Source organism: Sceloporus occidentalis, unplaced genomic scaffold, assembly GCF_023333645.1.
Source record: "Sceloporus occidentalis isolate IW3139 unplaced genomic scaffold, rSceOcc1.0.p SCAF_86, whole genome shotgun sequence".
Taxonomy (NCBI): domain Eukaryota; kingdom Metazoa; phylum Chordata; class Lepidosauria; order Squamata; family Phrynosomatidae; genus Sceloporus; species Sceloporus occidentalis.
In genome coordinates this window covers 1,375,349-1,659,401 of record NW_028317066.1, presented here as the reverse complement: position 1 = coordinate 1,659,401, position 284,053 = coordinate 1,375,349, and the positions used below count along the sequence as shown (strand labels likewise).

The 284,053-nt window shown below is 43.5% G+C and overlaps 6 protein-coding genes and 2 pseudogenes across 7 annotated transcripts; 1 reads left to right on the top strand and 7 right to left on the bottom strand.

Annotated features, from left to right (window-relative positions):
• Positions 1-20,824: 20,824 nt before the first annotated feature.
• Positions 20,825-26,337, bottom strand: LOC149284987 (uncharacterized). Its single transcript, XM_089495962.1, has 3 exons — positions 26,244-26,337; positions 25,284-25,404; positions 20,825-21,985 (listed from the first exon to the last, which is right to left on the bottom strand). Exons 1-3 carry the CDS (start codon positions 26,316-26,318, stop codon positions 21,258-21,260), a joined length of 924 nt encoding a protein of 307 aa, XP_089352088.1. The 5' UTR covers positions 26,319-26,337; the 3' UTR covers positions 20,825-21,257.
• A 22,593-nt stretch (positions 26,338-48,930) lies between these two features.
• On the bottom strand, positions 48,931-60,561 carry LOC149284986 (uncharacterized). Its single transcript, XM_089495914.1, has 3 exons — positions 60,466-60,561; positions 54,691-54,811; positions 48,931-49,808 (listed from the first exon to the last, which is right to left on the bottom strand). Exons 1-3 carry the CDS (start codon positions 60,559-60,561, stop codon positions 48,991-48,993), a joined length of 1,035 nt encoding a protein of 344 aa, XP_089352040.1. The 3' UTR covers positions 48,931-48,990.
• A 4,069-nt stretch (positions 60,562-64,630) lies between these two features.
• On the bottom strand, positions 64,631-241,558 carry LOC149284981 (uncharacterized). Its single transcript, XM_089495912.1, has 5 exons — positions 241,543-241,558; positions 71,413-71,550; positions 69,454-69,621; positions 68,500-68,620; positions 64,631-65,277 (listed from the first exon to the last, which is right to left on the bottom strand). Exons 3-5 carry the CDS (start codon positions 69,526-69,528, stop codon positions 64,631-64,633), a joined length of 843 nt encoding a protein of 280 aa, XP_089352038.1. The 5' UTR covers positions 69,529-69,621; positions 71,413-71,550; positions 241,543-241,558.
• On the top strand, positions 109,808-120,361 carry LOC149284985 (uncharacterized). Its single transcript, XM_089495911.1, has 2 exons — positions 109,808-114,244; positions 120,353-120,361. The coding sequence occupies exons 1-2, from the start codon at positions 109,808-109,810 to the stop codon at positions 120,359-120,361; spliced, it is 4,446 nt and encodes a 1,481-aa protein (XP_089352037.1).
• Positions 147,244-149,250, bottom strand: LOC149284984 (uncharacterized). The gene has a single exon (XM_089495910.1). It carries the CDS (start codon positions 149,248-149,250, stop codon positions 148,036-148,038), a length of 1,215 nt encoding a protein of 404 aa, XP_089352036.1. The 3' UTR covers positions 147,244-148,035.
• On the bottom strand, positions 204,727-239,792 carry LOC149284982 (uncharacterized; annotated as a pseudogene). The gene is made up of 5 exons (XR_016277797.1): positions 239,763-239,792; positions 239,376-239,496; positions 234,834-235,540; positions 210,310-210,514; positions 204,727-205,712 (listed from the first exon to the last, which is right to left on the bottom strand). The product of XR_016277797.1 is annotated as an uncharacterized LOC149284982 (transcript).
• LOC149284983 (uncharacterized) lies at positions 217,866-223,308 on the bottom strand. The gene is made up of 4 exons (XM_089495964.1): positions 223,225-223,308; positions 221,126-221,294; positions 220,148-220,268; positions 217,866-218,756 (listed from the first exon to the last, which is right to left on the bottom strand). Exons 2-4 carry the CDS (start codon positions 221,231-221,233, stop codon positions 218,359-218,361), a joined length of 627 nt encoding a protein of 208 aa, XP_089352090.1. The 5' UTR covers positions 221,234-221,294; positions 223,225-223,308; the 3' UTR covers positions 217,866-218,358.
• Positions 241,559-265,104: 23,546 nt separating the features above from the next.
• LOC149284980 (uncharacterized) lies at positions 265,105-271,340 on the bottom strand (annotated as a pseudogene).
• Positions 271,341-284,053: the final 12,713 nt, after the last annotated feature.

Genomic DNA, 284,053 nt, shown 5'->3' with positions numbered 1-284,053 from the left:
GCAAATATTTGTATTATTTTGCAACTCAAGATAGAGAAGCTCCAAGGATTTCGATGAAATCGACTGTGTTTGTGACTTATTTTTAAGTGTGAAAAGTCGTCATTGCATTGCCAATGCCTATATCTGGATATTTGCGTCCGTACTCTGCTATGATATTTTTGAGCTGTATTTGGGTGCATCACCCTCAGATTGTAGCGTACATTGGCTTGTGAACGCGATCAAAATTCAGAGCCAACAAGAATCTGAGAGCCGGTGAGCTAATGCCTTTTGTCTGATGTATTTGCATCAAACACCCATTGCATTCAGTTTGTTTCACACCATTCTTCCCCCACAAAGGAAATATTCTAAAGTGATATAAACCTTTCTGAACCCACAGTTTCTGCCCCCAAGCAGAAACCAATTTCCGTCTAAATATCAGCCCCGACTTCTGTTCTTCGGTGTCAGTCCAGTTACAGATAGACACTCTGTTTGTTTTCATGGCTAAACACCTCAATGCACTCATCAACCCCAATTGTCATGGGAACTACTGATCTCTCCTTATTTCAAATCCTCAGCAATTGGAATAAAGATCTGGATAGATAACGTATCACCATTATCAAAGCCTTACATCTATTCACCACTCCACCTTTGTTACCTAGTTCTTGAGTGTGTGCATGAACACTTATATGTATGTGTCTGTGTGTTTTGCTTTACCCCTAAATAAAACATAAAAACCTATTTCAAAAGCCTCTGAAGATCTGTTTGATTCAGGAACTGCTATAGATTGGCTGAGTCCAGAGGTCACTATTGCCCCAGTAAAACTATTTCACTCTATTGAGCTAAGTACCAAAATCCCCTAAAAGCATAGCACTTGCGTCCCACAACATTCCAGAATTGGCAGTTTAGGATTGGATATTTAGAAACCTTACAAAGTGGAGAACAATAGTGCCTCACTAAAACTAGAAATTTCATGATTCCGAAGGAAGTTGTTATGACAATTAAATTACGTGTGAAAGGGAACTAGGAATTGTAGTAGAGCACAAGTTGAACATGTGTCAACAGTGTTATGCAGCAGCTAAAAAGGCCAATGTGATCCTAGGCTGTATCAATAGGAGTATAGTGTCAAGATCAAGGGAAGTAATAGTGCCACTCTATTCTGTTTTGGTTAGGGCTCTCTTGCAATAATCCTGTGTCCAGTTCTGGGCACCACAATTCAAACAGATGTTGAGAAGCTGGAGCATGTCCAGAGGAGGGAAACCAAAATGGAGAACGGTCTGGAAACCATGCTCTTGCAGGAATGACTTAAGGAGCTGGGTATTTTGACCTTGGAGAAGAGAAGGTTAAGAGTGGATATGACAGCCCTGTTCAAATATTTGAAGAGATGTCATATTCTGGATGGAGCAGGCTTGCTTTCTGCTACACCAGAGAAAAGGACATGGAACAATGGATGCAAGCCACAGGGACAAGAGATTCCACTTAAACTTTAGGAGGAACTTCCTGAGAGTAAAAGCTCTTCAGCAGTGGAATATACACCCTCAGATTTTGGTGGAGTCTCTTTCTTTGGAGGTTTTTAAACAGAGGCTGGATAGCCATCTCTTAGGGATGCTTTGAATGTCTGTTCCTGCATGGCAGAAGATTGAACCGGATGGTCCTTGTGGTCTATTTCAACTCTTTGATTCTATAATTCTAAAGTGGAATCATATCGCTCTGACAGTGAATTATGAAAGGGCCCTCAGTCTTCACAGGAAGGGCAATGGATTCAGGTTCCTTACCCACAGAGGCCACATTCTCATAATTCATCATCACAGAACTGTACATCAGTCTCTGCTTCTTCGTCAACAGTTTCCATTCGTCCTCAGTGAAATATATTGCCACATCCGCAAAGGTCACCTGCAACAGAAAATAGCCCTCATCCAGAAAATGACTAAACAAAAGGGGAGGAAAGCACATGGTGCATTGCAAATATTATTTCAACACTGCAGAAATCAGTCCAGGAAATAAACTTTAAATTCTGCAAGCAAGAAAAAGCTACAGCCTTTGAGATCCAGTTTGTCTTAAATTCTTTCAATATAATATATAATATGATAAACAATATAAATTAGGCCATTGCTGGAATATTATTGATTGATTAAGATACTGACTATGTCAACATGTATAGTACATTTAGTCACCAATGAATCATTTAGCCATATCTCACCTAATTTCAGAGGCAAATTTCCTTTTTAAAGAACAGTTCTGGGGAGTACTCTGGGCTTGAGGGCCACTGGGCTCACCCTCAATTTAAGTCCAGAGATATTCTTCCATATCCCCCAGCATTTCACAGATTGGGAAAGAAAGACTCATGTGGACAAGCAACATCAGAAGGTGGTCCAGATGGCCAAAGTTGTTAATTATAATGATCACACAAGTGAGGAAGGGTACAGAAGTTTGTTTTTGCTCCGACTCCTGGCAAGGGAAAGATCCTGCCCCCTTCCCTCCTCCCCTTTCCCCTATTTTGAGTTGATGGGCTGCACACTCTTTTGAACTTGGAACACATTTTGCAGCAACTGAACTGACCTGAGGAGAAGGGGGAAAAGTGGGAGGAGGAGAGTGAAATAGGACATTTTCAAAGCCCCCTCAAAAAATGAGGTAATAGAGGATTAACCAGGACTCTCTCTGCCAAACTGGGACAGTATGTTCTCTGCTTGCTTTCATGAGCCGGCCCAGACACAGATGAAACTAACAGTCAGGATGGCAACTTACCAAAGAGTTGTTGTACCTCTGAAGCCTCTTTCTGTTGGAGCCCAGCTCCCTCTGCTTGGCCTTTGTGTTGGCCATCATGTGGGAAGGGAGATCCTGGTGGCCCTGCACTTCGGTCACTTCCAACAAAAGACACTCCAAAGCCGTGTCCAAGGTGTCCAAGATGAAGTTCCTGAGAAAAGAGACAAGGGTTAGGCTTGGTTTGGCTAGAAACTCTGCAGCACTCAAAGTCACTGTGTCATCATGACTGATGAGAATTTGAATTCTCTTTCACACAGAGGAGGACCTGCTTTATGTCCCAGGTGGAGAAGCTGTAGCTCCTGGGCTGCATAAGAGCTACATTACCTTAGAGATCTGATCTATGGCCTCCCCTCATCATGGCCCCCTCCCCATTTAGACACTGGTCAAAATAATTATTTCATTCTTGTAGATGATACTATTTCTCTAAGCGTAACTGCTGTTTTTGTTATGTCCGTCATAGCAGGAGCATGAAGTATGCACCTCCTCCCTCTGCTTGCTAAAGCCATATAGAAATTGAGGCATGTACATTTGTGTGCATTGTTTCTGAATGGATCTATTGTCAAAATGACAATTTCTTCACTTTTACTTGTATATTTTTTTAAAAAGATGCACACTGCTGAATATGTTGCACTTATACAACAAAAATCTATAAATGTATAGGCTTAGGATTGAACATTGAACTTGGATTATGCTCATTTGGGGGAAGTGAAGATGTATGTAAACTCATTTTATAAACCCAGTGAAACAAATACCTCATAAAACTCTAGCAAACACCACATACACACACAGTCCTCACACAAAGGACTCACTGGCGCACTGTGTGTCTGGGGTCTGGAAATCTAACTTCCACATTCTGGGAAGACAGTTCTGCTAGAGACTGCATTTGGGACTTTATTCCTGCAAAGCATAGGCTCAGTCTCTGAGCTGCAACCCTTCCATACAATCCTGGACTGAAACATTTAAACAAAGGTCATCTTCCAGCTCCAGGAATAAAGGCCTACCTTCAGTACAAAGACCCTGATTCCTGCAGCTCCAGAAAGGGCTCTTCTGCAGTCCTTTATGGCTGGAGCTTCCCTGGGTCAGAGGCCGTCTCCTCAGCCGTAGAGAAGGGTTGCTCTGAATGCGAAGGAGGAGGAGGTCCAAGGGCTGAGGGAGGGAAGGCAATGGGGAAAGGTCAGTGCCAATGGCCATGGAGGGAAGAAGGTGACAATGCCTAGGAAACTCCTCTGAGTCCCAGCCCTAGGAATGAGTGACAGGAGTGAGTCCAGGGGGCTGAGGGGGTCTCCTTTCCCAAAGGGGGGGGGCAAGGACCGGTGGACCCTCCCCAGCTAGGGCCCAAAGGAGGGTCTCTTCCCACCTCCCTCTCCTAGCCCCCAAAGCCCAGCCTCCCCACTGGCCCTGGGTCCCAGCCTCCCCTTCCTCAGACACCACAGGCCCCTTCCTTCTTTCCTTCCTCCCCCCCAAAATGGAGAGTCAGAGGCACAAAGGGACACACTTCCTTCCTTTTGGCCCAAGGAGCCTGGCCTCCTTCTGACTCTGGAGCCTCAGGAGAGAAAGAAAAGCCTCTGTTCAACTGAGGCCTCAGAGAAGGTTCCAGAACATTATTCCCCACAGTCACAAGCAGCACAAAACAGCCACCAGAACACAAAAGCACTGCCAGAACACAAAATGGCCGTCGGAACACAAAGGCGCTGCCTCTGCCTCAACGCTTGGCAGTTGGCAGTTTGAGGCCTTCAGGGGAGAGAGAGAGAGACTGAGGGGAAGAGAGGAAGGAGGTCCTGGAGGGAGGGACTCTTTGGAGATATAGGGCCTTCCTGAGATATTCGGGGTTCGCTTCCTAACAAAGGGGTTTCTGGCCTCAAAAAGGATTTGGGGCAAACTGGATCTGAAAGGCAGTAGTAGCCTTTTCTCTTGCCAATGGGATTTACAGTGTATTTCCTGGACTTGATCTCCCAGCATCCACAGGGCCAGAAAGAGGAGGGGTCCTGCCCTGCAGTAAGGCCCCTCCAGTCCCTCTGAAACAAAGACTTCAACTCCCACGTCTTCTTTCTTTCTTTCTTTCTTTCTTTCTTTCTTTCTTTCTTTCTTTCTCCCTAGCTGCCTTGTGTTAGTGGTGTTACTTCTCGTTTGTCATTGTGTGCTTTCAAATTGTTTCTGACTTATGACAATCGTAAGAAAAGACCTTTGCAGGCTTTTCTTGGCAAGATTTGTCCAGAAGTGGTTTTGCAAGTGCCTCCCTCTGAGGCTGAGAGATTGTGACTTGCCTAAGGTCACTCAGTGCATTTCCATGGCAAAGAGGGCATTCGAACCCTGGGCTCCAGGGTCATAGTCCAGTGCTACATCCACTAAACCACGCTGTCTCTTTCTTGAGTCTTTGTTGTTTCTTGTGGAGTGGCTCCAAGTCATTGTTGACTTCTGGGGAGCCTCTTCTGGGATTTCCTTAGCAAGAGTTGTTCAGAGGAGGTTTGCCATTGCCTTCCCTGAGGCTGAGAGAGTGTGACGTCTTGTCCAAGGGACCCAGCTGGTTTCATGGAGGAGTGGGGCACTGGACCCTGGCCTCCAGAGTTGTAACCCAACACTCAAACCACTGCACCACACTGCCTCCCATTCCCATGTACAACTTGTGAAATAACTGCAGACATTTTCTGTTCTTCATGTGTGTCTTCAAGTTGTTTCCAACGTACGGCGACCCTAAGGCAACCTTATCATGGGGTTTCCTTGGTAGGTTTCTTCAGAGAGGGATTGCCATTGCCATCCTCTGAGGCTGAGAGAGTGTGACTTGACAAGGTTCACCTAAGTCCAAAACACACTGCAGGAATAATCCAATCTGATACCATTTTAACTGCCCTGGCTCAGTGTTCAGGAATTCTGGGAAATGTAGTTTTGTGAGACATTGAGCCTTCTCTGTCAGAGAGCTCTGGTGCCACAATAAACTCCAATTCCCAGGATTCCATGGCACTGGGACAGGGCAGTTAAAGCACTCTCAAACTGAACTATTGCTGCCGTGTCTTTTGGACCTTACCTGGCCGCAAACTGTCCATAGCCTGCAATGCATCTCCTAATTCTGTTGGCAGTCCCTCCCTCCCAACACTTTCTCATTTCCCCCCAAAACCAGCACAAAGCTGGCAGATTGAAAGAGGTTTTAAAGCAGCATTTAAATCTGCCATATTTAATTTTAAAAGACTAAATGTCCCAAATGCTATTATCAGTTTTGTAGCTATTATTACAGAAAGATGTAGAGTGCAAACTCCTCAAGTACCTTTATTTTCTGGAGTGAGATGGGCTTTTCCAACTGACTGACTGTGATGATCTCCAGTGGTCCAAGCAGCCAAACTGCGACCCTGTAGTAATAATAATAATAATAATAATAATAATAATAATAATAATGTTTTATACCCCTCTCTTCAGCCAAAAGGCTATCAGAGTGGCTTGCTTACAAATTGTTAATTAGACATTTAGACATTATGGCTCTTAGCCCAGCAGACCCTTAACTTCCTGAAATCACACTGCCATCATCCAGTGAATTATAAATGGGTTTCCCTTAACCTACACTGGGACCAGTTAAGGAATCTTATTTCTACTTCTTTACTGATCTTCCCAAGTATCAACCGAGCCAAAACACGTGTAAAAGGAGCGTCGAGTGGTAGATACTGCAAGGAGGTATTTACTATTAATAACAAAATATAACTGAAATATAAGTCATACAAGATATTAAGAATCTTGCAAGTATAATATTTGTAAGTATATAATATTGAATTCATACAAGCTATAAAACAATAAATCTAAACGTCCAATTCTGAGACTAACTTCCAGGATCCGCTCTTTAACTCTCTCTCTCGATCTCCAACCGACACAATTCCCCCAACTGTCTCTTGGTCTCTCAGGCCTTATATCTCCTTCTCACGGAAGCTTCCAGAAGGACCTTTATCTTGCTCTCTGATTGGTCAAGAGAGCCTTCCGTAGCAGTGATGTCATTCTGCATTTGCATAAACCTCCCTTTCCTGCCTGAAGAAGACCTCCATTGACTGCAGCCCAGTCATTACACTTTCCCAAGGCAAGGCTTGCCCCTATTTCCCAATGTTGTTCTTGGTGTCTGCCTTCCAGTTGTTTCCAGGTCTTATGGTGACCTTATGGGAGTCTCTGAAGGGGTTTTCTTGGCAGGTGTCTTCAGAGTGGGTTTCCCATGGCCAACCTCTGAGGCTGAGAGAGTGAGACTTGCCCAAGGCTTCAGTTCTTTTGGAAGCCTTTTTGCTTTATCTTCTAGAAGGAAGCTGAGGAGTTGCTTCTTGCTCTGAAGAATGAGAGGAACCTTCTGGCATCCAAAAGGCTAACATTCTCTGCAGTTATGTCTGATAATCTGTATAGACAGGATTGAAATACCTGTTCATTTAATAAAAGGTTTATAGTGCACCCCATATCATAGAATCTCATAGCTATGTCTCTTAATAGCAGTTAACCAAATTAAACAGTATATAAAACACAAACACAAAAACAAGCTAGATAAGGTAACTGTTACATGGATTTGGAATTGGTTGACTGGCCGATCCCAAAGGTTGCTCAGCAATGGCTCCTTTTCATCCTGGAGAAAAGTGACCAGAGAGGTGTCCAGTGGGGCTTTGTCCTGAGCCCAGTGTTATTGAACATCTTTATCAATGACTTGGATGGCAGAATTGGGGACATACTTATCAAATTTGCAGATGACACCAAATTAGGAGGAGTAACTAATACCCCAGAGGACAGGATCAAAAATCAAAATGACCTGAACAGACAAGAAAGCTGGGCCCAAGCTAACAAAATGAAATTCGAAATGGAGAAATGTAAGTTACTCCCTTAAAGGTGGGAAAATGAAATGCACAGATATAGGATGGGGGACACCTGGCTGAATGAAACTACGTGTGAAAGGGATCTTGGAATCCAAGTAGACCCCAAGTTGAACATGAGTAAACAGTGTGATGTGGTAGCTAAAAAGGCCAATGCAATTTTAGGCAGCATCTGTAGAAGTATAGTGCCTAGACCAAGAAAAGTAATAATGCCACTGTATTCTGCATTGGTCAGGCCTTACCTGGAATACTGTGTCCAATTCTGGGCACCACAATTCAAAAAGGACATTGAGAAACTGGAGCATGGTGAAGTGTCTGGAAACCATGCCCTATAAAGAAAGACTCAGGGAGCTGGGGATGTTTAGCCTGGAGAAGAGGTGAACAGAGGCTGGATGGCCATCTGTTGGGGATGCTTTGATTGAGATTTCCTGCATGGCAAGGGGTTGGACTGGATGACGCTACTGGTCTCTTCCAACTCAAGGATTATATGATTTTATGATTCTATGATTCTGAGATCACAATGGGACAGTCTCAAGCCTTCAACTATGGAGCACCAGCCTGAAGTCCCAAGAGTCCCATCTCAATTCAGAAGGATTGAGGCATGGGGCATCAGTGCAAAGTCACAATGAGCCAGTCTCAATCCTTCAGGAAAGGAGCAGCAACTTGAACTCAAAATGGGCCAGTCTCAATCTTTCAGGGAAAGAGCATCTGCCTGAAGACGCAAATGGTCAGTGTCAATCCTTCAGGTAAGGAGCACAGGGCCTAAATCACAATAGTACTGTCTCAATCCTTCATTCAAGGAGCACCAGACAGAACTCACAATAGTCCCATTTCAATCCTTCAGGCATGGAGCACCAGGCTGAAGTCTCAAAGGGCCAGTCTCAATCCTTCACACAAAAAGCATCAACCTGAGATCACAGTGGGCCATCCTCAATCCTTCAGGAAAGGAGCATAAGCTGAGGGCCCAATGGATCAGTCCCAGTCTTTCAGGAAAAAAGCACCAGCCAGGATTCACAATAGTCCCATCTTAATCTTTCAGGAAAGGAGCATCAACTTGAAGTCAAAATGGGCCATTCTCAATCCTTTGGGGAAAGAGCTTCAGCCTGAAGATGCAAAAGGCCCGCGTCAATCCTTCAGGTAAGGAGCACAAGCCTTAAGTCACACTATTTCCATCTCAGTACTTCAGGCAAGGAGAATCAACCTAACTTCACAATGGGACAGTCTCAATCCTTCAGGCAAGGAGCATCAGACTGAAGTCACAATGGGACAGTCTGAATCTTTCAGGCAATTTTTTTTTTTTAATTTCAGACCATCCCTATAATTTCATTAAATAAACCTTTTAAAGTCTGGTCTAAAGATTTGCAAAAATTTATTTGGCAAGGCAAGATGCCCAGGATAAAAATGAGAGCGCTCCAAGATTTGAAAGGAAAATGAGGAATGGGCCTTCCAAACTTGAAAACATATTATAATGCAAGCGCATTTACATGGATTATGGACTGGGTAAATTTAAGAGAAAAAAGACTCTAGAAAGTGATGGTCCGGAAAGAGGATGGCATGCATATTTGATTTTGTGCTGGCCAAATGGCCGTAATAAAGTTATTATTATTAAAGTATATTTGATTTATGAAGGTGTCACAAACTATGAAAAATTTCAATAAACATCTAATAAGAAAAGCATTATTAAAAATATGACCAAAAAATTAAATTTATACACACACACACACACACACACACACACTTATATATCAGAATACCAAGATGGATTTCTGCACTACAAGCCTTCCATAAAGAAGAGAAATCTAGCAAAGGGAAATGGATCACCTATAATAATATTTTAATTCAAGATGGGGAAGAGGAATGATGAAAACAATAAAAGAATTAAAGAAAGAAGGAATATAATTATTCTGGTTAACGCACCACAAAATCAATAAAAGATTTAAAAAAAGATATTAAGGGTTTAGAACTGAAAAGGAAATGAATCGACACGGAAAGGGTCTTCAAATAGGGCTCTCAGTGCAGTCATAAATGAGGCTAAATCTTGCAATTCTGGTGCCCTTCTGTCACACAGTTGTACCAGCCATCTAGCAGCTTCCCCTTCCAGTCTCCCCGCCACGCATCGTACCTTCTCGGCTTCTTCTGGGAAATAGGCTGCATGGGTTTTGTTGCATAGATGCCAAGGTTATCTATACTTCCCTTTTCTTTTCCCAGACAGCCTCACCTTGAAGAGCGGTGTTCCCAAGCCAAGTCTGAAGTCCAAAGGAACTAGCTCAACCCCTCCCTAAGCCAGCCTCCAATTCCCAAGCTAAAGCAACACAAGCGGAGGTTGCATAGATACCAAGGTTGCCTATGGCGGGATACAGACGGGCAGGGGAAGACGTCTTGGAGGTGTATTCTGCTGAATACGGAGCCTCCAGACTGCCCGCCCCGGGGGCGTGGCTCAGGTGATGGGGCTTCCACATGCGGGGCAGTGAAGACGCCTCACCTGGGGCCGTTTCTGACCCGCAGTTTCCAAACCGCCGCCTCGGAGGACGCTGCAAAGAGAGAGGCAGCTTCCTCACGGGCAGCCAAAAACGGGGCTTTTTTTTTCTTTTGCCGGCTGGCGGATGCGCAGCTGCGCAGCTGCAGCGCTAAGCAGCGGCGGCAGAAAGCCTATGGGCACATTTAAAGTGCCCAAGCCCCTTTAATGAGCCTATGGGCACATTTAAAGTGCCCAAGCCACTTTTCCCCCCGCTCTGCCCAAGAACAATGGTGGTCTCCTGCCAGCTGGTGATCAGCTGGTGTTGGCATCCTTGTCCGCTTGCACTTTGCCAGTGTCACCAGCATCATAGATGCCTCCTCTCCTTTGGTCCCCGCGCTCCTGCTGAATCTGCAATGTTACAGCTACAGCTGTCTCCGCTGCCACCGCTGTCCCCCTGCCATCCCCCATCACCTCCCTTGTATATATGTAAATATTTACAGTTTTAGCGTTTTTTATTGTTAGGTGAAAATGGCACAGGAATGTGTGTAGGGGTTCACTTTAAAGTCCAAACTTTCCAAGCAGCGCATGCGTACATGTTGTTCTAGGGTTAGGGTTAGGGTTAGGGTTAGGGTTACGAGTCTTAAAATGCGCTACAGCTGTGCTGCAGCTTCCACACCTGCATGGCATCTGATGCTGCAATTAAAGCCTGACTGCAAACTGCGCATGTTCCAGGACCCCGACTCATTATGCGACGAAGCAGACACAGAGCTTTTAAATGGGCAACTTAAATTAGCGGCGTAGCAATTCTGGCGTACCGGTGCAGCAGCTTACAGACAGAGCTGCGCATCAAACGGAAAAGAAGCGGAGAAAAGCAGCACCTTTTTAATGCCGCTTCTTCCCGCTTGGGGCGTGCGGGGGGCGTGTTCATGGCGGCATTCAGGTAAGGGCCGTCTGAAGGCTCTACCTTCATGACGTCATGAATACACCCCTTTTTGCCCGTCTGTATCCCGCCAATACTTCCCTTCCCTTCTTCCAGACAGCCTCACCATGAAGAGTGGTGTTCCCAAGCCAGCTTCACTCCTCCTTGAGAACCAGTCTCCAGCGGCAACCCCAGCCCCTCTCCAAACGCCCTCCTTCATCTAAAAGTCACTCCATCTGCCCTTCTAACATTTTCCACTACATGCTTTCTATAACCCATCACTCTAAAGTGCCTACTATGAACTACAACTATAACTCCTACTTTAACTCTAATAACCAAACTAATATTTTTACCCTTTATGACAGAACCCTTATACACTGTTTCTGACACGCAATGGGCCAGTCTCAATCCTTCAGGTACACAGCACCAGTCTGTAGTGACAATTCTCCTATCTCAATCCTTCAGGCAAGGAGCATCGGCCTGAGGTTGCAATGGCCAGTCTTAATCCTGCAGGTAAGGAGCACCACCCTGAAGTCACAATAGTACCGTCACAATCCTTCATCCAAGACTGAAGTCAAAAGGGTCACATCTCAGTCCTTCAGGTAATCAGCACTAGCCTAAATTCACAATGGTCCCATCTCATGGCAGCAGACAAGGAGCATCAGCCTGAGATCACAATGGGCCAGTCCCATTCAGGTAAGGAGCACCAGCCTGAAGTCACAATATGTCATGAATCCCTTCATTCATGCATTTATTCATTTATTCATTTAAGAATTCATGCCATAAGGGTTATAGGTTTAGGTTTAAGTTAGAGTTGAGATAGATGGGGATTATACTGGGTTAAAATAATATATTTTAATATGTGCTTTAATAGAAGGTACTAGAAAGAGTTGGGGAGATCGTGGCTAGAGAATGTGGTTGTTTGCTAGGATTGGAACATGTGGGAATCATTCTTCTAACTGAGGCTTGAGTTTAAAAGAGTGGTCTCTGTAAATGGAGGGGGAACATAGAGAGTTTACAGCCCTTAAAGACCAGGTTGATGGCGACCTCCCAGAGGACATTCTCTGCAGCCGCTCCTAATTTATGGAATGGCCTGCCGGATGAGATTCGTCAAATTACCAATCTAGAGAGCTTTAAAAAAGCCATTAAGACGGATCTCTTCCAGAAGCCTTCCCGGAATAAAATTCTCGGCCACAAATAAGACTTCCCATCCAGCGAACTCTGCCTATGATGATTTTTATTTAGCTTAGTCGGTTTTAATATGTAGTTTTTAATCTTACATTGTTTAATCTTGTTTTAAGGGGGGATTATGTATATATGGATGTATTTTAACCTGTTGTACGCCGCTTTGATTGCCTGGCAAAAAGCGGGATAGAAATTAAAAAAAAATAATTTATTTTATTTATTATTGGTATTTTTATATCGTATTATATTGTTATGGGTTTAATGCTTATTATATTTTATAAGCTGCCAGAATCCCGGATGGGAGGACACTGCATGGGAAAGGGCTATCCAATTGATTAGCTTTATTAGTTAATGGGGTGGGGTTCATTGATATGGTTATAAAAGTGAAATGTTTATACTTTCTTTCATTCCTGACAAAAAAAGTCACTTCTTTTTCAATAAAAGCTGTTCCTTTTTCAAAGTACTGCCTTTTCTGTTGCAAGAGGGGCTGCAATTAGGATCCTGACAGATATCTATCTCCCCTTCCATTCTCCCTGCTATCCCAAAAGGGCTGGAGAGCATACCAAACCATCCACAGAACGTTTCCCTGCTCTTGTGTAATGCCAGGTCAGTCAAAAATACAACACAGATAGTTCATGATCTCCTTCTGGATGAAGAGGCTGACCTGGCTTGTTTCACGGAGACCTGGCTGGGTGATGATAGCTCAGCCACCTGGGATCAGGCCTTACGAGCTAGGTTCTCCATCAGTGAGCAGGTAAGGGGATTGCCTTTGGTCCATGAAGACAATCGTGCCTTGAGCAGGATACCTATCTGTAAGATAGGCCACATCGAATATATTTGCCTCAGCTTAAAGACTAGGGAAAGTCTGGGGATTCTGTTGGTTTAATGTCCACCCCATTACTTAACATAAATACTCTCTGGAAAAGATAACATCAGAATTAACACAAACCAGGGAAAGAGTGACATTCCTGGAGGAAGAAAATAAAAAATTGGGGAAAGAGATAGAGAGATTATCAAAAGAACATACTGAAGATACAGCAGAAAGAATTAAATTAGAGCAAAGATTTAGAGAGAGATGTCTTAGAATAAGAGGTCTTCCTGAACAGAAGGACGAAGATCTATATAAAAGGCTAATACCGGCCTTGGCTGAATTTATGGACATAGATAATGAAACGTTTCTCCTTGAGGTGGACAAGATGTTTAGAGTAAGCTCCTGGGTCGCAAAACAGAAGAGACTGCCCAGAGATATCGTGATTTATTTTGTTAGGACTCAAATGAAAGAAGCAGTTCTACAACAACATTTTCATACAAGATTCAAAAGTGAACTTTTATTGTTTAAAGCTATCTCTGGGAAACTGTTAAGGAAGAGGAAGGAATATGGACCACTGACTAAGGTTTTGCGCAGCAATGGAATCTGCTACAAATGGGAACTAAGGGCCTATCTTTACAATTCAAGCAAAAAAGATACCAAATCAACTCGGTACAAAAAGCAAGAAATGTTCTACATGAGAATGAAAAAGAACTTAATAAAGGGGACAGTCAGAAAGAAGAAAGAAACAACCCTGGAAAAGGAGAAGAGGATAAGGAGGAAGAGAGCTTAGAAGAAGAAACAGAAGAAGGAGAATTGCTTAGGAAACCCGATCCAAACACAAGAGAGAACGATATAGATGGAGAATGTGATGATGAAACGGGAAAAGACGGACCTCCTATCATCGAATGTTAAAGGAATTAACAGCCCAAAAACCGAGGTAAACTTTTCCATTATTGAGGGAAACAGAGACTTGATGTAATTTGCCTTCAGGAAACCCATATAAAGAAAGAGGTTATAAGATTGCTGAAAAATGCCAAATTGGGGAAAGAATACATAGCAGCCTCAAAAAAGAAGGGAAAAGGTGTAGTGATATATGTAAAGGATAAATGAGAATCTAAAGAGGTATTCTCAGACCCCAATGGATACTTGGTTGGTGTAGAAGTTACTTTACAAGACCAAAAGATCCTAATGGTGGGAGTTTATGTACCCTTAGGAAATAAAGGCCTATTTATTGAAAAATAGAAAAGACAAATGCCAGACCGTATGTGCGATAGGACCTTAATGATGGAAGACAGGAATAGACTGATAGACCCCCAGATAGATAGAAAAGCAGACAACAAAATATACTTAAAGCAAGGGAAATTGCTGAAATCTTTCTTTGACTTACAAGAAGCCTTCACTTTAGAAGATACTGGAGAATCAAGTATGGTCTGTGTAAGGGATTTACATTCTTTTCAGATACCCATCAATCCTGGCTGAGAATAGATATGTTCTTGACTTCCCCAACTATTAGCACAATGGTGGAAGCAGTAGAAACCCTACCAAAAATCCGATCGGGTCACAATCCAATTTTATTGTCTTTGAAGAATAAACCTAAGGAACTGATATGGAGACTAGATGAGACTTTTTTAAAAGACGGAAAACTTCTAGATAAAGAAAAAACCCCACTTAAATTCTTCTCTGAAGAAAATCTGAATGAGGAAGTCAGCCCAGAGATCGTCTGGGACACAAGCAAAGCGGTAATGAGGGGTTTCTCTTTGAAACAATCTTACGAAAGGGAAACAAATAGAGAAAAGAATTGGAAAGAACTACGGGAAAAGTTAAAGGATAAGGAACAATTACTTAAAGAAAACCCCCAAAACAAAATGATTCAACAACAGATTAAGAAGATTCAAAAGGAAATATCCAGATGGCTAATAGAAGACCAGGAGAAAAAATTAAGATCCATCAAACAGAAACACTTTGAGAATGATAATAAACCTGGCAAATGCTTAGCATGGAAACTGAAAAAGGAAAAGGAGAAACGGATCTTTTCAAGGGTTAAAGAAGGGGATGAGATTTATTCCAACCAAAAACATATGAAAGAATGTTTATATAAATATTTCAAAAGTCTGTACAAAGAAGAATATATTTCCCAGGAGAGGAGACAAGAATCTTTGGACAGAGAAGACGTAGTAAAGATTGACGAAGAACAGAGAATCGAACTTAATAAACCAATAACAGCTCCTGAGGTGCTAGAAGCAATCAGTAAAACCAAGACGTCCAAAATGCCAGGGACAGATGGCCTAAGCACAATGTATTACAAGAGCTTACAGAAAGAGCTACTTAAACCCCTAGTAGAAATCACGGATAGACTCTCACAAAGAAGAACGCCTGACTCTTGGAAGATAGCGGATATTGCACTGGTACCTAAAGAAAGTAAGGAGCTGCTGGAAGTGAAACATTTCAGACCGGTTTCTCTCCTTAACAACGATTATAAAATCTTTGCAATGGTCTTAGCAGAAAGGTTTTCAAAAACCCTACAAAATATCATAAACGAAGACCAAACAGGCTTCCTCCCAAAAAGGCACCTTAGAAACAACACGAGAAATTTAATAGATATTATAGACTTCTATGAGAAGAAAATAGATTAAAAAGCAGCTATGATTTTTCTTGAGGCCGAAAAGGCGTTCGATGAAGTTAATTGGAACTTCATGCTGGAAACCTTAAGAAAAATGGTTCTAGGAGATAACTTTATCAGCTGGATAGATGCAATCTATAGAAAACAAACAGCGAGACTTATTATTAATGGGGGGAAAGCGAAGGCGTTACCTGTAATGAGAGATACCCATCTCACCTTTGTTATTTATGGCCACTTTAGAGACTCTGAGTCCTAGCATTAAAGAAGATAAGAAGACCAAAGGCCTGGAAATAAAACAGGAAGAGTACAGACTTAAACTATACACGGACGACGTGGTGATATACTTATCTGACCCAATAGAAAGTGTTAATCTTCTGCTTTATAAATTAAAGGAATATGGACAACATTCAAGTTTCCGGATTAAAAGGGATAAGACAAACATTTTACCAATGAATTTAACAAAAGAATGATCAGGAAAAGCTACAAGAGGAGACTGGCTTTAAAGTAGGAAAAAGGGTCAAATATCTAGGTGTTGAGTTCACCTCTAAAAACCGAGACCTCTTTAAAAACAACTACAAGAAAATATGGGGTGATATCAAACAAGATCCCAATAGATGGGCTAAACTCAACCTATCCCTCTTGGGAAGGATCGCGGCAGTTAAAATTAATGTAGGGCTTAAATTACTATTTTCATTTCAGACTATACCTATCCTTCTTAATGACAAACCATTTTTAGAACGGCAGAAGGACCTGCAAAAGTTCATCTGGGCAGGAAAAGACCTAGAACCAGATTTAAATGGCTAATAGATGATGTAAGGATTCCCCACCACCTCACAATCCTCTCTTCTATTTTGACCCGACACCTCTTTGGGTGTTTGAAGGACAGTCGTGTGGATGGATTTTAAAACACAGACCAAGCGGCTGGTTAAACAAGGATATAAATTTATTTTTAAAACAGAATAGGCAAAGGTATCTTTGACATGGAGTTGTTACTACGTCTTCTTTTGTTACATATACTGTATACAGGTCTGGTTTTAACTCTATAATAATAATAATAATAATAATAATAATAATAACAACAACAACAACAACAACAACAACAACAACAACTCTGCCACGCAGGCTATACTATCACTCAAGAAATGATGTAAACCAAAGCCCTCTTCCTGAGTCTGGTTCCACGGAGTCTCTCTTCTAGACTCTCCAGAACTAATCCTGTCCCTCTCTGGACAAAGCAGTTCCTTAAGTAACCATCCCTCAGGAACTATGGGAACCCAGTCCTCTCTTGGACTCTACTGTTCCCATCCTCTCTATAACTATCTCCCACTGAACTCCCGCTTCATCCCTCAGGATTGCAAACCCTAACTGACTCCACCCAACTGCCAAGCGGAAGCTTCAAACTCCTCAGCCAGCACCTGATTGGCTTAGAGTCTCTGGCTTCTGATTGGCTGGTTTGTAAGTCAGTCCGTCACATGCCTCCCCCCTTTAATAGGTTCATTGAGACACAGAACCAAACGGTTCTATGGTCCAAGGAACTCCCAGTTATCAATTATACTTACCCATCATATATAACATTATACACACATCAGGTGACACATGTGATATACTTCATATACTTGTTTTATCAATAACCATTTCCAACTTAAATATCTTGGTATTTTCCTGTATGTTCCCCTTTTAAACATAGGTCTAATATCAGTTCTACCTGTTATAACAACTTACCATCATTTTCTAGTAAGTTTAGCATATTATATCCATATCCCTTATCACTTGTTGGGTTTTAATATTTTAATAACATTTAAATAACATTTTCCCCAACTTTAGATCTTTATATGTTCCATTTAAATGTCTTTATCAAACATATTTAATCTTTTAACCCTTTTCTCTTATTGATGGAGCATCATCTCCAACTACTTTGCCCCGTTCCCAGTATGGTTTTGAAAACATTTCACCTTCCATTATACTAATGGCAAACTGCAATATATTGGTTTTCCAGTCTATCAACTCAATTATATCCTTGTCCTTTTTAGGAGTCTTCTCTGGATCAGTCCTTGTAACTGACCACGTGTTTCTTTTTACCGGCTGTGGACTTAACACCTCATCTAGTAAAAAGTCTTTGCTTCCTCCTGTTTCACTGGACCACATTCCTTGAGTGCGTTGAACAATCTTTACATCTTCTTCTGTAGACCGTAAAGTGTCCCTTATCAAAATCATCCCGTTCTCTAGAAGTTCATCACAATCTTTGGTCTTTTTCCCTCTGTTGAATCTCCTTTTCCAGTTGGTTGATGGCTTTTGGGGTCCCACCAACACTTGTCTGTCATCTGGTCGCCACCAGTATGTTTGACAGCCAAGTTTATAGACGTGAACATGTTCTGCATATACACAGCTATTCTTTCAACTTTTACTTTAAGATTCTTCCAGTCTCTGTGAACTAAACCATTTTCTTGGGTTATATCACCCATTTGCCAAACTACATATTTTTCAACATTGTCCCATTTAATATATACCTTCCAGAACCCTGAACTCTTTATTAGAACCTACAAAAGCCTGTTGTGATGCTTTTAATAACTTCTTCACAGACAAAATCTCTCAGATGTGAGCCAATTTGGATGCTGGCCATACGACAGAAGTGACAGGAGAGGTATCCAGGGCCTCCGCCCATACTGTTCTCCTGGATCAATTTGAGTCATTAGTACAGAGGATGTGGAGAAGCTCCTTGGGAGTATGATAAAGAGGACTTGCTCTCTCGATCCTTTCCCGTCTTGGCTGGCCGTCCAGGGGGAGATACCATCAAGATGCTGCTAAAAATATAACTAATGCATCTTTCAGGGAAGGCTGTCTTCCATCTTTCCTCAAAGAGGCGGTGGTTAAACCACTTCTAAAAAGCCTTCCCCTTGACCGTCTGGACAGAAACAATTTCAGGCCAGTTTGGATCTTAATATTCTTAGGCAAGGTAATGGAGAGGGCAGTCGCCATTCAACTCCAAGCAGTCTTGGAAGAAATGGATTTTTCTACATCCATTTCAAACTGGATTTAGGACGGGTTACGGAGTTGAGACGGCCATGGTCACCTTAGTCAGTGACCTCCGTTTGAGCATCAAGAGTTCTTTGAAAAGGGGAAGTGTGACCCTGCTGGTGCTATTGAAGGCCTCTCAGTGGCCTTCAATACCATTGACCACAGTATCCTTCTGGAACATATGGGAGAGTTGGGAATTGGGGCACTGCTTTCCAGTGGTTCAGGTCCTACATCTCGGGCAGATTCCTGTCACTTGGGGACAGTTCTTTGTCCAAGAGGGAGCTCAAGTCGGGCGTCCCTCAAAGCGTGATTCTGTCCCCAATGCTATTCAACATTTACATGAAGCTGCTGGGTGAGATCATTTCGAGACATGGGGCGGGGAGCAGGGAGACCTTGAAACAGTAGTACATGTGCAGGTCACCTCTTGGCTCGACTTCTGTAACGCACTCTACATGGGGCTATCCTTGTGCCAAATTCAGAAACTTCAGTTGGAACAGAATATGGCAGCCAGGTTGGTTATGGGCTCTTCCAGAACTGCCCACATTACACGGGTTCTTAAATCCCTCCACTGGCTGCCCATTAGTTTCTGGACAAGATACAAGGTGTTGGTTCACTCTGGAACGACCTCTGGATGAGATCCGTCCTATTAACACCTTGGAAGCCGTTAGGAAGGCTATTAAGACGGACCTCTTTCCAGACTAGATTAAATCTATTGACTTGCCTCCCCCTCCTCCTGACCCTTACCCTTGCCATCATTAGTGTGATGGAAATTGCTATTGATGTATATCGTTCCTGCCCTCCCACCTCTCCTTCAGAAAACAACCCATTTCTTGCCCGAAAAGCTTTTTTTATTGTATTGTGTTATGAAAGTTTTTAATTTTCTTGCTGTTTAATAGGATTTTTAAGGGTTGATTAATGTTTTTATAATTGGGTGAAGGGTTGGGGGTTTGGAATTTTAATTGTATTTCTTAAATTGTATGTTATTTTATTACTGTAATCCTCTTTGATTCCATTGAGGAAAAAGTAGAATAATAATAATAATAATAACAACATCTCTTCAAGGGGGTCAAAAGCCCTTTCAGTATGCTCCCAGAACTGGGGGGGGGGGGTGTTTCTGGGGCTGTGGGTCTCTCTGTTGGTCCTCCTCTGCAGGGTTGTTGTGAAGGAAAAGGTAAGTATGTGAGAGAGGATGCCCCATCTGGATCCTGTGGGTCTCTAAGCCTAGTTCCCAGATTGACAGGGGATTGCCAGAGTTTTGAGGTCCCTCCGTCTCCCTCCTCTTGGCTTTGGCTAAGAGGATTTTGGCTCTTCTCTCCCCCCCCAGAGCCCCCACCCCAGGACTCTAAAGAACCCACCCCCCCAAGAAAAATGCCATTGAATCCTATCCTGTGCGATGCTTTCTATTTGGCACAAAACTCTTCCCCAAATGAGGCATCAGAAGAGAGGGTCTCTCCTCAGGCCCACTTTCCATGAGAGAGGGGGCCACTCAAAGACCCTTTTACCTTTGGATCCCCCTCCCCTCCATGGCCATGCCTCTCTCCAAGGATCCCACCAGCCTTCATTTCTCATAATAACTCCCCAAGTACCCGGGACCCAAGGAATCCCCCAAGGAGGGGGCAGGGAAGGAAAGAGGGAGAGGAGGCCTAGCAAGACCCCTGCCTTTCTTTGGGGGGAGAAGAGGGGCTTCTCCCCTCCAGCCATTCCTCTGAATGAACAAGGGCTCTCCCCACTTCCCTCCCTCCCTCAGAACAGTCTGTGAGGGCAGAAATGGCTTCTGGGGCTGAGACTGTGCAGGCGCATATAGTCCCAAAGGCCCCTCCTCAGCATGCACAGGGATTGCCAAGTCCTAGATGCTGCTGCTTATTTCGCTGGTGGCCTTTGTGGGAAAGGAAGGTATGCGCCGGGGTTCAGTGGCCTCCCCTTCCTTCCCTCCTTGCTTCCTTTGAGGAGACCGCAATGGAGGCCAAGGTGCAGAGCTGGACTCAGGAGGGAAAGGCAGGAAAGGAAGGCTCTGCTTTGGAAATATAGCTCTCTCTGTGTATCCTGTATGTTTGTGTCTGTGCTGTTCTTATGGCTGGGAATGGAGAAGAGAACTGAGGAGAGAAGAAAGGGTCAGTTTTGGGCAAATTCAGAAATTTTGTGCATCAAAGTCCAGTGTGTTGAAACAGTAAAGAACTTTATTGAGAACACATAGAAATTCAGTGTTTAAGCCAGAACTGACCACTCCAATCCAAACAATACATTAAAACCCCTAAAACCTAAAACATGACCCTCTTCCAAACTTAACCCCCACCTTCAATTTCCACAGTCTCTGCCCCACAGGTAACAAGGCCCCCTTTTGCCATTCCCAGAAACTAGCCCTTTCTCTTAATGCCGGCCTCCAACTTTCTTAAGCCAAAATCCCACACATTGCAAAAGCTATAATTCCCATAACTATTCTAACCAGCTGCAATAAATCCCAACCTCCCATCTACCTAACCTATACCACAACCCACAATCCCCAGCCAAATTGACAACCCAAAGCAATTATCTATACCATTGGCAATTAAAACCTAAACTTAACAAAATCCAACTTGAAAACATAGAGACATATTGACAGACAAGTTTTACAAATAAGATGACAAGGGCCTTTTCTTTGCACTGCTGGATTGAAAATATATTTGTTGTATTCGTTATTGACAAATATAATGTTAGGATTTGTGTGGCTTCTCTCCTCTGTGGACTCTCTGATGTGCCACTAGGTGTGACTTCTGAGGAAAACATTTCCCACAATGGTGGCATTTGTATGGCTTCTCTCCTGTGTGGACTCTCTGATGTTTCACTAGGACTGACTTCTCAGAAAAACATTTCCCACAATGCTGGCATTTGTATGGCTTCTCTCCTGTGTGGACTCTCTGATGTTTCACTAGGACTGACTTGTCAGAAAAACATTTCCCACAACGCTGGCATTTGTAAGGCTTCTCTCCAGTGTGGACTCTCTGATGTCTCACTAGGCTTGATTTCGATGAAAAACATTTCCCACAATGCTGGCATTTGTATGGATTCTCGGCAGTGTGGACTCTCTGATGTATCTCTAGGTAAGATTTCGATGAAAAACGTTTCCCACAATGCTGGCATTTGTATGGCTTCGCTCCAGTGTGAACTCTCTGATGTATCACTAGGTATGATTTCGACGAAAAACATTTCTCACAATGCTGGCATTTGTATGGATTCTCTCCAGTGTGGACTCTCTGATGTATCTCTAGGTAAGATTTCGACGAGAAACATTTTCCACAATGCTGGCATTTGTATGGCTTTGCTCCTGTGTGGATTCTCTGATGTATGACAAGGATTGACTTGTAAGCAAAACGTTTCCCACAATGGTGGCATTTATGTGACGTCTTTGCTGTGTAGACTCTCTGATGACTCAAATGTTCTTCTGTAAAGAAGGACAATGACAGATAAGATTGAAAATCAGAGTTAAGAGAGGAGGGTGTTACCCCATGATTTAGCCCTCATTAACCCCTCCTTATTTGAGGCTAAATTAACAAATTTGCTGTGAGGAACCCAAGCATGACCCTGCTGCTTATGCTCCTAAATCCATGGAATGATTCTATCCTTACTCATAGGAGCTAGCAAAGAAGAGACTGGATGGGGACTGCCTTGAGGGAATCCATGGAAGCAGATAGTCAAAGGACTGTTGAAAAAATATTCCATGAAACATGTGCAAAAATACTTTGATTGACAGATGGCATCATATCTTGTGAGACTGCCATAGAGTCCTGAGTCAGAGCCCAAGGTATGATGCAAACTAACTGCAGAGGTCACTTCCTACTGTTTGGCACCAGGATATGACTCCCAACCAATACAGTATACAGGTCACATGCAGCTTGGTGTGGACTGGATTAGAGTTATGTGTACAAGAGATGGTGAAGGTGAAGGAACTCGGAGAGGAGAGCTTGCAAATATTTGTATTATTTTGTAACTCAGATAGATTTTGAGTGTAAAAAGAGGTCAGTGCATTGCCAATATCTATATCTGGATATTTGCTTCTGTACTCTGCTGTGTTATTGTTGAGCTGCATCTCGGAGCGTCACCCTGAGATTGTTCTGTATATTGGCTTGTGAACATGATAGGAATTCAGAGCCAAGAAGGACTGAGAGCCAGTGTGCTAATCCTTTTTGTCTGATTTATTTGCTCCAAGCACTCATTGCATTCAATTTGGTTCCAGACCATTCTTCCCCCCAGGACACATTCTAAAGCGATTTAAACCCTTTTGGACACTCGGTTTCTGCTCCCAAGCAAAAATTACAGCATAAATATCTACCCTGACTGGCTGTTGTTTGACTTCAGTCCGATTACAGACAGACAGACAGTCAGTTTACATGGCTAAGCACCTCAATGCAGTCGCCAACCCCACTTGTTGTATGAGCTCCTGACTTCTCTTCCCATTTCGAACCCTCAGCAATTGGAATCAAGATCCACCTAGGTAAAGTATTACCATTATGAAAGACTTACATCTCTTGACCTGTGATGTCCTGCCAGGACTGATTGAAACTTTCCCCTGCATTTTCTTTCACATTGGTTCAGGCCTTAGATTATTTTAGTGTAGAAAAGTCATTGTATTAGTTTGTGGGAGGAGCTGTAGGATTCCCCTGCATTATTTCCAGGTTTGGTTTGCCCTTTCCCAGCATGCTCTGCTGTAGCTGGAGGTTTTTGGTTTGGAGCGGTCTTTGCTGAGAGCAGGCAGAGAGCTGTCTTTTTGGTGGCAAACAGGCCCACACAGCTGGAAAGGGCATTTCTTACACTTTAGCCAATTTAGTTACCAACTTAGCCATTTTAGTTACCAACTTAGCCATTTCAGTTACCAGGTCTCAGCCGAATTAGTTACCATCAGCAAGTGAATAGAGGAATTCAGGAGCTGAAAGACCCTGCACCAGCTCCATTGAGTGAGGAGAGCAAACCAACATCAGACCCAGAAAGGTGACATCCGGAAGATTGCTGAACTGTAAAGTATCTTTTATTTAGAGCTGGGGAGGAGAAAACTCTTTATTTTGTCCTTTAAATTAAATTTCCCCCCTTTTGAACTTTACATTCAGCTTCAGAGCCTTTTTTGGGTAAAGAGTTTGATCTCACCAGGGTACCGGCGTTGCACACCCAAACCTGCCACCACCTTTAGTTGGGTGTGTCTTCACATGACCACTCCCACCTGTTATCTAGTTCTTGTGCATGTATGTGAACACTTACGTGTGTGTGTGTGTGTGTGTGTGTGTGTGTGTCTGTGTGTGTGTATTATGCTTCTCCCCTCAATAAAAAATAAAAAACCTATTTCAAATGCCTTTGGAGTTTTGTGTGCTTCCAATCCTAGTATAGTTAAGCTGAATCCCAAGGTCGCTCTTGCCCCAAACAAACTTTATATCTCCTTTCAGCTAAGTACCTAATTCCCCTAAAAGCATAGCACTTGCGGGTGTCCTCCCCAGACTCCAGCATTCTGGGTAACAAAGGGCCTCTGGAATCAGCCATGGAACTAAGCAAGCTCCGGTAGGAAAAGAAACATTAGAGAACATTGCCATTGTTCTTTAAGCCATTGCAGGGCCAACAAAGGGATTTTACCCAAGAAGTCTCTCCTGAGTCTCAAAAGGCTTGAAGAGGGGCCAAAAAAGCCAGGAATCTTGGTCAGGGATGGGCTGAGGAGCATTTGGAGTCAAAAAGCATTTATCTCCATTGTTCCCTCCCACAAAATCCTATAATTGACAGTTTCGGATAGGATATTTAGAATCTTTATTAAGGGGAGAGCAATGACTCACTAAACTTCAAATTCCAAGATTTCACAGAAAGCTGCTACGACAAACTATGTGTGAAAGGGATCTAGGAGTCCTGGTAGACCACAACTTGCACCTGGGTCAACAGTTTGATGCAGCAGCTAAATAGGCCAATGTGATTCTAGGCTACATAAATATGGGTATAGTGTTATGGCAGGGGGTTGGACTGGATGGCCTTTCTAGTTTCTTTCAACTCTTTGATTCTGTGTTATAGATTAAGGGAAGTAATAGTGCAATTCTGTTCTACTTTGGTCAGACCCTCACTTGGAATACTGTGTCCATTTCTGGTCACCACAATTCAAAAAGGATGTTGAGAAGCTGGAGTTTATCCAAAGGAGAGCAATAAAAATGGTGAAGGGTTTGGAAACCATCAAGTCCTATGAGGAGTAGTTTAGGGATCTGGGAATGTTTAGCCTGGAGAAGAGAAGGTGAAGAGTGGATAGCCCTCTTCAAATATTTGAAGAGATACTGAGGATGGAGCAAGCTTGATTTCTGCTGCTCTAGAGCAAAGGACACGGAACATTGGACACAAGCCACAGGAAAAGAAGTTCTACCTAAACATTAGGAGGAACTTCCTGACAGTAAGAGCTATTCAACAGTGGAATATACTCCCTCAGAGCATGGTGGCACCTCATTATTATTGTTGTTGTTATTATTATTATTATCTTCTAAAGCGCTCCTTCTTTGAAGGTCTTTAAAGGTCTTTGAAGATCTTTAAACAAAGGCTAGGTGGCCATTTGCTGGTGATGCTTTCAATGTGTTTCCTGCATGGCAAGGGGTTGAACTAGATGGTCCTTGTTATCTCTTTAAAGTCTTTGATTCTATAATTCTAAAGTGGAATCATAGTGCCATGATAATGTAGAATGAAAGGGCCCTCAGTCTTCATAGTAAGGGCAATGAATTCAGCTTCCTTACCCACAGAGGCCACATTCTCATAATTCTCCATCATCACATCCTTGTACATAAGCCGCTGCTTCTTCGTCAGCAGTTTCCATTCCTCCTCAGTGAAATATACTGCCACATCCGCAAAGGTCACCTGCAACAGAAAATAGCCCTCATCCAGAGAATGACTAATAAAAGGGGAGGGAGAAGCACATGATGCATCCCAAAAATTATTTGATCTCCTCAGAATTTAGTCCAGAAAATAAACTTTAATTGCTGTTAGCAAGAAAAAAGCTACTGCCTTTGAGGTCCAGTTTGTCTCAAATTCTTTCAATGTAATATACAATATAATTTAGGTCATAGCTGGGATATTAATGATAGATTAGAATACTGACTATCTCAACACGTATAGTACCTTTAGCCTCCAAAGATTATAGTGCATTTAGCCATTTGTTGCCAAATTTCAGAGGCGAATGTCATTTTTAAAAAACAGTTCTGGGGAGCACTGTGGGCTTGAGGGCCACGGAGCCACCCCCAATTTAGATCCAGAGACATTCTCCCATATCCCCCAACATTGCACAGATGGAAAAAACAAGACATATGTGGACAAGCAACAGCAAAAAGTGGTGAAGATAGACAAAGTTGTTTATGAAGAAGATCACACAAGTGGGAAAGGGCACAACAGTTTGTTTTTGCCTCAGACTCCTAGCAAGGGCAAGTCCCTGCCCCCTTCTTTCTTCTCCAACCCCCACTTTTGAGTTGATGGGCTGCAAACTCCTTGGCAATCATTATGCAAAAATTGAAATGAGCTGAAGAACTGGGAAAGTGGGAGGAGAAGAGAGAAACCAGGACATTTTAAAAGCCCTTGAAATATTGGGATGACAGAGGATTAACCAGGACTGTCTCTGCCAAAGTCGGACAGTATTGTATTTCATTCCTTTCATAAATTGGCCCAGCAGTGACACAGTTGAAGCTAATAGAATAGTGACTCACCAAAGACTTCTTGTACCTCGGCAGCCTCCTTCTCTTGGAGCCCAACTCCCTCCGGTTGGCCTCTGTGTTGGCCATCAGGTGGGCAGGTGTCCTTGTGGTCTCGCACTTGGGTCACTTCCAGAAAGAGAGGCCTCAAAGCCGTGTACAAGGAGGCCAAGATGAAGGTCCTGAGAAAAGGGCCCAGGGTTAGGATTGGCTTAGCAAGAAACCCTTCAGCACTCAAAGACACAGAGAACAGCATCCTGCTGGTGACACACGCAGATGACATATGCCTCCGTTGGGCCAATGCAGAGGTGGGCATTTGCTTCCTAGCCCAATTCCACACGGAGCAACACTGGAGCATAGAGGGTTCTGCTGGGTCAGGCTTCCTGGCCTAGTGGCCTCCCATTCTCCCATTGGCCAAAGCAGTTGCCCTCCATCCCCCAGGGAGTTGCCCGGTCAAAAAGGGCAGGAAAGGAGCTCTCTCTTCTCTGGTTGCCCCCCTTCCATGGGATCCAGCCTTCCTACCAGGATCGGGGGGGACACCAGAGGATTGAGCTGATGGGAAGGGAACAACCAATTCCCATGGCAGCCTTCTGCCTGCAGAGAAGTCACAATTCTGAGTGTGTCTCTGCCGATGTGGAGAGTGCCTATTTTCCACACTGTTGCCTGGCCATTTTGGCTTGGGAATGTCCTGTTCTAGCCACAAGTAAGACTAAATCTTAGCCTGTATCCAATCCTATACTTAGTCCTGATCAGAGTAGACTCACTCAGTCTCTTGGATTTACCTATAGATTGACTCACTAGTCAATTATGGGTTGAGTCGGTCTACGCTAGGTTTAACCAACAGGATTCAGGCCTCCCCAAACTTTAAATTCCAATAAGTTACAATAGAATGTAGAACATATATATGCATAATTATGCATTGTATAAAATTCATTGTAAGTACTTTAGTTTCAATAAAAATTATTTTTAAAAAAGACTTTAAAGGCAGGAATGTTAATTTTTCCATGCTGCGTCATCATCACTGATGAGAATTTGATTTCTCTTTAATGCAGAGGAAGAGGAGGAGGAGGACCATCTTCATTATGGAAAGATTAAAGAGCAGATCATTAAACAGAGAGTCTGTGAACATCTAGAAAGCAATGCCATAAACACAAAAAGTCAATATTAGTTTCAGAGAAAGAAGTCATGCCTGACAAATCTAATCTCGGTAGATGATCTTGGTAGATGAAGGGAATGCTATGGATATAGTATATCTTGATTTCAGTTAGTCCTTGGTAGATGAAGGGAATGCTATGGATATAGTATATCTTGATTTCAGTAAGGCCTTTGTAGATGAAGGGAATGCTATGGATATAGTATATCTTGATTTCAGTAAGGCCTTTGTAGATGAAGGGAATGCTATGGATATAGTATATCTTGATTTCAGTAAGGTTCCCCATGTCATTCTCGCAAAGAAGCGATTTTGGGCTGCATCAATAGAAGTATAAGGTCTAGATCAAGGGAAGTAATAGTGCCACTCTATTCTGCTCTAGTCAGGTCCCACCTTGAACATTTTGTCCAGTTCTGGGAACCACAATTCAAAAAGGATGTTGAGAAACTGGAGTGTGTCCAAAGGAGGGCAACTAGCCTGAAGAAGAAGAGCCCTCCCTCCGGTCCATCTGCCTTGGTCCAGGCCACAGAGGGAGAGAAGAATGCTGGACGTGATTCCCTCCCCCCCCCCCCCCTCACCATTCCCTTCTCCTTTAGTGTCGTGTCTTTTAGATTGTAAGCCTGTGGGCAGGGAACTGTCTGTTATCCCCTCTATTGTAAACCGCTCGGATTCCCAGTGATTGGGCGGTATATAAATAAAACCTATTATTATTATTATTATTATTATTATTAACTAAAGTGGTGCAGGATTTGGAAACCATGACTTATGAGGAATGACTTAGGGAGTTGGGGATGTTTAGCCTGGAGAAGAGAAAGTTAACAGGTGATATGATAGCTCTGTTTAAATTTTTGAAGGGATGTCATATTGAGGAGGGAGCAAGCTTGTTTTCTGCTGCTCCAGAGAACAGGACCCAGAACAATGGATGCAAGCTACAGGAAAGAAATTCCAGCTCAACATTAGGAGGAACTTCCTGACAGTAAGGTCTGTTCGACAGTGGAACACACTCCTTCCTTGAAGTGCAGTGGACTCTCCTTCCTTTGAGGTCTTTAAGCAGAGGCTGGGTGGCCATCTGTCAGGGATGCTTTGATTGAGAGTTCCTGCATGGCAGAATGGGGTTGGACTGGATGGCCCTTGGGGTCTCTTCCAACTCTATGATTCTTTGATTCTATTATTTATATTCCAGGTGGAGAAACTCTGGCCCCTAGGCTGGATAAGACATGTATTTCTTCAATGGCCTGATCAATGGCCTCCCCTCATTTCACCCCCTTCCCCATTTAGACATTGGTGAAAATAATCATTTCATTTTTACAAATGAGAAAAATCTCTGAGCTTAACTGCTGTGTTTATAATATAATAATAATAATAATAAATATATGTATATACCACCTTTCCTAAAGGATCAAAGCAGTTTACAAATTTACAATTACAAGATTTGTGTGTTTCTGTGTGTCAGTCATAGCAGGAGCATGAGGTATGCACCTCCTTCCTCTGCTTGCTAAAACCACACAGAAACTGAGGCATGTACATTTGTGTGCATTGTTTCTGAACGGATCTATTGTCAAAATCACAATTTCTTTACTTCTCCTTGTATATTTTTTAAAAAGATGCACACTGCTGAATATGTTGCACTTATACAACAAAAATCTATAAATGTATAGGTTTATGAGTGAAGATTGTAGATTTACTGAAATCAAGATATACTATATCCATAGCATTCCCTTCATCTACAATAATCAAATACATAATCAAAAATGATTATGCTCATTTTTGGGAATTGGAGACCTATGTAAATTCATTTTATAAACCCAGAGAAAAAAATACCTCACAAAGCTCTAGTAAACAACACATACACACAGTCCCCACACAAAGGACTCACTGGTGCACTGTGTGTCTGGGGTCTGGAAATCTCACTTCCACCTTCTGGGAAGACAATGCTGCCACAGTCTGAATTTGGGGCTTTATGCCTGCAAAGCATGGGCTCAGTCTCTCAGCTGCAACCCTTCCATACAATCCTGGACTGAAACATTCAAACAAAGGTCCTCTTTCAGCTCCAGGAATAAAGACCTACCTTCAGTACAAAGACCCTGATTCCTGCAGCCAAAGAAAGGCCTCTCCTGCAGTCCTTTATGGCCGGAGCTTTCCTGGGTCAGAGGCCGTCTCCTCAGCCGTAGAGAAGGGTTGCTCCGAGTGCGAAGGAGGAGGAGGTCCACAGGGCTGAGGGAGGGAAGGCAATGGGAAAAGGTCAGTGCCAATGGCCATGGAGGGCAGAAGGTGACAATGCCTAGGAAACTCCTCTGAGTCCCAGCCCTAGGAATGAGTGGCGGGAGTGAGTCCAGGGGCTGAGGGGGTCTCCTTTCCCAAAGGGGGAGGCAAGGACCGGTGGGACCCTCCCCAGCTAGGGCTCAAAGGGAGGGTCTCTTCCCACCTCTCTCTCCCAGCCCCCAAAGCCCAGCCTCCCCACTGGCCCTGAGTCCCTGCCTCCCCTTCTTCAGAGCCTCACAGGCCCCTTCCTTCCTTCCTTCCTTCCTTCCTTCCCCCCAAAATGGAGGGTCAGAGGCACAAAGGGACACACAACCCTCTTTTTGGCCCAAGGAACCTGGCCTCCTTCTCGCTCTGGAGCCTCAGAGAGAGAAAGAGGAACCTCTGTTCTGTTGGGGCGTGTGGAAAGACGTGCTTTGTCCACCACAACCACTTGCTGAGTTGAACCACATCGACAGGACGCCAGGGAGAAGGAATCTGTGGAGATGTCTGCAAAGGTATTCTGGTCAAGAAGGACATATTCCTTCACCACTGCAAACGGACATGAGCTCCAGGCTTGAGAAATAACCACAGAACAAGCCTTCACTCTTCACCAGGACTTTATCCTTCGTTTGCAATATTTACAAAATATATATACACAGTGTATTGGACAACCGTCTCTAATACACACTATTTACACCAACCAACAACAATAACACAACCTGTGACGCAGCCACAGTAACACCAACCACAGAGAGGCAGTTGCTCTCACACACCAACTGTCTCACTCTGTCTCTCAGTGACAGTTAGGAAGGACAGTTGACAGTTGCATCAACATTCCGATGATGCACTGTTCGAATGCTGACACATATAACTGCCACTAGAACTGTATATAACGTGCACAACAGCTCCACCTAGTGGCCACATCCATGTCATTCCCTGACATGTTCAACTGAGGCTTCAGAGAATGTTCCGGAACATTATTCCCCACAGTCACAAGCAGCACAAAATGTCCACGAGAACACAAAATGGCTGACAGAAACGAAAAAGGCCACCGGGACACAAAATGGCCGCCAGGACACAAAATGGCTCCCTCTGCCTCAGTGCTTGGCAGTTGGCAGCCTTCAGAGAACCCAAAATGGAGGATGAAAGGGCCCTAAAGTCGGAAGGGACCCCAAACAGGATTTTTCGTCTCATTCTTTTGCCATACCCACCAATTGAATGTGGCCTTAGAAAACCTCTTTGAAGGTGAAAATTGACCCTTAGGCTAAAAGAGACTCCCCTGTCCCTGCCATAATACAAGATGGTTTCATATAATGTCATACTAAGAATAATGGGGAACAAGCACTTAAAGCAAAGAGATTTTGTACCACCTCTGAGACTGAGAGAAAGAAGTTTATAGCATAAGCTTTCATAGACCGCATCTAATTTTATCAGATTCAGATTTTGGAAGAACTGAGATCTTTATCAGATGCATGTTTTGGAAGATTAATGCCTGGTCCTTTCTTGAAAGCATCCAAGGTGGTGTTAAGATGGATCTCCTCCGGCAAGTTGTTCCATAACTTGGGGACCATGGCTGTGTATGCTCTGTGAGAAGTTGTTCTTAGCCTGACCTTTGGGTAATCTAATAGATTCTTCCCAGATGTTCTGAGAGTGAGGGGCGGATGGTGTAGGGATAGGCATTCCCTCAAGTAGCTCAGGCCCAAGCCATGTAGGGCTTTAAAGGTAATAAGCAACGCTTGGTATTGCGCCCAGAAGCTAATTGGCAGCCAATGTAGGGATACTGGTGTTATATGGTCTGACCTAGGTGTTCTGGTGACCAATCTTTTCAACTCACTGAAGCTTCCAAACGTGGAAATGCTTTTGTTCATTCTATATTTTGTATCCTAAGCCACCTTGAGACCCATCCATGGGAGAAAGGTGGGATGAAATGTAATAAATAACACAACCATACAGTTCAAAGATCATACAATAGGAATTAATAAGAAGGATGCTTTCAGGTGAGATCAACCAGTCCAACTTGTGATGCCTTCACAAAGCAGGAGTAGGTTCCACTGTAAGAAAGACAGTACTCAAAACACTAACATAAAATAGGAAACAGGCAAACTAACCCAGAGAAATGCTCTTGTCCTGAGGTCTCTCCTCCTTCTCTCAGCCTCAACTGACTCAACTCCCACCTTGGCCAAGATTCTCAGTTCTTTCCAGGGAAACCAACCAAAGAAACACATTCTCCTTGGTTCCATCTGACCACTTCTCCATGAGTCCAATTACATGGGTTGCATTTCTCTTAATAGGATGATTTCAACTGCTTTTTAACATTTCACAGTCAGCTCTCAGGATCCACAGATTCTGCATCTCAATATATCCCCCAAAAGCCAACCTTGATTTTGCCATTTTATGTAAGGCGCATCATACTACAACCCCATTGTTTGTAATAGGACTTGAACATCCACAGATTTTGGTTACTAAGTGGGGTCTTGAAACCAAACCTCAGCAGATACTGAGGTCAAACTATAAATAATGTTCAAATTATTTTTATTTTCAGAATAAACAACCATATAATCAATAAAATTACGATTCAAACATACATCACACTTATTCTTTTTTTGTTCTTATTATTAGCATCTACTTCTTCCATCTACATCTTTCTCCTTCCTACCTCCTCTATTCTTTAAACTGCATGTCATCCTACCTCCCTACTACCTTCTTTCTGATTCTTTCCACCTCTCTCCTCCTTTCTCTCTCTCTCCTTCATAACTTTACCACTCTCTTTCTCATCATTCCACTCTACCCAACTCTATCCTCTACCTTCTACACTTACACATACCTTCAACTACATACCTCTCTTTTTACCACCTCTATCTTCTTTCTCCCTTTCTTTCTCCTTTCTAGAAGAATAAGAAAGATCTCATTTCAGCTTCCTCACTTCTAATTTATTCTATACTTTACCATGTATCATAACTTTCCTTTCTTTCTCTATTTCATATTTACTTTACTACTACACTTCTATCTTGTTACTCAATTTACATTCTTCTACTCTATCCAAAGTTCACTTAATACACAGAAAAGAATCTACAATGTCATCTCCTTCTATCTCCTTTGAAGGCGGCTGACTGATGCATTTCTGCATCATTATATAAAACAGTGATGACTCCACTCCACTCCTATGCCCTCTAACTCTGGGTGAATATGATGATGATGATGATGATGATGATGATGATGATGATGATGATGATGATGATATATTTAGATCCTGCCTTTTCCTGAAGGAATGAAGGTGGGTTACAAGAAAAAGTAATAAAATACAATATACATTTAAAATAATAGCCAAACCCTAACCCTCCTGCTCCTGCACCCCAGTCCCAATTATAGAAGTAAATTATGGGCCTGAACAGAAAGGCCAAAATAAAGCTGCTTTGGGTCACTTTGGAGGAATGCTGTTCAGAGACACATGCATCTTAAGAGGCCAGAAGCTGCACCAAAGCTGTACCCCAGTCCTTAGGACTGTAGCATTGCTTTGTCATGGCTTCTGGCCTCTTAGGACACATGCATCATTTAAATAGCATACCTCCAAAGTGATCCAAAGGAGCTTTGTTTTGGCCTGTCTTTATGGGCTCTAAGTAAGATAAATTACAATACAGATAAGAGAAAGATAAAATGGTCTAACATTAGGGTGGAGAGGCTGAGGGGAGAACTTCTATCTATGCAGGGTAGCCGGGGTATCGGTATCAATAACAGTGTCAGTGACAGTGAAAAGTCTAATCTGGAAAGGCCTGCTGAAAGAGATCCGCCTTAACAGCCTTTTTAAAGGCTTCTAAGGTGGTGATGTGACTCATCTCTTCCGGAAGGTCATTCCAAAGCCTAGGAGAGCCAGAAGAAAAGGTCATCTGGGTTGTTGTAGCCAATCTAGTCTTCTTAGGCTTTAGGAGACTTTTTCCAGTGCAGGGAGGACTGTGTGGAAGAAGGCAATCCTGCAAGTAGTCTGGACCCAAGCCATGTAGGGCTTTAAAGGTTACATCCAACACCTTGTATCTTGCAAGTGGAGGGATTTAAGAGCCTCCCTTTGATTCTCTTGGATCCCTCTCTAAAATCTCAGGGCCCCACAGAGACTCCCAAGAGAGGAGAGGAGGCCTGGCAGCCAGAGAAGAGGGGAGGGGGGGCTTCCTTGCTTCCAGCCCCCAAAGCTGCCTCCCTACAGAAGACCCTCCAGACCCCCATCCTTGGCTCCAAAATGGGGGCTCTTACCCCTCAGCCATCCTTCTCACAGAGGAACCAAATTTGGGGGTCTCCCATCGCCATCTCAAGGCCCCCACCTTCCCTTTCCTGCCAAGGAAACCCAGAAGGAGCCCTTCTTCTTCCTAAGCAGCCAACGGTCAAAGCCACCAGCCTTCTAGAACCCTATTCAGGCTCCAAACCAACCACCAGCCTTTCCCAGAATTCCACGCTCTCCCTCCTCCCAGCGGAGGAGACCGGGAGACGGAGCAATGGGTGCAGACTCCAGGAAAAGGGAGTTTATTTTCTTAAACTTGTAATTTCAGTTGTGTCCCTTTATGAGGGAGAATGGGATATTATTATTATTATTATTATTATTATTATTATTATTATCAACAACAATTATGATAATTAGTGTCTTGTTCCCAAAACCACAGAGCCTTGTGAAATCTCAAAGACTGTGTTTCTCACACGGAGGTTTTTGCAGCTCTTTGCAGCTCAGATCCGAAGCCACTGCGGGTCCAACAATGCGAATCCACGCGACAACGTTTTGAGTTATCACAGGCGATTCCTTTCTTCTTCTTTTTAAATAAAGTTTATTGAGTTTAAAGTAAAACATACATACATACATCTTTCTAAAAAGAACCAACAGTTACATTGACAAGGTATATGAGGTATCAATATTTCTATGCAGCCTTTTATACTCAGAGGTTCAACAGTCAGTTCTTTGGCTTCTCCCATCTCATACCTTCTTCAGATCAGCTCCTCGCTCCTTTTATCTTTCTTATCTCACTCATCCAACTAATCCCACTTTCCGTGTCTCTTCCTCCTCGTTCATACATACTCTAACCTTCTTTGCCCAATTTTATCATTGATTGCTTGATTATTTCTTGCTCTGAGGAGATTATCGCACTGCGTTCTGAGACCGTTCTCATCACGTGATGAGAACGGAACGCATTTGAGTATACCGCACGTATGTGTTCCAATCGGGTTCTCAGAACGCTTAAATGTGTTCCAAATGTGTTCCAGGAGGGTACAGATATGAATGTGTTCCCAGAGAGCTGAAACGTGATGAGAACGTTCCAACAGAAGTGTGTGCGATATTCTTATGTGTTCTCAAATCCGTTCTCTCATTCCTCCGTCTCCTGATTGGCTGAAAGAATGACAGGCAGGGAGGGAGGCAGGCAGGCGAGCGACTGCAGTGAGGGAAGGGGTGTGTGTGTGAGGGGGGAAAGAAGGAGGGAGGGAAGGGAGGAAAGTTGGGACAAGTGAGAGAAGAGGAAAGAAGGGAAAGAGAGAGAAAGAGAGAGGGAAACAGGGGGCCAGGGCAGAGAGCAAGAGGGAGAGGGTCTGGCTGCTACTGCGGGGGCCTCTAGTGTCATGTCCAGCGGGGCTCCTGTGCTGGCAGCCTGCAGGAGGCAAGGATGGCATGGATGCCCAGGACCTTCTCCTCCTTCCCTCCAGGAAGGAACCCACAAAAGCTCCTCTGTTTGGAGCAACACACAAAAGCAAGCAAACAACTCCCAGAATTCCATAGCAAAGAGCCAGACAAGAATTAAAGCGGGGAGGGAAGCTCACAGGCCCCACCTGGAATATTGTGTCCAGTTCTGGGCACCACAATTCAAAAAGGAGCGTGTCCAAAGGAGGGCGACTAAAATGGTGAAAGGTCTGGAAACCATGCCCTACAAGGAACGACTTAAGGAGCTGGGGATGTTTAGCCTGGAGAAGAGAAGATTAAGAGGTGATATGATAGCCCTGTTTAAATATTTGAAAGGATGTCACATTGATGAGGGAGCAAGCTTGTTTTCTGCTGCTCCAGAGACTAGGACCCGGAGCAATGGATGCAAGCTCCAGGAAAAGAGATCCCACTTCAATATTAGGAGGAACTTCCTGAGAGTAAGGGCTGTTCGACAGTGGAACACACTCTTTCCTCAGAGTGTAGTGGAGTCTCCTTCCTTGGAGGTCTTTAAGCAGAGGCTGGATGGCCATCTGTTGGGGATGCTTTGATTGTGATTTCCTGCATGGCAGAATGGGGTTGGACTGGATGGCCCTTGTGGTCTCTTCCAACTCTATGATTCTATGAAGGCACACATTACATGTGCACACACACAGGAGGCAAAAGGCTGACAAGCAGCCAAAATGGGGAATTGGGATGACAGCAGAGGACTCTTCTTTTCTAACCGGTTTAAAGAGCTGCTATGGCTGCCGGGGCTCTGCCCTTGGCCCAGTCCCCTCCCTGGCAACTTGCTTTTCTTCGGCTTGAAGAGACCTGCATGGAGCTCCTCCTTCTTCCCAGCCTTGCAAAGAAGGTTTGGGATGTAACTTGCATCCCCATTTCTCTTTCTCCCTGCCTTCCTCCCGATCCCTCCTTCTTCCCTCCCTTCCCTCCCTCCTCCTTTCCCCCCCTCTCTCTCACACACACCCCTTCCCTCACTGCAGTCGCTCGCCTGCCTGCTTCAATGCCTCCCTGCCTGTCATTCTTTCAGCCAATCAGGAGACGGAGGCGGCCTTGGTGGAATATGTTCTTGGAACGGTTTCAGGAATCGCTGTGCGGTAAAATGCAGTTCTGATCACGTTCTGATCACGTTCTAGTTTACTAATGCAGTAATATCTGTTCCAGGAACGTTCTCATCACGTGATGATAGGAACGTTCTCAGAACGCAGTGCGATAATCTCCTGAGTCCCAGCTTAGCAACACCTTTTATATTTTACCCATCAGACCTTTTTGATAGCCTTTGATCAATAAAAGCTTTTCTAGCTCTGAACTATCCTCTTTTTCTCCCGTGATTTTAGGTCTTGCTGCGTTTTGGAGTAAATTTGTTGATATTCAAACCAATTCAGATTAAAACCTTGTAAATTTAAACCTTTTTGTGTTTTAATTTCTATTTCTTCACCCTTAAACTTTAAGAGATCGTCATAAATAATCCAATTCCCTTCTCTCTCCATTTTCGTTCTGCAAATGGCTTCTAAGGCGAGGCCCATTTTGGGAATCCCATAACTATCCGACCTTTATACTTCTTCCAAATCCTAAACAACGCATGTCTAATACAATGATTGTTAATCGAGGGATCTGCTTTTTCTTTGTCATATAAGAGAAAAGCATACCTTCCAAATTTAAGGCCTTTGCCTTCCAATTCTCATGATTCTTTATCCTGCAAATTAATCCAGTTTTTAATTAGCCTCATCATATAATTTAATATTTGGAACCATTAACCCTCCTCTTTCCTTTGCGTCTTGTAAGACCTTTAGTTTTACTCCAGGGTTTTTCCTCCCAAATGAAGTCTGTTAAATCCCTTTGCCAATTGTTAAGCATTTTCTCTGGGATTATAATAGGGAGAGTTTGAAATAAAAAGAGGGTTTTAGGTAATATCTTCATTTTAATGCCAGCTATCTTACCTAAGAAGGATAAGTGCAGTTTATTCCAATTATTAATTTCATTTTAATTGTTTTTCCATAGAGAGCCATAGTTATTCCCGAAGAGTTCATTTGTTTTATTTGAAATAATTAATCCTAAATATCTAATTTTCCCTTTAACTTCAATTCCATTGAATCCGGTTAGTTTGGACATTTGGTCTTTATTCATATTTTTCATTAAAATCACGGATTTTGGTAAATTCACTCTGAAACCACTAAAGTCTCCAATGTTTTTTAGGACCTTGATAAGCTTATCTGCATTATCTAAGGGCTCCTCTAGATCTATAAACAAATCATCTGCATAGGCTTTTATTTCATATGTATGTGTTTTAATTGTTACTCCCTTCAAATCAATATCCAATTTTACCTTCCTAATTAAAATCTCAATCACAACTAAGAAGAGAAGGGGAGATAAGGGGCATCCTTGACGCGTTCCCTTTTTAATTGGAAAGGAGGGGGTTTTCTCTCCGTATCTTAAAATATTAGCCTTTTGATCTGAATACAATCTCTCTATCCGTCTACGAAAATGATCTCCTATATTCATCGCCTCTAAGATTTTAAAGATTGTGTTCCAATTTACAGAATCGGATGCTTTTTGTAGGTCTAAAAGAAATAAACCTGGCTGCTTGCCATTATGTCTATGATAGTCCTCCGAAATATTCAAGGCATGCCGTGTGTCCTCTTTTAGTTGTCTTCCAGGGAGAAAACCTTTCTGATCCACATCAATAATTTTACTTAAGATCTTTTAAAATCTTTTAGCCAAAATTGCTGTGTATATTTTGTAGTCAGAGTTTAATAACGAGAGAGGCCTATACAGTGGTACCCCGGGATACGAATTGATCGCGTTACGAAATTTCCGGGATACGAAAAAGTTAGATTGGAAAAAACTGTTCCGGGTTACGAAAGATTTTTCGGGTTACGAAATTAATTTCGGCACGAAATTCAAATGCGAAGCGCGGCTAGCGGCTTTCCAGCGCTAACGGAAAGCCTTTTCGGGTTGCAAAATTTTTCGGGTTACGAACGGAGCCGCGGAACGAATTAATTTCGTAACCCGAGGTAGCACTGTAATTAGCGGGGTCATCGTCTGTTTGCCTTCTTTCACAATTAAGGTAACGCTTCTTTCCATGTATCTGGTCTTTTACCAGTAAGAGCTTCTTTCGAAACTTGGTATAACTCTTCTTTGAATGCTTTATACAAATACAGTGGTACCCCGGGTTACGAAATTAATTCGTTCCGCCGCCGCTTTCGTAACCCGGAAACTTTCGCTAGCCGAAAAGCCCATAGGCTTTAATAGCGAAAGCCGCGATTTCGTGCGAAATCGCGCCGAAAAGCACCAAAAATTTTCTTCGTAACCCGGAATAACCTTCGTAACCCGGAACTCTTTAATTGAAAGGATTTTTTTCGTAACCCGGAAATTTCGTAAGGCGGCGCATTCGTATCCCGGGGTACCACTGTATAAGGGAAAGCCATCTGGGGTTTTATGGGCTTTCCCTTCCTCTATTGCTTCTAGAATTTCATCCATAGTTATATCTGGCTCTAAGAAATTTCTCTGTCCTTCATCTAGTTTCACTCTTTCTTCTATGTTACGCCAATCGAGTAAGTTTTCCACCTTGAGATTTTCACTTCCGTATAAGTTTTCAAAGAAGGTCTGTTTAATATCCTCTTGTCTTGATAATATTTTCCCGTCTTTCTTGATGTTTAAAATTTGGTTTCTATTTCTCTTCTCTTTTAATTTAAGGGCTAACCATCTCTCTACTTTCCTGGCATGATCAAAACAGTCTAATTGGGGGCTCCTTCTGTGGGGCTTCCGCAGTGATTCCAAAGTGACCCCTCATTTTGGCGAAATCGCTAACAAGTGAATGCACAGAAATGGCTTCCAAATTCACTCCGATTCCACTCCGAATTGGTCTGGTGTGGAATGCAACTTTGCTTCTGCTCTGTTTCACCACCGCAAACCCCCCGGTTGCAAATTTCCCATGATGCAGTGCTTCAATTCCCCCCATTTCCTTCTGGTGGTCCTTTCGCTTTCAGAGCAACTGGGGGGGGGGGGGAATAGGCAGCCAATGGGGGTGGAGGAAGGTCCAGGTAAAGGGAAGGAGGCCACGCCCCCTCAGGAATGGGGAGCCAATGGGAAAATCCCCATAGACTTTGGTTTTATCAATAAAGAACATTCCTAATACAACGGCACCCTCTTATGGATACTCAGGGCACTGCAGCCTCTTTGGGCTTCTCACCAACATCTAGCCTGGAGCGCCATCTGGTGGTCACTCTTGGTAATTCACTAATACAGTGGTACCCCGGGATACGAATTGCTCGCGTTACGAAATTTCCGGGGTACGAAAAAGTTAGATAGGAAAAAACTGTTCCGGGTTACGAAGATTTTTTCGGGTTACGAAATTTTTTTCGGCGCGAAATTCAAATCTGAAAGCGCGGCTAGCGGGCGGCTAGCGGCTTTCCAGCGCCTTTTCGGGTTGCGAAATTTATCGGGTTACGAACGGCGCCGCGGAACGAATTAATTTCGTAACCCGAGGTAGCACTGTAGCAGTTAACCAAATTAAACAGTATATAAACCAGAAACATGAAACAAGCTAGACAAGGAAACTGTTACATGGATTTGTAATTGGTTGACCGGCCAAAAAGAAAGGGCGCTCAACAATGACTCCTTTTCATCCTGGAGAGAAGTGACCAATGGGGTGTCCAGTGGGGTTCTGTTCAACATCCTTATCAATGACTTGGATGACAGAATTGGAGGCATAATTATCAAATGTGCAGATGAGACCAAACTAGGAGTAGCAGCTAATACCCCAGAGGACAGGATGAAAATTCAAAATGACCTGAATAGACTAGAAAGCTGGGCCAAAGCTAACAAAATGAAATTCAGTATGGAGAAATGTAAGGTACTGCATTAAGGGCAGAAAAATGAAATGCACAGATATAGGATGGGGACACCTGGATGAATGAAACTTTGTGTGAAAGGGATCCGGGACTTCCAGGTAGACCACAAGTTGAACATGAGTTAACAGTGCCATGTGGCAGCTAACAAAGACAATGCGATTTTAGGCTGCATCAACAGAAGTACAGTGTATAGATCAAGGGAAGTAATAGTGCCACTCTATTCTGCTTTGGTCATCTGGAATATTGTGGGCACCACAATTCAAAAAGGACGGTGAGAAACTGGAGCATGTCCAAAGGAGGGCGACTAAAATGGTGAAGAGTTTGGAAACCAATGATCACAATGGGACAGTCTCAATGCTTCAGGCAAGGAGCATCAGCTGCCCTCGGTTCGTCTCTGACATCTTCCTCCACCGCATTTTTAACTTCGACGCCATCCACTTCATAAGGTCCTTTAATTCCTTTATGTCTTCCTCCATTCAATAAACGTCTACCTGGGGTTCTTCTGTCCTGGGGTGGCTATCAAGGGACTCCCCCACTGCCAGGTCCCAGGCTGTCACTCTGACCCCCGACGGCCTTCCTTTCCCCATTCTGGGGCCAGAAACCTAAATCCTCCAGTGGTGGCCTGGATGGTGTGAGCTTCAGGAGGTTTCACAGTCTTGGGCTTGGCTCCTAGTTCCTCTGAAGAAGGCACCTGCTCCTCCACCACCGGGATCTCCAGAACCACCGGGTTCCCCAAGAACTCTTCTTCTTCCTGGGTCTCCATTGGAGTTAAAACTGTGAGACTTTGCAATCGGTGAGATCTGGAGTCAGTCCTGTGCTCAAAAAATAAAACTCATTTGAAACAAAAGAAGCTTTATTGATGAATCCAGGCAGAAACATCCATTCACACCTTTTTGCAAAGTCTGAAGTCCAAAGGAACTTGGTCCCTTCTTAACCCACTCAACCTCTCCCCAAGCCAGCCCCCAATTCCCAAGCTAAAGCAACACAAGCGGAGGTTGCATAGATACCAAGGTTGTGTATACTTCCCTTCCCTTCTCCCAGACAGCCTCACCTTGAAGAGCGGTGTTCCCAAGCCAGCTTCACTCCTCCTTGAGAACCATCTCCAGCTGCAACCCCATCCCCTCTCCAAACGCCCTCCTTCATCTAAAAGCCACTCGATCTGTCCTTCTAATTTCCCACTACATGCTTTCTATAACCCATCACTCTACACTACCTACTATGAACTACAACTATAACTCCTCTTTAATAACCAAATCCTAATATTTTTACTCTTTATGACAGAACCCTTATATACTGTTTCTGACACACAATGGACCAGTCCCAATCCTTCAGGTATACATCACCAGTCTGAAGTGACAATTCTCCCATCTCAGTCTTTCAGGCAAGGAGCATCAGTGTGAAGTCATAATGAGCCTGAGTTCAAATTGGGCCAGTCTGAATCCTTCAGGTGAAGTCACAATAGTACCATCTCAATTCTTCAGGCAAAGAACCTCAGGCTGAGATCACAATGGTTCAGTTTCAATCCTTCAGGAAAGAAGCATCAGCATGAGGTTGCAATGGGCCAGTCTCAATCCTTTGGGTAAAGAGGACCACCCTGATGTCACAATTGTACCATCTCAATCCTTCATCCAAGGAGCATCAGACTGAAGTCACCATGGGCCAGTCTCAATGTTTCAGGCAAGAAGCATCAGCCTGAGGTCGCAATGGGCCAGTCTCATTCAGGGAAGGAGCACCAGCCTGAAATCACAATATGTCATGAATACTTTTATTCATGCATTTATTCATTTGGGATTCTAGGTTTACGTTTAGATTAGAGTTAAGATAGATGGGATTTATGGTGGGTTAAAATAATATGTTTTAATATGTGCATTAATAGAAGATACAGCGCGCCCGCGCCATACGCGGGTGCGCTTTACGCGGCTTGAGCATACGCTATCAAGCCGCAGGGCACGCGCAGGGCAAAAGGGGTGGCACGTCCCATTCAATTGCATGGGCGCATGCGCCTGTTGCACCCCGCGCGCCACCGCGCCACCATGCACGAGCCCCATTCTTTACAATGGGGCTTGAGCATAGGCAAAATTTGCCTTACGCGGAGGGATCCGGAACGGATCCCCGCGTAAGGCGAGGGCCCACTGTACTAGAAAAAGGTAGAGAGATCATGGCTAAAGAATGTGATTGTTTGCTAGGATTGGAATGTGTGGGAATCATCCTTCTAACAGAGGCTTGAGTTTAAAAGACTGGTCTCTGTAAAAGGAGGGAGAACACAGAGAGTTATTGGTATTGTTATATTGTATTGTGTTGTTATGTGTTTATGCTTACTATATTTTTATACGGTATCATATTAGATTAGGATTGATGGGGTTTCAATATATATATATATATATATATATATATATATATATAGTTAAGCCATAATGTTAATTAAACTGTTGTGTGGCTGAGTTCTGTGGTCCAAGGAGATAGGTGCAGTGGTTGGGATAAGGCACATGAGAGCTTAATAGTTTTTAGAAACGCTGCCACAATCCCAGATGGGAGGACACTGCGCAGGGAAGTGCTATCCAATTAATTAGCTTTATTGGTTAATGGGGTGGCATTAATTTATGGTTATAAAAGTGATATAACTATACTTTCTTTCATTCCTGACAAAAAGTCACTTCTATTGTATGTATCTTCTTCTTCAATAAAAGCTGTTCCTTTTTCAAAGTAGTGCCTTTTGTGTTGCAAGAGGGGCTGCAATTAGGACCCTGACAGATATCTCTCTCCTCTTCCATTCCCCCTGCTATCCCAAAAGGGCTGGAGAGCATACCAAACCAACCACAGAACCTTCCCCTGCTCTTGTTTAATGCCAGGTCAGTCAAAAATAAAACGCACATAGTCCATGATCTCCTACTGGATGAAGAGGCTGACCTGGCTTGTTTCACGGAGACCTGGCTGGGTGATGATAGCTCAGCCACCTGGGCTCAGGCCTTACCAGCCGGGTTCTCCATCAGAGAGCAGGTAAGGGGACGTTGCTTTGGTCCATAAAGACAATCTTGCTTTGGCCAGGATACCTATCCGTAAGATGGACCACATCGAATTTATTTACCTCAGCTTAAAGACTAGGGAAAGTCTAGGGATTGTGTTGGTTTACCGTCCGCCCCGTTCCTTAACAGACTCTCTAGCGGAGCTGACACAACCGGTCTTTGAGCTGCTGCTGGATTCACCTAGGCTTTTAGTCCTGGGCAACTGCAACATCCCCCTCGATGCCCCTCCTCTGCATGCGCAGGGATTGCCAGGGCCTAGATGCTGCTGCTTATTCCACTGGGGGCCTTTGTGGGAAAGGAAGGTATGCTCTGGGGGTTCAGTAGCCTCCCCTTCCTTCCTTCCTTCCTTCCTTCCTTCCTTCCTTCCTTCCTTCTTTTGAGGAGACCGCAATGGAGCTGGACTCAGGAGAGAAAGGCAGGAAAGGAAGGCTCTAGTTTGGAAATATAGCTCTCTGTATCCTGTATGTTTGTGTGTTTCTGTGCGTGTTTGCCTCTGCTGTTCTTATGGCTGGGAATGGAGCTGAGGACTGAGGAGAGAAGAAAGGGTCAGTTCTGGGCAAATTCAGAACTTCTGCACATCAAAGAGTCCAGTGTGTTGAAATAGCAAAGAACTTTATTGAGAACACATAGAAGGAATTCAGTGTTTAAGCCCACTCCAAGCCAAACAATACATTAAAACCCCAAAACCTAAAACTCCTCCCTTTTCCAAATCTAGCCCCCACCTCCAATTCCCACAGGTAACAAGCCCCCCCTTTGCCATTCCCAGAAACTAACCCTTTCTGTCAATACCTGCCCCCAACTTTCTTCAGCCAACACCCCACACATTGCAAAAGCTATCATTCCCATAACTATTCTAGACATCTATAACAAATCCCAGCCCCCGAACTACTGAACCTATACTACGACCCACAATCTCCAGCCAAATTTACAACCCAAAGTAATTATCTATACTATTAGCTATTAAAACCTTAAAATAACAAAATACAACTTTAGAACACAAACAGACATATCGACACACAAAGCTTACAAACAAAATCACAAGGGCCTTTTCTTAGCACCACTGGATTGAAAATATATTTTTTGTATTCATTATTGAGAAAAATAATGTTAATTCATTACTGGGATTTGTCTGGCTTCTCTCCTGTATGGACTCTCTGATGTTTTACTAGGTTTGACTTCAATGAAAAATCTTTCCCACAATGCTCACATTTGTATGGCTTCTCTCCTGTGTGGACTCTCTGATGCTTGACAAGGACTGACTTGTAAGCAAATTTTCCCCCACAATGCTGACATTTATGTGACTTCTTTCCTGTGTGGACTCTCCCATGACTGACAAGTTCTTCTGTAAACAAGGACAATGACAGACAAGACAATCTCAGCATTAAGAGAAGAAGATGTTACCCCACGATTTAGCCCCACGTTCACCCCTCCCTATTTCAGATTAGATTAATAAAGTTGGTGTGAGAGACCTGAGCATGACCCTGTTCTGGATGCCCCCAAATCTATATAATGTTTGTATTCTTACTCATAGGATCTAGCAAAGAAGAGACTGAGGGAACTTTGATGAGGGAATCAGTGGAAGCAGATAGTCAAAGGACTGCTGAAAAACATATTCCATTAAACATGGTTTGCAGTAAACTCCTGCGGCTGTGAAAGGGTCTCTCTGGTCCTTTTTCCAGGCAAAGCATTTTTTGAGGCAAAGCATTCTCTGAAGATGCCAGCCACAGATGCTGGCGAAACGTCAGAAAGAAACTCTGCCAGAACATGGCCACAGAGCCCAGAAAACCCACAAAAAACTGTGTATGCCGGCCATGAAAGCCTTCGACTTTACATATCATAAAAACATCACAAAGTATAAACATTCCAGTTACAGTAATCGCAGGGCAGTTATGTGTTATGACCGGAAGTAAACATATATGCAATTATAATTATATATACACACTGATGTTGAACAGAACGTGGGCGGTGTATACATGTGCAGGTGCGTCCATGTGCATGCTTATGTACCCGCATATTTCTCCATGCGTTTGCTTAAGTTTAAATTGTACGCAAGTAGAAGAGTATATATAAATGTGTGTGTGTGTGTGTGTGTATATATAATCCAACATATATGTGTACATGTGCTTGCATCTCTCTCTCTCTCTCTCTCTCTCTCTCTGTGCGTATATATATATGTGTGTGTGTGTGTGTGTGTGTGTGTTTAAATACGTGCGCATACACATGCACATGTTCAGACAGGTATCTATGGATATGTATAGGTGTATCTATGGATGTTGTATGCAAGATCTATAGACTTGAAACATTATATATATATATATATATATATATATATATATATATATATGTTCATAAAGGTATAAGTCTGAGTGGTCTTAGATAGAGATGCCTCCACATATATACATATATGAATATGCACAAACACACATGCACACATCCATCTGTTGTTGTCCATTGTTCTGGTCCGTTGTTCCAGGTGATGCTGGAGAAGAGGCCCTGCCTCCATCGGAACCAGAGGCTGCAGGCGATGAGGAGAGGGACTGCTTGCCCAATGCATCGCTCACCTGGAGGGCCAGCACCAGGAAGGTCACAAAGGCCCCATTCCCACTCCCTCATTTGCCCTGGATAGAACTGGGCAGATCCGGGTGCCCCATAACGAATCTCCCCAGAAACAAGTTCCTACTACCCTTTACCTCAATCAGGGTAATCTACCCCCTGAACTTGACCCAATCATGACCGGGGCTGAGTTCATATTTGTCGGCAACAGGGAAGAGCCGGTTGTTTTCAAAAGGAAAGGGTTCATAGTCCGCTTTCAGAAAAAACGCACTAAGGGGGATTTGCCCTGGATCTCTTGTGCAAGCCCCTGACAGAGCTGTGTTAAAATTGGTGTGAGTGTGAACTTCCAACTTTTAAACCGGTTTGGGAACCAGGGTAAAATGTAGTCTGAATGGCCTTATATTTAAGGGTGAAGGAAGCAAGAAACAACAAGCAAAGTCTAAACACTTCCTTTTACCATTGCAGCGTTGGAGCGTGTCGCCACCCTTGAACTGTCAATCACTCAACTGCAGCAAGGCCAGGAGCAGCAAAGAATGTGGCTATACAACTCCGTGTGTGGCGCTCCCCACAACAATGATGTGGGTCTTCCTTTTCTTATTTTCAAAATGTTTGATTACACTGAGATATTCCCATGATAGCATTTAAATTACCAAATATCGACCAAATATTAACTATTAATTTAACGGGATTTTATTACCCTTTTCTTCAAATGTTTTAAGACAACTCCATTCCATTTCTAAATCTTCTTTTGATTTCCCTCTGAGTAAAGCAGATACTACATCCATATTTCTAGCTTCATATTTCTTAATCAACCAATCTTCGATAGAAGGATTAATTGTAGATTTCCAAACTTGAGCAAATAAGATCCTTGCACATGAGACCATATATAAAACAATTCTATTGTATTTTACTGACTTTATGTTGTGTGTCATGTTCAGTAAAAATAAATTGGGTTCAAAGGGAATATTTATATCCAGAACGTTTTGGATGCTTCCATGAATCCTTTGCCAGAATCCTTTAATGCATGTCCACCAAAATGAAAGAAGCTTCCCTCGGGTTCCCCGCATTTCCATCACTTAGTATTGACAGTTTTGTATATCTGGTGGATTTCTGGGGGGTTAGATACCACCTCTATAACATTTTGATATAATTGCCTTTATAGTTTTGGCACATAGTGAATTTATTTGTTCCTTTCCAAGATTTTCCCCATTCCTCTATACTTATAGTTTTATCTATATCATGTGCCCATCTTACCATGCTGTGTTTAATAATGTCATCTTCTAGATCTCTTTCTTTGAATAGTTTATAATATTTGGATATGTGTTTACCTTTTTTGTCCATCATAATTTTATCTATTTATCCTCGTTAACCCAGGAGCTTTATTATCTGCCTTAAAACGACTGTTTAATTGGTTGTATAAAAACCAATCCTTTATGTTTCCTTTTTCATTAAGTTCTTCCATAGATTTCATACTGTATTTTCCTTTTGGTGTTTTGTTTATTAAATCTCTGTATCTTAGCCATGGAGTATCTTTGTTCTTTGTTCTATTGTAATAGGCTTCTTGCAATTACACCCAAAATAGATGTCTCATTTTATACCATACTTTAAGCAATGATCTTCTTATAACATGATGGTTAAAAGTATTATCATCTTTTGGTTTTGTATACCACATATATGCATGTATACCAAGATTCAGGTTAGCTTTTTCTATATTCAATAAATTATTGTTTTCTAATTTGAATCATTCTTCTAGTCATTTGAGACAAGCTGCATAATAATACAGCTTAAAGTTTGGTAAGTTACATCCCCCCTTGAAGCAAAGATCATTTACTAAGTCAACCATAACAGTTTCGACTCCGTATCCCATCCTGAAGCCAGTTTGAAATGGGTCCAGATAATCTGTCTCATCCAAGACCACTTGGAGATGAAGAGCAACTGCCCTCAAAATTATGTTGGTTAGAAATGGGAGACTGGTCTGTAATTGTTCATGTCCAAGGGATCTAGGGAGGGCTATTCCATAAACGGACGTAACACTGCTTCTTTTAAGCATGATGGAAAATAGCCCTAACTAAGAGATGCATCTATGATATATCTCAGGTGATATAAAAAGGGCAAGGGTCGGGAGGGCAAGTTCTCCTCTTCACACTTACAAGGAGCTTGTCCACATCCTCAGTACTCAGATTCAAATTGATCCAGTATGATCTTACTCAGGGACACCTCACTTACAGCCTCCGCAATAATGCTGACGTCCAATTTGGCTCTTATCTGAGAGATATTATCTGTGAAATAGTCATTTAAAGTATCATAGTGAGCTGTGGAAGGCTCTAATAATGGGTTCCAGGAGGAAGGTGCCTGAAACAGGTCCCAAATCCCCCTCCCCCCCGACTTCAGCAGTCCCTTTATGCTTCTCTTCCCTTGGCACTTTCATTCCTTTCAGTTGCCCCAAAGACCCCTTCTCAGCATGCGCAGGGATCCTAAGGCCTTTGCTGCTGCCGCTGCTTATTCCATTGTCTGCCTTTGGAAGAAGGGAAGGACTGCGGCCTTTTTTCCTTCCTTCCTTCCGGAATGGAGCCCAAGCTGTGCAGCTCGACTCAGGAGGGAAAGGCTGGGAAGTCTCTGCTTTGTACATATAGTTCTGTCTCTCTGAGTATATATGTGTGTTTGCCTCTGTTTTTATGGCTGGGAATGGAGCTGAGGGCTGAGGAGAGAAGAAAGGGTACATTTTGTGCAAATGCAGAATTTCTGTACACCAATGAGTCCAGTGTGTTGAAACAACACAAACTTTATTTCAAACACATAATCAGAAATTTAGTGTTTAAGTCAGAGCTGCCCTCCCCAAACCAAACATTAAAACCCCCAAACCTAAAACATCCCACTCGTCCAAACCTGCCCCCCCTCCAATTCCCACAGTCTATGTCCCACAGATAACAAGGCCCCCTTTGCCATTCACACAAACTAGCCCTTTCTGTTAATACCTGTCCCCAACTTTCTTCAGCCAACATCGAACAAATTCCAAATGCTATCATTCCCATAACTATCCCACCCCTCTGTTTAACTAACCTATTCCACCACCATGATCCCCACTCAAATTTATAAACAAAAGCAATAATCTATAATAAAGGCAATTAAAACCTCAAAATAACAAAATATAATTGAAAAACATAAACATGCATATGGACACACAAACCTAACACACGAAATCACAAGGGCTTTTTCTTATCACCACAAGATTTAAAATATATTCTTTGTTTTGCTTCTTGATAAATATAATGTTAGTTCATTTCTGGAATTTGTGTGGCTTCTCTCCTGTGTGGATTCTCAGATGTCTCACTAGGTGTGACTTCGAAGAAAAACATTTCCCACAATGCTGGCATTTGTATGGCTTCTCTCCTGTGTGGACTCTCTGATGTTCCAATAGGTATGACTTGGAAGAAAAACATTTCCCACAATCCTGGCATTTGTTTGGGTTCTCTCCTGTGTGGACTCTCTGATGTTCCAATAGGTATGACTTGGAAGAAAAACATTTCCCACAATGCTGGCATTTGTTTGGGTTCTCTCCTGTGTGGACTCGCTGATGTGCCAATAGGTATGACTTGGAAGAAAAACATTTCCCACAATCCTGGCATTTGTTTGGGTTCTCTCCTGTGTGGACTCGCTGATGTGCCAATAGGTATGACTTGGAAGAAAAACATTTCCCACAATGCTGGCATTTGTATGGCTTCTCTCCTGTGTGGACTCTCTGATGTGTCACTAGGTGTGACTTCCGAGAAAAACATCTCCCACAATGCTGGCATTTGTATGGCTTCTCTCCTGTGTGGATTCTCTGATGTGCCAATAGGTATGACTTGGAAGAAAAACATTTCCCACAATGCTGGCATTTGTATGGCTTCTCTCCTGTGTGGACTCTCTGATGTCTCACTTGGTCTGACTTCAAAGAAAAACATTTCCCACAACACTGGCATTTGTAAGGCTTCTCTCCTGTGTGGACTCTCTGATGTACCAATAGGTGTGACTTCCGAGAAAAACATTTCCCACAATGCTGGCATTTATGTGGCTTCTTTCTTGTGTGGACTCTCTCGTGACTGACAAATTCTTCTGTAAAGGAGGACAATGACAGACAAGACTGAATCTCAGTGTTAAGAGATGAAAGGGTTACCCCAAGATTTAGCCCCACATTCATCCCTCCCTATTTGAGATTAAATTAATAATGTTGGTGTGAGTGACCTGAGCATGACCCTGTTCTGGATGCCCCAAATCCATATAATGACTGTATCCTTACTCAGAGCTACCAAAGAAGAAATTGAAGGGGAACTGTCATGAGGAAATCAGTAGAAGCAGATAGTCAGGCATTTGAAAAATATTCCAATATATATATATATGTAAAAATACTTTGATTGAAAAGTGGCATCATTTCCTGTGAGACTGCCATAGAGTCTTGAGTCAGAGCACATGGCATGATGCAAGCTAACTGCAGAGGAAGCTTCATGCTGTGTGGCACCAGGAGATGACTCACAAACAATATAGTATACAGCTCACATGTGGATTGATGTGGGTTGGAGTTGTGTGTACAAGAGATTGTGAAGTTAATGAAAGTCAGAGAGGAGAGCTGGTAAATATTTGTTTTATGTTGCAACTGAAGATAAACAACCTCCTAGGACTTGGAGGAAATCAACTGTGTCTGTGAGTTATTTTTAAGTGTGGAAAGTGGTTAATGCATTGCCAATAGCTATATCTGGAGATTTGCTACTGTACTCTGCTATGTTATTATTGAACTCTGGGAGTGTCGCCTTCAGACTGTGCTATACATTGGCTTTGATTGGAACCAGAATTCAGAGCCAAGAAAGACCTGAGAGCCGGTGTGATAATCCTTTTTGGCTGAAGTATTTCCGCCAAGCACCCATTTAATTTAATTCAGTTTCAGACAATTCTTTCCCCACCCAGGAAACATCATAAAGCAATTTAAACCTTTTCGAATGCTCGGTTTCTGCCCCCAAGCAACAATTTCAGTATAAATATCAGCCCCAACTGGCTGTTCTTCAGCATCAGTCCAGTTGCAGACTTACACTCCGTTGGTTTACATTGCTAAACACCTCACTACACTCACCAGCCTCACTTGCTATAGCAGTTACTGACTTCTCTCCCCATTCTGGACCCACAGCAATTGGAATCAAGATCCATCTAGGTAATGTATTACCATTAGCAAAGCCTTACACTATTCACCACTCCCACCTTTGTTACCTAGTTCTTGCATGTGGTGTGTGAACACCTATATGTGTATATGTGTGTGTGCGTGCATGTATTTTGCTTTCCCCCTAAATAAAACACAAAAGCCTATTTGAAACGCCTCTGGAGTTCTGTGTGCTTCTGGGCCTGGTATAGTTGGGATGAATCCCGAGGTCACTGTTGCCTCAATCTCTCCTTTGAGCTACATATGAAATTCCCCTAAAAGCATCGCACTTGTGGGTGTCCTCCCCAGACTCCAGCATTTCGAGTGACAAAGGGCCTCTGGAATCAACCCCAGAGCTAAGAAAGCTCAGGTTGGAAAAGAAACATGAGAGGGAAAGGAATTTTTGTGATACCCTTTCCTCTCTTCATAGACATTGCTCATAATTGCTAAATGGAACCCTTAATATGTATGAAAACAAGGGCCTGATTTCAAGTTCATTTCCTAAATTCAGTGTTCTACATGGGGCTACCTTTGTACCAAGTTTGGAAGCTTCAGTGAGTTGAAAACATGGCAGCCAGATTGGTCACCTGAACATCTAGGTCAGACCATATAACACCAGTATCCCTACATTGGCTGCCAATTAGATTCCGGGCGCAATACCAAGCGTTGCTTATTACCTTTAAAGCCCTACATGGCTTGGGCCTGAGCTACTTGAGGGAAGGCCTCTCCCTACACCATCCGCCCCTCACTCTCAGAACATCTGGGAAGAATCTATTAGATTACCCAAAGGTCAGGCTAAGAACAACTTCTCACAGAGCATACACAGCCATGGCCCCAAGTTATGGAGCAACTTGCCGGAGGAGATCCATCTTAACACCACCTTGGATGCTTTCAAGAAAGACTGATCCCTTCCGGCAGGCTTACCCAGCTGACCTCTTGTAAAGAACTTAAGGAAAAATCCCACTTCTGATCACAACTGTGCATTTTAAATGATGCTTTTATTTGTCCCAAATTGAGTTTTAAGCGTTTTGTTGTTTTACTGTGTGTAAATTGGATGCTATTGTTGTTTTGTGGCTATTTTACGGTTGTAATACCGCCTCGCTCCATTGAGAGAGGCGGGTAAATACAAATAAAACTTATTATTATTATCAGTATAATCTGTGAGGTTGGTGGCTGCCTCCCAATCCCCAAGGCCCCTCTCCTGGTCCTTCCCAGAGGTCCCTTTCTCTCCGCACAGAGCTAGGAAATCCTGGCTTTGCTCCTGCCTCCCCCTCCTGGCTCCCATAGGCCTAGAATCATAGAGATGGAAGAGACTACAAAGGCCATCCAGTCCAACCCCATTCTGCCATGTAGGAATCAAAGCATCCCTGACAGATGGCCATCCAGCCTCTGTTTGAAGATCTCTAAGAAAGGAGACTCCACCTAAATCTCAGAGGGAGTTTGTTCCATTGTCGAACAGACCTTACTGTCAGGAAGTTCCTTCTAATGTTGAAGTGGAATCTCTTTTACTGCAGTTTGCATCCGTTGTTCAGTGTTCTAGTCTCTGGAGCAGCAGAAAACAAGCTTGACATTCCTTCAAATATTTAAACAGGGCTATCATATAACCTCTTAACCTTCTCTTCTCCAGGCTAAACATCCCTAGTTACCCAAGTCGTTCCTCATAGTTTCCAAATCCTGCACCATTTCAGTCGCCCTCCTTTGGACATGCTCCAGTTTCTCCACATCCTTTTTGAATTGTGGTGCCCAGAACTGGACACAATATTCCAGGTGAGGCCTGACCAAAGCAGAATACCATGGCACTATAACTTCCCTTGATCCTGACACTATACTTCTATTGATGCAACCTAAAATCGCATTGGCCTTGTTAGCTGCCGCATCACACTGTTGACTCATGTTCAACTTGTGGTTTATTTGGACTCCTAGATCGCTTTCACACGTAGTTTCATTCAGCCAGGTGTCCCCCATCCTATATCTGTTATTTCATCTCCCTCTTAAGCCTGATCCCCTTCCCTTTCTCCCTCCGCTCTCCAACCTTCCTTCTTGCCCATCTGCACTGCTTCAGTATTTCACCTTCACCATCTCTTTCCTGCCTTTCTGTTTTTCACATTCGCTCTTTCTCTCTATCACAGACACACACCCATTTATGTGATGCATAAAAGGGACACTTTGAGGCTCATTTGTTGAGGAAGGCAGGATAATCCATATACAAATTACTCATTGGGAAAGGCAAAGCAAGGGGGCTGGGACCTGGACTTCTGTTTTGGTGAGGATCAAGCACCAGGGAGCAGTATTAAGACATCTCTAAGACAGGGATGGGCTACTGTTGGGGATTGGGGGAGTCACATTGCCCCCCCGGGGGATCTCAGGGGCAACCACACATTGTATTGCCTTAAAATAGGAATAAAGTTTTGTGCCTCAGTATCTCATTGCATCCCTTTGGGGAAGTGAAGCAGAACCTCAAAAGGCTGGAAGAGGGCCAAAAAAGGAAAAATACTCAGAGATGTGCTACCATTTCAATGAGAAATGCATTAATAGTAATCTCCATGCTGTCTTCGTACAAAATCCTAGCTTTGGTGAGATATCTGGGGCCAGAACTTAGCTTCAGAATTAAAAAGTCCTTTGCTTCCACCAAAAGGTTTATTGAGAAACTCAGGCAAAAGGATCCATTAATAAGTCTAAGCTGTCTCTGAAGTGTCTAAACCTTTTCCCTCCGTCATGAACTACCTTCACACTCCTCCCTTTTCCTCCCCTTCAGCCCCTAACCAGCCCGGCTGCCAAGGTACCTCTTGCCTTCTTCTTCCACCATTCACATGCGCCTCTCCCCCCAGGGGCATGTCTGCCACCCAGAGTTCACAGACCAGGCAGTTAATACCCTCCACAACTGCTTCCCTTCCCCCGAAGCCATTCTAGGCCCCAATATCCTTAGTAACTACTTAAAACTACTAGCATTTAAACTACTAACAATCCCCCCTAAACCCTAATACCATTCTGGATGAACCACAGAACCTGCTTCTGACAATTGGCAATTTACAATGCAGTATTTAGAATCCTTATAAAGTGGAGAGCAATAGTGCCTCACTAAACTACAAATTCAAATATTCTACAGGATGTTGCTATCACAATTAAACTATGCTTCAAAGGGATCTAGGACTCCTAGTAGATCACAAGTTGAACATGGGCCAACAGTGTGATGTGGCAGCTAAACAGGCCAATGTGATTCTAGGCTGCATCAATACGAGTATAGTTTCTAGATCAAGGGAAGTAATAGTGCCACTCTATTCAGCTTTGGTCAGGCCTTACTTGGAATAATCCTGTGTCCAGTTCTGGCCTCCAAAATTCAAAAAGGATGTTGATAGGTTGGAACATGCCCAGAGGAGGGCAACCAAAATGGTGAAGGATCTGGAAACCATCAAGCCCTATGAGGAGCAGCTTAGAGAGCTAGGTATGTTTACCCTGGAGAAAAAAAAGTGAAGAGTGGATATGATATCCATGTTCAAATATTGGAAAGGGTGGCATTGAGGATGGAGCAAGCTTGCTTTTTGCTGCTACAGAGAAAAAGAGACACCACAATGGATGCAAACGACAGAGAAAGAGGTTCCACCTAAACATTAGGAGGAACTTTGGGACAGTAAGAGCTCTACGACAGTGGAATATACTCCCTTAGAGTTTGGTGGAGTCCTCTTCTTTGGAGGTCTTTAAAGAGGCTGGGAATGTGTATTCCTGCATGGCAGAAGTGGGTTGAACTGGACGGCCCTTGTGGTCTATTCCAACTCTATGATTTTATAATGCTAGTGGATTCCGGTTCCTTACCCACAGAGGCCACATTCTTATAATTCTCTATCATGACATAACTGTACATCAGTCTCTGCTTCTTCGTCAACAGTTTCCATTCGTCCTCTGTGAAATATATCGCCACATCAGCAAAGGTCACCTGCAACAGAAAATAGCCCTCATCCAGAGAGTGTCTAAGGAAAAAGGGGAGGAAAGCACAGGGTGCATCCAAATATTATTTGATCACTTTAGAATTCAGTCCAGGAAATAAACTTTAAATGCTGTCAGCAAGAAAAAAGCTACTGCCTTTGAGACCCAGTTTGTCTCGAATCTTTTCAATATAATATGCAATATAATCAACAATATAATTTAGGCCATGGCTGGGATATTGATGCTAAATTAGGATACTGACTATCCCAACACATACAGTACATTTAGCCACCAAAGAATTATGGTGCATTTAGACATTTCTTGCCAGGTTTCGGAGGCAAATGTCATTTTTATAAAGCAGTTCTGGGGAGCACTCTGGGCTTGAGGGCCACTGGGCCCAACCCCAATTTATATCCAGAGACATTCTCCCATGGTCCCCAACATTTCATTGATGGGAAAAACAAGACACATATGGACAAGCAACCCAGAAGGCAGTGAAGATGGCCAAAGTTGTTTATGAGGAAGATCACACAAGCTAGGAAAGGCACAGCAGTTTGCTTTTGCTTCAACCTCCTGGGAAGGGCCATATCCTGTCTCCTTCTTTCCTCTCCTCTCCCCACTTTTGAGCTGAACTGAAGTGAGCTGAGAAAGGGGAAAGTGGGAGGAGGATAGACCAACTGGGACATTTTTAAAAGCCCCTGAATAAGTGGGGTGACAGAGGATTAACCAGGACTGTCTCTGCCAAACTCTGACAGTACAGTGGACCCTTGTTATACGCTGGGGTTTGGTTCCAAGGTCCCCCGTGTATAACAAAATCCGTGTATGCTGAAGTCCCATTACATATAATGACATAGCAAAATGGTGTCCCTTATAAAAAATGGAAAATCAAGGTAAATTTATACTTTTTTGGAACATTTTCAATCCGTGTATGCTTGAATCAGTGTATAAGAAGGGCCGACTGTATTTTATTAGCTTCCTTTCACAAACTGGCCCAACAGCGACACAGATGAAGCTAATAGGATAGTGACTCACGAAAGAGCTGTTGTATCTTGGCAGCCTCTTTCTGTTGGAGCACAACTCCCTCCGCTTGGCCTCTGTGTCGGCCATCAGGTGGTGAAGGGGTCCTGGTGGCCCTGCACTTGGTCACTTCCAGAAAGAGAGGCCCCAAAGCCGTGTCCAAGGGGGGCGAGATGAAGGTCCTGAGAGAAGGGACCAGGATTAGGATTGGCTTGGCAAGAAACACTGCAGCACCCAAAGACACAAAGAACATCATCCTGCTGGTGACATACGCAGGTGACATATGCCTCCTTTGGGCTGATGCAGAGGTGGGTATCCCCCTCCTCCCTCTGCACCAAACAAAGCCCCCTGGACCTAGCATAGATTCACTGCAGCTCCCCTACACAACAGATACTCCATGTCTTCTTAGGGTGGTTGGAGATTAGGGGATGGGGAATTGGAGAGGGCCCTGGTTATGTCCCTGTAGATAGATGTGAAATGAGTGCATCATAAATAAATGAATCATCTGCTGAAACCTCCAGAGTTCCCCAGTGCTTTTCCCCATCATCAGCCCTTTTCCCAAGAAGGCTGCATCTGCACTATATAAATAAGGCACTTTGACACCGCTTTAACCACTCAGTGCTATGGAATCCTGGGATTTTACATTCTCTGCCAGAGAGTTCTCATGCCACAACAAACTACAAATCCCAGGATTCCACAAAATGGAGCAGGAGAGTTAAAGCGGTTTCAAACTGGATTATTTCTTCAGTGCAGATACAGCCTGAGATGGTTGTAAAAGGGCAGAAGCGCCCAAGTCTTGTTTAATTCTTGGTAATATGAGTTATTCTGGTCTGCCTCCTTCCTTCTTCCCTGAAAATCTCTCAATAAGGAAACTGGGGAGACTTTTAAAGCCTCCCAAAGGAGCCACTTTTGGCCTTTTTTGGGGGAGAAGCCTCCCCTTAGAAGCCAAAGACCAATGTTTGTGAAGAATGAGAATAAGGCTTTTATTAAAACTATGATCCCCATTTCTGATCCCTTTTAAAACCCATGTTCCCCAGAAGGAGCAGAGCTTTGTAATAAGAAAACCCTCTCAGAAAAGAGACACAAAAGACACACAAAGAGAGACACAGTTCCTTCCTTTTGGTCCAAGGAGCCTGGCCTCCTTCTGACTCTGGAGCCTCAGGAGAGAAAGAGGAGCCTCTGTTCAACTGAGGCCTCAGAGAAGGTTCCAGAACTTTATTCCCCACAGTCACAAGCAAAACAAAATGGCCACCAGAACACAAAATGGCTACCTCCAACTCAGCGCTTGGCAGTTGGAGGCCTCAGCACAGCAGTGAAGCCTACCTCTTCCAGGCCTTGTCCCTCTCCTCTCCACTCCCCTCCTTCCCTCCTTGTCTTTGTCTCTCTCCTTCCTCCTCTTCTCTCTCTCTCTCTCTCTCTCTCTCTCTCTCTCTCTCTCTGCTCCTCACTCTCTCTTCCCTGCGCAGAGCTAAATAGAGAGGCAGAAGCTCCTCCCCTTCTTCAGTCTGGCCAATGGGGGCAGAGGAGCTGGAAGGCCCCGCCCCCTGCCCCACCCTCACAGGCTCCTCCTGCAGTTAATATGGAAGAAGGCAGGAGGGACTGAGGGACCCTGGAGCCCCAGCCACACAGACACTGGCCAAAGGCACACATCCCCAAAGCCTAAGACCCATGGAATGGCAGCCCTATGCAGGGCAGGACCCCCCTCTCTCTGGCCCTGTGGATGATGGGAGATCCAGTCCAGGGAATACACTGCAAATCCCATTGGCAAGAGGAAAGGCTACTACTACTCTCTGATGTCTCACTAGGTGTCAGAACCTGTTATTAAGATCAGTTATAAGGTTATATCTTTTCAGTTCATGTACATTCACATGATTTTAAAACCTCCCAAAGGATCTACTTTTGGCATAGTTTGGGGGACAATCGTCGTCTCAGTGGCCCTCCTATTAGAGACCCCTCCTCTTTTGACCCAAATCCTTTATGAGGCCCAAAACCCCTTTGTTAGGAAGCGAACACCGAATATCTCAGGAAGGCTCTATATCTGTGAGGTTTGGAATCCTCTGATCAATGGCCCACATCCAAACTTATACCAAAAGTAGAAAGTCTATTGTGAGAGCATTGCAGTAGTGATCTGTAACCCTTTTTTGCAGAGTCTGAGGCTTCAGAGAAAAATGTACATTTTTAAAATTATTATTATTATTATTAACGTTTATTTATAAAGTGCTGTAAATTTACACAGCGTTGTACATACAAAAACGCCCCTCCTTTCTCCCCTCTGCTAGTTCCCCACCCCACAACACTTAGCCAGGTCCCCATTACAACCCAGCCTCACTCAAGACATTTGCAACATTGCCAGCTAGTTGTCTAAAACAACACTCCAAAGGAGTTAATAGGGCCCCACTTAGAAACTAACACCAACTTTAATATTCTACCCATATACTCTCCACCCCCCCACCCCCCCCCCAACATCTTAGCTAACAGAACAATATAGATCAGATATCTCAAGACATACATGAAGTGATTATATAGGAACTGAATATAAACAGCATTATAACTGATCTCAATAACAGGTTCTGACAATATCTCCCAAGGCCCCCTCCCTCCAGGACCCCCTTCCACTCTTCCCTCACTCTCTCTCTCTCTCCTCTGAAGGCCTCAAACTGCCAACTGCCAAGAGCTCAGGCAGAGGCAGCCATTTTGTGTTCTGGGGCCATTTTGTGCTGTTTGTGACTATGGAGAATGTTCCAGAACCTTCTCTTAGGCCCCAGTTGAACAGAGGTATCGCTTCTCTCCCTGAGGCTCCAGAGAGAGAAGGAGGCCAGGCTCCTTGGGCCAAAAGGAAGGAAGTGTGTCTCTTCGTGTGTCTAGTCCTCTCCTTTCTTGGGAGACTCTGTGGGGCCATGAGATTTTTTTTTGGGGGGGGGGGAATCCCAGAGAAACCATGGAACCTCAGAGTATGATCAAGATTACAAGGTTCTTTCTGAGGAAGGAGAGACAAACTAGGAGAGGCTGCAGCTGTTTGCTTTTGCCTGAGCCTCTGGGAAGGGCCCCTCTTCTCCTTTCTCCTTCGCTGTCTTCATGGAGGGCAGACTCCTTTTGCCCTTTGGACTCAGTTTGCAGCAATGGCAGTGAGCTTAAAAGAAGGGGAGAAATGGCAGGAGGAGGAGGAAACTGTGGCATTTGAAGAGCATCTGAAAAGGTGGGAGGGCAGAGGATGAACCAGGGGAGGGTCCCTGCCAAACTGGGACAGTGGGGGGGCATTCAGAAGGAGCTGGGCCTGGAAATGGAGGAGGAGAAGGGGGCTTGCAAAATGATTTCCATGGATGAGAAAGCTGGGCCTAGTCCATGAAATGAAATGGCCCAGTGAAATGGTGTCCATAATATAGGAGCCAGTGTGTGGTTTGAGCATAGCTGAACTATGACTCTGCAGATCAGATTGGGAATCCCATGGAAGCCCATTGGAGGACACTCTCTCAGCCTCAGGGAAAGGCAATGGGAAAGCTATTCTGAAGACATTTGCCAAGGAAACCCTGTGATAGGTCTGCCTTAGGGTCACCATAAATTCAAAATGACTTGTAGACACGCAATAACAACAACAACAACAAAAGCAACGTCTGTTATATAAAATGGCAAAAACAAGAGTTGCTCTTGGAATTTACATTGTTTTTCTATGTTTTCAAGCTTTGGATGGTTCACTCCATGGGTAAAGAAATCTGTAGATAGAGAGGTCCATCATCATCATCATGAAAAAATAGAGGGTCTTCTTTATCAGATTTTTATCAGGAGGGCGACTAAAATGGTGAAGGGTCTGGAAGCCATGAAACCCTATGAGGAAGGCCTTAGGGAGCTTGGGATGTTTAGCCTGGGGAAGAGAAAGTTAAGAGGTGATATGATAGCCCTGTTTAAATACTTGAAGGGATGTCATATTGAGGAGGGAGCAAGCTTGTTTTCTGCTGCTCCAGAGACTAGGACCCGGAGCAATGGATGAATGCAAAGGAAAAGAGATTCCAGTTCAACATTAGGAGGGACTTTCTGACAGTAAGGGCTGTTCGACAGTGGAGCAAACTCCCTCAGAGATTTTGGTGGAGTCTTCCTCCTTGGAGGTCTTTAAACAGAGGTTGGATGGCCATCTGTCAGGGATGCTTTGATTGAAAGTTCCTGCATGGCAGAATGGGGTTGGACTGGATGCCCCCTGCGGTCTCTTCCAACTCTATAATTCTATGATCAAAAGTGTTAAAAATCAAACAGGAGAAAGGCACCACTGTTTTGTGCATTTTGGATGTTATTGTTTACAGTGTGGCCAAAACACCTTCTCCTGGATATGCTTTCTAGATTCCAGGATACTACATTTTTTTTAACTTTGGTGCTAAAAGAAAAAAAACCACATAGGACCAACAACAATAACACAGATACAATTAAGAGACTTGACACATACAAATATTTACAAGCAACAAAACTTGTGAAACATACTAAGGCGGGGTACAGGCCGCCTGAAAGAGGTGCGTCCCCGGCGTCACTCTTTCCTATGCAGAAGCGCCGCAACAACCAAATTGAGCAGCGCTGTTGCAGAGCAAAAAAGGAGCGCACGGAAGCGGCTCCTTTTTGCGGTGCACTTCTGTCACCCCAAAGAGCCAGCGATGGCACGGGTACGTTGCAGTTGCGCTGCCCCGTTTGGAGGTGGCACATCTGCAACATCACCATTATGCGCCGCGTCTGGTGGGTGAGCTGCAGCTGCGGCACCCTCATCACTTGCAAGGATTACCATATGTGTGGGCACTCCGCCTACCAGGCAACCCTCACATGTGACAAAGGTGCCTCAAAGGCTTCTAAAGGCTTCTAAAAACAGATCAAAACAGCTAACAGTAAAAGCACTGGTAAAACACAATAACAACTTGTCATTGTTGTGTCCCAAACCCTCCCAATTCCTCCCATCCACAATAAAATACAATTAAATTCTTAATCAATTATGAAAACAATTATTAAAAATAGGGCAGAAGCAGTTAGAGCAGTTGCTGAACAATTCAATTAATAAGAGATTGCTGGAATGCTAATCTGGAAAGAGATATGTCTTGATGAGATTTTTAAAGCCTTAAAGACTGGTGATATATCGGATCTCTTCTGGAGGCTGTTCCATAACTTGGGAGAAGGTCCTTTGTGTAACTGCAGAGAGCCTTGTTATTGCTGGCTGCAGTAAGTTTTTACTAGAGGACCTCTAAGTGTGGGGCAGACTGTATGGGAGAAGGTGATCCCGTAAGTAAGATGGACCCAAGGCATGGAGGGCTTTAAAGGTTATAACCAAGACCTTGTACTGTCCCAGGAAATTAATGAGCAGCCATTATAGGTGTGATATGGACACCTCTAGATATTCCATTGACCACTCTGGCTGTCATATTTTGGATTGGTTGACATTTCCGGACTAAGTGCAAGGGTAGCCCTATGTAGAGTCATTGCGGAAGTCAAGACATGAGGTTACCAGCGCATGCATCATAGTTTCCATGTCCTCAGGTTCCAGAAAGAGGCACAGTTGGCGTATCAACCAAAGCTGATAACAGGCACTCCTTGCTGTCGCATCTATCTGAGCTGACATCTGGAGCTAAAGATTCAGGAGCACCCCCAAACTGCAGACATAGTCCTTTAGGGGAAGTGCGACCGCTTCCAGGACCAGTTGACAAACCTCCATATCTGGATTAGGACCTCCAACAATCAGCATCTGCGTTTTTTCTGGATTCAGTTTCAGTCTGTTTTTCCTCATCCAGCCCATTACTGCCCCAAGACATTCATTCAGAGGGGAGATGCCTTCCTTAGTTGACGCTGAGATATCTCTGGGTGTCATGAGGATACTGATAGCACCCCGCCCCATGCCTCTGGATGATCTCGCAGCGGTTTCATGTAGATGTTAAACAGCATTGAAAGAAAGCATTCTTAAAGTTGTGCATAGATGGTACCTCACACCATACAACTTGCACACATTACTAAGAACTCCACCTCAAGCTGTTTGAGAGGATGTAATACTAGAGGTACCTTCCTGCGCATGTGGTACGGTTGTCCAAGTGTATTTGCATTTTGGCACTCAGTAGTTAACTTAGTTTCAGAAATGAGTGATCAAAAGATTGTCCCTTCTCCAGAACTTTTATTGCTTTCAGTGTGTATTTATGAAAACAAGACATTGCACAATAAAGACATTATTGCATTTTTGTTGGCATTGGCCAGGATTGAAATTGCCAGGGCTGGGAAAACTGGATAGGTCAATATGACTGATTGGTGGTCTCGATTTTGGGATTTTTAGTTTATGGAAAAGCTCACTGATCAATGTAGAAGGTTGCGGGGTGGGATCTTCCTCTGCCTTTTGAAGAACGATGGTCCCACTTATATGTGATCTCAACCACATTGTAGCAGAAGTGGCCTTCCTTTGTAATAGGATTCCCTTTCGACGATTGAACTGGTGCAAAGAAGGTATCTCTGTCTTCTGAGTGCATCCCTGTTTTTATGTAATGTTGCCCTTTTACATCCCATGTGACCATGAATATTTGAAATTGGTTTTTAAGGTTTAAGAAAAAACAGAATTAGTGACAGGACACCGCCCCGAGGAACGCCAGATTTATGCTCCCTTTTAGAGGAGCAACTGTCCCCAAGCATCTCCATCTGGAATCTGCCTGAGAGATAGGACCAGAACCACTGCAACGCATTGCCCTTGATCCCCAATTCCCTCAGGCTTTCCATAAGGATGCCATGGTCAATGGTATCGAAGGCCTCTGTGAGATCCCAAAGCATCAACAGGGTCACACTTCACATGTCAATGCTCAAGCAAAGATCATCTACTAAGGCGGCCATAACAGTTTCGACTCCGTATCCCACCCTGAAGCCAGTTTGAAATTGGTCCATATAATCCATTTCATCCAAGACCGCTTGGAGTTGAAGAGCAACTGCCCTCTCAATCATGTAGTTTACAAATAGAAGATGCAAGACCGGTCTGTAATTGTTCATCTCCAAGGGATCTAGGGAGGGCTTTTCCATAAACGGCCGTAACACCGCTTCTTTTAAGCAAGATGGAAAATAGCCCTCCCTAAGAGATGCATCTGTGATATATCTCAGGTGAGTCCTAAGTGCATCTCCTCCTTGGAGGACCAGCCATGAAAGGCAAGGATCCAGAGGGAAAGTTGTCTTCTTCTTATTTCCAAGGAGCTTGAACACCTCCTTAGTACTCACAGATTCAAATTGATCCAGTATGATCTTAATCACAGAGTCACTGGAACCCTGACCCATGGCCTCTGCAATAATGCTGGCATCCAAGTCAGGTCTTATTTAAAGCAGGGTTCCTCAAACTCCGGCCTCCAGATGTTTTGGACTTCAGCTCCCAGAATCTCAGATCATTGGCCAAGCTGTCAGGGAGGGCATTATGAGGTAGGAAGGAAATTTGCATGTGGATGGTGATTGGCTGAGGGACAAAGAGGAAGGAGGAGCCTTTGTGGGGCTCTGGAAGTCTATTCAGATTGACTGTAGACTACTGAGGTAGGAAGGAAATTTGCATGTGTGCGGTGATTGGCTGAGGCTTCTGGGAGATGAAGTCCAAAACCCCCTCCCCTCCATGGCCATGCCTCTCTCCAATGGTCCCCATGGCGTCTATTCTCATAATAACCCCCCCAAGTACCTGGGACCCAAGGAATCCTCCTAGTAGGGGGCAGGGAACGAAAGAGGGAGAGGAGACCTGGCAGGCCCCCTGCCTTTCTTTGGGAGAAGAAGAGGGGTTTCCTTCCTTCTTATAACCCCCCAAGGGCCCCCCAGAAGACCCTCCAGCCATTCCTCTGAATGAACAAGGGCTCTCCCCACTTCCCTCCCTCCCTAAGAACAGACTGTGAGGGCAGCCATGGCTTCAGGGGCTGAGACTGTGCATACATAGATGCCCCCAAAGGCTCCTCCTCAGCATTCACAGGGATTGCCAGGGCCTAGATGCTGCTGCTTATTCTGCTGGAGGCCTTTGCAGGAAAGGAAGGTATGGGCTGGGGGTTCAGCAGCCTCCCCTTCCTTCCCTCATTTCTTCCTTTGAGGAGATCGCAATGGAGGCCAAGGTGCAGAGCTGGACTCAGGAGGGAAAGCCAGGAAAGGAAGGCACTAGTTTTGAAATATAGCTGTCTCTGTGTATCCTGTATGTTTGTGTGTTTCTGTGCACGTATGTGTGTGTGTGCCCCTTCTGTTCTTATGGCTGGGAATGGAGCTGAGGACTGAGGAGAGAAAAAAGGGTCAGTTTGGGCAAATTCAGAACTTCTGTGCATCAAAGAGTCCAATGTGTTGAAATAGCAAAGAACTTTATTGAGAACACACAGAAATCCAGTGTTTAAGCCAGAACTGCCCACTCCAATCCATACAATACACTAAAACCCCAAACGTTCAACATCACCCTCTTCCAAACCTAGCCTCACCCCCAATTCCCACAGTCTATGCCCCACAGGTAAAAAGGCCCCCTTTGCCATTCCCACAAACTAGCCCTTTCTGTTAATACCCCAAAATTTTCTTCAAACAACATCTCACACTTTGCAAAAGATATCATTTCTGTAACTATTCTATCCAGCTGCAACAAATCTCACCCCTCATCTACCTAACCAATCTCACGACCCACAATCCCCAGCCATATTGACAACCCAAAGCAATTACCTATACTATTAGCAATTAAAACCTAAACTTAAACAAATATGACTTTAAAACATAAACAGATATAGGGACAGACAAAGCAAATAAAATCATAAGGGCCTTTTCTTATTACGACAGGATTAAAAATATATTCTTTGTACTCCTTCTTGACAACTATATTGTTAGTTCATTACTGGGATTTCTGTAGCTTCTCTCCTGTGTGGCCTCTCTCATGTTTCACTTGGGCTGACTTGTCAGAAAAACATTTCCCACAATGCTGGCATTTGTATGGCTTCTCTCCTGTGTGGATTCTCTGATGTGTCACTAGGTTTGATTTCAATGAAAAACATTTCCCACAATGCTGGCATTTGTATGGCTTCTGTCCAGTGTGGACTCTCTGATGTGTCACTAGGTGTGACTTCAAAGAAAAACATTTCCCACAATGCTGGCATTTGTGTGGCTTCTCTCCTGTGTGGATTCTCTGATGTTTCACTAGGTCTGACTTCGAATAAAAACATTTCCCACAATGCTGGCATTTGTATGTCTTTTCTCCTGTGTGGACTCTCTGATGTGTCACTAGGTTTGATTTCAATGAAAAACATTTCCCACAATGCTGGCATTTGAATGGCTTCTGTCCAGTGTGGACTCTCTGATGTGTCACTAGGTGTGACTTCAAAGAAAAATATTTCCCACAATGCTGGCATTTGTATGGCTTCTCTCTGGTGTGGACTCTCCGATGCATGACAAGGATTGATTTGTAAGCAAAACGTTTCCTACAATGCTGGCATTTGTGTGACTTCTTTCTTCTGTGGACTCTCTCATGAATCAAATGTTTTTCTGTAAAGAAGGACAATGACAGACAAGACTGAAAATCAGAGTTAAGAGACGGGGGTGTTGCCCCATGATTTATCCCTCATTAACCCCTCCTTATTAGAGATTAAATTAATAAAGTTGCTGTGAGTAACCCAAGTATGACCCTGCTGCTTATGCCCCTAAATCCATTGAATGGTTGCATCCTTACTCATAGGAGCTAGAAAGAATGGGGACTGCCTTGAATGATTCAGTAGAAGGAGATAGTCAAAGGACTGTTAAAATATATTCCTTTAACCATGTGCAAAAAAAAAAAAAACACTTTGATTGACAGGCAGCATCATATCCTGTGAGAGTGCCATAGAGTGCTGAGTCAGAGCCCAAGGCATGATGCAAGCTAACTGCAGAGGTCATTTCATGCTGTTTGGCACCAGGAGATGACTCCCAACCAATACAGTATGCAGCTCACATGCGGATTGGATTGGAGTTGTGTGTTCAGGAGACGGTGAAGTTGATGGAAGTTGGAGAGGAGAGCTTGCAAATGTTTGTATTGTTTTGCAACTCAAGAGAGAGAACCTCCAAGGATTTCGAGGAAATCAATTGTGTTTGTGACTTATTTTTAGTGTGGAAAGTGGTCAGTCATTGCCAATGCCTATATCTGGATACTTGCTTCTGTACTCTGCTATGTTATTTTTGAGCTGCATCTGGGTGCATCACCTCAGATTGCAATGTACATTGGCTTGTGAACGCAATCAAAATTCAGAGCCAACAAGGACGTGAGGCATTTGCATCAAACACCCACTGAATTCAATTCGGTTTCACACCATTCTTCCCCCACACAGGAAATATTCTAAAGTGATATAAACCTTTCTGAACCCTTGGTTTCTGCCCCCAAGCACCAATTTCACTATAAATATCAGCCCAGACTTGCTGTTCTTCAGTGTCAGTCCAGTTACAGACAGACACTCTGTTTGTTTTCTTGGCTAAGCACCTCCATGCACTCACCAACCCCAATTGTCGCGGGAACTACTGACCTCTTCCCACTCCAAATCCTCAGCAATTGGAAGAAAGAGCTGGATAGATAACGTATCACCATTAACAAAGCCTTACATCTATTCACCACTCCCATCTTTGTTACCTAGTTCTTGCGTGTGTGTATGAACACTTATTTGTATGTGTCTGTGTGTTTTGCTTTCCCCCTAAATAAAACACAAAAACCTACTTCAAATCCCTCTGAATATCTGTTTGATTCAGGACCTGCTATAGCTTGGCTGAGTCCTGAGGTCACTATTGCCCCAGTAAAACTATTTTGTTCTATTCAGCTAATTCCTCTAAAAGCATAGATAGCACTTGCAGGTATCCTCCCTAGACTCGAGCAGTTTGGGTAACAAAGGACTTCTTGAATCAACCATGGAGCTAAGGAAGCTTAAGTAGGAAAAGAAACATTAGTGAAAAATGAATTTTTGTGTCAACTTTCCTCTCTTCATATACATTGCTGATAATTGCAATATGGAGCTCCTTAATATGTTCTGAAAACAAGGCCTGAGCCATGTTCTCACAGTTCACTCAAACCTGTTCTTAAAATCTGTGAGGTTGGTGGTTGCCTCCCAATCCCCAAGGCCCCTCTCCTGGCCCTTCCCAGAGGTCCCTTCCTCTCCGCACAGAGCTAGGAGATCCTGGCTTTGCTCCTGCCTTCCCCTCCTGGCTCCCAAGGGCCTGATCTCCTTCCCTTTCTTCATCCGCTCTCCAACCTTCCCTCTTGCCCATCTGCACTGCTTCAGCATCTCACCTTGAGCATCTCTTTCCCGCTTTTCTGTTTTTCACATTCCCTCCATCTCTCTATCACAGACAGAAACACACCCACATTGTGTGTGTGATGCATAAAAGGGACACCTTGAAGCCCATTTGTTGAGAATGGCAGGATAATCAATATACAAATAATGTATTAGGAAAGGGAGAACAAGGGGGCTGGGACCTGGATTCCAGTTATGGTGAGGGTCAAATGCCAGAGAGGCGCCTTAAAACAGCTTTAAGGCATCTCCAAGTCTGGGATGGATTACTATTGGGGGTGGGGGTTACATTGGCCCCCAGGGGATCTCAGAGGCAACCCCACATTGTGTCACCTAAAAATATGGAATAATGTTTTGTCCCTTAATATCCCACAGCATCCGTTTTGGGAAAGTGGAGGCCATTTTGCCACTGTTGGGCCATCTCTGAGCCATTGCAGGGCCAAAGGATGTCTGTTCCCCAGAAAGCCTCTCCAGAGCCTCAAAAGGCTGGAAGAGGGGCCACAAAAGCCAGGAAACATGCTCAGGAATGGGCTGAGGACCATTTAAGGGCAAAAAGCATTAATCTCCATGGCTCCTTCCCACAAAATTCCAGAACTCGCAGTTTAGGATTCGATAATTAGAAACATTACAAAGTGGAGAACAATAAACTAGAAATTCCACTATTCCACAGGAGGTTGTTAAGGCAATTAAATTACGTGTGAAAAGGAACTAGGAATGGTAGCCGAGCACAAGTTGAACATGTGTCAACAGTGTGATGCAGCAGCTAAAAAGGCCAATTTGATCCTAGGCTGTATCAATAGGAGTATAGTGTCAAGATCCGGGGAAGTAATAGTGCCACTCTGTTCTGTTTTGGTCAGGGCTCACTTGCAATAATCCTGTGTCCAGTTCTGGGCACCACAATTCAAATAGATGTTGAGAAGCTGGAGCATGTCCAGAAGAAGGAAACCAAAATGGTGAATGGTCTGGAAACCATGCTCTCTGAGGAACGACTTAGCGAGCTGGATATGTTTAGCTTGGAGAAGAGAAGGTTAAGAGTGGATATGACAGCCCTGTTCAAATATTTGAAGAGATGTGATATTCTGGATGGAGCAGGCTTGCTTTCTGCTACTCCAGAGAAAAGGACATGGAACAATTGATGCAAGCCAGAGGGACAAGAGATTCCACTTAAACTTTAGGAGGAACTTCCTGAGAGTAAGAGCTCTTCAACAGTGGAATATACTCCCTCAGAGTTTGGTGGAATCTCTTTCGTTGGAGGTTTTTAAACAGAGGCTGGATAGCCATCTCCTGGGGGTACTTTGAATGTCTATTCCTGCATGGCAGAAGATTTAACCAGATGATCCTTGTGGTTTATTTCAACTCTTTGATTCTATAATTCTAAAGTGGAATCATAGCGCTCTGACAGTGAATTATGAAGGGCTCTCAGTCTTCACAGGAAGGGCAATGGATTCAGGTTCCTTACCCACAGAGGCCACATTCTCGTAATTCTCCATCATCACATTACTGTACATAAGTTTCTGCTTTTTAGTCAACAGTTTCCATTCCTCCTCAGTGAAATATACTGCCACATCCGCAAAGGTCACCTGCAACAGAAATAGCCCTCATCCAGAGAGTGATAAAAGGGGAGGAAAGCACATAGTGCATTGCAAATATTGTTTCAACAATTCAGAATTCAGTCCAGGAAATAAACTTTAAATTCTGCAAGCAAGAAAAAGCTGCAGCCTTTGAGATCCAGTTTGTCTCAAATTTTTTCAATATAATAAAAAAATATAATTTAGGCCATTTCTGGGATATTATTGATTGATTAGGGTACTGACTATCCCAACATGTATAGTACATTTAATAACCAATGAATTATAGTACATTTAGCCACATCTCACCTAATTTCATTTTTAAAAATAAGTTCTGGGGAGTACTCTGGGCTTGAGGGCCACTGAGCCCACCCTCAATTTAGGTCCAGAGATATTCTTCCATATCATCCAGCATTTCACAGATTGGGAAAGCAAGACGCATGTCGACAAGCAACACCAGAAGGGGGTCAAGATGGCCAAAGTTGTTAATGATAAATATCACTCAAGTGAGGAAGGTTACAGCATTTTGCTTTTGGCAGAGATTCCTGGCAATGGCAAGACCCTGCCCACTTTTCTCCTCCCCTCTCCCCTCTTTTGCGTTGATGGGCTGCAGACGCTTCTGAACCTGGAATGTACTTTGCAGCAACTGAATTGACCTGAGGAGAAAGGGGGAAATGGTAGGAGGAGAGTGAAATAGGACATTTTCTAAGCCCCTGAAAAAATGAGGTGACAGAGGATTAACCAGGACTCTCTCTGCCACATTGGGACAAGATGTTCTCCGCTTGCTTTCATGAGCCGGTCCAGCAATGACACAGATGAAACTAATAGTCAGGATGGCAACTTACCAAAGAGTTGTTGTACCTCGGTAGCCTCTTTCTGTTGGAGCCCAACTCCCTCCGCTTGGCCTTTGTGTTGGCCATTAGGTGGGCAGGGGAGTCCTGGTGGCCTTGTACTTGGGTCACTTCCAGCAAACGATGTCCCAACACTGTGTCAAGGGGGTCGAGATGAAGTTCCTGAGAAAAGAGACCAGGGTAAGGCTTGGTTTAGCAAGAAACCCTGCAGCACTCAAAGTCAGAGATCAGCATCCTGCTGGTGACATAAGCAGGTAACTAATGACTCCTTTGGGCCGATGCATCTCCTTCCTCCCTCTGCACCAACCAAAGCCCCCTGGACCTAGCAGACTCACTGCAGCTCCCCTACACAACAGGTACTCCATGCCTTGTGAGAGTAGCTGGGGATCAGGGGGTGGGAATTGGAAAAAGTCCTGACTATTTCCTCATATCTAGATGTGAAATGAGTGCATTATCTGCTGAAACCTGCAGAGGTCCACAGTAGCCCTCAGAGGAAGATTTCTTCATTTTGCTTCTGACTACAGAAACACAGTTGGATGCTTCCTTAATACCTCACACCCAGTAGCCTGATTCCACCCGGAGCAACACTGGAACAGAGAGGGTTGTGCTGGGTCAGGCTGTCTGGCCTGGTGGTTCCTCATTCTCCCAATGGCCAAACCAGCAGAACTCTCTATGCTCCAGTGTTGCTCTGGGTGGAATGGGTCTACAACTGGCCCTTCCCCAGGGAGGCCCCACGTCAGGAAGGTCAGGAAAGGAGCTCTCTCTTCTCAGGTTGCTCCCCTTCCATGGGGTCCAGCCCTTCTCCCAGGATCAGGGGGCACCAGAGGATTGAGCTGATGGAAAGTGAGTACCCAATTCCCATGGCAATCTTCTGCATGCAGAGAAGTCATAATTCTGAGTGTCCCTGCCCATGTGGAGAGTGCCCATTTTCCACACTGTTACCTGTTCAACTTGGCTTGAGAATATACTGTTCAAGCCACATACAGGCCTAAATCCTCACCTGTATCCTATGCTTAGTCCTGATCAGAGTAGTATCACTGAATCAGTTGGATTTATCTATATGTTGACTCACCAGTCATTTATGGTTTCAGTGGGTCTACTCTCTAGGGTTAACCAACAGGATTCCGGACTCCTCAGATTTTTAAATGCAGTGATGCAAATTTTTCATGCTATGTTATCCTCACTGCTGAGAATTTGACTTCTCTTTCACACAGAGGAGGAGTGGGAGGACCTGCCTTATGTCCCAGATGGAGAAGCTCTAGCTCTTCGGCTGGATGAGACATGAATTACTTTACAGATCTAATCTATGCCCTCTCCTCATCATGGTCCCCTTCCCATTTAGACACTGGTCAAAATAATTATTTCATTTTTGCATATGAGACTATTTTTCTAAGCTTAAATGCTGTGTTTGCTGTCAGTCAGGTATACACTCCCTCTCTGCTTGCTAAAGTCACATAGAAATTGAGGCATTTACATTTTTGTGCATTGTTTCTGAATGGATCTAGTGTCAAAATCATAATTTCTTCAGTTTTCCTTGTATATATATATTTTAAAAGATGCACACTGCAGAACGTGTTGCACTTGACATAACAAAAATCTATAAATGTATAGGCTTATGAGTGAACATTGCACCCTGGATTATGCTCATTTTGGGGAAGTGAAGAAGTATGTAAATTCATTTTATAAACTCAGTGAGACAAATATCTTACCAAGCTCTAATAAACAACACGTACACACACAGTCCCCATAAAGAGGACTCACTTGCGCACTGTGTGTCTGGAGTCTGAAAATCTCACTTCCATCTTCTGGGAAGACAATGCTGCTAGAGATGGAATTGGGGACTTTATGCCTGCAAAGCATGGGCTCACTCTCTCAGCTGCAACCTTTCCACACAATCCTGGACTGAAATATTTAAACAAAGGTCCTCTTTCATCTCCAGGAATAAAGGCCTACCTTCAGTACAAAGACCCTGATCCCTCAGAAAGGGCTTTTCTGCAGTCCTTTATGGCCGGAGCTTCCAGGGTCTGAGGCCGTCTCCTCAGCCGTAGAGAAGGGTTGCTCTGAGTGCGAAGGAGGAGGAGGTCCACAGGGCTGAGGGAGGGAAGGCAATGGGAAAAGGTCAGTGCCAATGGCCATGGAGGGCAGAAGGTGACAATGCCTAGGAAACTCCTCTGAGTCCCAGCCATTCTAGGAATGAGTGGCAGGAGTGAGTCCAGGGGGCTGAGGGGTCTCCTTTCCCAAAGGGGGAGGCAAGGACCGGTGGGACCCTCCCCAGCTAGGGCCCAAAGGGAGGGTCTCTTTCCTCAACTCTTTCTCCCAGGCCCCAAAGCCCAGCCTCCCCACTGGCCCAAAGTCCCCTGCCTCCCTTCCTCAGACCACCACAGGCCCCTTCCTTCCTTCCTTCCTCCCAAAATGGTGGGCCAGACACACAAAGGGACTCATAGCCTTTCTAGCCCTAGGAGCCTGGCCCCCTTCTTGCTCTGGAGCCTCAGGAGAGAAACAGAAACCTCTGTTGAACTGAGGCCTCAGAGGAGGCTTGGAACATTATTCCCCAAAGTCACAAGCAGCACAAAATGGCTATCGGGACACAAAATGGCCACCAGGACACAAAATGGCTGCTTCTGCCTCAGCACTTGGCAGTTTGAGTAGGGTTGCCATGTCCCGCCCATGGGCGGGACTTTCCCAGTTTGGGGCAGGGCCACACGGTCCTGCCCCAGTTTGGCCCCGCCCCCAGGACTCCTCCCCCCCAGAGGCCCTGGAGGCAGCTCCAGCCCTCCCCATGGCTGTGTGCTACCCTCCCTGCCTCCCTGCCTGGCTCAGCCTAGAGAGCAGGTCTTCAGGACACCTGCCACTCAGAGCTATTGCCAACCCACTGGGTATATATGTCCTGCAAGAGGCCTGACTTTCCAGGTTACAGTGAGGGAAAAAAAAGGCCATAAATCGTTCATGGTTCACTGGGAGCCTAATTGCGTCATCTTTTAAATGTATACTGCGTCAGTATTGTAATTCTTTATCACAGGATCGTTTTTGAGGCCCTAAACACCTTTACTTGTAATATGCAAATTTCTCCCAAAGCTGACCAATGAGAAAGAAGCAATCAGCCCTCCCCTTGGGTTGGTTTTCAATGGCTTGGAAGGAAGAGATTTTGCCTTGCTGGTAAATAGGAAGGGCTTTGGGGTAGCAAAAGGCTGCAGAAATAGTTTGACCCCCCCCTTAAACATCCATGGCTCAGTGCTATGGGATTCTGGGAATTGTAGTTTCTTGTGGCACCAGAGCTCTCTTGACAAAAGGAGCCTGAATGGTCCACAGAGCTACAGTTCCCAGGATTCCATAGCCTTGAGGAGGAGGAGGAGGAAAGCTGAGTCAGTGGCCATTAGGTCTGCCTTGGTTTTTTTTTGGGGGGGGGGGTTAAAATTATTTTTAAAAATATAAAATACTTATTTTATTTTATTAATTTTTATTATTGCTTGTTTTATTTTGTTTTATTAAATTTTATTATTGCTTGTTTTTATTTTATTTTATTAATTTTTATTATTGCTTGTTTTATTTTATTTTATTAAATTTTATTATTGCTTGTTTTTGTTTTATTTTATTAAATTTTATTATTGCTTGTTTTTATTTTATTTTATTAATTTTTATTATTGCTTGTTTTATTTTATTTTATTAAATTTTATTATTGCTTGTTTTTGTTTTATTTTATTAAATTTTATTATTGCTTGTTTTTATTTTATTTTATTAATTTTTATTATTGCTTGTTTTATTTTATTTTATTAAATTTTATTATTGCTTGTTTTTGTTTTATTTTATTAAATTTTATTATTGCTTGTTTTTATTTTATTTTATTAATTTTTATTATTGCTTGTTTTATTTTATTTTATTAAATTTTATTATTGCTTGTTTTTATTTTATTTTATTAAATTTTATTATTGCTTGTTTTTGTTTCATTTTATTAATTTTTATTATTGCTTGTTTTATTTTATTTTATTAAATTTTATTATTGGTTGTTTTTATCCCTTGCCCAAGTACACACTTCTGAGAAGTAAAGTTGAACCCGAGGGCAAGTACTTTTCTGCCATCTGTCTAGGAATAATGCCAAAATGTCCTCCATTTTGATCATGCCTAAAAATATGCATTTCTATTAACGTTTTAAAAAAAAAACCTCAATTTTTTGCATGTCCTCCTTTTTTCCAAAAATGTATCCTACATTTGTCCTACATTTGTCCCAGTTTGGAGGTCCTCACTTATGGCAACCCTAAGTTTGAGGCCTTCAGGGAACCCAAAATGGAGGATGAAAGGGCCCCAAAGTCGGAAGGGACCTCAAACAGGATTTCTCACCCTAGAGAAAGGTTTTCCTGATGGCACCCAAAGGCTGTGAGAACACAAAAAGCATCCAAACAGGATTTCCAAATCTTAACAACACCTAAACATTTTCCTGATGCTATTGAAAGGAGGACCCTGTTCCCCTCCTTAATTAAAATCAATAGAAAACAATATTAATATTAAGAGTGCCCATCATCCACAACCCAGCTCAGGTCTTGACCGCTCCGGGAGGCCAGTCCAGCTACAGTTGGCCCTCCGTCCGTCCTCCTTTCCTTCTGCATTCCTCCTCTTTTCCCCATCATCAGCCCCTTCCCCAAGAAGGCTGCTTCTGCACTATAGAAATAAGGCACTTTGACTCCACTTTAAGCGCTCAGTGCTATGGAATCCTGGGATTTTACCTTTGGAGACTTAGCCTTCTCTGCCAGAGAGCTCTCATGCCACAACAAACTACAAATCCCAGGATTCCAGAGGATGGAAACAGGAGAGGTAAAGTGGTTTCGAACTACATCATTTCTGTAGTGCAGGTACAGCTTAAGTCTCTTGTAAAAGGATAGAAGCAGCCAAGTTGGATTTTTATCCTGTTCAAAATGGTTTTGCTTTTTAAAAAATAAGCAGTTTGTTTTAGTGTCTCATCCTTATTTTTGTTGTTTGTTTGTATGTTTGTTTGTTTCATTCTTGGTAATATGAGTTATTCTGGTCTGCCTCCTTCCTTCTTCCCTGAAAATCTATTAATAAGGAAACTGGGGAGACTTTTAAAACCTCCCAAAGGAGCCACTTTTAGCCTTTTTTGGGGGACTAGCCTCCTCTTAGAAGCCAAATCCCAATGTTTGGAAGAATAAGAATAAGGCTTGTATTAAAAGTATCCTCCCCATTTCTGACCCCTTTTAAAACCCATGTTCCACAGAAAGAGCAGATCTGTGTAATAAGAAAACCCTCTCAGAAAAGAGACACAAAAGACACACAAAGAGACACACTTCCTTCCTTTTGGCCCAAGGAGCCTGGCCTCCTTCTGACTCTGGAGCCTCAGGAGAGAAAGAGAAGCCTTTGTTCAACTGAGGCTCAGAGAAGGTTATGGAACATTGTTCCCAACAGTCACAAGCAGCACAAAATGGCCGCCAGAACACAAAATGGCCAGTGATGGTGGGAGGGACAGGGATTCCTACCAATCAAGGCCAGGGATGGTGGGAGGGAGGGGATTCCAGCCAATCAGGGCCAGGGACGGTGGGAGGGACTGAGAATCCATCCAATGGCAGCCCTCAGAGTGTCCTCAGGAGCCAATCATGTGTAAAATACATATCATAAAAGCATCCCAAAGAGGGAAGTAGCCATGATTTTGGGAAGGGGGGGTCCAGACTAAGTGCCACCATTTTGAGAGACACAGAAAGAGGGTCAGTGTTCACCTGAGGAAAGGGAGAGAGGAGGGGAGGGGGCTCCATTCCAGCCCCATTGCCAAGGGCCCTCAGGTCCATTCAGGGAAGGAGAGCCAGGAGAGCTGTCTTTTGGGGGAAGGGAGATAAAGGAAGCCAGGGCTGCAATGAAGTCTTTGAGTCAGTGAAGGAGTTTGCCCTTGGAGTGAAGGGAAGGAGGAGAAGGGAAGAGAGGGCTTGCTCCCTGGCTTCCTCCTCTCAGGGGCTCTGCTGCCCTCACTCCTTCCCCAATCTGGCTGAGTGTTGCCAACAAGCCTCAGAGACATTCCCCAGAATGTACATACAGCACTTTATTCCTCTTATAAGGTTAAAACCCCTTCAATATTAACAGCGTATTTTTATAAGTTAAGCCTAAAACTTGACAAAATAATAACAATATAAAGGCACAAAACATGATAAATGGAAAGCAATGAAAAATCATTTAAATGATAGTCCTATTCACAAGGAAGATACCTAAAAAGAGGGAACCTTTACAAACGTGTCTCAGGGCCTCAATGGTTTGTTGTGGTTTATATTGCTTTGAGGTGTATACGTCTAAACACTCAACAAGGTAAAAAGGCCTCAGGGCTTGGAAAGTAACAGCAAGTCCTATGCTCTCAGCCTCTGAGGATGGCAATGGCAGGACCCCATTTGGTTTACAACAATGACCCTGTCATTACATGGCAGGTTTGGGCTGGATTAGATGGCCTTTGAGGGTCCCTTCCGGCTCTAAATGAATGGAGGCAGATTAGATTTAACCTCCTCTGCAGCCATGGAGTCCCTTGGGCAAGAAGAAGCCACACTCTCTCAGCCTCCTCAGGGGAAGGCAGGGGCAAATCTCCCTCTGAAGAAACCTTGCCGAGAAAACCCCGCAATAGGGTCGCCATAATTAAAAACATGACTTGAAAGCACAGAACACACACAGCAGCAGCAATAGTAATAATAACCACACAGTTAACATGACTGATAGTATCAAGAGACATAATAATAAATAGCCCAAAGCTGTTTTGGGTCCCAATCTGAGGACAAAGATGGGATACAAACATCATAGAATCATAGAATCATAGAATCGTAAAGTTGGAAGAGACCACTAGGGCCATCCAGTCCAACCCCCTGCCATGCAGGAAATTCAGATCAAAGCATCCCTGACAGATGGCCATCCAGCCTCTGTTTAAAGACCTCCGAGGAAGGAGACTCTATCACCCTCCGAGGGAGTGCATTCCACTGTCGAACAGCCCTTACTGTCAGGAAGTTCCTCCTAATGTTCAGGTGGAATCTCTTTTCCTGTAGCTTGCATCCATTGTTCCGGGTCCTGTTCTCTGGAGCAGCAGAAAACAAGCTTGCTCCCTCCTCAATATGACATCCTTTCAAATATTTAAACAGGGCTATCATATCACCTCTTAACCTTCTTTTCTCCAGGCTAAACATCCCCAGCTCCCTAAGGCATTCCTCATAGGGCATGGTCTCCAGACCCTTCACCATTTTTGTCGCCCTCCTTTGGACACGCTCCAGTTTCTCAATGTCCTTTTTGAATTGTGGCGCCCAGAACTGGACACAATATTCTAGGTGGGGCCTGACCAAAGCAGAATACAGTGGCACTATTACTTCTCTTGATCTAGACACTATACTTCTATTGGTGCAGCCTAAAATCGCATTGGCCTTGTTAGCTGCCGCATCACACTGTTCACTCATGTTCAACTTGTGGTCTACTTGGACTCCTAGATACCTTTCACAAGTAGTTTCATTCAGCCAGGTTTCTCCCATCGTATATCTGTGCATTTCATATTTCCGCCCTAAGTACAATAACTTACTTTTCTCCGTATTGAATTTCATTCTGTTAGCTTTGGCCCAGCTTTCTAGTCTATTCAAGTCATTTTGAATTATGATCCTGTCCTCTGGGGTATTAGCTAGGTATCCAGGCTAAACATTCCCAGCTCCCTAAACCACTCCTCATAGGGCTTGATGGTTTCCAGACCCTTCACCATTTTCATTGCTCTCCTTTGGATACACTCCAGCTTATCAACATCCGTTTTGAATTGTGGTGACCAGAAGTGGACACAGTATTCCAAGTGAGGGCCTGAAGAAAGCAGAATAGAGTTGCACTATTACTTCCCTTAATCAATACCGTAGAATCATAGAATTGAAAGAAACTAGAAGAGCTATCTAGTCCAACCCACTGACATAACACTATACTCGTATTGATGTCGCCTAGGATCACATTGGCATTTTTAGTTGCTGCATCACACTGTTGACCCATGTTTGAGTTGTGGTCTACCAGGACTCCTACATCCCTTTCACACATAGTTTAACTGTAATAGCAACTTTTTGTGAAATCTTGGAATTTGTAGTTTAGAGAGACACTATTGCTCTCCACTATCTAAGGATTCTAAATATCCTAATTTAAACTGTCAATTCTAGGATTTTATGGGAAGGAACCATGGAGAGAAATGCTTTTTGGCTCCAAATGCTCCTTAGCCTATCCCTGACTAAGTTTCCCAGCTTTTTTGGCCCCTATTCCCACCTTTTGAGACTCTGGACAGGCTTCTTGGGTAAAATGCCTCCCTTGGCCCTGCAGTGGCTCAGAGAACAGTGGCAAAATGGATACCACTTCCTCAAAGGAATGCTGTTGGATATTGAGGGGCAAAATATTATTTATCCCTCTCTCAAGGGAATACCATGTGGGGGTGCCCAGAGATCCCCTGGGGTCCAATATGACCACCTCCCCCCATCAACAACAGTAGTCCATCCCTGTCTTAGGAGTTTATCAGACAAGGGGAATTGGAAGTATATTCCGATGGCAATCTGAACGCAATCATGTGGTTTCACGTTATTGCGTGATAGACTGCCACACGCAAATTCGGGCCATGGCATGCTATTTTCGTGCAAGGGGGAGCCAGTTCGAACGCAATGCACATTCACATAATTGCGCTAAACTAGCAACTTGATGTGAATGCATTCTGGCCCTACTTTCTTTTCATTCGAAATTAAGACAAATTCTTCATGATCGATAAATTCCTTAGAGATGTCTTAAGGCTGTTTTATGGCTGCTCTCTGGCACTTGACCCTCACCAAAATTGGAGTCCAGGTCCCAAACCCACTTGCTCTGCCTTTCCCAATGAATTATTTGTATATTGATTATACTGCCTTTCTCAACAAATGGGCCTCAAAGTGTTCCTTTTATGCATACAAACTCTCTGTGGTTGTGTTTGTGAGAGAGAGATGGAGGGAATGTGAAAAATATAAAGGGAGGGGAGAAATGCTGAAGGTGAGATGCTGAAGCAGTGCAGATGGGCAAGAGGGAAGGTTGGGGAGCAGAGGGAGAAAGGGAAGGGGATCAGGCCTCTGGGATCCATGAGGGGAAGGCAGGAGCAAAGCCAGGATCACCTAGCTCTGAGCGGAGAGGAAGGGACCCCTGGGAAGGGCCAGGAGGGGGGCCTTGGGGATTGGGAGGCAGCCACCAACCTGACAGATTTTAAGAACTGGATTGAGTGAACTGGTGAGAACATGGCTCAGGACCTTGTTTTCAGGGATATTAAGGGGTTCCATATAGCAATTATTAGCAATGTCTATGAAGAGAGGAAAGGCGACACAAAAATTCCTTTTTCTCTAATGTTTTTCTCCAACCTGAGTTTGTTTAGCTCCATGGTTGATTCCAGAGGCCCTTTGTTATCCAAAATGCTGGAGTTTGGGAAGGACACTTGCAAGTGTGAAGCTTTTAGGGTAATTTGGTACTTAGCTGAAAGGAGATATATAGTTTGGTTGGGGCAAGTGTGGCCTCGGGATTCAAGCCCAACTATACCAGGCCCAGAAGCACACAGAACTCCAAAGGCATTTGAAATAGGTTTTTTGTTTTATTCAGGGGAAAAGCAAAACACACACACACATAAGGGTTCACACATGGACAACAACTAGATATCAGGTGGGAGTGGTCAAGAGATGTAAGACTTTCATAATGGTAATACTTTACCTAGGCAGATCTGGATTCCAATTGCTGAGGGTGCAAAATGGGAAGAGAAGTCAGGAGCTCCTGCAACAAGTGGGATTGGCGAGTGCATTGAGGTGCTTAGCCATGTAAACCGACAGACTGTCTGTCTGTAATTGGACTGACGTCAAAGAACAGCCATCCAGGACAGATATTTATACTGTAATTGTTGCTTGGGGGAAGAAACCGAGTGTTCAACAAGGATTAAATCGCTTCAGAATGTTTCCTGGGGGGAAGAATGGTCTGAAACCAAACTCAATGCAATGGGTGCTTGGTGCAAATATCACAGACAAAGGATTAGCACACTGGCTCTCAGGTGCATCTTGGCTCTGAATTCCAGTTGCGTTGAAAAACCAATATACAGCACAATCTGAGGGTGATACTCCCAGATGCGGCACAATAATAACATAGCAGAGTACAGAAGCAGATATCCGGATATAGATATTGGCAATGCACTGACCACTTTCCACAGTGAAAAATAAGTGACAGACACAGTTGATTTCATCAAAATCCTTGGAGGCTCTCTCTCTTGAGTTGCAAAATGATACAACTATTTGCAAGCTCTCCTCTCCGACTTCCATCAACTTCACCATCTCTTGTACACAGAACTCCAATCCAATCCACACCAATCTGCATGTGAGCTGCATACTATATTGGTTGTGAGTCATCTCCTGGTGCCAAACAGCATGAAATGACCTCTGCAGTTAGCTTCCATCATGCCTTGGGCTCTGACTCAGGACTCTATGGGAGTCTCACAGGATATGATTTCACCTGTCAATCAAAGTATTTTTGCACATGGTTAATGGAATATATTTTTCAACAGTCCTTTGACTACCTGCTTCCACTGATTCCCTCAAGGCAATCCCCATTCTTTGCTAGCTCCTATACGTAAGGATACAATCATACCATGGATTCAGGGACATAAGTAGCAGGGTCATGCTTGGGTTACTCACATAAACTTTCTTACTTTAATCTCTAATAAGGACGGGTTAATGAGGGCAAATCATGGGGTAACACCCTCCTCTCTTAACTCTGATTTTCAGTCTCATCTGTCATTGTCTTTCTTTACAGAAAAACATTTGAGTCATGAGAGAGTCCACACAGGAAAGAAGTCACATAAATGCCACCATTGTGGAAATTGTTTTCCTTACAAGTCAATGCTTGACATGCATCAGAGAGTCCACACAGGAGAGAAGCCATACAAATGCCAGCATTGTGGGAAATGTTTTTCTGACAAGTCAGCCCAAGTGAAACATGAGAGAGGCCACACAGGAGAGAAGCTACAGAAATCCCAGTAATGAACTAACATTATATTTGTCAAGAAGGAGTACTAAGAATATATTTTTAATCCTGTGGTAATAAGAAAAGGCCCTTACGATTTTGTTTATTAGCTTTGTCTGTCCATATGTCTGTTTATGTTTTAAAGTCATATTTTGTTAAGTTTAGTTTTTAATTGGTAATAGTATAGGTAATTGCTTTGGGTTGTATATTTGTCGTGGATTGTGGATTGTGGTATAGATTAGGTAGATGAGGGGTGGGATTTGTTGCAGCTGGATAGAATAGTTATGGGATTGCAAAGTGTGAGATGTTGTCTGAAGAACATTTTGGGGTATTAACAGAAAGGGCTAGTTTGTGGGAATGGCAAAGGGGGCCTTTTTACCTGTGGGGCATAGACTGTGGGAATTGGGGGTGAGGCTAGGTTTGGAAGAGGGTGATGTTGAACGTTTGGGGTTTTAGTGTATTGTATGGATTGGAGTGGGCAGTTCTGGCTTAAACACTGGGTTTCTGTGTGTTCTCAATAAAGTTTTTTGCTATTTCAACACACTGGACTCTTTGATGCACAGAAGTTCTGAATTTGCCCAAACTGACCCTTTTTTCTCTCCTCAGTCCTCAGCTCCATTCCCAGCCAGAAGAACAGAAGGGGCACACACACACATACGTGCACAGAAACACACAAACATACAGGATACACAGAGACAGCTATATTTCAAAACTAGTGCCTTCCTTTCCTGGCTTTCCCTCCTGAGTCCAGCTCTGCACCTTGGCCTCCATTGCGATCTCCTCAAAGGAAGAAATGAAGGAAGGAAGGGGAGGCTGCTGAACCCCCAGCCCATAACTTCCTTTCCTGCAAAGGCCTCCAGCAGAATAAGCAGCAGCATCTAGGCCCTGGCAATCCCTGCGAATGCTGAGGAGGGGCCTTTGGGGGCATCTATGTATGCACAGTCTCAGCCCCTGAAGCCATGGCTGCCCTCACAGTCTGTTCTTATGGAGGGAGGGAAGTGGGGAGAGCCCTTGTTCATTCAGAGGAATGGCTGGAGGGTCTTCTGGGGGGCCCTTGGGGGGTTATAAGAAGGAAGGAAACCCCTCTTCTTCTCCCAAAGAAAGGCAGGGGGCCTGCCAGGTCTTCTCTCCCTCTTTCGTTCCCTGCCCCCTACTAGGAGGATTCCTTGGGTCCCAGGTACTTGGGGGGGTTATTATGAGAATAGACGCCATGGGGACCATTGGAGAGAGGCATGGCCATGGAGGGGAGGGGGTTTTGGACTTCATCTCCCAGAAGCCTCAGCCAATCACCGCACACATGCAAATTTCCTTCCTACCTCAGTAGTCTACAGTCAATCTGAATAGACTTCCAGAGCCCCACAAAGGCTCCTCCTTCCTCTTTGTCCCTCAGCCAATCACCATCCACATGCAAATTTCCTTCCTACCTCATAATGCCCTCCCTGACAGCTTGGCCAATGATCTGAGATTCTGGGAGCTGAAGTCCAAAACATCTGGAGGGCTGGACTTTGAGGACCCCTGCTTTAAATGCTAAGACCTGACTTGGACGCCAGCATTATTGCAGAGGCCATAGGTCAGGTGTCCAGTGACTCTGTGAATGAGATCATACTGGATCAATTTGAATCTGTGAGTACTAAGGAGGTGGTCACGCTCCCTGGAAATGAGAAGAAGACAACTTTCCCTCTGGATCCTTGCCCTTCATGGCTGGTCCTCCAAGGAGAAGATGCACTTAGGACTCACCTGAGATATATCATAGATGCATCTCTTAGGGAGAGCTATTTTCCATCTTGCTTAAAAGAAGCGGTGTTACGGCTGTTTATGGAAAAGCCCTCCCTAGATCCCTTGGAGATGAACAATTACAGACCGGTCTCCCAGCTTCTATTTCTAAACAACATGATTGAGAGGGCAGTTTCTCTTCAACTCCAAGCAGTCTTGGATGAAACGGATTATCTGGACCCATTTCAAACTGGCTTCAGGGTGGGATACAGAGTAGAAACTGTTATGGCCGCCTTAGTAGATGATCTTTGCTTGAGCATCGACATGTGGAGTGTGACCCTGTTGATGCTTTTGGATCTCACAGAGGCCTTCAATACCATCGACCATGGCATCCTTATGGAAAGCCTGAGAGAATTGGGGATCAAGGGCAATGCGTTGCAGTGGTTCTGGTCCTCTCTCTCAGGCAGATTCCAGATGGAGATGCTTGGGGACAGTTGCTCCTCTAAAAGGGATCTTAAATTTGGCGTTCCTCGGGGCGTCGTCCTGTCACTAATGCTGTTTTTTCTTAAACCTTAAAAACCAACTTAAAAAATTCAAGGTCACATGGGATGTAAAAGGGCAACATTACATAAAAACTGGGATGGACTCAGAAGACAGAGATACCTTCTTTGCACCAGTTCAGTCCTCGAAAGGGAATCCTATTACAAAGGAAGGCCCACTTCTGCTCCAATGTTGTTGAGATCAGATATAAGTGGGACCATCGTTCTTCAAAACGCAGAGGAAGGGGGGGAGGAGCCACGAGCGATGGTGTGAGCAGCTAAGATCGACCGCTCCTGAAAGAAAAGCCTAAAAAGCTTAAAAAATCTCTCCTAATGAGAAAAAAACTGTGAGTAACTGCAAATAAATATATTGGAAAGGGAAGAGAGCAGATTGGAGCTGTTTAATTAAAGTTTTAAAGGGAAGGAAGAGAAATAAACAGCAATCTTACATACGGCATTGCCGGCTAGAGGTTTGTCAGCCGAGCGGACGCTTGGATTGCTGGTAGATGTCTAAAAGCCAAAAGAAAAATAAGGAACTCAAACAAACAGTGATAAACTGGGGAAAAGAGTCTAAACAACACCCTTCCAATAAGGCTTATAGTCGTTTGCAAAGAATAAGTTTGCAAGAGAAGCTTGGAACTTGTAATAAAGAAATGAAAAAGACAACGTCTATGGAGGCGGTGGGAAAAAATGGAGCTAGACCTAAAGAACATGGCGAAGTTCCGGGAACAGAGCCAAAACAAGAAGAAATAAAGATATGGTTAGAAAAAACTCTCACTGAAAACCAAAATAAAGGTTTTGAGACCATGAACGAGTTGATAATTAAAAATAATGCTATTTTAACAGAAACTATAACTAAGACAATTATGGGTGAAATGAACAAATCTTTTCAGATGATTACAAAAGAAATTGAACAAGTGGATAAAAAAGTCCAATTAATACAAAGTCAACAGAAAGATCAACAAAAAATAACTTTGGAACATTCAACCAGATTGGACCAGCTGGAAAGGAAAATTATTGACTTGCAGGATCGTAACAGAAGGAATAATATCCGCATTCAAGGCTTTCCTGAGTTGCCAAATGAAACATCCAGATCATTAAAAACAGAAATCCTTAAATGGCTACAAAGCATTGTCCCTCAGATGACTTGGGCAGAGGAGGAAGTGGAACGACTACACAGAGCATCAACAGTTAAAAGGGGCTTGACCCCTAGAGATGTAATCATGAAAATAACAAGTTTTTACAAGAAAGACCAGTTAATGAAAGAAATCAGGAAACTCTCAGGAGGACTGAAATATGGAACTACCACAATTGAAATTTACAATGATTTATGTCCAGAGACTATTAGTTGGAGAAGAAGCATTAAGCCTTGTATTGCAATTCTGCAAAAAAATGGAATAAGATACAGTTGGGGCTATCCTGTATTTTTGAAATTTCAATGGAAAGGAAAGCAGCACAAGATTTTCTCCATGGAGCAAGGATTGCAGCTGTTGGAGCAATTGGATCTGGCCAAGCAAGGAGGAGAGAGCGACAAGGGTGCAGCTGGAGGAGCCAAGGAATGATAGAAAACAAGGACAAGGACGTTGACTTTTCTGCTATTCTATAATTTTCTCTTTTTCTTCTTTTTCTTCACTTTCTTCTTCTTCTTTTTTAAAAGGACATGACAGGAGAGATTAATAATAAACAACCAGGAGGAAGAAATGGACCACACATCGGAGAGATGGCTTCTTTCTCCCCCCCCCTCCTGGAGGGCTAATAGAAGCCATGGGCGAGGTCTAAGACCTTGGGGATGGAGGAGGGGAAGAAGGGATAGGTGGGTTAAATGGGGAAGGGGGGGAGGGACGGGAGGGAGAGGGAGGGAGGGAGGGGGGAAATGTTTGTAGGGGTAGTGCACTGAAGAGCCTAGATAGAAGATGTAGAATAGCAACATGGATAACAAAATAAGGATAGCAACATTAAACGTGAAAGGACTGGGGTCTGTAATTAAAAGGAAAAGGATTGAATCATTAATGAAAAAACAGAAAGCGGATATTTTTTTTATTCAGGAAACGCACCAAGCGAAATCAGGATCGTCGGAATTGAAGATGAACTGGGTTGCCACATATGAAAAAGCATATGGTACTTCTAAAGCAAGAGGAGTAGCAACCTTAATATCTAAGAAATGTGGGTTTGATATACTAAAAGTTAAGTCAGATGAAAAAGGAAGATTTGTATTGGTGCAAGGAACAATGGGGGGAGAAAAATACTTGTTGGTAAATGTGTATGCTCCAAATGAAAATCAAATGGAATTTTATGAAAAAGTATTTAAGGAAATGGAGGATATGCAGGGAGATTACACAATTATGGCAGGAGATTTCAATATGGTCATGGATAAGGTTAAAGATAAATCAGACCCAACAATAAGGGATAGACTTAATAAGATTACACCTTTGAACAAGATAATGAATAGGAAAGAATTAAAAGATGTATGGAGATTGATTAAAGGAGATGAAAAGAACTATACTTACTATTCAGCGGTTCATAAAAATTATTCTAGAATAGATTTTATTTTTGTATCCGAAAATATGATGTCAAGGGTATTAAATAGTGAAATAGAAGGAATAAAAGTTATAGATCATGGAATAGCAAACATGGATTTCATAATTAAAAAAGATTATAGAGAAGCAAAAAGATGGAGGTTAGACACTAGTATACTTAATAATAAAGAAATAGTGAATAAAATAGAGGAAGAATGGCAGGTTATATGGGATATTAATAACAAAGAGATTTCTCAAGCTTTATTATGGGATACTATGAAAGCAGTGGCAAGAGGGATTTGTATTAGGGAAACATGCAAGGTAAGGAGACAAAAGGAAGAGAGAAAAATCAAATTGGAAACGGAAATTGAAAAATTAAATAAGGATTATATAAAGAATAGAAGTAAAAATATATATATAAAACTGCAAGCGAAAAGAAAGGAATCAGAGAAGATAGAAATAGATCAGATCCAGAAAAATTTGATATATTTACGGAGGGAGTTTTTTGAATATAGTAACAAAAATTCAAAAATGTTAGCAAGATTAACACAAAAAAAGAAAGAGAAAAATCTGATAGGGGTTATAAAGGATAAAACAGGGAAAAATGTATGCTGATGAAAGAAAAGATAAAGATATTTGAAGAATACTACAAAGATTTATATACAGCAGGGGATAGTTCAATTGACAAAATTGAGGAATATATAGAGAAAAATTGGAGAACAAAGATAGAAGAAGAGGATAAAGAAATAATGGAACAACCAGTTTCGAAAAAAGAAATTGAAGAAGTGATAGATAAATTAAAAGGAGGGAAATCACCAGGAATGGATGGATTAGGACCAGAATATTATAAAACTTTTAAAAAGGTTTTAATACCTAAATTAGAAGTGTTATACAATAAAATTTTAAATGGAGAAAGGATCCCACCATCATGGGATCATTCAATGATAATACTGATTCCAAAACCAGATAAAGACTTGTTAGACCCAGGGTCATATAGACCTATATCCCTTATCAATCAGGATGCTAAAATATTAACAGCCATAATGGCAAAAAGAATGAATAAGTTTATATATAAATATATTCAAAATGATCAATGTGGATTTGTGCAAGGAAGACAAATGTCAAATTTAATAGGAAGAGTACTGAATAAAATAAATATAATAGAGAAAAGAGAGCAGAAAGCAGGAATAATGGCATTAGATATTTATAAAGCTTTTGATTGTGTGGAATGGCCAGCATTAAAAATAACATTGAAGAAATTAGGTATGGGAGAAAAGTTTAGAGGATTGATAGATCAGTTATATTTAAATAATACAGCAGTAGTAACAATAAATGATGGAATAACAGAACAAATTTCAATTTCTAGAGGAACAAGGCAAGGATGCCCTCTTTCCCCGGTTTTATTTGCAATAATTATTGAAATATTAGCAAATATTATTAGGGAGGATAAAAATCTGGAAGGAATTGGGATGAGAAAATTGAATAAGATAAGTTTATTTGCAGATGATACTCTATTAACAATTAGAGACCCCTTGGAAAAAATGAATAATGTGAAAAACCATTTAAAGGAGTTTGGACAAATGACAGGACTAAGAGTCAATTGGAATAAATCAGAGCTAATGTTGTTCAATTATCCAAAAACGGAAGAACAGGAATTTGTAATGGATGGAAAGATAGATATAAAGGTAAAAGATACAATTAAATATCTAGGAATAAAAATTACAAAAAATCTACACAAATTAGAGGATCAGAACTATAAAAAATTAAGAATAGAAATTAAAAGGAAATTAGAAGAATATAAAAATATAAAATTATCATGGTTCGGTAGAATCGCATTAATAAAAATGAAAATTCTGCCTAAGATTAATTTTTTGTTTAGGATGTTGCCAATACAAATATCAGAGGTTGAAATTAAAAATTAAAAGGAGGTTTGGGTCTCCCAAATTTAAAATTGTACTATAATGCAAACCAAATAAGATATATTATAGATGGAATCACAGAGAAATGGGAATTAGATTGGTTAGAGATGGAAACAACAGGAATAGAGGAAAAATTGGAAAATATATTTTTTAAAGAACTTACTATGAAAGAAATGAAGGAAATAGAAAACCCCTTTTTAAAGAATATATTAGAAATTTGGAAAAAAAATAAAGAAAAACTAATGCCAGCTATTTCACCTTTAACACCAGTTATAATTCTAAAAAATTTTCCAGTAAATTTAAAGGAAGAAGTAGAGAAATTAGTAAAAGGTCAAGAAATATATAGGATAAAAGAATGGATGAAGACTATGAGGGAGAAAGGGAAAATAAAGGAGAAATTGCAAGGATCAAAATTAACTTGGTATAATTGTATTCAGTTGGAACAATGGACAAAGAAGTATGAGAAAAATATAGGAGAGATTAGAGAATACACAAAATTTGAACAGTTGATTAGGCAAAGAGAAAGTATAGAGGCAAATGAAACTTTGAAAGGGGTGACAAGTGAAATATATAAATTATTATTAAAATATAATGGGAAAGAAGATTATTTAAAGACAACATGGGAGGATGATTTAGTACAAAAAATAAATGACCACGAATGGGGGAAAATTTGGAATCAACGCCATTTAAAATTTTATTCTATACGAATAAAAGAGAACTACTACAAAATAATTTGGAAATGGTATTTAACGCCTGTAAGGTTAAGTCATATAAATAAGAATTATTCAAGGTTATGTTGGAGAGGGAGTCAAGAGATAGGCACTTATAGGCATATGTGGTGGGGTTGCAGAACCGTAAGGAGATTTTGGCAAATTGTATTTGAGGAGATAAAAGAAATAACAAAAATTGATTTAGAATTTAGTCCAAAGATAGCATTATTATCTTTATATGATAAAATTAACTGCACCCAAGTTATAAAGGATCTAATTACAAATTTATTAACAGCGGCGAGATTAATGATAGCAAAAAAGTGGAAAGACCAGGGAGATTTACAAATACAAGATTGGTATAGAGAGATTTGGCAAATAGCAATTAATGATAAGTTAACTAGTGAAATTAAGTTTAAGAAATTAAGAAATTAAATTAAGAGGAATAATCAAGAGAAATGATTTCGAAGCAATATGGGAAACATTTGTACAAAAAGTTTTAGGAAAAGAAGGAGGTGTTTTAGCAGCAGAGGAAGAGTTACAATTCTGGAGATAGAGTAATAAGAAGATATTAGGCTCAGGGGATGGGGAGCACTTGGGGGAAGGGGGGAATTATGAAACATATATGATGAAAAGAAATATGAAGTAAAGTTAGATAAAGTAGTAAAGAATGGAATATAAAGGGATATATTATATGTATGGGGAATATAATGTAAAAGTCTTTTTTATATATTATTGTAAGGTGAATTTAATCAATATTTTATCAATTTATTATAATAACATGTATCAATTTCATTCTACCAATAAAATAATTAAAAAAAAAAAGAAAGAAACTCACTGGCTGCCCTTGGGCAAGTTACACTTTCTCAGTCTCAGAAGAAGGCAATGGTAGCAAGGTTTTTACCAGAGGACCTCAATGTGTGGGGCGGATTGTATGGGAGAAGGTGATTCCGTAAGTAAGGTTATAACCAAGACCTTGTACTGTGCCCTGAAATTAATAGGCATTTAAGAGCCAATTAAGAGATTGTAATATAGGTGTGATATGGTCACCTCTAGATCTTCCAGTGGCCACTCTGACAGCCATATTTTGGATTAGATGAATTTTCCAGACTTGGTACAAGGGTAGCTTAGGTAGTGCGCATTACAGAAGTCAAGACGTGAGGTTACCAGAGCGTGCATGATAGTTTTCGGGGCTACAGGTTCCAGGAAGGAGCGCAGTTGGCATATCAACCAAAGCTGATAACAGGCACTCCTGGCCATCGCATTTATCTGAACTCACATCTGGAGCAACGGATTCAGGAGCACCCCCAAACTGCAAACACAGTCTTTTAGGGGACGTGTGACCCCATCCAGGACCGGTTGACAAACCTCCATACCTGGATTAAGATCTCCATCAAGTACCTCGGTCTTATCTGGATTCAGTTGTAATCTGTTTCTCCTCATCCAGCACATTACTGCCACAAGACATTCATTCAGAGGGGAGATGCCTTCCTTAGTTGATGCAGAGGTCTGGGTCATGAAGAGATATAGTTGGGTGTCATCAGCGTACTGATAGCACTCCATGTCTCCAGATGATCTCTCCCAGTGGTTTCATGTTAAACAGCATTAGTGACAGGATGATGCCCTGAGGAACGCCAAATTTAAACCCCCTTTTAAAGGAACAACTGTCCCCAAGCATCTCTGTCTGGAATCTGCTTGAGAGATAGGACCGGACCCATTGCAATGCATTGCCCCCAATCCCCAATTCCCTCAGGCTTTCCAGAACGATACCATGGTCGATGGGATTGAAAGCCACTGAGAGATCCAAAAGCTTCAACAGGGTCACACTTCATCTGTTGGTGTTCAAGGAAAGATCATATACTAAGGCGACTATAGCATTCTCGACTCCGCATCCCATCTTGAAGCCAGTTTGAAATGGGTCTAGATAATCTGATTCTTCCAAGAATGCTTGGAGTTGAAGAGCAACTTCCTTCTCAATCACCTTGCTTAGAAATGGAAGATGGGAGACGGATCTGTAATTGTTCATCTCCAAGGGATCTAGGGAGGGCTTTTCCATAAACAGCCGTAACACCGCTTCTTTGAAGCAAGATGGAAAATAGCCCTCCCTAAGAGATGCATCTATGATACATCTCAGATGAGTCCTAAGTCCATCTCCTCCTTGGAACAATAGCCATGAAGGGCAAGGGTTGAGAGGGCAAGTTGTCTTCTTCACACTTCCAAGGAGCTTCTCCACATACTCAGTACTCACAGATTCAAATTGATCCAGTATGATCTTATTCACTGAGTTACTGGACACCTCACCTATAGCCTCTATAATAATGTCGGCCTCTGGAAGAAGGGAAGGAGTACGCCCTTCCTTCCTTCCTTCCTTCCTTCCTTCCTTCCTTCCTTCCTTCCGGAATGGAGCCCAGGCTGCAGAGCTGGACTCAGGAGAGAAAGGCTGGGAAGACTCTGCTTTGTACATATATCTCTTTCTCTCTCAGTGCGTGTGTTTGCCTCAGTTCTTATGGCTGGGAATGGAGCTGAGGGCTGAGGAAAGAAGAACGTGTCAATTTTGTGCAAATGCAGAACTTCTGTGCATCAAAGAGTCCAGTGTGTTGAAATAGCAAAAAACTTTATTGAGAACACATAGAAGGAATTCAGTGTTTAAGCCAGAACTGCCCACTCCAAGCCAAACTATACATTAAAACCCCAAAACCTAAAACACCACCCTCTTCCCAACCTAGCCCCCATCTCCAATTCCTACAGTCTATGCCCCACAGGTAACAAGGCCCCCTTTGCCACCCCCAGAAACTAACCCCCTTTCTGTTAATATCGGCCCCCAACTTTCTTCAGCCAACATCTCACCCATTGCAAAAACTAACATTCCCATAACTATTTGAGCCAGATGCAACAAATCCCACCCCTCTATTTCGCTAACCTATACTACATTCTCCAGTCAAATTTATAAACTATGATCTATACTAACAGCAATGAAAACCTAAACTTAACAAAATATAACTTTAAACATAAACAGACTTAGCCACAGACAAACCACAGACATATGGATAGACAACCCTTACAAACATAAGCATAAGGGTCTTTTCACTGCTGGATTGAAAATATATTTTCTGTATTCATTCTTGACAAAAATAATGTTAGTTCACTTCTGGGATTTGTTTGGCTTCTCTACTGTGTGGCCTCTCTGATGTCTCACTAGATTTGACCTCAAAGAAAAACATTTCCCACAATGCTGGCATTTGTGTGGCTTTTCTCCTGTGTGGACTCCCTGATGTGTAACTAGGCTTAACTTCCAAGAAAAACATTCCCCACAATGCTGGCATTTGTATAGCTTGTATAATGGAAAGGACAAGGGCTCTCCCCACTTCCCTCCCTCCCTCCCTGTGAGGGCAGTCATGGCTTCAGGAGCCGAGACTGTGCATTCACAGATGCCCCCAAAGGGCCCTCTTCAGCATGCGCAGGAATTGCCAGAGCCTAGATGCTGCTGCTGCTTATTCCGCTGGCGGCCTTTACAGGAAAGGAAGGTATGCGCCGGGAGCTCAGCAGCCTCCCCTTCCTTCCTTCCCTCTTTTCTTCCTTTAAGGAGACCGCAATGGAGGCCAAGGTGCAGAGCTGGACTCAGGAGGGAAAGCCAGTAAAGGAAGGCTCTAGTTTTGAAATATAGCTCTCTCTGTGTATCCTGTATGTTTGTGTGTTTCTGTGCATGTATGTGTGTGTGTGCCCCTTCTGTTCTTATGGCTGGGAATGCAGCTGAGGACTGAGGATAGAAGAAAGGGTCAGTTTTGGGAAAATTCAGAACTTCTGTGCATCAAAGAGTCCAGTGTGTTGAAATAGCAAAGAACTTTATTGAGAACACACAGAAACCCAGTGTTTAAGCCAGAACTGCCCACTCCAATACAAACAATATATTAGAACCCCAAACGTTCAACATCACCCTCTTCCAAACCTAGCCACACCCCCAATTCCCACAGTCTATGCCCCACAGGTAACAAGGCCCCCTTGGCCATTCCCACAAACTAGCCCTTTCTGTTAATACCCCAAAATTTTCTTCAGACAACATCTCACACTTTGCAAAAGATACCATTCCCATTCTATCCAGCTGTAACAAATCCCACCCCTCATCTACCTAACCTATACCACAATCCACAATCTACGACAAATATACAACCCAAAGCAATTACCTATACTATTAGCAATTAAAACCCAAACTTAACAAAATATGACTTTAAAACATAAACAGACATATGGACAAAGTTAATAAACAAAACCATAAGGGCTTTTTCTTATTACCACAGGATTAAAAATATATGCTTTGTATTCCTTCTTGACAAATATGTTAGTTCAATACTGGGATTTCTGTAGCTTCTCCCCTGTGTGGCCTCTCTCATGTTTCACTTGGGCTGACTTGTCAGAAAAACATTTCCCACAATGCTGGCATTTGTATGGCTTTTCTCCTGTGTGGACTCTCTGATGTGTCACTATGTTTGACTTTGAAGAAAAACATTTCCCACAATGCTGGCATTTGTATGGCTTCTCTCCTGTGTGGACTCTCTGATGCTTGACAAGAACTGACTTGTAGGCAAATCTTTTCCCACAATGCTGACATTTATGTGACTTCTTTCCTCTGTGGACACTTTCATGACTGACAAGTTCTTCTGTAAACAAGGACAATGACAGAGAAGACTGAATCTCAGCGTTAAGAGAGGAAGGTGTTACTCCAAGATTTAGCCCTACGTTCACCCCTCCCTACTTCAGGTTCAATTAATAAAGTTGGTGTGAGTGACCCGAGCATGAAACTGTTCTGGATGCCCCCAAATCCATATAATGATTGTATCCTTACTCATAGGAGCTAGCAAAGAAGAGATTGTAGGGGAAGTGCCATGAGGAAATCAGTGGAAGCAGATAATGAGGCGGTTGAACAATATTCAATTAAATATGTGTAAAAATATTTTGATTGAAAAGTGGCATCATTTCCTGTGAGACTGCCATAGAGTGTTTAGTCAGAGCACATGGCATGATGCAAGCTAACTGCAGAGGATGCTTCATGCTGTGTGGCACTAAATGACTCACAACCAACACAGTATACAGCTAAAAGGGCCAATGTCATTCTAGGTTGCATCAATACAAGTAAAGTTTCTAGATCAAGGGATGTAATAGTGCTACTCTATTCTGCTTTAGTCAGAATAATCCTGTGTCCAGTTCAGGGCCCCACAATTTAAAAAGGATGTTGTCAAGTTGGAACATGCCCAGAGGAAGGCAGCCAAAGTGGTGAAGGATCTTGAAACCATCAAGCCCTTTGAGGAGCAACAGTAAGAGCTCTTTGAAAGTGAAACTCCCTTAGTTTCGTGGAGTCCACTTCCTTGGAGGTCTTTAAACAGAGGATGGATGGTGTTTGGAAATGTATTCCTGCGTGGCAGAAGGGGGTTGAAGTGGATGGCCCTTGTGGTCTATTCCAACTCTATGATTCTATAATTCTAGTGGAATCATAGCACCATGATAATTTAGTACAAAAGGGACCTCAGCCTTCATAGAAAGGACAATGGATTCAGGTTCCTTACCCACAGAAGCCACATTTTCATAATTCTCCATCATGACATAATTGTACATAAGTCTCTGTTTCTTCGTCAACAGATTCCATTCATCCTCGGTGAAATATACTGCCACATCCGCAAAGGTCACCTGCAACAGAAAACAGCCTTCATCCAGAGAGTGACTAAGGAAAAGGGGAGGAAATCACATAATGCATCCAAATATTATTTCATCACTTCAGAATTCAGTGCAGGAAATAAAGTTTAAATTATGTTAGCAAGCAAAAACCTGATGCCTTTAAATCTAGTTTGTCTCAGATCCTTTCAATATAATATACTTAGGGAGCTGGACATGTTTAGCCTGGAGAAGGCAAGGTTAAGAGGTGATATGATAGCCCTGTTTATATATTTGAAGGGATGTCATATTGAGGGGGGAGCAAGCTTGTTTTCTGCTTCTCCAGAAAACAGGTTCCAGAACAATGGATGCAAGCTCCAGGAAAAGAGATTCCACCTGAACATTAGGAGGAACGTCCTGACAGTAAGGGCTGTTTGACAGTGGAACACACTCCTTCCTCGGAATGCAGTGGCGTCTCCTTCCATGGAGGTCTTTAAGATGAGGCTGGATGGCCATCTGATGTGTATGCTTTGATTGAGAGTTCCTGCATGGCAGGGGGTTGGAGTGGATGGCCCTTGTGGTCTCTTCCAACTCTATGACTCTATGATTCTAATATAATAAACAATATAATTTAGGCCATGGCTGGGATATTGATGATGCATTAGGATACTCACTATCCCAACACATACAGAACATTTAGCCACCAAAGAATGATAGTGCATTTAGAAATTTCTTGCAACATTTCAGAGGCAAACGTCATTTTTAATAACAATTTTGGGGAGCACACTGGGATTGAGGGCCACTGGGGCTACCCCATATTTAGATCCAGAGATGTTCCCCCATATCCTCCAACATTGCACAGATGGGAAAAGCAAGACACATTGTGAACAAGCAATCCAGAAGGCGGTGAGGATGGCCAAAGTTGTTTATGAGGAAGGTCACACAAACGGGGAAGGGCACAGCAGTTTGCTTTTGCTTCAGCCACCTGGGAGGGGCAATATCCTGCCTTCTTCTTTCCTTTCCTCTCCCCACTTTTGAGTTGATGGGTGCAAACTGAATGGCATTCAGGAACTGAAGTGAGCTGAGAAGGGGGAAAGTGGGAGGATGAGAGAGCAACCGGGACATTTTAAAAGCCCCTGAAAAAGTGGGGTGACAGAGGGTTAACCAGGACTGTCTCTGCCATATTGGGAGAATATGTTCTCCGTTGGCTTTCATGAACTGGTCCAGCAGTGACACAGATGAAAATTAATAGTCAAGAACTTCAACTCACCAAAGAATTCTTGTACCTCTGCATCCTCTTTCTTTTGGAGCCCAACTCCCTCTGCTTGGCCTCTGTGTTGGCCATCAGGTGGGCAGGGGTCCTGGTGGCCCTGCACTTGGTCACTTCCAGCAAGAGAGGCCCCAAAGCAGTGTAGAAGGAAGCAGAGATGAGGTCCCTGAGAAAAGAGACCAGGGTTAGGACTGGCTTGGCAAGAAATCCTGCAGCACTCAAAGACACAGAGAATCCTGCTGGTGACACACGCAGGTGACATATGCCTCCTTTGGGCCGATGCAGAGGTAGGCATCCCCTTCCTCCCTCTTCACCAAACAAAGCCCCCTGGACCTAGCATAGATTCACTGCAGCTCCCCTACACAACAGATACTCCATGCCTTATTAGAGTGGTGAAGGATGAGGGGATGGGGAATTGGAGAGGGCCGGGTTATGTCCCTGTAGCTAGAAATGACTGCATCATAAATAAATCATCTGCTGAAACCTCCAGAGGCCCCCAGTGCTTACCCCCAGCACCATCCCCTGTTCAAAGAAGGCTGCATCCGCACTATAGAAATAAGGCACTTTGACACAGCTTTAACCGCTCAGTGCTATGGATTCCTGGGCTTTTACTTTTGAAATTCTTAGCCTTCTCTGCTGCAATGAACTACAAATCCCAGGATTCCACAGGACGGAGCCAGGAGAGTTAAAGTGGTATCGAACCGGATTATTTCTGTAGAGCAAATACAGCCTAAATTGGTTGTAAAAGGATAGAAGCACCCAAGTCTTGTTTTTACCCTTCAAATAATAGTTTTCCTTTTAAAAAATAAGTAGTTTGTTTTATCTGTAATCCTTATTTTTGTTGTTCTTGTTTCTTTCTATTGATATTAAGATATTTGTAAGTATATAATATTGAATTCATGCAAGCTATTAAAATAATAAATAGACCTAAGCATCCAATTCTGAGACTAACTTCCAAGATCCGCTCTTTAACTCTCTCTCTCTCGATCTCCAACCGACACAATTCCCCCAACTGTCTTTTGGTCTCTCAGGCCTTATATCTCCTTCTCACGGAAGCTTCCAGAAGAACCTTCATCTTGCTCTCTGATTGGTCAAGAGAGCCTTCCGTAGCAGTGATGTCATTCTGCATTTGCATAAACCTCCCTTTTCTGCCTGAAGAAGACCTCCATTGACTGGAGCCCAGTCATTACACAAACACTTCAAGGGTTTCTGCCTAACGACGACTAAACCGCTTCTAAACTGCATCCAAACCGCTCCTAGTCTCCTGGACGCTCAGAAACGCCTCACAAATGAAGCTGGAAGCAGCGTACCGTAAGCGGAGAGACAAGATGCGCGGCTTAAGGAAAGCGCAGTCTCTTTGCCTGGAGCCATTGCAGAGGAATTTCTATCCTTGGAGCCAAATGGAGCAGAGGAGCCTGTCCTTGAGGATTTACTCATTGCTGAGAAGAAACAACAGATTGAACAGCAACCATGCCCTCCAGACTTTCTGACCAAACAATGCCTTTCAACAGCCCCTACTGTTATCTCAGTCTATGAACTCTTAAACAAAAAACTGTGAATCAACTGAAGCTTCTTAAACTCCCTTTTGATAACTTTATACCAAAAGCTACAGCTCTAAAAGAAAGCTTCAGTCAATTTCCAGGCAAGGTACAAGGTGTTGGTGATTACTTTTAAATCTTTACATGGCTTGGGTCCAGAATACTTAAGAGATCGCCTCCTTCCATACTGTCCGTCCCGCACTCTAAGGTCCTCGGAGAAGAATCTACTTCAGTCAATAAAATCTAGGCTAACTTCAGTCACCCAGAGGGCCTTTTCCATCGCAGCTCCGAAGCTACGGAATGACCTGCTGAAAGAGATCCGCAACATTTCTACTCTAACAGCTTTTAAGAAGGCTCTTAAGACAGATCTCTTCCGGCAGGCCTTCCCTACCTAGATCCCTACCTAGTTCCTCTCCCTGTTTACTGTGACTTATGTCACTCTGTCCACCAATTCTTCTCATATATTAATGAGAAGAATTAAATTAAAATCAATGAAATTATATTCTTGCCTCAAGAAGAAGAGCCCTCCCTCCATTTCAAGTGTCATCATCAGACCTGGGAGGGAGTGAAAAAGACAGGCCCAATTTCCATCAGGCCTAACTGTGAATTACTGTAACTAACATCCCTCTCTTTTATTTTATTGTATTTATTTTTTGTATTTTATTTTATTGTATTCTTTATATTTTTATTGCTGCAACCCACCCGAATTCCTTGTGATTGGGTGGGCTATAAATAAATTATTATCATTATTATTATTATTATGTTGTTGTTGTTGCTGTTTAGAAATGGAAGATGGGAGACCGGTCTGTAATTGTTCATGTCCTAGGGATCGTAACACCATTTCTTTTAAGCAAGATGGATGAGAAGCATTTATGATACATCTCAGGTGAGTCCTAAGTGCATCTCCTCCTTGGAGGACCAGCCATGAAGAGCAAGGGTCCAGAGGGCAAGTTGTCTTCTTCTCATTTCCAAGGAGCTTGACCACCTCCTTAATACTCACAGATTCAAACTGATCCAGTATGATCTCATTCACAGAGTCACTGGACACCTGACCTATGGCCTCTGCAATAATGCTGGCATCCAAGTCAGCTCTTATCATTTAAAGCCTCAGACTCCACCCTCCAGATGTTTTGGACTTCAGCTCCCAGAATCTCGGATCATTGGCCAAGCTGTCAGGGAGGGCATAATGAGGTAAGAAGGAAATTTGCATGTGGATGGTGATTGGCTGAGGGACAAAGAGGGAGGAGGAGCCTTTGTAGGGCTCTGGAAGTCTATTCAGATTGACTGTAGACTACTGAGGTAGGAAGGAAATTTGCTGAGGCTTCTGGGAGATGACGTCCAAAACACCTGGAGGGCTGGAGTTTGAGGACCCCTGATTTAAAGCATCACAGTGAGCTGCAATAGCTCTTACAATGGGTCCTGGGGGGTGAGTACATCAGTCTGGTCCAAGATACCCCCCCTCACTCCAATAGTCCCATTATGCTTCTCTTCCCTTGGCACTTTCACTCCTTCCTTCCTTCCTTCCTTCCTTCCTTCCTTCCTTCCTTGTCTTCCTTTCACCTCTTCCTTTCACCTCCAGCCAGCCAGGCAGAGAGCTGAGCTCAGCCAGAAACAACCCTTTCTCTCTCCCCCAATTCCTCCAGGGGCCAAGGAAGGCAGCAGTGAGAGGGGCATGGCCAGGACTGTAGATCCACCGAGGCCAGAGGACGCCACCCAGGAGACAGCCTTCTCCCTTAACATCCCTGGCTCCCAGTGGCAGGGACGCAGTGGTGAATGGTGGGTGAGGCTGTGGGTGCCACTTTAAAGGGTCCCTTCAGTCTGCCCTGGGAACAACCCTCACACATCCGAGGACAGACGATGCCAACTGGAGGGTACCTTTTTCCTTGTGTACTTTCATTTCATATGTGTTTGGACAGATCTGTGGTGGGACACTTGGAGGAAGATGAGCATGGGCAAGGAGAATATGATTCAGATGGCGAATTGGGGGGGGGGGGAGAGATATATTGACTGTGGAGCGGCTATACAAGATGTACATGGTGCGCTAACAGGGTGAAATGTCGGTACAGCGGAAGGAGAGATTGATCTTTGATATCTCTCTCCCCTTCCATTCACCCTGCTATCCCAAAAGAGCTGGAGAGCATACCAAACCAGCCACAGAACCTTTCCCTGCTCTTGTGTAATGCCAGGTCAGTCAAAACTAAAACGCAGATAGTCCAGGATCTCCTTCTGGACGAAGAGGCTGACCTGGCTTGTTTCACGGAGACCTGGCTGGGTGATGAGAGCTCAGCCACCTGGGATCAGGCCTTACCAGCTGGGTTCTCCATCAGTGAGCAGGTAAGGGGACGTCGCTTTGGTCCATAATGACAATCTTGCTTTGGTAAGGATACCTATCCATAAGATAGACCACATCAAATGTATTTGTCTCAGCTTAAAGACTAGGGAAGTCTGGGGCTTCTGTTGGTTTAATGTCCACCTCGTTGCTTAACAGATTCCCTAGCGGAACTGACAGAACTGGTCTCGGAGCTGCTGCTGGAGTTGCCTAGGTTTTTAGTCCTGGGCGACCTCAACATTCCCCTCGAGGCCAGTTTAATGAACATATCTGGTGCAGCTCTGAAGTCCATGGTCATCATGACAAACATGGGCCTTTCCCAGATAGTCTCTGAGCCCATGCACTGTGCAGGTCATACTCTCGATGTGGTCTTCTGTGTGGAACAGGCACATCCGTGGGCGGAGGTAGTCAATATCTCCGCATTGGACCATGGATCATTTCCTGGTCAAGGTCAGGCTGAAGGCCACTATTCCCCCCCGTCGGGGGTGGAGAACCTATTAAAATGGTCCGCCCTCAAAGGTTGATGGGACCCACTAGCTTCCAAGAGGCCTTAGACCAGGGGTAGGCAATTGTTTTGAGCCAGGGGCCAGGTTGCTGTCCCTCAGACAACTGGGGGGCCGAAGCCAAAAAATAAATAATTCAATAATTATTTAAAAATTTAAATAAATAAATAAACCGGGACAAATGTAGGACAACGTTTTCAAATGGTGGACACTTTTTTTAAAAAAATTGGAGGACACGCAAAAAAAATTTGCTGATTTTTAAAAAAATGTTAATATAAATGCATGTTTCTGAGGCGTCTATAGACAATTGCCCCCCTTGCCCCTGCGCGTGAGAGGCCAAAGGCCCCGGCGGCAATCGGCAGCAGGACCGGGCTGGGGCCAGTCCCAAGGCCTTGCCGGGCTGCATCCGGCCCGCGGGCTGCAGGTTGCCTACACCTGCCTTAGAGGGTTTGATGGCTGGTAATGCCTGCGATTCTGTTGAAGCTCTAGTCAATACTTGGAACAACGGTCTTACCAGAGCTATAGACACTATTGCTCCCAAGCGCCCTTCAGGTAAGGAGCATCAGATGGAAGTCACAATAGGACAGCCTCCATCCTTCAGTAAGGAGGATCAGATTGAAGTCACAATAGGACAGTCTCCATCCTTCAGTTAAGGAGCATCAGATGGAAGTCACAATAGGACAATCTCCATCCTTCAGGTAAGGAGCATCAGATGGAAGTCACAAGAGGACAGCCTCCATCCTTCAGGTAAGAAGCATCAGATGGAAGTCACAAGAGGACAGCCTCTATCCTTCAGGTAAGGAGCATCAGATGGAAGTCACAATAGGATAGTCTCCATCCTTCAGTAAGGAGGATCAGATGGAAGTCACAATAGGATAGGCTCCATCCTTCAGGTAAGGAGCATCAGATTGAAGTCACAATAGGACAGGCTCCATCCTTCAGGTAAGGAGCATCAGATGGAAGTCACAAGAGGACAGTCTCCATCCTTCAGGTAAGGAGCATCAGATGGAAGTCACAATAGGACAGTCTCCAAGTAAGGAGCATCAGATGGAAGTCACAATAGGACAGGCTCCATCCTTCAAGTAAGGAGCATCAGATGGAAGTCACAAGTGGAATGCCTCCATCCTTCAGGTAAGGAGCAGCAGATGGAAGTCACAAGAGGACAGCCTGCATCCTTCAGGTAAGGAGCATCAGATGGATGTCACAATAGGACAGTCTCCATCCTTCAGGTAAGGAGCATCAGATGGACGTCACAATAGGACAGTCTCCATCCTTCAGTAGGGAGGATCAGATTGAAGTCACAATAGGATAGTCTCCATCCTTCAAGTAAGGAGCATCAGATGGAAGTCACAAGAGGACAGCCTCCATCCTTCAGGTAAGGAGCATCAAATGGAGGTCACAATAGGACAGTCTCCATCCTTCAAGTAAGGAGCATCAGATGGAAGTCACAATAGGACAGGCTCCATCCTTCAGGTAAGGAGCATCAGATGGAAGTCACAATGAGCCAGTCTCAGTCCTTCAGGTGAGGAGCACCAGCCTGAGATCACAATGGGACAGTCTCAATGCTTCAGGTAAGGAGCATCAGGTTGAAGTCACAATGGGCCAGTCTCAATCTTTCAGAAAGAAGCAACATCCTGAGATCACAATTGGCCAGTCTCAATCCTTCAGGTGTTGCTCATCAATGGCTCCATTTCATCCTGGAGAGAAATGACCAGTGGGTTCCCACAGGGGTCTTTCCTGGGGCCAGTGCTATTTAACATCTTTATCAATGACATGGATGACAGAATTGGGGGCATACTTATCAAATTTGCAGATGAAACCAAATTAGGAGGAGTAGCTAATACCCCAGAGGACAGGATCAAAATTCAAAACAACCCGAATAGACTAGAAAGCTGGGCCAAAGCTAATAAAATGAAATTCAACATGGAGAAATGTAAGGTACTGCACTTAAGGCAGAAAAATAAAATAGACAAAGGATGGACGACGCCTGGCTGAATGAAACTATGTGTGAAAGGGCTCTAGGAGTCCAAGTAGACCACAAATTGAACATGAGTCAACTGTGTGATGCGGCAGCTAACAAGGCCAATGCGATTTTAGGCTGCATCAATAGAAGTATAGTGTCTAGATCAAGGGAAGTAATAGTGCTACTCTATTCTGCTTTGGTCAGGACCCACCTGGAATACTGTGTCCAGTTCTGGGCCCCACAATTCAAAAAGGATGTGGAGAAACTGGAGCATGTCCAAAGGAGGGCAACTAAAATGGTGAAGGGTCTGGAAACCATGCCCTATGAGGAATGCCTTAGAGAGCTGGGAATGTTTAGCCTGGAGAAAAGAAGGTTAAGAGGTGATATGATAGCCCTGTTTAAATATTTGAAGGGATGTCATATTGAGGAGGGAGCAAGCTTGTTTTCTGCTGCTCCAGAGACTAGGACCCAGAGCAATGGAAGTAAGCTATAGGAAAAGAGATTCCAGCTCAACATTAGGAGGAACTTCCTAACAGTAAGGTCTATTCCCCCCCCCTTTTTTTTTAAAATAAGTTTTATTGATTTTAAAACCACAAACATTACACAAACAAATACACAATAAAACATATAACCACATATATCAGAAGCATTACATACCAATGGATATACATGTAGTATTAATAAAACATAAAAACTTCCTGCTATCACAGTCCGACCTGTTTAGTATCTCATTCTTAGGAAATTGTTAAGTCCTCAAATGCATTTCCCCTGTTCTTAGTTTCAGTTCCTTATGTCAAGATATCGTGAGTTTTTATTTAAATCTCATTTTGCTGAGCAGGGGGATCCAATTTTGCTTTTGAGTTTCGCCTAGCCACTGTAAGGCTCTTTAATATCTGAAAAGCAAAATAATAGGTTGACCAATGTTAAAATTAAATCATACTTCTCCTTCTTTGTCTGTACCGTTTATCTTGTTATCTTTACATCTATGACTTATCGAATCTTCTACCATACAACTATTCGTTTCTTTCATTTTCATTTCTTTACCAGTCTTTTAATATGCTAGTTGCCTGCTTTCCCAAATTGTTTTCTATATATTCAAATACCTGTTTCCACTTATCCAAAAAATTAGCCATTTTTTCATTTCTCAATTTTCTTGACAGTTTATCTAACTCTATTATTTCCTGCAATTTCAATATCCATTCTTCCGCTTTTGGAACAATTTTACTTTTCCAAGCTTTTGCATATACCATTCTTGCAACACATATCATATAGAATAACACACAACCATATTTCTTTTCCAATTCATCATTAAGCATATTTAACAAATAAATTTCAGGTTTATTCTCTAAGTTTATATTTAAAATTTTGTTAATTGTTTTACGAATGGTTCTCCAGACTCTTTTTGCTTTTTGACACCCCCACCAAAAGTGAAATAGTGTCCCTCTCTTTTTCCCACACTTCCAGCATTTGCTATCATGTTTTCCATAAATTTTACACAATTTCACAGGTGCGAGGTACCATCTATAATACAATTCATAACAATTTTCTCTTATATCTTGGCACAGGGTATATTTCATTCTTTTAGTCCAAGATCTTTCCCATTGCTCCAGGTTCAATGGTCTCCCAATATCTTGTGCCCATGCAATCATATCTGTTTTCACTAATTCGCTTTCAGTATAGTATTTCAAAAGGCATCTATATAACGCTGATATTGTTGCTCCTTTTATTGCCCAGATCATTTCCTCCAAATCTGATTTTTTATTTGTTCCCCCCTGTTTTTAAGGTCTTTTTAAAAACTGTTCATTTAGTTGAAAATACATAAACCAGTTGTTTATCTTCCCCTCTTTCATTAGTTCCTCTAGCGATTTCATTTCCCATGTTGCTTGCTTTAGAGGTTTCAACAGATCTATATATTTCAGCCAGTTTTCATTTCTTAATGGATCAGTTTTTAAAAGTGCCTCATGGGGAGAACACCATATTGCAATTTTATTACAAATCAGCTTCTTGTATTTCATCCAGATTCTATAAATGGCTTTTCTAATAAGATGGTTTCTAAAATCCTTATTTGCCTTAACTTTATCGTAACACAAGAAAGCATGCCACCCAAATCTTAAGTTTGAACCTTCTAATTTTAACAAGGGGTTGTTTTTCACCTCTAGCCAATCTTTTAGCCAGATCATTCCACTGGCCTCATAGTATAGATTTAGATTTGGAAATGCAAAACCTCCTCTGTCTACCGAGTCCTGCATATATTTTAATCTTATGCGTGGTTTCTTCCCTTCCCACACAAAAGAATTTATATCTTTCTGCCATTTAGAGAAAACCGAATTGTTTTGGAAAATTGGGATACACTGGAAAAGAAATAATAATTTAGGGAGGATTGTCATTTTAACTGCCGCTATCCTTCCCAATAGCGATAGTTTGATGTTCGTCCAACTTTTCATTTCCTTTTTAATATTTGTCCAAGTTTTGTTATAATTAAATCTGAATAAATCTATATTCTTTTTTGACAGTTCTATACCCAAATACTTCACCTTTTTATTTATTTGGAGACCAGAAATCTTTTTCAATTCCATTTCTTCTCCCTCTTTCATGTTTTTTTTTTGTTACAATTACTGTTTTTCCTTATTCATTTTTAGACCTGATGTCTTCCCAAATCTCTCTAGTTCCTTTTGTAGAAGTGATATATCTTCTAATGGGTTGCTCAATGATACTAATAGGTCATCTGCAAATGCATGCAGTTTAAATTCGCTACCTTTTACTTTAACTCCTCTTATATTAACCTCCTTTCTTATATTATGCAATAACAATTCAAAAACCATAATAAACAAGAGGGGGGAAAGGGGGCAACCTTGTCTGGTTCCCTTTTGTATCTCAATGGGGTCTGTTCTTTCACTATTCACAATAATTTTTGCATGTTGTTTACAATATATCACCATAGTCCATTCCAAAAATTTCGGGACCACTTCCAGCTTTTCCAATGTCTTTTTTATCAATGGCCACTGAACATTATCGAAAGCCTTCTCTATGTCCAAGAAAACTAGAGCAAGTTTTTTCTCATTGTGGACCTCATAATGTTCTAAGATGTTTACCACATATCTAATATCTTTTAACTGCCCGTTGGTCCTCGTGTATCCATTCATCCAGACACTTCCTTAGCCACTTGGCTAATATAGAGGCAAAGATCTTATAGTCCACGTTTAGAAGAGAGATTGGTCTAAAGTTGGCTGGAGTTGTGTGGTCTCCTCCCTCTTTTGGAATCAGAGTGATGGTCGCTTCATCCCAAGTGTGGGGTAGTTCTCCAATCTTGATCTTATTCAATATTCGTTGCAGAGGTTCAGCTAAGATGTCTACAAATTCTTTGTAATATTGGGCAGAGAACCCATCCGGCCCCAGTGCTTTCCCCGATTTTAATGATTTTGTGGCTTCTTTGGTTTCTTGAATTGTAATAGGTTGATCCAACAATTCTCTCTACTGGGGTGTAAAAGGTGCAATAGTGGTGTTGTCTAAATATTCTTTTATATCTTTTACATTGTTATTTTTACTCCTATATAGGTCTCCATAATATTCCATGATCGTTTTTTTAATCTCTTTTTGGTCTGTGATGTAGTCTTTACCCTTTTTTAGTTTATTTATCACCAACATTTCTTTCTTCTTCTTCAGTTTGAAGGCCAACCATTTCCCAGCTTTATTTGCATGTTGGAAGGTTTAAATAACTTTTGCAGTTTTCATTTTTTGTTCTAGTGCTTTAATCCTCTTTTGACAGATTTGCTGTTTGAGGCTTTTTATTTCTAATTGCAGCTTTTTATCCGTTTTTCTTGTTTGCAATTCCAGTTCTTTTTTCTTAATTTCTTGAGTTATTTCTTGGGTTTTCTTCTCGTTTTGTCTTTTTATTTCTGCTTTTTTCTGTATAAAGAAACCTCTCATTACTGCTTTTGAGGCTGCCCACATCATGGTTTCTTTTGTCTCTATATTATCATTTTCTTTGAAATAATACTTAAGGGTCTTTCGTGCTTCTTCTACAATTAAGTTGTTCTGTAACAGATAATCTTGGAGCCTCCAAATGAATTCACTTTTAGAACCCTTCATATTTATCACCAACGGATTCTGGTCTGATATTAATTTAGGGTGGATTTTTGCTTTGTGCACCATTTTACATAGCTTTTTTGTCATGAAACATATCAGTTCTTGAATATGAGTTATGACGATTTGAGAAAAAGTTAAAGTCCTTTTCATTTGGCTTTTAAGTCTCCATATATCTTGTAGATCCAATTCTTCTATTAATAAGAAGAAGGTTCTAGGAAGTTTACCTTGAAGGTCTAAAGTTTTCTTTATATTGCTTTTGTCTATTCTGGGGTCTATTACCCCATTAAAGTCTCCAAGCATAATAATGTTTTCATATGCTGCTTCTTGGATTTCTTCTAGAAGCTGTCTGAAGGATTTGCTTTTGTTATTTTGGGGTGCATATACTCCCACTATTAAATTTTTTCCCTCCTGGTTTATTACTTCAACAGCCACATAGTGACCATCTGAGTCACTAAAAATCTTCCTGCTTTTGATTCTCTGATTAACATATATGACTACTCCTCTTTTTGCTTTTGTTGTTGCAGATAAATATTCATTTCCTAATTTATTATTTTTAAGATATTTAACATCTTTAAGTTTAATATGCGTCTCTTGCAGACATACAAGATTTGCTTTTGTTTTACTCAAGTAGTGAAAAATCATCTTTCTTTTCATTGGACTATTCATTCCATTTACATTCCAAGAAACAATATTTATATTTTTGAGACATTTTCTCCAATATTTAAAGTTTATAAACTACAAATTGAGATATGAAAAGAGGAGGGGGAGAGGGGGGAAGTCTTATTAGTTACCTTACTGTTCGGTATTTTCTTCTTCCCCGTCTTCTATTTCCTCCCGTCTCTCTTCACCCACCTCCTCTTTTCCTTATTCAGATATGTCTCGTTTAGGGGTTGTTTCTTCACTAGTTTCGCCAACTAAATCTCCTTTACTGCTTTGACTCTCCTCCTGAGTTTCACCTTGTTCTTCACTCCTCGACTCATTCTCTCTTCTCAGAGTTTCTTCCTTCCTTTTCTGACTTCTAGTTTGAATTATACTTTGAATATCTTCCCTTTGTTGATTTGTTTGATTATGTCTTACAAATGTATTTTGAATTTCTTGACCAATTTTTTCCCCAGAACTCTTTTGCTTTCTGTATTGTTTTGAGTGTATACCATTTCTGTTTGTAGTTAACTGAAATGCCCTCTAGTTTTTCCCATTTGTAATTTTTTTTTCCTTACTTAGTTGTACAGTCAAATATTTGTAGTCTTCCCGTTTCCGTAAGATTCGCTTGGGTATGTCTTTGTAAATTTTTATTTGATTTCCTTCAATGTTCCATTCTTTATGGTAGCTTTGGAAAAGCACATCATCTCTAGCTTTTTTCCTCACTAAGGCCTGTTACATTCTGCCAAAATAAAGCTGCTTCGGGTCTCTTTTGAGGTATGCTATTTAAATGATGCATGGGTCCTAAGAGTCTGGAGGTTGTGCCAAAGCCACACTCCATTCCTAAGCACTGGAGTGCAGCTTTGGTGCAGCTTCCAGATTCTTAGGATGCATGCATCATTTAAACAGCATACCTCCAAAGCAGCTTGATTTTGGCAGTCTGTAGCAGGCCTATGTAAGTCACCGTGTCTCTTGAAGTGTTTTTCTCTGTTGCCATAGCAGAATTCACTCTGAATGCCTTGTTAATTTCCCATGAATATTCCAATTTTGGTATTTCCTTATATTCTGCTAGCACTGTGACCACATAATCATGTAGATTTTCATTTTTCAACTCCTTTAGCCTGTGAACCTTCAGACAATTTTCTCTTTTTTAAAATCCTCTAAAGCCTTTTGGTCCAATTCCATCTTGTGTTGCATTGTCATTTTCTCCGTTGTTTCTTCTATCTCTTTAGTTTTCTCTTCCGAATTTTTAATTTTTGATTTAGCTTGATTTGCATCTTTCATCATATCATCAACTGATTGAGAGAAATTTTTAATTTGCATTTTAAAGTCTTGTTTCAAATCCACCCTTAAAGTCTTAATCTCTTGCTGGAGATTAGCTTGCATATTTTCCATTTTATCATCTATTTTCCTTATTTCCTCCAAAAGTGGATTGAGCTCAGTTGATCCTCTTCTTTGTTGCTGCTGAATTTGTGCTGCTGCAGCAGCTGCAGCTTTTTTCACAGCTGAAGCCATTATTATTTATAATTGATTTGTAATTACTCTTACAGTTTGTAGTTCCACTTATCTCCCTCTTCTTCACACTTCCTCTCAAGTCCAATACAAATGAAATAACAACAAAAATATTATGAAGCAGTTCAGGGAGAGAAAAAAAATAAAAAAAGAAATAGAGTAGGCAAAAAGCAGCTTCACAAGCAGCTTGAGTAGCTTAAAGTAGCTTAAAGGCTATGTTTCTGTCCCAATTCTCTTACAGTCTCCAATGGCTTCTAAAGTAGCTTTACAAAGTTACCTTTAATTGCCTCTCACTTGCAGTCCGTAGCAGCAACAAAAGGAGATACTGATTGCACCCCGCCCCACGCATCTGGATGAACTCCCTTGGCGGTTTCATGTGGATGTTGAATAGCATTGGGGATAGGATGGTGCCCTGAGGAACGCTGGATTTAAGATCCCTTTTAGATAGCAACTGTCCCCAAGCATCTCCATCTGGAATCTGCTTGAGAGATAGGACTGGAACCATTGCAATGCATTGCCCCCGATCCCCAATTCCCTCAGGCGTTCCAGAAGGATGCCATGGTCAATAGGATCAAAAGCCACTGAGAGGTCCAAAACCATCAACAGGGTCGCACTTCCCCTATCAGTACTCAAGTGGAGTTGATCTAAGGTGAGCATAGCAATCTTGACTCCGTATCCCATCCTGAAGCCAGTTTGAAATGGGTCTAGATAATCTGATTCTTCCAAGACTGCTTGGAGTTGAAGAGCAACTGTCCTCTTAATCACCTTGTTTACAAATGGAAGATGGGAGACTGGTCTGTAATTGCTAATGTCCAAGTGACCTAGGGAGGGGCTTTTCAGAAGCGGCCGTACCACCGCTTCTTTTAAGCAAGATAGAAAATAGCCTTCCCTAAGAGATACATTTAAGATATATCTCAGGTGAGTCCTAAGTGCATCTCCACCTTGGATGGCCAGCCATGAAGGGCAAGGCTTGAGAGGGCAAGTTGTCTTCCTCACACTTGCAAGGAGCTTGTCCACATCCTTGGTACTCAGAGATTCAAAATGATCCAGTATGATTGTGATGTCCTGCCAGGACTGTTTGAATTTCCCCCTGCATTTTCCTTTGTGTTGGTTCAGGCCATAGATTATTTTAGTGTAGAAAAGTTCTTTGTATTAGTTTATGGGAGGAGCTGTAGGTTTCCCCTGCATCATTTCTAGGTTTGGTTTGCCCTTTTCCCAGCAGGCTGTGCTGTAGCTAGAGGTTTTTAGTTGGAGCAGTTTCTCTGAGAGCGAGCAGAGAGCTGTCTTTTGGTGGCAAGCAGGCCCAGACAGCCGGAAAGGGCATTTCTTACACCACTTAGCCAAATCAGTTACCATTAGCATAGAAAATAGAAGAATTTAGGAGCTGAAAGACCCTGCACCAGCTCCATTGAGTAAGGAGAACAAACTACATCGGACCCAGAGAGATGTCGTCTGGAAGAAAGCTGAACTGTAAAGTATCTTTGGTTTAGAGCTGGGGAGGAGAAGACCTTTTATTTTTGTCCTTTAAATTAAATTTCCCCCCTTTTTTGAACTTTACATCTAGTTTCAGATCTTTTTGGGAATCACGGTTTGTTCTCACCAGGGTACTGGCGTTGCACACCCAAACCTGCCACCACCTTTAGTTGGGTGTGTCTTCATAGTGTAAGAAATCCTGGCGGCCATTGCCGCTTCCGGCCTGTCAAAGAGAGTCCAAGTGCAAGGCCCTGCATTGAAGCAAGATCCCAAGATTTGCATAGAAGGAGAAGAAGACTCTGTGGTTATAAAAGGGGAAAAGGTTGGCGGCCATTTTGGACCCATTTCTTCTTGCAGAGTCCAGAGCACATGGTTGGCGGCCATTTTGGAGCCATTTCTTCTTGCAGAGTCCAGAGCACATGGTGGGCGGCCATTTTGGAGCCATTTCTTCTTGCAGAGTCCTGAGCACATGGTGGGCGGCCATTTTGGAGCCATTTCTTCCTGCAGAGTTTTGAGCACATGGTCGGAGGCCATTTTAGTTCTACTTCTTCTTGCAGAGTTCTGAGCACATTATCAGCAGCCATTTTAGAGAGAACTTTTTCCATTCAAGTATATGGATAGAGTTTTATGAAGAGATTAATGTGTGTTTTATGTTTGTTCACGTTGCAAGCCTGAAGAAAGGAGCTAGAAGACTCTTTAACCGACTCCAGGTCTGGCTGTGTTGAAGTAGCATAAGAGTGGTGACAGTAGGAAAGCGGAGCAGTAGCAGGCTGTAAGTAAAATCAGCACTACACCGTTTGTCCTCTTCATCCTTGCTGAGTTGTTGCGTTGGCAACTAGGACCAGCCAGAATGGATAGGCTTTCTGAAGAACTAGCACATGGACACACACACGACACTCGTTCTCTTAGGGACAGACACCCGACTGAAAAGGCCTTAGAACTGCTGTTAAAAGAGGAAAGACACTTAAGCGTGAAAGAACTGAAAGCTTGGAAGAGTTTGCAACATGCCATGTCCTTGCTGTCAGCAGTCTGCGACTCAGAAGACATGCAAAGAAGAGAGCTTGCCCAGCAATCCAGTTTCCTAAAGTGGAAAGAAGTGGTGAATAAAAGGATCCAAACACTTCAAACCATGAACAATCCCGATGCAGAATCCAGACTAAAACAGTTCCTGGAAGAAGTCGCGGACAAAGAAAAAGAATATAGTGCAGTTTTGGACACAGTCAAGTTCCGGCTGCAGAGCTTAGAGCTTAATAATGAGTCCCCTGCCGGCAGTGCTAAGTCCAGCAGAGGAATATACCCAGGGAAGCCTCAAAGTACAAAGAGCTCAAAAACCTGTCACACCAGCAGGTCTTCTTCCCACAGGCATAGTTCCCGCTCCAGTAAAAGTGGTAGTGGCAGTTCTTCCTCCCATGCTAGCTGGAGTTCGTATATGGTAGCCCAACAATTCAAAGTAGAAAGGATGAAATTAAAGGCTGAAATATTGCATGCCGAAGCAGAGGCAGCAATGGCCAGTAAAGAACTGACCCTTTTTCATCAAGAGGTTGATTTAGAAGAGCAAGAAGCTGCCCTCAAAGCAGAACAGGAAAGGCAAAAACTTGCTATTCAAAATGAAAAGAAACTTCTTCTCAAGGCTAAGGAGGCTTCAAAACTGTCCATAAAGGCCAGGATTTTAGCCAAGAGCTTCCAGGATGATCTCAGTGAAGAAAATGTGAGGTTGCTTCCTACACAGGAGCCTAGAGACAGGATATCTACCTTGTTCCTTGTGGATGAGAGCTCCCCACAAGACCCTGTGGTCAAGTCACCTCCTAACTTAGATGCTAGCAAGACACAATTGCTTGCCGCTCCATGGCCTCAGCCTACAGAAAATTCTGTCTACAAAGAAAAGATCATCCATCGTGACTGTCTACCTATAAATATGGCACTCAATGAACCCTTTGGAGACCAGAAGCCCATGGCGGGGAGCCAAATTCCCAGCCATGCTAGTGTGGCCTTTCAGCAAGCCCCGGCTGCTGAAGCCCCCAAGACTTACAGGCCTAGAGAATCTACGGACTTGCCTGCCAGTCAAGCTGATTTGCCAACTAAAGGGAGTCCACACTTCTTCCAGCCTGCAGAGATGATTCCCACCTTCATGGAGTCTTGTTCACCATTCATGCTTAAAACTCCCAGGAAGGACCTTAGAGACAAGGGAGTCCAGAAATTCTCAGACCTTCCTGAAGACTTTATCTTATGGAAGGTAATTTTTCAGAGAGCCATTAGAGATTTGAAACTGCAAGCAGATGAGGAGCTCACCTTACTCATGGCATGGTTGGGCCCCAACTCATCCCTTCAGGTCCAGAGAATCTACGCGGCCTACGTGTCAGATCCAGTTAAGGCGTTGCAGACAGCGTGGAATAGATTAGAAGAGCGATATGGTGCATCAACAGAAATAGAAGCATCGTTACTAAATCGGCTTTATAAGTTCCCAATCCTCAAGTCAAAGGACTACCGTCAACTTTGGGACTTAAGTGATCTTTTAGTTGAACTTCAGTCTGCGAAATGTAATCCAGAGTTACCTGGTCTAGCCTGTTTAGATCAATACATCACACAGCGACAGGTGCTCCAAAAACTACCCTTTCAGCTCCAGGAGAGGTGGGGAAGAGAGGTGTTTTCTTATAAGGAACTCAACATGCAATGCTACCCACCCTTCAGTTACCTTGTGAACTTTGTGACAAGAGCTGCAAAGGAAAGCAATGACCCGCAGACTGGGTTCCCAACCCTTTACCAAAACATGCGCTCAGAGAAGACTGTAAAGGAAGACAAAATTCCTATCAAGGAAATGGGGAAGGCCACAGTTGTAGTTAAATCCACTGAGGTCACTCAGTTTAAGTCGAATAAAACACAAGAGACTAAAGAAATTCCATGTCCCATTCATAATAAACCACATAGCCTTGCAGATTGTAAAGAGTTCTCAAAAAGGCCTTACAACGAAAGGCTGGAGATAGCAGCTAAAGCAAAAGTCTGCTTTCGATGCTGTGGTTCAAAGGTTCACTTTGCTAGAAACTGCAAAATAGAAGTAAAATGTGCTGAATGCGGTAGCCCGCGTCATTGCTCAGCAATGCACCATTTCAAATCACCTTCAGTGTCACCTAAACTTAAGAAGAAATCAGAGGGTCCTAAAAGTGAGGCTTCAGAAAAGGCAGCTAAACCTACTTCAGAAGCAGAGTCAGTTGTGGCATGTACAAAGCTATGCCAGGACTCAACGCAGATTAGGATATGCCATCCGATTTGTCTAGCTGAAGTTTTCCCAGAAGACAAACCTCACTTTAGAAAAAGACTTTATATTGCCCTAGACTCACAGAGTGACGCATCCTTGGCCACACCAGAGTTCTTCAGTACCTTTGCGGTCAAAGCCAAGATTCTTGAATATACCATATCTACCTGCACTGGACAGCAACAAATGCAGGGTAGAGTGGCAACGGAGTTCATGATTTCGCCTTGCAATGGCAAAAGGTACATTAAACTGCCTCCTTTAATAGAGTGCTCTTCTATCCCTAGGAACAAGAACCAAATAGCAACCAAGGCTGTAGCTGAAAGCCATGCACACCTAAAAGCTATAGCAAAAGAAATTCCTGCATTGGACAAAGATGCTGAAATTTCCCTACTGATAGGCTCAGATTGCCCAGAGCTGTTCCAGGTCTTGAAACAAGTAAGTGGACCTCCAGGTGCACCAATAGCACAAAAACTGCCACTTGGATGGACAGTTATTGGACCTGTGTGCGTCCATAGCAAGAGCCCGCCAGCAGCGTTAAATCTTACAGGAAATAGCCAATTTCCAAATTCACGACCCACACAACTACAAAGTTGCTTAAGCCACATTAAGGTGTGTTGCCTTGGTATTATCCCAGACTACGGCTCCATTTTTGAAACTTCAGCAAGAGATGAAGACATAGCCTTTTCCCGTGAGGAAAGAAAGTTCCTGGACATAATGAATTTAGAGACAGTCCAAGATAGTAAAGGGAGCTGGATGGCACCTCTTCCCTTTAGAGAAGACCGACCAATTTTGCCTAACAACCGTCATCTTGCGGAAAAAAGGCTTTTTGCTTTGAGAAATAGAATGCTCAAAGATCCCACTTTGAAGGAACAAATTGTACAGTTCATTGAAGATCTGTTTACAAGCAACTATGCTGAAAGAGTTCCTTTGTGCAGTAAACCCCAAGAGCATTGGTTCTTGCCATACCATAAGGTAACTCACCCACAAAAGCCAGAAAAGGTGAGAATAGTTTTCGACTCAAGTGCAAAGGTACAAAACATCTCACTTAATGATGTTCTTCTTAAAGGACCAGACTTGCTTAACAGTTTACTAGGAGCACTTCTAAAGTTTAGAGAAAGGAAAATAGCTGTGACAGCAGACATACACAAAATGTTCTATGCTTTCTTGGTTAAGCCAGAACATCGCCGCTTCCTAAAGTTCCTGTGGTTCCAGAACACGGAAACCTTGGAAGATATCACTGAGTTCCGTATGAGAGTACATGTTTTCGGGAATACTCCCAGCCCAGCGGTAGCCAATTACTGTCTAAAAAAGACTGCAGAGACATATAAAGATCAGTGTAGTATAGAGGCTTATCGTGCAATCAACACGAACTTTTATGTAGATGACTTACTGATTTCCTTCGACTCAGCACAAGAAGCCAGCCGAATTGTTAAAGAGGTACAGTCTGTGCTAAGCTTGGCTAAGATAAAGCTTCATAAAGTAGTCTCTAATAGCAGAGAAGTTTTAGAGACTTTTCCTAAAGAAGAGCTTGTCGAAAAGGATGTCACAACAATCTTTGAAGACAAGCGTACACAGAGTAGCCTTGGTATTCTGTGGAATGTCTTCACTGATAGACTCTCAATCAGAGTTCCCAAACTTGAACTTCAGACTACAAAGAGAAAAGTACTCTCTTCGATCAATAGTGTTTATGACCCCTTGGGTATCGTAGCACCAGTGCTTATAGTGGCCAGAAACATCTTTAGAGAGATAATAAATCAAGTTAAAGACTGGGATGAAAATCTTCCCCCAGCCCTGGATTTAGCATGGAAGGCCTGGGCGTCTCAGATCAAAAACATTGAACACCTTACTGTGCCCAGACAGTATGTTCCTGTAGAACCTGGACCAAATACCGTTTATGAGCTACACATTTTTTGTGATGCCTCTGAAATAGCAATTGCCGCAGTAGCGTATCTGAGAGCTAAAAATAACACCGAGACGCATACAGGATTTATTATGGCCAAAGCAAAGGTAGCACCCAAACAAACAATACCCAGATTAGAGCTGTGTGCTGCTTTGCTAGCTACCCAACTTCTTCAAACCATTTGTGTGGAAGTAGAAACAAAATTCCACAAAGTATTACTATACACTGACAGTATGGTTGTATTAGGATACCTTACAAACACTACAAAGAGGTTTAAAATGTACATAACCAACAGAGTAAATAAAATTCTTTCTTGTACTCAACAAAGTCAATGGAAATATGTTCCTTCTGAACTAAATCCAGCTGATATTGCTACAAGAGGAGCTTCGGCCCAAAAGGTACAGTCTTCCACTTGGCTGACCGGTCCAAAATTCCTGATGGAGTTAGATGTTCCTGATCACAACAAAGGTAAAACTGAAACATTCTCTGAGTTACCTGAGTGTCTGCCAGAGATCAGCAGCTGCAAAATAAACTTGGTGAATACAAGCAGTATAAGGTTGCCTCATTTAGATGCCAGAAAATTTACAAAGTTTTCTCAGTGGCTGAGTCTTCAGCGAGCTCTTGCTAGACTCATCCATTTTGCAACTTTCAGAGACAAAGCAGCTTTAACAACCATAGATATGGTTAAAGCAGAAACCCTGATTTACAGATCTACACAGAGATCTGAATTCAAGGAAGAATTCAGATGCATAGAAAAGCAACAATATCTACCTAGACATAGTATCCTTAAAGATCTATGTCCAGTTATGGATACCAGAGGTCTTCTACGTGTTGGAGGTAGACTTCAAAGAGCTAAAATCAAGAACAGCTTAAAAAATCCTATTATTCTGCCTGCAAATAGCCATGTAGCCCTTTTAGTAGTCAGACACTACCATGAAAGAATACATCATCAAGGGCGAACCCTGACTGAAGCAAGTGTCAGAAATGCTGGCTTGTGGATTATTAATTGCAGAAAATTGGTCAACAAAGTTATTTTTCAATGTGTGACATGTAGAAAACTTCGCAGAAAGTGTGAGAGCCAGCTTATGGCTGAACTTCCAGAAGACCGTACTTCTATGGATCCTCCATTTACACACATTGGTCTCGATATTTTTGGACACTGGGAGGTACGTGCTCGTAAAACCAGAGGAGGAATAGTTAACAGCAAGAGATGGGCAGTGTTATTCACTTGCTTAGTGATCAGAGCAGTACACATTGAAGTTGTGGAAAGTATGGACTCTTCTTCCTTTATTAATGCCCTAAAAAGATTCATTTCAATAAGGGGTCCAGTAAAAACTATCAGGTCTGATAGAGGCACTAACTTCATTGGAGCCACTAAAGAGCTGAATTGCATAACTAAACTAGCAGAAGACAAGACTGTAATGGACTTTGCTAACAAAGAGAAAATTCAATGGTTTTTCAATGTGCCTCATGCTTCCCATATGGGGGGAGCTTGGGAGCGCATGATTGGTGTCAGTAGACGTATTCTAGAGGCAATGCTTACAAAATGCAAGTTCCTGACACATGAAATTTTGGTTACGTTTATGGCAGAAGTTGTGGCCATCATCAACAACCGCCCGCTGGTGCCTATTACTACAGATCCAGAAAGGGCACAAATTTTGACTCCAGCCATGATCTTGACTTTTAAAAACCCTGACTGGAAAGATATCAGCCTTCCTGTCCCAGAAGGAATTCATACCATTCAATGGAAACAAGTTCAGTCATTGGCATCAGAGTTTTGGAAGAGATGGAAGTCTGAATACCTTTGTCTCTTACAACGAAGAAAATTGTGGCAACGTCCCCAAATTGATTTAAACATCGGAGATGTTGTTCTTTTTAAAGAAAGAGAGAGCCCTCGCTATAAATGGCCTACTGCAGTTGTAGAAGAAATTTATCCAAGCACAGATGGGAAAATCCGAAAGGCCACCATAAGAACTATAAGTGAAGGCAAAGTGGTCAAGTATCAAAGACCTTTGACTGATTTAGTTTCCTTGTTCAGTGTTAGGTAGAACTTTTGATCTAATGTATAAATGGATAGGATAGGTCATAAGGTTGCAAAATTTCGTTGAAATTTTGAGCGGGGAGTGTGATGTCCTGCCAGGACTGTTTGAATTTCCCCCTGCATTTTCCTTTGTGTTGGTTCAGGCCATAGATTATTTTAGTGTAGAAAAGTTCTTTGTATTAGTTTATGGGAGGAGCTGTAGGTTTCCCCTGCATCTTTTCTAGGTTTGGTTTGCCCTTTCCCAGCAGGCTGTGCTGTAGCTAGAGGTTTTTAGTTGGAGCAGTTTCTCTGAGAGCTAGCAGAGAGCTGTCTTTTGGTGGCAAGCAGGCCCAGACAGCCGGGAAGGGCATTTCTTACACCACTTAGCCAAATCAGTTACCATTAGCATAGAAAATAGAAGAATTTAGGAGCTGAAAGACCCTGCACCAGCTCCATTGAGTAAGGAGAACAAACTACATCGGACCCAGAGAGATGTCGTCTGGAAGAAAGCTGAACTGTAAAGTATCTTTGGTTTAGAGCTGGGGAGGAGAAGACCTTTTATTTTTGTCCTTTAAATTAAATTTCCCCCCTTTTTTGAACTTTACATCTAGTTTCAGATCTTTTTGGGTATCACGGCCTGTTCTCACCAGGGTACTGGCGTTGCACACCCAAACCTGCCACCACCTTTAGTTGGGTGTGTCTTCATAAGGAGCCTCTTTCTTCAGGCTAGCCCGATGGTACTGGGCCAGCCTTCTCTCCCCCTCAGAGGCTGAAAGATGACAGTTAGGGAGGGAGGAGCCTCTTTCTTCAGGCTAGCCCCTGATGGTACTGGGCCAGCCTTCTCTCTCCCTCAGAGGCCGAAAGATGACAGTTAGGGAGGGAGGAGCCTCTTTCTTCAGGCTAGCCCGATGGTACTGGGCCAGCCTTCTCTCCCCCTCAGAGGCCGGACGATACAGACACAAATAAACACACACAAACAACGGGGTGTTAAGCAACGGGGTGGACATTAAACCAACAGCATCCCCAGACTTTCCCTAGTCTTTAAGCTGAGGCAAATACATTTGATGTGGTCCATCTTACGGATAGGTATCCTGCTCAAGGCAAGATTGTCTTTATGGACCAACGCGACATCCCTTTACCTGCTCACTGAGGGAGAACCCGGCTGGTAAGGCCTGAGCCCAGGTGGCTGAGCTATCATCACCCAGCCAGGTCTCCGTGAAACAAGCCAGGTCATCCAGGTCATCTAGTAGGAGATCATGGTCTATCTGCGTTGTATTTTTGACTGACCTGGCATTACACAAGAGCAGGGGAAGGTTCTGGGGTTGGTTTGGTATGCTCTCCAGCTCCTTCGGCATAGCAGCATGAATGGAAGGGGAGATAGATATCAAACATCAATCTCTCCTTCCGCTGTAATGACATTTCACCCTGTTAGCACACCATGTACATCTTGTATAGCCGCTCCACAGTCAATATCTCCCCCTCCAATTCACCATCTGAATGATATTCTCCTTGCCCATGCCCATCTCCCTCCAAGTGTCCCACCACACATCTGTCCAAGAACATATGAAATAAAAATACAAAATGAAAAAGGTACCAGCCAGTTGGCATCGTCTGTCCACGGACGGGTGAGGGTTGTTCCCAGGGCAGACTGAAGGGACCCTTTAAAGTGGCACCCACAGCCTCACCCACCATTCACCACTGCATCCCTATCACTGGGAGCCAGGGATGTTAAGGGAGAAGGCTGTCTCCTGGCTGGCGTCCTCTGGCCTCGGGGGGATCTACAGTCCTGGCAATGCCCCTCTTACTGCTGCCTTGCCTCTGCTGCCTTCCTTGGCCCCTGGAGGAATTGGGGGAGAGAAAGGGTTGCTTCTGGCTTGGCTCAGCTCTCTGCCTGGCTGGCTGGAGGTGAAAGGAAGGAAGGAAGGAAGGAAGGAAGGAAGGAAGGAAGGAAGGAAAGTGCCAAGGGAAGAGAAGCATAATGGGACTATTGGAGCGAGGTAGGGGTATCCTGGACCAGACTGATGCACCCACCCCCCAGGACCACCCCCCAGGACACATTGTAAGATCTATCACAGCTCACTGTGATGCTTTAAATCAGGGTTCTCAAACTCCAGCCCTCCAGGTGTTTTGGACTTCATCTCCCAGAAGCCTCAGCCAATCACCATCCATATGCAAATTTCCTTCCTACCTCAGTAGTCTACAGTCAATCTGAACAGACTTCCAGAGCCCCACAAAGGCTCCTCCTTCCTCTTTGTCCCTCAGCCAATCACCATCCACATGCAAATTTCCTTCCTACCTCAGTAGTCTACAGTCAATCTGAATAGACTTCCAGAGCCCCACAAAGGCTCCTCCTTCCTCTTTGTCCCTCAGCCAATCACCATCCACATGCAAATTTCCTTCCTACCTCATAATGCCCTCCCTGACATCTTGGCCAATGATCTGAGATTCTTGGAGCTGAAGTCCAAAACATCTGGAGGGCCGGAGTTTGAGGACCCCTGCTTTAAATGATAAGAGCTGACTTGGATGCCAGCATTATTGCAGAGGCCATGGGTCAGGTGCCCAGTGACTCTGTGAAAGAGATCATACTGGATCAATTTGAATCTGTGCAGGAAGGTACCTCTATTATTACATCTTCTCCGAAAGCACGAGGTGGGGTTCTTAGTAAGGCGTGCAAGTTGTACGGTGTGAGGTAGCATCTATGGACAACTTCAAGAATGCTTTCTTTCAATGCTGTTTAAGATCTACATGAAACCACTGCGAGACATCATCCACAGGCATGGGGAGGGTGCTATCTGTATCCTCATGGCACCCAGAGATATCTCAGCATCAACTAAGGAAGGCATCTCCCCTCTGAATGAATGTCTTGGGGCAGTAATGGGCTGGATGAGGAAAAACAGACTGAAACTGAATCCAGATAAAACGGAGGTGCTGATTGTTGGAGGTCCTAATCCAGGTATGAAGGTTTGACAACCGGTCCTGGAAGCGGTTGCACTCCCCCCAAAGGACTATGTTTTTAGTTTGGGGGTGCTCCTGAATCTGTCGCTCCAGATGTCAACTCAGATAGATGCGACAGCAAGGAGTGCCAGTTATCAGCTTTGGTTGATACGCCAACTGCGCTCTTTCTGCAACCTGAGGACATGGAAACTATGATGCATGCACTGGTAACCTCATGTCTTGACTTCTGCAATGAGCTCTACATAGGGCTACCTTTGCACTTAGTCCAGAAACTTCAGCTAATCCAAAATATGGCAGCCAGAGTGGTCACTGGAAGATCTAGAAGTGTCCATAGCACACCTATAATAGCTGCCCATTAATTTCCGGCGACAGTACAAGCTCTTGGTTATAACATTTAAAGCCCTTCATGGCTTGGGTCCAGCTTACTTACGGGATACCCTTCTCCCATATAATCTGCCCCACACATTGAGGTCCTCTGGTAAAAACTTACTGCAGCCAGCAAAAGCTAGGCTCTGTGCAGTTACCCAGAGGACCTTCTCTTCTGCCGCTCCAAACCTATAAGCCTTCCTCCTCTTCCTCCTCCTCCCAGACTTTGGGGGAAAAGTGTTTTGTGCCTTCAATTCTTTTCTGGAGACCGTAAGGCAACGCTGTCACAAGAGTTTGTTGGTCAGTTTTGTCAGAGGGGGGGTTGCCATTGCCATCTTTTGAGGCTGAGAGAGTGTGCCTTGGGGGTTGGGGGTGTGCTGCGTGCCTTGAACTCGTGTCTAGTGACCCTATTCCCAGGGTTTCCTTGCCTTCAGGTTGGCCTTCCACTTTGACCTTTGTCTTCCTCTGAAGCTGAGAGACTGTCTGCTGAGAAAGGTTCCCCCACAGTGGGTTTCATGGCTCAGAACAAATAGCATTTCTATTATGTAGATGTGTGTGTGTGTGTTGTGCACCTTCCATCTGGCTATTAGTCTTCCTCTGAGGCTGAGAGAGTGTGACTTGCGAAAGGTCACCCATTTTATATAATGGGACTTGAGCACCCACGGATTTTGCTATCCAAACCAAATCCCAGCAGATACCAAGGGGCCATTGTTTTCCCATCTTTTTTGCAAAGAGCAAAGCTATTCATTGCCTGATCTTCACATGTTCAAGAGCAGTTTTGGGCAGATGCTAAGAGCTGCCTTGTGAGGTCAGGAAAAGGGTCCTGGAATGCTCTTCCTCTTCCTTTGGACTCACAGGGGGGATTCTCTCTCTCTCTCTCTCTCTCTCTCTCTCTCTCTCTCCATTCATGTCTCTGCATGAAGAGAGAGAGAGAGCTACATGTATGAATTATATTTTATATAATATCTGTGTTCAAGACACTTTTTGAAACAACCTTTAAAACCTGTGTTAACTGAGAACGCCCATTACAGAGCGTTAAATGTTTTCTCTCTTCCTCCTTTAGGCATTTTGAGGCATTCACCGCTCCCTCCATCCAAAGCATTTCATGGACCAATGAAAGGTGTCCTCAAAGGATTCAGGATTCAGAAAAGGAAGGTATTTCCTTACTCTAAGACAGGAAGAAAAAGAAATCAGCATTTTCATTTCCATTGCTCCTGGTTTGATTTTTGATTTTGATTTTTTAGCCATGCTTTAAACAGACCCATTGAAAAGTTTCTCTTTGATACACAAACCTCTCAACTTGTGTTTAGGAAAATTATTATATATTGTACCATTTCTAGATTAGATGAGGTTCAGCTATTAGATGTGGACTGGATGGAACTCAAATGGGGAAAAATCTTTATAATGGAGTCACAAAAATGTAATCATAAGAATTTATTAAGCTTTCAGAAAGTTAACAACAAACCAGGAGGAAATGTTAGAATATAAATCTATTAAATTTTACATTTACTATTGTTGTTGTTGAGTTGTTGTTATTATTGATGTTTGATTATCTGTACAATATGATTTTATATAGATTATTGGAATAAAAAAGAAAAGAAATGGATGCATTGAAATCAATGAGAGACATGAGTGCTACCAGCCCTCCTCCAATTGACTTCTTTGGGATGAGGAAGGCTGGGACCAACCCTAGGACTGCAATCCTGGCTCCATTTTGTGGAACTTAGATCCCAGTGAACTCTGGTTCAAAACACACTGCAGAAATGATGATGATGATGATGATGATTGTCTTCCCTTCAAAACCACAGATCCTTATGAAAGCTGAAAGACTACAGAGGTCCAAAACAGACTGCAGAAATAATCCAGTTTGAGAACACTTTAACTGCCTTTGTTCAATGTTTGGGAATCCTGGGAATTGTTGCGGTACTCGATCTCTCTAATAGAGAAGGCTTAATGTCTCAGAAAACTACACTTTCCAGAATTCCCAAGCATTGAGCCAAGACTGTTAAAGCAGTCCCAAAGTAGATTATTTCTGCAGTGCCTTTTGGACCTCTGTTAGACTTTAAGTTTTCACAAGGCTCTGTGGTTTAGGAAGCAAGAGACATATAATAATAATAATAATAATAATAATAATAATAATAATAATAATAATAATGCTTCCCCCCCCCCCACATGGGGACACACAGCATATTACAAATTTATTAAAATAGAATTGAAATGTACAAACGTAGAAATTAAAACAGTATTAAACCAACTCAGCTCTCCCTCTGGAAAGTGGAAGCAGATAGACCTGGAAGGGACATGAAATGGGAAGAAGGGGAAAATCTTGGGGAAGGATCCCTTTTCCAGGGTTTGCACCCATAGCTCCATCTCCCGGTCTCTGGGGAGTCTGCTGGGAGGGGAGAGCATGGAATTCTGGGAGAGGCTGGTGGTTGGCTTGGATTCTTAATAGGGTTCTAGAAGGCTGGTGGGTTTGACTGTTGGCTGGTTAGGAAGAAGAAGGGCTCCTTCTGGGTTTCCTTGGCAGGAAGGGAAGGGAAGGGGGGGGTGCCTTGATTGAGGCGGCGATGGGGAACCCCCAAATTTGGTTCCTCTGTGAGAATGCTGACTGAGGGGGTCATTTTGGAGTCAGTGATGGGGGGGCTGGAGGGTCTTCTCTAGGGAGGCAGCCTTGGGGACTGGAAGCAAAGCCAAAGAAGCACAGCCTTAAAAACCTCATGGAAAATATTCCCTTCTGCTCTGCCCTTCCTTCTTTAAGTGCATTGGGTTCTGTGGCAAAAACTCTTATTTGTATAAGAAAAAAGCCTGCTCTGTGGGTAAACATTTGGGGGGAATGCCCTCTGTCTGTCTATCTATCTATTCATTCATGAGGAGAGAGAGAGGGAGATGTATGAATTATACTTCATTTAATCCCTGTATTCCAGATACATTCTTTAAACAACCTTTGAAACCTACCTTACTTAAGAGCATTCATTAAAGAGCATTAAAGATTTTCTATCTGCCTCCTTTAGGTCTTACAAGGCATTCAACGCTCTCTCCATTTTGTGTCCCAACTAAAGGCGTCCTCAAAGGATTGAAGCTTTGGGAATGGAAGGTATTTCCTCACTGGAAGACCGGAAGAAAAAGAAACCAGCATTTTCATTTCCCTTGTTCCTGCTTTGATAAATATATTTTAGTTTTTAGCTTTGATATGTATATATTTTATTTTTTAGCCATGCTTAAAATAGACCAGTTGAGTTTGTCTTTCATAGGCAAACCTCTAAACTTGTGCATAGGGAAGCTATTACATTTTGTACTATTTCTAGATGAGATGAGGATTCAACTATTAGAGGTGGAATAAATTGAATAGACGTCAAATGGGGGGAAATGTTTATCATTACAAGAGTGTAATAATATCAATTTCAGAAAGTTAATGACAAACCAGAAAGAAATGTAAGAATATAGATCTATAAACATTTAAATATTACTATGGTGCTTTTATTACGGAAAACCGACTCAAGCTGAATCCAGGTAAGACGGAGGTACTTGTTATAGGAAACCCAAGCCCAGGTATGGAATTATGTCATCCAGTTCTGGATGGGGTCACACTTCCCCTGAAAGACTCTGTCCGCAGCTTGGGGTTGCTCCTCGACTCATTGCTTCACCTGACAGCTCAGGTAGATGCGACAGTCAGGAGCACTTGTTATCAGCTTCGGCTGATACGCCAGCTGCGCCCCTTCCTGGAGCAAGGAGACCTTGAAACAGTTGTACATGCGCTGGTCACCTCTCGATTGGACTTCTGTAATGCGCTGTATATGGGGCTACCCTTGTGCCAAGTTCAGGAACTTCAACTTGTACAAAATATGGCAGCCAGGTTAATTACAGGTACTCGTTGTACCGACCACATAACACCGGTTTTGAAATCCCTTCACTGGCTGCCAATTAGTTTCCGGGCAAGGTACAAGGTGTTGGTGATTACCTTCAAAGCCCTACATGGCTTGGGTCCAGAATACTTAAGAGATCGCCTACTTCCATACTGTCCGTCCCGCACTCTAAGGTCCTCGGGGAAGAATCTACTTCAGCCAATAAAATCTAGGCTAACTTCAGTCACCCAGAGGGCCTTTTCCATTGCAGCTCCGAAGCTACGGAATGACCTGCCAAAGGAGATCCGTGACATTTCTACTCTTACAGCCTTTAAGAAGGCTCTTAAGATGCATCTCTTCAGGCAGGCCTTCCCTACCTAGTTCCTCTCCCCATTTACTGTGACTTATGTCGCTTTGTCCACCAATTCTTCTCTTAAATTAATGAGAAGAATTAAATTAAAATTAATGAATTTATATTCTTGCCTCAAGAAGAAGAGCCCTCCCTCCATGACATCACCATCAGACCTGGGAGGGAGTGAAAAAGAGAGGCCCAACTTCCGTCAGGCCTAACTGTGAATGTACTCACTTCGCTCTCTGTAATTTTATTGTATTTTATTTATTTATTGTATTTTATTTTATTATCTTTATTTTTACTGTTGTAACCCGCCTGGATTCCTTGTGATTGGGCGGGCTATAAATAAATCATTATTATTATTATTATTATTATTATTCTGAGGTTGTTTGGTCCCAGCCTCCCTTTGATTCTCTTGGATCCCTCTCCAAATTCTCAGGGCCCCACAGAGACTCCCAAGAGAGGAGAGGAGGCCTGGCAGCTGGAGAAGAGGGGAAGAGGAGGGGGGCTTCCTTGCTTCCAGCCCCCAAAGGCTGCCTCCATACAGAAGACCCTCCAGACCCCATCCTTGGCTCCAAAATGGGGGCTCTTCCCTTTAGCCATCCTTCTCACAGAAGACCCAAATTTGGGGGTCCCCCATCGCCATCTCGAGGCCCCCACCTTGCCTTCCCTGCCAAGGAATCCCAGAAGGAGCCCTTCTTCTTCCTAAGCAGCCAACAGTCAAAGCCACCAGCCTTCTAGAACCCTATTCAGGCTCCAAGCCAACCGCCAGCCTTTCCCAGAATTCCACGCTCTCCCTCCTCCCAGCGGAGGAGACCAGGAGACGGAGCAATGGGTGCAAACGCCAGGGAAAGAGAGTTTATTGTCTTAAACTTGTAATTCCAGTTGTGTCCCTTTATGAGGGAGAATGAGATTATTATTATTATTATTATTATTATTATTATTATCAACAACAATTATGATAATTAGTGTCTTGTTCCCAAAACCACAGAGCCTTGTGAAATCTCAAAGACTGTGTTTATCACACGGAGGTTTTTGCAGCTCTATGCAGCTCAGATCCGAAGCCACTGCGAGTCCAATGATGCGAATTCAGGCGACAACGTTTTGTGTTATCACACGCGATTCCTTTCTATGGGGCTCCTTCCGTGGGGCTTCCGCAGTGATTCCAAAGTGACCCCTCATTTTGCTGAAATCGGTAACAAGCGAATGCACAGAAATCGCTTCCAAGCTCACTCCGATTCCACTCCGAATTGGTCTGGTGTGGAATGCAGCTTCGCTTCTGCTCTGTTTCACCACCGCAAACCCCCCGGTTGCAAATTTCCCATGATTCAGCGCTGCAATTCCCCCCATTTCCTTCCGGTGCTCCTTTCACTTTCAGGGCAATCAGGGGGGTGCGTTGTTCGCAAAGTCCAGGTAATGGGAAGGAGGCCACACCCCCTCAGGAATGGGGAGCCAATGGAAAATCACATTAGTCCCCATAGACTAATGTTTTAATCAATAATGAACAACGCTGCCCTCTGGTGGATACTCAGGGCACTGCAGTCTCTTTGGGCTTCTCACCAACTTCTATTCTGGAGCGCCACCTGGTGGCCACTCTTGGCAATTCACTAATAGCAGTTAACCAAATTAAACAAGCACTGGGCCCCAGACAGAACCCCACTGGTCACTTCTCTCCAGGATGAAAAGGAGTCATTCTTGAGCACCCTTTGGGTTCGGCCGGTCAATCAGTTACAAATCCATGTAACAGTTGCCTTGTCTAACTTGTTTCATGTTTTTGTTTTATATGCTATTCAACATCTTTATCAATGACTTGGAGGACAGAATTGGGGACATGCTTATCAAATTTGCAGATGATACCAAATTAGGAGGAGTAGCTAATACCCCAGAGGACAGGATCAAAATTCAAAATGACCTGAATAGACTAAGAAGCTGGTCCAAACCTAACAAAATGAAATTCAACACAGAGAAATGTAAGGTACTGCATTAAGGGAGGAAAAATGAAATGCACAGATATAGGATGGGGGACACCTGGCTGAATGAAACTACGTGTGAAAGGGATCTAAGAATCAAGTAGGCACAAGTTGGACATGAGTCAACAGTGCAATGCAGCAGCTAAAAAGGCCAATGCGATTTAAGGCTGTATCAATAGAAGTATGGTGTCTAGATCAAGGGAAGTAATAGTGACACTCTATTCTGCTCTGGTCAGGCCTTACCTGGAATATTGTGTCCAGTTTGGGTGTCCCAATTCAAAAAGGATGTTGAGAAACTGGAGCACCTCCAAAGGAGGGCGACTAAAATGGTGAAGGATTTGGAAACCACAATGGGACAGTCTCAAAGCTTCAGGCAAGGAGCATCAGACTGAAGTCACAGTGGGACAGTCTCAATGCTTCAGGCAAGGAGCATCAGACTGAAGTCACAATGGGACAGTCTCAATGCTTCAGGCAAGGAGCATCAGACTGAAGTCACAATGGGACAGTCTCAATGCTTCAGGCAAGGAGCATCAGACTGAAGTCACAATGGGACAGTCTCAATGCTTCAGGCAAGGAGCATCAGACTGAAGTCACAATGGGACAGTCTCAATGCTTCAGGCAAGGAGCATCAGCTGCCCTCAGTTTGCCTCTGACGTCTTCCTCCTCCACATCTTTGTTATGTCCATGTTTGTAAGGGCAACCTGTTTAACCTGAGACCGTGTAATGAAAATGTCTCTTTCTGTGGACTGATTCAGAGAAGGGATAACACAGATAGTGAGACACCAAAATTTGAGTTTAAACATAATACATGTAACATTTATTAAATCACAAACATAATACAAACATTGATTATCAAGAGGTCTTTCATTCACTCACAGATTCATACAATACTCTCACACACTTTCCTTCCGCCGGACATTGATCAGTTGTCCTCGAAGGCTGGGGATGACATCATTGCTGCGCATTTGGTGCCAACAAAATTAGGGTGAAAGCCAAGGCTCCTTATACTTTTCTTCTCTCTGGCTTTTGGCTGCTGAAGTCTTGCAATATTGCAGCCCATTACTCAACTTCTTCTTTTCGGGAGGAGACAGCTGTTCAAAGGCAGGTCGTTCTGTTCAAATCAGTCCATTGTCCTGTCAGTTCCTCTTTATTGCGACTCAGGAGAAAAGGCACCTTCCCGGTCATAGTTCGACACACCTGAACAGCACCTGGCTTCAGCTTCCAAATTCCTCAGCCTTTCCTCATCTCAGTTGCCAAATCCCTCCTTCACATCAATGCTCTGCGCAGAACCATCTTGTTTAGTTCTTTAGCTTGTTTTAAAACACCATTCCTTGGTTCTTTGGTTCTTCAGCTCTGGGTTTAAGTCAGAACTCACACATTTCTCTTACATCTTTAACTTGGGCACCATCCCCTTCATACGGTCCTTTAATTCCTTTCTGTATTCCTCCATTCAATAAACTTCTACCTGGGGTTCTTCTTTGCTGGGGCGGCTATCAAGCAACTCCCCCACTGCCAGGTCACAGGCTGTCACTTTCCCCCCCTGACAGCCTTCCTTTCCCCAGTTTGGGGCCGGAAACCCAAATCCTCCAGTGGTGGCCTGGGTGCTGTGAGCTTCAGGGGGTTTCCCAGTCTTGGGCTTGGCCCTAGTTCCTCTGAAGAAGGCACCTGCTCAGACTGAAGTCACAATAGTACCGTCTCAATCCTTCATCCAAGGAGCATCAGACTGAAGTCACAATAGGCCAGACTCAGTCTCTCAGGCAACGAGAATCAGCCTGAGATCACAATGGGCCAGTTTCAATCCTTCAGGCAAGAAGCATCAGCCTCAGGTTGCAATGGTCAAGTCTCAAACGTTCAGGTAAGTAGCATTAGCCTAAATTCACAATGGTCCCATCTCATTGCTGCAGGCAAGGAGCACCAGCCTGAGGTTGCTATATGTCACGAATCCCTTTATTCATGCATTTATTAATTTAGGGATTCATGCCATAAGGGTTTAGGATTAAATTAGAGTTAAGATAAATGGGATTTATGGTGGGTTGAAATAATATGTTTGAATATGTGCTTTAATAGAAGATACTAGAAAGAGGTAGAGAGATCATGGCTAAAGTATGTTCTTGTTTGCTAGGATTGGAATGTGTGGGAATCACCCTTCTAACAGAGGCTGGAGTTTAAAAGACTGGTCTCTGTAAAAGGAGGGGGAACATAGAGAGTTATTGGTATTTTTATATTGTAATATGTTGTCATGGGTTTATGCTTATTATATTTTCATATGGTATCATATTAGATTGGGATTGATGGGGTTTCATATATATATTGTTAAGCCATAATGTTAATTAAAACTATTGTGTCGCTGAGTTCTGTGGTACAAGGCCACAGGTTCAGTGGTTGAGAAAAGGCACATGAGAGCTTAATTGTTTTTAGAAACACTGCCAGAATCCCGGATGAAGGGCTATCTAATTAATTAGCTTTATTGGTTATAGGATGGGGTTAATTGATATGGTTATAAAAGTGAAATGTATATACATACTTTCTTTCATTCCTGACAAAAAAAGTCACTTCTATTGCATGTATCTTCTTTTTTAATAAAAGCTGTTCCTTTTTCAAAGTACTGCCTTTTGTGTTGCAAAATGGGCTGCAATTAGGACCCTGACAAATATCTCTCTCCCCTTCCATTCACCCTGCTATCCCAAAAGAGCTGGAGAGCATACCAAACCAACCACAGAACCTTTCCCTGCTCTTGTGTAATGCCAGGTCAGTCAAAAATACACCGCAGATAGTCCAAGATCTCTTACTGGATGAAGAGGCTGAGCTGGATTGTTTCATGGAGACCTAGCTGGGTGATGATAGCTCAGCCACCTGGGATCAGGCCTTACCAGCCGGGTTCTCCATCAGTGAGCAGGTAAGGGGACATTGCTTTGGTCCACGAAGACAATCTTGCTTTGGCCAGGATACCTATCCATAAGATGGACCACATCAAATGTATTTGCCTCAGCTTAAAGACTAGGGAAAGTCTGGGGATTCTGTTGGTTTAATTTCCACTCCGTTGCTTAACATAAATACTCTCTGGAAAAGATAACATCAGAATTAACACAAACCAGGGAAAGAGTGACATTCCTGGAGGAAGAATATAAAAAATTGGGAAAAGAGATAGAGAGATTAACAAAAGAACATACTGAAGATACAGCAGAAAGAATTAAGTTAGAGCAAAGATTTAGGGAGGGATGTCTTAGAATAAGAGGTCTTCCTGAACAGAAGAAGATCTATATAAAAGGATAATACTGGCCTTGGCTGAATTTATAGACCTAGATAATGAACCTTTTCTCCTTGAGGTGGACAAGATGTTTAGAGTAAGCTCCTGGGTTGCAAAACAGAAGAGACTGCCCAGAGATATCGTGATTTATTTTGTTAGGACTCAAATGAAAGAAGTAATTCTACAACAACACTTTCATTCAAGATTCAAAATTGAATTAAATTTTATTGTTGAAAGATATCTCTGGGAAACTGTTAAAGAAGAGGAAGGAATATGGACCACTGACTAAGGTTTTGCGCAGCAATGCAATCTACTACAAATGGGAACTAACTCAGGGCCTATCTTTTAATTCAAGCAAAAAAGATACCAAATCAACTTGGTACAAAAAGCAAGACATTTTCTACATGAGAATGAAAAAGAACTTAATAACGGAGACAGTCAGAAAGAAGAAAGAAACAACCCCAGAAAAGGATAAGAGGATAAGGAGGAAGAGAGCTTAGAAGAAGAAACAGAAGAAGGAGAATTGCTTAGGAAACCAGATCCAAACACAAGAGAGGACAATATAAATGGAGAATATGAGGATGAAACTGGAGAAGATGGACATCCTATCATCGAATGTTAAAGGAATTAACAGCCCAAAATGACGAGGTAAACTTTTCCATTATTGAGGGAAACAGAGACTTGATGTCATTTGCCTTCAGGAAACCCATATGAAGAAAGAGGATATAAGATTGTTGAAAAATGCCAAATTGATAGCAGCCCCCAAAAGGAGGGAAAAAGGTGTAGTGATATATGTAAAGGATAAATGAGAATCTAAAGAGGTATTCTCAGACCCCAATGGATACTTGGTTGGTGTAGAAGTTACTTTACAAGACCAAAGGATCCTAATGGTGGGAGTTTATGTACCCTTAGAAAATAAAGGACTGTGTTTTGAAAAACTGAAAAAACAAATGCCAGACCATATGAGCGATAGGCCCTTAATGATGGGAGATTGGAATGGACTGATAGACCCCCAGATAGATAGAAAAGCAGACAACAAAACATACTTAAAGCAAGGGAAATTGCCGAAATCTTTCTTTGAATCAAAAGAAGCCTTCACATTAGAAGATACTGGAGAATCAAGTATGGTCTGTCTAAGGATTTATGTTCTTTTCAAACAGCCATCAATCCTGTTTGAGAATAGATATGTTCTTGACTTCCCCGACTATTAGCACAATGGTGGAAGCAGGAGAAACTCTACTAAAAATCCTATCGGGTCACAACCCAATTTTATTGTTTTTGAAGAATAAACCTAAGGAACTGATATGGAGACTAGATGAGACTTTGTTAAAAGACGGAAAAATTCTAGATAAAGCAAAAACAAACCCACTTAAATCCTTCTTTGAATAAAATCTGAATGGAGAAGTCAGCCCAGAGATCGTCTGGGACACAAGCAAAGCGGTAATGAGGGGTTTCTCTTTGAAGCAATCTTAAAAAAGGAAAACAAATAGAGAAAAGAATTGGAAAGAACTACAGGAAAAGTTAAAGGATAAGAAACAATTACTTAAAGAAATCCCCCAAAACAAAATGATTCAACAACAGATTAAGAAGATTCAAAAGGAAATATCCACATGGCTAATAGAAGATCAGGAGAAAAATTTAAGACACATCAAACAGAAACACTTAGAGAATGCTAATAAACCTGGCAAATGGTTAGTATGGAAACTGAAAAAGGAAAAGGAGAAACGGATCTTTTCAATGGTTAAAGAAGAGGACAAGATTTATTCCAACCAAAAACATATGAAAGAATGTTTATATAAATATTTCACAAATCTATACAAAGAAGAATATATTTCCCAGGAGAGGATACAAGAATCTTTGGACAGAAAAGACGTAGTAGAGATTGATGAAGAACAGAGAATCAAACTTAATAAACCAATAACGGCTACTGAGGTGCTAGAAGCAATCAGTAAAACCAAGGCATCCAAAGCGCCAGGGCCAGATGGCCTAAGCGCAATGTATTACAAGAGCTTACAGAAAGAGCTAATTAAACCTCTAGTAGAAATCATGAATAGACTCTCACAAAGAAGAACGCATGACTCTTGGAAGATAGATGATATTGCACTGATTCCTAAAGAAAGTAAGGAGCTGTTAAGGATTTCTCTCCTTAACAACGATTATAAAATCTTTCCAATGGTTTTAGCAGAAAGATTTTTAAAAACCCTACAAAATATCATAAACGGAGACCAAATGGGCTTCCTTCCAAAAAGGCACCTTAGAAACAACACGAGGAATTTAATAGATATTAGAGAAATCTATGAGAAGAAAACAGATAAAAAAGTAGCTATAATTTTTCTTGAGGCCGAAAAGGCGTTCGATGAAGTTAATTGGAACTTCATGTTGGAAGCCTTAAGAAAAATGGTTCTAGGAGATAACTTTATCATCTGGATAGAAGCAATCTATAGAAAACAAACAGCGAGACTTATTATTAATGGGGGGAAAGCGAAGGCGTTACCTGTAATGAGAGATACCCCTCTCACCTTTGTTATTTATGACCACTTTAGAGACTCTGAGTACTAGCATTAAAGAAGATAAGAAGACCAAAGGCCTGGAAATAAAACAGGAAGAGTACAAACCTAAGCTATACGCGGACGACGTGGTGATATACTTATCTGACCCAATAGAAAGTGTTAATCCCCTGCTTTATAAATTAAAGGAGTATGGACAGCATTCAGGTTTCTGGATTAACAGGGATAAGACAAACATTTTACCAATGAATTTAACAAAAGAAGGATCAGGAAAATCTACAAGAGGTGACTGGCTTTAAAGTAGAAGAAAAGGTCAAATATCTAGGTGTTGAGTTCACCTCTAAAAACCGAGACCTCTTTAAAAACAACCACAAGAAAATATGGGGTGATATCAAACAAGGTCTCAATAGATGGGCTAAACTCAACCTATCCCTCTTGGATAGGATCGTGGCAGTTAAAATGAACGTACTTCCTACATTACTATTTTCATTTCAGACTATACCTATCCTTCTTAATGACAAACCATTTTTAGAACGGCAGAAGGACCTGCAAAAATCCATCCGGGAAGGGAAAAAACCTAGAATCAGATTTAAATCTCTAATAGATGATGTAAGGATTCACAATCCTCTCTTCTATTTTTACCTGACACCTCTTTGGGTGTTTGAAGGACAGTCGTGTGGATGGATTTTAAAACACAGACCAAGCGGCTGATTAAACAAGAATATAAGTTTATTTTAAAACAGAATAGGCAAAGGTATCTTTGAGATGGAGTTGTTACTATGTCTTCTTTTGTTACATATATACAGGCCTGGTTTTAACTCTATAGTAATAATAATAACTCCGCCACACAGGCTATTACTATCACTCAAGAAATGATGTAAGCCAAAGCCCTCTTCCTGAGTCTGGTTCCACTGAGACTCTCTTCTAGACTCTCCAGAACTAATCCTGTCCCTCTCTGGACAAAGCAGTTCCTTAAGTAACCATCCCTCAGGAACTATGGGAACCCAGTCCTCTCTTGGACTCTACTGTTCCCATCCTCTCTATAACTATCTCCCACTGAACTCCCGCTTCATCCCTCAGGATTGCAAACCCTAACTGACTCCACCCAACTGCCAAGCAGAAGCTTCAAACTCCTCAGCCAGCACCTGATTGGCTTAGAGTCTCTGGCTTCTGATTGGCTGGTTTGTAAGTCAGTCCGTCACACGCCTCCCCCCTTTAATAGGTTCATTGAGACACAGAACCAAACGGTTCTATGGTCCAAGGAACTCCCAGTTATCAATTATACTTACCCATCATATATAACATTATACACACATCAGGTGACACATGTGATATACTTCATATACTTTTTTATCAATAACCATTTCCAACTTAAATATCTTTGGTATTTTCCTGTATGTTCCCCTTTTAAACATATGTCTAATATCAGTTCTACCTGTTATAACAACTTACCATCATTTTCTTGTAAGTTTAGCATATTATATCCATATCCCTTATCACTTGTTGGGTTTTGATATTTTAATAACACTTAAATAACATTTTCCCCAACTTTAGATCTTTATATGTTCCATTTAAATGTTTTTATCAAACATATTTAATCTTTTAACCCTTTTCTCTTATTGATGGAGCATCATCTCCAACTACTTTGCCCCGTTCCCAGTATGGTTTTGAAAACATCTCATCTTCCATTATACTAATGGCAAACAACAATATATTGGTTTTCTAGTCTATCAACTCAATTATATCCTTGTCCTATTTAGGAGTCTTCTCTGGATCAGTCCTTGTAACTGACCGCGTGTTTCTTTTTACCAGCTGTGGACTTAACACCTCATCTAGTAAAAAGTCTTTGCTTCCTCCTGTGTCACTGGACCACATTCCTTGAGTGCGCTGAGCAATCTTTACATCTTCTTCTGTAGACCGTAAAGTGTCCCTTATCAAAATCATCCCATTCTCTAAATAGTTCATCACAATCTTTGGTCTTTTTCCCTCTGTTGAATCTCCTTTTCCTGTTGGTTGATGGCTTTTGGGGTCCCAACGACGCTTGTCTGTCATCTGGTCGTCACCAGTATGTTTGACAGCCAAGTTTATAGACGTGAACATGTTCTGCATATACTCATCTATTCTTTCAACTTTTAGTTTAAGATTCTTCCAGTCTCTGTGAACTAAACCTTTTTCTTGGGTTATATCACCCATTTGCCAAACTATATATTTTTCAACACTGTCCTATTTAATATATAGCTTCCAGAACCCTGAATTCTTTATTAGAACCTACAAAAGCCTGTTGTGATGCTTTTAATAACTACTTCATAGACAAAATCTCTCAGATGAGAGCCGATTTGGATGCTGGACTTACGACAGAGGCGACAGGAGATGTGTCCAGGGCCTCCGCCCATACTGTTATTCTGGATCAATTTGAGTCATTAGTACAGAGGATGTGGAGAAGCTCCTTGGGAGTATGAAAAGACGACTTGCTCTCTTGATCCTTTCCCGTCTTGGCTGGCCGTCCAGGGGGAGATACCATCAAGATGCTGCTAAAAATATAACTAATGCATCTTTCAGGGAAGGCTGTCTTCCATCTTGCCTCAAAGAGACAGTGGTTAAGCAACTTCTAAAAGAGCCTTACCTTCACCCACTGGACAGAAACAATTACAGGCCAGTTTGGCTCTTACCATTCTTAGGCAAGGTAATGGAGAGGGAAGTGGCCATTCAACTCCAAGCAGTCTTGGAAGAAATGGATTTTTCTACATCCATTTCAAACTGGATTTAGGACGGGTTACAGAGTTGAGACAGCCATGGTCACCTTAGTCGATGACCTCCGTTTGAGCATCGACAGCTCTTTGAAAAGGGGAAGTGTGACCCTGCTGGTGCTATTGAAGGCCTCTCAGCGGCCTTCAATACCATTGACCACAGTATCCTTCTGGAACATACGGGAGAGTTGGGAATTGGGGCACTGCTTTCCAGTGGTTCAGGTCCTACATCTCGGGCAGATTCCTGTCACTTGGGGACAGTTCTTCGTCCAAGAGGGAGCTCAAGTCGGACATCCCTCAAAGCGTGATTCTGTCCCCAATGCTATTCAACATTTACATGAAGCTGCTGGGTGAGATCATTCGGAGACATGGGGAGGGGAGTAGGGAGACCTTGAAACAGTAGTACATGCGCAGGTCACCTCTTGGCTCGACTTCTGTAACACACTCTACATGGGACTTGTGCCAAGTTCAGAAACTTCAATTGGAACAGAATATGGCAGCCAGGTTGGTTACGGACACTTCTAGAACTGCCCACATTACACCGGTTCTTAAATCCCTCCACTGGCTGCCCATTAGTTTCTGGACAAGATACAAGGTGTTGGTTCACTCTGGAACGACCTCCGGATGAGATCCGTCCTATTAACACCTTGGAAGCCTTTAGGAAGGCTATTAAGACGGACCTCTTTCCAGACAAGATTAGATCTATTGACTTGCCTCCCCCTCCTCCTGACCCTTACCCTTGCCATCGTTAGTGTGATGGAAATTGCTATTGATGTATATAGTTCCTGCCCTCCCACCTCTCCTTCAGAAAACGACCCATTTCTTGCCCGAAAAGCTTTTTTTACTGTATTGTGTTATGAAAGTTTTAAATTTTCTTGCTGTTTAATAGGATTTTTAAGGGTTGATTAATGTTTTTATAATTGGGAGAAGGGTTGGGGGTTTGGAATTTTAATTGTATTTCTTAAATTGTATGTTATTTTATTACTGTAATCCTTTTTGATTCCATTGAAAAAAGGTGGAATAAAATAATAAGAATAAGAATAAGAATAACAACATCTGTTCAAGGGGGTCAAAAGCCCTTTCAGTATGCTCCCAGAACTGGGGGGGATGTTTCTGGGGCTGTGGGTCTCTCTGTTGGTCCTCCTCTGCAGGGCTGTTGTGAAGGAAAAGATAAGTATGTGAGGGAGGATGCCCAAGCTGGATCCTGTGGGTCTCTAAGCCTAGTTCCCAGGTTGACAGGGGATTGCCAGAGTTTTGAGGTCCCTCCGTCTCCCTCCTCTTGGCTTTGGTCAAGAGGATTTTGGCTCTTCTCTCCCCCCAGAGCCCCCTCCCCCAGGACTCTAAAGACCCCCCCCCCAAGAAAAATGCTACTGAATCCTATCCTGTGTGATGCTTTCTATTTGGCACAAAACTCTTCCCCAAATGAGGCATCAGAAGAGAGGGGTTCTCCTCGGCCCCACTTTCCACAAGGGAGGGGGCTCCTCAAAGACCTTTTTACCTTTGGATCCCCCTCCTCTCCATGGCCATGCCTCTCTCCAAGGGTCCCACCGGCCTTCATTTCTCATAATAACTCCCCAAGTACCCGGGACCCAAGGAATCCCCCAAGGAGGGGGCAGGGAAGGAAAGAGGGAGAGGAGGCCTTGCAGGACCCTTGCCTTCCTTTGGGGGGAGAAGAGGGGCTTCTCCCCTCCAGCCATTCCTCTGAATGAACAAGGGCTCTCCCCACTTCCCTCCCTCCCTATGAACAGACTGTGAGGGCAGAAATGGCTTCTGGGGCTGAGACTGTGCAGGCGCATATAGTCCCAAAGGCCCCTCCTCTGCATGCGCAGGGATTGCCAGGTCCTAGATGCTGCAGCTTATTCCGTTGGAGGCCTTTGTGGGAAAGGAAGGTATGCGCCGGGGTTCAGTGGCCTCCCCTTCCTTCCCTCCTTTATTCCTTTGAGGAGACCGCGATGGAGGCCAAGGTGCAGAGCTGGACTCAGGAGGGAAAGGCAGGAAAGGAAGGCTCTGCTTTGGAAATATAGCTCTCTCTGTGTATCCTGTATGTTTGTGTCTGTGTGTCTGTGCTATTCTTATGGCTGGGAATGGAGTTGAGAACTGAGGAGAGAAGAAAGGGTCAGTTTTGGGCAAATTCAGAAATTCTGTGCATCAAAGTCCAGTGTGTTGAAACAGTAAAGAACTTTATTGAGAACACATAGAAATTCAGTGTTTAAGCCAGAACTGACCACTCCAATGCAAACAATGTATTAAAACCCCTAAAACCTAAAATATCACCCTCTTCCAAACCTAGCCCCCACTTTCAATTCCCACAGTCTCTGCCCCACAGGTAACAAGGCCCCCTTTTGCCATTCCCAGAAACTAGCCCTTTCTGTTAATACCTGCCCCCAACTTTCTTAAGCCAAAATCCCACACATTGCAAAAGCTATAATTCCCATAACTAACCAGCTGCAACAAATCCCAACCTCCCATCTACCTAACCTATACCACAACCCACAATCCCCAGCCAAATTGACAACCCAAAGCAATTATCTATACTATTGGCAATTAAAACCTAAACTTAACAAAATCCAACTTGAAAACATAGAGACATATTGACAGAGAAATTTTACAAATAAGATCACAAGGGCCTTTTCTGTATTCTGTATTTTTTGTATTCGTTATTGACAAATATAATGTTAGGATTTGTGTGGCTTCTCTCCTGTGTGGACTCTCTGATGTGCCGTTAGGTGTGACTTCTGAGAAAAATATTTCCCACAATGCTGGCATTTGTATGGCTTCTCTCCTGTGTGGACTCTCTGATGTATCATTAGGATTGACTTCCGAGAAAAACATTTCACACAACGCTGGCATTTGTAAGGCTTCTGCCTGGTGTGGACTCTCTGATGTATGACAAGGACTGACTGGAAAGGAAAACATTTCCCACAATGCTGGCATTTTTGTGACCTCTTTCTTGTGTGGACTCTCTCATGACTCAAATGTTTTTCTGTAAAGAAGGACAATTACAGATGAGACTGAAAATCAGACTTAACAAAGGAGGGCGTTACCACATGATTTAGCCCTCATTAATCCCTCCTTCTTAGAGATTAAATTAATAAAGTTGCTGTGAGTAACCCAAGCATGACCCTGCTGCTTATGCCTCTAAATCCATTGAATGGTTGCATTCTTACTCCTAGGAGCTAGCAAAGAAGAGACCATATGGGAACTGCCTTGAGGGAATCAGTGGAAGAAGATAGTCAAAGGACTGTTGAAAAAAATATTCAGTTAAACATGTGCAAAAATACTTTGATTGGCAGGTGGCATCATATCCTGTGAGACGGCCATAGACTGCTCAGTCAGAGCACATGGCATATGCAAGCTAACTGCAGAGGATGTTTCATGCTATGTGGCACCAGGAGATGATTCACAACCAATACAGTATACAGCTCACATGAGGATTGGAGTGGATTGGATCTGAGTTGTGTGAGCAAGAGATGGTGAAGTTGATGGAAGTTGGAGAGGAGAGCTTGCAAATATTTGTATTATTTTGCAACTCAAGATAGAGAACCTCCAAGGATTTCAATGAAATCGACTGTGTTTGTGACTTATTTTTAAGTGTGAAAAGTGGTCAGTGCATTGCCAATGCCTATATCTGGATATTTGCTTCCGTACTCTGCTATGATATTTTGAGCTGTATTTGGTGCATCACCCTCGGATTGTAGTGTACATTGGCTTGTGAACGCGATCAAAATTCAGAGCCAACAAGAATCTGAGAGGCTGTGTGCTAATCCCTTTTGTCTGATGTATTTGCATCAAACACCCATTGAATTCAGTTTGTTTCACACCATTCTTCCCCCACAAAGGAAATATTCTAAAGTGATATAAACCTTAAGTGGAGAACAATAGTTCCTCACTAAAACTAGAAATTTCACGATTCTGCAGGAAGTTGTTATGACAGTTAAATTACATGTGAAAGGGAACTAGGAATGGTAGTAGAGCACAAGTTGAACATATGTCAACAGTGTTATGCAGCAGCTAAAAAGGCCAATGTGATCCTAGGCTGTATCAATAGGAGTATAGTGTCAAGTTCAAGGAAAGTAATAGTGCCACTCTATTCTGTTTTGGTTAGGGCTCACTTGCAATAATCCTGTGTCCAGTTCTGGGACGACAATTCAAACAGATGTTGAGAAGCTGGAGCATGTCCAGAGGAGGGAAACCAAAATGGAGAACGGTCTGGAAACCATGCTCTCGCAGGAATTACTTAAGGAGCTGGGTATTTTTAGCTTAGAGAAGGTTAAGAGTGGATATGACAGCCCTGTTCAAATATTTGAAGAGATGTCATATTCTGGATGGAGCAGGCTTGTTTTCTGCTACTCCAGAGAAAAGGACATGGAACAATGGATGCAAGCCAGAGGGACAAGAGATTCCACTTAAACTTTAGGAGGAACTTCCTGAGAGTAAAAGCTCTTCAACAGTGGAATATACACCCTCAGATTTTGGTGGAGTCTCTTTCTTTGGAGGTTTTTAAACAGAGGCTGGATAGCCATCTCTTGGGGATGCTTTGAATGTCTGTTCCTGCATGGCAGAAGATTGAACCGGATGGTCCTTGTGGTCTATTTCAACTATTTGATTCTATCATTCTAAAGTGGAATCATAGCGCTCTGACAGTGAATTATGAAAGGGCCCTCAGGCTTAACAGGAAGTGCAATGAATTCAGGTTCCTTACCCACAGAGGCCACATTCTCATAATTCTCCATCATCACAGAACTGTACATCAGTTTCTGCTTCTTCGTCAACAGTTTCCATTCCTCCTCGGTGAAATATATTGCCACATCCGCAAAAGTCACCTGCAACAGAAAATAGCCCTCATCCAGAAAATGACTAAACAAAAGGGGAGGAAAGCACATGGTGCATTGCAAATATTATTTCAACACTGCAGAAATCAGTCCAGGAAATAAACTTTAAATTCTGCAAGGAAGAAAAAGCTACAGCCTTTGAGATCCAGTTTGTCTTAAATTCTTTCAATATAATATAAAATATGATAAACAATATAAATTAGGCCATTTCTGGAATATTATTGATTGATTAAGATACTGACTATCTCAACATGTATAGTACATTTAGTCACCAATGAATCATTTAGGCATATCTCACCTAATTTCAGAGGCTAATTTCCTTTTTAAAAAACAGTTCTGGGGAGTACTCTGGGCTTGAGGGCCACTGGGCCCACCCTAAATTTAAGTCCAGAGATATTCTTCCATATCCCCCAGCATTTCACAGATTGGGAATGAAAGACACATGTGGACAAGTAACACCAGAAGGCGGTCCAGATGGCCAAAGTTGTTAATTATAATGATCACACAAGTGAGGAAGGGTACAGAAGTTTGTTTTTGCTCCGACTCCTGGCAAGAGAAAGATCCTGCCCCCTTCCCTCCTCCCTTCTCCCCTCTTTTGAGTTGATGGGCTGCACAATCTTTTGAACTTGGAACACATTTTGCAGCAACTGAACTGACCTGAGGAGAAGGGGGAAAGTGGGAGGAGGAGGAGTGAAATAGGACATTTTCAAATCCCCTGAAAAAATGAGGTGATAGAGGATTAACCAGGACTCTCTCTGCCAAACTGCGACAGTATGTTCTCTGCTTGCTTTCATGAGCCGGCCCAAACACAGATGAAACTAACAGTCAGGATGGCAACTTACCAAAGAGTACCTCTGAAGCCTCTTTCTGTTGGAGCCCAGCTCCCTCTGCTTGGCCTTTGTGTTGGCCATCATGTGGGAAGGGGGATCCTGGTGGCCCTGCACTTCGGTCAATTCCAACAAAAGACACTCCAAAGCAGTGTACAAGGTGTCCAAAATGAAGTTCCTGAGAAAAGAGACAAGGGTTAGGCTTGGTTTGGCTAGAAACCCTGCAGCACTCAAAGTCACTGTGTCATCATGACTGATGAGAATTTGACTTCTCTTTCACACAGAGGAGGACCTGCTTTATGTCCCAGGTGGAGAAGCTGTAGCTCCTGGGCTGCATAAGAGCTACATTACCTTAGAGATCTGATCTATGGCCTCCCCTCATCATGGCCCCCTCCCCATTTAGACACTGGTCAAAATAATTATTTCATTTTTGTAGATGATACTATTTCTCTAAACTTAACTACTGTTTTTGTTATGTCAGTCATAGCAGGAGCATGAAGTATGCACCTCCTCCCTCTGCTTGCTAAAGCCACATAGAAATTGAGGCATGTACATTTGTGTGCATTGTTTCTGAATGGATCTATTGTCAAAATGACAATTTCTTCACTTTTCCTTGTATATTTTTTTAAAAAGATGAACACTGCTGAATGTGTTGCACTTCTAATATCAAAAATCTATAAATGTATAGGTTTATGACTGAACGTTGAACCATGGATTATGCTCATTTGGGGGAAGTGAAGATGTATGTAAACTCATTTTATAAACCCAGTGAAACGAATACCTCATAAAACTCTAGCAAACACCACATACACACACAGTCCCCACACAAAGAACTCACTGGCGCACTGTGTGTCTGGGATCTGGAAATCTCACTTCCACTTTCTGGGAAGACAGTTCTGCTAGAGACTGCATTTGGGGCTTTATTCCTGCAAAGCATAGGCTCAGTCTCTCAGCTGCAACCCTTCCACACAATCCTGGACTGAAACATTTAAACAAAGGTCCTCTTTCAGCTCCAGGAATAAAGGCTTACCTTCAGTACAAAGACCCTGATTCCTGCAGCCCCAGAAAGGCCTCTCCTGCAGTCCTTTATGGCCGGAGCTTCCCTGGGTCAGAGGCAGTCTCCTCAGCCGTAGAGAAGGGTTGCTCTGAATGCAAAGGAGGAGGAGGTCCAAGGGCTGAGGGAGGGAAGGCAATGGGGAAAGGTCAGTGCCAATGGCCATGGAGGGCAGAAGGTGACAATGCCTAGGAAACTCCTCTGAGTCCCAGCCATTCTAGGAATGAGTGGCAGGAGTGAGTCCAGGGGGCTGAGGGGGTCTCCTTTCCCCAAGGGGTAGGCAAGGACCGGTGGACCCTCCCCAGCTAGGGCCCAAAGGGAGGGTCTCTTTTCCACCTCTCTCTCCCAGCCCACAAAGTCCAGCCTCCCCACTGGCCCTGAGTCCCTGCCTCCCCTTCCTCAGATCCCACAGGCCCCTTCCCTCCTTCCTTCCTTTGCCCCAAAATGGAGAGTCAGAGGCACAAAGGGACACACTTCTTTCCTTTTGGCCCTTGGTACCTGGCCTCCTTCTCGCTCTGAAGCAGTCCTTCCAAGGCCTCTGGGGCTTGGGAGAAGCTCTCCCAGGCCCCCCTGGAGGCCCTGGAAGCGGCTCCGCGATCGTGGAGCAGTCCTTCCAAGGCCTCTGGGGCTTGGGAGAAGCTCTACCAGGCCCCCCTGGAGGCCCTGGAAGAGGCTCCGCGATCGCGGAGCAGTCCTTCCAAGGCCTCTGGGGCTTGGGAGAAGCTCTACCAGGCCCCCCTGGAGGCCCTGGAAGAGGCTCCGCGATCGCGGAGCAGTCCTTCCACGGCCTCTGGGGCTTGGGAGAAGCTCTACCAGGTCCCCCTGGAGGCCCTGGAAGAGGCTCCGCGATCGCGGAGCAGTCCTTCCACGGCCTCTGGGGCTTGGGAGAAGCTCTACCAGGTCCCCCTGGAGGCCCTGGAAGAGGCTCCGCGATCGCGGAGCAGTCCTTCCAAGGCCTCTGGGGCTTGGGAGAAGCTCTACCAGGCCCCCCTGGAGGCCCTGGAAGAGGCTCCGCGATCGCGGAGCAGTCCTTCCAAGGCCTCTGGGGCTTGGGAGAAGCTCTCCCAGGCCCCCCTGGAGGCCCTGGAAGAGGCTCCGCGATCGCGGAGCAGTCCTTCCAAGGCCTCTGGGGCTTGGGAGAAGCTCTCCCAGGCCCCCCTGGAGGCCCTGGAAGAGGCTCCGCGATCGCGGAGCAGTCCTTCCAAGGCCTCTGGGGCTTGGGAGAAGCTCTCCCAGGCCCCCCTGGAGGCCCTGGAAGAGGCTCCGCGATCGCGGAGCAGTCCTCCAAGGCTTCTGGGGCTTGGGAGAAGCTCTCCCAGGCCCCTCTGGAGGCCCTGAAGAGGCTCCACGGTCGGAGCTCCGGCTGTGGGGTCCTCCAAGGCCTCTCCAGAGGGGCTTGGGAGAGCTTCTCCCAAGCCCCAGAGGCCGAGGAGGAGGCCGCTTGCCACCGCGGCAATGGCCGTGATGACAGGCGGCCCCCACGCTCCTTCCCGGCCTGGGAGCAGCCCGAGGCTTCCTCCCAAGCCGGGAAGGAGAAGGAGGACAAGGTTCAAAAATGTGGGACCTTTTTTTTTTTTAATATTCCTGGCCAGGAATTTAAAAAAAAAAAAAAAAAGTCCTACATTTTTGAACCTTGTCCTACATTTGTCCCGGTTTGGAGGTCCTCAGCTATGGCAACCCTACCTGCAATGCATCTCCTAATTCTGTTGGCAGTCCCTCCCTCCCAACACTTTCTCATTTCCCCCCAAAACCAGCACAAATCTGGCACATGGAAAGAGGTTTTAAAGCAGCATTTAAATCTGTTATACAGTCGGCCCTTCTTATACACGTATTTTTTATACATGGATTCAAGCTTACATGGTTTGCAAATGTTCCAAAAAAGTATAAATTTTACTTGATTTTCCATTTTGCTATGTCATTATATTTAATGGGACTTGAGCATACACGGATTTTGTTATACAGGGGATACACAGGGGATCTTGGAACCAAACCCCAGCGTATAACAAGGGTCCACTGTATTTCTTTTTAAACAACTAAATGTCCCAAATGCTATTATCAGTTTTGTAGCTATTATTACAGAAAGACGTAGAGTGCAAACTCCTCAAGTACCTTTATTTTCTGGAGTGAGATGGGCTTTTCCAACTGACTCTCTGTGATGATCTCCAAGCAGCCAAACTGCGGCCCTGGAATAATAATAATAATAATAATAATAATAATAATAATAATGCTTTTATACCCCTCTCTTCATCCAAAAGGCTATCAAGTGTCTTACAAATTGTTAATTAGACATTTAGACATTATGGCTCTTAGCCCAGGAGACCCTTAACTTCCTTAAATCACTCTGCCTTCATCCTGTGAATCATAAAAGGATTTCCCTTAACCTTCACTGGGACCAGTTAAGGAACCTTATTTCTACTTCTTTACTGATCTTCCCAAGCATCAACTGAGCCAAGACACGTGTAAAAGGAGCGTCGAGTAGTAGATACTCCAAGGAGATATCTAGTATAAATAACAAAATATAACTAAAATATAAGTCCTACAAGATATTAAGAATCTTCCAGGTACAATATTTGTAAGTATATAATGTTCAATTCATACAAGCTATTAAAGAAACAAATAAACCTAAGTGACCAATTCTGAGACTAACTTCCAAGATCCGCTCTTTAACTCTCTCTCTCGATCTCCAACCGACACAATTCCCCCAACTGTCTCTTGGTCTCTCAGGCCTTATATCTCCTTCTCACGGAAGCTTCCAGAAGAACCTTCATCTTGCTCTCTGATTGGTCAAGAGAGCCTTCCGTAGCAGTGATGTCACTCTGTGTGGGATGTGGGAGGGACTGGGATTCCAGGCAATGGCAGCCCTCAGAGTGTCCTCAGGAGGACTTCTTCTGTTCCTAAAAGAGCATTGAACCCATGACTTTGAGACAGGGCTGGTCCTCCATTTTGATGCAGTGAGGCTCCTGGTGAAGGCAGTTGGTTTGGAGCCTTCATGAAAGGAAGCCATTCCTAATGGCTGAATATGTGATATTCCTATTTTCATTGCCAGGGAAGGGAAGAGGGCCCTCTAGTGTTCTCTGCCTCCTAAAAGAACTTGACCTCCATAAATACTAGAAATAAAATAAAGAAAGAAAGAAATCTGATTATTGGGTGATGCTGCCCTAGACTTCTGTCAGTTTAGTAAAGCTGATTGGGAAAACCTCCAGGGAAGAGCTTTCGTTGCTAAACAAATAATCCCATCACACAAGAAATCTAGATGACCAGGAACAAAGATTGTGGCCTTGTCTTTTCCCTCTCACCTAGGGTTGCCATAAGTCAGGACCTCCAAACCGGGAAAAATGTAGGACAAATGTAGGATGACATTTTCAAATGTAGGACACATTTGTTAAAAATGGAGGACACTCAAAAAATTGAGGCTTTTTTTTTGAAATGTTAATATAAATCCATGTTTCTTAGGCATGATCAAAATGGAGGACATTTTGACATTATTCGTAGACAGATCACGGAAATGTACTTCCCTTTCTGGCCACCCCCCTCTCCCCATTCCAAACAGCACATTTGAGCATTGAACATGGCTTTATTTTAACATTGCCTCTTGCATATTTCAGAGGCTTATTCCACAACCAAACCCTTTGGTCAAGGGACTTTGGTTTTCCTTCATTTTGACGTGTTTTGTCTGTATTCCTCCCCACTAAATAAAGGAGACATGAAATGGAGTTAATGGGTACAAGTTGTTAAACAAAAAAGTCTTGTGAGACTCTGTAGGCAAGAGGTGCACCATCTTAAGAACTGCATTAAGCACACTTAGGCTGCTGCCACACTGCTTTCACTCTCATCACTCCATCCTATGGAATCCTGGGATTTGTAGTTTGTTGTGGTGCCAGGGCTGGGCTTTGAAATCTCAGGCATAAGAGAGGCAAAAGGCTTGGGCTGCATCTACACTGGAGAAATAATCTGGTTTGAGACCACATTAACTGTCTTGGCTGAATGCTATGGAATTCTGGGAATGGTGGTTTGTTCCAGCACCACAGCAGAATGGCAGTTAACCCCTGGAAAGCTCTCTGACCAAGGTGACCAATGCCCTCACCCCAAAATGTAGGGCACCCAAGCAAAAAAATGTAAATAAAAGCTAAAAACACCCATGTAATTATAAATCCATGCTTCTTAGCCATGATCAAAATGGAGGACATTTTGAAATTTGACAGAAGAGGACATGTCCTGGAAAAGGAGGAGGATGCCTGGTCACCTTGTCTCTGGTCCAAAATACACTGCAGAAATAAAACATAGCTGGACTGAAATGCCCAGAGTTCCTCACCAAAGCTGCAGCCACACTGAGGAAATAATCCAGTTTGAGAGTGACTTAACTGTCCTGGGTTAGTGCTGGGGAATGCTGGGAATTGTAGTACACTGTGGCCCCAGAGCTATCTCTGACAGGGAGTCCCATAACCCTCCAAACGTAGTTGAACTGCAGTGCCCAGAATTCCTCCCCAGGTGCATCCACACTGAGGAAATGGTCCAGTTTGAGACTGCTCAGTGCTGGGGAATCCTGGGAATTGTAGTCTATTGTGGCCTCAGAGCCATGACTGACAGAGAAGTCTCAATGTCTCCCAAACACTCGCATTCCCAGGATTCCCTAGCACTGAGTTAAAGCAGTCTCAAAGTGGGTTATTATTCCTGCAGTGTGTGAGAAAGATATAAAAGCTAGGGACTGGATTCATTTGGAGGATCTCTGTGTCCAAAACACACTGCTTGGACTGCCAGGGCTCAGTGCTATGGAATCCTGGGAATTGTAGTTTATTGTGGCACCAGAGTTCTCTGACAGAGAAGGCCAAATGCCTCACAGACCCCAGAATTCCAGAGCATTGAGCTTTGGCAGTTAAAGGGGTCTCAAAGTGCAGAGGGGGGGGGGGAGAGAAAAACCAGGGAGTGTGAATGAGCTCTGAGAGGAGGAGGAGGAGGAGGAGGAGGAGGAGGAGGGAGGGAGCCAAGGGAAGTGGCCAGGACTACCAGAGGAGCCCCTGCTTTTCCTCATCATCGCAGCCTTCTCACTGCTGGCAAGAGGCTCTGCCCCCAGCCAGACAACGCCTCCATTCAGTCTCCTTTTGTCAAAAGAGCTCTGGTGCCACAAGAAACTACAATTCCCAGAATCCCATAGCACTGAGCCATGGATGTTTAAGGGGGGGGGGGGTCAAACTATTTCTGCAGCCTTTGCTACCCCAAAGCCTTCTATTATTTACCAGCAACTTGCAAGGCAAAATCTCTTCCTTCCAAGCCCTTGAAAACCAACCCAAGGGGAGGGGGGCTGATTGCTTCTTTCCCATTGGTCAGCTTCGGGAGAAATCTGCATATTACAAGTAAAGGTGTTTAGGGCCTCAAAAACGACCCTGTGATAAAGAATTACAACAATACTGAGTGGTAGACATTTAAAAGATGAGGAGGCATTTAGACTCCCAGGGAAACAGGAACGATTGATGGCCTTTTTTTCTTTGCTCACTGTAACCTGAAAGTAATGCCTTTTGCAGGGTATATATACCAAGTGGGCTGGCAATATCTCTGAGTGGCAGATGTCTTGAAGACCTGCTCTCTAGGCTAAGCCAGGCAGGGAGGTGGGGAGGGTGGCACACAGCCATGGGGAGGGCTGGAGCTGCCTCCAGGGCCTTGCTGGGGGGGGGGAGGTCCTGGGGGAGGGGCCAAACTGGGGTGGGACTGTGTGGCCCCGCCCCAAACCGGTAAACTCCCGCCCCCAGGCGGGATATGGCAAGCCTATATACACGCTGATGTTGACCAGAACCTGGGGGGTGTATACATGCGTATTCATATGTACTTACATATTTCTCTATGCATTTCCTTATGTTTAAATTGTATGCAAGTAGAAGAGTATATATAAATATATAAATCATATATATATGATGCAACATATATGTGTACATGTGTTTGCATCTCTCTCTCTCTCTCTCTATATATATATATATATATATAAATACATGTACGTACACAGGTATCTATGGGTATGTATAGCTGTATCTATGGGTATTGTATGCAAGATCTATAGACTTTAAACATTCCATGTCTGTGTGTGTAGGCTCTTAAAAGTATAAGTCTGAATGCACTTAGATAGAGATGCCTCCACATACATACATATATATACAGATGTATATATACAGATGTATATGCACAAACACACATGCCACATACATCTGTTGTTGTCCATTGTTCTGGTCTGTTGTTCCAGGTGATGCTGGAGAAGACGCCCTGCCTCCAGCGGAACCAGAGGCTGCAGGCGATGACCCAGCCCCCATATTTTAACCCAAACCTTACGGCTGGCAGTGGATCATAACTCCAAGGCCTGTCTCTTATAGTGGAATCGTAATGGGTTAACAAAGGAAGTGTGTCCCCACTGCTTGGTTAGTTCTCTTTCCGCTTTCAGGGATCATTGCAGAAGCTCCAGAAGGTGAAATGAGAGATCACACACCTGTCACCAATCTAGGTGTTCTTCTTTACATCCAGAGTGGTGAGTAAATACAGAATTGGACTATAAAACCTTTAATCAGACACATAAGAGACCAGATCTGGGTTCAAACACTTTGTATGTAACATTTATTCTAACATTAGGGACATTCATTCTAATATATTACATATCAAGAGGCCTCAAATCATGCACACATTCATACAATGCTCATGCACACAAATCTTCCCAGAGGTCCATCAGTTTTCTGAAAGAGCAATGGGTGCCAGTTCCAGCTGATTTTGGCACACTAGCACCATGGTTTTGAAGATTCCTTTATGCTTCTTAATATGTGAATCATTTTTCCTGATGAGTGACTTCTTGTTCCCATTCCGTTCTTGTTTTGGTGCTCTTTACGTCAAGTTGTGTTATACACAGGCCATTCTTCATTTAGTACATTCAGTTTCATGTCCTTGCATTACGGTGTCTTTATCTTTTGCACATTCCTTTTCGACTCAGCAGTTTGAGCTTTTCTTGCTTCTCTGTGCCAGATCCTTCATCTCATCCTTCATCTTCTAATTCTGTCATATTCACACATAACACACCTACCCACCATGCTACATCTTCCTATATGGCAGGGGCTTGGACTAGAAGGTGCTTGTGGTGCCTTACAAAGCCAGAATCCTATAAATCCATGCTTTGTCATCCTGTGTGTCGGGGGTTGGACTGCATGGGTCCTGTGGTCCTTTCTTATTCTAGAATTCTATAAAAAAAATAAAAACAACAACAACAACACAACAACATACAAAAATCAATAACTTTATGAACAGACAACCCTAAAAAACAAAATCACAAGGGCTTTCTCTTATCACAAATGCATTGAAAATATTTTTCTTGTAATACTTCTTAACAAAAACAGTGTTAGTTCACTGCTGGCATTTATGTGCTTTCTCTCCTGCATGGACTCTCTGATGTATCATTATGTATGACTTCGAAGAGAAACATTTCCCACAATGCTGGCATTTGTATGGCTTCTCTCCTGTGTGGATTCTCTGATGTTTCACCAGGTCTGACTTCTGAGAGAAACCTTTCTCACAATGCTGGCATTTGTATGGCTTCTCTCCTGTGTGGATTCTCTGATGTTTCACTAGGTCTGACCTTGAAGAAAAACATTTCTCACAATGCTGGCATTTGTATGGCTTCTCTCCTGTGTGGACTCTCTGATGTATCACTCGGTTTGACTTTGAGGAAAAACATTTCCCACAATGTTGGCATTTATGTGGCTTCTCTCCCGTGTGGACTCTCTGATGTTTCACTAGGTCTGACTTCTGAGAGAAACCTTTCCCACAATGCTGGCATTTGTGTGGCTTCTCTCCTGTGTGGACTCTCTGATGTATCACTAAGTTTGACTTCGAAGAGAAACATTTCCCACAATGCTGGCATTTGTATGGCTTCTCTCCTGTGTGGACTCTCTGATGTTTCACTAGGTCTGACTTCTGAGAGAAACCTTTCCCACAATGCTGGCATTTGTGTGGCTTCTCTCCTGTGTGGACTCTCTGATGTGTCACTAGGTTGGGCTTCTGAGAAAAACCTTTCCTACAATGCTGGCATTTGAATGGCTTCTCTCCTGTGTGGACTCTCTGATGTATCAGGAGGTTTGACTTCTGAGAGAAACCTTTCCCACAATGCTGGCATTTGAATGGCTTCACTCCTGTGTGGAGTCTCAGATGTGTCACTAGGTTTGACTTTAAAGGAAAACCTTTCCCACAATGCTGGCATTTGTATGGCTTCTCTCCTGTGTGGACTCTTTGATGCATGACAAGGACTGGCTTATAGGCAAAACATTTCCCACAATGCTGGCATTTGTGTGGCTTCTCTCCTGTGTGAACTCTCTGATGTGTCACTAGGTTTGACTTCTGAGAGAAACATTTCCCACAATGCTGGCATTTGTATGGCTTCTCTCCTGTGTGGATTCTCAAATGTGTCACTAGGTGTGACTTCCAACAAAAACATTTCCCACAATGCTGGCATTTGAATCGCTTCTCTCCTGTGTGGATTCTCAAATGTGTCACTAGGTTTGCCTTCCAAGAAAAACATTTCCCACAATGCTGGCATTTGAATGGCTTCTCTCCTGTGTGCATTCTCTGATGTTTCACTAGGTCTGACCTTGAAGGAAAACATTTCCCACAGTGCTGGCATTTATGTGGCCTCTCACATGTATGGACTCTCTCAAGACTGACATGTTCTTCTGAAAAAAAAAAAAGAACAATGACACACAAGACTGACTCTCTGAATCAAGAGAGGAATGTGTTACCCCAAGATTTAGCCACCTGTTAACCCTTCCCTATTTGATATAAAATTAATAAAGTTGGAGTGGGTGCCCTGAATTTAGCATTTTTGCAGGTATGGATCCCTACTCATAGGAGGTAGCAAAGAAGAGATTGTAGGAGAACCTGCCTTGAGAAAATGAGTGGATTTAGCTGCATGATCCATTTATGTCTGTAGAGGGTGAAGGGATTATGGCTAAGGAATGGGACTGGAAGGAAATAGTCAGAAAAAGGCTCTGAGAATCAGTGTGCTAATCCCTTTTGTCTGAGGTACTTGCACCAATAATAATAATGATGCTGATGATTTATTTATAGCCTGCCCAATCACAAGGAATCCAGGTGGGTTACAACAATAAAAATAAAGAGAATAAAATAAAATACAAAAATAAATACAATACAGTAAAATAAAACAGAGCGATGTGAGTTACAGTAAAATTCACAGTTAGGCCTGATGGAAATTGGGCCTGTCTTTTTCACTCCCTCCTAGGTCTGGTGATGACAGTTGGGGCGGAGGGAGGGCTCTTCTTTTTGAGGCCAGAATATAATTTTAATTTAATTTAATTTAATTCTCCTCATTAATTTAAGAGAAGAAGTGATGGACAGAGTGAAGGAAGTCACAGTAAATGGAGAGAGGTTAAACCAAGCCCTCATTGCATTAAATTTGGTTTCAGACCATTCTTTCCTCACCCAGGAAACATTCTGAAGCAATTTAAACCCTTTCGTACCCTCAGTTTCTGCCACTAAGGAACAATTACAGCATAAATATCTGCTCCTAGTGGCTGTTCTTCAGCCTCAGTCCAGTTGCAGGCAGACACTCTGCTCCCTATTGCATGCGGTAAGAAAGCCAGGTTACCTTCCCAAAGAGAATTTTAATTTGGGCTATGTCCGGGTCCAATCTTATGTAAATCACTGCTGAATCTATTGGCCAAATCCATCCCAGATGTAGCCTGGGTCCGAGGCATGCTCAGCCATCCCCCTCTTTTTTAAGCGGAAGCTTCCAACATTAATAACATGGCTTCTGAAATGCTGCGGGGATTCGGGCTGAATCCAGGATGGATTTGGCTGGTGGATTCAGCGGAGATTCACATATGATAGGACCTGGATACAGCCCGAATCAGAATTCAGTTCAGAAAAGTTAAGCTGGCTTTTTTTATCCCATGCGATAGGGTCCTCTGTCGGTTTACATGGCTAAGCACCTCAATACACTCTCCAACCCCACTTGCCATGGGAGCTACTGACTTCTCTCCCCATTCCGGATTCTCAGCAACTGGGATTGAGATCCATCCAGGCAACATATTACCATTAGCAAAGTCTTACATTTATTCACCACTCCCACCTTTGTTACATAATTCTCTGTGTCCATGTGTGTGCATTTTGCCTTTCAAATGCCTCTGGAGTTCTGTGTGATTGCAGACCTGCTATAGCTTTGCTGGATCCTGAGGTCACTGTTGCCTCAATCAAACTATATCTCCCCTTTGAGCTAAGTATCTAATTCCCCTAAAAGCATAGCACTTGCAGGTGTCTTCCCCAAACTCCAGCATTTCAGGTAAAAGACCCTAAGCAAGCTCAGGTAGGAAAAAGAAACATTAGAGAAAAAGGAATTTTTGTGTTGCCTCTCCTTTCTTCATAGACATTGTTCATAATTGCTAAATGGAAGCCCTTAATATGTCTGAAAACCAGGGCCTGAACCGGTTCTCACCAGTTCAGTTCTTAAAACCTGTCAGGTTGGTGGCTGCCTCCCAATCCCCAAGGCCCCTCTCTTGACCCTTCCCAGAGGTCCTTTCCTGTCCACATACCTCACCTTATTTCCCCTCACCTTCCCACTAGGGCCCTCCGTTCTGGTAGTCAAGCCTGCTGTCCCAGCCCAGGATTTCCTCTGCCCCATCTAGGATTCGCCCCTTCTCACTCACTGCCCCTCACTCCTGGAACCTTCTTCCCCCGCGAGCAAGAGCCATCACTTCATTAACCAGCTTCAAAATGGAGCTGAAGACCATCCTGTTCAGAGAAGCGTTCCCAGGCATTGCATAATTGTCACTTGCTATTTGATGTTCTTTTCTTGTCTGTTTTATTGAATCATTTCCGGTATTGCTATGTATTTTATATGTATTATCTTAGTAGACAGGCCCCTTAGCCACCACCACTCCCTTCTCCTTCTGTGTCATGTCTTTTTAGATTGTAAGACAGAGGGCAGGGAACCGTCCAATTAAAAAGATTGTATGTACAGCGCTGTGTAAATTTACAGCGCTTTATAAATAAAGGTTAATAATAATAATAATAACAACAACAACAACAACAACACAGAGCTAGGCAATCCTGGCTTTGCTCCTGCTTTCCTTTCCTGGCTCCCAGAGACCTGATCCCCTTCCCTTTCTCCCTCCACTCTCCAACCTTCCCTCTTGCCTATCCGCACTGCTTCAGCTTTCACCTTCAGCATCTCTTTCCTGCCTTTCTGTTTTTCCCATTCCCTCCATCTCTCTATCACAGACACACATCCACAGCATGTGATGCACAAAAGGGACATTCTGAGTCCCATTTGTTGAGAAAGGCAGGATAATCAATATACAAATAAGTCATTGGGAAAGCAAGAGCAAGGGGGCTGGGGACCTGGTCTCCAATTTTGGTGAGGGTCAAGTGCCAGCCTTAAGGCATCTATAAGACAGGGATGGCCTAATGTTGGGGATGGGGGGGGGGGGTCACACTGGCACACAGGGGATCTCAGGAGCAACCTAACATTGTATTGTCTGGGGGTGAAATGAAATACTATTTTCTCCTCAGTATCCCACAGCATCCCTTTGGGGAACCAGAGGCCATTTTGCCACTATTGGGCTCTCTCTGAGCCATTGTAGGGCCAAGGGAGGCCTTTTCCCCAAGAAGACTCTCCTGAGCCTGAAAAGCCTGGAAGAAGGGCCAAAAAAGCCAGGAAACTTAGGACCTTTCCAGAAGGGCACCCTAGTACGTACTGTGTACGTACTAGGGTTGCCCGGGGGCATCTTTTTCAGACGCCCCCAACCCTAGTACGCACACAGTACGTACAAAATGGTGGCGCCCATTCTACATGCAGATGGTGATGCCCATTAGGATGTCACGACTGCGCCGCATTCAAACGGAGCGGCATGGACGTGACGTCCTGGTGTCATGAAAGGGCGCTTGTGGCGCCCTTTCCACAGTGCAGGAAGGAACTCCATTTTGGAGCTCCTTCGTTCATTTGTGTCGCTGGTGCAGCCTTTAGAGAGCTGCGCCAGCGATACAAAAGAGAAAGGTGCAGAGTGGCCCCTTTCTCCTTTCCACGCCGCTGTTGGGGTGTCTTTGGGGCTTGAAGCCCCAAGGACACTTTTTCCAGGCCACGGCGTGGAAAAGCGGTGGATTGGGGCCTCAGGGCTGCCGCTGTGGCAGCTGAGGCCCTGATCCGTTGATGAAAGGGGCAGGTACAGGCCACCCCAAAGGGGCAGTCTGTAAACTGCCCTACTGAGGGATGTGCTGAGGAGCATTTGGGGGTGAAAAGCATTTATCTCCATAGTTCCTTCCCACAGAATCCTAGAATTGGCAGTTTAGAATGGGATATTTAGAATCCTTAGAAAGTGGAGAGCAATAGTGCCTCACCAAACTACAAATTCCAAGATTACACAGGATATTGTTATGACAATTAAACTACGTGTGAAAGTAGCTTAGGACTCATAGTAGACCACAAGTTGAACATGAGGCAGCTAAAAAGGTCAATATGATCCTAGGCTTTATCAATAAAAGTATAGTGTCTAGATCAAGAGAAGTAATAGTGCCACTCTATTCTGCTTTGGTCAGGCCTCACTTGAAATAACCCTGTGACTAGTTCTTGGCACCACAATTCAAAAAGGATGTTGAGAATCTGGAGAGTATCCAAAGGAGGGCAACCAAAAAGGTGAAGGAACTGAAAACCATCAAGCCCTATGAGAAGTGGCTTAGGAGCTGGCTATATTTATCCAGGAGAAGAGAAGGTTAAGAGTGGATATAATAGCCCTGTTCAAATATTTGAAGAGATGTCACCTTGATGGATCAAGCTTGCTTTCTCTTATTCCAGAGAAAAGGAGAGGAACAGTGGATGCAAGCCACAGGAAAAGAGATGCCACCTAAAGATTAGGAGGAACTTGCTGACAGTAAGGGCTGTTCGAGAGTGCAATATACTTCCTCTGAACGTGGTGGAGTATCATTATTGTTATTATTGGCCTGGTACAAATGGGCACTTTGTGGCATGCCGGCGGTGATTTTAGGGTTTGGGAGCATGCAGTAACTGCGCACTCCCAAAGCCTAATACTTATGGGCAGCACAATCTTGACGCAGCGCCATCCATACGGCGCATGCATCCATGACGTGTCTTGTAACGCGTCCAAACAGCACGGCGCATAAGACATATCACCGTGACGCTCCAAGGTGCAAAGGGCGCCTTGGTGGCATCACAGGAAGGAGTTCCATTTCTGAGCTCCTTTTGGCTGCAGATCGTTCTTGCAGCCATGAGGTTGCTGCGGCAATGATCCGGAGGAGAAAGGGACAGCCTGTGGCCACCCCTTTCTTCTAATCTGTACTGAGCCATTGTTATTATTATTATTAAGATTTATTTCTAAAGCGTTCCTTCTTTGGAGATCTTTAAACAAAGGCTGGATGACTATCTGTTGGGGGTGCTTTGAATGTGTATTCCTGCATGGCCAGGGGTTTAACTGGATGGCCCTTGTTGCCTATTCCAACTCTATGATTCCATAATTCTAAAGTAGAAACATAACACCATAACAATGTAGTATGAAAGGACCCTCAGTCTTCACAGGAAGGGCAGTGGAGTCAAGTTCCTTACCCACAGAGGCCACATTCTCATAATTCGCCATCATAACATCGCTGTACAGAAGTCTCTGCTTCTTTGTCAAGAGTTTCCATTCATCCTCGGTGAAATATATCGCCACATCCGCAAAAGTCACCTGCAATAGAAAATAGCCCTGATCCAGAGAGTGACTAATAAAAGGGAAGGAAAGCACATGGTGCATCCCAAATATTATTTCATTACTTCAGAATTTATCCCAGGAAACAAACTTTAAATAATGTTAGCAAGCAAAAAGCTACTGCCTTTGAAATCCAGTTTGTCTCGAATCCTTTGTGAGGCTACAAGCCCCTCTGTTTGGAAGAGAAAACTGAATTTCTCAGGCAGGCTCCATGCTTTTACACAGGAAAACTTGTAGGTGTTGATAAGGTAAAACATGCCAATGCTGTCCCAATTTAAAAGATATTTTAAAACCTTTGTTGGAGGTAGCAACCTCCAATAGTACAGGTCCCATCCATTGGCCTTCTCTTTATCATTCTCCCGTGAAGCCTAAAATGTGGTATATTCACATCCATATAACATATCCGATATCCTAGATTTGTGGATTTGGGATGCTACTGCTATATGGCCAACATGGCTCCCGCTGGATATGTCAATTGTGTGTGTCTTTGTGTAGGATAAAATCTGGGAAGCAAAGCTCTGAGTTTCTGACATTCTCTGGGTGTCAATAGGAAGGTCTTTTCACATCATCCTGTTTCCCATCCATTTCCTCCTGGGTTCACCCCACTCCGTTTTCTTCCAGAGCCCCCCAGCTCTCTGTCCCCTCCAAGGGACTGACCGGGTCTGTGGCCTTCAAGTATGGCCTCCTTTGGAGGAAATGGTGAGCTAACAGGGAGGGCTGAAGGACAAACTCTGCCAGAGCTGGAGAACCATGGTGGCTGCATTACTGGCTCTGGTCAAAGGTGGGGCAGCCCTTGAGGAGGGTGAGGAATGCCTGGAAAAGACACCCCAGCCCCACCATCACCAGACACATAGAGGTTAGAAGTCAGTTGCTCTGCCTTCCCTGAGGCCATCTCAGTAGCAAGAGCCCCACAGAGTGAGAGTCCAAAAGGACAGGGGACTACGTGGGTCTCAGACATTTCCTATCCCTTCTTGTTCCTCTCAGGAATGGTCTTGTGCAGTTGCTTGCATGGCCAGAGGAATGGAGCCCATAGCAATGTGTTGTGGCTGGGAAGACCCGTTCCCGTCCCACTGACCACTGGGGCTGAGCTCTGAGAGGGTGAGAGGAGAGGGTCAGAGGGCTGTTGCCAGAGGAAGGGACACAGACCAGGTTCAGTGCTGCAATATCTTTCACACAGTTGGTCTCAAGGGTGCTGCAAAATCCCTCTGCACACAATCACTACATCTTATAAGTATAACCCATCCAATCATATTTGATTCACTATTATTCAGTCTGAACCATGAAATGATTTTCATTACCATGATAAGGGCCTGAATCATACTATTAGTCTCAGTGCAAGAAGACCTATTGATCCCATAGGATTTACAACCATGTGTGGAATAAGCTGAGTTTCACAAGTATTGTGATTTCACATAAGCAAAACTGCCTCTGTTCCTCACCAGAGTAGACCCACTGAATCAGCTGAATTTACCTAACTGTTGAAGAATCGTTTAGTAGTTGATTGAAAGGGTCTATTCTAGCTCGATATACACAATATATAATATATAAACCAAAGATAAGATGTAAACAAAATAATTTAGGCTATGGCTGGGATATTGAGGATAGATTAAGATATTGACTATAACAAAACATATACTACATTTAGCCACCAAAGAATTATAGTGCATTTATCCATTTGTTGCCAAATTTCAGTGGCAAATGTCATATTTAAAAAACAGTTCTGGAGAATATTGTGGGCTTGAGGGCCACAGCTTAGATCCAGAGACGTTCCCCCATATCCCCCAACATTTCACAGATGGGAAAAGAAAGACACATGTGGACAAACAACACCAGAAGGTGGTCAAGATGGCCAAAGATGTTTATGAGGAAGGTCACAAAAGCAGGGAAGGGCACAGCAGTTTGCTTTTGCCTCAGACTCCTAGCAAGGACTCCCTGCCCCCTTCTTTCCTCTTCTCTCCCCACTTTTGAGTTGATGGGGTTCAAAATCCTTGGCACTCATTTTGTAGGAACTGAAGTGAGCTGAGGACAAAGGGGAAAGTGGGAGGAGGAGAACAAAACCGGGACATTTTTGAAAGCCCCTGAAAAAGTGGGGTGACAGAGGATTTACCAGGACTGTCTCTGCCAAATTGGGAGAGTATGTTCTCCACTTGCTTTCATGAGCTAGCCCAGCAGTGAAACACATGAGACTAATAACCAGGATGGGGACTCACCAAAGAGCTGTTGTACCTCCGCAGCCCCTTTGTGTTGGAGCGCAACTCCCTCCGCTTGGCCTCTGTGTCGGCGATCAGGTGGGCAGGGGTCCTGGTTGCCCTACTCTTGGGTCACTTCCAGCAACAGAGGCCCAAAGCCGTGTACAAGGAGTCCGAGATGAGGTTCCTGAGAAAAGGGAGCAGGGTTAGGATTGGCTTGGAAAGGAACTCTGCAGCACTCAAAGACACAGAGAACAGAATCCTGCTGGTGACATACACAGGTGAGCAGAGCTGTGTAATAGGAAAACCCTCTCAGGAAATATACACAAAAGACCCACAAAGAGACACAGTTCCTTCCTTTTGGACCAAGGAGCCTGGCCTCCTTCTGACTCTGGAGCCTCAGGAGAGAGAGAGAAGCCTCTGTTCAACTGAGGCCTCAGAAAAGGTTCTGGAACATTATTCCCCACAGTCACAAGCAGCACAAAATGGCCACCACAATACAAAATGGCCACCAGAACACAAAATGGCTGCTGGAACACAGAATGGCCACCTCCACCTCAGCACTTGGCAGTTGGAGGCCTCAGCACAGCAGTGAAGCCTACCGCTTCCAGGCCTTGTCTCTCTCTAACCCCTTCTCACTCTCTGCTCCTCACTCACTCTTCTGCGCAGAGAGCTAAATAGAGAGGCAGAAGCTCCTCCCCTTCTTCAGTCTGGCCAATGGGGGCAGAGGAGCTGGAAGGCCCCACCCCCTGCCCCACCCTCACAGGCTCCTCCTGCAGTTAATATGGAACAAGGCAGGAGGGACTCTGGAGCCCCAGCCACACGGACGCTGGCCAAAGGCACACGTTCCCAAAGCCTAAGACCCATGAAATGCAGGGCAGGACCCCTCCTCTTTCTGGCCATGTGGATGCTGGGAGATCCAGTCAAGCAAATACACTGTAAATCCCATTGGAAAGAGAAAAGGCTGCTACTGCCTTTCAGAACCAGTTTGCCCCAAATCCTTTATGGGTCCAGAAACCCCTTTGTTAGGAAGCAACCCCAAATATCTCAGGAAAGACCTATATCTCCCAAGGCCCCTTCCCTCCAGGACCTCCTTCCCTCAGTCTCTCTCTCCCCTGAAGGCCTCAAATGTCAACTGCCAAGCACTCAGGCAGAGACAGCCTTTTTGTGTTCTGTCAGCCATTTTGTTTTCCAGTGGCACATTTTGTGTTTTGGAGGCCATTTTGTGTTCCAATGGCCATTTTGTGTGCTGTTTGTGAGTGTGGAGAATGTTCCAAAACCTTCTCTGAAGCCGCAATTGAACAGAGGTACACTGTTGCCAATTTTGTGACTTTCACACGGAAATTGGGATTTTTGAGTGCTTTCCGTGTGATTTCTGTGCCTGGCTCTATTCTGTGGAGATTCAGGGACTTTTGCACATTTCAGCTCCAGCCCTGAAAAAAAACAACCCAATTTCCGGGACAAACCCCCAAAATTGGCACCAGTGGCCCTGACTCTGAGAGCGAGGCTACAGAGCAACCCGTCCTGTTGGGAGTCACACGGAGAGTTTTCAGGCAATCAGAGAGACGAGAGTGGTCGTCCGCCCCCCCCCCGCCCCCCGCCCTCAGGAAAAGCTCAGCCAGAGCAGACGTGCGGGAGACAAGGCTCTTATACACACACACACACACACATATATATATACACACAACACACACACACATATATACACATACATGTCACAACAAACTACAATTCCCAGGATCCCCTGGTTTGACAAGGGAATTGCCTCCACACTTAGAGATCACAGCCCCAGAGAAAGAGTCTACAGTACATCAGTGTTGCCAGTTTAAGTCCACTTCTTCTGCTGCATTTGGATTTAATAATGATAATAATAATGGTGATGATGATACAGAGATAGATCTTGTAGCACCTTTGAGACACACGAAAGAAAAGTTGCCAGCATGAGCTTTCCTAGACTTAAGCGTACTGCCTCAGATGCATGGGAATTGTAGTTTATTGTGGCACCAGAGCTCTTTCTCAGAAAACTACAATTCCCAGGGTTCCCTAGCACTGAGCCAGGGCAGTTAAAGCAGTCTCAACCTGGATTATTTCTGCAGTATGGATTGGATCTTGAGCATTTATAATAACAAAGGTCCAAAACACACTGCAGAAATAATCCAGTTTGAGACCGCTTTAACTGCCCTGGCTCCGTGCTAGGGAATTCTGGGAAATGTAGTTTATTGTGGCACCAGAGCTCTTTCTGATAGAGAAGGCTCAATGTCTCACAAAACGTTTCTATTTGGCACAAAGCTTCCTGGACCCCCTTCATGTCAAAATAAATATCTTAAAGGTATTAGAAGGACTGAAAGATTCTTTGTTTGGTCCAATGGTAATTTTGAGAGTTGAAATAAGTTACAATTATTTTTATTCAATTAGGGTTACGTTTATTTGCAAAAGATCCGCCATATTAATAAATATATAAATACATCCATTTATTATTACGATTATTATTATTAACATTACGGGAACGTTACAGGGATTTTGACTGAATATTCCGTGTAATATTTGGGGGGGGGGATTCCGTGGATTTTGGTAAAACATGCCAGGAAATATTTTTGAGGATTGTTAGCAACACTGGTCCTGCCGTGCAGTAAGGCCCCTCCAATCCCTCTGAACCGAGGACTACAACTCCCATATCTTCTTATTTTCTTTCTTTCTTTCTTTCTTTCTTTCTTTCTTTGTTACTTTCCTTCTTCCTTCCTTCTTTTCTCCCTAGCTGCCTTGTGTTAGTGGTGTTACTGCTTTTGCTGTCACTGTGTGCCTCCAAGTTGTTTCTGATGTATGGCGACCCTAAGGGAAGCCCTTCTCAGGCTTTTCTTGGCAAGATTTGTCCAGAAGTGGTTTTGCAACTGCCTCCCTCTGAGGCTGAGAGAGTGTGACTTGCCTAAGGTTACTCAGTGGGTTTCCGTGGCCAAGAGGGCATTCGAACCCTGGTCTCCAGGGTCATAGTCCACTCATCCAGCCACTGAACCATGCTGTCTCTTTCTTGAGGCTTTGTAGTTTTTTGTGGTGTGGCTACAAGTCATTGCTGACTTCTGGGGAACCTCTCCTGGGGTTTCCTTGGCAAGAGTTGTTCAGAGGAGGTTTGGCATTGCCTTCCCTGAGGCTGAGAGAGTGTGGCTTCTTGCCCAAGGGCACCCAGCTGGTTTCATGGAGGAGTGAGGCACTGGACCCTGGCCTCCAGAGTTGCAACCCAACACTCAAACCATTGCACCACACTGCCTCCCATTCCCATGTACAACTTAAGAAATAAGTACAGACTTTTTTCTGTTCTTCATGTATGTCTTCAAGTCGTTTCCAACTTATGGCAACCCTAAGGCAACCTTATCATGGGGTTTCCTTGGTAGGTATCTTCAGAGAGGGGTTGCCATTGCCATCCTCTGAGGCTAAGAATGTGTGACTTGCCAAGGGTCAACTAAGTCCGAAACACACTGCAGCAATAATCCAATCTGAGACCGCTTTAACTGCCCTGGCTCAGTGCTAAGGAATTCTGGGAAATGTCATTTTGTGAGACATCAAGCCTTCTCTGTCAGAGTGCTCTGGTGCCACAGTAAACTCCCTTACCCAGGATTCCTTAGCACTGGGCCAGGGCAGTGAAAGCGCTCTCAAACTGGACTATTGCTGCCGTGTGTTTTGGAACTTTCTTGGCTGCAAACTGTCCATAGCCTGCAATGCATCTCCTAATTCTGTTGGCAGTCCCTCCCTCCCAACACTTTCTGATTTCCCCCCAAAACCAGGGCAAAGCTGGCAGATGGAAAGAGGTTTTAAAGCAGCATTTAAATCTGCCATATTTGTTTTTAAAATCCTAAATGTCGCAAATGCTATTATCAGTTGTGTAGCTACTATTACAGAAAGACGTAGAGTACAAACTCCTCAAGTACCTTTATTTTCTGGAGTGAGATGGGCTTTTCCAACTGACTCACTGTGATGATCTCCGGTGGTCCAAGCAGCCAAACTGCGGCCCTGTAACAACAACAACAACAACAACAACAACAACAACAACAATATAGCCCTCTCTTCAGCCAAAAGGCTATCAGAGTGGATTACAAATTGTTAATTAGATATTTAGACATTATGGCTCTTAGCCCAGCAGACCCTTAACTTCCTTAAATCTTGCTGCCACCACCCAGTGAATTATAAAAGGGTTTCCCTTAACCTACACTGGGACCAGTTAAGGAACCTTATTTCTACTTCTTTACTGATCTTCCCAAGCATCAACCGAGCCAAACCACCTGTAAAAGGAGCGTTGAGTAGCAGATACTCCAAGGAGATATTTACTGTAAATAACAAAATATAACTGAAATATAAGTCATACAAGATATTTAGAATCTTCCAGGTACAATATTTGTAAGTATATAATATTGAATTCATGCAAGCTATTAAAATAATAAATAAACCTAAACGTCCAATTCTGAGACTAACTTCCAAGATCCGCTCTTTAACTCTCTCTCTCTCGATCTCCAACCGACACAATTCCCCCAACTGTCTCTTGGTCTCTCAGGCCTTATATCTCCTTCTCACGGAAGCTTCCAGAAACACCTTTATCTTGCTCTCTGATTGGTCAAGTGAGCCTTCCGTAGCAGTGATGTCATTCTGCATTTGCATAAACCTCCCTTTACTGCCTGAAGAAGACCTCCATTGACTGGAGCCCAGTCATTACACTTTCCCAAGGCAAGGCTTGCCCCTATTTCCAATGTTGTTCTTGGGGTCTGCCTCCCAGTTGTTTCCAGGTCTTATGGTGACCTTATGGGAGTCTCTGAAGGGGTTTTCTTGGCAGGTTCCTTCAGAGTGGGTTTCCCATGGCCATCCTCTGAGGCTGAGAGAGTGTGACTTGCCCAAGGCTTCAGTTCTTTTGGAAGCCTTTTTGCTTTATCTTCTAGAAGGCAGCTGAGGTGTTGCTTCTTGCTCTGAAGAATGAGAGGAACCTTGTGGCATCCAAAAGGCTAACATTCTCTGGAGTTATGTCTGATGATATGTATATATAGGATTGAAATACTTGTTCATTTATCAAAAGGTTCATAGTGCACCCCATATCATAGAATCTCATAGCTATGTCCCTTAATAGTTAACCAAATTAAACAGTATATAAAACAAAAACATGAAACAAGATAGACAAGGAAACTGTTACATGGATTTATAATTGGTTAACTGACCGAACCCAAAGGATATTCAACAGTGGCTCCTTTTCATCCTGGAGAGAAGTGACCAGTGGGGTGTCCTGTGGGGCTCTGTCCTGGGCCCAGGGCTATTCAACATCTTTATCAATGACTTGGAGGACAGAAATAGGGGCATACATATCAAATTTGCAGATGGCACAAAATTAGGAGGCGTAACTAAAACCCCAGAGGACAGGATCAAAATTCAAAATGACCTGAACAGACTAGAAAACTGAGCCAAAGCTAACAAAATGAAATTTGACACAGAGAAATGTAAGTTACTGCATTAAGGGCATAAAAATGAAATTCACAGATACAGAATGGGGGGCACCTGGATGAATGAAACTACGTGTGAAAGGGATCTAGGAGTCTAAGTAGACCACAAGTTGAACATGAGTCAACAGTGTGATGCAGCAGCTAACAAGGCAAATGCAGTTTTAGCCTACATCAATAGAAGTATAGTGTCTAGATGAAGTGAAGTAATAGTCCCACTCTATTCTACTCTGGTCAGGCCCCACCTGGAATATTGTGTCCATTTCTGGGCCCCACAACTCAAAAAAGGATGTTGAGAAACTGGAGTGTGTCCAAAGCAGGGCGACTAAAATAGTGAAGGGTCTGGAAACCATATCCTATGAGGAACGACTTAGGGAACTGTGGATGTTTAGCCTGGAGAAGTGAAGGTTAAGAGGTGATATGATAGCCCTGTATAAATATTTGAAGGGATGCCATATTGTGCAGGGAGCAAGCTTGTTTTCTGCTGCTCCAGAGAACAAGAACCGGAGGAAAGGATGCAAGCTCCAGGAAAAGCGATTCCACCTCAACATTAGGAGGGACATTGGAACACACTCCTTCCTCAGAGTGCATTGGAGTCTCCTTCCTTGGAGGTTTTTAAATAGGGGCTGGATGGCCATCTCTCACTATGCTTTGATTGAGAGTTCCTCCATGGCAGGGGGGACTGGATGGCCCCAGAGGTCTCTTCCAACTCTATGATTCTCTAATTCTCTGATTCTGAGATTACAATGGGACAGTCTCAATGCTTAAGGTAAGCAGCAGCAACCTGAAGTAAAAAATAGCACCATCTGAATACTTCAAGCAAGGTGCATCAGCCTGAAATCAAAATGGGCCGACTCAATGCATGAGGGTAGGAGCATCAGCCTTAGGTCACAATAGGCCATTCTCAATCCTTCAGAGAAGGTGCTTCAGGCTGAAGTCACAATGGGCCAGTCTCAATCCTTCAGGTAAAGAGCACAAGCCTCAACTCATAATAGTCCTATCTAAATCATTAAGGCAAGGAGCTTGAGTCTGAGATCACAATGGGCCAGTCTCAGTCTTCAGGAAAGGAGCATCAGTCTGAGGTCACAATGGGACACTATCAATGCTTCAGGTAAGGAACATCAGACTGAGGTCACAATGGGCCATTCTCAGCCCTTCATGTAAGGAGCATCAGTCTGAGGTCACAATGGGACACTATCAATGCTTCATGTAAGGAGCATCAGTCTGAGGTCACAATGGGTCACTATCAATGCTTCAGGTAAGGAACATCAGACTGAGGTCACAATGGGCCAGTCTCAAAATGGCTGCTGGACCACAAAATGGCTGCCAGAACACAAAATGGCCACCTCAACCTTAGCGCTTCACAGTTGGCAGTTTGAGGCCTTCAGGAAACCCATAATGGAGGATGTAAGGTCCCTAAAGTCAGAAGTGACACCAAACAGGATTTCTCAACCTTAACAATACCTAAAGGTTTTCCTGATGCTATAAAATAGAGACTCCCTGAGATAGTCAGTATTCGCAAGCAAAGGAGGGCCAAGAGAGCCCTGGAGAGCCTTGCTTTGGGGTGGCTCTGGATCTCTGGTGCCAAAACAAACTACAAATCCCAGGATTCCACAGGATGGAGCCAGGAGAGTTAACACAGTTTCGAACTGGAATATATCTGCAGTACAGATACAGCCTGAGCTGGTTGTAAAAGGGTAGAAGCACCCAAGTCTGGTTTTTACCCTCTTAATAATGGTTTTACTTTTAAAAAAGTAAGCACTTTGTTTTTCTGTCTAATCCTTATTTTTGTTGTTGTTTGTTTGTTTCTATATTTGTTTGTTTTATTCTTGGTAATATGAGATGGTCTGGTTTGTCAACTTCCTTCATGCATAAAAATCTCTTAATAAGGAAACTGGGGAGACTTTTAAAACCTCCCAAAGGGGCTCCTTTTGGCCTTTTTGGGGGACTAGCCTCCTCTTAGAAGCCAAAGCCCAATGTTTGTGAAGAATAATAATAAGGCTTGTATTAAAACTATCCTCCCATTTCTGACCCCTTTTAAAACCCATGTTCCCCAGAAGGAGCAGAACTGTGTAACAAAACCCTCTCAGAAAAGAGACACAAAAGACACACAAAGAGTCACACTTTTGGCCCAAGGAGCCTGGCCTCCTTCTCTCTCTGGAGCCTCAGGAGAGAAAGAGAGGACTCTGTTTAACTGAGGCCTCAGAGAAGGTTCTGGAACAATATTCTCCACAGTCACAAGCAGAACAAAATGTGAGTCTGGGGCAGTGGGCGTGGTCTTCCAGCTGCTCTGCCCCATTGGCCAGATTCAAGAAGAGGCGGAGCTTCAGCTTCTCTATTTAGCTTTGCGCGCAGAAGAGTGAGAGAGGAGTAGAGTTTTAGAGGGAGAAGGAGACAGACAGACATTAAGGGAGGAAGGAAGGAAGGAGAGAGAGGGGAGTGAAGTGAAGTGAAGCGACAGCAGAGAGACAAGGCCTGGAACCACTAGGCTTCACTGCTGCACTGAGGTCCGGCTGGGCCTGGCTTGAGTCTACTGCTGCTGGTGCTTTCCTTTGGCCACTGCCATTAAGGTGGGGAGGAAGGAGGCCCAGCAGTCCTTCTAAGCATGGCCCACTCTCTCTGAAGGTGGGAGAGTGGGACTCCCCAAAGGGGAATTCAGTGCTTTTAATGGTGGCTCTCATGCTGTAGCAAGATGATGATGATGATGATGATGATGATGATGATGATGATGATGATGATGATGATGATGATGATATCAGGCCTGGGGGGGAGGATAGAGCTGCCCCCAGACCTTAATCATCATTAATGCCACCATCACTGGGCCTTCTTGTTCTGCACCACTGTAATGGCCATGGCTCAGTGCTATGGAACTCTGGGAATGTACTTTTGGTTTGGCATTTTAGGTGTTGTTAAGGTTTGGAAATCCTGTTTGAGGATCCTTCTGACTTTGGGGCCCCTTCATCCTCCCTTTTGGGTTCCCTGAAGGCCTCAAACTGCCAAATGCCAAGTGCTTAGGAAGAGGCAGCCATTTTGTGTTCCAGAGGCCATTTTGTGTTCTGGCGGCCATTTTGTGTTCTGGCGGCCATTTTGTGTTCTGGCGGCCATTTTGTGTTCCGGAGGCCATTTTGTGTTCTGGCGGCCATTTTGTGTTCTGGCGGCCATTTTGTGTTCCGGAGGCCATTTTGTGTTCCGGAAGCCATTTTGTGTCCTTATGGCCATTTTGTGCTGCTTGTGACTGAGGGGAATAATGTTCCAGAACCTTCTCTGAGTCTCAGTTGAGCAGAGGCCTCTCTTTCTCTCCTGTGGCTCCAGAGAGAGAAGGAGGCTCCTATCTAATTCCTCTTGAGAGTTTGTCCATTTTGTTTGTTTGTTTGTTGTTTTTTCTGTTTTTTAAATATTGCTTTGGATTTAATACTTTTTTAAGGAGAGGAGGGTACCATTATTATTATTATTATTATTATTATTAACCTTTATTTATGAAGCGCTGTAAATTTACACAGTCTGGTTTTTAAAGGCTGCAATAGATTCCTCCCAGAGGACCTGAGGGTGCAGTGGGGCAGATTATATGGAAGCAGGCGATCCCTCAAATAGGTTGGACCCAAGCCATGTAGGTTTTTAAAGGTTATAATCAACACCTTCTACTGTGCCCAGAAACTAATAGGCCCGGAAACTAATAATAAATCAACTTCCAAAATTGTATCGCTTTCCCACAATTCCACCATATTTGATAGACTGAGCCCTGCTCCTTTTCACATTTTCAACACAAATTACTGCAATTCTTATACATCTTGCTTATTCTCTCTCATGTTAAATACCATCAAAATGTTTTATAATAACTCTCTGTTTGATGTTTTGGCTGCAAGTATAGTTCAATCTTTTTTTCCAAGTGTATTCCCATTGGTCTAATTCAATTACAAAACCAAAGTTTTGAGACCATCTGATCACATTTTCTTTAATAATGTTCTCTTATGTACAGATTTTAAGAATACAATTATAAAGTCTTGCTAACAAGGCATCTTTATTTGACATAATTTCTTGTTCTAGATCAGAGTCTGATTTGCAAATACCGGATTGTTTTTTATCCATTAGGAAGAGCTTTCTTAATTGTCTGTAAAAGAACCATGAAAGATAATACCCTGATAATTACGATCTTCTTGTGTCTTTATTCTAGAACCAGTTCTATTTGCATCGATTCTTTATAGGAGATCCAATTTGCGTCCTTTTTTGAATCTCTGGTCTCTTTTCTCAGGAACTGCATCTCGGCCCCTTGGACACAGCTTTGGGGCACCTTTTGCTGGAAGTGACCCAAGGGCCAGACCACCAGGACCCCTGCCCACCTGATGGCCGACACAGAGGCCAAGCGCAGGGAGTTGGGCTCCCAGAGAAAGAGGATGCAGAGGTACAAGAACTCTTTGGTGAGTCGAGGTTCTTGACTATTAGTTTCATCTGTGTCACTGCTGGGATAGTTCATGAAAGCAAGCGGGGAACATACTCTCCCAATTTAGCAGAGACAGTCCTGGTTAATCCTCTGTCGCCCCACTTTTTCAGGCGCTTCCAAACATGTCCCGGTTGGTCTCCCCTCCTCCCACTTTCCCCCTTCTCAGCTCATTTCAGCTCCTGAATGCCATTCAGTTTGCCCCCCATCAACTCAAAAGTGGGGAGAGGAGGGGAAAGAAAGAGGCAGGATATTGCCCTTCCCAGGAGACTGAAGCAAAAGCAAACTGTTGTGCACTTCCTAGCTTGTGTGATCTTCTTCATAAACAACTTTGGCCATCTTGACCACCTTTTGGTGTTGCTTGTCCACATGTGTCTTCCTTTTCCCATCTGTGAAATGTTGGGGGACATGGTAGAACATGTCTGGGTCTAAATATGGGGTGGTCCCAGTGGCCCTCAAGCCCACAGTGCTCCCCACAACAGTTTGTTAAAATTAACTTTGGCCTCTGAAATGTGGCAAGAAATATCTAAATGCACTATAATTCTTTGGTGGCTAAATGTACTGTATGTGGTGGGATAGTGAGTATCATAATCCAGCCTCTATATCCCAGACATGGCCTAAATTATATTGTTTATTATATTGTATATTATATTGAAAGGATTCAAGACAAACTGGATCTCGAAGGCAGTAGTTTTTCTTCTTCTTGCGGACAGAATTTAAAGTTTATTTCCTGGACTGAATTGTGAAGCGATGAAATAATATTTGGGATGAACCATGTGCTTTCCTCCCCTTTTGTTTAGTCACTCTCTGGATGAGGGCTATTTTCTGTTGCAGGTGACCTTTGCAGATGTGGCTGTATATTTCACTGAGGAGGAATGGAAACTGTTAACAAACAAGCAGAGACTGATGTACAGTTATGTGATGATGGAGAATTATGAAAATGTGGCCTCTGTGGGTAAGGAACTGGAATCCATTGTCTTTTCTATGAAGACTGAAGTCGCCTTTATGCTTAATTATCATGTTGCTATGATTCCACTAGAACTAGAGTTGAAATAGACCACAAGGGGCATCCTGTTCAACCCCCTTCTGCCATGCAGGAATACACATTCCAAGCCTCTGTTTAAAGACCTCCAAAGAAGAGGACTCTGCCAAACTCTAAGGGAGTATATTCCACTGTCGAAGAGCTCTTACTGTCCCAAAGTTCCTTCTAATATTTCGGTGGAACCTCTTTCCCTCTGGCTTGCATCCATTGTGGTGTCTCCTTTTTTCTGTAGCAGCAGAAAGTATGCTTGCTCCATCCTCAATACGACTCTTTCCGATATTTAAACAAGGATATCATATCCACTCTTAACTTTCTTTTCTCCAGGGTAAGCATTCCCAGCTGTCTAAGTCGCTCCACATAGGGCTTGATGGTTTCCAAATCCTTCACCACTTTGGTTACTCTCCTCTGGGCATGTTCCAATTGTCAACATCCTTTTTGAATTGTGGGGCCCAGAACTGGACACAGGATTATTCCAAGTGAGGCCTGACCAAAGCAGAATAGAGTGGCACTATTACTTCCCTTGATCTAGAAACTATACTCGTATTGATGCAGCCTAGAATCACATGGGCCTTTTAGCTGCCGCATCACACTGTTGGCCCATGTTCAACTGGTGGTCTACTAGGAGTCCTATATCCCTTTCAAGCGTAGTTTAATTGTGATAGCAACATCCTGTAGAATATCTGAATGCGAAGTTTAGTGAGGCACTATTGGAGAGACACCAAAGGAGAGGGGTCTTGGGGATTGGGAGCCAGCCACAAACCTGACAGATTTTATGAACTGGTTTGAGAGAACCTCTGAGAATTGGTTCAAATCTTTGTTTTCAGACATATTTAGGGGTTGCATTTAGCAATTATGAGTGATACCTATGAAGGGAGGAAAGAGGGACACAAAACCTACATTTTTCTCTTAGGATTCTTTTCCTACCTGAGCTTGCTTAGTTCCATGGTTGATTCCAGAGGCCCTTTGTTACCCAGAATGCTGAAGTCTGGGGAAGACACCCGCAAGTACTATGCTTTTAGGGAGAATTTGGTACTTAGCTGAAAGCAGACATATAATTTGGTTGGGGCAAGAGCGACCTTGGAATTCAGCCCAACTATACCAGGCCTGGAAGCACAGAGAACTTCAAAGGCATTTGAAATAGGTTTTTATGTTTTATTTAGGGGAAAAGCAAAATACCCGCATACACACGCACATACAGATATAAGTGTTCACACACACACACACACACACACATACACACCCGAACTAGGTAACAAAGGTGGGAGTGGTGAATAGTGTGAGGCTTTGCTAATGGTAAAACTTTACCTAGATGGATCTTGATTGCAATTGCTGAGGGTCCAGAAAGGGGAGAGAAGTCAGTAACTCCAATGGAAAGTGGGGCTGGTGAGTGCATTGAGGTGTTTAACAAACTGACAGACTGTCTGTCTGTAATTGGACTGACATAAAAGAACAGCCAGTCTGGGCAGATATTTATACTGTGATTGTTTCTTGGGGTCAGAAACCGAGTGTTCAAAAACGTTTAAATTGCTTTAGAAAGATTCCTGGGGGAGAGAATGGTTTGAAACCAAATTGAATGTAATGGGTGCTTGATGCAAATATCTCAGACAAAAAGGATTAGCACACTGGATCTTGGTCCTTCTTGGCTCTGAATTCTGATCACATTAACAAGCACAATCTGAGGGTAATGCTCCCAGATGCAGCCAAGAATAACATAGCAGAGTATGGAAACAGATGTCCAGATATAGATATTGGCAAAGCACTGGCCACTTTTCACATAAAAATAAGACACAAATGCAGTTGATTTCATCGAAATACTTGGAGGTTCTCTATTTTGCAAAACAATACAAATATTTGCCAGCTCTCCTCTCTGACTTCCATCAACTTCACCATCTCTTGTACACACAACTCTGGTCCAATCTACACCAATCCGCATGTGAGCTGTATACTGTATTGGTTGGGAGTCATCTCCTGGAGCCAAACAGCATGAAGTGTCCTCTGCAGTTAGGTCGCATCATCCCTTGGGCTCTGACTCTGTACTCTATGGCAGTCTCACAGGATATGATGCCACTTTTTAATCAAAACATCTTTACATATATTTAATGGAATATGTTTCACCAGCCTAACTCTCTGATTCCAGTTATTTTCTCATGAAAGTTCCCTCAATCTCTTCTTTGCTAGCTCCTATGGGTAAGGATACAATCATTATATGGATTTGGGGGTATCCAGAACAGGGTCACTCACACCAACTTTATTAATTTAATCTGAAATAGGGAGGGGTGAACGTGGAGCTAAATCTTTGGGTAACATCTTCCTCTCTTAACGCTGAGATTGTCTTGTCTCTCATTTTCCTTGTTTACAGAACTTGTCAGTCATGAAAGAGTCCACACAGGAGAGAAGCCATACAAATGCCAGCATTGTGGGAAATGTTTTTCTCAGAAGTCACATCTAGTGAGACATCAGAGAGTCCACACAGGAGCGAAGCCATACAAATGCCAGCATTGTGGGAAATGTTTTTCTCAGAAGTCACATCTAGTGAGACATCAGAGAGTCCACACAGGAGCGAAGCCATACAAATGCCAGCATTGTGGGAAATGTTTTTCTCGGAAGTCACATCTAGTGACACATCAGAGAGTCCACACAGGAGAGAAGCCATACAAATGCCAGCATTGTGGGAAATGTTTTTCTCTGAAGTCAGACCTAGTGAGACATCAGAGAGTCCACACAGGAGCGAAGCCATACAAATGCCAGCATTGTGGGAAATGTTTTTCTCGGAAGTCACATCTAGTGACACATCAGAGAGTCCACACAGGAGAGAAGCCATACAAATGTCAGCATTGTGGGAAATGTTTTTCTCTGAAGTCAGACCTAGTGAGACATCAGAGAGTCCACACAGGAGCGAAGCCATACAAATGTCAGCATTGTGGGAAATGTTTTTCTCTGAAGTCAGACCTAGTGAGACATCAGAGAGTCCACACAGGAGCGAAGCCATACAAATGCCAGCATTGTGGGAAATGTTTTTCTCGGAAGTCACACCTAGTGAGACATCAGAGAGTCCACACAGGAGCGAAGCCATACAAATGCCAGCATTGTGGGAAATGTTTTTCTCTGAAGTCAGACCTAGTGAGACATCAGAGAGGCCACACAGGAGAGAAGCCATACAAATGCCAGCATTGTTGGAAATGCTTTTCTCGTAAATCAATCCTAGTGACACATCAGAGAGGCCACACAGGAGAGAAGCAACACAAATCCCAGCAGTGAACTAACATTATTTTTATCAATAAGGAATACAAAAAATATATTTTAATTCAGAGGTGCTACGAAAAGGCCCTTGTGATTTTGTTTGTAAGGTTTGTCTGTCCATATGTCTGTTTGTATTTTAAAGTTGTATTTCGATAAGTTTAGGTTTTATTTGCTAATAGTATAGATCGTTGCTTTGGGTTACAAATTTGGTTGGGGATTTTGGGTCATGGTATAGGTTTGCTAGATGGGGGGCTGGGATTTGTTGCAGCTATCTAGAATAGTTATAGCAATGATAGCTTTTGCAATGTTTGGGATGTTGGCTGAAGAAAGTTGGAGGCCGGTATTAACAGAAAGGGGTCTAGTTTCTGGGAATGGCAAAGAGGGGCTTGTTACCTTTGGGGCATAGATTATGGGAATTGGAGGTGGGGGCTAGGTTTGGAAGAGGGTGGAGTTTTAGGTTTTGAAGTTTGAATGTATTTGCTTGGAATGGGCAGTTCTGGCTCAAACACTGAATTCCTAAGTGTTCTCAATAAAGTTCTTTGCTATTTCAACACACTGGACTCTTTGATGCACAGAAGGTCTGAATTTGCTCAAAATGAACACTTTCTTCTCTCTTCAGTCCTCAGCTCCATTCCCAGCCATAAGAACAGCAGAGGCAAACACATACACAGACATAGAAGATACATACAGAGAGCTTGATTTCCAAAGCAGAGCCTTCCTTTCCTGCCTTTCCCTCTGCACCTTGAGCTCTATTGCGGTCTCTTCAAAGGAGGGAAGGAGGGAAGGAAGAGGAGGCCGCTGAACCCCCAACGCATACCTTCTTTTCCCACAAAGGCCTTAGCTGAATAAGCAGCAGCAGTACCTAGGCCCTGGCAATCCCTGTGCATGCTGAGGAGGGGCATCGAGGAGATGTTGCGATCGCCCAAGACCAAAAGCCTAGGTGACTCCAGCAGCAGCTCAGTGACTAGTTGTCTCAGCTTGGCTAGGGAGTCTGTTAAGGAACAGGACGGACCTTAAACCGACAGAATCCCTAGACTTTGCCTAGTCTTTAAGCTTAGGTAAATGCATTAGATGTGGTCCATCATACGGATAGGTATCCTGCTCAAGCAAAGATTGTCTTTATGGACCAAAGGCAGTCCTCTTACCTGCTCTCTGATGGAGAACCCGGATGGTAAGGCCCGATCCCAGGTGGCTGCGCTATCATCACCCAGCCAGGTCTCCGTGAAACAAGCCAAGTCAGCCTCTTGGTCCAGTAGGAGATCATAGACTATGTGCGTTTTATTTTGGACTGACCTGGCATTACACAAGAGCAGGGAAAGGTTCTGTGGTTGGCTCTCCAGCCCTTTTGGGATAGCAGGGTGAATGGAAGGGGAGAGAGATATCTGTCAGGGTCTTAATTGCAGCCCCTCTTGCAACACAAAAAGCAGTACTAATGGAAGTGAGTTTTTTTTTAGGAATGAAAGAAAGTATCAACATATCCCTTTTATAACCATATGAATCCACCGCACTCCATTCACCAATAAAGCTAATTAACTGGATAGCCCTTTCCCGCACAGCGTTCTCCCGCCCTTTTCTGCGCAGTGTCCTCCCATCTGGGATTCTGGCACTTTTCTAAAAGCAATTAAGCTCTCATGTGCCTTTTCTCAACCACTGCACCTGTGGCCTTGGACCACAGAACTCAGCCACACAACGGTTTTCATTAACATTATGGCTTAACTATATAGATAGCTATCTATAATATAAAACCCTATCAATCTCCACATAATATGATACCATATGAAAATATAATAAGCACAAACCTTATACTTTGAATTATTGCATTCTGGGAGTCACTGCTGGGAGGAGTCTCAACTTTAAATTCTACAGAAGGCTGGCGCCGTTAGTTCTGATCTCAGCCTGAGTTTCCTTGCCTGAAGAATTGAGACGGTAATATTGTGACTTCAGGGTGGTGCTCTTTACCTGAAGGATTAAGACTGGCCCATTGCAACCTCAGGCTGATGTTCCTTGCCTGAAAGATTGAGACAGGAGAATTGTCACTTCAGACTGGTGCTGTATACCTGAAGGATTAAGACTGGCCCATTGTGTGTCAGAATTAGTGTATAAGAGTTCTGTCATAAAGAGTAAAAATATCAGAGTTTGGTTATTAAAGTAGGAGTTATAGTTGTAGTTCATAGTAGGTAGTGTAGAGTGATGGGTTATAGAAAGCATATCATGGAAAATGATAGAAGGACAGATGTAGTGGCTTTTAGATGAAGGAGAGAGGGATGGGGTTGCAGCTGTAGATGGTTCTCAAGGAGGACTGAAGCTGGCTTGGGAAGACCGCTCTTCAAGGTGAGGCTGTCTGGGAGAAGGGAAGGGAAGTATAGACAACCTTGGTATCTATGCAACCTCCGCTTGTGTTGCTTTAGCTTGGGAATTGGGGGCTGGCTTAGGGAGGGGTTGAGTGGGTTAAGAAGGGAACAAGTTCCTTTGGACTTCAGACTTTGCAAAAAGGTGTTAATGGATGTTTCTGCCTGGATTCATCAATAAAGCTTCTTTTGTTTCAAATGAGATTTATTTTTGAGCACAGGACTGACTCCAGATCTCACCGACTGCAAAGTATCACACTTTTAACTCCAATGGAGACCCAGGAACAAGAAGAGTCCTTGGAGAACCCGGTGGTTCTGGAGAGTCTGGTGGTGTCTTCTTCAGAGGAACTAGGGCCAAGCTCAAGACTGGGAAACCTTATGAAGCTCACACCATCCAGGCCACCACTGGAGGATTTGGGTTTCCGGCCCCAGACTGGGGAAAGGAAGGCCATTGGGGGCAGAGTGACAGCCTGGGACCTGGCAGTGGGGGAGTCGCTTGATAGCCGCCCCAGGACAGAAGAACCCCAGGTAGACGTTTATCGAATGGAGGAAGACATAAAGGAATTAAAGGACCTTATGAAGTGGATGGTGCCCAAGTTAAAGATACGGAGGAGGAAGATGTGAGAGGCGAACCGAGGGCAGCTGATGCTCCTTGCCTGAAGCATTGGGACTCTCCCATTGTGACTTCAGTCTGATGCTCTTTGCCTGAAGCATTGAGACTATCCCATTGTGATCTCAGGCTGACCTCCATGGATGAGGAAGCTGGGCCAAGTCCATGACATACAATGGCCCAGTGAAATGATGTCCATGTTGTAGGAGCCAATGTCACCTAGTGGTTTGAGCATAGTGAAACTATGACTTTGGAGATCAGGGTTTGAATCATAGCTCCAACATAGAAACTCACTGGATGACTAGGTCACACTCTCTCAGCCTTAGAAGAAGGCAATGGGAAACATTAAATATAGACATTTAATATTGTGATTGCTATGGTTCTTATTGGGTTGTTGTTGTTATTGCTGTCTATCTATACAGTATGATTTTATGTAGCTTATTTTAAGAAAAAAATAAAAAATAGACCCATTAAAATCAATCAGACACATGAGTCCTACCCAGCCCTCCTCCTATTGACCTCTTTGGGAGTGATGAAGGCTTGGGCCAACCCTAGGACTCCAATCCTAGCCCCATTTTCTGGAAATTAAGGGGATGTACAAGCTGCCCCTTTTAGCGCCAGATCAGGGCCAGGGCAAACATGCTGCTTTTTGCAACTCCTTTTTGCATTATGATAAGGCTACGCTGTGGCCCTGATGTAGCCTTTCCGTGGTGCAAAAAGGAGCCCCTTTCTGTGCCGGGGGGAAAGTGCCATATTCACCAATGGTGTGACTTTTCTGCACTCCTTTGGCACTGCGTCATCTGGATGTAGCGCCAGAGGAACACTGTGTCGTCACCTGCAATGTGGTGCAGTGTGCAGCGTCAAACCAGCATGCGTGAAGAGTCAGGGAGTGTGCTGTGCAGACGCCATCTTCGCCCTCATGCCAGCTAACGATGCTGGTCTCTACGCCCCAAAAGGCCCAGTGAACTGTCTTAGTATTTCAGCATTCACTAGATTCTCTCTCTGAGGGTTTGGAGACGAGACTAATAATAATAATCATCATCATCATCATCATCATCATCATCATCACTAATTTATATCCTGCTTTCCAATGGATTTATTTTGAATTTTAGGGAAGGTTCAGGTTTGATTTGTCCTTAGCGCTGTTGAATTGTATTTTCAGTGGTCCGTGAAAGATTGCATAAATATGTGCACATAAAAACACTTTGTATTTCTGCAGGTGTGGAAAGAACCAAGATGCTTCCAAAGGAAGGGAGAGAAGAGAAAGGACCCTCAATTCCTCCTTTGTTGGAGAAACTGGAGGAAAGAAGACCTCTGGACAGTTTAGTGTCCAGACCTCCTTTTTTGTGGTGGAGCCATTGGGACTTTGACTGACTAGGATGCAATGGGGCTGTTATTTACAATCCTCTGTCTTTAAGCAAAGGCTATTTTCTATTGCAGATTACCTTTTGAGATGTGGCAGTGTTCTTCACAGAGGAGGAATGGCCACTCTTGAGTCCAAAGCAGAAATTTCTGTACAACGAGGTGATGATGGAAACCTATGAAAATGTGTCCTCTGTGGGTAAGGACCCATTGCCCTTCCTATAGAATGGGGGCAAGTGCTCTAGAAAGCTACATTTCATGCAACACTGGCTCCAGTTTAATTTTTATAGCAACAGCCTGTGAAATCATGGAATTTGTAGTTTGTAGTTTCTAGAACTGCCCAGATTACACCGGTTCTTAAATCCCTCCATTGGCTGCCCATTAGTTTCCAGGCGAGATACAAGGTGTTGGTTGTAACCTTTATTTGTTTTTTTTAAAATGATTTTTTATTAATTTTACATAGAAAAAAATACTACATAGCATATTATTACACAGTAAACCATATTGAACAATATTACATTGTAGCAATACTTCAATATTACACAGTATCTATTTACTGTTTCACATCCAACAAAAAACTTTTGTTCACATCAATCAAAAAAAAAAACTTTTCAATAACTTCCTGTCTTTGCAAATCTTCTTTATACTACTAACATCTTTCTATATACCTTCTTGCTAATCTTATATACAACCCTTAAAGAGGTGAAAAATAAAAAGAAGCCAAACAATTTGTGTTGCATAGTCTTTTATGTATTCTCCCAACACCTTTAACTATCTGTAGCCTTGTTAAGAAAAACCAAAAGAGCTGGTCATAAATATTTTGTTTTCCACTTCACACACAAATATTTCTTTAATAGTGACCTACATTCATTTATATTATCCATTCGACCAGTCTTTCCTCCAAACCCCATCTTTTTTGCAAAAATAACATTATTTTTTCCCATTCCAGTTGCATTTTCTCTTTTTTATCCTCATCAAGTCTATATGAGATCAAATCTAACTGCTTGATGTTATTTAATTTTGACAACCATTCCTCAATTTGCAGCTCTTCAGAGTCTTTCCAATGTTTAGCTATGATTAATCTCGCTGACGTTATCATATATAAAATTATTTTCCAATATCTTCTTTCATCTTCTCTTTTCACAAAATAAGTCATATTTAGTAAATAAATCTCCGGTTTCTTTTTATAACTAATATTAAATACCTGTTGGATTATATCATGTATATTGTTCCAGAAAGGTTTTATCTTTTCACATCCCCACCACATGTGCACCATTGACCCCTTTTCCTTTTGACATCGCCAACATTTATCTCTCTCTAATTTAAACATTCTTTTCAATCCTGCCGGGGTATAATACCATCTGTGACTGATCTTAATGAAGTTCTCCTTATAATCCAAACATTTTGTGAAACCATTTGTCCTTTTCCACGCCATTTCCCATGCCTCCATGGGGATTTCTCTTCCAAAGTTCCTGGCCCAATCCACCATGTATTGATTGATCGGTTCCATCTCTAAGGCCTGTTACAGACTGCCAAAATAAAGCTGCTTGGGGTCTCTTTGGAGGCATGCTGTTTAAATGATGGATGCATCCAAAGAATCCGGAAGCTGCATCAAAGCTGCACTCCAGTGCTTAGGAATGGAGTGTGGCTTTGGCGCGACCTCTGTACTCTTAGGACCCAAGCATCATTTAAATAGCATACCTCCAAAGAGACCCCAAGCAGCTTTATTTTGGCAGTCTGTAACAGGCCTAAGTCTCTTTGCCTTAAAATATTATAATATTGGACTTCCGGTGTTATGGAGGGTGTGAGAAGCCTTCTCTCAATGTCGTGCTGAGGGAAGGGTTGCGGATCCCAGGACCTAAGTAAGCTTACAAACTCGCAAACATACCAAGAGAGCTCCCCAGTTAGGGGGGAAGAAGAGGGGCTCATCGGGAACCTCTACAGCTTCAGGGCGACCAGAAAATAAGCGGCAAAAGAGCAGCTGGTAAGGAGACGCCAGAAGCAAAAGGAGGCTTGAGCCAGCCAGAGCCGGGATCAAGCAGCCGCGCCGCGGCACAAGCACCCCCAACACTGCCTTTGTTGTTTATTGCTTGCAATTAACAGCTACAGCAATCGTCTTTGATCTTACTAAAGACTCTACCCTTTACTATTAAATCCTCTACGACAACATAAAACTCTCTAATTGAAGCGCTGAGCGGGGAAAAGGGAAGGGAGAAGGGAGAAGGGAAAACAGCAACTCTGCTTTACCTGGTTTCGCTGCAGCGGCTTCTCTCCCTTCCCCCATACTCACAAGCTTCTGTCTCTGTAAGTTTAAGAAGCTACAAACGATTTGAAATTTTCCCCACTCTCTCTGGGTTGAGATAACCTGAACTAACTGCTGTGTTGATCCTACTTTGCATCGGTTGCTGGATGGTTTGGAGGACTCTTGCTGGAAAGGACAGAGCAAGAAGGGAGGTGGATGAACCACCATCTTGCATCTGCAGGAGGAATACAAGCAGCTGAGCTGTGTCTTTTGCAATCCTTAGCAGAGAGGCATCAGAGCGACTTCAAAGGGAGGAATACAAAAACATTTGAACTCTACAGAATCTAGATTATTGTGGCAACTGAGTATTAAGCTAAGATTACAAAGGATTACAAAAGCGGGGTACAAACCGCCGCTTTGCGGCGGTCTGCCGTCGCCGCCGGTAGATCCGCGGGGGAGCCGGAGCCTCCAGACAGCGCGGCTCCTGCGCGGAGCGAAAAAGAAGCTCCAAAATGGAGCTTCTTCTTGTGTCGCGTTTGCGACGTAGCGAGGCGCCAGGGGCGCACTCGCTACGTCACAACCCCCGCGACACGTACAGACGCTCAGCGTCCGATACGTAAAGATGGCGGCGCCCATGTGGAAGGGGCGCCGCCATCTTGTACGTATAGAATACGTACTAGGGTTAGGGGGGTGCGGAAGCACCACCCCTTCCTAACCCTAGTACGTATTCTATACGTACTAAATGGCGGTATGTATCCCGCCAAAGATTCAACTGGATGGCTTTGAAAAGGTGGGGGGGGGGGAAACTTTGACTAACTGAATCTGCTACATGTGCTTGGAAATTCCTACCAGCGGGATAGAAACATTGTTTGTGGTGCAAGAAGCCAGAAGAAAGGAAGAAAGCAGCTCTGATTAATATAACATCAACGTTGTGGATACAGATTAGTATTTTTATTGTTTATTTTTTTCCTTTTTTTTCTTCCCCCGCCTGAGACAAACTGCTGCCTGAGGAAATCAAGGAAATAGACGGGAGAGAAAAGGGGAGAGGGAGAAAGATTGTTTTGTTTGAGCTTACTGTTGGTTCAATGCTTCTCCAGTCTAAAAATTATAGGGTTCTTTTTTTCATATATATATATATAGATATAGATATACTCTTTTCAATGCATTGTCTCTGCTAAAGGGCCAAAAAGTATAAACAGGAGCTTAATATATATTTTCGACAGATAACTCAACCTCTCTTTTGGCCAAGTTTGTAAGAAAAGCGCCCTTAGCTAACTCAGTTGAGAAGACACACTATTGCTCCTACCTTACAATTGCTCATAGCATATGGTGGCTGTAAGTTGGCAGCCTCAGGGGATAGATAGAGTGGTTTCTTTTGTTTTTGGAAGAAAAATTATCAACTTGCATACTTTTTGACTAATTGAATTTATGTATTTCTCATTCTTTTCAATCCCTTGAGGAGTTTAAAGGTTGGAAATAGCAAAACAGATTATTTTCCTCATCACTCCCCCTTTTTTTTATTGACTACATCTATACTGATATAATTAAATTGTTTTGGAGAAAGATAGCATTCACAATTGTTATAGAGGAGATAATTCACTTCACTTTATTCTTTTTGTGTCTCTTTTTCCTTTTCCTTCTCAAATTATTGTAGAACTAATTTTCCCTTTATTCTTTTATAGGAAGGAGTATAGAGGTAGATTTGGTTAAGAGAGTTAACAAAGACAAAAATAAACTTACAGAAACAATAGGTTTATAAAATACAACAGGGTCTAGAATATATTGAACAACTAACTTATAGGAGTTGACCCTATTTCCTGATTGTTTTCTTTGCTTCTCCTTATTTAAAGTAAATCTGCATAAGTGGGAAGCTCAATAACAGTCAGATTTGAGTTACAATATTATCTCTACAAGGAAACTGCTTAAAGCAACTAGGAATTAAGGAACCTGATTGAAGAGACATCCACAGCAGTAATTAGAAAAAGGGAGAAAGAAAGTAAAAATTGTTCATTGATAAAAGTTAAATGACATTAAAACAGATACAAAAACTAAAATAGAGTGAGGGAATATAGGCATAAAGGTACTATAAAATAGTATAAACGGAGAACTAGATCTTTGCAGGAACCGAAAATGACCACAACTCGAAGGGAAAAGGAGAGACAAATGCAAGCAGCGGCGATGTCCAGCCAAAGAAGACTTTCAAGCTCAGACTCAAATTTAAATTTGTTGGAAGAAATGAAAAGGCTACATGCGGAGTTAAAAAATGAGATTTGGGATTCAAAAGAAGAAACGAGACGAGAAATCAGGGAATCAAGGGAAGAGACAAAGAAAGAACTGAAATATGAGGCAAACAGGATAAGACAGGATTTGGACAAGCTCAACAAAGATATTGAAAAAATAACAGGAAATATAGAGAAGTTAGACATAAAAACGAGAAAAATGGAAGAAAAAATAGAGGATTTAAATAAATATCAACAAGAAGACCAAGACGCTATTTTGAAGTTAGAAATCAAGCAAAGAGAAAAATGTATCAAACTGAGGGGTCTCCCGGAACAAATACACGAAAACTTATATGAATTCCTAACACCATATTTAGCGAAATATCTGGACATGCCTGTACAACAAATGCATGGGGAAATCGATAGGATGTATAGAATAAGCTCAAGTGCTGCGAGAACGAAGAAACTTCCAAGAGATGTGGTCCTATATTGGGTACGTAAACAAACGAAAGATGCTTTCCTTCAAAAAAACTTTAAGACGAGATTTGTGATTCGCGGAACAGAGATCCAAGTGTTCAAAGATATCCCCGCAGAGGTTCTCAGAAGACGGAAGGACTACCAATTCCTTACAGAACAATTGAAGAGATACAAAATACCATTTAGATGGGAAGAACTGGAGGGACTCTCCCTAACATGGAATCAGAAAAGATACAAATTAAATTCGTTGGAGAAAGCAGAAAATTTCTGGAAGGAATTCAAAAAAGAAATGATGAAACGATCTACGACTGGAGAGAAGAAAGATAGAGACGCGAGAGAAGAAAAAGAAGATTTAATATCATCAGATCTTACAACGGGAAAAGAGGAAAGTGAAGCAAGACAGGAAGAAGAGGAAAAAGAGAAAGGAAACACATCAGAAGGAGAAAGTAGGGAAGAACTGTGAAAGAAGACTAAGGAAAATAAAGGGTAAGGTTTTTTTTTTGTTTGTTTGTTTTGTTTTTTCTTTTAGAAGCAAACTAGATAAAGTAAATGAAACTAATAACCTGGAACGTAAAAGGATTAAATTCACCCAAAAAGAGGGAAAAAGTAACGCACAATTTGGAAAAACTAAAATGTGACGTAATATGTCTACAGGAAACCCATATCAAATTTACAGAGAAAAGATTATTACGAACTAGAAAGTTAGGGAAAGATTATATTTCGGCAGCTAAAAATAGGAAAAAAGGAGTAGTGATCTATATTAAAAATTATATTTATTCAAAGGAAGTAATAAACGACCCAGCGGGACATTATGTAGGTGTAGAAATTAAATTAAATGATGAGAAATGTCTAATCCTTGGAGTCTATGGTCCCCAAGATAAAAAAGGATTGTTCTACCACAAAATACATAATGAAATAGAGAAACTACAATATGATAAAGTAATATTAATGGGAGATTTTAATGGAGTAGTAAATTCCTCCATGGACAAGAAATCTGAAAAAGAAATAAAAAGTAATCAAGGTACACTCCCACAATCCTTCTTCGATTTGATAAAAAGCTATGACTTGAAAGATGTGTGGAGAATAGGAGAAAATAAGGAACACGGATTCACATTCTACTCAAATAGACACCAATCCCTCTCCCGTATAGATATGATATGGATGCCAGTCTCATTATGTAGCCTTATCAAAACAGTAGAAACCCAACCGAGAACGATCTCTGACCACAACTCAGTGTTAGCAACCCTTTCACCAAAAATTTCAACACGCAATTGGAGAATGAAAGATTTTGTAATATAGAATAGGGAAGTTATAGAAAAAACAAAGGAAGTGCTAATTAACTACTTCAAAGAAAATATTACTCAAGATATGAAAATCAAAACTGTTTGGGACGCGGGAAAAGCAGTAGCGAGGGGCTTTTTAATAAATCAAGAAGCTTATCTGAATAAAAAAGAAAAAGAAAAAGAACAGAGAATATCAAACTTATTAGCTATTAAAGAAAAGGAACTTGAATTGCATTTAGGGGATTCGAAAATACTAGAGGAAATAAATCTATTAAAGAAACAGAAAATAAGCAGAGACACAATTGAAATCAGTAAAAAACTAAAAACTCTAAAACAAAGAAGCTTTGATCAAGCTAATAAAATAGGCAAGGGATTAGCAGAAATGCTAAGAAAGAAGCAAAATAAGAAAATAATAACTGAATTAAAAGTAGAAGGTAAAATAGTATCTAAACAAGAGGATATAAAAATGCTTTTCTTCAATTCTTTTCAGAACTGTATAAAGAACAGGAAATAGATATTAATAAAATCCAAATCTACTTAGATGATGAAAAAGACGAATTTATAAAATTAAGTAAAAATCAATTAGAAGATTTAAACAAACCAATTAGTAATATGGAAGTTAGGACTGCAATTGATAACTTAAAAAATGGCAAAGCACCAGGGCCTGATGGATTTACTCCCCTTTTTTACAAAACATTCAAAGAAGAATTAAGTGGACCCCTGCAAAAATTGTTAAATTCTATCATAAAAGAAGGTGTACCTGAAACATGGAAGGAGGCAGATATAACACTAATTCCGAAAGAAGGGAAAGATGCAAATTTAGTTAAAAATTATAGACCGATCTCACTTCTTAATATAGATTATAAAATTTTTTCGGCTATTTTGGCAACCAGATTAAAAAAATTTCTAAAGGACTGTATTGATAAAGATCAAAAAGGATTCCTACCCCAAAGACAATTAAGGGACAACACAAGATTGGTTTTGAACGTAATTGAATTCTATGAAAAACATAATGAAAGAGAATTAGGCCTCCTTCTATTAGACCTGGAAAAAGCATTTGATACAGTAAATTGGAAAACAATTTTCGAAATTTTAGAAAAAATGAAATTGGGTGCAAATTTCATAGGATGGATTAAACAAATTTATAGTGAGCAAAAAGCCAAAATTATAATAAATGGGGAAAAAACAAACTTTATTAAAATTAACAGAGGAACTAGACAGGGCTGCCCGCTTTCCCCCCTATTATTTATTATCATGATCGAGAGACTGATTAAAAGGATCAAAAATAACAATGCCATACAAGGCGTAAGAATAAAGAGATGCACCTACAAAATCAGAGCCTTTGCTGACGACTTAGTTGTTTTCTTAAATGATCCCTGTAACAGTGCAAAAGACTTATTGGATACATTAGAAAAGTTTGGAGAAATATCAGGATGTAAATTGAATAAAGAAAAATCTACAATGTTAACAAAAAATATGTCAATAAATAAAGAAAAAATACTGCAGAAAATGTTAGAAATAAAAGTGGAAAGGAAAGCGAAATATTTAGGAATAACAATTTCGAGTAATTTGGGTGAACTATTTGATAACAACTACAAAAAAGTATGGAAAGAAATCAAAGCAAAATTGGAAAAATGGAAAAAATGTAATCTGTCCCTATTAGGGAAAGTGGCAGCTATAAAAATGGTGGTTCTCCCCAAACTTCTATTTCTATTTCAAACTCTCCCAATTATAATCAAAGATAATTTTTTTAAATTATGGCAAAGGGATTTGAATAATTTTATATGGCAAAAGAAAAGACCAAGAATTAGATTAAAAATTATGCAAGATTTGACGGAAAGAGGAGGATTGGGGTTACCAAATTTAAAACTATATTTTGAAGCATGCTGTCTAATGTGGCTAAAAGAATGGATACTATTAAAAGAGGAAGAGTTGTTGGAAATAGAAGGAGAGAACCTACCCTTTGGCTGGCACGCTTATCTGGGATATGATAAGATCAAAGCAAATAAAGACTTTAATTTACACTGTATAAGAAGAACACTTTTCAAAACCTGGAATAAATACAAATATAGAATTATGACAAAATTCCCCTCATGGTTTTCCCCACAAGAAGCAATTCAAAGACGCGAAACAAGGCAAATTACAAAGTGGTTAACGTACGCTAAAATAATGAAGAAAGATGAAATGGGAAGGTTGGGACTTAAAACTCAAGAAGAACTAGCCAAAGAAGGAATCAATCTAGACTGGTTTAGCTATTGGCAAATTAGAGAAAGAGTTAAATTAGATTCCAAAACATTAGGTTTTGAGGAGAAAAAAAGTGAATTCGGAAAGATAATAGAAAAAGAAAACCCAAGATGGATAAAAGAATTTTACACACTATTATTAAATTGGCAACAAGAAGATGAAATAGTAAAAGGAAATATGATTCAATGGGCGAAAATTTCGGGTATCCCTTAAATATGGACAGATGGGAAAAGGTTTGGAAAAAGAGATTAAAATATTCGGCATCCCAAAGCTTAAAAGAAAGTTATTATAAAACATTTTTTCGATGGTATCTGACCCCTGAAAGAATATCCAAAATTTACAAATCAACAAGTAACCTATGTTGGAAGTGTCAAAAAGAACCTGGAACCCTATATCATTGTTTGTGGACATGTAAATTGGTTAAAGAATACTGGAAAAAAGTGCACGAGACGATTAATTCAATTTTTCAAACTAATATAAAATTTTTACCAGAAACTTTTTTACTAAATATGTGGGAGGAGGAAGTGGATAGGAAATATGGAAAGATCTTATATTATTTAATTTCGACGGCAAGATTGGCTTTGACACAAAAGTGGAAAGGGAAAACAATTCCAAGTAGGAGAGATTGGCTAAGTAGGCTATACGAGGCAATCGAGATGGACAAAATGACATTAATACTTAGAGATCATGTAGTGGACGAAGTAGAAGACAAATGGAATATAGTTTTGAAATACCTAGAGAAGGAATGGGGAAAAATAGCAACAGTGGGATTTAAAATACAATAATAATAAGTTAGAAGATAGAAACATGCACGTGTGAAAGATTGATCTAATGACAAAGTTAAGAGAGTAAAGTAAATACTCTAATGTAGGATTTGAAGAATTGCAAAGAAAAAGGAAATATTAAATTAGAATGGGATACGTAGAGGATCAAAAATAGGGAGTAACAAAATCTAAATAATCCGAGGTTCAAAGATAAGGAGAAAAAGAGAGAGATATATATATTACTGCTGTGGATTGATCTCAAATAAAGAAATGAATATAAAGAAATAAAAGGGACACTCAAAGTAGAAAAGACAAAGATATCTAGTAAGATTAGAGAGAGAAGTCAGGGAAGAATGAAGTGAATGAAGGTAGAGGATGGAGGAAGAGTGTTTAAGAGAATGTAAAGTAAGTGATGGAAGGTGAGAGTAAGTGGTAGAAGAAGAGGAGAAAGTGACAGAGTGAAGGTTTGTAAGCGTGAAGATGAAGGCGTAGTAATCGCAGGGAATGGGGAACTGGAAAAGAAAAGTAAGTAGTAATAAAGGGGAAGAGGTTTTAGAAGGAATTTGAAGGAAAGAGAAGGAAACAATGGAGGATCAAAGATAGTTAAGATGAGAAGGAAAGAAGCAGGAGATGGTTAAGAAGTAAAGCAAGGAATAGGAGAAGGGAAAGATGTAGAAGGGAAATATAGGAGTGGGGAAAGAAAGTGATCATAGAGCAATATTCCCTATATAAAAACGTATTATTTTAATGATGGGTTATCTCTCAATATATCATTATTACTATTTTCTCTTTTTGAATCCCCATTGTAAGTAGGTTAATGCATCGAGTATGTAAGTGTGTTATTGTGTATGTTTGGTGTTTGTATATTTGATTGTCTGCTTTAAGTTTCAATAAAATTTATTAAAAAAAAAAAGAAAAAAAAAAGAAAAGAGACACAAAAGACCCACAAAGAGACACACTTCCTTCCTTTTGGCCCAAGGAGCCTGGCCTCCTTCTCTCTCTGGAGCCTCAGGAGAGAAAGAGAGGCCTCTGTTCAACTGAGGCCTCAGAGAAGGTTCCGGAACATTATTCCCCACAGTCACAAGCAGCAGAAAATGGCCTCCAGAAAACAAAATGGCCGCCTCTGCCTCAGGACTTAGCAGTTGGCAGTTTGAGGCCTTCAGGGAACCCAAAATGGAGGATGAAAGGCCCTAAAGTCAGAAGGGATCCCAAACAGCATTTCCAAACCTTAACAACACCTAAAATCTTTCCTGATGCTATAATATAGGGACTCACTGAGATACTCTTTATAAATACCTCTTTCCATGTCTTTATAAATAAATAAAATTTAATAATACTAATGCTTCTACTAATAATAGTAATAATAAGTTACAACCAGGAGATTTCTCCCTGTGGCTTCTCCCCCAGAGGCCTCTGCGTATGCTCAGGAGCCCCTTCTTCTTCCTCTGCAGAATCCTCCAGAGGTCTCTCTGCTCCTCCTCCTCCTCTTCCTCCTCAGGTCCTTCTTCTAAGCCTTCCTCCTTTACCTCAGGCCCTTCCTGTAAGGCCTTCCTCTTCCTCCACCTCCTCCTCAGGCCCTTCCTCCAAGCCTTCCTCCTCCTCCTCCTCCTCAGGCCCTTCCTCCAAGCCTTCCTCCTCCTCCTCCTCCCCTTCCTCCTCCTCCTCTTCTGGCCCTTCCTCTAAGCCTTCCTCCTCCTCCTCCTCCCCTTCCTCCTCCTCCTCCTCAGGCCCTTCCTCTAAGCCTTCCTCCTCCTCCTCCTCCCCTTCCTCCTCCTCCTCCTCAGGCCCTTCCTCCAAGCCTTCCTCCTCCTCCTCCTCCTCCTCCCTCCTCCTCCTCCTCAGGCCCTTCCTCCAAGCCTTCCTCCTCCTCCTCCTCCCCTTCCTCCTCCTCCTCCTCAGGCCCTTCCTCTAAGCCTTCCTCCTCCTTTTCCTCCCAGACTTTGGGGGAGTGTTGTGTGCCTTCAATTCCTTTCTGGGGACCCCAAGGCAACACTGTCACAGGAGTTTCTTTGTAGGTTTTGTTGCAGAGGGTTTGCCATTGCCATCCTTTGAGGCTGAGAGAGTGTGCCTTGGGGGCTGGGGGTGTGCTGCTTGCCTTGAACTTGTGTCTATTGACACTATTCCCAGGGGTTCCTTGCCTTCAGGTTTGCCTTCCACTTTGCCCTTTGTCTTCCTCTGAGGCTGAGAGAGTGTCTGCTGCCCAAGGTTCCCCTGCAGTGGGTTTCATGGCCCAGAATGAATGCCATTTTCATCATGTAGATGTGTGTGTGTGTGTGTGTGTGTGTTGTATGCCTTCCAGCTGGCCATTGGTCTTCCTCTGAGGCTGAGAGAGTGTGACTTACCCAAGGTCACCCATTTTATATAATGGGACTTTAGCACCCATGGATTTTGCTATCCAAACCAAACCCCAAACGATATCAAGGGCCCATTGTTTTTAAATCTTTTTTTGCAAACAGCAAAGCAGATCTTGCTTGCCTGATCTTTGCATGTTCAAGAGCAGTGTTGGGCAAATGCTAAGAGCTGCCTTGTGAGGTTAGGAAGCAGGTCCTGGAAAACAGTCCTCTTCCTCTGGACCCACAGACTCAGAAAGACATGGGCCCCCCATTCAATGGGACCCCTTCCTTTGGGGCTGCTTTAGGCCCAGGAGGATCTCTCAGGAGAGATTGGGAAAGTCAGCTTTTGAAGAGTTCTGGTCCTTAAAGGTTACTATCTCCAGGCTTTGCTGAGAGGGCAATATTTGGGATTTGGACAGATCCAGGCTGCAGGGCTCTCTCAGATCTGGTTCAAAAACACTGCAGAAATTATGATGATGATAATGATGATGGTGATGAATCTTCCCCTCAAACCCATAGAGCCTTGTGGATGCTCAAATAGTAACAGTGGTCAAAAACACATTGCAAAAATAATCCAGTTTGCAGAAATAAACCACTTCAACTGCCCTAGTTCAGTATTCGGGAATCCTGGGAATTTTAGTTTATCATGGCATCTGAGTTGTCTGACAGAGAAGACTAAATATCTCACAAAACTACAGTTCCCAGAATTCCCTAGCATTCAGCCAGACAGCTAAAGCAGCCCTGAACTTGGACCATTGTTAGTGGTTGGCTTGGAGCCTGAATAGGGTTCTAGAAGGCTGGTGGGTTTGGTCATTGGCTGCTTGGGAAGAAGGGCTCCTTCTGGGTTTCCTTGGCAGGAAAGGAAAGGTAGGTGCCTCAAGATGCCTTTGGGAGACCCCTAAATTTGGTTCCTTTGTGAGAATGCTGACTGAGGGGGAAGAGAAGGGAGATGGATTTGGTCCCCAGGGAGGCCCCCGGTCAGGCAGGGCAGGCCACACAACATTCGCTCACTCCCAAGTCAAATCCTGGTTTCCCTTCTTTTGTCCAGGACCTAAACCTGGACCAGAAAGGATCAGGTTTTATTTGCTTTCTTCTCCTGTAACAGGTGTTTTTCCTTGCCCTTTTTACACGTGGCAGTAAAGATACGATACATCAGGGCCTGGCATTGAGCTTCCAGTTTTCATGCATGATCTTCAGACAGGAGATGAGGCTGCCTCTTCTCCATTTTGGAGGGAGCCCAATTCCAGGAAAGAGGAAAGGGCTCTGTGCAAACATCCAGATCAGATGTGAGAGCAGTAGCTTATTATAATTTGCGAGGCTTGGTTAATTGGTTTCTACAACTAGAAAAATTGCAGGGGTCTATGGATTGGTTTAGTTTCTTGCTTTCTCTCAGTTGTGGTGGTACAAGGGCTCACTACTATACTCTGCATTCGCCATCTGGCTAGAAAGAAGGAGGCTAAATTAAATGCTTTTTATCCTTAGTTTTTGTGGATTTTTTGGGTTATGTGGCCACGTTCTAGAAGAGTTTCTCCCTGACATTTCGTCAGCATCTGTGGCTGGCATCTCTGATGATGAACATCAGAAGAAACTCTTCTAGAACGTGACCACATAGCCCGAAAAACCCACAAAAAGCTATGAAATCCGGCCATGAAAGCCTTCGACTTCACGTTTTTTATCCTGTCTCTCCAAGCAAGTGAGAAAGAATATTTCTCTCATTTCCCCTTGATCTGAGAACAGACCTTTAAAAATTTCTCTCTTCATTTCTACACAGGAAAGTGTATTGAGTAGATTTGAATGACAAATTGTGAGCGACTGTGGTTTGTAATTTATGCATTGGGCTGAATGAGATCGCTAGAGGCCCACAAACCTCAGGACCTGGCACAATCCTCAATTCACAATCCTACAAGAGAGATGGCGGGACACCAGAAAAGATGCAACCAAAGTCCTATACATATTACCCAACTGTAGCAGTTTGGTGCCATGTTAACAGCTGTGGATCCATCCTACAGAAACCTGGGAATGGGCTGCTTAGAATTGGCTGCTTGGTAGAAGAGCCCCAGTGCAATCATTCATGAAAGTTGCTATATAATTCTAAGTACCTGAAAGATGAAATCCCAGGATTCTGTTGGACAGAGTCCTAGAAGTTTCATGGTATCAAAGTGCTAGGTTTGGGCAATGGAGATACAACCCAGGTGCCAAAAATGACCCCTAGCAATTCTGGACAGACTCATTCAGTCTCTGACTCTATTGGTAGAGGGGCTATTTACACCAAGAAACCCATGGATCCTCAAGTGATCTCCAGTTTATTTATTTTATTTATATACATCCATCCTTTCTCCCAATATAGGGAGTCAGGGTGGCTAACAATAAACTTAATGCAGTACAAATTCAAAACAATGCAAAGGGATTAAAATCATAACTATATATTTTTTAAAATTACACCTTGAAAATAGTAAATTGTATCAAAAACCATATACAAACCTTGAACTCTGAATCGCACAGCCGTTCAAACCTTATCTCTTGTTTTGCTTAGGATCCAACCCTTGAGGCATCAGCATTTCCAGAAAGGAGAGAAAGTGGAAGTGCGAAATACTTTTTGTTTGGAGGAAGTGTCTATCCAGGTTCTGTCCTGTAAAACTATTAGAGCCTCTTTGATGCTGTCTTTGGCGTGTTACAGACCGCCGGATTGCAGCGGTCTGCTGCCGCCGCCGCTTCACCGTCCGGGAGCTGCAGCCTTTAAACGGTGCGGCTCCCGGACGCTGCCGAGAAGGAGCGCGGAAATTGCGCTCCTTCTCAGGCCCTGGAAGAGGCACCGCAAAGCGCAAGGGGCGCATTTGCGGCATCATTTCCAGGGTGAAACGTGCGGACGCCACACGTCCAGCACGTAAAGATGGCGGCGCCCGTGTATATAGGGCGCCGCCATCTTTACGCCCCCGTCACGTGCTAGGGGTGAGGTCGGTATGGACGCTAGGTCCTCGGCCAACCCCTAGCACGTGATGGGGGCGTATTAAAGGCCCGTCTATAACGCCTATGATTCAGAACATATGATTTTAAGGCATTTTGCACTTCTATCTCCATCCAATAAACCTTTGAATTCTTTGAAGCATTCTGTTTTTCTTGCTGCCCATCCCAAGAGTATGAAACATAGCACCAGTCATGGAGATTCAGTCTTTTTCATTATGGGGATACGGAGCGAGGGTCACAGGATCCCCACTCCTGGCGTAAGACCTGGCCCAATTCATTGTAGATGTTTGACATACTTAATGTTAGAGCCAGACTGAGAGGTTTTGGGATTCCTGTCCCTCCAACATTAACTTTCCCAAGAGCAGTCTAGGTCTCCCTTCCAAAGACCAGAAGTGGATGGAGAAGGAGTCCTTGGGAAGCAGAGGAGAGCTTGGCTTGACCCTCAAGGACTCTCCCTTGAAGGTTTCCATCTCTCTAGGAAATGGAGGAGCCTGGGAGGGAGACTGAGGACTAGGACATGCTGGGAAAAGCTTCAGGGGGAGCTTATGAGAGCTAATGTGGGATTTTGCTTTCTCCTCCCAATTACTTTCCTATTTTCTTCTAACAGGCTTGAAGACAACACAAGGTAAGTTCAATGGTGGAAAAGATTACCAAAGCCATCTTCCCTATACGTTCGTTCCATGCTCACCTCCATGGCACCTTAGGAGTAAGCAAGTCTCCACTGAGGGCAGCACAGTCAAAAGACAAAATCCAAAATGGGGAGTGGTCTTTGAGATCCTGATGGTCCTCTGAAAGGAAAATGCCAGCGCCTGAAAACAATCCTGGACAGCTTTTGGTCCAAGCGGCTCTCAGCCCCTGACAGACTGTCCCTTCCCTGAGTCTTGCTTCCTGGAGGCTCAGAGGAGATTCTGGGGGCCTGAGCACCTCCTCTTCTTAGGGACCCTGACCCCCAAGTTCAGCTGACAAATGGTAAATCGCCCATGAGGAACCACCCATTCCCCGCTCTGTCCTGGCACATGCCTTAGGAAACCTCTTCCATGGAAATTTGGGTGCTCCTAATCTTAGTGGAAATGGAAACCTCTGGAATCCTCCTATTTTCCCAGCTGGGAAACAAGGTATAGTTGTGAATCTCTTCTGATGAAAAGAGGGTTTTTCTTGTTGTTGTTGTAATATGTCTCAAGAGTATCAAAGATGTTCTGGAGGCATGACACTCCCCACCAAAACTCTTAATGAGTTTTCTATATAACTTTATATTAACTTTAAGTACTAACACTGGTATACTTTATATTCGAATAAACACATATTAAAGTATAAGTCTCTAAATAACATTGTCATTGCAAAGAAAGACCAAGTCTGATATTGGTCTATCAAATGTCTTTCTGCCTGTTTCTTTGGCTATTCTAACTTTAACTTTGCGAACTTTTCCATCGTCGCTTGGGATTGCTTTCTCGATGACTCCGAGTGGCCAGCTATTCCTTGGAACTTCTTTTTCTTTTAGCAGTACAACGTCTCCAGTTTTTAAATTGGGCTGGGTGTCCAACCATTTTGTCCGCTTTTGTAAGAGTGATAGGTATTCTTGACGCCATCTTTTCCAGAAAGCATTGGCTAGTACTTGACTCTGCTTCCAATGATTCTTATAAACCCCTTGGAGATCTGATACTCCTGCGGGATCTGTCCATTCTGCAGTTTTGAATGTAAGCAGTGTGGCTGGTGACAGTACAAATGGATTTTCTGCGTCTGTAGACACTGGCACAAGTGGGCGGATGTTGATGATGGAAGATCTAAATGAATTTAAGTCTCCGGGACCAGATGAACTCCATCCAAGGGTATTAAAAGAACTGGCAAAAGTAATATCGGAGCCATTGGCAATCATATTTGAAAACTCCTGGAGAACAGGAGAGATCCCAGCAGACTGGAGGAGGGCAAACGTTGTCCCCATCTTCAAAAAGGGGGAAAAAAAGGATCCCAACAATTATCGTCCAGTTAGTCTGACATCAGTTCTAGGAAAGATTCTGGAGCAGATCATTAAACAGAGAGTCTGTGAACATCTAGAAGGCAATGCCATAATCACAAAAAGTCAACATGGGTTTCAGAGAAACAAGTCATGCCAGACAAATCTTATCTCTTTCTTTGATAAAATTACCAGCTTGGTAGATGAAGGGAATGCTGTGGATATAGTATATCTGGATTTCAGTAAGGCCTTTGACAAGGTTTCCCATGACATTCTTGCAAACAAGCTTGTAAAATGTGGGCTAGACAAAGTAACTGTTAAATGGATCTGTAATTGGTTGACCGGCCGAACCCAAAGGGTGCTCAACAATGGCTCCTTTTCATCCTGGAGAGAAGTGACCAGTGGGGTCCCACAGGGCTCTGTCCTGGGCCCAGTGCTATTCAACATCTTTATCAATGACCTGGATGACAGAATTGGGAGCATACTTATCAAATTTGCAGATGACACCAAATTAGGGGGAATAGCTAATACCCCAGAGGACAGGATCAAGATTCAAAATGACCTGAATAGACTAGAAAGCTGGGCCAAAGCTAACAAAATGAAATTCAACACAGAGAAATGTAAGGTATTGCACTTAGGGCGGAAAAATAAAATGCACAGATATAGGATGGGTGACACCTGGCTGAATGAAACTACATGTGAAAGGGATCTAGGAGTCCAAGTAGACCACAAGTTGAACATGAGTGAACAGTGTGATGCGGCAGCTAAAAAGGCCAATGCTATTTTAGGCTGCATCAATAGAAGTATAGTGTCTAGATCAAGAGAAGTAATAGTGCCACTGTATTCTGCTCTGGTCAGGCCCCACCTAGAATATTGTGTCCAGTTCTGGGCGCCACAATTCAGAAAGGACATTGAGAAACTGGAGCGTGTCCAAAGGAGGGCGACAAAAATGGTGAAGGGTCTGGAAACCATGCCCTATGAGGAACGACTTAGGGAGCTGGGGATGTTTAGCCTGGAGAAAAGAAGGTTAAGAGGTGATATGATAGCCCTGTTTAAATATTTGAAAGGATGTCATATTGAAGAGGGAGCAAGCTTGATTTCTGCTGCTTCAGAGAACATGACTCGGAACAATGGATGCAAGCTACAGGAAAAGAGATTCCACCTGAACATTAGGAGGAACTTCCTGACAGTAAGGGCTGTTCGACAGTGGAATGCACTCCCTCGGAGGGTGATAGAGTCTCCTTCCTTGGAGGTCTTTAAACAGAGGCTGGATGGCCATCCATCAGGGATGCTTTGAATTGGATTTCCTGCATGGCAGGGGGTTGGACTGGATGGCCCTAGTGGTCTCTTCCAACTCTACGATTCTATGATTCTATACTTCTGCCATAAGTGTGACCAATACTTCATGTGTTAGGTAGCTCACCTTTGACAGCAATGAGTTTAAAATTCTTCTAGAAATGCCTATCATACGCTCCCATGCTCCACCCATATGAGAAGCATGTGGAGGATTGAATAACCATACACACTTTTCTTTTTTCAGAAATTCTTGTAAATCTGGATCAGTAACAGTCTTTGCTGGCCATTTCAATTCTTTACAAGCACCTTGAAAATTAGTTCCACGATCTGAACGGATGATTTTAGCTGGACCTCTTAAAGCAAAAAACCTCCGTAGAGCATTAATGAAAGATGACGTGTCCATAGATTCAATTAATTCAATATGAACTGCCCTAATGGAGAGGCATGTAAATATTACTGCCCACCTCTTACTGTTAATTGCTCCACCTCTGGTTTTATGAGTAGAAATTGTCCATGGACCAAAAACATCTATGCCTATGTTAGTGAATGGCGGCCCCATATTTAACCTATCCTGAGGCAAGTCAGCCATTTTCTGATGACTGCACTTTCCTCTCTGTTTTTTGAAAGTCACACAATGCCGTAAAACTTTGTTGACTAACCTTTTTAAACCGACTATCCAGAAACCGGCTTCTCGCACCGCTCCTTCTGTGAAATGTCTGCCTTGATGTTGTTTTCTTTTGTGATAATGCTGAACAAGTAGAATTGACACATGATGCTTAGCAGGAAGTATGATGGGATACTTCTCAGGATTTTCTATTTCAGCTTTAGACAGTCGGCCCTCTACCCTGAGTAAACTGTTGTCTTTAAAGGTAGGACTTAAAGATCGTATAGAACTGGTTTTAGGCATTGGTCTTCCTTGTTTTGCGTAAGTTATTTCTTCCTGGTAGTTTTCGGCTTGTACAGTCTGGAAAACTATTAACCCTGCCTTCTCTCTGTCTTCAACAGATGTAGCTTCCTTATCACAAAAACATAGGAAATGAATAAGTCTTGCTAGACCTGTGATCAGATGAGTCCATGATGAAAATCTAGAGAATCGATGCGAACCCAGTGTCTTCGCCTTGGGGATGTTTGATGCCAAGACTGTTATAGAGGGTCTAACTTCTTTATCTGTTTCTGGATCTTGCAACTCATAAGTTTCTGTTGTGGAACTTATATAGTCTGGGTCTAGCAAAAATGAAGGACCGTGTAGCCAGGTTGAATCTTTAAGTTTGCCTGCTGGAATGGCTCTGGATCCCTGGTCAGCAGGATTGAGGTCTGTGGGTATATATCTCCACTGTTCAGGGTTAGAATATTTTCTTATACGTTCTACCCTGTTGCTGACATATATATGGAACCGGCGATGCTCATTGTGGATGTAGCCTAAAACTACTTCGCTGTCTGTATGGAAAATAGTTTGATGAATTTCTAAATCAAGTTTCCTTTGAATTAGTTCGTAGATTTGGACTGATAAGACAGCTGCGCAAAGCTCTAGCCGAGGTATAGTATGTCCTTTGGTTGGTGCTAATTTTGATTTTCCTAATAGGAAACCCAGGTGGACTTCTCTGTCTTCAGTTATTCTCAAATAGGCCACTGCAGCTATGGCTTTAGTGGATGCATCAGGGAAAATATGTAGCTCTTGTAAAAGATCTAAAAGGTCCCACAACTTCTTGCTGTCTCTCATTGTGAGCTGAGGGAAGTCCTTTAATCTACATAAAAGAGAGGTCTCAATCTGAGCTGCACTTCCATATCTCTGGTCCAATCTGTCCCATGCAGCTTGTAAGGCTGTCGAAGGGTCTGCTATGTGATTATAAAATCTTTGCAATGGTCTTAGCAGAAAGATCTTTAAAAATCCTACAAAATATCATAAACGGAGACCAAATGGGCTTCCTTCCAAAAAGGCACCTTAGAAACAACACAAGGAATTTAATAGATATTATAGACTTCTATGAGAAGAAAACAGATAAAAAAGCAGCTATGATTTTTCTTGAGGCTGAAAAGGCGTTTGATGAAGTTAATTGGAACTTCATGCTGGAAACCTTAAGAAAAATGGTTCTAGGAGATAACTTTATCATCTGGATAGATGCAGTCTATAGAAAACAAACATTGAGACTTATTATTCATGGGGGGAAAGTGAAGGCGTTACCTGTAATGAGAGATACCTCTCTCACCTTTGTTATTTATGGCCACTTTAGAGACTCTGAGTCCTAGCATTAAAGAAGATAAGAAGACCAAAGGCCTGGAAATAAAACAGGAAGAGTACAGACTTAAACTATACACAGACGACGTGGTGATATACTTATCTGACCCAATAGAAAGTGTTGATCTCCTACTTTATAAATTAAAGGAATATGGACAGCACTCAGGTTTCTGGATTAACAGGGATAAGACAAAAATTTTACCAATGAATTTAACAAAAGAAGGATCAGGAAAATCTACAAGAAGTGACTGGCTTTAAAGTAGAAAAAAGGTCAAATATCTAGGTGTTGAGTTCACCTCTAAAAACTGAGACCTCTTTAAAAACAACTATAAGAAAATACGGGTTGATATCAAATAAGGTCTCAATAGATGGGCTAAACTCAACCTGTCCCTCTTGGGAAGGATCGCGGCAGTAAAAACGAACGTACTGCCTAAATTACTATGTTCATTTCAGACTATACCTATCCTTCTTAATGACAAACCATTTTTAGAACGGCAGAAGGACCTGCAGAAATCCATTTGGGCAGGAAAAGACCTAGAATCAGATTTAAATCTCTAATAGATGATAACACGCAAAGAGGAGGTTTGGGTTTGCCATCGTTACAAATCTACAATGGCTTAGGGAATGGATTACTCTAAAAACAGAAAACCTTTACAATTAGAAGGAATGGATGATTGCTTTGGTTGGCATGCATATATGTTTTACAACGAGGTGAAAGCCAACAAAGAATTTCTAAACCATTTTGTCAGAAGAACATTGTTTAGGGTCTGGCAGAAATGTAAAAACCTTATTAATAGGAAGATCCCATTATGGGTCTTTACCAATGAGGCGTTTTATCAAAGAGAAGAGGTTACGAAAGGAAGATGGGTAACGTATAAGGAATTACTAAGAGAAGAGGAATTAGGTGACCTTATTATGAAATCCCCTGAACGATGGGTATCACAAGGTCTCAGGTACCAGCGGCATATTTATAGACAACCTTCTGAAAAGTTAAGATTAGAGAAGAAGACAGAAGGCCTATCTGGGTTAGAATCAGAAACAGAATCAGAAAAGATATTACTGGGAAATGGAGATAAGATTATTTCCATGTTGTATAAAGAACTACTTAAATTAGACACAAAATCAGAGACTGTTAAAGACTGTATGGCAAAATGGGTGAAGGACTGCGGGGAAAACATTTTACTAGAGGAATGGGAGGGAAATTGGCCAAAAAGGCTCAAACATAGGTTCTCTATGGATCTGAAGGAACAATATTTTAAGATGAGTTCAGGTGGTACTTGACCCCCAGAAGACTAGCCCATATGTATAAGGACACAAGCGACAGACGCTGGAAATGTGGGGAAGGAAGAGGGTCCATGAGACACATCTGGTGGAACGGCTGGAAGGCCACACAATTCTGGGGGAAATACAGGCAGCTATGTCAGAGATCCTTCAAATAAAAACACTAAAACATCCTAAGATATTCCTACTTGGAATACTTAGTAAAGAGATGGAAAATGAATTTGGAAGGATTTTGTTTTATTGGATCTCTGCTGCCAGACTGGTATACGCGAGAAGATGGAAAGAGTAGACATACCAGGTATTTCAGATTGGGAAGAGAAACCTTACAATTGAATGGAGAATGATAAACTTACTTGTCTGATCAGATCTGGTTCACTAGATAAATTCAGGGAGGATTGGTATCCAGTGCAGGCTTATTTGGAACAACAAACTTGTGAAAGGAACTAGAGAAAATACTACGCAGTTACTGGTCAAGCGAGTAAATAGACGAGGGACTTAAGATTACAGAGATAACTGATAAGCGTTAAAGTTATCTGCGTAGATATAAGAGGATACTGTTGAAAGCATTAGGCGTTTATTTATTTTTTAAATTTTGTTTTATTTTTTTTATACTTAAGAATACTTAAGATCTCAAAATAATGAAGAGGGCAGGACAACGGCTAGAATGCCGCTGGCAGAAATATTGACTAATACCTGATAAAATGCAGCTAAGAAGTCCTTCTGCTCTGCATCTCTTGCGTCTGCAAAGTCTCGTCCATCAGAGCTATTCAGGGTGGAAAGGGACTTGACTCAATGCCCCCCTTTATTAGAACTCTTTACTGGAACCTACAAAATCCTGCTGTGATGCTTTTAATAATCTCTCAGATAAGAGCCGATTTGGATGATGGCCTTATGACAGAGGCGACAGGAGAGGTATCCAGAGCCTCCGCCTATACTGTTCTTCTCTATCAATTTGAGTCAGTTAGTACAGAGGATGTGGAGAAGCTCCTTCGGAGTATGAAAAAGATGACTTGCTCTCTCGATCCTTGCCCATCTTGGCTGGCCATCCAGGGGAAGATACCATCAAGATGCTGCTAAAAACATAACTAATGCATCTTTCAGGGAAGGCTGTTTTCCATCTTGCCTCAAAGAGGCGGTGGTTAAACCACTTCTAAAAAAGCCTCCCCTTGACCCTCTGGACAGAAACAATTACAGGCCAGTTTGGCTCTTACCATTCTTAGGCAAGGTAATCAAGAGGGCAGTTGCCATTCAACTTAAAGCAGTCTTGGAAGTAGGGATGTAAAGAATATTCTCCAAAATTCGAAAATTAGTAGAAATATGTCTAATTCGAAAATTTCAAAAGCATTTTATAGAGAAGAAATTCTGATCACTTCTCGATCATGAGTAAGAATTTTGATTTTTAATCATTTCCAAATGAAGAGAAGAGGAGAAACTTTCAGCTGCCAAATTCGACCTACAGGATTTGGGTATTTTGCATAAGAAAAGCTACCATTCATCCTGGGTTTTACCAGGGGCTATTTCCTTTGTTAGGGTGATTCTTACCCCATCTTTGCTCACTCACAGCTTTACTTTGAAAAACAAAAGAGAACAAAAGGGGAGGCATTTTGTGTGTTGGTGGTAGATAAGACATTCTGCCCTTTATGCCATGCTCTTTTTGGATGCATCACACACTCTTATTCATGGATATTTTGAACTCCCTTTGCCAAATGCAAAATATAAAGTATATAAAATGCAAAATAAAAGTAGGTTTGCCTTAGCATCACCTTGAGAGAGCTGGAGAGAGGTTTGTCATGCCTTGCCTCTGAGGCTGAGAGAATGTGCACTCTCCTTGCCAATTATTATTATTATTATTATTATTATTATTATTATTATTATTGCATGACCTTAGCATCACCATGGGAGAAGTGCAGAGTTAGTCATGCCCTGCCTCTGAGGCTGAGAGAGTGTGACCATCACAAAAGAGAAGAAGGGGCAGGGTGGGGTGCAATGGCAGGAATATATGCCATGATGGATAAAACCTTGCATTCGAAGGGATTCCAAGAGGTCATCCAACCCCCCCTCTTCTACCATGAAGGAATACCCAGGAGTTGGAGTTGAAGCTGAGAGCATGTGACTTGCCCAAGGTCAGCCAGTGAATTTCTATGGTGAACTGGGAGGCTAGAGTCCTGATCCCAGCTCAGCCATGTAAATCCACAGGGTGACATTGGGTAAGTCACACTCTCTCATTCATGGATATTCTGCACTCTCCTTGCCAATTATTATTATTATTATTGCATGACCTTAGCATCACCATGGGAGAGGTGCAGAGTTGGAGTTGAAGCTGAGAGCATGTGACTTGCCCAAGGTCAGCCAGTGAATTTTTATGGTGAACTGGGAGAATGAAGATCTACTGAACTTTTCCCCTTCCCCACTGCCATTCCCTTCTCCTTTTGTCTCTTGTCTCTTTAGATTGGAAGCCTGAGGGCAGGGAAATGTCTAACGATTTGTAAGCTGCTCTGATAGCCCTTTGGCTGAAGAGCTGGGCATAAATAATAATAATAATAATAATAATAATAATAATAATAATAATTATTATTATTATTATTAGAGTGCTAATCCCAGCTCAGCCAGGTAAATGTAGAGGTTTCCCTGGGTAAGTCATATTGTCTCAGCCTCAGGGACATTCTGAACCATCCTTGCCCAAAAGCAAACCAATCATAGAATAAATAAATAAATAAATAAATAAAATGTAACTTTATTATTAAAAGAGGCTTTCTTGAAATGAAACAAAACCAAAGGCCAGAACCATCAGCATTCATTCATGAAGGAGACAAAAGGAGAAGGGAATGGCAGTGGGGAAGGGGAAAAGTTCAGTAGATCTTCATTCTCCCAGTTCACCATAGAAATTCACTGGCTGACCTTGGGCAAGTCACTTGCTCTCAACTCCAACTCCTAGGTCCCCTCAACTCTACCATTTCTTGTTGGGGCTTCAATCACAGTTTATTTATTGAGACTGGGCTTTTTCCCCCCTTTTGTGTGTGTGCCTTCAGGTTTTTTTAAGCATAGGAATGTTCTTTAAACCTCTGCCAAACTTCCTTTTGACATGGTAATTGAGTTTGAAATGCAAAGTAATTAGCGTAATTATTCGAGTTGTCTTTTATTGTCATTCAAGAAATCTGTGAAAAATATTTCGCTAGCTGCTGGAAGGGAGAGAAGAAATCACCTTTTGAAAGGGGGATTTGTGGAACGAATATTTTTTAAAGGAATTCTCTTCAAGTTCTCAATGAACAAGAAGAAAAACATGGGTTTCTCCAATCACTACTTGGAAGAAACAGATTTTCTAGATCCATTTCAAACTGGATTTAAGGCAGGTTGTGGAATTGAGACAGCCATGGTCGCCTTAGTCGATGATCTCCATCTGGGCATCAAAAGCTCTTTGAAAAGCGGAAGTGGGACCTGCTGCTGCTCTTGGACCTCTCAGCGGTCTTCAATACCATTGACCACGGTATCCTTCTGGAACGCCTGGGAGAGTTGGGAATTGGGGGCACTGCTTTCCAGTGGCTCTAGACCTACATCTGTCACTTCAGGACAGCTGTTTGTCCAAGAAGGAGCTCAAGTTAAGCATCCCTGAAGGCGCGATTCTGTCCCCAATGCTATTCAACATTTACATGAAGCTGTTAGGTGAGATCATCCGGAGACATGGGGCGGGGAGCAGGGAGACCTTGAAACAGTTGCACATGCGCTGGTCACCTCTCGGCTCGACTTTTGTAACGCACTCTACATGGGTCCACCCTTGTGCCAAGTTTGGAAACTTCAGTTGGTACAGAATATGGCAGACAGGTTGGTTACGGCCACTTCTAGAACTGCCCACGTTAGACCGGTTCTTAAATCTCTCCATTGGCTGCCCATCAATTTCCGGGCAAGATACAAGGTGTTGGTTCAATCTGGAACAACCTGCCGGATGAGATCCATCCTATTAACACCTTGGAAGTCTTTAAGAAGGCTATTAAGATGGATCTCTTTCCAGACTAGATTAGATCTATTCACTTGCCTCTCCCTCCCCATGACCCTTACCTTTGCCATCGTTAGTGTGATGGAAATTGTTAGCTATCGTTCCTGCCCTCCCCTCTCACCTTCAGAAAATGACCCATTTCTTGCCTGAAAAACCTTTTTTATTGTATTGTGTTTGGAATGTTTTAAATTTTATTGCAGTTTAATAGCTTTTTAATGTTTTTATAACTATGAGGAGTTTTGGGAGTTTGAGGTTTGTAATAGTATTTCTTAAATTGTATGTTATTTTATTACTGTAATATGCTTTGATCCATTTGAGAAAAGGCAGAATATAAATTATTATTATTATTATTACATCCCTTCAAGGGGGTCCAAGACCATTTCAGTATGCTCCCAGAACCAGGATGGGGGGGACAATATTTCTGTGGCTGTGGTTCTCTCTGTTGGTCCTCCTCTGCAGGGTTGTTGTGAAGGAAAAGGTAAGTATGTGAGGGAGGTTGCCCAATCCAGATCCTGTGGGCCTCTAAGCCTAGTTCCCAGGTTTCCAGGGGATTACCAGAGTTTTGAGGTCCTTCCGTCTCCCTCCGCTTGGCTTTGGCCTAGATTTTGGCCCTTCCCTCCCCCTAGGACTCCAGAGGACCCCCCCCCCCCGAAAAATGTTGTTTCCAATCCTATTGAACCCTATCCTGTGTGATACTTTCTATTTGGCACAATACTCTTCTCCAAATGAGGCATCAGAAGGGAGGGTCTCTTCTCTGCCACACTTTCCAGGAGGAAAGGGGCTCCTCCAAGCCCTTTTTACCTTTGGATTTTGCTGGTCAATGACCGAATAAACTTTATTACATTACATTACCTTTGGATCCCCCTCCCCTCCATGGCCATGCCTCTCTCCAAGGGTCCCCCTGCCCTCTCTTCTCATAGTAACCCCCCAAGTTCCTGGGACCCAAGGAATCCCCCGAGGAGGAGGCAGGGAAGGAAAGAGGGACAGGAGGCCTGGCAGGACCTCTGCCTTACTTTGGGGGGAGAAGAGGGGCTTCCTTTCTTTCTATAAGCCCCCAAAGGCCCCCCAGAAGACTCTCCAGCCATTCCTCTGAATGAACCAGGGCTCTCCCCACTTCCCTCCTTCCCCCAGAACATACTATGATGCCAGCAATGGCTTCAGGGGCTGAGACTGTGCATACGTAGATGCCCCCAAAGAAGACAGCATGCGCAGGGATTGCCAGGGCCTAGATGCTGCTGCTGCTGATACTGCTGTTTATTCTGCTGGAAGCCTTTGCAGGAAAGGAAGGTATGTGCCGGGGGTTCAGCGGCCTCACCTTCCTTCCCTCATTTCTTCCTTTAAGGAAACCCCAATGGAGCCCATGATGAAGAGCTGGACTCAGGAGGGAAAGGCAGGAAAGGAAGGCTCTAGTTTAGAAATAAAGCTCTCTCTGTGTATCCTGTATATTTGTCTGTGTGTGTGTGTGTGTGTGTTTGCCTCTGCTGTTCTTATGGCTGAGGACTGAGGAGAGAAGAAAGGGTCAGTTTTGGGCAAATTCAGAACTTCTGTGCATGAAAGAGTCCATTGTGTTGAAATAGCAAAGAACTTTATTGAGAACACATAGAAATTCAGTGTTTAAGCCAGAACTGCTCACTCCAATCCAAACAATATATTAAAACCCCCAAACCTTAAATATCACCCTCCTCCAAATATAGTCCCACCTCCAACTCCCACAGTCTATGCTCCACAGGTAACAAGGCCCCTTTGCCATTACCACAAACTAACCCTTTCTGTTAATACCTGCCCCCAACTTTCTTCAGCCAACACCCCACAATTTCCAAAACCTACCATTCCCAAAACTATTCTAACCAGCTGCAACAAATCCCAGTCTCCCATCTACCTAACTTATACCATGACCCACAATCCACAGCCAAATTTACAACACAAAGTAATTATCTACATATACTATCAGCAGTGAAAACCTAAACTTAACAAAATACAACCTTAAAACATAAACAATCATATGGACAGACAAACTGTATAAGCAAAATCACAAGGGCCTTTTCTTAGCACCACTGGATTGAAAATATAATGTTTGTATTCCTTATTGACAAAAATAATATTAGTTCAGTACTGGGATTTGTGTGGCTTCTCTCCTGTGTGGACTGCATTATGTGTCAATAGATATGACTTCGTAGAAAAGCATTTCCCACAATGCTGGCATTTGTATGGCTTCTCTCCTTTTTTCTCTCAAATGTCTTGTTTTTACCCTCCTAATAATGGTTTTCCTTTAAAAAAATAAGTCTTTTGTTTTAGTCTCTAATCATTATTTTTGTTGTTCTTGTCTGTTTCTATGTTTGTTTGTTTGTTTCATTCTTAGTAAAATGATTTATTCTGGTCTGTCTCCTTCCTTCTTGCATGAAAATCTATTAATAAGGAAACTGGGGAGACTTTTAAAACCTCCCAAAGGAGCCACTTTTGGCCTTTTTGGGGGTCAATCCTCCTCTTAGAAGCCAAAGACCGATGTTTGTGAAGAATAGTAATAAGGCTTGTATGAAAACTATCCTCCCCATTTCCGATCCCTTTAAAACCCATGTTCCCCAGAAGGAGCAGAGCTGTGTAATAAGAAAACACTCTCAGAAAAGAGACACAAAAGACACACTTCCTTCCTTTTGGCCCAAGGAGCATGGCCTCCTTCTCTCTCTGGAGCCTCTGTTCAACTGAGGCCTCAGAGAAGGTTATGGAACATTATTCCCCACAGTCACAAGAAGCACAAAATGGCTGCCAGAACTCAAAATTGCCAAGGATGGTGGGAGGGACAGGGATGCCAGCGAATCAGGGCCAGGGATGGTGGGAGCAACAGGTATTCCAGCCAATCAGGGCCTGATATATATATATATATATATATATACACACACACACACACACACACACACACACACACACACGCACACACACGTGTGTGTGTGTGTGTGCGTACACATGCACACGTTCAGACAGGTATCTATGGGTATGTAGAGATGTATCTATGGGTATTGTATGCAAGATTTATAGACTTTAAACATTCCCTTTATGTGTGTGTGTCTTGTGTGTGTGTGTGTGTGTGTGTAGGCTCTTAAAAGTAAAAGTCTGAGTACACTTAGATAGAGATGCCTCCACACACACATATATATACACATATATCCATATATGTATATGCGCAAACACACATGCCACAACCATCTGTTGTTGTCCATTGTTCTGGTCCGTTGTTCCAGGTGATGCTGGAGAAGAGGCCCTGCCTCCAACGGAACCAGAGGCTGCAGGTGATGACCCAGCCCCCATATTTTAAACCAAACCTTGCGGTTAGCAGTGGCCCAGAACTCCAAAGCCTGTCTCTTATAGTGGAACCGTAATGGGTTAACAAAGGAAGTGTGTCCCCACTGCTTGGTTAGTTCTCTTTCCGCTTTCAGGGATCATTGCAGAAGCTCCAGAAGGTAAAATGAGAGATCACAAACCTGTCACCAATCTAGGTGTTCTTCCTTACATCTAGAGTGGTGAGTAAAAACAGAATTGGACTATACAACTTTTAATCAGACACATAAGAGACCAGATCTGGGTTCAAACACTTTGTATGTAACATTTATTCTAACATTAGGGACATTCATTCTAATATATTATCATATCAAGAGGCCTCAAATCATGCGCACATTCATACAATGCTCATGCACACAAATCTTCCCAGAGGTTGGTCAGTTTCCTGAAGGAGCAATGGGTGCCAGTTCCAGCTGATTTTGGCACACTATCACCATGGTTTTGAAGATTCCTTTATGCTTTTTAATATGTGCATCATTTTTCCTGATGAGTGACTTCTTGTTCCCATTCCGTTCTTGTTCTGGTGCTCTTTACATCAAGTTGTGTTATACACAGTCCATTCTTCTTTTAGTACATTCAGTTTCATGTCCTTGCATTATGGTGTCTTTATCTTTTGCACATTCAGTTTGAGCTTTTCTTGCTTCTCTGTGGCAGATCCTTCATCTCATACTTCATCTTCTAATTCTGTCACATTCACACATAACACACCTACCCACCATGCTACGTCTTCCTGTATGGCAGGGGCTTGGACTCGATGGCACTTGTGGTGCCTTACAAAGCCAGAATCCTATAAATCCATGCTTTGTCATCCTGTGTGTCGGGGGTTGGACTACATGGGTCCTGTGGTCCTTTCTTATTCTAGAATTCTATAAAAAATAACAACAACAAAACAACAACATACAAAAATCAATAACTTTATGAACAGACAACCCTTAAAAACAAAATCAGAAGGGCTTTCTCTTATCACCAATGCATTGAAAATATTTTTCTTGTAATACTTCTTAACAAAAACAGTGTTAGTTCACTGCTGGCATTTATGTGGTTTCTCTCCTGCATGGACTCTCTGATGTATCATTATGTATGACTTCGAAGAGAAACATTTCCCACAATGCTGACATTAGTATGGCTTCTCTCCTGTGTGGACTCTCTGATGTGTCACTAGGTCTGACTTCTGAGAGAAACCTTTCCCACAATGCCAGCATTTGTATGGCTTCTCTCCTGTGTGGACTCTCTGATGTTTCACTAGGACTGACTTGGAAGAAAAACATTTCTCACAATGCTGGCATTTGAATGGCTTCTCTCCTGTGTGGACTCTCTGATGTATCACTAGGTTTGACTTCTGAGAGAAATATTTCCCACAATGCTGGCATCTGAATGGCTTCACTCCTGTGTGGATTCTCAAATGTGTCACTAGGTGTGACTTCCAACAAAAACATTTCCCACAATGCTGGCATCTGAATGGCTTCACTCCTGTGTGGATTCTCAAATGTGTCACTAGGTTTGACTTCCAAGAAAAACATTTCCCACAATGCTGGCATTTGAATGGCTTCTCTCCTGTGTGGATTCTCTGATGTTTCACTAGGTCTGACCTTGAAGAAAAACATTTCTCACAATGCTGGCATTTATATGGCTTCTCTCCTGTGTGGACTCTCTGATGTCTCACAAGGTCTGACTTTGAAGGAAAACATTTCCCACAGTGCTGGCATTTGTATGGCTTCTCTCCTGTGTGGACTCTTCGATGCATGACAAGGACTGGCTTATAGGCAAAACATTTCCCACAATGCTGGCATTTGTGTGGCTTCTCTCCTGTGTGGATTCTCAGATGAATCAGGAGGCTTGATGTCTGAGAAAAACCTTTCCCACAACGCGGGCATTTGTATGGCTTCTCTCCTGTGTGGCCTCTCTGATGTCTCACAAGGTCTGACTTTGAAGAAAAACATTTCCCACAGTGCTGGCATTTATGTGGCCTCTCACATGTATGGACTCTCTCAAGACTGACATGTTCTTCTGAAAAAAAAAAAGAACAATGACACACAAGAGTGACTCTCTGAATCAAGAGAGGAATGTGTTACCCCAAGATTTAGCCACCTGTTAACCCTTCCCTATTTGATATAAAATTAATAAAGTTGGAGTGGGTGCCCTGAATTTAGCATTTTTGCAGGTATGGATCCCTACTCATAGGAGGTAGCAAAGAAGAGATTGTAGGAGAACCTGCCTTGAGAAAATGAGTGGATTTAGCTGCATGATCCATTTATGTCTGTAGAGGTTGAAGGGATTATGGCTAAGGAATGGGACTGGAAGGAAATAGTCAGAAAAAGGCTCTGAGAATCAGTGTGCTAATCCCTTTTGTCTGAGGTACTTGCACCAATAATAATGATGATGATGATGATTTCTTTATAGCCTGCCCAATCACAAGGAATCCGGGTGGGTTACAACAATAAAAATAAAGAGAATAAAATAAAATACAAAAATAAATAAAATACAGTAAAATACAGGAAACATTCTAAAGCAATTTAAACCTTTCGTACCCTCAGTTTCTGCCACTAAGCAACAATTACAGCATAAATATCTGCTCCTAGTGGCTGTTCTTCAGCCTCAGTCCAGTTGCAGGCAGACACTCTGCACCTATTGTATGGGGTAAGAAAGCCAGGTTACCTTCCCAAAGAGAATTTTAATTAGGGCTCTGTCCGGGTCCAATCATATGTAAATCACTGCTGAATCTATTGGCCAAATCCATCCCAGATGTAGCCTGGGTCCGAGGCATGCTCAGCCATCCCCCTCTTTTTTAAGCGGAAGCTTCCAACATTAATAAAATGGCTGCTGAAATGCTGCGGGGATTCGGGCTGAATCCAGGATGGATTTGGCTGGTGAATTCAGCGGAGATTTACATATGATAGGACCCGGATGCAGCCCGAATGAGAATTCAATTCAGAAAAGTTAAGCTGGCTTTTTTTATCCCATGTGATAGGGTCCTCTGTCGGTTTACATGGCTAAGCACCTCAATACACTCTCCAACCCGACTTGCCATGGGAGCTACTGACTTCTCTCCCCATTCCGGATTCTCAGCAACTGGGATTGAGATCCATCCAGGCAACATATTACCATTAGCAAAGTCTTACATTTATTCACCACTCCCACCTTTGTTACATAATTCTCTGTGTGCATGTGTGTGCATTTTGCCTTTCAAATGCCTCTGGAGTTCTGTGTGATTGCAGACCTGCTATAGCTTTGCTGGATCCTGAGGTCACTGTTGCCTCAATCAAACTATATCTCCCCTTTGAGCTAAGTATCTAATTCCCCTAAAAGCATAGCACTTGCAGGTGTCTTCCCCAAACTCCAGCATTTCAGGTAAAAGACCCTAAGCAAGCTCAGGTAGGAAAAAGAAACATTAGAGAAAAAGGAATTTTTGTGTTGTCGTTCCTTTCTTCATAGACATTGTTCATAATTGCTAAATGGAAGCCCTTAATATGTCTGAAAACCAGGGCCTGAACCGGTTCTCACCAGTTCAGTTCTTAAAACCTGTCAGGTTGGTGGCTGCCTCCCAATCCCCAAGGCCCCTCTCTTGACCCTTCCCAGAGGTCCTTTCCTGTCCACATACCTCACCTTATTTCCCCTCACCTTCCCACTAGGGCCCTCCGTTCTGGTAGTCAAGCCTGCTGTCCCAGCCCAGGATTTCCTCTGCCCCATCTAGGATTCGCCCCTTCTCACTCGCTGCCCCTCACTCCTGGAACCTTCTTCCCCCGCGAGCAAGAGCCATCACTTCATTAACCAGCTTCAAAACGGAGCTGAAGACCATCCTGTTCAGAGAAGCGTTCCCAGGCATTGCATAATTGTCACTTGCTATTTGATGTTCTTTTCTTGTCTGTTTTATTGAATCATTTCCGGTATTGCTATGTATTTTATATGTATTATCTTAGTAGACAGGCCCCTTAGCCACCACCACTCCCTTCTCCTTCTGTGTCATGTCTTTTTAGATTGTAAGACAGAGGGCAGGGAACCGTCCAATTAAAAAGATTGTATGTACAGCGCTGTGTAAATTTACAGCGCTTTATAAATAAATGTTAATAATAATAACAACAACAACAACACAGAGCTAGGCAATCCTGGCTTTGCTCCTGCTTTCCTTTCCTGGCTCCCAGAGACCTGATCCCCTTCCCTTTCTCCCTCCACTCTCCAACCTTCCCTCTTGCCTATCCGCACTGCTTCAGCTTTCACCTTCAGCATCTCTTTCCTGCCTTTCTGTTTTTCCCATTCCCTCCATCTCTCTATCACAGACACACATCCACAGCATGTGATGCACAAAAGGGACATTCTGAGTCCCATTTGTTGAGAAAGGCAGGATAATCAATATACAAATAAGTCATTGGGAAAGCAAGAGCAAGGGGGCTGGGACCTGGACTCCAATTTTGGTGAGGGTCAAGTGCCAGCCTTAAGGCATCTATAAGACAGGGATGGCCTAATGATGGGGATGGGGGGGGGTCACACTGGCCCACAGGGGATCTCAGGAGCAACCTAACATTGTATTGTCTGGGGGTGAAATGAAATACTATTTTCTCCTCAGTATCCCACAGCATCCCTTTGGGGAACCAGAGGCCATTTTGCCACTATTGGGCTCTCTCTGAGCCATTGTAGGGCCAAGGGAGACCTTTTCCCCAAGAAGACTCTCCTGAGCCTGAAAAGCCTGGAAGAAGGGCCAAAAAAGCCAGGAAACTTAGGACCTTTCCAGAAGGGCACCCTAGTACGTACTGTGTACGTACTAGGGTTGCCCGGGGGCATCTTTTTCAGATGCCCCCAACCCTAGTACGCACACAGTACGTACAAAATGGTGGCGCCCATTCTACATGCAGATGGTGATGCCCATTAGGATGTCACGACTGCGCCGCATTCAAACGGAGCGGCATGGACGTGACGTCCTGGTGTCATGAAAGGGCGCCTGTGGCGCCCTTTCCACGGCGCAGGAAGGAACTCCATTTTGGAGCTCCTTCGTTCATTTGTGTCGCTGGTGCAGCCTTTAGAGAGCTGCGCCAGCGATACAAAAGAGAAAGGTGCAGAGTGGCCCCTTTCTCCTTTCCACGCCACTGTTGGGGTGTCTTTGGGGCTTGAAGCCCCAAGGACACTTTTTCCAGGCCACGGCGTGGAAAAGTGGTGGATTGGGGCCTCAGGGCTGCCGCTGTGGCAGCTGAGGCCCCGATCCGTTGATGAAAGGGGCAGGTACAGGCCACCCCAAAGGGGCAATCTGTAAACCGCCCTACTGAGGGATGTGCTGAGGAGCATTTGGGAGTGAAAAGCATTTATCTCCATAGTTCCTTCCCACAGAATCCTAGAATTGGCAGTTTAGAATGGGATATTTAGAATCCTTAGAAAGTGGAGAGCAATAGTGCCTCACCAAACTACAAATTCCAAGATTACACAGGATATTGTTATGACAATTAAACTACGTGTGAAAGTAGCTTAGGACTCATAGTAGACCAGAAGTTGAACATGAGGCAGCTAAAAAGGTCAATATGATCCTAGGCTTTATCAATAAAAGTATAGTGTCTAGATCAAGAGAAGTAATAGTGCCACTCTATTCTGCTTTGGTCAGGCCTCACTTGAAATAACCCTGTGTCTAGTTCTTGGCACCACAATTCAAAAAGGATGTTGAGAATCTGGAGAGTACCCAAAGGAGGGCAACCAAAAAGGTGAAGGAACTGAAAACCATCAAGCCCTATGAGAAGTGGCTTAGGAGCTGGCTATATTTATCCAGGAGAAGAGAAGGTTAAGAGTGGATATAATAGCCCTGTTCAAATATTTGAAGAGATGTCACCTTGATGGATCAAGCTTGCTTTCTCCTATTCCAGAGAAAAGGAGAGGAACAGTGGATGCAAGCCACAGGAAAAGAGATGCCACCTAAAGATTAGGAGGAACTTGCTGACAGTAAGGGCTGTTCGAGAGTGCAATATACTTCCTCTGAACGTGGTGGAGTATCATTGTTGTTATTATTGGCCTGGTACAAATGGGCACTTTGTGGCATGCCGGCGGTGATTTTAGGGTTTGGGAGCATGCAGTAACTGCGCACTCCCAAAGCCTAATACTTATGGGCAGCACAATCTTGACGCAGCGCCATCCATACGGCGCATGCATCCATGACGTGTCTTGTGTGACGCGTCCAAACAGCACGGCGCATAAGACATATCACCGTGACGCTCCAAGGTGCAAATGGCGCCTTGGTGGCATCACAGGAAGGAGTTCCATTTCTGAGCTCCTTTTGGCTGCAGATCGTTCTTGCAGCCATGAGGTTGCTGCGGCAATGATCCGGAGGAGAAAGGGACAGCCTGTGGCCACCCCTTTCTTCTAATCTGTACTGAGCCATTGTTATTATTATTAAGATTTATTTCTAAAGCGTTCCTTCTTTGGAGATCTTTAAACAAAGGCTGGATGACTATCTGTTGGGGGTGCTTTGAATGTGTATTCCTGCATGGCCAGGGGTTTAACTGGATGGCCCTTGTTGCCTATTCCAACTCTATGATTCCATAATTCTAAAGTAGAAACATAACACCATAACAATGTAGTATGAAAGGACCCTCAGTCTTCACAGGAAGGGCAGTGGAGTCAAGTTCCTTACCCACAGAGGCCACATTCTCATAATTCGCCATCATAACATCGCTGTACAGAAGTCTCTGCTTCTTTGTCAAGAGTTTCCATTCATCCTCGGTGAAATATATCGCCACATCCGCAAAAGTCACCTGCAATAGAAAATAGCCCTGATCCAGAGAGTGACTAATAAAAGGGAAGGAAAGCACATGGTGCATCCCAAATATTATTTCATTACTTCAGAATTTATCCCAGGAAACAAACTTTAAATAATGTTAGCAAGCAAAAAGCTACTGCCTTTGAAATCCAGTTTGTCTCGAATCCTTTGTGAGGCTACAAGCCCCTCTGTTTGGAAGAGAAAACTGAATTTCTCAGGCAGGCTCCATGCTTTTACACAGGAAAACTTGTAGGTGTTGATAAGGTAAAACATGCCAATGCTGTCCCAATTTAAAAGATATTTTAAAACCTTTGTTGGAGGTAGCAACCTCCAATAGTACAGGTCCCATCCATTGGCCTTCTCTTTATCATTCTCCCGTGAAGCCTAAAATGTGGTATATTCACATCCATATAACATATCTGATATCCTAGTTTTGTGGATTTGGGATGATACTGCTATATGGCCAACATGGCTCCCGCTGGATATGTCAATTGTGTGTGTGTTTGTGTAGGATAAAATCTGGGAAGCAAAGCTCTGAGTTTCTGACATTCTCTGGGTGTCAATAGGAAGGTCTTTTCACATCATCCTGTTTCCCATCCATTTCCTCCTGGGTTCACCCCACTCCATTTTCTTCCAGAGCCCCCCAGCTCTCTGTCCCCTCCAAGGGACTGACCGGGTCTGTGGCCTTCAAGTATGGCCTCCTTTGGAGGAAATGGTGAGCTAACAGGGAGGGCTGAAGGACAAACTCTGCCAGAGCTGGAGAACCATGGTGGCTGCATTACTGGCTCTGGTCGAAGGTGGGGCAGCCCTTGAGGAGGGTGAGGAATGCCTGGAAAAGACACCCCAGCCCCACCATCACTAGAGGTTAGAAGTCAGGTGCTCTGCCTTCCCTGAGGCCATCTCAGTAGCAAGAGCCCACAGAGTGAGAGTCCAAAAGGACAGGGGGCTACCTGGGTCTCAGACATTTCCTATCCCTTCTTGTTCCTCTCAGGAATGGTCTTGTGCAGTTGCTTGCATGGCCAGAGGAATGTAGCCCATAGCAATGTGTTGTGGCTGGGAAGCCCCGTTCCCGTCCCACTGACCACTGGGGCTGAGCTCTGAGGGGGTGAGAGGAGAGGGTCAGGGGGCTGTTGCCAGAGGAAGGGGCACAGACCAGGTTCAATGCTGCAATATCTTTCACACAGTTGGTCTCAAGGGGGCTGCAAAATCCCTCTGCACACAATCACTACATCTTATAAGTATAACCCACCCAATCATATTTGATTCACTATTATTTAGTCTGAACCATCAAATGATTTTCATTACCATGATAAGGGCCTGAATCATACTATTAGTCTCAGCCCAAGAAGACCTATTGATCCCATAGGATTTACAACCCTGTGTGGAATAAGCTGAGTTTCACAAGTATTGCAATTTCACATAAGCAAAACTGTCTCTGGTCCTCACCAGAGTAGACCCACTGAATCAGCTGAATTTACCTATCTGTTGAAGAATCGTTTAGTAGTTGATTGAATGGGTCTATTCTAGCTCGATATACACAATATATCATATATAAACCAAAGATAAGATAAAAACAAAATAATTTAGGCTATGGCTGGGATACTGAGGATAGATTAAGATATTGACTATAACAAAACATATACTACATTTAGCCACCAAAGAATTATAGTGCATTTATCCATTTGTTGCCAAATTTCAGTGGCAAATGTCATATTTAAAAAACAGTTCTGGAGAACACTGTGGGCTTGAGGGCCACAGTTCAGATCCAGAGATGTTCCCCCATATCCCCCAACATTTCAGAGATGGGAAAAGAAAGACACATGTGGACAAACAACAGCAGAAGGTGGTCAAGATGGCCAAAGATGTTTATGAGGAAGGTCACAAAAGCAGGGAAGGACACAGCAGTTTGCTTTTGCCTCAGACTCCTAGCAAGGACTCCCTGCTCCCTTCTTTCCTCTTCTCTCCCCACTTTTGAGTTGATGGGGTTCAAAATCCTTGGCACTCATTTTGTAGGAACTGAAGTGAGCTGAGGACAAAGGGGAAAGTGGGAGGAGGAGAACAAAACCAGGACATTTTTGAAAGCCCCTGAAAAAGTGGGGTGACAGAGGATTTACCAGGACTGTCTCTGCCAAATTGGGAGAGTATGTTCTCCACTTGCTTTCATGAGCTGGCCCAGCAGTGAAACACATGAGACTAATAACCAGGATGGGGACTCACCAAAGAGTTGTTGTACCTCTGTGGCCCCTTTCTGTTGGAGCGCAACTCCCTCCGCTTGGCCTCTGTATCAGCCATCAGGTGGGCAGGGGGTTCCTAGTAGTCCTGCACTTCGGTCACTTCCAGAAAGAGAGGCCCCACAGCCGTGTACAAGGAGGCCGAGATGAAGTTCCTGAGAAAAGGGACCAGGGTTAGGATCCGCTTGGCAAGAAGCCCTGCAGCACTCAAAGACACAGAGAACAGCATCCTGCTGGTGACATACACAGGTGACATAAGCCTCTTTTGGGCCGATGCAGAGGTGGGCATCCCAGTGTTCACCAGTGCTTTTCCCCAGCATCAGCCCCTTTCCCAAGAAGGTTGCATCCGCACTATAGAAATAAGGCACATTGACACTGCTTTAACCGCTATGGAATATTGGGATTTTACCTTTGGACACTTAGCCTTCTCTGCCAGAGAGCTCTCATGCCACAACAAACTACAAATCCCAGGATTCCATAGGATGGAGCCAGGAGAGTTAACACACTTTAGAACTAGATTATTTCTGCAGTGCAGATACAACCTGAGTCGGTTTTAAAAGGGCAGAAGCACCCATGTCTTGTTTTTACCCTCCTAATAATGGTCTTCCTTAAAAAAAAAAGCAGTTTGTTTTTCTGTCTAATCCTTATTCTTGTTGTTGTTGTTTGTTTGTATGTTTGTTTGTTTCATTCTTGGTAATATGAGTTATTCTGGTCTGCCTCCTTCCTTCTTGTCTGAAAATCTATTAATAAGGAAACTGGGGAGACTTTTAAAACCTCCCAAAGGAGCCACTTTTGGCCTTTTTTGGGGACTAGCCTCCTCTTAGAAGCCAAAGCCAAATGTTTGTGAAGAATAAGAATAAAGCTTCTATTAAAACTATGCTCCCCATTTCTGATCCCTTTTAAAACCCATGTTCCCCAGAAGGAGCAGAGCTGTGTATAAGAAAAGACACACAAAGAGACACACTTCCTCCCTTTTGGCCCAAGGAGCCTGGCCTCCTTCTGACTCTGGAGCCTCAGGAGAGAAAGAGAGGACTCTGTTCAACTGAGGCCTCAGAGAAGGTTCTGGAACATTATTCCCCACATTCACAAGCAGCACAAAATGGCCACCAGAACACAAAATGGCTGCTGGAACACAGAATGGCCACCTCCGCCTCAGCGCTTGGCAGTTGGAGGCCTCAGCACAGCAGTGAAGCCTACCCTTCCAAGCCTTGTCCCTCTCCTTCCTCCTTGTCTCTCTCTGCTCCTTGCTCACTCGTCCGCACAGAGAGCTAAATAGAGAGGCAGAAGCTCCTCCCCTTCTTCATTCTGGCCAATGGGGGAAGAGGAGCTGGAAGGTCCTGCCCCCTGCCCCACCCTCACAGGCTCCTCCTGCAGTTAATATGGAACAAGGCAGGAGGGACCCTGGAGCCCCAGCCACACAGACACTGGCCAAAGGCACACATTCCCAAAGCCTGAGACCCATGAAATGCAGGGCAGGACCCCTCCTCCTTCTGGGCATGTGGATGCTGGGAGATCCAGTCAAGCAAATACACTGTAAATCCCATTGGAAAGATAAAAGGTTACTACTGCCTTTCAGATTCCTCCCTCCAGGACCTCCTTCCACTCTCCCCTCAGTCTCTCTCTCTTCCCTGAAGGCTTCAAATGTCAACTACCAAGTGCTGAGGAACAGGAGGCCATTTTGTGTTCTGGCAGCCATTTTTTGTGCTGCTTGGAATTGTGGGGAATAATGTTCCGGAACCTTCTCCGAGGCCTCAGTTGAACAGAGGCCTCTCTTTCTCTCCTGAGGCTCCAGAGTCAGAAGGAGGCAGGGCTCCTTGGGCCAAAAGGAAGGAAGTGTGTCTCTTTGTGTGTCTTTTGTGTCTAGGGTTGCCATAGTGCCGGACCTCCAAACCGGGAAAAATGTAGGACAAAATTTTCAAATGTAGGACACACAAAATTTTGTCCTACATTTCCCCTCGCGATTGCGGCGGGGAGCGGAGGCCAAGCGGTGAGGGAAAGCCTCCACTTAAGGAGGCTTTCCCTTAAGGAGGCTTTCCCTCCCCACCGGGGCCTCGCCTCCTTCTTGGCCCCTGCGGAGACCAGGAAGGAGTCGAGCAGGCCGCCGGCGATCACCGAGGCCTCTCCTCCTTCTTGGCCCCCGCGGAGACCAGGAAGGAGGTGAGCAGGCCGCCGGTGATCACCGAGGCCTCGCCTCCTTCTTGGCCCCCACGGAGACCAGGAAGGAGGTGAGCAGGCCGCCGGCGATCAATGGGGCCTCGCCTCCTTCTTGGCCCCCGCGGAGACCAGGAAGGAGGCGAGGAGGCTGCAGGGAGGCGGGGAGGTTGGCGCAGCTGCGCCCAAGAGGCACCGCCTCCCTGCAGCCTCCTCTGCCCCAGGCCTCGCTGCCCTCCTTTTCCTCCGCGCGGCCATGCGCGGTGGAGGAGGAGGAGGGCAGCGAGGCCCCGAGGGTTGCCTAGCAACCCCGCTGCAACTGGGCTTTTCCCGGTTTTTGGCTGCACCCGTGACGTGACCGGGCAGGTGCCGCCAAAACCGGGAAAAACCCGGTTGCAGCCGGGTTATGGCAACCCTATTTGTGTCTCTTTTCTGAGAGGGTTTGCTTATTACACAGCTCTGCTCTTTCTGGGGAATATGGGTTTTAAAAGGGATCAGAAATAGGGAGGATAGTTTTAATATAAGCCTTATTATCATTATTCTTCACAAACATTGGGCTTTGGCTTCTAAGAGGAGGATATTCCCCCAAACAAGGCCAAAAGTAGCTCCTTTGGGAGTTTTTAAAAGTCTCCTCAGTTTTCTCATTAAGAGATTTTTATGGATGAAGGAAGGTGACAAACCAGAACATCTCATATTACCAAGAATGAAACAAACAAATATAGAAACAAACAAACAACAACAAAAATAAGGATTAGACAGAAAAACAAAGTGCTTATTTTTTGAAAAGTGAAACCATTATTAAGAGGGTAAAGCCAGACTTGGGTGCTTGTACCCTTTTACAACCAACTCAGGCTGTATCTGCACTGCACATAAATGACCCCCATTGCATCCCAGTCTTCCCAGTGGCTTCACTACAAAAAAGGAGGGCTGGACATTGACTTTCCCAAGGTCTCCTTTCCTCCAGTTTCTTCCTCGAGTGTGGTTTCTCCTCGCTTCCTTCCTTTGGAGGCTATCTTGGTTCTTTGCACACCTGCAGAAAGTGCAAATGGAGGTGCTTTACATGTGCTTTACACACTTATGCACTCTTCTGTGAAGCACCAAAAGTAGAATTCAATGGCTCTCAGAGCAAATCAAGCCTCAGTCTTTCCTAGAAAATAAAATAAACCAACAGGGATATAAATGATTAATCCTATGATTGTTCCTATTATTAGTCCCTTGCCTCCAAAACCTCAGAGAGAGAGAGAGAGAGAGTCTTGTGAAGCTCAAAGGCTGACAGAATCCACAGGGATTTACCTTCCTTCATTTATGTGTTATGTATTTTTTTGTAATTTTGTAAACCGCTTTGATCTTATTGGAAAGGCGGTATATAAATATATTATTATTATTATTATTATTATTATTATTATTATTATTATTCCTAACCAGCCAACAGTCAAACCCACCAGCCTTCTAGAACCCTATTTAGAATCCAAGCCAACCGCCAGTCTCTCCCAGAATTCCATGCTCTCCCCTCCCAGCAGACCCCCCCCCAGAGACCGGGAGATGGAGCAATGGGTGCAAACCCCAGAAAAGAGATCCTTCCCCCAAGATTTTCCCCCTTTCCCCTTCTTCCCATTTCACGTCCCTTCCAGGTCTATCTGCTTCCACTTTCCAGAGGTAGAGCTGAGTTGGTTTTCTTTTTCAGGGAGGCACTGGACACCTCAGCTATAGCCTCTGCAATCATGCAGGCCTCCAAGCCAGCTCTTATCTGAGATATTGTATCTGCAAAATGGTCATTTAAAATGTCACAGTGAGCTGTGGAAGGCTTTTATAATGGGTTCCTGGGGGAAGATGCCTGAATCAGGTCCCAGATGTCCCCCCTCAGTCCCTTTATGTTTCCCTTTGCTTGGCAATTTCACTCCTTCCTTCTTTCCTTCTCCTCCTTTAACCAACATCCCACAACCGATGGGACAAACAACCTTTCTGGGGCCGTGGGTCTCTCTGTTGGTCCTCCTCTGCAAGTTTGTTGTAAAGTGAAAGGTATGTATGTGAGGGGGTGCTTAATCCAAATCCTGTAGGTCTCTAAACCTAGTTCCTAGGTTGCTGGGTTGTGTCCCTCTCCCCGGAAGGAGCTTTGGGGTCCTTTTTCTGCCTCCTCATGACTTAGGCCTAGATTTGGGTTCTTCTCCCCCCCAGACAGAGCCCCCTCCCCCCAAGGAAAATTATTCTCCCCCCTCTGAAAAATGTTGTTTCCAATGCTATCCCGTGTGATACTCTGTATTTGACACAAATGCCTCTCCCAAAGACGCATCAGAAGCGAGGGTCTCTCCTCTGCCCCACTTTCCAGGAGGGAGGGGGCTCCTCACAGTCCTTTTTACCTTTGGATCCCCCTCCCCTCCATGGCCATGCCTCTCTCCAAGGGTATCCCCTGTCCTCTTTTGTCATAATAACCCCCGAAGTTCCTGGGACCCAAGAAATCCCCAGGAGGGCGCTGGGAAGGAGAGGGAGAGGAGGCCTGGCAGGCCCCCGGCCTTTCTTTGGAGGGAAAAGAGGGGCTTCCTTCCTTCTTATAACTCCCGATGGCCCCCCAGAAGACCCTCCAGCCATTCCTCTGAACAAACAATGTCTTCCTCCACTTCCCTCTCTCAGAGCAGGCTGTGAAGGCAGCAATGGCTTCAGAGGCTGAGACTGTGCATAGATAGATGCCCCCAAAGGCCCCTCCTCAAGCATGTGCAGGGATTGCCAGGGCCTAAGCTGCTTATTACGCTGGTGGCCTCTGCAGGAAAGGAAGGTATGCTCTGGGGGTTCAGCGGCCTCCCCTTCTTTCCCTCCTTTCTTCCTTTGAGGAGACTGCAATGGAGCCCAAGGTGCAGAGCTGGACTCAGGAGGGAAAGGCAGGAAAGGAAGGCTCTGCTTTGGAAAGAAAGCTCTCTCTGTGTATCCTGTATGTTTGTGTGTGTATCTTTGCCTCTGTTGTTCCTACAGCTGGGAATGGAGCTGAGGACTGAGTAGAGAAGAAAGGGTCAGTTTGGGCAAATTCAGAACTTCTGTGCATCAAAGAGTCCAGTGTGTTGAAACAGCAAAGAACTTTATTGAGAACACATTGAAATTCAGTGTTTAAGCCAGAACTGCCCACTCCAATCCAAACAATACATTAAAACCCCAAAACCTAAAACTACACCCTCTTCCAAACCTAGCCCCCACCTCCAAATTCCCACAATCTATGCCCCACAGGTAACAAGGCCCCCTTTGCCATTCAAACAAACTAGCCCTTTCGGTTGATACCGTCCTCCAACTTTCTTCAGCCAACATCCCAAACATTGCAAAAGCTATCATTCCCATAACTATTCTGGACAACTGTAACAAATCCCAGCCCCCCATTTACCTAACCTATACCACAACCCATAATCCCCAGCCAAATTTACAACCCAAAGTAATTATCTATACAATTAGCAATTAAAATCTAAGCTTAACAAAATAGAACTTTAAAATATAGACAGACATATGGACAGACAAATAAAATCATAAAGGCCTTTTCACCGCTGACAAAAATAATGTTATTTCACTGCTGACATTTGTATGGCTTCTCTCCTGTGTGGACTCTCTGATGTCTCACTAGGTGTGACTTCCAAGAAAAACCTTTCCCACAATGCTGGCATTTGTATGGCTTCTCTCTTGTGTGGACTCTCTGATGTATCAATAGGTTTGACTTCAAAGAAAAACATTTCCCACAATGCTGGCATTTGTATGGCTTCTCTCCAGTGTGGACTCTCTGATGTGTCACTAGATGTGATTTCAATGAAAAACATTTCCCACAATGCTGGCATTTGTATGGCTTCTCTCCAGTGTGGACTCTCTGATGTCTCACTAGGTCTGAATTCAAAGAAAAACATTTCCCACAATGCTGGCATTTATGTGACTTCTTTACTGTGTGGACTTTCTCTTGACTCAAATGTTCTTCTGTAAAGGACAAGGACAGATAAGACTGAAAATCTGAGTTAAGAGAGGAGGGTGTTACCCTATGATTTAGACCTCATGATTATTTGTCACATAAACTTTTTGAAACAGTTGCAGAAACACCCAAGAAATATCTTGAAATAATTATGACACCGAATCAGGCTATTACATTTTTATACAACTTCCTTTTTGGAATTAATAGGATTTTCTATGGTGTTTTGTGCACTGTATTTGGTTGACTGTTTTGTTTTATATGAATCTTTTAGGAGTTTGAAGTGGATGAGTGGGTTGCCACTATAAACAAAGCTTGTGTAGCTTGTATTCTGCCCGAAATGTTATATAACTCAGCTTGGGAGGTACTCGATTAGGATACAACTTTCTAAGCGACCGTGCCAATGCTACTATTTTAAGTCTCTATTTCTCAAAGTTATTTGGGACAATGTTTACCTGCCAGATTTAGGATTTCATTTCATGAATTGATGTTTACTCTTATTGCTAGAACACAAATTACTTCTTGTGATGCTTTGTAAGAGCCGTATTTTCTGGCGTATAAGACGACTGGGCATATAAGATGACCCCGAACTTTTCCAGTTAAAATATAGAGTTTGGGATATGCTCACCATATAAGATTACCCCTCTTCCAACACACATCAAATACATTTTTTTTAAAAAAAAAATCAGATTTGATTTTAATATGGTAATTTAAATTCAAATGCTTATGACATGCAGGTACTTAGCAGGAAACCTTGTTGTATACAAAGCCTGCTTGGATTGGTCAGTTCTCCCTGCCTGCCCAGTGCTCCCTGTCTCCAAGACTATCAGAGCGGTAGCAGCTTTCATACAATCGCTGCATATGGTGGGGATGTGGCCCCAGCCGTTTTTGATCTCCCCCCACCATATGTGGTGACCGCAGATTCTCCAGTCCAGCTCGGAAGTTTCAGCACCTGCCCTATAAGATGATACCTGGCATGTAAGACAACCCCCAACTTTTGAGAAGATTTTTCCTGGGTTAAAAAGTAGTCTTATATGCCAGAAAATACAGTACTTGTATTTATTTTTGTGTCCCCCTTTCCTCCCTTCATAGATATTACTCATGACTGATCATAGAATCGTAGAGTTGGAAGAGACCACAAGAGCCATTCAGTCCAACCCCCTGAGGAACTCTCAATCAAAGCATCCCTGAAAGATGGCAATCCAGCCTCTGTTTCAAGACCTCCAAGGAGGGAGACTCCACTACACTCTGAGGAAGGTGTGTGTTCCACTATCAAACAGCCCTTACTGTCAGGAAGTTGGTTTGATTCTGTAATTCTAAAGTGGAAACAAAGCACTCTGACAATGAGTTATGAAAGGGCCCTCAGTCTTCACAGGAAGGGCAATGGATTCAGGTTCCTTACCCACAGAGGCCACATTCTCGTAATTCTCCATCATTACAGAACTGTACATAAGTTTCTGCTTCTTCGTCAATAATGTCCATTCTTCCTCGGTGAAATATACCGCCACATCCGCAAAGGTCACCTGCAATAGAAAATAGCCTTCATCCAGACATTGACTAAGCAAAAGGGGAGGAAAGGACATGGTGCATTGCAAATATTATTTCAACACTTCAGAATTCAGTCCAGGAAATAAACTTTAAATTCTGCAAGAAAGCAAAAAGCTACAGCATTTGAGATCCAGTTTGTCTTGAATCCTGTCAATATAATATACAATATAATAAACAATATAATTTAGGCCATTTCTGGAATATTATTGATTGATTAGGATACTAACTATCCCAACATTGTATAGTACATTTAGTCACCAATGAATCATTTAGCCATATCTCATCTAATTTCAGAGGCAAATTTCATTTTTAAAAACAGTTCTGGGGAGTACTCTGGGCTTGAGGGCCACTGGGCCCACCCTCAGTTTAGGTCCAGAGATATTCTTCAGTATCCCCCAGCATTTCACAGATGGGGAAAGCAAGACACATGTGGACAAGCAACACCAGAAGGGGGTCAAGATGGCCAAAGTTGTTAATGATAAAGATCACACAAGCGAGGAAGGGTACAGCATTTTGCTTTTGCCTCCAACTCCTGGCAAGGGCAAGAACCTGACCCCTTTTCTCCTCCCCTCTCCCTTCTTTTGAGTTGATGGGATGCACAGTCTTTTGAACTTGGAACACATTTTGCAGCAACTGAACGGCCCTGAGGAGAATGGGGAAAGTGGGAGGAGAAGAGAGAAATAGGACATTTTCAAAACCTGTGAAAAAATGAGGTGACAGAGGATTAACCAGGACTCTCTCTGCCAAACTGGAACAGTATGTTCTCCTCTTGCTTGCATGAGCTGGCCCAGCAGTGACACAGATGAAACTCATAGTCAGGATGGCAACTTACCAAAGAGTTGTTGTACCTTAGCAGCCTCTGTCTCTTGGAGCCCAACTCCCTCCGCTTTGCCTTCATGTTGGCTATCAGGTGGGCAGGGAGGCCCTGGAGGCCCTGCATTTGGGTCACTTCTGGCAAGAGAGGCCCCAAAGCTGTGTACAAGGAGGCCAAGATGAAGTTCCTGATAAAAGGTACCAGGGTAAGGATTGGCTTGGCAATAAACCCTGCAGCACTCACAGACACAGAAAACATCATCCTGCTGGTGACATATGCAGGTGACATATGTCTCCTTTGGGCCGATGCAGAGGTGGGCATCCTCTCCCTCCCTCTGCACTAACCAAAGCCCCCTGGACCTAGCATAGATTCACTGCAGCTCCCCTGCACAAGATATATTTATTTATTTTATTTATTAGAGTATTTATACCCCTCCCTTCAGCCTTGTGAGAGTGGTTTGGGATCAGGGGATGGGAAACGGGAAAAGGCCCTTGCTATGTCCCTGTAGCTATATATGAAATGATTGGATCATCTGCTGAAACATCCAGAGGTCCCCAGTGTTCCTCAGAGGAGGATGTCTTCATTTTGCTTCTAGCTACAGAAACACAGCTGGATGCTTCTCCAATACCTCACACCCAACACTCTCACCAGGCATGGAATGACCATGCGGGATGGCTTCCACAACTCTATGGTAGAGCCTGGGTCAGTGAATGGCCTGTTGTAGCCTGATTCCACCCGGAGCAATACTGGAGCATAGAGGGTTCTGCTGAGTCAGGCTGTCTGGCCTAGTGGTTCGTCATTCTCCCAATGGCCAAACCAGCAGAACTCTCTATGCTCCAGTGTTGCTCTGAGTGGAATGGGTCTACAACTGGCCCTTCACCAGGGAAGCCCCCAGTCAAGAAGGGCAGGAAAGGAGCTCTCTCTTCTCAGGTTGCTCCCCTTCCATGGTAACCAGCCCTCCTCCCATGATCAGGGGGCACCAGAGGATTGAGCTGATGAAAAGGGAGCACCCAATTCCCATGGCAGCCTTCTGCATGCAAAGAAGCCATAATTCTTACATTGTCTCTGCCCATGTGGAGAGTGCCCATTTTCCACACTATTGCCTGTCCATCTTGTCTTGGGAATATCCTGTTCCAGCCACATGCAGACCTAAATCCTAGCCTGTATCCTATGCCTAGTGCTGATCAGAGTAGAATCACTGAATCGGTTGGATTTATCTATATGTTGACTCACCAGTCACTTGTGTGTTCAGTGAGTCTACTCTCCAGGGTTAACCTACAGGATTCAGGACTCCTCAGCTTTTTAAATGCAGGAATGCAAATTTTACTTGCTCTGTCATCATCACTGATGAAAATTTGACTTCTGAGGAAGGGAAGTACCTGCTTATGTCCCAGGTGGAGAAGCTCTAGCTCTTGGGCTGGATAAGACCAACATTACCTTAAGGATCTGATCCACGGTCTCCGATCATCATGGCCCTCTCCCCATTAAGACACTGGCGAAAATAATTATTTCATTTTTGCAAATGAGACTATTTGTCTAAGCTTAATTGCTGTGTTTGTCTATGTCAGTCACAGCAGGAGCAAGAGGTGTGCACCTCCTCTCTCTGATTGCTAAAACCACATAGAAATGGATGCATGTACATTTGTATGCATTGTTTCGGAATGGACCTACTGTCAAAATCATATTCATCTTAACTTCTCCTAGTGTGCTTTTAAAACATATCCATACTGCTGAATGTGTTGCACCTGATACAACAAAAGTCTATCAATGTATAGGTTTCAGATTAAGGATTGCATCCTGTATTATGCTCATATTTGGAAAGTGAAGATGTACATAAATTCATTTTATAAACCCAGTGAAACAAATATCTCAAAAAGGTAAAGTAAACTACACGTACACACACAATCCCCATAAAAAGGACTCACTGGTGCACTGTGTGTCTGGGGTCTGGAAATCTCACTTCCACCTTCTGGGAAGACAATGCTGCTGGAGACTGAATTTGGGACTTTATGCCTGCAAAGCATGGGCTCAGTCTCTCAGCTGCAACCCTTCCACACAATCCTGGACTGAAACATTTAAACAAAGGTCATCTTTCAGCTCCAGGAATAAAGGCCTACCTTCAGTCCAAAGACCCTGATTCCTGCAGCCCCAGAAAGGCCTCTCCTGCAGTCCTTTATGGCCGGAGCTTCCCTGGGTCAGAGGCCGTCTCCTCAGCGTAGAGAAGGGTTGCTCTGAGTGCGAAGGAGGAGAGGTCCACAGGGCTGAGGGAGGGAAGGCAATGGGGAAAGGTCAGTGCCAATGGCCATGGAGGGCAGAAGGTGACAATGCCTAGGAAACTCCTCTGAGTCCCAGCCATTCTAGGAATGAGTGGCAGGAGTGAGTCCAGGGGGCTGAGGGGGTCTCCTTTCCCAAAGGGGGAGGCAAGGACCGGTGGGACCCTCCCCAGCTAGGGCCCAAAGGGAGGGTCTCTTTCCCACCTCTCTCTCCCAGCCCCCAAAGCCCAGCCTCCCCACTGGCCCTCAGTCCCTCAGATCCCCACAGACCCCTTCCTTCCTTCCTTCCTTCCTTCCTTCCTTCCTTCTTTCCTTCCTTCCTTCCCTCCCTCCTTCCTTCCTTCCTTCCAGAGACACAAAGGGACACACACAGTCTGGCCTCCTTCTCGCTCTGGAGCCTCGGGGAAAGAAAGAGGAGCCTCTCGGTTCAACTGAGGAAGCTTCAGAGAAAGTTCTGGAACATTATTCCCCAGTCACAAGCAGCACAAAATGGCCACTGAAACACAAGATGGCCGCCTCTACCTCAGCACTTGGCAGTTTGAGGCCTTCAGGGAACCCAAAATGGCGGATGAAAGGGCCCCGAAGTCGGAAGGGCCCTAAACAATCAATAGTGAAGGATATTAATATTGATATTAAGAGTGCCCATCGTCCACAACCCAGCTCAGGCCTTGACCGCTCAGGGAGGCCAGTCCAGCTGCAGGTGGCCCTCAGTCTGTCCTCCTTTTCTTCTGCATTCCTCCTCTTTTCCCCATCATCAGCCCCTTTCCCAAGAAGGCTGCATCCGCACTATAGAAATAAGGCACTTTGCCACCACTTTAACCGCTCAGTGCTATGGAATCCTGGGATTTTACCTTTGAACACTTAGCCTTTTCTGCCAGAGAGCCCTCATGCCACAACAAACTACAAATCCCAGGATTCCATAGGATGGAACCAGAAGGGTTAACCCACTTTAGAACTGGATTATTTCTGCAGTGCAGATACAGCCTAAATTGGTTGTAAAAGGATAGAAAAACCCAAGTTGAATGTTTATCCTGTTAAAATGGTTTTGCTTTTTAAAAATATAAGCAGTTTGTTTTTCTGTCTAATCCTTCTTCTTGTTTGTTTGTTTGTATGTATTATGGTAATATGAGTTATTCTGGTTTGCCTCCTTCCTTCTTGCCTGAAAATCTACTAATAAGGAAACTGGGGAGGCTTTTAAAACCTCCCAAAGGAGCCACTTTTGGCCTTTTTTGGGGGACTAGCCTCCTCTTAGAAGCCAAAGCCCAACGTTTGTGAAGAATAAGAATAAGGCTTGTATTAAAACTATCCTCCCCATTTCTGATTCCTTTTAAAACCCATGTTCCCCAGAAGGAGCAGAGCTTTGTAAAAACCCTCCCAGAAAATATACACACAAAAGAGACACAAAGAGACACACTTCCTTCCTTTTGGCCCAAGGAGCCTGGCCTCCTTCTTTATCTGGAGCCTCAGAGAGAAAGAGATGCCTCTGTTCAACTGAGGCCTCAGAGAAGGTTCTGGAACATTATTTCCCACAGTCACAAGCAGCACAAAATGGCTGCCAGAATACAAAATGGCTGCCGGAACACAAAATGGTTGCCAGAACACAAAATGGCTGCCTCTGCCTGAGCGCTTGGCAGTTGACATTTGAGGCCTTCAGAGAGAGGGAGACGGATTGGAAGAGAGGAAGGAGATCCTGGAGGGAGGGGGCCTTGGGATATATAGGGCCTTCCTGAGGTATTCGGGGTTCGTTTCCTAACAAAGGGGTTTCTGGCCTCATAAAGGATTTGGGGCAAACTGGATCTGAAAGGCAGTAGGAGCATTTTCTCTTGCCAATGGGATTTAAAGTGTATTTCCTGGATTGGATCTCCAAGCATCCACATGGCCAGAAAGAGGAGGGGGCCCTGCCCTGCAGTAAGGCCCCTCCAATCCCTCTGAACCGAGGACTACAACTCCCACATCGTCTTGTCCAGACACATTGTCAATATCTATCTTTCTTTCTTTCTTTCTTTCTTTCTTTCTTTCTTTCTTTTCCTTCCTTCCTTTCTCCTTAGCTGGGTTGTGAGGTGTGATTAGTGGTGTTACTGCCCTTGTTGTCGCTGTGTGCCGCCAAGTTGTTTCTGACTTAGGGCGACCCTAAGGGAAGCCCTTTGCAGGCTTTTCGTGGCAACATTTGTCCAGAAGTGATTTTGAAAGTGCCTGAGGCTGAGAGAGTGTGACTTGCCTAAGGTCACTCAGTGGGTTCCCGTGGCCAAGAGGGCATTCGAACCCACTGAGTGACATAGTCCAATGCTCCAGCCACTGAACCACACTGTCCCTTTCTTGAGGCTTTGTCGTTTTTTGTGGAGGGGCTCCAAATCATTGCCGACTTCTGGGAACCTCTCCTGGGGTTTTCTTGGCAAGAGTTGTTCAGAGGATGTTTGCCATTGCCTTCCCTGAGGCTGAGAGAGTGTGGCTTCTTGCCCAAGGGCACCCAGCTGGTTTCATGGAGGAGTGGGGCACTGGACCCTGGCCTCCAGAGTTGTAACCGAACACTCAAAACCACTGCACCACACTGCCTCCCATTCCCATGTACAACCTGAGAAATAACTGCAGACTTTTTTTATGTTCTTCATGTGTGTCTTCAACTCATTTCCAACTTATGGCGAACCTAAGGCAACCTGATCATGGGGTTTCCTTGGCAGGTTTCTTCAGAGAGGGGTTGCCATTGCCTTCACTGAGGCTGAGAGAGTGTGACTTGCCAAAGGTTATATAAGTCCAAACACACTTTCAGCAATAATCCAATCTGAGACCGCTTTAACTGCCCTGGCTCAGTGCTAGGGAATTCTGGGAAATGTAGTTTTCTGAGACATTGAGCCTTCTCTTTCAGAGACCTCTGGTGCCACAATAAACTCCATTTCCCAGGATTCCCTAGCACTGGGACAGGGCAGTTAAAGCACTCTCAAAACGGAGTATTGCTGCCGTGTGTTTTGGACCTTTCTTGGCCGCAAATTGTCCATAGCCTGCAATGCATCTCCTAATTCTGTTGGCAGTCCCTCCCTCCCAACACTTTCTCATTTCCCCCCAAAACCAGCACAAAGCTGGCAGATGGAAAGAGGTTTTAAAGCAGCATTTAAATCTGCCATATTTGTTTATAAAAGACTAAATGTCCCAAATGCTATTATCAGTTTTGTAGCTATTATTACAGAAAGACGCAGAGTGCAAACTCCTCAAGTACCTTTATTTTCTGGAGTGAGATGATCTTTTCCAACTGACTCTCTGTGATGATCTCCGGTGGTCCAAGCAGCCAAACTACGGCCCTGTGATAATAATAATAATAATAATAATAATAATAATAATAATAGTTTTATACTCCTCTCTTCAGCCAAAAGGCTATCAGAGTGGATTACAAATTGTTATTAGACATTTAGACATTATGGCTCTTAGCCCAGGAGACTCTTAACTTCCTTAAATCACGCTGCCATCATCCAGTGAATTATAAAAGGGTTTCCCTTAAACTACACTGGGACCAGTTAAGGAACCTTATTTCTACTTCTTTACTGATTTTCCCAAGCATCAACAGATCCAAGACACATGTAAAAGGAGCGTCGAGTAGTAGATACTCCAAGGAGATATTTACTATAAATAACAAAATATAACTAAATATAAGTCATACAAGGTATTAAGAATCTTGCATGTATAATATTTGTAAGTATATAATGTTCAATTCATACAAGCTATTAAAGAAAGAAATAAACCTAAACGTCCAATTCTGAGACTAACTTCCAAGATCCACTCTTTAACTCTCTCTCTCTCGATCTCCAACCGACACAATTCCCCCAACTGTCTCTTGGTCTCTCAGGCCTTATATCTCCTTCTCACGGAAGCTTCCAGAAGGACCTTTATCTTGCTCTCTGATTGGTCAAGAGAGCCTTCCATAGCAGTGATGTCATTCTGCATTTGCATAAACCTCCCTTTACTGCCTGAAGAAGACCTCCATTGACTGGAGCCCAGTCATTACACAAACACTTCAAGGGTCTGTGCCTAAGGACGACTAAACCGCTTATAAACTGTGTCCAAACTGCTTCTACTCTCCTGGATGCTCAGAAACGCCTCGCAAACGAAGCCAGAAGCAGCGTACCGTAAGTGGAGAGACAAGACACGCGGCTTAAAGAAAGCTCGAGCGTTCAGCAACTGAGCCATCTCTTTGCCTGGAGCCATTGCAGGGGAATTTCCATCATTGGAGCCAAATGGGGCAGAGGAGCCAGTCCTTGAGGATTTACTCATTGCTGAGAAGAAACAACATATTGAACAGCAACCATGCCCCCAGACTTTGTGACCAAAGAATGCCTTTCAACAGCCCATACTGTTATCTCAGTCTATGAACTCTTAAAGTAAAAACTGGTGATCAACTGAAGTGTCTTAAACTCCCCTTTGATCACTTTATACCAAAAGCTACAGCTCCAAAAGAAAGCTTGGGTCAATCCAGCAGCACAGGACCCAGAAAGGAAAGAAAGCTGGGCTGCAAAGAGAACAGAATCCATGATCCTAGGAGCAGTTCAGCAGCTGTTTCAAAGGAGCTGGGAAAGGAAAATGCAAGAGGACTCTGCAAGCACACCAAGCCATGCTGCAAATGGCCTAGAACTGATCAAGCAATGGCAGATGGAGTCCTATAGAGCTATTATACTTCTACATAGACACCCCTATAGCATTGATAGGCTTGCTGTGGAGTGGCTTCCCAGTATATCTGCACATAAGAGTATTGTGCTAACATTTGAACCGTCTCCAATTCCTCTTCTGTTGTGAAAATGAAGGGTTTTTTGACCAACTTTCAAATAATATCCAGGTGAGTTTATAGCAATAATACGACTTCCCTGACACTTCTGCTGTTATGAAGTCAACTTCTAAGGCCCTTTTAAAACAGAGAAGACACATGCATAGAACATAATGGAGTCAATGAGCGCTAGCTGTGAAGACAAAGAAAGAGAAGTAATTTTGGGGCGATCTATTCTGCCTCCTTTGTATTCTACTATTCTTTCAGAAAGGGTTTTTCTTTTTTAATTTCCTGTCTGATTTTAACTCTTAAGGTTTCTCCTTTTTCCCTGGCAGCAATGAAGATTGGAGCTAGATATAGTGCCAATATTGCTGTTGATTGCTTTGAGGACGCCCTCATTTAGTTATAGTTTTGTTGCCCATATTTTAACCGAATTGAATTTTAGACCTTTTACATGCAAGATTATTATGTAATTTACTTGTGTTGTACTTTTATTACGCTGTTCGTACAGCTGTATTGCATTTCTAACATTTTGTATGCAAATGGCCTTTGGTCTAAGTGTTAATAACGGATTGATGGCTAATATTATAACTGCAAGGCTTAACTGATTTGTTGCTTCAACTGGCAAAGATTGCAGGGGAATCCCTCTCTACTCTGCATCCTCCATCTGGCTAGAAACAAGGAGGCTAAATTACATCTTCTTCATCCTGTCTCTCCAAGGAAGTGGAAAAGAATATTTCTCTCAGTTCCCAATGATCTGGGAATAGCCTGTTTAAAATGTCAGTCTTCATTTCCACACAGGAAAATATATTGTGAATATCTGAATGACAAGCTGAAGGCAACTGTGGCTGGTACTTTATGCATTAGGCTGAATGGCGTTGCTAGAGGCCCTGCCCCAGGAGCTAGGATTTAGCTCCCAAACCTCAGGTCCCGGGAGGATTCAGGGAGAGCTTATGGGAGCCAATGGGGAATGTTGCCTTCTCCTCCTGATTGCTTTCCTGCTCTCTTTTGACAGGCTTCAAGGCAACACAAGGTCAGTTCATGTAGTAATTCTGGAGAAAGAAGAGAGTTCAACTGAAAATCAACCCTCGGATGGGATGGGATGGGAAAGAAGGACTCAGGCTCTTAGACTTTTCCTGACCGCTTTTACTTTCCCAGTGAGAGTGGGTTTGTTCTTCATTGGAATCCTATTCTTGGGGTTTACAGACAAGAGAGTCCAAAATCCCTCTGCTTCTCCCTCCCAGAGAACATGGCTTCCCTTTGACATCTAGCTATGATGCTGAGTACTACTAAATATAATAACTTTGGTTGAACCATCATTTTAAACATTCTAATTTTTGTTAATATTTTCCTATTTAGAAATCTGATTATTAATTCCCCCCCCCCCCCATAATTGAGTATAATTACCTTGTACAATATTATCTAACTTTTACACCTAAATATTTCATGTAGGCGGGACAATCCCGCTTTGGGCGGTGCCATCCTGGTCCCGGTCCGGTTTGGCGCCAAGACCGGAACGGCACCACCTGCGGCCCCCTCCGCCCCCGCGTGCGCTGCGGGGTCCTCCAAGGCCTCGCCGAGGCCTGGGAGCGCTCTCTGCGGTCAGAGCTCCGGCCGCGGAGATGCTCCCTCCCAGGAGACAGCAAGGCCTTGGAGGCAGCTCTGCAATCGTGGGGTCCTCCAATGCCTCCGCGAGGCCTGGGAGGAGGAGGAGGCCACTTGGCACTGCGGTGATCACCGCGATGCCAAGTGGCCCCCGCGCCCTTTCCTGGCCTGGGAGCAGGCCTAGGCTTCCTCCCAAGCCGGGAGGAGGAGGACAAGGTTTAAAAATGTAGGACCTTTTTTTTAATTTCCTGGCCAGGAAATAAAAAAATCCTACATTTTCAAACCTTGTCCTACATTTGTCCTGGTTTGGAGGTCCTCAGGTATGGCAACCCTACCCAGAAGGAGCAGAGCTGTGTAAGAAAACCCTCTCAGAAAAGAGACACAAAAGACACACTTCCTTCCTTTTGGCCCAAGAACCCTGACCTCCTTCTGACTCTAGAGCCTCAGGAGAGAAAGAGAAGCCTCTGTTCAAGTGAGGCTCAGAGAAGGTTCTGGAACAAAATGGCCACTGGAACACAAAATGGATGCCAGAACACAAAATAGCTAGGGATGGTGGGAGGGACACGGATTCCAGCCAATCAGAGCCAGTAATGGTGGGAGGGACAGGCTTTCCAGCCAATCAGGGCCAGGGATGGTGGGAGGGATTGGGATTCCAGCCAATGGCAGCCCTCAGAGTGTCCTCAGAAGGAAATTATGTGTAAAATACATGCCATAAAAACATCACAAAGTATAAACATTCCAATTACAGTAATCACAGGGCAGTTATGCTGTTATGACCGGAAGTAAACATAGACACAGTTATAATTATATATACAGGCTGAGGTTGACCAGGTGCATCCATGTCCATGCATAGATACTCACATATGTCTCCATGCATTTGCTTATGTTTAAATTGTACGCAAGTAGAAGAGTACATATAAATGTGTGTGTGTGTGTGTGTAGTGTGTGTGTGTGTGTGTGTGTGTATATATATATATATATGACCCAACATATATGTGTACATGTACTTGCATCTCTCTCTCTCTCTCTCTCTATATATATATATATATATATATATATATACAACACACATGTGTGTACACATGCAGACATTCAGGCAGATATCTATGGATATGTATAGATGTATCTATGCGTGTTGTATGCAACATCTATAGACTTGAAACATTCCATCTATCTATATATATATGTGGGCTCATAAAGGTATAAGTCTGAGTGCACTTAGATAGAGATGCCTCCTCATAAATACATCTATGTATATGCACAAACACACATGCACACATGCATCTGTTGTTCTCCATTGTTTTGGTTCCTTGTTCCAGATGATGCTGGAGAAGAGGCCCTGCCTCCAGTGGAACCGAGGCTGCAGGCGATGAGGAGAGGGATTCCTTGCCCAATGCATCGCTCACCTGGAGGGCCAGCACCAGGAAGGTAAGTCCCCCCACCTTCACCAAGGCCCCATTCCCACTCCCTCATTTGCCCTGGACAGAACTGGGCAGATCCGGATGCCCCATATCGAATCTCCCTGGAAACAAGTTCCTACTACCCTTTACCTCAATCGAGGGAATCTACCCCCTGAACTTGATCCGATCTTGACCGGGGCTGAGTTCATATTTGCCGGCAGCAGGGAAGAGCCGGTTATTTCCAAAAACAAAGGGTCCATAGTCCGCTTTCAGAAAAACCACGCTAACGGGGATTTGCCCTGGATCTCTTCCGCAAGCCCCTAATCGAGTTGTGTTAAAATCGAAGCGAGTGTGAACTTCCAACTTTTAAACCGGTTTGGGAACCAGGGTAAAATGTAGTCTGAATGGCCCCTACATTTAAGGGTGAAGAGAGCAAGAAACAACAAGCAAAGTCTAAACACTTCCTTTGACCATTGCAGCGTTGGAGTGTGTAGCCACCCTGGAACTGTCAATGGCTCACCTGCAGCAAGGCCAGGAGCAGCCAGAATGTGGCTATACAACTCGGTGTGTGGCGCTCCCCACAACAAGGATGTGGGTCTTCCTTTTTTTTTATGTTCAATTTTTTTTATTATACTGAGATATTCCCATGATAGCGTTTAAATTACCAAATATCGACCAAATATTACCTATTGATTTAATGGAATGTTATCACCCTTTTCTTCAAATGTTTTAAGACAACTCCATTCCATTTCTAAATATTATTTTGATTTCCCTCTTAGTAAGGCAGATACTATATCCATATTTCTAGCTTCATATATCTTAATCAACCAATCTTTGATAGAAGGATTAATTGTAGATTTCCAAACCTGAGCACATAAGATCCTTGCACATGAGACCATATATAAAATAATGCTATTGTATTTTACTGACTTTATGTTGTGTGTCATGTTTAGTAAAAATAAATGTGGTTCAAAGGGAATATTTATATCCAGAATGTTTTGGATGCTTCCATGAATCCTTTGCCAGAATCCTTGAGCTTTAATGCATGTCCACCAATATGAAAGAAGCTTCCCTCGGGTTCCCCACATTTCCAGCACTTACTATTGCCAGTTTTGTATATCTAGTGGGTTTTTGGGGGGGTTAGATACCACCTGTATAACATTTTGATATCATTTTCTTTATAGTTTAGGCACAGAGTGAATTTATTTGGTCCTTTCCATGATTTTTCCCATTCCTCTATAGTTATAGTCTTATTTATATCACGTGCCCATCTTACCGTGCTGTGTTTAATAATTTCATCTTCTAGATCTCTTTCTTTTAATAGTTTATAATATTTGGAAATGTGTTTACCTCTTTGGTCCATCATAATTTTATCTATTTCATTGTTATCCATCGTTAACTCAGGAGCTTTATTGTCTGCCTTAAAACGATTGTTTAATTGGTTGTATAAAAACCAATCCTTCATGTTTCCTCTTTCATTACGTTCTTCCATAGATTTCATATTGTATTTTCCTTTTGGTGTTTGGTTTATTAAATCTCCGTAACTTAGCCATGGAGTATCTTTGTCCTTTCTTCTATTGTAATAGGCTTCTTGCAATGACACCCAAAATTGATGTCTCATTTTATACCATACTTTAAGCAATGATCTTCTTATAACATGATGTTTAAAAGTATTATCTTTTGATTTTGTATACCACATATATGCATGCATACAAAGATTCAGGTTAGCTTTTTCTATATTCAATAAAGTCTTGTTTTCTAATTTGAATCATTCTTCTAGCCATTTGAGACAAGCTGCATAATAATACAGCTTAAAGTTTGGTAAATTACATCCCCCCCCCCCCCCCCCGAAGCAAAAATCATTTACTAAGGCAACCATAACAGTTTCGACTCTGTATCCCATCCTGAAGCCAGTTTGAAATGGGTCAAGATAATTTGTCTCATCCAAGACTGCTTGGAGATGAAGAGCAACTGTCCTCAAAATTATGTTGGTTAGAAATTGAAGACAGGAGACCGGTCTGTAATTGTTCATGTCCAAGGGATCTAGGGAGGGCTTTTCCATAAACGGCCGTAACACCGCTTCTTTTAAACATGATGGAAAATAGCCCTAACTAAGAGATGCATCTATGATATATTTCAGGTGATATGAAGAGGGCAAGGGTTGGGAGGGCAAGTTCTCCTCTTCACACTTACAAGGAGCTTGGTCACATCCTCAGTACTCAGATTCAAACTGATCCAGTATGATCTTACTCATGGACACCTCACTTATAGCCTCCGCAATAATGCTGACGTCCAATTTGGCTATTATCTGAGAGACATTATCTGTGAAATAGTCATTTAATGCATCATAGTTAGCTGTGGAAGGCTCTAATAATGGGTTCCAGGAGGAAGGTGCCTGAAACAGGTCCCAAATCCCCCCCCCCCCCCCCGACTTCAGCAGTCCCTTTATGCTTCTCTTCCCTTGGCACTTTCATTCCTTTCAGATGCCCCAAAGACCCCTTCTCAGCATGCGCAGGGATCGTAAGGCCTTTGCTGCTGCTGTTTATTCCATTGTCGGCCTTTGGAAGAAGGGAAGGACTACGGCCTTTTTTCCTTCCTTCCAGAATGGAGCCCAAGCTGCGGAGCTGGACTCAGGAGGGAAAGGCTGGGAAGTCTCTGCTTTGTACATATAGTTCTGTCTCTCTGAGTATATATGTGTGTTTGCCTCTGTTTTTATGTCTGGGAATGGAGCTGAGGGCTGAGGAGAGAAGAAAGGGTACATTTTGTGCAAATGCAGAATTTCTGTACATCAATGAGTCCAGTGTGTTGAAACAACAAAAACTTTATTTCAAACACATAATCAGAAATTCAGTGATTAAGTCAGAGCTGCCCTCCCCAAACCAAACATTAAAACGCCAAAACCTAAAACATCACACTCGTCCAAACCTGCCCCCCTCCAATTCCCACAGTCTATGTCCCACAGATAACAAGGCCCCCTTTGCCATTCCCACAAATTAGCCCTTTCTGTTAATACCTGTCCCCAAGTTTCTTCAGCCAACATCGAACAAATTCCAAATGCTATCATTCCCATAACTATTCTAACCAGCTGCAGCCAATCCCACCCCTCTGTTTAACTAACCTATTCCACCACCATGACCCCCACTCAAATTTATAAACGAAAGCAATAATCTATAATAAAGGCAATTAAAACCTCAAAATAACAAAATATAATTGAAAAACATAAACAGGCATATGGACACAAAAACCTAACACACGGAATCACAAGGGCTTTTTCTTATCACCACAAGATTTAAAATATACAGTGGTCCCCCGGGTTACGAAAGTAATTCGTTCCGCCGCCGCTTTCGTAACCCGGAAACTTTCGCTAGCCGAAATGCCCATAGGCGCTAATAGCGAAAGCCGCTTTTTGGTGCGAAATCGCGCCGAAAAGCACCAAAAGTTTTTTCGTAACCCGAAAAAACTTTCGTAACGCGGAACAGTTTTTTTAAGTAAATTTATTTCGTAACCCGGAAATTTCGTATCCTGGCGCATTCGTATCCCGGGGTACCACTGTATTCTTTGTTTTGCTTCTTGATAAATATAATGTTAGTTCATTTCTGGCATTTGTATGGCTTCTCTCCTCTGTGGACTCTCTGATGATTCACTAGGTTTGACTTCTGAGAAAAACATTTCCCACAACGCTGGCATTTGTATGGCTTCTCTCCTGTGTGGACTCTCTTATGTGCCAATAGGTCTGACTTCCGAGAAAAACATTTCCCACAATGCTGGCATTTGTATGGCTTCTCTCCTGTGTGGACTCTTCGATGCATGACAAGGACTGACTTGTAGGCAAAACACTTCCCACAATGTTGGCATTTGTATGGCTTCTCTCCTGTGTGGACTCTCTGATGTATCACTAGGTGTGCCTTTGAAGAAAAACATTTTCCACAATGCTGGCATTTGTGTGGCTTCTCTCCTGTGTGGACTCTCTGATGTATCACTAGGTATGACTTCCAAGAAAAACATTTCCCACAATGCTGGCATTTGTATGGCTTCTCTCCTGTGTGGATTCTGTGATGTTCCAAAAGGTGTGACATCTGAGAAAAACCTTTCCCACAATGCTGGCATTTGTATGGCTTCTCTCCTGTGTGGACTCTTCGATGCATGACAAGGACTGACTTGTAGGCAAAACACTTCCCACAATGTTGGCATTTGTATGGCTTCTCTCCTGTGTGGACTCTCTGATGTATCACTAGGTGTGCCTTTGAAGAAAAACATTTTCCACAATGCTGGCATTTGTATGGCTTCTCTCCTGTGTGGACTCTCTGATGTATCACTAGGTATGACTTCCAAGAAAAACATTTTCCACAATGCTGGCATTTGTATGTCTTCTCTCCTGTGTGGACTCTCTCGTGAGTGACAAATTCTTCTGTAAAGGAGGACAATGACAGACAAGACTGAATGTCAGTGTTAAGAGAGGAAAGGGTTACGCCAAGATTTAGCCCCACGTTTATCCCTCCCTATTTGAGATTAAATTAATAATGTTGGTGTGAGTGAGCTGAGCATGACCCTGTTCTAGATGTCCCCAAATCTATATAATGACTGTATCCTTACTCAGAGCTACCAAAGAAGAAATTGAAGGGGAACTGTCATGAGGAAATCAGTAGAAGCAGATAGTCAGGCATTTGAAAAATATTCCAATATATATATGTAAAAATACTTTGATTGAAAAGTGGCATCATTTCCTGTGAGACTCCCATAGAGTGTTGCAAGCTAACTGCAGAGGAAGCTTCGTGCTGTGTGGCACCAGGAGATGACTCACAACCAATACAGTACACAGCTCACATGTGGATTGATGTGGGTTGGAGTTGTGTGTACAAGAGATTGTGAAGTTGATGAAAGTCAGAGAAGAGAGCTGGTACATATTTGTTTTCTATTGCAATGCAAGCTACAGAACCTCCAAGGACTTGGAGGAAATCAACTGTGTCTGTGAGTTATTTTTAAGTGTGGAAAGTGGTTAATGCATTGCCAATGCCTATATCTGGAGATTTGCTACTGTACTCTGCTATGTTATTATTGAACTCTGGGAGTGTTGCCTTCAGACTGTGCTATACATTGGCTTTGAATGGGACCAGAATTCAGAGCCAAGAAGGAGCTGAGAGCCGGTGTGATAATCCTTTTTGGCTGAAGTATTTCCACCAAGCACCCATTTAATTTAATTCAGTTTCAGACAATTCTTTCCCCACCCAAGAAACATGCTAAAGCAATTCCAAGTTATGGAACAACTTGCCGGAGGAGATCCGTCTTAACACCACCTTGGATGCTTTCAAGAAAGGACTTAAGATGGATCCCTTCCGGCAGGCTTACCCAGCTGACCTCTTGTAAAGAACTTAAGGAAAAATCCCACTTCTGATCACAACTGTGCATTTTAAATGATGTTTTTATTTGTCCCAAATTGAGTTTTAAGCGTTTTGTTGTTTTACTGTGTGTAAATTGGATGCTATTGTTGTTTTGTGGCTATTTTACGGTTGTAATACCGCCTCGCTCCATTGAGAGAGGCGGGTAAATACAAATAAAACTTATTATTATTATCAGTATAATCTGTGAGGTTGGTGGCTGCCTCCCAATCCCCAAGGCCCCTCTCCTGGTCCTTCCCAGAGGTCCCTTTCTCTCCGCACAGAGCTAGGCAATCCTGGCTTTGCTCCTGCCTCCCCCTCCTGGCTCCCATAGGCCTAGAATCATAGAGATGGAAGAGACTACAAGGGCTATTCAGTCCAACCACATTCTGCCATGTAAGAATCAAAGCATCCCTGACAGATGGCCATCCAGCCTCTGTTTGAAGATCTCTAAGAAAGGAGACTCCACCAAAATCTCAGAGGGAGTTTGTTCCATTGTCGAACAGACCTTACTGTCAGGAAGTTCCTTCTAATGTTGAAGTGCAATCTCTTTTACTGCAGTTTGCATCCGTTGTTCAGTGTTCTAGTCTCTGGAGCAGCAGAAAACAAGCTTGACATTACTTCAAATATTTAAACAGGGCTATCATATAACCTCTTAACCTTCTCTTCTCCAGGCTAAACATCCCTAGTTACCCAAGTCGTTCCTCATAGTTTCCAAATCCTGCACCATTTTAGTCGCCCTCCTTTGGACATGCTCCAGTTTCTCCACATCCTTTTTGAATTGTGGTGCCCAGAACTCGACACAATATTCCAGGTGAGGCCTGACCAAAGCAGAATACCATGGCACTATTACTTCCCTTGATCCTGACACTATACTTCTATTGATGCAACCTAAAATCGCATTGGCCTTGTTAGCTGCCACATCACACTGTTGACGCATGTTCAACTTGTGGTTTACTTGGACTCCTAGATCCCTTTCACACGTAGTGTCATTCAGCCAGGTGTCCCCCATCTTATATCTGTGCATTTCATCTCCCTCTTAAGCCTGATCCCCTTCCCTTTCTCCCTCCGCTCTCCAACCTTCCTTCTTGCCCATCTGCACTGCTTCAGTATTTCACCTTCACCATCTCTTTCCTGCCTTTCTGTTTTTCACATTCGCTCTTTCTCTCTATCACAGACACACACCAACAGAGTGTGATGCATAAAAGGGACACTTTGAGGCTCATTTGTTGAGAAAGGCAGGATAATCCATATGCAAATTACTCATTGGGAAAGGCAAAGCAAGGGGGCTGGGGCCTGGACTTCTGTTTTGGTGAGGATCAAGCACCAGGGAGCAGTATTAAGACATCTCTAAGACAGGGATGGGCTACTGTTGGGGATTGGGGGTGTCACATTGGCCCCCTGGGGATCTCAGGGGCAACCACACATTGTATTGCCTTAAAATAGGAATAAAGTTTTGTGCCTCAGTATCCCATTGCATCCCTTTGGGGAAGTGAAGCAGAACCTCAAAAGGCTGGAAGAGGGCCAAAAAAGGAAACATACTCAGAGATGTGCTACCATTTCAATGAGAAATGCATTACTAGTAATCTCCATGCTGTCTTCCTACAAAATCCTAGCATTGGTGAGATATCTGGGGGCGGAACTTAGTTTCAGAATTAAAAAGTCCTTTGCTTCCACCAAAAGGTTTATTGAGAAACTCAGGCAGAAGGGTCCATTAATAAGTCTAAGCTGTCTCTGAAGTGTCTAAACCTTTTCCCTCCGTCATTAACTACCTTCACACTCCTCCCTTTTCCTCCCCTTCAGCCCCTAACCAGCCTGGCTACCAAGGTACCGCTTGCCTTCTTCTTTCACAGTTCACATACGACTCTCCCCCCTGTAGAATTTCTTCCACCCAAAACTCACAAACCAGTCAGCTAAGAGCCTCCACAACTGCTTCCTTTCCCCAAGCCATTCTAGGCCCCATTATACTTACCAACTACTTAAAACTACTAGCATTTAAACTACTAACAATCCCCCCTAAACCCTAATACCATTCTGGATGAACCACAGAACCTGCTTCTGACAATTGGCAGTTTACAATACAGTATTTAGAATCCTTATAAAGTGGAGAGCAATAGTGCCTCACTAAACTACTAATTCAAATATTCTACAGGATGTTGCTATCACAATTAAACTACGCTTCAGAGGGATCTAGGACTCCTAGTAGACCACAAGTTGAACTTGGACCAACAGTGTGATGCGGCAGCTAAAAAGGCCAATGTGATTCTAGGCTGCATCAATACGAGTATAGTTTCTAGATCAAGGGAAGTAATAGTGAAGCTCTATTCAGCTTTGGTCAGGGTTTACTTGGAATAATCCTGTGTCCAGTTCTGGCCTCCGAAATTCAAAAAGGATGTTGACAGGTTGGAACATGCCCAGAGGAGGGTAACCAAAATGGTGAAGGATCTGGAAACCATAAAGCCCTATGAGGAGTGGCTTAGAGAACTGGGTATGTTTACCCTGGAGAAAAGAAAATTAACAGCGGATATGATATCCATGTTTAAATGTTGGAAAGGGTTGTATTGAGGATGGAGCAAGCTTGCTTTTTGCTGCTACAGAGAAAAAGAGACACCACAATGGATGCAAACGACAGAGAAAGAGGTTCCACCTAAACATTAGGAGGAACTTTGGGACAGTAAGAGCTCTTCGACAGTGGAATATACTTCCTTAGAGTTTGGTGGAGTTCTCTTCTTTGGAGGTCTTTAAACCAAGGCTGGATGGTGCTTGGAATGTGTATTCCTGCATGGCAGAAATGGACTGAACTGGATGGCCCTTGTTGTCTATTCGAACTCTGTGATTCTATAATGCTAGTGGATTCCGGTTCCTTACCCACAGAGGCCACATTCTCATAATTCTCCATCATTATATAATTGTACATAAGTCTCTGCTTCTTCGTCAACAGTTTCCATTCATCCTCAGTGAAATATACAGCCACATCCGCAAAGGTCACCTGCAACAGAAAATAGCCCTCATCCAGAGAGTGACTAAGCTAAAGGGGAGGAAAGCACACGGTGCATCCAAATAGTATTTGATCACTTTAGAATTCAGTCCAGGAAATAAACTTTAAATTCTGTCAGCAAAATAAAAGCTACTGCTTTTGAGATCCAGTTTGTCTCGAATCTTTTTAATATTAATACACAATATAATTTAGACCATGGCTGGGATATTGATGATAGATTAGGATACTGACTATCCCAACACATACAGTACATTTACCCGACAATGAATTATGGTGCATTTAGACATTTCTTGACACATTTCAGAAGCAAACATCATTTTTAATAACAGTTCTGGGGAGCACTCTGGGCTTGAGGGCCATTGGGCCCACCCCATATTAAGATCCAGAGATGTTCTCCCATAGCCCCCAATATTTCACAGATTGTAAAAGCAAGACACATGTGGACAAGCAACCCAGAAGGCAGTAAAGATGGCCAAAGTTGTTTATGAGGAAGATCACACAAGCTAGGAAGGGCACAGCAGTTTGTCTTTGCATCAGCCTCCTGGGAAGGGCCATATCCTGCCTCCTTCTTTCCTCTCCTCTCCCCACTTTGAGTTGGTGAGGTGCAAACTCAATTGCACTCAGGAACTGAAGAGAGCTGAGAACGGGAAAATTGGTAGGAGGAGAGGGCAACCGGGAAATTTTTAAAAGCCCCTGAAGTAGTGGGGTGACACAGGATTAAGCAGGACTTTCCCTGCCAAACTGGGACAGTATCGTATCTGCTTCCTTTCATAAACTGGCCCAGCAATGACACAGATGAAGCTAATAGGATAGTGACTCACCAAAGAGCTGTTGTACCTCGGCATCCTCTTTCTGTTGGAGCCCAACTCCCTCCACTTGGCCTCTGTGTCAGCCATCAGGTGGGCAGTGGGTCCTGGTGGCCCTGCACTTGGTCACTTACAGCAAGAGAGGCCCCAAAGCCGGGTCCAAGGGGTCCAAGATGAAGTTCCTGAGAAAAGAGACCAGGGTTAGGATTGGCTTGGCAAGAAACACTGCAGCACTCAAAGACACAGAGAACAGCATCCTGCTGGTGACATACGCAGGTGACATATGCCTCCTTTGGGTCAATGCAGAGGTGGGCATCCCCTTCCTCCCATCTGGACCTAGCACAGATTCACTGCAGCTCTCATACACAACAGATACTCCATGCCTTCTTAGAGTGATAGGGGATTAAGGGATGAGGAATTGAAGAGGGCCCTGTTAATGTCCCATAGCTAGATGTGAAATGAGTGGCCATGGAGGGCAGAAGGTGACAATGCCTAGGAAGCTCCTCTGAGTCCCAGCCCTAGGAATGAGTGGCAGGAGTTAGTCCAGGGGGTTGAGGGGGCCCCCTTTCGCAAAGGGGGAGGCAAGGACTGGTGGGACCCTCCCCAGCTAGGGCCCAAAGGGAGGGTCTCTTTCCCCACCTCTCTCTCCCAGCCCCCAAAGCCCAGCCTCCCCACTGGCCCTGAGTCCCCTGCCTCCCCTTCCTTAGACCCTCACAGGCCCCTTCCTTCCTTCCTTCCTTCCTTCCTTCCTTCCTTCCTTCCTTCCTTCCCTCCCCCCAAAATGGAGGGTCAGAGGCACAAAGGGACACACAGTCCTCTTTTTGGCCCAAGGAACCTGTCCTTCTTCTTGCTCTGGAGCCTCAGAGAGAGAAAGAGGAACCTCTGTTCTGTTGGGGCGTGTGGAAAGACGCACTGTGTCCACCACGACCACCTGCAGAGTTGAACCACATCGACAGGACACCAGGGAGAAGGAATCTGTGGAGATGTCTGCAAAGGTATTCTGGTCAAGAAGGAAATATTTCTTCATCATTGCAAACGGCCTTCAGCTCCAGGCTTGAGAAATAACTACAGAACAAGCCTTCACTCTTCACGAGGACTTTAATCTTCGTTTGCAATATTTACAATATATATATATATACACACACACACACACACACACACACACACACAGTGTATTGGACAACCGTCTCTAATACACACTATTTACACCAACCAACAATAATAACACAACCTGTGACGCAGCCACAGTAACACCATCCACAGAGAGGCAGTTGCTCTCACACACCAACTGTCTCACTCTGTCTCTCAGTGACAGTTAGGAAGGACAGTTGACAGTTGCATCAACATTGTGATGATGCACTGTTCGAATGCTGACACATATAACTGCCACTAGAGCTGTATATAACTTGCACAACAGCTCCACCTAGTGGCCACATCCATGTCATTTCCTGACATGTTCAACTGAGGCTTCAGAGAATGTTCCGGAACATAGATTCATAGAATTGGAAGAGACCACAAGGGCCATCCAGTCCAACCCCTGCCATGCAGGAAATCTCAATCATAGCATTATTCCCCACAGTCACAAGCAGCACAAAATGTCCACCAGAACACAAAATGGCTGACAGAAGCAAAAACGTCCACCGGGACACAAAATGGCCGCCAGGACACAAAATGGCTCCCTCTGCCTCACTGCTTGGCAGTTGGCAGTTTGAGGCCTTCAGAGAACTCAAAATGCAGGATGAAAGGGCCCCAAAGTCGGAAGGGACCCCAAACAGGATTTCCAAACTTAACAACACCTAAAAATTAACCTGATGCTTCCATTGAAGTAGAAACCTGATCCCTCTCCCTCATTACAATCAACAGTGAAAGATATTAATATTAATATTAAGAATGCCCATTGTCCACAACTCAGCTGAGGTCTTGACCGCTCAGGGAGGCCAGTCCAGCTGCAGGTGGCCTCCGTCCGTCCTCCTTTCCTTCTGTATTCCTCCTCTTTTCCCCAGCATCAGCCCCTTTCCCAAGAAGGCTGCATCCGCACTATAGGAATAAGGCACTTTGACAACGCTCTCAGTGCTAGGGAATCCTGGGATTTTACCTTTGGAACACTTAGTCTTCTCTGCCAGAGAGCTCTTGTGCCACAACGAACTACAAATCCCAGGATCCCATAGGATGGAACCAGGAGAGTTAACACACTTTAGAACTGGATTATTTCTGCAGTGCACATACAGCCTGAGTCGGTTTCAAATGGGTAGAAGCACCTATGTCTTGTTTTTACCCTCCTAATAATGGTTCTCCTTTAAAAAATAAGTAGTTTGTTTTAGTCTCTAATCCTTATTTTTGTTGTTCTTGTTTATTTCTATGTTTGTTTGTTTCATTCTTGGTAATATGAGTTATTCTGGTCTGTCTCCTTCCTTCTTCCCTGAAAATCTATTAATAAGGAAACTGGGGAGGCTTTTAAAACCTCCCAAAGGAGCCACTTTTGGCCTTTTTTGGGGAACTAGCCTCCTCTTAGAAGCCAAATCCCAAAGTTTGTTAAGAATAAGGATTGTATTAAACTATCCTTCCCATTTCTGATCCCTTTTAAAACCCATGTTCCCCAGAAGGAGCAGAGCTGTGTAATAAGAAAACCCTCTCAGAAAAGAGACACAAAAGACACACAAAGAGACACACTTCCTTCCTTTTGGCCCAAGGAGCCTGGCCTCCTTCTAATTCTAGAGCCTCAGGAGAGAAAGAGAAGCTCTGTTCAACTGAGGCCTCAGAGAAGGTTCTGGAACAATATTCCCCACAGTCACAAGCAGCACAAAATGGCCACTGGAATACAAAATGGCCACCGGAACACAAAATGGCCACTGGAACACAAAATGGCCACCGGAACACAAAATGGCCACCGGAACGCAAAATGGCTGCCTCTTCCGGAGCGCTTGGCAGTTGGCAGTTTGAAGCCTTCAGGGGAGAGAGAGAGACTGAGGGGAACAGTGCAGGGACATAGCCTTAAATTCCTTCCTTCCTTCCTTCCTTCCTTCCTTCCTTCCTTCCTAGCTGCCTTGTGTTAGTGGTGTTACTTGTCTTGTTGTTGTGTGCTTTCAAGTTGTTTCTGACTCAGGGCGACCCTAAGGGAAGCCCATTGCAGGGTTTTCTTGGCAAGAGTTGTTCAGAGGACGTTTACCATTGCCTTCCCTGAGGCTGAGAGAGTGTGACGTCTTGCCCAAGGGACTCAGCTGGTTTCATGGTGGAGTGGGGCACTGGACCCAAGCCTCCAGACTTGTAACCCACTGCACCACATTGCCTCTCGTTCCCATGTACAACCTGAGAAATAAGTGCAGACTTTTTGTTCTTTATTTGTGTGTTAAGGTCGTTTCTAACTTATGGAAACCCTAAGGCAACCTTATCATGGGGTTTCCTTGGCAGGTTTCTTCAGAGAGGGGTTGCCATTGCCATCCTCTGAGGCTGAGAGCGTGTGACTTGCCAAGGGTCACCTGAGTCCAAAACACACTGCAGCAATAATTCAATCTGAGACCACTTTAACTGCCCTGGCTCAATGCTAGAGAATTCTACGAAATGTAGTTTTGTGAGACATTGAGCCTTCTCTGTCAGAGGGCTCTGGTGCCACAATAAACTCCAGTTCCCAGGATTCCCTAGCACTGGGCCAGGGCAGTTAAAGCGCTCTCAAAATGGACTATTGCTGCCGTGTGTTTTGGACCTTACTTGGCCGCAAACTGTCCATATCCTGCAATGCATCTCCTAATTCTGTTGTCAGTCCCTCCCTCCCAACACTTTCTCATTTCCCCCCAAAACCAGCACAAAGCTGGCAGATGGAAAGAGGTTTTAAAGCAGCATTTAAATCTGCCATATTTGTTTTTAAAAGACTAAATGTCCCAAATGCTGTTATCAGTTTTGTAGCTATTATTACAGAAAGACGTAGAGTGCAAACTCCTCAAGTACCTTTATTTTCTGGAGTGAGATGGGCTTTTCCAACTGACTCACTGTGATGATCTCCGGTGGTCCAAGCAGCCAAACCACGACCCTGTAATAATAATAATAATAATAATAATAATAATTTTATACCTCTCTTTTCAGTCAAAAGGCTATCGTTAATTAGACATTTAGACATTATGGCTCTTAGCCCAGCAGACCCTTAAATTCCTTAAATCACGCTGCCATCATGCAGTGAATCATAAAAGGGTTTCCCTTAACCTTGACTGGAACCAGTTAAGGAACCTTATTTCTCCTTCTTTACTGATCTTCCCAAGCATCAACCGAGCCAAGACACGTGTAAAAGGAGCGTCGAGTAGTAGATACTCCAAGGAGATATTTACTATAAATAACAAAATATAACTGAAATATAAGTCATACAAGATATTAAGAGTCTTGCAGGTACAATATTTGTAAGTATATAATATTCAATCATACAAGCTATTAAAAAAATAAATGAACCGAAGCGTCAATTCATATAAGTGTCCAATTCTGAGACTAACTTCCAAGATCCGCTCTTTAACTCTCTCTCTCTCGATCTCCAACCGACACAATTCCCCCAACTGTCTCTTGGTCTCTCAGGCCTTATATCTCCTTCTCACGGAAGCTTCCAGAAGAACCTTTATCTTGCTCTCTGATTGGTCAAGAGAGCCTTCCGTAGCAGTGATGTCATTCTGCATTTGCATAAACCTCCCTTTTCTGCCTGAAGAAGACCTCCATTGACTGGAGCCCAGTCATTACACTTTCCCAAGGCAAGGCTTGCACCTATTTCTCATTGTTGCTCTTGGGGTCTGCCTTCCAGTTGTTTTCAGGTCTTATGGTGACCTTATGGGAGTCTCTGAAGGAGTTTTCTAGGCAGGTTTCTTCAGAGTGGGTTTCCCATGGCCATCCTCTGAGGCTGAGAGAGTGTGACTTGCCCAAGGTTTCAGTGGTTTTGGAAGACTCTTTACTTTATCTTCTAGAAGGCAGCTGAGGTGTTGCTTCTTGTTCTGAAGAATGAGAGGAAGCTTCTGGCATCCAAAAGGCTAACATTCTAGGGAGTTATGTCTGATAATATGTATATATAGGATTGCAATACCTGTTCATTTATCAAAAGGTTTCATATCATAGAATCTCATAGCTATGTCCCTTAATAGCAGTTAACCAAATTAAACAGTATATAAAACAAAAACATGAAACAAGCTAGATAAGGTAACTGTTACATGGATTTGTCATTGGTTGACTGGCCGAACCCAAAGGATGCTCAGCAATGGCTCCTTTTCATCCTGGAGAGAAGTGAACAGTGGGGTGTCCAACTCTGTCCTGGGCCCAGTTCTATTCAACATCTTTATCAATGACTTGGACGACAGAAACGGGGCATACTTATCAAATTTGCAGATGAGACCAAATTAGGAGGATTAGCTAATACTCCAGAGGACAGGATCAAAATTCAAAATGACCTAAACAGACAAGAAAGCTGGGCCCAAGCTAACAAAATGAAATTCGACAAGGAGAAATGTAAGGTACTGCACTTAGGGCAGAAAAATGCAATACACAGATATAGGATGGGGACACCTGGATGAATGAAAATACGTGTGAAAGGGATCTAAGAATCAAGTAGACACAAGTTCAACATGAGTCAACAGTGCAATGCGGTAGCTAAAAAGGCCAATGCTATTTTAGGCTGCATCAATAGAAGTAGTGTCTAGATCAAGGGACATAATAGTGCCACTCTATTCTGCCTTGGTCAGGCCCCACCTGGAATATTGTGTCCCGTTCTGGGCCCCACAATTTAAAAAGGGTGTTGAGAAACTGGAGCGTGTCCAAAGAAGGACGACTAAAATAGTGAAGGGTCTGGAAACCATGTCCTATAAGGAATGTCTTAGGGAACTGGGGATGTTTATCCTGGAGAAAAGAAGGTTAAGAGATGATATGATAGCCCTTTTAAATACTTGAAGGGATGTCGTATTGAGGAGTGAGCAAGCTTTTTTTCTGCTGCTCCAGAGACCAGGACCCTGAACCATGGATGCAAGATCCAGGAAAAGAGATTCTGCCTCAACATTAGGAGGATCTACCTGACAGTTTGTTGTTCGACGGTGGAACAGACTCCTTCCTCAAAGTGCAATGGAGTCTCTTTCCTTAGAGGTCTTTAAACAGACACTGGATGGTCATCTGTTGAGGATGCTTTGATTGAGAGTTCCTGCATGGCAGGGTTGGACTGGATGGCCCCAGTGGTCTCTTCCAATTTATGATTCTATGATTCTGAGATCACAATGGGGCAGTCTCAATGCTTCAGGTAAGGAGCACCAGCCTGAAATCAAAATGGACAGACTCGATGCAAGAGGGAAGGAGCATTAGCTTTAGGTCACAATGGGCCATTCTCAATCCTTTAGGGAAGGTGCTTCAGGCTGAAGTCACAATGGGCCAGTCTCATTCCAGTCTTAATCCTTCAGGTAAGTAGCAGAAGCCTTGAATCACAACAGTCCTGTCTATTAGCCAGTCTCAGTCCATAAAGCATCAGCCTGAAGTCCCAATGGGCCATAGTCAATCCTTCAGGCAAGAAGCATCAGCCTGAGATCACAATGGGACAGTATACATGCTTCAAGTAAGGAGCATCAGAATGAAGTCACAATGGGCCAGTCCCAAAATGGCCGCTGGAACACAAAATGTCTGCCAGAACACAAAATGGCTTCCTCTGCTCAGCACTTGGCAGTTGGCAGTTTGAGGCCTTCAGGAAACCCATAATGAAGATTGTAAGGTCCCTAAAGTCAGAAGCGACCCCAAACAGGAATTCCCAACCTTAACAATACCTAAAGGTTTTCCTGATGCACTAATATAGAGACTCCCTGAGATAGTATTCTCAAGCAAAGGAGGGCCAGGAGAGCCCTGGAGAGGCTTATTTTGGGGTGGCTCTGGATCTCTGGTGCTGCAACAAACTACAAATCCCAGGATTCCACAGCATGGAGCCAGGAGAGTTAACGCAGTTTCGAACTGGAATATTTCTGCAGTGCAGATACAGCCTGAGTTGGTTGTAAAAGGGTTGAAGCACCCAAGTCTGGTTTTTCCTTTTTAATAATGGTTTTACTTTTCAAAAAATAAGCACTTTGTTTTTCTGTCTAATCCTTATTTTTGTTGTTGTTTGATTCATTCTTGGTAATATGAGATGGTCTGGTTTGTCAACTTCCTTCATGCATAAAAATGTCTTAATAAGAAAACTGAGGAGACTTTTAAAACCTCCCAAAGGAACCACTTTTGGCCTTGTTTGGGGGACTATCCTCCTCTTAGAAGCCAAAGACCAATTTTTATGAAATATAATAATAAGGCTTGTATTAAAACTATATTCCCCATTTCTGATCCCTTTTAAAACCCATGTTCCCCAGAAAGAGCAGAGCTTTGTAATAAGAAAACCCTCTCTGAAAAGATACACAAAACCCTGCATAGTGTTGCCATCTCATGGGTCTTAGGCTTTGGGAATGTGTGCCTTTGGCCAGTGTCCGTGTGGCTGGGGCTCCAGGGTCCCTCAGTGTTGCCAATCTGGTGACTTTCACACCAAAATGGGTACTTTTCAGAGCCTTTGGTGTGATTTTGGTGGTTGGTTTTAATGGTACTTTTGAGAGTTGAAATAAGTATTTGGTGAGATATTGGGGGGATTTGGTGAGTTTTGGCCAAACATTCGGGGAATTATCTTCAAGGCTTGTTGGCGACACTTCCTGCCTTCCATATTAACTGCAGGAGGAGCCTGTGAGGGTGGGGCAGGGGGCGGGGTCTTCCAGCTCCTCTTCCCCCATTGGCCAGAATGAAGAAGGGGAGGAGCTTCTGCCTCTCTATTTAGCTCTGTGCGCGGAAGAGAGAGAGAGAGGAGCAGAGAAGGGGACAGAGAGAGAGAGAGAGAGAGAGAGAGGGGGAAGGAAGGAAGGAAGGGAGTAGAGTAGAGTAGAGTAGAGTAGAGTGGCAGCAGAGGGACAAGGCCTGGAAGCGGTAGGATTCACTGCTGTGCTGAGGGCTGGCTGGGCCTGGCTTGGGTCTACTTTGCTTTGGCCACTGCCCCCATGGAGGGGAGGAAGGAGGCCCAGCAGGCCTTCCAGGCATGGACCACTCTCTCTGAAGGAGGGAGAGTGTGAATCGGATCCCCAAGTGGGTTTTTAATGCTTTTAATGGTGGCTCTCACACTGGAGCAATGGAAGTGGTGATGGTGATGGTGATGATGATATTATCAGGCTGCCACCACCCCTTAATCATCATCAATGCCACCTCCCTGGGCATTCCTGTTTTGCACCACTGCAATTGCCATGGCTCAGTGTTCTGGAACTCTGGGAATGAACTTTTAGTTTGGCATTTCAGGTGTTGCCAAGGTTTGGAAATCCTGTGTGGGGTCCTTTCTGACTTTGGGCCCCTTTCATCCTCCATTTTGGGTTCCCTGAAGGCCTCCAACTGCCAAGCGCTGAGGCAGAGGTGGCCATTTTGTGTTCCAGAGGCCATTTTGTGTGCTTTTTGTGACTGTAAGGAATAATGTTCCGGAACCTTCTCTGGTTCCTCAGTTGAACAGAAGTCTCTCTTTCTCTCCTGAGGCTCCAGAGTCAGAAGGAGGCCAGGCTCCTTGGGCCAAAAGGGAGGAAGTGTGTCTCTTTGTGTGTTTTTTGTGTCTCTTTTCTGAGAGGGTTTTCTTACGCAGCTCTGCTCCTTCTGGGGAACATGGGTTTTAAAAGGGATCAGAAATGGGAAGGATAGTTTAATACAATCCTTATTCTTAACAAACTTTGGGATTTGGCTTCTAAGAGGAGGCTAGTTCCCCAAAAAAGGCCAAAAGTGGCTCCTTTGGGAGGTTTTAAAAGCCTCCCCAGTTTCCTTATTAATAGATTTTCAGGGAAGAAGGAAGGAGACAGACCAGAATAACTCATATTACCAAGAATGAAACAAACAAACATAGAAATAAACAAGAACAACAAAAATAAGGATTAGAGACTAAAACAAACTACTTATTTTTTAAAGGAGAACCATTATTAGGAGGGTAAAAACAAGACATAGGTGCTTCTACCCATTTGAAACCGACTCAGGCTGTATGTGCACTGCAGAAATAATCCAGTTCTAAAGTGTGTTAACTCTCCTGGTTCCATCCTATGGGATCCTGGGATTTGTAGTTCGTTGTGGCACAAGAGCTCTCTGGCAGAGAAGACTAAGTGTTCCAAAGGTAAAATCCCAGGATTCCCTAGCACTGAGAGCGTTGTCAAAGTGCCTTATTCCTATAGTGCGGATGCAGCCTTCTTGGGAAAGGGGCTGATGCTGGGGAAAAGAGGAGGAATACAGAAGGAAAGGAGGACGGACGGAGGCCACCTGCAGCTGGACTGGCCTCCCTGAGCGGTCAAGACCTCAGCTGAGTTGTGGACAATGGGCATTCTTAATATTAATATTAATATCTTTCACTGTTGATTGTAATGAGGGAGAGGGATCAGGTTTCTACTTCAATGGAAGCATCAGGTTAATTTTTAGGTGTTGTTAAGTTTGGAAATCCTGTTTGGGGTCCCTTCCGACTTTGGGGCCCTTTCATCCTGCATTTTGAGTTCTCTGAAGGCCTCAAACTGCCAACTGCCAAGCAGTGAGGCAGAGGGAGCCATTTTGTGTCCTGGCGGCCATTTTGTGTCCCGGTGGACGTTTTTGCTTCTGTCAGCCATTTTGTGTTCTGGTGGACATTTTGTGCTGCTTGTGACTGTGGGGAATAATGCTATGATTGAGATTTCCTGCATGGCAGGGGTTGGACTGGATGGCCCTTGTGGTCTCTTCCAATTCTATGAATCTATGTTCCGGAACATTCTCTGAAGCCTCAGTTGAACATGTCAGGAAATGACATGGATGTGGCCACTAGGTGGAGCTGTTGTGCAAGTTATATACAGCTCTAGTGGCAGTTATATGTGTCAGCATTCGAACAGTGCATCATCACAATGTTGATGCAACTGTCAACTGTCCTTCCTAACTGTCACTGAGAGACAGAGTGAGACAGTTGGTGTGTGAGAGCAACTGCCTCTCTGTGGATGGTGTTACTGTGGCTGCGTCACAGGTTGTGTTATTATTGTTGGTTGGTGTAAATAGTGTGTATTAGAGACGGTTGTCCAATACACTGTGTGTGTGTGTGTGTGTGTGTGTGTGTGTGTGTGTATATATATATATATTGTAAATATTGCAAACGAAGATTAAAGTCCTCGTGAAGAGTGAAGGCTTGTTCTGTAGTTATTTCTCAAGCCTGGAGCTGAAGGCCGTTTGCAATGATGAAGAAATATTTCCTTCTTGACCAGAATACCTTTGCAGACATCTCCACAGATTCCTTCTCCCTGGTGTCCTGTCGATGTGGTTCAACTCTGCAGGTGGTCGTGGTGGACACAGTGCGTCTTTCCACACGCCCCAACAGAACAGAGGTTCCTCTTTCTCTCTCTGAGGCTCCAGAGCAAGAAGAAGGACAGGTTCCTTGGGCCAAAAAGAGGACTGTGTGTCCCTTTGTGCCTCTGACCCTCCATTTTGGGGGGAGGGAAGGAAGGAAGGAAGGAAGGAAGGAAGGAAGGAAGGAAGGAAGGAAGGGGCCTGTGAGGGTCTAAGGAAGGGGAGGCAGGGGACTCAGGGCCAGTGGGGAGGCTGGGCTTTGGGGGCTGGGAGAGAGAGGTGGGGAAAGAGACCCTCCCTTTGGGCCCTAGCTGGGGAGGGTCCCACCAGTCCTTGCCTCCCCCTTTGCGAAAGGGGGCCCCCTCAACCCCCTGGACTAACTCCTGCCACTCATTCCTAGGGCTGGGACTCAGAGGAGCTTCCTAGGCATTGTCACCTTCTGCCCTCCATGGCCACTCATTTCACATCTAGCTATGGGACATTAACAGGGCCCTCTTCAATTCCTCATCCCTTAATCCCCTATCACTCTAAGAAGGCATGGAGTATCTGTTGTGTATGAGAGCTGCAGTGAATCTGTGCTAGGTCCAGATGGGAGGAAGGGGATGCCCACCTCTGCATTGACCCAAAGGAGGCATATGTCACCTGCGTATGTCACCAGCAGGATGCTGTTCTCTGTGTCTTTGAGTGCTGCAGTGTTTCTTGCCAAGCCAATCCTAACCCTGGTCTCTTTTCTCAGGAACTTCATCTTGGACCCCTTGGACCCGGCTTTGGGGCCTCTCTTGCTGTAAGTGACCAAGTGCAGGGCCACCAGGACCCACTGCCCACCTGATGGCTGACACAGAGGCCAAGTGGAGGGAGTTGGGCTCCAACAGAAAGAGGATGCCGAGGTACAACAGCTCTTTGGTGAGTCACTATCCTATTAGCTTCATCTGTGTCATTGCTGGGCCAGTTTATGAAAGGAAGCAGATACGATACTGTCCCAGTTTGGCAGGGAAAGTCCTGCTTAATCCTGTGTCACCCCACTACTTCAGGGGCTTTTAAAAATTTCCCGGTTGCCCTCTCCTCCTACCAATTTTCCCGTTCTCAGCTCTCTTCAGTTCCTGAGTGCAATTGAGTTTGCACCTCACCAACTCAAAAGTGGGGAGAGGAGAGGAAAGAAGGAGGCAGGATATGGCCCTTCCCAGGAGGCTGATGCAAAGACAAACTGCTGTGCCCTTCCTAGCTTGTGTGATCTTCCTCATAAACAACTTTGGCCATCTTTACTGCCTTCTGGGTTGCTTGTCCACATGTGTCTTGCTTTTACAATCTGTGAAATATTGGGGGCTATGGGAGAACATCTCTGGATCTTAATATGGGGTGGGCCCAATGGCCCTCAAGCCCAGAGTGCTCCCCAGAACTGTTATTAAAAATGATGTTTGCTTCTGAAATGTGTCAAGAAATGTCTAAATGCACCATAATTCATTGTCGGGTAAATGTACTGTATGTGTTGGGATAGTCAGTATCCTAATCTATCATCAATATCCCAGCCATGGTCTAAATTATATTGTGTATTAATATTAAAAAGATTCGAGACAAACTGGATCTCAAAAGCAGTAGCTTTTATTTTGCTGACAGAATTTAAAGTTTATTTCCTGGACTGAATTCTAAAGTGATCAAATACTATTTGGATGCACCGTGTGCTTTCCTCCCCTTTAGCTTAGTCACTCTCTGGATGAGGGCTATTTTCTGTTGCAGGTGACCTTTGCGGATGTGGCTGTATATTTCACTGAGGATGAATGGAAACTGTTGACGAAGAAGCAGAGACTTATGTACAATTATATAATGATGGAGAATTATGAGAATGTGGCCTCTGTGGGTAAGGAACCGGAATCCACTAGCATTATAGAATCACAGAGTTCGAATAGACAACAAGGGCCATCCAGTTCAGTCCATTTCTGCCATGCAGGAATACACATTCCAAGCACCATCCAGCCTTGGTTTAAAGACCTCCAAAGAAGAGAACTCCACCAAACTCTAAGGAAGTATATTCCACTGTCGAAGAGCTCTTACTGTCCCAAAGTTCCTCCTAATGTTTAGGTGGAACCTCTTTCTCTGTCGTTTGCATCCATTGTGGTGTCTCTTTTTCTCTGTAGCAGCAAAAAGCAAGCTTGCTCCATCCTCAATACAACCCTTTCCAACATTTAAACATGGATATCATATCCGCTGTTAATTTTCTTTTCTCCAGGGTAAACATACCCAGTTCTCTAAGCCACTCCTCATAGGGCTTTATGGTTTCCAGATCCTTCACCATTTTGGTTACCCTCCTCTGGGCATGTTCCAACCTGTCAACATCCTTTTTGAATTTCGGAGGCCAGAACTGGACACAGGATTATTCCAAGTAAACCCTGACCAAAGCTGAATAGAGCTTCACTATTACTTCCCTTGATCTAGAAACTATACTCGTATTGATGCAGCCTAGAATCACATTGGCCTTTTTAGCTGCCGCATCACACTGTTGGTCCAAGTTCAACTTGTGGTCTACTAGGAGTCCTAGATCCCTCTGAAGCGTAGTTTAATTGTGATAGCAACATCCTGTAGAATATTTGAATTAGTAGTTTAGTGAGGCACTATTGCTCTCCACTTTATAAGGATTCTAAATACTGTATTGTAAACTGCCAATTGTCAGAAGCAGGTTCTGTGGTTCATCCAGAATGGTATTAGGGTTTAGGGGGGATTGTTAGTAGTTTAAATGCTAGTAGTTTTAAGTAGTTGGTAAGTATAATGGGGCCTAGAATGGCTTGGGGAAAGGAAGCAGTTGTGGAGGCTCTTAGCTGACTGGTTTGTGAGTTTTGGGTGGAAGAAATTCTACAGGGGGGAGAGTCGTATGTGAACTGTGAAAGAAGAAGGCAAGCGGTACCTTGGTAGCCAGGCTGGTTAGGGGCTGAAGGGGAGGAAAAGGGAGGAGTGTGAAGTTAGTTAATGACGGAGGGAAAAGGTTTAGACACTTCAGAGACAGCTTAGACTTATTAATGGACCCTTCTGCCTGAGTTTCTCAATAAACCTTTTGGTGGAAGCAAAGGACTTTTTAATTCTGAAACTAAGTTCCGCCCCCAGATATCTCACCAATGCTAGGATTTTGTAGGAAGACAGCATGGAGATTACTAGTAATGCATTTCTCATTGAAATGGTAGCACATCTCTGAGTATGTTTCCTTTTTTGGCCCTCTTCCAGCCTTTTGAGGTTCTGCTTCACTTCCCCAAAGGGATGCAATGGGATACTGAGGCACAAAACTTTATTCCTATTTTAAGGCAATACAATGTGTGGTTGCCCCTGAGATCCCCAGGGGGCCAATGTGACACCCCCAATCCCCAACAGTAGCCCATCCCTGTCTTAGAGATGTCTTAATACTGCTCCCTGGTGCTTGATCCTCACCAAAACAGAAGTCCAGGCCCCAGCCCCCTTGCTTTGCCTTTCCCAATGAGTAATTTGCATATGGATTATCCTGCCTTTCTCAACAAATGAGCCTCAAAGTGTCCCTTTTATGCATCACACTCTGTTGGTGTGTGTCTGTGATAGAGAGAAAGAGCGAATGTGAAAAACAGAAAGGCAGGAAAGAGATGGTGAAGGTGAAATACTGAAGCAGTGCAGATGGGCAAGAAGGAAGGTTGGAGAGCGGAGGGAGAAAGGGAAGGGGATCAGGCTTAAGAGGGAGATGAAATGCACAGATATAAGATGGGGGACACCTGGCTGAATGACACTACGTGTGAAAGGGATCTAGGAGTCCAAGTAAACCACAAGTTGAACATGCGTCAACAGTGTGATGTGGCAGCTAACAAGGCCAATGCGATTTTAGGTTGCATCAATAGAAGTATAGTGTCAGGATCAAGGGAAGTAATAGTGCCATGGTATTCTGCTTTGGTCAGGCCTCACCTGGAATATTGTGTCGAGTTCTGGGCACCACAATTCAAAAAGGATGTGGAGAAACTGGAGCATGTCCAAAGGAGGGCGACTAAAATGGTGCAGGATTTGGAAACTATGAGGAACGACTTGGGTAACTAGGGATGTTTAGCCTGGAGAAGAGAAGGTTAAGAGGTTATATGATAGCCCTGTTTAAATATTTGAAGTAATGTCAAGCTTGTTTTCTGCTGCTCCAGAGACTAGAACACTGAACAACGGATGCAAACTGCAGTAAAAGAGATTGCACTTCAACATTAGAAGGAACTTCCTGACAGTAAGGTCTGTTCGACAATGGAACAAACTCCCTCTGAGATTTTGGTGGAGTCTCCTTTCTTAGAGATCTTCAAACAGAGGCTGGATGGCCATCTGTCAGGGATGCTTTGATTCTTACATGGCAGAATGTGGTTGGACTGAATAGCCCTTGTAGTCTCTTCCATCTCTATGATTCTAGGCCTATGGGAGCCAGGAGGGGGAGGCAGGAGCAAAGCCAGGATTGCCTAGCTCTGTGCGGAGAGAAAGGGACCTCTGGGAAGGACCAGGAGAGGGGCCTTGGGGATTGGGAGGCAGCCACCAACCTCACAGATTATACTGATAATAATAATAAGTTTTATTTGTATTTACCCGCCTCTCTCAATGGAGCGAGGCGGTATTACAACCGTAAAATAGCCACAAAACAACAATAGCATCCAATTTACACACAGTAAAACAACAAAACGCTTAAAACTCAATTTGGGACAAATAAAAACATCATTTAAAATGCACAGTTGTGATCAGAAGTGGGATTTTTCCTTAAGTTCTTTACAAGAGGTCAGCTGGGTAAGCCTGCCGGAAGGGATCCATCTTAAGTCCTTTCTTGAAAGCATCCAAGGTGGTGTTAAGACGGATCTCCTCCGGCAAGTTGTTCCATAACTTGGAATTGCTTTAGCATGTTTCTTGGGTGGGGAAAGAATTGTCTGAAACTGAATTAAATTAAATGGGTGCTTGGTGGAAATACTTCAGCCAAAAAGGATTATCACACCGGCTCTCAGCTCCTTCTTGGCTCTGAATTCTGGTCCCATTCAAAGCCAATGTATAGCACAGTCTGAAGGCAACACTCCCAGAGTTCAATAATAACATAGCAGAGTACAGTAGCAAATCTCCAGATATAGGCATTGGCAATGCATTAACCACTTTCCACACTTAAAAATAACTCACAGACACAGTTGATTTCCTCCAAGTCCTTGGAGGTTCTGTAGCTTGCGTTGCAATAGAAAACAAATATGTACCAGCTCTCTTCTCTGACTTTCATCAACTTCACAATCTCTTGTACACACAACTCCAACCCACATCAATCCACATGTGAGCTGTGTACTGTATTGGTTGTGAGTCATCTCCTGGTGCCACACAGCACGAAGCTTCCTCTGCAGTTAGCTTGCAACACTCTATGGGAGTCTCACAGGAAATGATGCCACTTTTCAATCAAAGTATTTTTACATATATATATTGGAATATTTTTCAAATGCCTGACTATCTGCTTCTACTGATTTCCTCATGACAGTTCCCCTTCAATTTCTTCTTTGGTAGCTCTGAGTAAGGATACAGTCATTATATAGATTTGGGGACATCTAGAACAGGGTCATGCTCAGCTCACTCACACCAACATTATTAATTTAATCTCAAATAGGGAGGGATAAACGTGGGGCTAAATCTTGGTGTAACCCTTTCCTCTCTTAACACTGACATTCAGTCTTGTCTGTCATTGTCCTCCTTTACAGAAGAATTTGTCACTCACGAGAGAGTCCACACAGGAGAGAAGACATACAAATGCCAGCATACATACAAACAAACAAACAACAAGAAGAATAAGGATTAGACAGAAAAACAAAATACCTATATTTAAAAAAAGCAAAACCATTTTAAAAGGGTATAAACTCGACTTGGGTGCCTCTATTCTTTTACAACAGACTCAGGCTGTATCTACACTGCAGAAATAATCCAGTTCTAAAGTGTGTTAACTCTTCTGGTTCCATCCTATGGAATCCTGGGATTTGTAGTTTGTTGTGGCATGAGAGCTCGCTGGCAGAGCAGGCTAAATGTCCAAAGGTAAAATCCCAGGATTCCATAGCACTGAGCGGTTAAAGTGGTGTCGATGTGCCTTATTTCTATAGTGCGAATGCCGCTTTCTTGGGAAAGGAGCTGATGATGAGGAAAATAGGAGGAATGCAGAAAAAAAGCATGTTATTTATTTATTTATTTATTTATGATGCACTCATTTCACCAGGGTGTTCCGGAGTCCATTTTGTGCTCCAGCGTTCATTTTGTTTTCCAACGTCCATTTTGTGTTCCAACGTCCATTTTGTGTTCCAACGTCCTTTTTGTGTTCCCGCGTGTATTTTGTGTTCCATTGTCTATTTTGTGTTCCAGCGTTCATTTTGTGTTCCATCGTCCGTTTTGTGTTCCAACGTCCATTTTGTGTTCCAACGTCCATTTTGTGTTCCAGTGTCCATTTTGAGTTCCAACATCCATTTTGTGTTCCAGCATCCATTTTGTGTTCCGGAGTCCATTTTGTGTTCCGACGGCCATTTTGTGTTCCAGTGTCCATTTTGTGTTCCAACGTCCATTTTGTGTTCCGGAGTCCATTTTGTGTTCCAGTGTCTATTTTGTATTCCAACGTCCATTTTGTGTTCCAGTGTCCATTTTGTGTTCCAACGTCCATTTTGTGTTCCAACGTCCATTTTGTGTTCCAGTGTCTATTTTGTGTCCCAACGTCCATTTTGTGTTCCAACCTCCATTTTGTGTTCCAACGTCCTTTTTGTGTTCCCGCGTGTATTTTGTGTTCCATTGCCCGTTTTGTGTTCCAGTGTCCATTTTGTGTTCAAACATCCATTTTGTGTTCCAACGTCCATTTTGTGTTCCAGCATCCATTTTGTGTTCCGGAGTCCATTTTGTGTTCCGGGGGCCGTTTTGTGTTCCAGTGTCCACTTTGTGTTCCAACATCCATTTTGTGTTCCAACGTCCATTTTGTGTTCCAGTGTCCATTTTGTGTTCCAACGTCCATTTTGTGTTCCAACGTCCATTTTGTGTCCCAATGTCCTTTTTGTGTTCCCGCGTGCATTTTGTGTTCCATTGTCTATTTTGTGTTCCCGCGTGTATTTTGTGTTCCATTGTCTATTTTGTGTTCCAGCGTTCATTTTGTGTTCCATCGTCCGTTTTGTGTTCCAGCGTCCATTTTGTGTTCCAACGTCCATTTTGTATTCCATCATCCATTTTGTGTTCCAACGTCCATTTTGTGTTCCAGTGTCCATTTTGTGTTCCAACGTCCATTTTGTGTTCTAACATCCATTTTGTGTTCCAACGTCCATTTTTTGTTCCAGTGTCCATTTTGTGTTCCAACGTCCATTTTGTGTTCCGGAGTCCATTTTGTGTTCCGGGGGCCGTTTTGTGTTCCAGCGTCCATTTTGTGTTCCAATGTCCATTTTTTGTTCCAGTGTCCATTTTGTGTTTCAATGTCCATTTTGTTAAAATATATTTCTAATTTGTATGGAAAATGTTCAGATGTGGCAGTGGTTAACTAAGGTTTAAAATGGTTCCTGTTGAAAGCCAGAAAGTCTAGGCCTGGAAGAACGTCTTCAAGGACATGTGCTGAGACATAATATAAACAAATGTATTATTGTTATGCTTTTGTGTAGTATGGTGACTTCATGGGAAAGAGGTGTGTCCACTTGGTGGGAAGGTTGATCTTTTGAGAGAACAAAGACTGATGTCACATTCGAGCTTCTAGCATGGACTCTGAAAGAGTATAGATGTATAGTAGCCTGCTGTAAAGTGTAAATAGCAACAAAGTCAATAAACCCTCATTTGAGTGAAAATCTGTGTGGAAGTTACTTTGATCCTGAGTAGCTGAGAAGACTGCATCTGTTCCAGTTGGTACCAGTTCAAACCACCGGCAGCACGAGACATCAACCATCCCAAAGTGGTAGCAGAGGATGGTTAGGATGGTTGCCGAGATGGCTTGCCTGAGGATGCTTCCCAGGATGGTTGCCAAGCTGGTGTGCTTAGATGGTCTTCTGGAGGGTCTGCTGTTGCTGATGTTCCTGTTCCACTGAGAGTCTGCTGTGGAGTTTTTCTTCTAGCTGTAAGTTTGCTCTGTGTTGTTCATCTGTCCTGTGCCGGGAGGCAAATGGGAAGATAACAGTGTTTGTTGGACATACTTCTGGGACTCTTGGCTGTTTTGCTGTTTGCTTTGAGTCATGGAGGTGGCACCAAGATTTCCCAAGCTAAACACTAACAATTACAGCTCTTGGGCTGTTTACACAGAAGCGCTGTTGGTCCGTGAGGGTCTCTGGCGTGTGGTGGAACAAGGTCCTACTGATACTACACTTGCTGATGATTCAAAGGCACGAGCTACAATTTTACTCACTGTTGAGCCTAACCAGATTAATCATGTGAGGCTTAAAACTAGTGCTAAAGCCGTCTGGGATACTCTGAAGAATGTGCATGAAAGTAGCACTGCCTTGTCCAGGATGCTCTGTTGCAAAAGGTTATATGCTTGCAAGATGCAAAATAACCAGGATCCTGAGAAGCATTTAGAGGAAGTGCAGGACCTGTTTGCACAAGTGCAGCTGAGAGGTGTCACCTTGCCTGAGGAGCAAAAGGCATACATCTTGCTTGGGAGTTTGTCCCAAGACTATGAGCACATCTTGCATAGTTTTCAAGGGATGGCTGAAGACCAGATGACTGCTGAGTTGGTGTCGGCGCGCGTCTTGGAGGAGAGCCAGCAACGGAAGATTGAAGGGCTTCAGAGGCAGCAGCGACAGATACCAAAGGTTTTCAACCTACCGGAGGTTGTGGAGAATTGCCAGCAGGAGAAGGCTGCAGTGTCCAAGTCTTGTTTTTATTGCAAGAAGCCAGGCCACGTCCAAAAGAACTGTTGGAGGTTTGCAGCATCGAAGAAGAAGCAGGGAAAAGGTGCTAGTTCCAGGAGTGGAGCAGCAGTTGTGGCTGGGGACAATGACTGCAAAGTTCATCAAGCAGCCACAGTGAGTTCAGTCTGGATGCTGGATTCTGGGGCTTCTAACCATATGTGTAATGACAATAACCTCCTGAAATCTAAGTCTGTGTCAAATGTTCAGTCTGTTGCAATGGCTGATGGTGTTCCCAGAGAGGTAAAACATATGGGTACTGTACATGTTCCTAGTTTTGGGCAAGATTTTGAAAATGTATTGTGTGTTCCCAAATTGCAGAATTGTCTTGTTAGTGTGTCTGCATTAACAACAGACGGATATGCTTTGAAATTTGAAGGGGATAAATGCATAATTAGCAAAGGGAATAAGGTATGTGCAAAAGCACAAAAGAAAAACAAACTGTATTTTATGCTTGACAAAGCTGAGTGTGCCAGTGTTAGTAATGTGCCTTTACATGCAAATTGTGCACATTATTTTCACAGAGTATTTGGTCATATAGGGTTTTCAAATTTGGAAAGGCTAGGAAAGGTTTCAAAATGAATTCTTGTCCTAATCATCTTGATTGTTGTTTGCAGTAAAATCAAATTGAAAGCTTTTCCAGTGGCCAAGCAAACTAAATGTGTCACCAAGAGGCCATTTGAGGTGGTGCATGCTGATCTGGCTGGGCCTTTAACTAAAACTGTTGGGGGAAGTCAGTATTTTCTTGTAATTGTAGACAGGCACACAAGGTACTCCTATGTGAAAGTCTTGAAGGAGAAAAGCGAGGTTGCTGAAGTCTTCAAAGACTGGGTGAATCAAATAGAGCGCCAATTTGAGTATAAAGTGGGTTCTTTGGTCACTGACAGAGGAGGCGAATTTTTGTCTTCTGACCTTAAGAACTGGTTGCAGAAGAAAGGTATACGTCACAACACCACTAATCCTGCAGTTCCGCAGGAAGATGGGTTGGCAGAGAGACGTATTGGTGTTTTAAAGCAGATGAAAGACTGTATGTTATTGGATGCAAACGTGTCTGAAAAATTTTGGGGTGAAGCAGTTTTAATGGCTAACCATATAGCAAATAGGGTGTGGAATTCAGCTGTAAAGTAAACACCTTATCAGATGCTACATGGTAGACCACCAAATTTAAAATACCTGAGGGTGTTTGGGCAATTTGCAAATGTGTTTGTGCCAGCAAAATTCAGGAAGAAGGGTGAACGTAAATGGAAAAGGTTGATGTTTGTGGGTTATTCTGGAAACAGTTATAAATTTTACCAGGGTCATGGGAGAATTTTGTTGTCCAGAAGTGCCAATTTTGAGAAACATTCTGGCTGGGAGAGATTGCATTCAAATCAGGAAGTATTTCTGAGACTAGGGCAAAGTGCTGGAAATGGAGGGGTAAGACAGCCCATAATGTCCACAATGTCTCCAGAGGAGGAGAAACCCAGTACTTCACAACACACTCAAACACAGCCAACACTACACACACCCATCACCACAAGTCAGTTTGAGGTTGTGTCAAAGAGGGACACTGAGGTGCAAACTAGTTCAGAAAGTGAGGATGAGAGAGGTAGAACAAAGGTGTTGATTCGTAGGAGGACTCAGAGAGTGAGAAAGCCTCCTGAGAGATTTGTTGTTCAAAGTGCAACTGCTTGTAGTGCAGTGGCTGATGAGCCTGAGAGTTTTGAAGAGTTGCAAAGTTTTCCTAAGGAGGAGAAAGAGAAGTGGTTTTCTGCTATGGACCAAGAGTTCTTGTCTCTAGTTGAGAAGCAGGTTTTTGATATTGTTGATAGGCCTAAAGACCACAAGGTCATGGGTTGCAAGTGGGTCTATAAGAAGAAGGAAATGCCTGATAGTAGTCAAAAGTACAAAGCCAGGTTGGTAGCTAAAGGCTTTACACAGCAAAGGTTTGAGAATTTTGACAAGACTTTTTCACCTACTGCAAAGCCAGAAAGTTTGAGATTAGTGCTTGCATTAGCTGTGAGGCAAGGAAAAGTGGTAAGGCATTTTGATTTTGAGACTGCTTACCTGAATGCTAAGCTTGAGGAAGAGATTTACATGGAACAACCTCCTGGTTTTGGTAGTGATACTGAGACAAAAGTGTGTAAGATGAACAAAGCATTGTATGGCTTGAAGCAAAGTGCACGTTGTTGGAATCAGTGTATTCATACAGAGCTTGAAAGGCTTGGGTTTAAACGAAGTGTTGCAGATGCTTGTGTTTACACTAAAGGAGGGGTAGTTCTTGTGATTTATGTGGATGATCTTTGTATAACAGCTAATTCAGAACAAGAAGTGCAAGAGGTACAGAAGGAATTGTCTCAGAAGTTTGCATTGAAGGACTTGGGAAATCTGAAAGCTTACCTAGGAATAGAGGTAGAGTGGACAGATGATGGCAGATGTCTGTTGAGTCAGAAGAAAAAGATTGAGAGGCTGATTGAGAAGTGTGGATTGCAGGATGCAAAACCTGTGAAAAGCCCAATGACTCCTGGTTATGCCAGTGCAGAGTCTGCTGAATTGTTTGATAATCCTGAATTGTACAGAAGTGTGATTGGTAGTTTGTTGTTCATTGCTAACAATACACGGCCTGATATTTCTTTTGCAGTTGGTGTATTGAGTAGAAGTGCAAATAGTCCAAAGGTGGATGATTGGACGACTGTGAAGCATGTTTTGAGGTATTTGAAAGGAAGCAAGAACAAGAAGCTTGTGTTTCAAGGGAGTGAAGAGAATCTAGTGTGTTACGCAGATAGTTCTTTTGCAAGTGAACAGGCAGAAAAGAAGTCAATAACAGGACTTGTGATTAAGTTTGCAGGTAGTCCAGTTGTTTGGAGAAGTAGAAAACAGAATTGTGTAGCACTTAGTACTTCAGAGGCAGAATTTGCTGCATTGTCTGATTTGTCTGGAGAGGTGGTATGGATTAGACAGTTGTTGAGTGATCTGGGAGAAAATTGCACTGAGCCTACTTTGGTTTTTGAGAATTCACAATCATGCATTGGGATGGCAGAGGCTGAGAATTTGAAGTGCAGGACTAAGTACATTGGAGTAAGGTACCAGAATGTAAGAAAGTTAGTTCAGAATGGTATCCTAAAGATAGAGTACATTGAAACAAAGGATAACCTGGCTGATGTTTTAACAAAAGCACTTTCTGGAGAAAGACATGAACAACTTTCTTGTGCAATTGGTATGGTTCCTTAACTTTACAAAGATGTAAATGTAAATACACTGTGTTATTGCACATCTGTACATTTTGGAGAGGATTGTTAAAATATATTTCTAAATTGTATTGAAAATGTTCAGATGTGTCAATGGTTAACTAAGGTTTAAAATGGTTCCTGTTGCAGGCCAGAAAGCCTAGGCCTGGAAGAACAAGTCTTCAAGGACATTGCCTGAGACATAATATAAACAAATGTATTATTGTTATGGTCTTGTGTAGTATGGTGACTTCATGAGAAAGAGGTGTGTCCACTCTGTGGGAAAGATGATCTTGTGAGAGAACAAAGACTGATGTCACATTCAAGCTTCTAGCATGGACTCTGAAAGAGTATAGATGTATAGTAGCCTGCTGTAAAGTGTAAATAGCAACAAAGTCATTAAACCCTCATTTGAGTGAAAATCTGTGTGGAAGTTACTTTGATCCTGAGTAGCTGAGAAGACTGCATCTGTTCCAGTTGGTACCAGTCCAGAACCACCGGTAAGAAGAGACATCAACCATCCCAAAGATCCTTTTTCTCTAACAGACTCCCCAGCGGAGCAGACACAACTGGTCTCGGAGCTGCTGCTGGAGTTGCCTAGGCTTTTAGTCGTAAGCGACCTCAACATCCCCCTCGAGGCTGGTTTAACGAACGTATCTGGTGCAGATTGGGAGTCCATGGTCAGCATGACAAACATGGGCCTTTCCCAGATAGTCTCTGAGCCCACGCACTGTGCAGGTCATACTCTCGATGTGGTCTTCTGTATGGAACAGGCACATCCGTGGGTGGAGGTAGTCAATATCTCCACATTGTCATGCACCATGGATCGCTTCCTGGTCAAGGTCACACTGAAGGCCACTATTCCACCCATCGGGGGTTGAGGACCTATTAAAATGGTCCGCCCTTCCTCTGCAGGGTTGTTGTGAAGGAAAAGGTAAGTATGTGAGGGAGGGTGCCCAATCCTGATCCTGTGGGCCTCTAAGCCTAGTTCCCAGGTTGCCAGGGGATTGCCAGAGTTTTGAGGTCCGTCCGTCTCCCTCTGCTTGGCTTTGGCCTAGATTTAGGCTCTTCTCCCCCCCCCCCAGAGCCCCCTCCCCCCAGGACTCCAGAGAAAACGTCTCCCCCCCCCCCTGAAAAATGTTGTTTCTAATCCTATTGAACCCTATTCTGTGCGATGCTTTCTATTTGGCAAAATACTCTTCCCCAAATGAGGCATCAGAAGGGAGGGTCTCTCCTCTGCCCCACTTTCCAGGAGGGAAGGGGCTCCTCAAAGCCCTTTTTACCTTTGGATCCCCTCCCCTCCATGGCCTTGCTTTGCTGTAAGGGTCCCCCCTGCCCACTCTTGTCATAATAACCCCCCAAGTACCTGGGCCCCAAGGAATCCCCCAAGGAGGTGGCAGGGAAGGAAAGAGGGAGAGGAGGCCTGGCAGGACCCCTGCCTTTCTTTGGGGGGAGAAGAGGGGCTTCCTTCCTTCCTATAACCCCTCCCCCCAAGGGCCCCCCAGAAGACCCTCCAGCCATTCCTCTGAATGAATGAGGGCTCTCCCCACTTCCCTCCCTCCCTCAGAACAGACTGTGAGGGCAGCCATGGCTTCAGGGGCTGAGACTGTGCATACATAGATGCCCCCAAAGGCCCCTCCTCAGCATTCGCAGGGATTGCCAGGGCCTAGATGCTGCTGTTTATTCTGCTGGTGGCCTTTGCGGGAAAGGAAGGTATGCGTGGGGGGTTCAGCAGCCTCCCCTTCCTTCTCTCCTTTCTTCCTTTGAGGAAACTGCAATGGAGCCCAAGCTGCAGAGCTTGACTCAGGAGGGAAAGGCAGGAAAGGAAGGCTCTAGCTTGGAAATAAAGCTCTCTGTGTGTATCCTGTATGTTTGTGTGTCTGTGTGTTTTCCTCTGCTGCTCTTATGGCTGGGAAAGGAGCTGAAGACTGAGGAGAGAAGAAAGGCTCAGTTTTGGGCAAATTCAGAACTTCTATGGATCAAAGAGTCCAGTGTATTGAAACAGCAAAGAACTTTATTGAGAACACATAGAAATTCAGTTTTTAAGCCAGAACTACGCACTCCAATCCAAAGAATACATTAAAACCCCAAAACCTAAAACTCCACCCTCTTCCAAACCTAGCCCCCACCTCCAGTTCCCACAGTTTATTCCCCACAGGTAACAGGTCCCCCTTTGTCATTCCTAGAAATTAGCCCTTTCTGTTAATACCTTCCACCCAACTTTCTTAATAAACATCCCACACATTGCAATAGCTATCATTCTCATAACTATTCTAACCAGCTGCAACAAATCCCAGCCACCCATTTACCTTAACTATACCATGACCCACAATCCCCAGCCAAATTTACAACCCAAAGCCATTATCTATACTATTAGCAATTAAAACCTAATCTTAACAAAATATAACTTTAAAACATAAACAGACATATGGACAGACAAACATTACAAACAAAATCACAACAGCCTTTACTTAGCACTGCTGGATTGAAAATATTTTTTTGCATTCCTTACTGACAAAAAGAGTGTTAGTTCATTTCTGGGACTTGTGTGGCTTCTCTCCCGTGTGGACTCTCTGATGTTTCACTAAGTGAGACTTCTGAGGAAAACATTTCCCACAATGCTAGCATTTGTATGGCTTCTCTCCCGTGTGGACTCTGATGTGTCTCTAGGTTTGACGTGTGAGAAAAACATTTCCCACAATGCTGGCATTTGTATGGCTTCTCTCCTGTGTGGACTCTGATGTGTCTCTAGGTTTGACGTGTGAGAAAAACATTTCCCACAATGCTGGCATTTGTATGGCTTCTCTCCAGTGTGGACTCTCTGATGTGTCACTAGGTCTGACTTTGAAGAAAAACCTTTCCCACAATGCTGGCATTTGTATGGCTTCTCTCCTGTGTGGATTCTCTGATGTATCACTAGGTGTGACTTTGAAGAAAAACATTTCTCACAATGCTGGCATTTGTATGGCTTCTCTCCTGTGTGGATTCTCTGATGTATCACTAGGTGTGACTTTGAAGAAAAACATTTCTCACAATGCTGGCATTTGTATGGCTTCTCTCCTGTGTGGATTCTCTGATGTATCACTAGGTGTGACTTTGAAGAAAAACATTTCTCACAATGCTGGCATTTGTATGGCTTCTCTCCTGTGTGGAGTCTTCGATGCATGACAAGGACTGATTTGTAGGCAAAACATTTCTCACAATGTTGGCATTTGTATGGCTTCTCTCCTGTGTGGCCTCTATGATGTGTCATTAGGTGTGACTTTGAAGAAAAACATTTCCCACAATGCTGGCATTTATGTGGCTTCTTTCTTGTGTGGACTCTCTCATGACTGACAAGTTCTTCTGTAAAGGAGGGCAATGACAGACAAGACTGAATCTCAGTGTTAAGAGAGGAAAGTGTTAGCCCAAGATTTAGCCCCACGTTCACCCCTCCCCATGTGAAATTAAATTAATAAAGTTGCTGTGAGTGACCTGAGCATGACCCTGTTCTGGATGCCCCCAAATCCATATAATGATTGCATCCTTACTTATAGGAGCTACCAAAGAAGAGATTGAAGGGGAACTGTCGTGAGGAAATCAGTGGAAGGAGATAGTCAGACATTTGAAAAATATTCCATTAAATATTTGTAAAACTATTTTAATTGAGAAGTGGCCTCATTTCCTGTGAGACTGCCAGAGAGTGTTGAGTCAGAGCACATGGCATGATGCAAGCTAATGCAGAGGAGGCTTCATGCTCTGTGGCACCAGGAGATGACTCACAACCAATAAAGTATGCAGCTCACACGTGGACTGATGTGGGTTGGTGTTGTCTTTAGAAGAGATTGTGAAGTTGATGGAAGTCAGAATGGAGAGCTGGTAAATATTTCGTTTATATTGCAACTCAAGATAAAGAACCTCTAAGGACTTGGAGGAAATCAACTATATGTGAGTTATTTCTAAGTGCTGAAAGTGGTTAATACATATCTGGATATTTGCTTCTGTACTCTGCTATGTTATTGTTGAGCTCTGGGAGTGTTGCCTACAGACTGTGCTATACATTGGCTTGTGAATGGGACCAGAATTCAGAGTCAAGAAGGACCTAAGAGCCAGTGGGACAATCCCTTTTGGGTGAAGTATTTCCACCAAGCACCCATTGCATTTATTTCAGTTTCAGACAATTCTTTCCCCACCCAGGAAACATATTAAAGCAATTTAAACCTTTTTGAATGCTCTGTTTCTGCTTCTAAGCAACAATTTCAGTATAAATATCAGCCCCAACTGGCTGTTCTTCAGCGTCAGTCCAGTTGCAGACAGACACTCCGTTGGTTTACATTGCTAAACACCTCACTACACTCACCAGCCCCACTTGCCATTGGAGATACTGACTTCTCTCCCCTTTCTGGACCCTCAGCAATTGGAATCAAGATCTGGATAGGTAACATATTACCATTAGCAAAGCCTTACACCAGGGGTAGGCAATCTTTTTGAGCCGGGGGCCGGGTTGCTGTCCCTCAGACAACTGGGGGACCGAAGCTGAGGGGGGTGGAGCTTCCACCCCCCAGGGGCGGGGCTGCGTGCCGGGGGTGGAGCTTCCACCCCAGGAGCCAGGCCACCTCCTCTTTGCTGGCCCCTGATGGGGCCCCAGGCCCTGTCAGAGGCCAGGAAAGAGCCGGCAGGGACCGCCAGTGCTGGAGGCCTCCCCGTCTTTGCTGGCCCCTGAAGCCAGGGGCCCACTGCCACTGTCGGAGCCCTCCTGGAGGGCCCCAGCGAAGGCAACGGGCCTCCCAGGGGCCCACTCCAGCCGCTGGAGCCCTCCTGGAGGGCCCCAGCGACGGCAACTGGCCTCCCAGGGGCCCGCTGCCGCTGTTGGAGCCCTCCTGGAGGGCCCCAGCGACGGCAACTGGCCTCCCAGGGGCCCGCTGCTGCCGTTGGAGCCCTCCTGGAGGGCCCAAGTGACGGCAACGGGCCTCCCAGAGGCCCGGTGCGGCGGCTGGAGCCCCGTTCCAGGGCTCCGGAGGCCACAGCGGGCCTCTTAATGGGCGCCGCCATTTTGCCCTTCAAAATGGTGGCCGAAGTGGCCGAAATCGGCAGCGATTTCGGCGGCAGGAGGGGCCAGGGGCCGGCGGAAAGGCGCCCGCGGGCCGGATCCAGCCCACAGGCCGGAGGTTGCAGACCCCTGCCTTACACTATTCACCACTCCCACCTTTGTTACCCAGTTCTTGTGTGTGTGTGTGTGTGTACTTTGCTTTGTATTTTATTTCGGTGGAAAGCAATTTGAAATGCCTCTGGAGCTCTGTTTGCTTTCAGGCCTGGTATAGTTGGGATGAATCCCGAGGTCACTGTTGCCTCAATCTCTCCTTTGAGCTAAGTATGAAATTCCCCTAAAAGTATAGCACTTGTGGGTGTCCTCCCCAGACTCCAGCATTTCGAGTGACAAAGGGCCTCTGGAATCAACCATGGAGCTAAGCAAGCTCAGGTTGTAAAAGAAACATGAGAGAAAAAGGAATTTTTGTGTTACCCTTTCCTCTCTTCATAGACATTGCTCATAATTGCTAAATGGAACCCTTAATATGTATGGAAACAAAGGCCTGATTTCAAGTTCAGTTCTTAAGTTCAGTGCTCTACATGGGGCTTCCTTTGTACCAAGTTCGGAAGCTTCAATTAGTTCAAAATGCTGCACCAAATTGGTCACCGGAACATCTAGGTCAGACCATATAACACCAGTTCTAAAATCTGTACATTGGCTGCCAATTAGCTTCCGGCCGCAATACAAAGTGTTGGCTATTACCCTTAAAGTTCTACATGGCTTGGGCCTGAGCTACTTGATGGAATGCCTCTCCCTACACAATCTGCCCCGCACTCTCAGAGCATCTGGGAAGAATCTATTAGATTACCCAAAGGTCAGGCTAAGAACAACTTCCCACAGAGCGTACATAGCCATGGCCCCCAAGTTATGGAACAACTTGCCAGAGGAGATCCGTCTTCTCACCACCTTGGATGCTTTCAAGAAAGCACTTAAGATGGATCCCTTCCAGAAGGCTTACCCACCCGATCTCTTGCAAAGAACTTAAGGAAAAATCCCATTTGTGATCACAATTGTGCATTTTAAATAATGTTTTTATTTGTCCCAAATTGAGTTTAAACGACTTGTTGTTTTACTGTGTGTAAATTGGATGCTATTGTTGTTTTGTGGCTATTTTACAGTTGTAATACCGCCTCGCTCCATTGAGAGAGGCAGGTAAATACAAATTAAACTTATTATTATTATTATCTCTCAGGTTGGTGGCTGCCTCCCAATCCCCAAAGCCCCTCTCCTGGCCCTTCCCAGAGATCCCTTCCTGTCTGCATAGAGCTAGGCAATCCTGGCTTTGCTCCTGCCTTCCCCTCCTGGCTTTCAGAGGCCTAGAATCATAGAGTTGGAAGAGACTGCAAGGGCCACCCAGTCCAACCCCTTTTGCCATGCAGGAATGAAAACATCCCCGACAGATGGCCATCCAGCCTCTGTTTAAAGGAAGGAGACTCCACCAAAATCTCCAAGGGAATTTGTTCCACTATCAAACAGCCCTTTCTGTCAGGAAGTTCCTCCTAATGTTGAGGTGGAATCTGTTTTACTGCAGTTTGCATCCATTGTTCCATGTTCTATTCTCTGGAGCAGCAGAAAACAAGCTGGTTCCCTCCTCAATATGACATCCCTTCAAATATTTAAACAGGTCTATCATATCCCATCTTAACCATCTCTTCTCCAGGCTAAACATCCCCAGCTCCCTAAGGTGTTCCTCATAGGGCATGGTTTCCAGACCCTTCACCATTTTAGTTGCCCTCCTTTGGACAGGCTACAGTTTCTCCACATCCTTTTTGAATTGTGGTGCCCAGTAGTCCAGGTGAGGCCTGACCAAAGCAGAATAGATTAGCGCTATTACTTCCCTTGATCAAGACACTATACTTCTATTGATGCAGCCTAAAATCGCATTCGCCTTGTTAGCTGCTGCATCACACTGTTGACTCATGTTCAACATGTGGTCTATTTGGACATCTCTAAGGCAGGGATGGGCTACTGTTGGGGATTGGGGGGCGCCACATTGGCCCCCATGGGATCTCAGGGTTAACTGCACATTATATAGCCTTAAAATAGGAATAATGTTTTGCCCCTTTGGGGAAGTGGTGGCCATTTTGACACTGTTGGGACTTCTCTGAGCCATTGCAGGGCCAAGGGAGGTCTTTTCCCCAAGAAACCTCTCCAGAGCCTCAAAAGGCTGGAAGAGGGCCAAAAAAGGTAGGAAACATACTCAGAGATGTGCTGAGTACCATTTGGATGAGAAATGCATTAATCTCCATGCTGTCTTCCCAGAAAATCCTAGAATTTCTGTGATATCTGGGGGCGGAACTAGGTTTCAGAATTAAAAAGTCCTTTGCTTGCACCAAAAGGTTTATTGAGAAACTCAGGCAGAAGCGTCCATTAACATGTCTAAGCAGTTTCTGAAGCGTCAAAACCTTTCCCCTCCGTCGTTAACGACATTTACATTCCTCCCCATTCCTCCTCCTTCAGCCTCTAAACAGCCCGGCTTCCAAGGTACCTCTTGCCTTCTTCTTCCACCATTCCCATATGCCTCTCCCCCCGGGGGCATGTCTGCCACCCAAAGCTCACAAACCAGTCAGTTAATAGCCTACACAACTGCGTCCTTTGCCCAAGCCATTCTAGGCCCCACTAACCATACCAATTATTTAAAACTACTAGCATTTAAAGTACTAACAATCCCCTCTAAACCCCAATACCATTCTGGATGAACCACAGAAGCTGGTTCTGACAATTGACAGTTTACAATGGGATATTTAGAATCCTTATAAAATGGAGAACAATAGTGCCTCACTAAACTACAAATTCAAATATTCTACAGGTTGTTGCTATCACAATTATACTACGCTTGAAAGGGATCTAGGACTCCTAGTAGACCACAATTTCGACATGGGCCAACAATGTGATGCGGCAGCTAAAAAGGCCAATGTGTTTCTAGGCTGCATCAATACGAGTATAGTTTCTAGATCAAGGGAAGTAATAGTGTCACTCTATTCAGCTTTGGTCAGGCCTCACTTGGAATAATCCTGTGTCCAGTTCTGGCCTCTACAATTCAAAAAGGATGTTGACAAGTTGGAACATGCCCAGAGGAGGGCAACCAAAATGGTGAAGGATCTGGAAACCATCAAGCCCTATGAGGAGCGACTTAGAGAGCTGGGTATGTTTACCCTGGAGAAAAGAAAATTAACAGCAGATATGATATCCATGTTTAAATATTGGAAAGGGTTGCACTGAGGATGGAGCAAGCTTGCTTTCTGCTGCTACAGAGAAAAGGAGACACCACAATGGATGCAAGCCACACAGAAAAGAGGTTCCACCTGAACATTAGGAGAAACTTTGGGACAGTAAGAGCTCTTCGACTGTGCAATATACTCCCTTAGACTTTGGTGGAGTCCTCTTCTTTGGAGGTCTTTAAACAGAGGCTGGATGGTGCTTGGAATGTGTATTCCTGCATGGCAGAAGGGGGTTGAACTGGATGGCCCTTGTGGTCTATTCCAACTCTATGATTCTATAATTCTAGTGGATTCCGGTTCCTTACCCACAGAGGCCACATTTTGACAATTCTCCATCATCACATAATTATATATAAGTCTCTGTTTCTTCGTCAACAGTTTCCATTCCTCCTCAGTGAAATAGACCGCCACATCCGCAAAGGTCACCTGGAACAGAAAATAGCCCTCATCGAGAAAAGTGACTAAGCAAAAGGGGAGGACAGCACATGGTGCATCTGAAATATTATTTCATCACTTCAGAATTCAGTCCAGGAAATAAACTTTAAATTCTGTCAGCAAGAAAAAAGCTACTGCCTTTGAGATCAGTTTGTCTTGAATCCTTTCAATATAATAAACAATATAATTTAGGCCATGGCAGGGATATTGAGGATGGATTAGGATCCTGACTATCCCAAAATATATAGTACATTTAGCCACAAAAGAATTATGGTGCATTTAGCCATTTCTTGCCAAATTTCAGAGGCAAATGTCATTTTTACAAAACAGTTCTTGGGAGCACTCTGGACTTGAGGGCCACTGGGCCCACCCCCAAATTAGATCCAGAGACATTCTTCCATATCCCCCAACATTTCACAGACAGGAAAAGCAAGGCACATGTGGACAAGCAACACCAGGTGGTGAAGATGGCCAAAGTTGTATATGAGGAAGATCACACAAGCTAGGAAGGGCACAGCAGTTTGCGTTTGCTTCAGCCTCCTGGGAAGGGGAATAGCCTGTCTCCTTGTTTCCTCTCCTCTCCCCACTTTTGAGTTGATGGGGTGCAAACTGAATGGCATTCAGAAGCTGAAGTGAGCTGAGAAGGGGGAAGTGGGAGGATAAGAGAGCAACCTGTTCATTTTTAAAAGCCCTTGAAAATTTGGGGTGACAGAGGATTAACCAGGACTGTCTCTGCTAAATTGGGAGCGTATGTTCTCCGCTTGCTTTCATGAACTGGCCCAGCAGTGACACAGATGAAACTAATAGTCAAGAACCTCGACTCACCAAAGAGTTCTTGTACCTCTGCATCCTCTTTCTCTGGGAGCCCAACTCCCTCCGCTTGGCCTCTGTGTCGGCCATCAGGTGGGCAGGGGTCCTGGTGGTCTTGCACTTGGGTCACTTCCAGCAAAAGGTGCCCCAGAGCTGTGTCCAAGGGGGCCGAGATGAAGTTCCTGAGAAAAGAGACCAGAGATTCAAAAAAGGACGCAAATTGGATCTCCTATAAAGAATTAATGCAAATAGATAGAACTGGTTATAGAATAAAGACACGAAAAGATCCTAATGATCAGGGTTATGATCTTTCATGGTTCTTTTACAGACAATTAGAGAGATCTTCCTAATGGATAAAAACAATACGGTATTTGCAAATCAGACTCTGATCTAGAACAGGAAATAATGTTGAATAAAGATGCCTTGTTAGCAAGACTTTATAACTGTATTTTTAAAATCTATTCAGAAAAATAAGTTATTAAAGAAAATATGATCAGATGGTCTCAAAACTTCGTTTTGCACTTGTGGGAAAGCGAAACAGTTTTGGAAGTTGATTTATTTTGAAATTAAGAAAGTTGTAACTATATCTTTTAAATTCTCACCTGAAATTCTTTGCTTAATATAGTAGAAAAATTCATAGGAAAAAACATGGTCAAGTATTATTTTATATCTTGTCATCTGCAAGAATAGTGTTTGCTCAGAGATGGAAAACTAAAGAAATACCTTCAAAAGAAGATTGGATATTTAAGCTTCTGGACATGATGGAAATGGAAAAACTCTCATGAGGAATTAGAAACGAACCGGGAAATTTATATAAAGGAGATTGGAATAATATAATTGAATATCTCCAGAAGCATGGAGGGAAAATGCTACTTTAAGGATAGAACTAATTTAAGTTGAAGTGTTTTAATTTATTCAAAGAAATATAACAGCTGTAAAACAGAAGTATGTTGGGAGGTTAAAAGCCCAAGGATGTTTAGTTTAATCTAATTAGAGCCATTTTATATCAACTGTTTTACAATTTAAATGAGGACTGAAAGAGGAAATAAATGATTCGTAAGGATAAGGATAAGTAGAACAATATATATTTGCTTTTTACTTATTAACAGATAATTCAAAAACGAATGAGATAGAAATAAAAGTTAGTCTGGTAGTTTGGAAGCAGCGGATGGTAAATGCGAGTTATAGGTTTGTCTTTAACGCTCAGTGCTATGGAATCCTGGGATTTTGCCTTTGGACACTTAGCCTTCTCTGCCAGAGAGCTCTGGTGCCACAACAAACTACAAATCCCAGGATTCCACAGGAAGGAGCTAGGAGAGTTAAAGCGGTTTCGAACTGGATTATTTCTATAGTGCAGATACGGCCTGAGTCGGTTCTAAAAGGGCAGAAGCACCCAAGTCTTGTTTTTACCTTCCTAATAATGGTTTTCCTTTAAAAGAAATAAGTAGTGTGCTTTTCTGTCTAATCCTTATTTTTGTTGTTCTTGTTTGTTTCTATCTTTATTTGGGAATAATATGAGATGGTCTGGTCTGCCTCCTTCCTTCTTCCCTGAACATCTATTAATAAGGAAACTGGGGAGACTCTTAAAACCTCCCAAAGGAGCCCCTTTGGCCTTTTTGGGGGGACAATCCTCCTCTTAGAAGAAAAAGCCCAATGTTTGTGAAGAAGAAGACTAAGGCTTGTATTAAAACTATCCTCCCATTTCTGATCCCTTTTAAAACCATGTTCCCCAGTAGAAGCAGAGCTGTGTAAGAAAACCCTCTCAGAAAAGAGACACAAAAGACACACAAAGGGACACACTTCCTTCCTTTTGGCCCAAGGAGCCTGGCTTCCTTCTCTCTCTGGAGCCTCAGGAGAGAAAGAGAGGCCTCTGTTCAACTGAAGCCTTAGAGAAGGTTCTGGAATATTATTCCCCAAAGTCACAAGCAGCACAAAATGGCTGCCAGAAGACAAAATGGCTGCCTCTGCCTCAGCACTTGGCAGTTTGAGGCCTTCTGGGAATCCAAAATGGAGGATGAAAGGGCCCCAAAGTCAGAAGGGTCCTCAAATAGGATTTCCAAACCTTAACAACACCTAAAATGGCAAACCAAAAGAACATTCCCAGAGTTCCATAGCACTGAGCCATGGCCATTGCAGTGGGGCAGGACAAGAATGCCCAGGAAGGTGGCATTAATGATGATTAAGGTCTGGCGCAGCTCCATTCCCCCCTAGCCTGATAATATAATCATCATCATCATCATCATCATCATCATCATCATCATCATCATCATCATCATCGCTACAGCATGAGAGCCACCACTAAAAGCATTGAAATCCCTTTTGGGGAGTCCCAGTCTCCCACCTTCAGAGAGAGTGGGCCATGCCTAGAAGGACTGCTGGGTCTTCTTCCTCCCCACCTTAATGGCAGTGGCCAAAGGAAAGCAGCAGCAGGAGACCCAAGCCAGGCCCAGCCAGACCTCAGGGCAGCAGTGAAGCCTAGTGGTTCCAGGCCTTGTCTCTCTGCTGCCCTTCCACTCCCCTCCTTCCTTCCTGTCTGTCGCTTTCTCCCTCTGACACTCTACTCCTCTCTCCTCAGTTACTCTTCCGCACACAGAGCTAAATAAAGAAGCTGAAGCTCCGCCTCTTCTTGAAACTGGCCAATGGGGGCAGAGAAGCTGGAAGACCCCGCCCACTGCCCCACTCTCACATTTTGTGTTCTGGCGGCCATTTTGCATTCTGTTCATTCTTTTCAAATAATCTTTATTAATTTTTCAATACATAACACTTAAAGAACACAAAATCTATTTCATATACTTATGTCCCGTTGATCTTCATTTTCTTTACTTCCTGTCTTCTCGCTGTTTCCTTGAGTTGCTTCTTATATATTTAATTCTAAATACAACCCTAAACTACAAAAGAAAAGCTTCAAAATAATACAACATATTCTCCAATTTGTATACAACTGTATTAGAAGGAAAAATTTATTATTTTGAGATAGAAATTGGAGAATATGTGTGTATTCTCCAATTTCTATCTCAAATTTCCATAACCTTGTTCTTTCTTATATATATATATTTATATATATATTCTGGCAGCCATTTTGTGTGCTGCTTGTGATTGTGGGGAATAATGTTCCAGAACCTTCTCTGAGACCTGACCATTGGCTTTGCTTCCTCTTCCTGAGGCTCCAGAGAGAGAAGGAGGCCAGGCTCCTTGGGCCAAAAGGAAGGAAGTGTGTCTCTTTGTGTGTCTTTTGTGTCTCTTTTCTGAGTGGGTTTTCTTATTACACAGCTCTGCTCCTTCTGGGGAACATGGGTTTTAAAAGGGATCAGAAATGGGGAGGAGAATTTTAATACAAGCATTGTTTTTCTTCACAAACATTCAGCTTTGGCTTCTAAGAGGAGGATTGCCCCCCAAATTAAGCCAAAAGGAGCTCCTTTGTGAGGTTTTAAAAGTCTCCCCCGTTTTCTTATTAAGAGATTTTTATGCATGAAGGAAGTTGACAAACCAGACCATCTCATATTACCAAGAATGAAACAAACAAATATAGAAACAAACAAACAACAACAAAAATAAGGATTAGACAGAAAAACAAAGTGCTTAGTTTTTGAAAGTAAAACCATAATTAAGAGGGTAAAAAACAGACTTGGGTGCTTCGACCCTTTTACATCCAGCTCAGGCTGTATCTGCACTGCAGAAATATTCCCGTTCGAAACAACACAGTCCTGGCTCCATCCTGTGGAATCCTGGGATCTGTAGTTTGATGCGGCACAAGAGATCCAGAGCCACCCAAAGCAAGGCTCTCCAGGGCTCTTGGCCCTCCTTTGCTTGCGAATACTGACTATCTCAGGGAGTCTCTATATAGAGCATCAAGAAAACCTTTAGGTATTGTTAAGGTTGGGGAATCCTGTTTAGGGTCACTTCTGACTTTAGGGACCTTACATCCTCCATTATGGGTTTCCTGAAGGCTTCAAACTGCCAACTGTGAAGCGCTAAGATTGAAGCGGCCATTTTGTGTTCTGGCAGCCATTTTGTGGTCCAGTGACCACTTTGAGACTGGCCCATTGTGACCTCAGTCTGATGCTCCTTACCTGAAGCATTGAAAGTGTCCCATTGTGACCTCAGTCTGATGCTCCTTACCTGAAGCATTGATAGTGTCCCATTGTGATCTCAGGCTGATGCTCCTTGCCTGAAAGACTGAGACTGGCCCATTGTGACTTCAGGCTCATGCATCTTACCTGAATAATCGAGACTGGCCTATTATGATCTCAGGCTTATCCTCCTTTCCTGAAGGATTTAGATGGGACTATTGTCACTTCAGACTGGTGCTCCATACCTGAAGGAATGAGACCGGCCCATTGCCTCAGCCTGATGCTCATTGCCTGAGAGATTTAGATTGGCCCATTGTGATTTCAGTCTGATGCACCAAACCTGAAGGATTAAGATGGGACTATTGTGACGTCAGGCTGATGCTCCTTTCCAGAAGATTGAGACTGGCCCATTGTGATCTCAGACTCAAGCTCCTTGCCTTAAAGATTTAGATAGGACTATTATGAGTTGAGGCTGGTGCTCTTTACCTGAAGGATTGAGACTGGCCCATTGTGACTTCAGCCTGAAGCACCTTCTCTGAAGGACTGAGAATGGCCCATTGTGACCTAAGGCTGATGCTCCTACCCTCATGCATGGAGTCGGCCCATTTAGATTTCAGGCTGATGCATCTTGCCTGAAGTATTCAGATGGCGCTATTGTGACTACAGGTTGCTGCTCCTTACCTTAAGCATTGACACTGTCCCATCGTAATCTCAGAATCAGAGGATTAGAGAATCATAGCGTTGGAAGAGACCACTGGGGCCATCCAGTCCCCCTTCCATGGAGGAACTCTCAATCAAAGCATAGTGAGAAATGGCCATCCAGCCTCTATTTAAAAACCTCCAAAGGAGACTCCAATACACTCTGAGGAAGGAGTGTGTTCCAATGTCCCTCCTAATGTTGAGGTGGAATCTCTTCCTGGAGCTTGTATCCATTCCTCCGGTTCTTGTTCTCTGGAGCTGCAGAAAACAAGCTTGCTCCCTGCACAATATGGCATTCCTTCAAATATTTAAACAGGGCTGTCATATCACCTCTTAACCTTCACTTCTCCAGGCTAAACATCCACAGTTCCCTAAGTCGTTCCTCATAGGATATGGTTTCCAGACCCTTCACTATTTTAGTCGCCCTCCTTTGGACAGGCTCCAGTTTCTCAACATCCTTTTTGAATTGTGGGGCCCAGAACTAGACACAATATTCCAGGTGGGGCCTGACCAGAGTAGAATAGAGTGGGACTATTACTTCCCTTCATCTAGACACTATACTTCTATTGATGCAGGCTAAAATTGCATTTGCCTTGTTAGCTGCTGCATCACACTGTTGACTCATGTTCAACTTGTGGTCTACTTAGATTCCTAGATCCCTTTCACACATAGTTTCATTCAGCCAGGTGTCCCCCATCCTATATCTGTGCATTTCATTTTTCCACCCTTAATGTAGTATGTTACATTTCTCTGTGTCGAATTTCATTTTGTTTGCTTTGGCCCAGCTTTCTAGTCTATTCAGGTTATTTTGAATCTTGAACCTGTCCTCTGGGGTATTAGCTACTCCTCCTAATTTGGTGTCATCTAGAAGTTTGATAAGTATGCCCCCATTTCTGTCATCGAAGTCATTGATAAAGATGTTGAATAGCACTGGACCCCGGACAGAGTCCCACTGGACACCCCACTGATCACTTCTCTCCAGGATGAAAAGGAGCCGCTGTTGAGCAGGCTTTGGGTTCGGCCGGTCAACCAATTACAAATCCATGTAACAGTTACTGTATTTTTTGGCGTATAAGGCTACTTTTTAACCCAGGAAAATCTTCTCAAAAGTCAGGGGTCGTCTTATACGCCGGGTGTCATCTTATAGGGCAGGTGCTGAAACTTCTGAGCCAGACTGAAGAATCTGCGGTCACCGCATATGGTGGGGAGAGCTCAAAAAAGGCCGCAGCCACATCCCCACTGTATGTGACAATCGTATGAAAGCAGCTACCGCCATTATAGTCTTGGAGACAGGGAGGGCTGGGCAAGCAGGGAGTGCTGACTAAACCAAACAGGCTTTGTATACTACAAGATTTTCTGTTAAGTACCTGCATGTCATTTGAATTAAAATTACCATATTAAAATAAAATCTGATGGGTTTTTTTAATTTGTATTTGGTGTGCTTTGGAAGAAAGGTAGTCTTATACGAAGAGTATATCCCAAACTCTATATTTTAACTGGAAAAGTTGGGGGTCGTCTTATACGCCAGAAAATACAGTACCTTGTCTAGCTTGTTTCATGTTTTTGTTTTATACACTCTTTAATTTGGTTAACTGCTATTAAGGGACATAACGATGAGATTCTATGATATTAGGTGCACTATAAACCTCTTAATAAATGGACAGGTATTTCAATCCTATATATTCGTATTATCAGACTGTTACCGAGTTTGGCTTTATATAAATGTTGGGTGCCAAGCGATCAAAAATCATGACCTCTGAGTGACCCCATTGCAAGCCGCTATTACCCAAAAAGCAAGCTGACCACGTAGCCACCCAGCCCTGCTGGACTTGGTCATAGGAAAAAGGTAGATTTAAACCGTAAGGAACCAGTTTTGGGAGTTGCCCTACAAGTTTCACAGGCAGCCCAAAGAGAAGAGGACAAAGAAGTTGCCTCTCTCCTACTGAGCGAGTGCGTGTCTTAAACAGCTCTGTCATCTAGGTATTTGTCTTCCCTGAAAGGTGTCAGACCTCTCCTTTGTGTATCCATTGTTTAACTTTAGACTTAGACAAAAGATAGCCTTCAAGACCTTTGTTCATCAGATAGCCATAGCCTGAGGATACGTTTCGCAGTATAAATAGGACCGAGATTCCTGCCCTCATTGGGCTTGTTGAGCTGAAGTTCCAAACTTCAAAACCGTGCTTGCTGAGCTGCTGCTCCAGGCTTGAGTTCCCCTGAGCCATGGGCTCCGCTGAAATCACTTGAGCTAAGCCAATGCTCACTGTCTTTCTCGGGCCTCTAAGTTAGCTTTGCCCGCCGGGAACTCAGCTCCTAGCCACCGCGGTCGCCGCTTGCTTTCCCCGTTCCCCGTGGCCGTGTTCACCATCCACCATTCTTCATCTGTCTCTTGGAGAAGCCTCCTAAGGTAATTATTTCAACGGTGCCTCTATCCTTTCTCCTTTACTCCCAAACTCTCCCCCTCCCTTGCTTTAGCATTGAATGTGTGTGTGCGTGTGTGAATCCCCTTTGTTGTGTGGCTTTAATAAATGTTTATATTTCAATTGCAACTCATTGGCATTGGAGTCTCTGTTTCTTGGGGTCGGACTAGATGACCTCTGGTATAAACACAGGGACACGATCCGCTGTGTGTGTTGTTAGGATACGCCTCCCGTAAATTTGAGCTAATTAAATTCCGCTAATTCGATCCTTCCTAACAAGACATAACTCCAGAGAATGTTATCTTTTTGGATGCCACAAGGTTCCTCTCATTCTTCAGAGCAAGAAGCAACACTTCAGCTGCCTTCTAGAAGATAAAGCAAAAAGGTTTCCAAAATAACTGAAGCCTTGGGCAAGTCACACTCTCTCAGCCTCAGAGGATGGCCATGGAAACCCCCTCTGAAGAAACCTGACAAGAAAACCCCTTCAGAGATTCCCCTCAGGTCACCATAAGACCTGGAAACAACTGGAAGGCAGACCCCAAGAACAACATTGGGAAATAGGTGCAAGGCTTGCCTTGGGAAAGTGTAATGACTGGGCTCCAGTCAATGGAGGTCTTCTTCAGGCAGAAAAGGGAGGTTTATGCAAATGCAGAGTGACATCACTGCTACGGAAGGCTCTCTTGACCAATCAGAGAGCAAGATGAAGGTTCTTCTGGAAGCTTCCGTGAGAAGGAGAGATAAGGCCTGAGAGACCAAGAGACAGTTGGGGGAATTGTGTCGGTTGGAGATCGAGAGAGAGAGAGTTAAAGAGCGGATCTTGGAAGTCAGTCTCAGAATTGGACACTTAGGTTTATTTATTGTTTTAATAGCTTGTATGAATTGAATATTATATACTTACAAATACTGTACCTGCAAGATTCTTAATATCTTGTATGACTTATATTTTAGTAATATTTTGTTATTTATAATGAATATCTCCTTGTAGTATCTACTACTCAACATTCCTTCTACACGTATCTTGGATCAGTTGATGCTTGGAAGATCAGTAAAGAAGTAGAAATAAGGTTCCTTAACTGGTCCCAGTGAAGGTTAAGGGAAACCCATTTATAATTCACTGGATGGAGGCAGAGAGATTTAAGGAAGTTAAGGGTCTGCTGAGCTAAGAGCCATAATGTCTAAATGTCTAATTAACAATTTGTAAGACACTCTGATAGCCTTTTGCCTGAAGAGAGGGTTATAATACTATTATTATTATTATTATTATTATTATTATTATTATTATTACAGGGCCGCAGTTTGACTGCTTGGACCACCGGAGATCATCACAGAGAGTCAGTTGCAAAAACGCACCTCACTCCAGAAAATAAAGGTACTTGAGGAGTTTGCAATCTACGTCTTTCTGTAATAATAGCTACAAAACTGATAATAGCATTTGGGACATTTAGTCTTTTATAAACAAATATGGCAGATTTAAATGCTGCTTTAAAACCTCTTTCCATCTGCCAGCTTTGTGCTGGTTTTGGGGGGAAATGAGAAAGTGTTGGGAGGGAGGGACTGCCAACAGAATTAGGAGATGCATTGCAGGCTATGGACAGTTTGCGGCCAAGAAAGGTCCAAAACACACGGCAGCAATAGTCCAGTTTGAGGAGGCTATAACTGCCCTGGCCCAGTGCTAGGGAATCCTGGGAAATGGATTTTATTGTGTCACCAGAGCTCTCTGACAGAGAAGGCCCAATGTCTCACAAAACTACATTTCCCAGAATTCACTAGCACTGAGCCAGGGCAGTTAAAGCAGTCTCAGATTGGATTATTGCTGCAGTGTGTTTTGGATTTAGGTGACCCTTGGAAGGCACACTCTCTCAGCCTCAGAGGATGGCAATGGCAACCCCTCTCTGAAGAAACCTGCCAAGGAAACCCCATGATAAGGTTGCCTTTGGGTTGCCATAATTTGGAATCGACTTGAAGACACACATGAAGAACAGAAAAAAGTCTGCTCTTATTTCTCAGGTTGTACATGGGAATGGGAGGCAGTGTGGTGCAGTGGTTTGAGTGTTGGGTTACAACTCTGGCGGTCTGGGTCCAGTGCCCCACTCCTCCATGAAACCAGCTGGGTCCCTTGGGCAAGAAGTCACACTCTCTCAGCCTCAGGGAAGGCAATGGCAAACCTCCTCTGAACAACTCTTGCCAAGAAAACCCCAGGAGAGGCTCCCCAGAAGTCGGCAATGACTTGGAGCCTCACCACAAAAAACTACAAAGCCTCAAGAAAGAAACAGCGTGGTTTAGTGGCAGTAACATGGGACTATGACCCTGAAGCCCAGGGTTCGAATGCCCTCTTGGCCACAGAAACCCACTGAGTGACCTTAGGCAAGTCACACTCTCTCAGCCTCAGAAGGAGGCACTTGCAAAAACACTTCTGGACAAATCTTGCCAAGAAATGCCTGCGAAGGGCTTCCCTTAGGGTTGCCATAAGTCAGAAACAACGGAGGTACACAAACACAACAAGAGCAGTAACACCACGAACACAAGTCAGCTAGCAAGAAAGAAAGAAAGAAAGAAAGAAAGAAAGAAAGAAAGAAAGAAGACATGGGAGTTGTAGCCCTCGTTTGAGAGGGATTGGAGGGGCCTTACTACAGGGCAGGACCCCTCCTCTTTCTGGCCATGTGGGTACTGGGAAATACACTGTAAATCCCATTGGCAAGAGAAAAGGCTACTACTGCCTTTCAGATCGAGTTTGCCCCAAATCCTTTATGAGGCCAGAAACCCCTTTGTTAGGAAGCGAACATCGAATATCTCAGGAAGGCCCTATATCTCCCAAGGTCCCCTCCATCCAGGACCCCCTTCCACTCTTCCCTCAGTCTCTCTCTCTCCCCTGAAGAATGTCAACTGCCAAACGCTCTGGCAGAGGCAGCCATTTTGTGTTTCAACAGCCATTCTGTGTTTTTACAGCCATTTTGTCTTCTGGCGGCCATTTTGTGCTGCTTGTGACTGTCAGGAATAATGTTCCAGAACCTTCTCTGAGGCCAGGCTCCTTGGGCCAAAAGGAAGGAATTGTGTCTCTTTGTGTGTCTTTTGTGTCTTTCTTCTGAGAGGGTTTTCTTATTACACAGCTCTGCTCTTTCTGGGGAACATGGGTTTTAAAAGGGATCAGAAATGGGGAGGATAGTTTTAATACAAGCCTTATTGTTATTCTTCGCAAACATTGGGCTTTGGCTCCTAAGAGGAGGCTAGTCCCCCCAAAAAGGCCAAAAGTGGCTCCTTTGGGAGGTTTTAAAAGTCTCCCCAGTTTCCTTATTAATAGATTTTCAGGCAAGAAGACCATCTCATATTACCAAGAATGATGTATACAATCATAAAAACAAACAACTACAAGAAGAATAAGGATTAGAAAGAAAAACAAACTGCATATTTAAAAAACGCAAAACCATTTTTAAAAGAATAAAAATTTGATTTGGGTGCTTCTATCCATTTACGACAGACCTAGCTTTATCTGCATTATAGAAATAATCCAGTTCTAAAGTGTGTTAACTCTTCTGACTCCATCCTATGGAATCCTGGGATTTGTAGTTTGTTCTGGCATGAGAGCTCTCTGGCAGAGAAGGCTAAGTGTCCAAAGGTAAAATCCCAGGATTCCAAAGCACTGACCACTTAAAGCGGTGTCAAAGTGCCTTATTTCTTTAGTGCGGATGTAGCCTTCTTGGGAAAGGGACTGATGATGGGGAAAAGAGGAGGAATGCAGAAGGAAAGGACAACGGACGGATGGACGGAGGGCCATCTGCAGCTGGACTGGCCTCCCTGAGCGGTCAAGACCTGAGCTGGGTTGTGGACGATGGGCACTCTTGATATTAATATTAAGATCTTTCACTATTGATAACAATTAAGGAGCAGATCAGGTTCTTCTTTCAATAGCATCAGGAAAAGGTTTAGGTGTTGTTAAGGTTTGGAAATCCTATTTGGGGTCCCTTCCAACTTTGGGGCCCTTTCATCCTCCATTTTGGGTTCCCTGAAGGCCTCAAATTTCCACCTGCAAAGCGCTGAGGCAGAGGTGGCCATTTTGTGTTCTGGCAGCTATTTTGTGTTCTGGTGGCCATTTTGTTTTCTGGCAGCCATTTTGTGCTGCTTGTGACTGTGGGGAATAATGTTCCAGAACCTTCTCTGAGTCCTCAGTTGAACAGAGGTCTCTCTTTCTCTCCTGAGGCTCCAGAGTCAGAAGGAGGCCAAGCTTTGTACTGAAGGTAAGCATTTATTCCTGGAGCTGGAAGAGGACCTTTGTTTAAATGTTTCAGTCCAGGATTGCGTGGAAGGGCTGCAGCTGAGAGAGTGAGCCATTGGGAGAATGAGGAACCACCAGGCCAGAGAGCCTGACCCGCTATTCTCCAGTGTTGCTCCAGGTGGAATCAGGCTACAACTGGCCGTTCACTGACACAGGTCCTACCATAGAGTTGTGGAAGGCGTCCCGCATGGCCATTCCATGCCTAGTGAGAGTGCTGGATGTGAGGTATTGAAGGAGCATCCAGCTATGTTTATGTAGTGAGAAGCAAAATGAAGACATCTTCCTCTGAGGGTCACTGGGGAGGTTAGGAGGTTTCAACAAATGAAACACTCATTTCACATCTAGTTACAGGGACATAACTAGGGCCCTCTCCAATTCCCCATCCCCAA

Coding starts and splice junctions, on each gene's coding strand:
- LOC149284987 (XM_089495962.1), bottom strand. CDS start 26,318: ATGGCCAACACAGAGGCCAACCGGAGGGAGTTGGGCTCCAAGAGAAGG. Junction 25,405..26,243: donor CGAGGTACAAGAAGTCTTTG/GTGAGTCACTAT, acceptor TTTCTGTTGCAG/GTGACCTTTGCGGATGTGGC. Junction 21,986..25,283: donor TGAGAATGTGGCCTCTGTGG/GTAAGGAAGCTG, acceptor CCTTCTTTACAG/AAGAACATTTGAGTCATCAG.
- LOC149284986 (XM_089495914.1), bottom strand. CDS start 60,561: ATGAGGGTGCCGCAGCTGCAGCTCACCCACCAGACGCGGCGCATAATG. Junction 54,812..60,465: donor CGGGGCAGCGCAACTGCAAC/GTACCCGTGCCA, acceptor TTTCTGTTGCAG/GTGACCTTTGCTGATGTGGC. Junction 49,809..54,690: donor TAAGAATGTGGCCTCTGTGG/GTAAGGAACCGG, acceptor CCTCCTTTACAG/AAGAATTTGTCAGTCACGAG.
- LOC149284981 (XM_089495912.1), bottom strand. CDS start 69,528: ATGGCCAACACAAAGGCCAAGCGGAGGGAGTTGGGCTCCAACAGAAAG. Junction 68,621..69,453: donor CGAGGTACAACAACTCTTTG/GTAAGTTGCCAT, acceptor TTTCTGTTGCAG/GTGACCTTTGCGGATGTGGC. Junction 65,278..68,499: donor CGAGAATGTGGCCTCTGTGG/GTAAGGAACCTG, acceptor CCTTCTTTACAG/AAAAACATTTGATTCATGAG.
- LOC149284985 (XM_089495911.1), top strand. CDS start 109,808: ATGTCCTTGCTGTCAGCAGTCTGCGACTCAGAAGACATGCAAAGAAGA.
- LOC149284984 (XM_089495910.1), bottom strand. CDS start 149,250: ATGCACACAGGAGAGAAGCCATTCAAATGCCAGCATTGTGGGAAATGT.
- LOC149284983 (XM_089495964.1), bottom strand. CDS start 221,233: ATGCAGGGCCTCCAGGGCCTCCCTGCCCACCTGATAGCCAACATGAAG. Junction 220,269..221,125: donor TAAGGTACAACAACTCTTTG/GTAAGTTGCCAT, acceptor TTTCTATTGCAG/GTGACCTTTGCGGATGTGGC. Junction 218,757..220,147: donor CGAGAATGTGGCCTCTGTGG/GTAAGGAACCTG, acceptor TGTCCTTTACAG/AAGAACATTTGAGTCAAGAG.